Here is a 237,335-nt window from a genome sequence, read left to right as displayed (position 1 = left end):
GGTGGGAATGCCCAGTATGGTATGGTATTGTGGGAATGCCCAGGATGCACCCCTGACTCAGCAAGGGTATGAAGAGCTGGTGCCATTGGGAAACCAGCATTTGATCGGCATAACAACCTTTTGAACTAGGTGATGATACTCCGTTTTACAGAAAAAGAACAAAGCTCGAAGAGATGTAAGGATTTGCCCAAGGTCTTACCACTAGTAAGAAGCAGCAAAATGGAGAGTGGAATCCAGTTCTCTAGATTCCTAGTCCAGAACCCTTTCCACACAAGGACCAAAATCCTTCCCACGTGACCCCTGGGCCTGCCTCACCCATCAGGCAGGACCATGGCCTCAGAGTGAGCAGCCACCCGGTAGGGATAGCAGCAGCGCCCACTTAGTCCAGGCCTGGATGCAAAGCAAGTGTTGGGATGTAATAAGCTCTCAGTGCAGAAACAGCTGTGCATGTACCCATAGAGCAGCCGTGAAGTGGTCTGGGATTCAGGATTCTTGGACGTTGGTCTAAGCCCTGCCACCAGCTTTATGTGACCTGAGGCCTTGATATTGCCTGTGAAATAGAAGTTGGAAGAAATCAGTTTCCAGCCAGAGTCCTGAAGAGGCAGTGATGATGGGCAGTTAGGGGTACTTCCCAGAGAAGGTCAAGAAGAAAGCCCTTCCCTTCCTTCATGGCAGCTCCTTCCAGATGAGCTGCTCTCACCACTGACCAGACTGGTGCTGGGCAATCACTAGCATCAAATACAACTTCTCCCTCTGACCATCTGTCCACCTAACAGCCTCACCTACTCTGCCAGGCCCGCAGTACAGAGAGGCAGATACGTTTGTGTTCTGGTACTACCAGGTTCGCGGTCCCACACGACTGCTGCTTCATCTGTCCAGGATGAATGCAGAAGAAACCTTCCAGGCCTGTAAATGGATCAGTGCTATAGTGCAATGACCCAGATGGCCACTAGGTGGAGAACGCTCCCTTTTTTGCTGACCAACCTCAGGACCTTGCTGTCTGATTTAATGCAGAAGAGAATAGAATGACTTTTCCTGAGTCCCAAAGGCCACCTGGCCGTTCCCTCAGGACAGTTTCCTTCCAGAGGACACTTCTGTTGTTGGGCTTTAATTTAGCCACCTGCGTGGGAGCACACCTGATATGTGGCCTACTTAGCCTTTCTTTAACTCTTTGTGTAGTAATATCTCAGCTCCATTCTTAGGCTCTGTGGTTCTGACAGACTGACCCTGCTCCCTGGTTCCAAGGGAACCTGTGACACAGGACTGGGAAATTAGAATCATAAGTCTGGAGCTGTCTTTGCCAACACATAAGGGCAATCTGCCTGAGAAGCCAACACACAGGAAAAGAGAGCTGAGAGATGAGAAGAGACTAATTTCTGATAAGCACCTGGAGCCAACCATGCCTGAAGGTAATGCTCTCAGGACTTTTTAGTTATGAGTCAATCAATTCCCGTTTTCCTTAAATCAGTTTAAGTTGGGTTTCTATCGCTTACAACCAGGAGTTCTGCCTAATACTTGCTCAGCTTCTCTTATCAACCTGGAGACTTCCATTCATCCTGACCCCAAGGCTGAGTTGGGTGCCCTTCCATGCTCCCTAACGTCCTGTGCCCGCTCTGGCATTGCCCATGATATACGGTGTTACGATCTGTGTCATTCCCTGTCTCCTCTTTTAGACTAGAAACTCTTTGAGGGCAGGGACTGGCTCTTATTCACATACTGGGCCCCCGGCGCCCAGTCTAGGACTGTGATTGTTTCAATAACTGCTTGATGATGGAGTAAATTCATGGCTAAATGAATAAAAGTGGGTATGGGCTGGTAGGGACCATTACTGGGACTTCTTGAAGGAGCTGAGCCTCTAGTGGTTATCAAGGTCAAAGGAACCAGGTTGCTGGGGTGGGAACAGTTAGTGCAGGGACCTAGAAGAGATGGACTGTGGGGTATAGTCATCGTTTCAATAATGGTCTCTCATGAATCTTGGCCTCCCTTCTGTGCCCTTTTGCAATGTGCTGGTGTTGTGCAAGCCATCAGGATGGGGAATCCATTTCTCCACACCTTGAATCTGGGCTGGTCTCAAGACGTGCCTTAATCGGTGAGTGCAGTGATGTGACATTGTGCAACTTCCAAGGCTACGACTTGGGATTCGCAGCTTCCACTCCTGCCTCTGTGAAAGGAAATCCAGGCTAACCGTGTGGACATAAGAGGGTTCATGAAGACAAAGGCCAGCAGCCAGCTCCGTACTTGTGAAGAAGGCCACCTTAGACCCTCGGCACAGTGCAGCCACCAGCATAAGTGACCTCAGGAGAGACCAGAACTGCCAAGCTGATCCACAGAATCATGAGGAATAATAAAGTGTTTGCTGAGATAGACATCTAAACCTGTAGAAAATTTTTACAAGAGTTTGAGTCAAACTGATGACAATTGCTAGAGGAACAAAATCTCAAATGCTCCAGAGAATGACAGTTTTACACTTTCTTTTATGCATTTGAGATTAAGGAGGGAACTTAAGGAAGAATTACATGAAGGTGGGAGAAAGCAAGGTGGGGACTGAATTATAGGACAGTTAACAAAATGATGTGCTCTCCTGAGGGTGGTTACGCCTTCGAAGGGTATTACTTCTGGCATTTCAAAGGGCTGTTAACCTAGATGCACAAGGACGATGGACAGGGCTGGCTTAAAAACCTTTCAGTAAAGAAGTTATAGGCCTGGGGTGTGACTATGCACCATGGCCTATCCAGTTAGGAATTTATGATTTATTACAATACCCCTTTTTCATCCTCTACACGTGTTGGAGGATGAAAATTTTTGGATGGTTTATTATGCAGTAAAGTCTCCCAGAATAACCATACCTTGTTTTTGGCCTCCTGGTATCAATACCTTCCTTGCTATAATAGGATTTTCCTTGAGGAGCCCCACCCTCAGCTCATGTGGTCTGAGTGTGGATGACCTCCACTCTCCTGGCTTCTGCTAGAATGACTGGGAAGGAATTGCTGAAAGGAGAGGTCTTGAACCCAGAGCTGTTGGGTAGCCTTCTCTGTCACCTCTTGGGGAGCTGGAGAATGGAGCAGAAGAGAGAATGAGTCTTGATCCAGCTGCTCCTGAAGCCTGATCCATCCCTGACCTTTAAAATTACATAAGCCAAAAAATTCACTCTTTTGCTTAAGCCTATTTGAGTTGGAATACCTGTTACTTGCAACTGAATGAAAATGTTCCTTGAGGGTCAGGAAGCTTGACAGGAACTGAGCAGTTTCCCAGCAGAGGGTTATTAGAGTAGCACAGAGGTCTCTAGAGAGTGTGGGAAAGGGAATTTCTTTTTCCTCAGCCCTTACTGTACCTCAGGGCCCTAGAATGAGACACTATCTTTGTCCTAGAGGACCTCCTGGGTACAAATGACTCACTGCAATTATGATAAAATGCTGCACAGGAAAATGCCAGTGGCCAGAGCACATAATAGGAGTGAGCCTAGGGGGGGAGGGGGACAGGGAAGGTCCCCCTGAGGCAGCACATGCAAACTGAGACTTGAAGGCTGAGTAGCCTGGGAAACGCAGCGGGAGGGGAGGCATGGTCCAGGCAGAGGGAACAGCATGTGCCAAGGCCCTGAGCCAAAAAGTTGCTTTTCACCTTGAAGGAGGGACAGTATGTCACTAGGTAAAGAGCGGGGCTGGCAGAAACCAGATCTCTCAAGACATACCAAGATTTTCAGCAGAAAACAACAGAAACAAAATCCAGACAGTTTTTAAGTTCATGGAACTACCAAGAGCACTAAAAAAAACAGGCTGGGGCCACAAACCCAGCATCACAGAATGGGTGCAGAAAGGACCCCATTGTCTCCAACACTAAGCCCTGAGCACTGCTGCTTGTGCCACTCACCCAGCCAGCCTGGACCCTGGACAAGATCCCACTGCCCCACGCCCAGGGACTCAGCCTTGTTACACAGCCCCTACCAGGGAACAGTTCTCCTGGGCCCCCCAAGCCCCAGTGCGGGCATCACTGGTTCCCTGGAATAGATGCCGTGAACAGGCAGAAACTAGGCCTCAGCTGGACGAGAAACTGGGGGAGTAGGTAGCACTTTCAGCTTCTATCATGAGAGGTGAACTCTGCCACATAAAGTGGGGGTATTCCCCAAACGTAGCAAAGCGTTCCAATGACAAACACCAGGGTAAGAACTGGTCTTGTGTGGTTCTAAAAAATGTCCACTAATTTCTTTATATTTCTCTCTCCAGGAGGAGGTCAAGTTTAATCTCTTCCTTCCACCCCACTCCCCACCCCCATGTGGGCTATAATTAGTGTGGACAAAAAAGGGATTCTACAGGAAAGTAAGCTCACAGGGTGATCTGATCATAAATTCCTAACCTGCTTGTCTTGGTGGGTAGTCCCACCCCAGGCCTGTAACTTCTTTGGTAAAAGACCTATCTTTGCCTTAAGCAGCCCTGCCCATTGTTTCTGTGCATCCAGGTTGACACACCTTTGAAATACTTCCTTTCAGACCCTTCCTTCTAATTCATGACCACCCTCAAGAGAGCACATAATCTTAACTACCTGTAATCCACCCCCCACCTTGCTTTCTCCCACCTTCATGTAATTTTTCCCTTAAATTTCCTTCTTAATCTCAAATGCACAAAAGAAACTGCAAAACTATTATTCTCCAAAGTATTTTTCTCAGTCTCAGTTGAGATCTCAGTTGAGATCTTGCTTCCAGGAGTATCTATTTGGCTCAAATAAATTTTTGTAAAAATTCTCTATAAGTTTTGATGTTCTTACATCAACATTAGTGACTCACTCTGACAATTAGAGTAAGGTGGAAATGATGGAGTGTGACTTTAGAGAGTAGGCATAAAAGATATTGCAGTGTCAGTCTTTCTTGGGTTGGCTGCTGGGAGGGAAACCAGCTGACATGTCATGAGGCCCCGCAAGCAGCCTTATGGAGAGAAATGGAGGTCTCCTGCCAGCAGCTAGACAAATATTTGTTATTTTAAGTTTGGGGGTAATTTGTTTATTCGGTAGTAGATATCTAAATGCAAGTCTTTATCCTAGAAGCAATGGGAAGCCATGAAAGGTTTTCAACAAATAGGGGCAATGACAGAATGAATTTGCTGATGTAAACAAATGAGTATTATGGCCTAGGAGCCAACAGAGGATAGTGGAGACACAAAAGAGGATTAACTTCTACTGGGGGGTAGGGGAGTGTCATTTATTAGGAGGTTTTTATTTATAAAGATTAAAAAAAAAGTTAAATTAGCTTTTAAAAAACACTATTTGGCTCATATAAATGAAATGTTCAGAGATAATTGGCTTCAGGAATGGCTAAATCCAGGCACACGCCCCCCCCCCCCCCCTTGGCCCTCCTGGTTCCTGCCTTGGCTTCATTCATCAGCAGGCTTTCTCAAGCAGCTCCAGGCTTCCAAATTCATATCTCAGCAACGTCTGAGATGGGTAGTTTCCTATTAGTTCCAATAACCTCATTGGTCCTGCTTGGGTCACATGCTCATCCCTGACCCAATCACAATGGCCTGGGGGCGGGAGGTGGAATATTCTCATTAGTCAGGTCCAGGGGCACAAACCCTGGAAGCCAGGGAGAAGTGTTGGCTGCACCCAAACCGCTGTTTATGAAAAAAGGGGTGCTGTAATAAATCAAGTCCTAACTGGGAAGGTTGGTGGGTAGTCACACCCCAAGCCTATAGTGAAGTAAAAGACTGAACTCCTGGGCAGAGGCAGTGAGATCTTTAGTGAGAGGTTTATAAGTCCTGTCCATTGCCCTTGTACATCTAGGTTAACACATCTTTGAAATGCCGGAAGTAATACCCCTAGAAGGTGTAACCACCCTTAAGAAAGCACAGTCTTGTTAACTATCCTGTAATCCAATCTCTGCCTTCCTTTCTCCCACCTCCATGTAACCCTCGGTACATTCCCTCCTTAATTTCAAATGCATAAAAGAAGCTGCAAAACTTATTCTCGGGAGCATCTGAGATCTTGCTCCCCAGCATATGTTGCCGGTTTTGGCTCAAATAAACTCTTATAAAAATTTTTGCCTTAAGCAAAGCAAAGTTTTGGTCTTTCTACAGTTTTGGACTTTTCTTACATCGACAATCCACTCCATGGACTAGGAATAGGAGAAAACCAGGACATCAAAGAAAATTCAGGAGCTGTTTTCAGAGAGAGAGAGAAAAAAGATTTAGTTGTCCAGTCCGGGGTGGTCAGGCAGGGTCTCAGAGAAGAAGAAATACCTGAGAGGAGTCCAGAAAGCTGAATGGCAGGCGTCAGGTGCGATGGGCAGAGGGAGAGGAGGAGGGGCAGGCAGAACCAAGGAAGGACCCTCCCAGCACCAAGGGCTGCAAGTGCAAACGCCAAAGTGAGAACACTGCTACGTCTTCAGGATGGCCTGCCTGGGCTCCGAACAGCTGGAACACAGAGTAGGTGTCTCTGGGGAGACGGGAGAGGGGACAGGAGAGAGAAACACAGGCCAGTCTTGAAGGGCCCTAAGTGCCAGGCTGAGTTGCTGGGGATGCCAGTGGGTAGTGGGGAGAGAGATGAAGCTGAGGAAAGATTTGGGTAGGTCTGTGTTTTAAAGAAGTCATTTGGGGACTGATGAGGAGATTGGTGGTACAGAGATTGTTAAGTGCTTACCCAATGCTCAGGCAACCCTTCTTTTCAACAGGCCCTGGTTCTGTCAGGGGAGACAATATGTCCAGCAGAAGAAATATACTTCTCAGCCTCTTTTGCAGCTGGGGGTGGCCATGTGTCACAGTCTGGCCAAAGAGATAGTCAGAAGTTGCTGGGTGTAGCAACTCTTCGTGGCTTCTGCCTTCCTCCTGCCTGAGTACAAATGTGATGGCAGGAGCTAAAGCCACCATCTTGCAACCATGAGGGGAAAATTTAGAGAACTGAAGATCCACAACCCAGACTTCTGACCTACCTTCACCCACCTCCAGACTTGGGGCAAAGCGACGGATGAATAAATCCCTGTTATGTGTAAGTCCTTGACATTTAGGTTTTCTGTTATTTGTGCCCAAACAAAATCTTATGTGGTCCAGATGGGCATCAGGCAAGACAAAGAAGGGTGAGGACTCCTCTGGGGCTTGTTTCCTGATTCCCTTCAGACAACTAACCCTTTATCCCTCCTGCCCAGCCTCTGCCACTTCCCAGCTGTCTGGGTTCCCTCTCTCCTCCAAACAAATGTGTAAGCCAAGACCCAGTTGGGTGTGAGGCTTGTAAGCCCACATCTAGAGAGAGCTGACTCTGGCAAACCATGACAGCCCGCAGACGCCCCTGTCCTATCTAGCAGGATCTATGTCCCAGCATCTGGGACCGGGGGACAAAGGAACTGGGGTGCTGCTGAGACTCGGAGAAACAACAGAACTGGCCCAGAGAAAGCCTCAGATCTCGCCTAGCCCATTCCCTTCCATCTGGCTTGGCCCGAAAGGCCTCCCACAAGCTCCCCCTGGCTCCCTGCTTCTAGCACAATGCCCCGGGCAGCCTGCGGTGCATGGCTTTGTCATCTTCTGATAGAAACTGGACATAGATGTGCCCGATGGGTGGGGAATGAGGAGACATGAAGGCTGGAGAAGGGGTGACCCTCACAGTCCCTCCCTCTTGGTCACAAGAGTATGTTTCCCATACCTTGGGGCCCATAGTTGTTAACATTAATATTGGCCACTCTTTAGTGAACATAGGCTGTGTGCACTAGGCTTTATATCAACATGCTGAGTTCTCACAGAAGAGCTATTATTCCCGTTTTACAGAAAACGAAACTGAGGCTTAACATTAAGTGACTTATCCAAGCGCACCAAGTTTCAGGATTCAAATCCACATCTGCCTGGCTTGAATACCCAACCATTCACCACTGCTCAGTTGCTGTTCACGTCACCTCCGTTTCAATGAGTCAAGCCAGACTCCCCTGGAGCCTGTGGGAGAAGCCAGGGTAGAAAAGGCCTGGAAAAATGGTAAAGTAAGAACAATGGTGAGTTCTGAGTAGCAACTGTGTGCTATTACCCTATGTACTTTTCTGTATTTTAAAACTTTCTCAAAATAAAAATTGTTTTAAAAGAAAGAAGACAAGAAATCCCAGGGCTGGGTCAGAGGATGGGCCAGGCCTGGTCTGGAGCGAAGCCTGGGCAGGGGCTCCCGGCGGCCCTTCAGCACAAGAGCCCCAGTGTTCCCTGGGCCCGGCTGCCATCCAAGAGCAACATGGTTGGCACCACGCTCCCAGGCAGGTGGGGGTGGGGTCTGGCCCAACCTGGCACTCCAGGAGCCCAGAATCTCCAACCCCTGACAAGGGCCCTCATAGGTGCCCCATCAGTACTGGCCAAATGGGCAGGGAGAAAAACGCCTGGACCCAGCCCACCCTCCCCACTCACCCTCAGGTGGGTCTCCACCTTCCCAGTCACGTTTAAGGATGGGAGCAGAAAGTGTGTCCATGTGTTAGCAAGACAATCCCAGCTCCATGGGGTCACCCTGAACTCTCCCTCATGGTCCTGAATGATTAGGGTTCAAGTCTCAGTTCTGTTGTTCGCTTGCTATGTGACTTCAGAGAAGTCATTCCATCTGCCTGAGCTCCCATTTCCTCACCTGCAAAATGGAACTAAGGAGCCCTACCCCCATTTGGCTTGGGGGAAGGGTCAAAAGATATAATGTATGCGTGACACCTAGCCTGGCATGTGCCTAGCAGCTACCCGGAGCTCAGCCAAGGCCAGGACGTCTCTACTTCCTGTTTGGGAGATACCCATTCCCATCTCTTAACTCGTGCATTTCCTCCAACATCTCTGAGGAAAAGGAAGCAGGACTATGCCCATTTTCTGGATGAAGAAACTGAGGCAGAGGCAAGCTAAAGGCAGGATCTTAGGATGGCAGGCTCCTGAACCCTTGCTAGGGTGTGTGTCTGTTTGAAAGTCTTTGGGAGAGACTGCAAATGTGAACTGGTGACAGATGGTTAACAAGAGTGAGACTCTGAGGTGGAGACAGGCTTGGATGTGGACCCTCAGCAGGTCTCCTTCTGTGCTCTGTTTACTTATAGATCTCTCCCCACTACAATGTCAGCAGCTCCTAGAAGGGTAGAGACTGGGTCTGATCACTGCTTTTCCCCGGGGACTTAGAACAGTGCACGCCATATAATAAACATTTGGCGAATGAATGAGTGAATGAATGAATGACCTGTGAGAAGAGTGTCAGACACTGCAGAGGGTCAACGTGAGAGGTTGTGAGTGTGGGAGGGGGGCCGGGTGAGTGATGTGTGGGTGCGGTGGAATGGGGGAAGGTTGCCCATCTAAGGGATTTGACCATCTCAGGAGGCAGGCAGGCTTCGCCTTTGGCTCAGGTAAACTGGAAAGTTCCTGGAAGTTGAATGAAAGCTGTGTGGGGTCCAGCGCCTGCTGGCAGCCACCGGGCCCCCAACAACCACATTCAGTAAGAGAGCCAGAAGAGGACCAGAGGTGGGGGCTGCGTCTCTCCAAGTTTCTGGGAGTCTGGTGAGACCCCTTCTGGGAAGGAGGCTACCATTTGCTGGCACACCAGTGCCAGGCGTCTCAAGCTTCCTGGGTGCTCCAGCAAGGAGGGACCCCGGAGGTGGGGAACCAGGACAAGCTGTTTTGAAAAGATAGCAGCTGATTCTTTTCTGATTTATTTTTGGAAGGAGACCATTCTTTTGTTTGAGGAGGAAAAGAAAGATAAAAGAAACAAATCACTTTAACGAGCCTTTTAGTTATGCAAAGGAAAAGCTTCCGTAGGGGTGGAGAGACTAGACTTCTTGGCATAACAATAGGAAAGGACACTGCTTCCCCTTGGCCACGGGCTCCACCGGTCATGGGCTAACTGGGAGGTGAGCTGAGACCCCAACTGAGGGGTTCCCTTTCTCCTCCAGGAGCCTAGAGGAGTGAAGGGCTGGGACCTCAGGTTAGGGTTGGACAGAAGTCAAAGATCAGCTGACCTCCTATTTGGCCACTGTCAAGACGCTCAGGAGAGAAGTGCTTGCAAGTAAGGCAGACCTGAGCCTGAAAGGGCAGAACTATTTGGGGGACACTTACTGTGTGTCAGGCACTTGAGTTGTAATGGTGAAGTCTGGAGGCAGTTTCTGCCTTCCATTTACAAAATTAACTGTCTAGTTACAATTCTGGAACATGCAATTAAGAAATAACAGGTTCTATTAATACTTAAGCATCCCTATGTTCATTGCAACATTATTTACAGTCACCAAGATATGGAAGCAACCTAAGTCTCCATAGATAGATGAATGGATAAAGTGGTATATATGTACAATGGAATATTACTCAGTCATTAAAAAAAGGATCAAATCTTGCCATTTGTGACAACATGAATGGACCTAGAGGGTATTATGCTAAGTGAAATAAGTAAGGGAAAGTAAAATACCATATGATTTTACTTATCGTGGAATCTAGAAAACAAAACAATCAAAACAGAAACAAACTCATAGATACAGAGAAAAAAATTGATGGTTGCCAGATGGGAGGGAGGTTGGAGGAAGGGTGAAAAAGGGGAAGGGATTAAGAAGTAAAAATTGCCAGTTATAAAAATAGTCACGGGGATGTAAAAATACAGCATCGAGAATATGGTCAATAATATTGTAATAACTATGTAGGGTGTCAGAGAGGTACTAGACTTTGGGGGGAAGCCCTTCGTAAGTTATATAACTGTCTAATCACTATGTTGTACACCTGGAACTAATATAATATTGTGTCAATTGTAATTGAAAATTTTTTTTAATTTTAAGGAAAAAAAAAGAAATAACAGGTCCTAAATAATCATAGCCTGTGTTACAAAGCAAGTGCTCTACGTCAGGCAGTGTTCCAAAGGCTTACATATATTAACATGTCTACTTTTTGCAACCGATTTTTGAGGATGATACACTATCATTATACCCGTTTTACCGAGGAGAAAATGAAGACACAAATGGAGTAACTTGCCAAGGCCATGTGTTGATGTGCTGAGATTTGAGTCCTGCAATCTGGTCTCTTAATCATTTCACCAGCCCACCCAACCCTCCGCTTCTTTCTCCGGGCTCACAGGAGGGACGACGTAAGAAGAGGAACCTGGCCAAGTCCAGAGGGCTTCTCTGAGGAAGTGAGCCGAGATCTAAGAATGAGGTGGAACTAACCAGACCTGACCTATCCGGGAAAGATCTTTCTAGGAGGCGGAACCCCCAGGTGCAAAGGCCCAGAGGTAGAGTGTGTGCAAGGAAAAAGTGAATGAAGGATTCATCTGGAGACGTGGGGAGGGGGCAGATCATGCCAAGGAAAGTTTGAAAGGGGTGATTGTGGTTGGTACAGTCAGATTTGTATTTTAAATACCACCCTGAAGGTTGTGCAGAGATTGGATGGGGATGGGGTCAGAGGGGGTTTGCTCAGAAGACAGAGGAGCTAGGTTGGGCCAAGGTTAGCGGAGGGGGGCGCTCAGGACCCAGGGGTGACAAGCTGGAGGTAGAGCATAGACTAGAACTTCGAAGCCTGGCCTGGGTGGGGCGAAAGAGGCGGAGTCTGAGGGGGTGTGCAGCGGACTGGGGCAGGGCCCCGGGATTGGGCTGGCCCCGTCGGTCGCTCAACGCTGTTGGGTTTGGGGACTGGTTTCCAGGTGGGTGGGACTGTGTGCCACCCGCAGCCACACCGCTGTCAGGATAGAGCTGGTCCAGGAGGGGCGGGGCCTAGGTGGGCGGGGCGCCGGGGCGCCCGCGGCCACGCCGCTTTCGTGGGTGCATTCCTGGCTCTCCAGCCCCGGGCGGAGGAGCGCCCGGGCTGAGTCTGCGGTCCCCGCCGGGTTCGGGGGCTGGAGGGAGCTAGGAGCGGGGCCGCGGAGGACCCAGGTGAGCAGGGACCCTCTGCCCGGAGCGGGCCCGCGGAGGCTCGAGGTGAGCGCGGACCTGGTGCGGGCACAGCCTGCGCTCACAGCCGCCAGGGGGCGAGCGGCGGCGGGGCTGCGGGAGCTGCCCCCTCCCAGTACTGGGGACCTGGGCGTCCGCTCGGCGGGGGGGGTGGGGGGGGTGGAGGGGACGGTAAATCAGTAACCCGCAACGCACACAGGGCCTTTTGTCCCACTCCGTCCAAAGAGCACCCTGCCCGCGGAGCTGGTTACTCATTGCCCACCCGGGCGGGGGCGGGCTGGCTGTCTCTGCAGCTCCCCCTGAGGACCCGCCGACTCGCACCTCCCCCCAGGGTGGCCGGGTAGGGGTGGAGGAGGAAAAGCGCGCCGGTCCCTCAGCTGCTGGACCGTCTGCGAACCCCGAGTCGAGATGAGAACGGTGAAGCTCCCAGAGGTGCAGTCATTTGTCCAGGGTCCCCCAGTGCTTGTGCGCTAGAGGCGAACGGGCGGCTGGAGGCGAACCCAAGACTGCCCCGTGCTAGAGTCGGGCCCTTCGGCCCCATGTCCGCGTGACCCAACTAAGGACGCCGAGTTGCTGAGGTCAGGGTAGCCTGGGGGTGGAATAAAATCCCCAGACCTCCCCACCCCACTTCCAACCGGAGCTGTGGCCCCAGAAAGCTACCCTCCCTGCAGAGGGGAGGGTGGGAGGATTTTTACAGAGGAGGGGCCACAGAAACTGGAGGTGGGTGCTGAGACAGTGGCATCTGAGCCAGGTGTAGAAGAGAAATGGCACAGAGGTATGAGCAGCAGAAAAGACATGCCCAGTTTTGAAAGCCTGTGTCTGAAGGGGCTGAAGGGACTGACTGCCCGACCAAAGATCGGCCCGCCAAGGAGGCCTAGGATGCTGGACAGACAGTGGGCACTGAATCCTGCTGGACACAGACAGCCATTAAAGGTCTGGAAGCTGGCAGGAAGGCGGTGACAGTTCCGGCTTGTAATTTTTGAAGTCCTGCTGGTGAGTCGAGGCTGGAAAGCATAGGGAGTGTTCGCAAAGGCCCAAGTTACAGATGACCACGGCCTACTCTGGGTCCAGGCAGGGGATGTGGGTTGTCCTGGAGAGGAATTGAGGAAGCAGAATGGACTAGAAGTTGGGAAGGGCGGGGAAAGGGATGATGCTCCAGCTACAGGTGCAACCCAGGAAAGAAGCAGTTTGAGGGGGAGATAATGGCTTTGGCCAGGACGAGCTAAGTACCCCCTGCCTCAGAGCCAGAGCTGGACTGGGTGGGGGGGCAGCAGCTGAGGCGAGAGGGTGCAGTGGCCTTCCTGGGCAAGGTAGATCCAGAGACACTAGTGCCACCTAACTGTTACCCAGCCCCAAGTAATAGCCAGTAGGCCCCTTGGACTACGCTGGTCACCCTCTTCCCCTGCCCCAGCTGATGCTTGGGTTTGAGTGTTCCTTTTAGGGGATGGAGACATCCTTGGTGGCATCTGGAAGAGGGTAACCAGATGGGGTGGGTGTGTACATCACACCTAACAGGAACAGTGCCAGAACTGGAGGTGACTGGCCGAGGGCAAACCCAGAGTAACTGTCATGGGGAGAGGAAGGGGCAGGAGAACATTCCAACATTCTATGTACCCAGCTCCTGCATATATATATTCTCTTTCCTCCTCAAAGCAGTCCTGTGAGGACAGCTGCCCAGACAGGGCCAGGGACTTGCAAGTTGATAAGTCAGCATTTGAACCTGGTTTTGTCAAACAGCAGAGTCTATACTCTTTACAAGAGCCACTGTTGCCTCAGATGAAGTTGTGGGGGGAAAGCAGAGGTATTCCCAGGATGCTATTCTGGTGCCAAATGAGGAAGCATTTCTGCTGGCCATGGGATGGGCTGCTGTGTTAGTAGTGAGCACCCTGCCACTGGACGTATCCAAAGCTGGTTGTGGAAATGTCAGCAATGCTAATAAGGAGTGGGGGTCAGATCAGATAACATCCAGATGCTGAAGTTTGGCCTTGTATTATATTTCAGATTCTCCTCCCCGCTCTTCAGCAATAAATTCATTTATTCAGCAAAAAAATAAATTATGTGTGCTGAGAGCGAGCAGAAGATGCGTCTTCATTCTCTGCTTGCCTCCAAGGAGAGAATCTCCAAACTGCCCTTTCTGTGAACTTGTGCCAGGGGCTCAGCAGGACCCTCGGAGAGCAGGAAGCCCCACCTCGCCTCCCTGCACAACCTCCTGTGGGGCGGCCTTGGGCTCTGCAAGAGCAGACCTGCTTCCAGTCTGCCCTGCCACTTGCCGGGGGAGGGGGTGCTCAGACAAATGGCCCGCCATTTCCTGTCTCAGTTTTCTCATCCACAAAATAGGGGAACAGCGCCAGCCAAGGTGCACATGAAGCAGGGGCTCCTCTCCCTCCCTGTTTCAGGAAGGCCGTTGGTGGGAAGCCCAGCCTGGGCCCCGTGAGCAGCAGGAAGGAGATGCAGCTACTGTTGGCCCTGTTAGGAGTCCTGCTGAGGGCGCGCTGGGCTCCAGCTTTGTCCTTTGAGGCCTCTGAGGAAATGGAGCTGGGTATGACCTCTAAGGTGGGAGAGGGTGGCAGGGGTGGGAAGAGTGGGCACCAGGAGGGGACTGCTGGCTAAGCAAAGCTGGAGAGGATCCTGGCCCAAGCCCTGAGAAGGTGGCAGCAGGGTAGGGCCCAACCATTGAGACTCAGTGTCTGGCTCCCAGCAAGCATCCACCTATCTCTGTGTCCACGTGAGAGGACTGGCCTTGCAGGGCCCAGGGCCCTGATCTGGGCTGCAGAGCTGGTGGTGAGCCCCTTGGCTGTGTGTGTGCGCGTGTGTGTGTTCTGTGTACTGTGTGTGTAGTTTGGAAGGCCCAGGCAGCACGTGTGTTATATACACTGTGAGAGTGATGTGCCCCCGAGTGTGGCGTGTACCCTGTATGTGGCACCTATAGCATGTGCCGTGTGTGTGTGGACAGTGGCATGTCTAGTCCAGCATGTGTGCTATGCACCGTGTGTGTTGTGCACCAGAGGAGTGGCCTTTGCCCTGTGCGTAGCGTCTGTTGCATGTGGTTGTGTGTATGTCAAGGGGCAGTAAGTGTGCAGCACGTGTCTGAGATGCTTATGCCCTGCGTGTGCAGCATGTTCTGTGTATGTCGGGGGCTGCCTCAGCCACGGCTGTGGGGTTCACTGACCTTTGCCCTTGGCCCACAGAGCCCTGCCTGGCCCCCAGCCCGGAGCAGCAAGAGCAGGAGCTCACTGTGGCCCTTGGGCAGCCTGTACAGTTATGCTGTGGGCGGGCTGAGCGTAGTGGCCACTGGTACAAGGAGGGCAGTCGCCTGGCAGCTGCCGGCCGGGTACGAGGCTGGAGGGGCCGCTTGGAGATTGCCAGCTTCATACCTGAGGACGCTGGCCGCTACCTCTGCCTAGCACGAGGCTCCATGCTTATCTTGCACAATGTCACCTTGGTTGTGGATGGTAAGGGGCTTTGGCAGGGGCTAAGGGGTACCTGGGGGGAGAACCCCGGCCTAGATCCTAGATTTCGACACCTTCTTCTGTCCTTGACATAGACTCCTCGACCTTCAGCAATGGTGATGGGGACCCTAAGGCCCACAGTGGCCCTTCAAATAGGCACGTTTACCCACAGCACGGTCAGTAGAAATCTTCAAGGACTCATTTCCCTATCTCCCAGCTGGTCCCTGAGAAAAGACCTGTGTGGAAGCAGGTGGTCACCCTGGGGGCACTAAGTTGTCCCTTCCCCTCCCCTCCAGCACCCTACTGGACACACCCCCAGCGCATGGAGAAGAAACTGCATGCAGTGCCTGCTGGGAACACCGTCAAGTTCCGCTGTCCAGCGGCAGGCAACCCCACTCCCACCATCCGCTGGCTCAAGGATGGACAGGACTTCCACGGAGAGCATCGCATTGGAGGTGTTCGGGTGAGTTTCCAGGTCCCAAAGCCATTTGCTCCTCCACTTTCATTCCCATTGGTCCCCTCTTACCTATAAGTCAACCCCCCAGTTCATTCTCTAATGAAGGCTGCTGTGTGGTCCCAGAAGGAGCACTAGACTGTGGACTTGGACAACTCTGGTTCAAATCCCACTCTGCCACTCTCGGGCAAGTGACAGCCTCGCAGCCTAAGTGACTCCATTTGTAAAGGGGAAAGGATCACTGACTGGTATCAGTAAGTTCTGGCAGCTCATTCTCAATGATGAGATCCTGCAGGGTCAGCTCCAGGCTGTGCTGAGGAAACCGACACCCAGAGGGCAAAGACTGGCTCAAGGGGCAGGAAGAGGCCGGACTAAAACTTCTTGGAGCCTTCTCCTCTGTCCCAAAGTTCCTGGCCTTGGCCTCACCGTCCCCCACCCCACCCCTGTGGGCAGGGGTCTGTGGCCCCTTATGGACACTTCCCCTTCTCCCAGCTGCGCCATCAGCACTGGAGCCTGGTGATGGAAAGTGTGGTGCCCTCGGACCGTGGCACCTACACCTGCCTTGTGGAGAACTCAGTGGGCAGCATCCGCTACAGCTATCTGCTGGATGTGCTGGGTGAGCGGACAGGCAGGCGAGGCGGTGTGGGGGTGGCAGCCCAGGCCCTGCCCTCAGGTAGGGCCCGGTCTGCCAGGCAACATGCACTCACTCGTAGATGACTTACTCAAGCTGCTCAAAGTGTCCCGGTGGGTCTGAGGGAAGCACGGGGTAATGTGGGCCTGGAGGTACAGGGCTCGGCCGAGAGGAAAAGTGGGAAAGACATGGAGACAGAGGGTACAGGCTGCATATACCTACAGCCTTAGGTATAAAGAATACAATGAATTTGTGGAGGGGTGTATGCCTGGGGTGTGGCATGTAAGTGGGGAGCCAGGCCATGAAGAGTTTTGAATACTAGGCTGAGAAGTTGACCCCAAAGGCAGTGGGGAGCCATGGAAGGTTTAAGCAGGGGACAAAGTCAGAGCTGCTTATCGGGAAGGTTCCTCCCTTGAGCTGGGGTGAAAGCTAGAGGCGGGTGACCAGGGTGCATCTGTGGGTGCCGCTGGTCAGGGTTGACGGCCGGCCTGGACCCCAGAGCGGTCCCCGCACCGGCCCATCCTGCAGGCGGGGCTCCCGGCCAACACCACAGCAGTGGCGGGCAGCGACGTGGAGCTGCTGTGCAAGGTGTACAGCGATGCCCAGCCCCACATCCAGTGGCTGAAGCACATTGTCATCAACGGCAGCAGCTTCGGTGCCGACGGCTTCCCCTATGTGCAAGTCCTGAAGGTCCAGCCCCTGTGGCTCCTGAGCCCTACCCTTCTCCCACGGGGGTTACAGGGTAGTCCCCAGCTCCCTGGCTAGCCACAGTGTGGCCCCAGGCCCTGCTGTGACCCCTGAGTGTATCTCTCATCCCCAGACTACAGACATCAATAGCTCGGAGGTAGAGGTCCTATACCTTCGGAACGTGTCGGCCGAGGATGCAGGCGAGTACACCTGCCTGGCAGGCAACTCCATCGGCCTCTCCTACCAGTCGGCCTGGCTCACGGTGCTGCCAGGTGAGCACCTGATGGGGCCAGGAGGGGCGGCAGGATCCTCATTTGATCCGAAAGTGGGCTATGACCTGCTGGGTGGACATTCTTCCTTGGCCTGTGGGATCTGAGCTTGGGACATGGTGTGTGGATTTGTGTGTATGATTCTGCATGTAGCAGTCCCTTTGTATGTCCACATGTGACTGTCAGTGTGACCCAGGGGTATGCGGGATTGGGTATAATTGCAGCTTTCTTGGTGTGTGCTCCCCCGTGTGTGTTGGGAGCTGCGAGGGCCCGAGTTCAAGGGCATACGGCTGGGCATCTGAGCAATGACTGGTCAGTTATGTGTTTGTGTGCCTGCCTTTGGACAGAGGAGGATGTCACATGGACAGCAGCAGCGCCCGAGGCCAAGTACACAGACATCATCCTGTACTCGTCGGGCTCTCTGGCTTTGGTGGTGCTCCTGCTGTTGGCTGGCCTGTATCGTGGGCAGGTGCTCCACGGCCGGCAGCCCCGGCAGCCCGCCGCAGTGCAGAAGCTGTCCCGCTTCCCTCTGGCCCGACAGGTACCATGCCATCCCTGCCCCCGTGTCCTATAGTGAGGCTCGCAGCCTGCCTTCTCACCAACATAGTCTCCCATTCTGCAGTTCTCCCTGGAGTCGGGCTCCTCAGCCAAGTCAAGCTCGTCCCTGGTGCGGGGCGTCCGGCTCTCGTCGAGCGGCCCCCCCTTGCTCGCTGGCCTCGTGAGTCTAGACCTCCCTCTGGACCCGCTGTGGGAGTTCCCCCGGGACAGGTACACTGTACGGAGTGAGGGTGTGGATGGCAGGCAGAGATGATCCCCAGATGGCTGAGGCCTCAGCTTTCTCCGTTTTTAGGCTGGTGCTTGGGAAGCCCCTGGGTGAGGGCTGCTTTGGGCAGGTCGTGCGTGCGGAGGCCTTGGGCATGAACCCGGCCCAGCCTGACCAAGCCAGCACTGTGGCCGTCAAGATGCTCAAGGGTGAGTGTGGTGGCCGGGAGGGAGCGGGGTAGGTACTGTGGCCTTGGTACTAACAGAAGGGGCTCATGGTGCTACCAGGTGAGCACTGGGGGCCAGGAAAGGCTGCGGGTTCCCAACCTTGGGCCTGGGGTCCAACTCTGCTACTGACCTTGGCAAGTTACTTCTGAGCCTGTTTCCTCACATGTTCCTACCTCCCAGTCCTGAGGTGCACAGAAAATGCCTGGTGCATTAAATCGGTACCATGGAGATAATGGAGACTACAGGGATTGGGGTGACTGGGGTTTGAGATCCCCCTGTCAGTTTTGGCCCCACGTCAGCCTTGGCCTCAAGTAACCTTGTCAGCCTTGCAGGCTTCCACCTCATTACCCACGATTCCCCCCTAATCACACTCTCAGCCTCCCCTGGGCCCTTCCCAGGTCTGTCCTGTTGTATCTACCACTCTAGGAGAACAGCCCGTCTGCTTAAACTCAGTCCCAACCCCCAAATAGGAGCTCCAAGGAGCTCGGGACACACCTGGGACCTACCATTGGGGCCTCTCGCCGCTGTCCCCCAGCCCCCTCTGTAAGAACAGTCCAAATCCAAATCCATATTCTGCTCCCACCGCCCCCCACCCTCCTCTCTGCACAGCTGGGGCCACCTGGCACTTTCAAGGAGGACAGGATTGAGAAATGTGCATTGTGAGGTCTGGCGGCAAGGGTATGTCATTGGCCCAGGGCCACAGGTCAGCCCTGGGGGCCCAGCCCTTGCTCCACAGCCTTCTTCCAGGCCTCCCCTAGCTGCGCCCCACTGGCAGCTCCCTGAATTCCCAGGCCAGATGGACGCCAGATCCTGGTCAGACAGACCTCTGGGCGCCAGCCTGCTTTCCGCCCCCAGGAGCTCTCACCCCGTTCAGGGACTAACGCCAAGCCCTGCAGACGAAGCTTCCTTCCTATTCCCCCTCTCCTGTTTCCTGTTCCCCCCACTGGCAGGCCTACCTCTTTTAGATCCTTGATCTTTTTGCATCCTCGCAATTGCTGTTGAGTGGTAGAGCATGATCCATTGTCCCGTTTCATACAAGAGGATCCTGGTTCAGAGAGGTTAGGTGACTTTTTCAAGGCCACACAGCCTTGTAGGAACTCAGGCCCCGAACTTCGTGACTCCTGGTCCAGCACTCCATGTCCTGTCCCCTACCCACGGCCTCCCTTGTGTAGTCATCCTGGCTGTCCCCCTTGCAGACAACGCCTCCGACAAGGACTTGGCAGATCTGGTCTCTGAGATGGAGGTGATGAAGCTTATTGGCCGGCACAAGAACATTATCAATCTGCTGGGTGTCTGCACCCAGGAAGGTGGGGCAGGGTGGGCCTGGGGCGGGGGGCAGCTGGGGCGTAGAGCACAGCCTCAGCAGCCTTTCTGTCCCCCCTCGCCTCCACAGGGCCCCTGTATGTGATTGTGGAGTGTGCCGCCAAGGGAAACCTGCGGGAGTTCCTGCGGGCCCGACGCCCCCCAGGCCCTGACCTCAGCCCCGACGGGCTGCGGAGCAGTGAGGGGCCACTCTCCTTCCCTGCCCTGGTCTCTTGCGCCTATCAGGTGGCCCGAGGCATGCATTATCTGGAGTCTCGGAAGGTTCGGGCAATGGGCAGCACTCTAGGCCACTCCAACTGCTTCGTTTTTACACGTTTATGCCTCTGGCATCAAATGTCCCCAACTTCTCCCTCCCCTTTTCATTACCCTAAGTCCTTACTACCCTGCATCTGTACGAAGCTGACTGCACGTCCCCATTCCATCCTCATATGCTCCCTAACCAAGAGGCAGGGCAGGGAAAGAGGCAACACAAGAGAGAATGGCAGGCCTGGAAGTTAGACTGCTCAGGTGTCCCCTCTCTGAATCCTGACTTCCTCATCTGTGAAATGGGTGATGATCCCGACCCACCAGGTTCCTGGGAAGTGCTGTGTGTCCTCATACGCCTGTCTCCTGCCTTGTCCCCAGTGCATCCACCGGGACCTGGCTGCCCGAAATGTGCTGGTGACAGAGGACAACGTGATGAAGATCGCTGACTTTGGGCTGGCCCGTGGCGTGCATCATATTGACTACTACAAGAAAACCAGCAATGTGAGGGAGGGTGGGCAGAGCTGGGGGCGGGGGCACCTGTGGGACTGGCACCGATGCCCCCTCCTGTCCCTTCCAGGGCCGCCTGCCTGTCAAGTGGATGGCACCTGAGGCCTTGTTTGACCGAGTCTACACACACCAGAGTGACGTGTGAGTCCTGGAAGGTGGAGGTCCAGAGTTCTGCCAGTATCATTGTCCTACTCCATAGAAAGGGCAAAGCACTCGCCCAGGGTCATACAGCCCTGGAACCTGAGTGGAACCAGACTTCAAAAGAAGCCCCAGTCCCCACACCCCATGGCAGATCATGTTTGCAGGGTCTCCCGTCCCAGCCCCAGGAGTAGGGAGTGAAGCTATGCCCTGCTGAGCCCTGGTCCTGCCTCCAGGTGGTCATTTGGGATCCTGCTGTGGGAGATCTTCACCCTCGGGGGTTCCCCGTACCCTGGCATTCCTGTGGAGGAGCTGTTCTCACTGCTGCGGGAGGGCCATCGGATGGACCGCCCCCCTCACTGCCCTCCAGAGCTGTGAGCCCTCGCCCCACTCGCCCCGACTTTCCAGTCCTCATCCTCTGCCTGACCTTGGCCTCAGGGTCTGGCCCCGGGGAGTGGTCAGCACCAACTTTCCCCGTGGCGTCTGACTGCCTCCTTGGCCGAGTGGGGGGGCGGCGCTGGCGTGGCTTCTGTGCCCATTCACTGAGTGACCCCCACCAGGGCCATGAGGTTCTCTCACCCAGGCGTGAGGCTCCTGACTGCCCCGTCTCCCCCAGGTATGGGCTGATGCGCGAGTGCTGGCACGCGGCGCCCTCTCAGAGGCCCACTTTCAAGCAGCTGGTGGAGGCACTGGACAAGGTCCTGCTGGCCGTCTCTGAGGAGGTACTGCCCCCTCCTGCCCTGTCACCTCCCTCTGCCCACTTCTCTCTGGGCCCTCATCCGAGCTGATTATCAGGGCTGACCAGCACCGTTCCCTCGCAGTACCTTGACCTCCGCCTGACCTTTGGACCCTACTCCCTGGCCGGTGGGGATGCCAGCAGCACCTGCTCCTCCAGCGACTCTGTCTTCAGCCACGACCCCCTGCCACTGGGGTCTAGTTCTTTCCCCTTCTCTGGGGTACAGACTTGAGTGGGGGCACGAGGTCGTGTGAGCAGGACAGCCAGCAGCCTTGGGTCTGCTGGCTCAGCTGCGACCCATTGGTGCTTGACCATGGCAGCTGTAGGCCCCGGCTTCAGGGTGCTGTCCCAGATCTCCAGTTCTGCTTTGGGGAGGTCTGTCCTGGGTCCTGGGGTCCCTAGTTGAGGCTTCTGGCTCTGGCCTCGGGTTCAACTCCAGTCTCAGGCCTTGCCCTTGCCCTGGGAGTCATGGCCCCCACATTCTAAAGGCCTCAGCATTCGAACGGCCTAAGTGTTAGGGCTCTGCCTGGCTTCTGGGCCTTGGCACTAGGTCCTGGTTCCAGGGGTTTGGCTGGACCTGGGTGCAGGGCTGTCCCAAACCTCCCTGCTTCCCCCGGCCTCCCCGCCTCCCCTCTGATTCTTGTCCCAGTGTCTTGGTGGTAGGAGCTTCAGCCCCTGTGCTCCAGAAGCCACTGGCCTTTTATAAATTATTTTTTTGCAATAAGCCTCCGTGTGCCTGGTGTCTTCCTTGCAGCGGATGGAGCGGGAACAGGGTGGAGGGACCCCAAGCTGGGAGTTCTGCCTGTGTGACAGACGGAGAGCTCAGTGCCCAGCCAGAGATTCAAAATCCCCCTCCAGCTGCCTCACAGCAGACCCAGTAGCGTCTCTGTTTTGGTCTCTTGCTGGCACCATCTTGTGTATGTGATGGTGTGAACGAATACTGATGGGCAGAGGAGCCTACCAGGCAGGACTCCTGTACCCTCTGCACATGTGCGTGTGTGCGTGCTCTGGGCCTGTCACCAAGGGAGCTGGCAGCGCCCCTCCCCCATCTGCTCAGCATTAACCAAGCTGACCGTAAACACAGCGTGAAAGCCCAAAACCCAGCCTCGAGGCTGTCAGCGGCTCCCATGGTGGCTCCCACGCTCTGCGGCTCAGGCTGAGGGTTTGTGGGGGCCGTGCCCGCCCCACTTCACCCTGGCCAGTCTCCCAGGCAGCAGCTGGTTGCCGCCTGTCCGGCTGGGCTGCAGCTGTCCCTGCCTGCCTGGTCCTTCCCTGGGGAGCCCTCATGGCCCTGTTCTCAGATGCCCTCTGGGTGGGTGGGGAGGACCAGCTTCCCAGGGCTCTGAACCTGGGCCTGGCCCCAGCTCCATCCCAGCAGTTACTGCTGCTCTCTAGCCCCTGAACTGTGGGGTGGGGGCGTGTGATCCAGTGCGTGGCTCTCCTGCCCTGTCTTCCAGGCATAGGACAGCCCAACCAGGGCAGACCCTTTGTGGAGGCCCCCTGAGTTACCCCACAGCCTCCCAGGGGGTGGCGGCTGAAAATACGTACAGGGTCGGTCAGAGGGATTGGATATAAGAATTTGGGGTTGGGACCACCCTGGAAGACTGAACAGCAGTTCATGGCCATGCTTCTTTCCTACTCTGGGTCTCCCCACACCCCCACCATGCCTCTCTGACTCACTATGTCCCAACCTGAATTACTCATACCCCTCCAAAACTGCCTCCTCCAGGGCCCTCCGTCTCAGAGAAGGCACAGGTCAGAAACCAGTGAGTCATCCCGACCACCTCCTTTCCCTCAGTTTCCCTCGTCCCCAAAAGGGTAGAAAGAAGAGCGGACTGGAAGCCAAGAGGTTCAAAGCCTGTCACTTTCAGTGTCCCAAGGCCAGTGCTGTCACTTCTCTGATGGTGACTTCCTTCAGCTGAATGTGTGAAGGGCTCCTGCCCTCTCTGCCTGTCTGGGCTTTGGTTTAAGATGAAACAAGACTTGGATGAGCGCAGGCTTGGGGAAGGACGCTGTGCAGAGTTCACATGGTTTTCCTGAGTGTCTCACTGAGAACTAGTGCTTGGGATTTGCAGCAGCCTGAGTGTCCCCGTCCGCCCGAGGTCTCTGTTCCATTCCCTCACATTCCCCTACAGGCAGCTCCATAGAAAGCTCCCAAAAGCAGCTCTTAGCTTATGTACCGCCTGCACTGAAGGACCCCCACTGGCTCCCTGGAGCCCCCAAACTTTCTGAGCCCCAACCCCAAGCTCAAGTCTCCCCCTGGTCATCACTGGCCAGTGACTGTCCTTTGCCAGCACAGCCAATCACAGGAGAGGCAGGTCCCTCAGATCCCACCTGGGGAAGGAAGGGGTTGATTAGAGTAGTATGTAAGGACAAGGGGTAAGGGATGAGAGCCCCCCTCCCCCACCATTTTCCACTTCCCCAGCATGAGCTCACTGTTGTCAGGCTCAGCCTCCCACCGCTCTCCCTCAACACAGCCTCACCAGATAACTATCATTCTTCCCATTTAAATGTGGAGAAACTGAGGGATGTGACAGGCCCAGGGTACAAGGATGGGCTCGAAGAAGGTGCTGAGTTGACCCCCTGCCCCAGGTTCCCAGTGGGTCCTTCGCACATGGGAGACCAGAGCCAGGTCACTCAGAGTGACAGGGGCAGCTGCTGCCTGGTAGGTCCCAGGGGCCAGGAGGGGCTCAGCTGCCCACCCTATGCCCCTCCCTGCCCACATCCCTGGCAGGCACACGCTTGCTGGGGCCCTTCCACATTCCTGACGTTGCATGTCACTGTGAGACACATGCTGCTAATTCCCGTGCAAGCTCGGCTACCCCCCCCCCCCCCCCCCCGCTCTGGACAGCATGGCAGCAGCTGGAGCCTGAGCCCCTTGGTCAGCCTGGGTTCTAAGAGGCTTCTTAGCCTGTGACAGCGGTCTCAGGAGCATGTAGGAAAAGCATTGGTCACCTCTGGATTCTGCCACTTGCTGGTTCCGTGTGTTAGTCAGGGCTCTGGTGGAAGCAACAGATAGATAGCCACTTGGATCTGGGAGGGGAGCCCAGGGACAGGAGGCTGCTAGGAAGGAGGGTCAGGTGGGCCTCAGTGAGGGAGGGGGGCTGCTATGACTGCAGTTACCCTCTGGAGCCTGAAACACAGGAATGCGGACACTCCTTGGAGAGTGACTTTAAGTGCTCAGTCAACAACTGGGATTAGGAGGAAATGGCCCCAGTGCCAAGTTGCCAGGATCCCATTCTCACCTCCAGGCAGCCCTATCAGGAAGACATTCTTATCCCTGTTGCCCAGATAAGGACAACTGAGGCTCAGAAGGAGGAAGTGACTGGGCCAAGGTCACACGGGAGTAAGTCAGAGAGTCAGTGTTTGTGACCAGGTGCCACTGCAGAGCTCCTTCCCACAGCCGTGGGGGCCCGGCCTTTCTGAGAACCAGGGGAGGCTCTGGGTTTGCAGAAGCAGGGACATCTGTCAATGGACAGTCCACGCACATGGGTGAATGGATATTCAGGAGGCCCGAGCACAGGTGTACAAGGTCCAGTGCTTTGGGCTCCAAGCCCATGGCCTCTGGTCTCTGCCACTTCAAGGCCCCCACACAGGCTGTTCCTCCCTGGGGAACACTCCTCCCCTCTCACCTGGCCAAGCCCTCCTGGCCCTTTGCATCTCACTCAAACCTCATTTTTCAGGGCCTCCTCCCAGCCCCCCTCCCAAGTTTGGCCCACCTCAGGCTGGGCCCCCATTCAGAGGTGCTCATGGCTGTAGAGGTGGATGCTCTCTCAGTTTCCTTCCTGCAAACTGAGTACCAGGAAGCCAGCACTGCTTGGAAACGTTTGGAGTCAGTCATTCTGGAACCTCAGCATATTTCAGCATCACCTGGAGGCCTTGGACTACATGGCTCCACCCCAAAATCTCATACTGGGCAGGTCTGATGTGGAGCCTGGAAACTAACATTTCTACCACATTACCAGGGATGCAGCTGCTGGGCCACAGTCTGGGAACCAGGATTTTACAGAGGTATTACCTGTTCCAGGTTGAAACAGCTCAACAACTCCAACAACACAAAAGATTTTCAATGAAAAGCAACCCCAAGCACCCACTCTCTCTGTCCCCCAAGGGAAACTGCCCCCATTTTCTGTGTCTTCTTGCACACTTTATAGCCCTGGATTCAGTTTGGTGGTTACTGCCCATGCCCCGCCCCAACCCCCACCCAGGACCACACTGCGCAGATCTGAGGGGCAGTAAAGTGTTGAGTGAAGGGACCCAGGAGACCCATTCCCAGGTACACACACACTCAGGTATGCACACTCAGCCCCTTCCCACACTCCGCTCCTAACTGGGAGTCCCCCTCCCGCCCCTCCACCTGCTGTAGGATTTAGCCTAATCCCGGAGGGAGGCAGCTGCAGCTCTCTCTGGGGGAGAGGGCTCCCCTCCAGAGGAAATCTCCTTTTATTCTCTTGCTGCCGAAATCTGACCTTCATTGGCACCTGGGCCCCTTGGCTGGGGCCTGTCCCCAAGAAGTGGCAGAGGAGGAGGCGTGAAATCACCAACAGCTGAACTCACCCAGACTTCCCCACATCCCCTCCAAGCCAGTGGCTGCTCACATTCCACAACCAGCTCCTTCCGGCCCCCTAGTGCCAGGCTCCAGGGCTTGCGCTGGTACTTGGGGCCCAGCCTGACCTGGCCCTGCTGATCTCACTGTCTGGTCCTGAGAGGTATGGCTGCGGGCTCCAAGCAGCTCCCCAACCTCCAGGCCAGCCCAGGACCCTTCAGGACTCAGTTCAGTTATCACCCCATCCAGGAAGGCCAGGCTGACCTCACGACACAGCCTTGGCATTTTGCCTCTATGAAAGACTGGAAGGACCCTCTCTCTCCCACACAGGGCAGGGGCCTCTTGGGCTCCATCTCTCAGAACACAGGCCCAGTGCAAAGCAGGCCTCCCTAAGGCTTGTCAAATGACTGAATGACCTGGTAAGGGTGATGAGACTCCCGGCCAGGGACACCTGTTCCTTCCACAGGAAATCAGGTCCCAAGAGAGGAGGGTTGACTGGCAGAGCTGAAACAGCGAGACACATATTGGACAGCACAGCTCTCGAAACATCAGGGAGGGGTAGCTCTCAGATCCTGGGGGACCCACTGAATGTGCTCCACCTCAGACCTGCCCAATACGAGGGCTGCACCAACACAGCCGAGCTTCTGCCTCCTTCCAAACATCCCCTGAAAACAGACAGAATAGAAATAAATAATGGCTGCCGTGGAATTCTCTAGAGCAGCACTGTACTACAGAACTTTCTCCAGTGATGGAAATGTTCCATATCTGTGCTGTCCAAGATGGCAGCCACTAGCCACGTGTGGCGACTGAGCACTTGAAATGTGGCTCGTGCCACTGAGGAGCTGATTGTTTTAACTAATTGAAATATTAATTTAAAGAGATGTGTGTTGACAAGACAGCTCTAGAGCCTTTGTAAAGGTGCTGCTCAGTGCACTGGAGGGGACTTCTCTCCAACTTACACCACCGAGGGGAAACTCAAGGTCTGAGGCGTGTGCATAGTGTGCTCCCACCTATGTCAAAGGTGTGCCTGACGATGCAGGGATGCAGTCGCTGGGGGACAGTGGTCACAATGGTTGCTTTTGGGGAGGGGAACCAGGTGCCTGGGGTCAGAGAGGGAGGGGACATTTGCTTCTTTTGATTTTTGTGCCTGGTACGTACATTACTTATTTACAAAAATTGAAAAAAACTTTCCCCAAAAATACCAAAGAAGAAAAGTCTCACCTTGAGTACACACAAGCTTCCAAAGCTTTCTAGCCTCAAAACCGCAGGCTGGGCCGGCCCGGTGGCTCAGGTGGTTGGAGCGCCATACTCCTAATGCCAAGGTCGCCGGTTCGATTCCCACAACTGGCGACTGACTGCCTCACCCGGGGGGAGCACAAGCCTCATAATACCAGCATGGGCCAGGGAGCTGTGTCCTACACAACTAGACTGAGAAACAATGGCTTGAACTGGAGTTGGGGTGAGGAGAGGTACAAGAAGGGGGGAAAAACTTAAGAAAAAAACAAACCGCAGGCCGCCCCACAGCCAGCTTTGGAGTCTCCAAGGCCCAGCACTCTCCTACACAGCCGTTCTATGTCCTGCCCACTTCACACACCAACCCAGCCTAGAACCCAGGCCCACCAGATGCGGCCTCCACTGACCCCTGCACATTCCCCAAACTCCCTGCACACCCCTCCCCCATCTAGTCTCCAGCCCCAGTGACCTTCCTGTTTCTCCACCTCCCCTAGCTCACACGAACCTCAGGGCCTTGGCACTTGCAGGTCCCTGACTGCCTGGAATGCTAGTCCCCTGGTTCTTCCGGCTGGCTGTCAACACAGCGTCCAGTATTTTCACCGTAGGCATATTTGCTGTGAAGATCTTTGCCACAAGTGCTTTCACCACAAGTGTTTTCACCCCACGGCAACTAATTGGTGGAATGAACTGGTTAACAGTTTGGTTTACATTCGGCAGACAATGTACTGAAGCTTGTTGGTAGTTTGGTTTCATTATCCATTGACGAAGTTCTGGCTGTTATGCCCATTTTGGTGTCATAGAAATCTTAGCGCTCATAATGGTCTCTACCGTGATGAGTAGACCTGGGGGTGATACCTGGGGGTGATACCTGGGGGAGATAGCTACTAAGCATAAAGCCAGACTGCAAAGCTCTGCGACAAGCTGGAGTGCGCACTCTGCTACCAAATGATAACGTATCAGTTTGCAAATCCTTCGGTAAGCAGAGTCATTCCTCCCACCCGAAACACCAAACCCAGCTGTGGCAAATATAAACGTCCGCTACTAATTCACAGCAGTCTTCAGAGTGCTAATTATCGATACTTTAGTTGGAAACTGACACCTCTCTTAACAAAGAAGTCACAGTGAAAAAGAAAAAGTGCCATCCCAGATGAGGAGATGAATCAACAAGGAAAAAATAAAAAGTATAATACTACGAAGGAAAGACTTCAAAGACAATGCATTTTCATTTCTCACAATAAAGACTTTTCAATTTTGTGATTAATTTGTCATGTTTCATTCTGTCCTTTTTAATGTCCCTCTTTTATTTTTTTCATCATTTTATCTTTTACAGCAAGATTGCCTAATGGCCAATTAGTTGTGTGGCAAAGATGTTTACAGCAAAGGTGCTTACGGCAAAAATACCTAGAACCTGTCAGAACAAAGGTCACCTCCTCAGAGAGACCTCTCCTGACCACCCCGGCTAAAGTCCTCCCTTGGTTAGTCCACATTTTAGCCCCTTGTTTGTTTTCTTCTCTAATGATCTTATTTGTTCACTCTTTACCAGCTGCCACCTTACTAGAAGGTGAGCTCGGAGAGGTCGAGGGGTTGTCCTGTCCACAGCTGTACCTCAAATGAGCCCCACAGATGTTCATGGATGAATATATGTTGAATGAGTTTCCCAAATTCAAAATTCAAATCTCTAGCTGGCAAGCTGATCTCAAAGGGGCTCCCCAAACCCTTTAAGGGCTAGGACAGTGCCCCCCAAATACACTACGGTGTACTGATGAACCCCACAGTGTCCACAGAGGGACAGTCAACCCCGTCCCGTCCTCTGACCCGGGGCCAAGCCCTGATGTGGGGCTGGGAACCCGGGGAGGGCTCAGGACTGTCATTGCCATTAAAGTCCCTCTAGGTTCAGGGTGTGCTTGTAAACCAGCACTCCCCCATACTGTCTCAAGGGCACAGGGAGCCAATATCTAAGGAAGGCCTGCAAATCCACAAGAAAAAGACAGACAGGCAAGCAATACCGAGAGGGTATGATGCGGCGATTGACTGACAAGGAAATCCAGAGGTTGACAAGCATCTGAGGAGATCCTGAAACTTAAGCATAATGCAAGAGATGCTCTCACTTTGCACTATCAGACAGGCAAATGTTAGAAAGCCAGAGCCTGACTGCCAGGAGTCGCAGAGCTTTGGGAGGCCTTTCTGGACGGTGGCACAGCCATCTCAGAGCCATCTGGGAGCTTTCAACTAATTATATATACACAAGCCCTATGAACTAGCAATTTTGCCCTGAAATACATACCCTCTGTGGGGGCAGAGCCCCAGAAAGTAGTTTCCAGGCTCTCGGCCTCACATAGACAGGTGCTGGCTCAGGTAGTAAATGGCCATCAACTGTGATTGCATGGCCATCAGCTGTGGCCGTCAGCTGTAACCAGTGAGCCATTGGCCACTAATATAACTGCTGTGGCTACGCTAGCAGAGAGGGGAAAGAGGGAGAAAAATGGGGGCTAGCAAGAAGGTGGCGGCTGGGCTGGCAAGCGTGGATGGTGGTTTGCGGACAGTGTGGATCCAGCCTCCAGTGAGAGTATAGTGCCGCCAGAGAGAATATAGTGGTATGACTCCCCTACCTATGGCTCCGTGGGTGTTCCTTTTTGGCCTCACCATATCCTGCGTTCTTGTATGGGGAGCGGGAGCTGAGACCCCGCTAGGCCTCCCTGCATGACAAATGGCGCAGCGAGCAGGGTCTCCCGCATGACACCCTCCCCTGAAAAAAAAAACTATGACAGGAGGTAAAGGGTCGGGGAGAGATTGGAGGCAATCAGAGTCCTTCACTGGGAGGTGGATGGGTAATGTGTGACGGGGATGCAGAGCCACGTGGAGGGAGCGCTGACTCAGTGGAATGGTAAGAAACACAATGAGCTCTAAAGGAAAAAGCCATTTGCACGAAAGAAATGATGACACAGAAAACACAGAGCAGGGCTGGCCCGGTGGCTCAGGAGGTTGGAACGCCGTAGGCCGCTGGTTCGGTTCCCACATGGGCCAGTGAGCTGCGCCCTCTACAGCTAAAATTGTGAACAACAGCTCTCTCTGGAGCTGGGCTGCCGTGAGCAGCCAGAGGTTGGTGTCCGGAGGTTGGCGTGAGCTGCTGTGTACTGCCTGGTGTGTGCTAGGCTGGTGTGGGCTGCTGTGGGCTATTGTGTGCCGCCATGAGTGGCCGGCAGCCAGCGTGAGTGGCCGGCAGCCAGCAAGAGCTGCTGTGAGTTGCTGTGAGTGGCTGACCGACGACCAGCGACCGACTACCTCAGCTGGGGGGAGCGCAAGGCTCATAATACCAGCATGGGCCAGGGAGCTGTGTCCTACGCAACTAGAATGAGAAACAACAGCTTGAACTGGAGTGGGGGAGGCGGAAGAAAGGGGGGAAAACAAAAGAAAAGAGCGTACAAAAACAGGCACAAGACCATCAGCACACTGCCTGGGGAGCAGGGTGATAAGAGTGGGGAATGAGGACCAAAGGGTTAAAACACAAAGGAGTGAGGTCCAAGAGCAGCAGGTACGCAGGGGAGGGGTCAGCGATGCTTCCTGGAGAAGATGACCTGGGTGCCCATGTTGAAAAAGAATGAAGAGCTAACCAGGTAGAATAAGGTGTGGGGTGTGTGTGTGGGGGGGATTGGGGGCCTCCAATGTTTATTGAGCACCTATTCTAGGTCAGGTGTCATTCTAGTCACTGGTTTACCCTGTGATGAAGACAGGTCTGCCCTGAAGAGTTTAAAACCTGGAGGTGGAGACAGACACTAAACAAATGCCCAGGAAAGTGCTGACTAGAATTAAACACAGGCTCTGAAGGTCAATTGGCTGCAGCTGTGAGTGTCTACAGTGGGGACTGATCCTGACCTGACGCAGGGAAGGGCTCCACGAGGAAGTGATACTGGATCTGAAGGAGGGGACCACTTGGTCTTGTGATGAAAGGGAGGAAAAGCATTCCAGGCGGAGGGCACAGACTCTGCAAAGGTCTCGAGGCAGGCAGGAGTAGGGAGAATTTAAGGCACTCCAATCTGACATGTGGACAGAGCACATACAGCGTAAGGAAGACCACAGTGCCAGATGAGACCACAGCACAGTGAAACTTGCAGGCTGCAGACTTCATCCCCAGGGGAGTGAAGAGACCAGAGAGCAGGGGCTGCTACTGCAGATGTGAGGAGATGGGCGAAGGGCCTGTTGCAGTGTCCAGTTAGAGATGGAGATGGAATACACCCGTGTATTCCCAATACACCCGAATACACCCAAAATACACCCGTGGTCTCCCAGGGGACAGAAACAATGAGCCCCAGTGTCCATACTTCTACTGTCCACTTCCCCTCCCATCCTCTGGCCTGGGACCAACACCATTGTGAAGCCATATTGCTGTCTCCCAGGCTTGAACTAGGGAGTGACCTGGGGATAGAAGCTGATCTAAGATGTAGAATAAGAGGGTTTGCTAATGGTGGTACTAATGGTGGTGGGAGGGCGAGGAAGGTGGTCAGGGACTTGCAGGTGGGAAAGAGCCAAGACTTGGGTGACCAGGCAGAGTCCATGTGAGTGTTCCAGGGACCTGAGGAGGGATGCATGGAGGTTGGAGGGGCAGATAATGGTGAAAATTTAAGTCAGACAGACTCGTGCTTGACCCTGAAAAAAACAACAGGGAGCTAGCACCACCCTAACTCCCCCGTCCTTGTGTCCTTGTACCTTGCATCCAAACCACCCCCAGCCCATCGCTTGGCCTCCTCTCTTTACCTCACCGATCTCTTCTTTCCTCTTTGGTCTCTGTCCTAGGCATAACTGCGCTGTGGGAAGGGTCTCCAGCTCAGGGAGCAGACTGGAAGGGACACATTGGGGTGATGGTGCCACCTCGTGGCAGGCACGAGAAATGCAGCCTCCCACTTCAGCCTCGTGTGAGGTGGGAGCAGGGGCCTTGGGCTGCACCCACAGAGGTTTCAGGTAGAGATCCTGTGAAGAGATGTCCTTCCCTGCTGGTGGTGATCAGGTTATCTGGAGGACCGGTCAGTTCTTAATGCTGTATTTTTCAGAGTGATGCTGATAAGCAAGCCCCTCTCCACCCCACCTACGGAACAGATGATGGGCGAAACTACTATAATTAGCCCTGCTCAAAAGCCTCCCACAGTCTCCAGGATTGGGTCGAAGGTCCTAAGACAGCATTAAGGAGTTGGCCCTGGCCTTAGGCACACCTCATTCTCATTAGTTTCAATCCCTCCTTCCTCCCTCCCACCTCCCCCAATCTGTGCACCCCCCTTTCCTTTGTACGGGTTGTTCTCTCTTTCTGGAGCACTCTCCCACTCCCTACTCGTTTTCAAAACTCCTAGTCTTCTTTCAGGTTTCAAATTCCCTAAGCCTCAGGAGGAGACCTTCCAACGCTTCCACATTAACTAGGCAAAGAGGGAAGGGAAGAGTGTTTCAGGCAATGGGAACAGCATGTGCAAAGGCCTAAGATGCCTTCAGGGAGATGCGAAGGGACCAGAGACCAGAGAGACTGACAGAACTGGCAGGGCTGAAGCAAAGGATATAATCAGATGTGTGTTTGGAAAGGCTCACACAAAGTTGCCAAGTGAGAAAGGCACTAAAGAGGCTCGGGTGGGCGTGGTGAGAACAGGCAGGAGCTACATAGGTGACAGGTGATGGGGGCTTGGACCCCTGAGTCCTACTTCTTGCTGGCTAGGTCCTGACTTGGGGCTTTACCTTCCCTGAGGGGGCCCTGACTTACTCCAGTGTGCTCCACACCAGCTCTGGCTGCCTACTGTGACACCCTCCCCACTTCTCATCCTCTGGTGTTAGGTCCCCAAGCACTGCCTGCCCCTCAGAGCCAGCACCTGTGCTTTGTGGGAGCTCCCACCACATTTTATTTTATTTTATTTTTTTCATTTCTTTTTATTCGTTTCAGGTGTACTAAACAATGCAATAGTTAAACATTTACACCCCTCACAAAGTGATAACCCCCCTCCCCCAATCTACTACCCCTCTGACATCGTATATAGCTGTTACAATTCCATTGACTCTATTCGCTATGTTGTACTCCACATCCTGTGACCAAATATAGATAGATAGATAGATAGATAGATAGATAGATAGATAGATAGATAGATAGATATTAAATTATAGTTGACATTCAGTATTATTCAGCTTCAGCTTCAGGTGTACACTGCAGTGGTCAGGCATCTACACCATCTTTGAAGCGGACTCCCTAATAAGACAAGTGCCCATTGGATACCCTACAAAATCTTTCCAATTTGTACTTCTTAATTCTTTCCCCCTTTTCACCCACTCCCTCAAACCCCCTCCCATCTGGCAACCATCAAAATGTCCTCTGTATCTATGAATTTGTTTCTGTTTTGTTTATTTTTTTTAATTTTGTTCCTTAAAATCCACTTATAAGTGAAGTCATATGACATTTGCCTTTCGCTGTCTGACTTCCTGAACTCAGCACAATGCTATCTAGGTCCATCCATGTTGTTACAGATGGCAACATTTCACTCTTTTTAATGCCTGAATAATATTCCATTGTATATATGCACCACCTCTTCTTTATCCATTCCTCCATTCAGGGACACGCTGGTTGCCTTCATATCTATCTAAGCTGCTTAGATATCCCTACATATTTTTAATGGTCACACATGGGTGTGGGACCAGCTCGTTCTACTCTCTGACCTTCCTACCAGCCTTGAGGTGGCTTCTTCTGTATGTCATTGGTTTTAGGGCTTTGATTCAGCAAGACTTCAGGCAATTCTCAATGATGGTTGTTTTGTAGTTCAGTTGTAATTTTGATGTGGTCATTACAGAAGGTAAGCACAGTGTTTACCTACTCTGCCATCTTGATGAGAAACATCTCAAATGTGTAATTTCTATTATATTATATATATTCTCTGTTTCATGCATTTGTAGCCCAGCTTTCTTAATGTGGTCCCACCACATTTTAGATGACAGGACGCTTGGGCTCAAAACTACAAAGTCAGTAGTGAATGGCAGAGATGGGATTTGAACCGTGTTCTGTCTATCTCCTCTACCATACTAGGTGGCCTAGCAGTTATAGGCAGGGCTCTGTCATTCGATGGCTGTGTGACTTTGGGTTGGTCACATTACCTTTCTCTGTCTCAGTGTCCTCTCTACAAAATGGGAGCAATCACAATAACTTGCTCTATGGGGTTAATGAAGAGTATACGGAATAAAATGTCCATAAGGGGCCCAGCAGAGCTCGAGGCACACAGTAGGTGCTCACATGAATATTGTCCCAGGAACTGAACATGCTCACTAAGGAAAGGTATTTCACACTCTTGAATCAGGGGGAGGACAAAGGGAGCTCCGGGAGGGCTGGGAACAGAGAAAGCAGAGAGACCATATCAGGGCAGGTTCACAGCTAAGTCATCCTGAGTTTCAAGCTCAGAGCAGGTGTCAAGAGCACCAGCTCTGAAGGGCCTTGAATGCCACCGAGGAGCCACCAAAAGTTCTGGAGTCAGAGAAGACACAGCCACTGCCCTAAACCCAGGGGTGGGATGCTTTCTCCTCCACAGGTGCCAACACTGGCCTTGGAGGCCCCAGGAAGCCTGGACAAAAGTGGGCACTGGCAACAGGGAGCACATACTCAGTCTTCAGAGAAGACCTGAGTCCAGGAAGCCCTTCCTAGTTCCCAGAACCTCCCCCATGTAATTCTGTGGCTGATCACAAGGTGGCGATACTGCACCACAAAAGTCCTGCCTTTCCTCCCATCCCGTCTTTCAGCCCAAACAATGCCTTCTACGTGCCTCTAAAAGCTCTAGGAAGAATCCTTGCAACATCTCTGTGAGGTAGTCTATTCATATTTCCAACTTCAAGGTGAAAATGAGGACTCCAAGAAGTCCAATACTACCCTTAAGATCATCCAACCAGGATTTGAACCCTGATCTGTGCATCTCCCAGTCTGGCTGCAGCAGCTACCTGTCCTAGTAGGATGGAAGTTTGTGGTTCTCTCTCCTGCCCCCATCAATGGGAAGTGCTGCCTTTGTTGAGCTAAGAGATTAATCTGCCCTGCGTGTAGAATATTAGACAGAACAAGAAGGACTTTCATTTTGGCTTTCTCTCTCTTAAGTTTAGCTCACTTACGTAGCTTTTGCACTGGGGGTGAGACGATGGGACAGTTTCCATCCCTAGGGTAGAGGGGAGCCGGGCTGAGATTAAGCACCTCCACTGTGCCAGGCACTAAGCCAGGCATTCATTCCTACATGAACTCAGCATACAGTAATGAAGCACCCACTGTGTGCTGGTCACAGGAGACACAGTCATCCCAAGCTTTCGGCACACAGCAGTAAATAAATATTTATATATATTTATTTTAGATATAAAGATATATTTTAAAAGTATATTTGTTTTAAATGAGCACTCAGCTTAATAAATATTTATTGAATGAATGACCTACCTTGAGCCTTAGGTACCCCTGAGTCATGCAGGTAGGTAGTGAGTTTGGACCTCTAGGACAAATCTAAGCTAGAGATGGAGGCTCAGGCATTTACGGGATGCCAGTGACGGAGTCAGAGAGACTGAGTAAACGATCAGCAAAGTGGGCCTGTTTGCCAGCCCATGATGTGGGGGTATGGAGAAGGGCTTGTGAAAGAGGTAGGAGACAAGAGGAACCAGACAAAAGCAGAATTCCCTGGAAACCTTATCAGTTCCAAGGGTCAACAGAGTCGAATGCTGCCTGAAGTGAACAGCAAAGATTATGAAACGCCACCAGATTTGGCCAGAGCGGGACTGTTGGTAACCGGAAGCTAGACGGCAGTGGGATGAGGAGGCTGGGGCAGTAGAGCCGAGGAGCGGCAGAGCCTGGCTGTAGGGGTATTGAGATTTTTCTCTTAAAAGGAAGGGAACACTACATCGTTTGTGGGCTGCTGGGAAGGAGCAATTAGACGGGAAGGGTTTGCGCTCCAGAGGAGCGAGAGGAAAAAGATGCACAAAAGCAGGAGGAAGTATTAGGGCGGGACCCAGAGCCCAGAGGAGGGCCGGCCCAGGCCTCTTCCGTCTCTTCCCTATCACCGAGCGCTGGGGCAGGGCTGGAGGCGAATTCAGACAAATAGGAGCCCAGGGACAGTGGGATCGCTAGCTGGATCTGGGGCACGCTGGGCACAACTAGGTATTGGCAGCTTTTTCTCCGCACCGTCCAGCGCACAAAGATCACCTTTCCCAGGCTCCACGCCCGCAGCTCGGATAGTGCAGGCCACGCCTGGCCGCCGCTGATTGGCCCGCGGGAGCCATCCGACCGAGCTGGCCAATCAGAGGCGCTCTCTCAGGAATGCGGCCTTTAGTGTGGCCAGAGTGGAAGCCAGATCTGTGGCGGGTAGGTGGTGCGGGCCACGTGCGTACAGTCGCTCTCTGCGGCGGATTCCCAGGCAGGTTCCCGGTCAGGTTCCAGAGACCCGACTGCTACGACCCTTGTGTCCTTTTGCTAAATCCTGTTCTTCTCTTTCGCCAGTTAATGCGACACATACTGGGTGTGTTCATCCCAGTCCCTTCTGTCATGACTGGTCCAAAGTGGTGATTTGGAGGAAGACAGAACGAAGTTCAAGTAACTCGCTTATTATGTGACCTAGGACAGATGTTTAACATTGCTGAGCCTCAGGTTCCTCGTCTATAAAACGGAATTACTAAATACCAACCGTGGTGTTTTTGTGAGGATTGTAAAGCCCACAGTCCCTGGTACATGGTGAGCTCCCAAAGAACATTGGTTATATTTTTTATGATTGTTGACATTTCTACCCTTCAGGAACTCATAATTCTCATCTCACACCGCCTTGTGTTAAGGCTACTTTTTATTCCTATTGTTTTACTGGTGTGTAAACTGCTTGCCAACAGGGATGTGCCCCTATGCTTTTTCAGTCTTCTAACTCCACAATCCCCTTAGTCTGACAAGGGTAAATTTAAATTACAGAAACAGTAGTAGGATAGAGTATGCAAAATCATGGGATTTATAACATGGAAAATCTCAGCAGTTAGGTGGGGATATTTATAATGCAACATTGGTGTACTGAAAAACATCTTAGAAGGAGGCCACTTATCAGCTCTGTGAGCTCAGGCAGATCTTGACCTCTTTCAGCCTCATGAGAACAATAATCATGACTATAACAATCACAGGACTTACAAGGTGCCAGGCACTATTTGAAGGTCATTAATGTTAGATAGGACAAGGGTCTGAAGGTCTGGGTGGTTCTTTCTATTTGCTAAACGTTAAAATGTAGCACAGCATTTCGCAGAAGCAGCTGTAACCAGATGAGCTTCACTGGAACCCAAACCAATAAGTGTAGGCAACTGCAAAGAAGAACTCAAAATGTAATTCCAAATAGTGTATATAAGAAATGGCTAAGCCTCCCTTTAGAGAGCCGTGGATGTGAACCCGTCTCCGTTACTTGCTGCAAGTGAATAAAACTGCCTAACAACAACTGTCTCATTCTTGAATAGAACACCCCAAGTGGCAAAACCCTTGAGTTCAGTAATGCTAACTCTTAACAACCCCATTTTACAGAGAGGATACACAGGCACAGAGAGGTTTTGTAACTTGCCTGAGTTCACACAGCTGTTAAAGTGGCAGAGCTGGGGTTTCAAACCAGGTCTGTGGGTCCGAGTCTGTGTTCATAACTTCACAGTGTGCTGCCTCTCAGACACCACACAGGCAGCTGGCACACAGAACTATGGAGAGGGCTAGCACTAACAGGACGAGGTCTTCTGCATCCAGGCACCAAAGGAGGCCAGTGTGGCTGAATGGTGGAGAGGGAGGGGAACAGGGTAGATGATGAGCCTGGACTTGCAGTCAGGACCACGTCTTGCAAGGTGTTCTAGGCCACACTGAGGAACTGTTGTTAGCACGGAGAAGTGTGTGACTGGGTGTTGTGAGGGTATTTCTGACCCCTCATTGCCATAGGCTTGGGCTGTATAACGCAGCAGGAGCCAGTCTCTCACTATGGTTTAGCTTCAGTCCCTGCCCAGCCTGGAGATCCAAGGCCCCTCATAGCCCTAAGTCCCCTGGCTGCCCCAGGGCTCCCTCCCTGGGCAGAGCTGGAGATACCACCAATTTGAGCCCGCGCTCCCCACTCCTTTCTAGTTTCATCCTTTGCCTTAAGCTCATTAATACAGCTAATTAGACAGGCCTTCTAAAATCAATTCCATCCTCCCATTGGCTATCCTAGCCCTGCGCTTCCAGTTTTGATTTTGGATATGCCCTATTATTTAAAGCCTATGTAAGTCTCCTTGGGCTTATTGTCAACTATAGACACATCAACGGACTTTCCAAGCAAGGGGCCCAGGGTGTTTTTTGGGGTGGGGCAGGGCAGGGCTTCTGTTGACTATCAGCCCTGAGGTGGTCATCATCTCATGAGTCCTGTCTCGCCACTGATTCCTCTGGAAACCCCCTGGGGGGGTCTCCTCTATAGACTTCCTGGGATTTCTCATCATTGCTCCCACCCCCACCAAAGGCTTCAGGTCCCATCTCCTTTATGAGGATCCGTGAGGTACTCTCCCTCACCTGGTTCTTCCTCCATGTCTTCCAACCACATGTATGTTCAACCACTAACATGTGAGCCCCTGACATCCTTCAGGCTCTCCAAGCCTCACATGCCAAGACACCAGCAGCTGCCTTTCTCCAAAGCATTCTTGCCGGAAAAAAAAATGCTAACCCAAATCTAATCAAGCCTCTGGCTTAATGTGCTGTTCACAGGAAATGCAGGGGCAGAGGAGCAGGTTCAATGTCACCATGAGGAAACATCGGCCAACTGCAGAACATGGGGCCTTCTTAGGATAACTGGCTCAGTCACTTCAAAAGTCAAAAGTCATGGAAAACGTGAGGTGGGGACATTATAAGATACTGAAGAGATACAAGGACCAATGTCATATATGATCCTTGATTGGATTATATAGTTTAGAAAAATCATCTACCAAAGACATTTTGAGGAAATTGATTTTCTTTTCTGGGAGGGAGGGGATTTGAATATTGAAAGAGCATTAGATATTAGAGAATTATTATTGGATGGTGCTGTGGTTATGTAGGAGATTGTCCTCATGTTTTGGAGAAGTTTGCTGTGTTTAGGTGAGAAGTATCAGAATGTCAGTAATTCACTTTGAAATGGTCCAGAAATGAATCTCTTTATCTGTGAAGCAAATATGGCAAAGTAGGGGTGGACGGGTGGCTCAGTTGGTTAGAGCACCAGCGATTCCCACATGTGCGGTTTGATTCCCACGTGGGCCAGTGAGCTGCGCCCTCCGAAACTAGAATGAAGTCAATGAGCTGCCACTCAGCTCCTGGGTGGCCAGATGGCTCAATTGGCTGGAGTGTGTGCTCTCAACCACAAGGCTGCTAGTTGGACTCCCGCAAGGGATGGTGGGCTGCGCTCCTTGTAACTAACAACGGCGACTGGACCTGGAGCTGAGCTGCGCCCTCCACAACTAAGACTGAAAGGACAACAAGTTGACTTGGAAGGAGCTGAGGAGTCCTGGGAAAAAACACACTACTGTTCCCCAATAAAAAAAAAGTCCTGGAAATACACACTGTTCCCCAATAAAGTTCCCCTTCTCCAATAAAATCTTAAACATGAAATATGGCAAAGTATTAACATATGTTGAATCTAGGTGGTATCGGTTATATTAATATTTTTCTTTTTCTGTATGTTTGAAAAAGTCACAAAATATTAAAAAAAAACACAAAAACAAAAAAAACACACCCGAATGTATTTCCCACTCCTGCCCCAGCTGTGTTCCTTCTGTCTGCCCATCTCCATGGTTGATGCCTCCATCTAGCCACCTCAGCTGGAAATCTGGACCCCACTTGGACACTTCATACTCCCTCATGCTTGCATCCAGTTTCCAGATCCTGTTCATTCTACCTTCTGAAACCCCTCTTAGTCCGTCCTTTATCCCCATTTCCCTTGTCCAAGTCACAGCTGCCTCTACCCTTATGGCCCAAGCATCCTCCTAAGTCTCTCTGCTTCCACTCTCTTTGAAATGGTTCATTCATTTCAAAGAGAATGGTCCATTCTCGCCCTCCACATAGTTGCAGGGCCATCTTTCTCAGTGTTATATCTGGTCGTGGTATTCCCCATGCCAGCAGAATTAAACCCCAATGCTTCAAAGCCCTTCATAGTCTGCTGCTGATGACTTCTGAAAAATTTCCTCTCTTCATTTTAGCCACCTTCAACCACTTGGCTCCTTTATATCCTCTTTATATACTTTAAGAATATCTTCAAGACCTCCTGAAAGCTTGAGAATATTACAAATCTGCCGACAAAAATGTGTAGACATCAAGTCCAGGTACCAGCCAAACTCATTGCCAGGGGCAGACATGTGTGCTCATTTAGCTTGTCCTTATTTCTGCCCCCAAGCTGGCTTCATAGCTTGCCTTTGCCCCCACCCCAACTGTGTTGGCCAGGAGAGCTGCCACGGGTCATTCCAGCCTCAAGAAGTCACCCATAGGAGGTAGCCCTGCCCAACCTCCCCCCAGGACTGCACATTGTCCTGTGTATGTCCAGGGGTGGCTGGCACTGAGGCTTTGGAAATGTTGCCTGTGGTCACGGGCTCTGTGCTGTGGCTTCTTTCCTGCCTCTGCCAGCCTGGGTCCCTAGGCCATGACTTCACATGTACTCTCTCCAGCACTTTATCCCTTGACCCTGCATCTGGCACCCTTTGCCCTCCAGAACCCTGGAGGGGATCCAATCATGAGTGGAGGGTGCCCACCAGTTAGGCACCCCTGGGCTCAGGGCCCCAAGGTCACTCAGCTTCCTTGAGTCTACAGCCTCTCCCTTCCCTCTCACTTCCTACTTCTCCAAGAAAACAGAGGCACTGGATGGGACCTCCCTCAATTTCCTTCCTTTCCCAATTAAAACAGAGTTGAGGCCCCACCTTGCTTTTCCCTGCATGTCTCAAAAGATGAGGGGTTTCTCCTCTGTACCCAGGCCCATGACCCCATGACTCCATTCACACTCCCTGCACCTCCTTGACCTCAGTGACCTCTTGGTCCTGTACCTTCAACCTTCCCCTCTCAACTGGCTTCTTCCCAACAACACTCGAAATTCATTCAAGAATTTATTCATTCAAGCCAAAAATATTTATCAAGCATCTAGTCTGCACCAGGCCTCATTCTAGGCATTGGGAACATAACAGTGAACAAGTCCTGACCCCCTTGGTACTTTCATTCTAGAAAGATGGGGTTAGGGACAAAAAAAACCCCAGACAATCAAGACTGTGTGGCACTGGCATAAAGATAGGCCTATCAATCAATGGAATAGATCAAGAATTAAAAAATAAACCCATGTTTTTATGGTTAATTGATTTTTTTGACAAGGGTGCCAAGACCATTTAATGGGGAAAGACAGTCTTTTCAACAAATGGTCTGGAGAGTGCTGATACCCACATGTAAAAGAATGAAGTTGGACTCTACCTCACACCATAAATTAACTCAAAATGGATCAAAGTCCTAAATGTAAGAGCTAAACTATACAACTCTTAGGAGAAACATAGGAGTGATTTTTCATGACCTGGGGTCAGGCGATGGTTTCTTAGATATTTCTAAAAGCACAGCAACAAAAGAAAAAATAGATAAATTGGACTTCATTAAAATTAAAAACTTTCATATTTCAAAGGATACCATCAAGAAAGTGGAAAGACAACCTACAAAATGGGAGAAAATATTTGTAAATCTTATATCCAAAAAAGGACTTGTATCCAGAATACATGAAGAACCCTTACGATTCAACAACAACACAAGACAAACTGACCAATTTGTAAAATGGGCAAAGATTCTGAGTTGACATTTCTCCCAAGAAGATATACAAATGGCCAATAAACACAAGAAAAAGCACTCAACATCATTATTCATTAGGGAAATGAAAATTAAAACCATAATGAGGTACCGTTTCACACCCACTAGGATGGCTATACTCAAAAAGGCAGATAATAACAAGTGTTGGTGAGGATGTGGAGAAATTGGAACCCTCATACATTGTTGGTGGGAATATAAAATGGTGCAACCACTTTGGTACCAGTCCTCAAAGTCTCTCAAAAAGTTTAATATGGGGGATGGCGCGGTGGCTCAGGTGGTTGAAGCGCTGTGCTCCTAACACTGAGGTCACTGGTTCAATTCCCACAACTGGTGACCGACTGCCTCAGCCGGGGGAGCGCAAGGCTCATAATACCAGCATGGGCCAGGGAGCTGTGTCCTACACAACTAGACTGAGAAACAACCGGTTTGAACCCGAGTGGTGGGGGGAGGGGGTGGCGGAAGAAGGGGAAAAAAAAAGTTCAATAAGGAGTTACCACATGACCCAGCAATTCCACTCCTACCGGTAGGTAAATGCCCACAAGAAATGAAAATGTGCTCTTATGTACATGAATGTTCATAGCAACATTGTTTGTGATAGCCCCCAAATAGAAGCAACCCAAATATCCAACAACTGATGGACATCAACTGATAAAATGTGGTCAATCCGTACAATGGAATATTATTCAGCCATAAAAAGGAAGCAGTACTGATACATGCTATAACATAAATGGATCTGGAAAACGTAATGTTCAATAAAAGAAGCCAGAGATAAAAGACCACATATCGTATGATTCCATTTATATGACATGTCCAAAATAGGTAAATCTACAGAGTCAGAGAGTAGATTAGTGGTTGCCAGGGCCTATGGGGAGGAAGAGAATGGAGGTGTGACTGCCAATGGACAGGGTTTCTCTTTAGGGTGATGATGAAAAAGCTCTGGAATTAGAGAGCGGTAATCGTGGCACAACTTTGTAAGTATATTAAAAACCACTGGATTATACACTTTAAAAGAGTGAATTTTATAATATGTGGATTCTATCTCAGTAAAAAGAAAATAAAGAAATAAATAGGAAAAAAATCAGATAATTTCAGAAAATGGTAATTGCTATAAACCACTTCAACAAGAAGATGTGATAGAGGGATCTGGAAGTCAAAGGGCGTTTTTCAAAGTGAAGGAGGAGCCGGGTGGGCCTGTCTGAAGAGGGACATTTGAACTGATTGACAGAACAAGCCCTTGGGAAAGCTGGGAGGTGAGCCTGCCAGACAGAGGGAAGAGCAAACACAGGCCCTGAAATGGAATGATTTACACAAGACCAAGTCTGTTCTGCCTTTAGAAAAAGCCCTCCCTCCCTAGTCCCTCTTTGGCAAATGCTGTCTCCTGTTCTACATAGCCACACGTTTTTCAATCACAGTTTTTGCCTAAGGTCTTCACCTGGGGAATGTGAAGATTTTCCAGATTATTCTGAGCATGGCTGGAGTTAAGGGAACAAGTTCCCAGAACTTTAACTTCCATATGAAATCCGTGGTCTGCCCTAGAAAGCTCCTTTTTCCAGGTCTCCTTTCAGACAGTTTCCATCTCCCAAGAGAAAAGCCACGTGTCACCAAATGAATCTCCCTGACAGGACACCTCAGGAGAGAGGGTGCTGGGAGAGTTTCCCAAGGACTTACCTCACCAGTCTCAGGGGAGTAAGACTCTGGCATTGTCATTCTGTCCTAAATTAGAACTCTGCAGGGGAATGGTTGTCATGGGGACGCATGGTAACATGCTGGTTGTAACTGAGAAGTGGAGTCAGATATTTTCTGACTGACAGTCAGTTGGCTGAGGGATTTGATGATAGGGCATGGCTTTGCCATTTTAGACACATGGGGGACATTTTCTATAAATCAATAGAGCTGAAACTATAGTCCTGCAAGTTTTGATGAAGATGTATTTAAAGTGCACACAAATCAAAAATTCTATTATTTGTAACATATGACTTAAAAACAAAATTAGATGCTCACTTTCTGGGTTGTGGGTTATATACATACTATCTCAAAATTCTTTAAAGGGGCACTTGATCAGAAAATTAGAAGTCCATCTACTTCATTAAGCCCTTACGCTAGAGTCTCATCTCTGCCTTTGTCTTACCTGACTCCCTTTAGTATTTGTTGAGTGACTACTGGGTATAAATTCCATGCCACTCCACCACTTTCCAGAGCAGGACCTTTCACAGGCTCCTTTCTCAACTTTGGTTTTCATCTATAAAATAAGATAATATCCTCTCCTTGCAGGGAGACAATGAGTGGGTGAATGTAAAATGGTAACCCTTAGGCAGAAGGTGCAGCCACTCTCCTGGCCACAGGCTGCAGACCTCCCCCTTTCCATGATGCATTCCCCTCCCCGCCATAGCCCAGCGTTCTCTTATTTTTCCCTCTTCCCCTAGGAATCAATATGTTCAGAATGGTTGGTTGGAAGCTGAGAGTGAATCTAACAAAATCAGGCACCCAGAGAAGGCACAGGTTGGGGGTGGGGGAGGGAAGAATATGTTGGGTGGAGCCCGGTGGCATCCTGAAGGACATGTCCAGTAGGCAGCTGCTCTGGGCAGTGTCTAGTGCCAGGCCCTGCCCACATTCACATATTAATCTGCACAATCACCCTATTTGTGAGGCTGAGGGAGGGCAAGGGACTGCCTGATAAGTGGCCTGACTGTGATTCAACCCCACATCTATCTGACTCTAGATTCAATAGGTTCTCTTACAATTTTCTGAAAGTGCTGCCTGGCACAGAGGCCTGTGTCTTTTCCAAACACCCCCAAATCCTGTTAGGGAGAGTTTAAGTTCTGCACAACCCATTCGGTCCATAATCAAAACATAATTCTTCTGTCTGTAGGAGAGGAGCGGAGGAGATAGATCGGCATTAGGAAATGTTTCCCTAGAACTTACTTTGAGCCTCAAGGTCCTGGGCTTGGTCACTGAAGGTCAGAGAAGCATATGCCCTGAGTCTTGTAAGGGGTTCACCTACTGACTCGACCAGATTGGGAAGCCAATAGCAGGGGCTCATCCGGGAAAAATGACTGCCTACAGGGTTGGGATCAGGGAAAACTTCCAGGAGGAGGAGTCTTCTAACCTGGGCCCTGAAGGATGAGCAGTTTGTAAGACAGTTAGGGGGAAAGGCAGAGGGACCGTCATGAGCACAAGGCTGGATGGAATGTGGCCTATCCTGGGACAGTGAGTAGACTGCAAAGCCAGGAAGTGATGAGGGCAGAGATTAGTGGACACCACACAGAGGCTTTTCCAAAGAGAATGTATGAGAGAAAGAACACCTGAAGGTGGAACCTTGAGTCCTTGGGGCTGGGGCTTAGGCTGCAGGGTCAGGTCAGCAGACAGAAACATGGTATTTTGGGCAGGAAATAAACGTTGCTGGAGGGCCATATGGCTTCAGATGTGGCCATGCATTCCTTGCTTTTAAGTTGAAGCCTGATCCAGTTCTGGGGAAACCCCTGGGTGAGAGGGAGAGGAAGGAAACAGTTCTTGGACCCATCAGAAGAGATGGTTGTGGTGTTCATCAGCATTTGGGATTGATTATCAAAGGCCTCCATGCCTCTCCCAAGACCTGGCTGTTTAGTTGGAAATGGAAGCTGCTCCTTTAGTTGGAAATGGAAGTGCAAGGCTGCTTACTTGCACTGGGAGTTGGGCTCTCAGTAGGTGACACTTCCTCTTCAGAAAATAGGGATAACAATGGTGCCCATCTCAGCATTAAATCAGAGGGTGTCGTGGAGAGTAGCTGGCACAGAAAGAAGAAGCCACAACTGTTATTGAAACAAGACAATCCTGGCCTATCCCATCGGCCAGGCGCTGGCCAGGGTTGTTTCCAGAGGTGGGCTCTATCTCTTCTGGCACTTCTGGAGCAAGCTTTCTACTGCAGAGATGCAAGCCTGAACTTGCTCCTTAACTTTTCTTGGCTCCCTATTGCCTTCCAGATAAAGCTTAAATTGACCAAGTTAGGTCAAGCCTAACTTGAGCAACAAGGCCCTGCAGGGACAGGCCCCTGTGCCTTCCCCATCCTTGCTTGAGGCTCTTTCTGTACTCTGTGCCCCACCACTCCCCGCCACTATCCTCTGGCCACACTGAACTGTGGTCAGTTTCTCCAAAGCCTGGTATTTCTTTGGGCTCTTCTGCTAGAACCTCTACCTCATCCCCTCCTTTCCTGGCTATTTCTGCATGTCCCTCAGGACTCCCTCTGGATGCCACTCCGGGAGGCTTTCTCTGACTGCTCCTGAGGCCTCCTCAAGCTCCCCTAGCACTTCTGGTTTCTCTCTGTGCTCAGCTTTCTACCTATTACTTACCTGTCTTCCCACCCACAAGGCTGTGAGGGGGAGCTCAATAAGTATCTGTTGAATTCATGAATGAAAGTGGGGTAGTTTTAAGAAAAAATGGATCACTGTATGCTGGCCAAATGTCTCCACAGGTATCTATGTCAGCAGGATAGGAATTCTCAGTAACCATAGTTTAAAGATGAGGAAACTGAGGCTAAGGTAATTTTACTTTGCCCAACACTCAAATTCCTGAGCTCCTGTAGGCAAGCCCCTGTGCTGGGTCTTCTCACCATGTTGGAAGGTGTGCTGGCTAAGAGCAATGGATATTAGGCTAATCACACCAGGTGACAGTTAGGGCTCTGAGACGTTATAGAAGGGCTTGATCTTTTGGACCTCAGTTCTTCATATGGCCCCTAAAATGTTAAAGGAAGTACTGCATGTCAAGGGCCCAGTCCACAGCACAGATTCAGCAAGTATTTATTGATTCTAATCTCTGTCTTAAGGATGGGAGGCCCAGAAGGGGTCTCCGAGCTGAGATGAGGAGGGCAGGACAGAGCCTTCTTTCCCCCCTTCAGCAGCCATGTGAAAAGTATGTGGCCCTGCGGGTTCCCTCAGCCCAGTGCTGGCATGTGTGAGGTGCCTGACTAGGGCCTGCTAGATGGGGAGGCTCCAGAGGGGGCTGCTGTGGTTGAGACCTCTGAAGCCAAGTTCTACTCCAAGAGGCAGGAAGGGCCCACTGAGGTCACCCCAGGGAAGTCCAAGAGGTTTCCCCTGAGACCAGTCATTGACCTGTTCCTCCCCAGCTGCCTGTCCCCCTGTAGGCCCTGCTCCTCTTCCATGGGGGGTCAGCTCTGGGAGGAACCATTGTCCCAGCCCCTCTTCACACATTAGCACCTTTATTTAACTGTCTTTTCCTGAGGCCTGGAGCTTCCCGAGGCAGGCATCTCATCCTTTATTTCCCTGGCACCCAGCACACTGCCTGGAATGCAGGAAATAGTCTCTGAATGAAGCATTCATCAAGTGCTTAGTCTGTACAGGCCCCTAGCACTTACCTTTACTTTGCGGGATCCTCCCAGGGCCCTGTGCATTGGAAGCTGCAGGTAAGGAAACTGAGGCTTGGGGTTGTTAAGTGACTGGCTCAAGGCTATACATATAGTAGCAGCTCCCAGGCCCTCAGGACAGTCTGTGGGAAAGTTGAGAAGAATCTTGATGAGTTGGCAATTGGCAGGGGGTAATCGTCAGTCAGAAATGATTGGCTCAAATTATTAGGTATGAGAAAGGAACCACTCAGAGTTTCCTCACTGAACTGCCTAGAAGAGGTTAGCGGGAGTGACTCCTTAGCAGAACAAAGGGCTGGTCCCTGTAGGGTGGGACCCTGGGGTGTAGACCCAGCTCTTCCCTGGCTGGTCCTAGCACACAAAACACTGCCAACCTGACTTTGCTCCTGGGAACCTTCAATGTACCTCATTCTCTTCAACAGGAGGGCTTCTGGGGGAATCAGTGCCCCCCTCATCACTCAGGTTTCAGTGGGGCACCTTTCATCTGAGAAAACCTGCTTGCTGTCTTGGCAGGGCCTGCATCCCAGCATTTAGTGTGTTAAGATCCTGTAGTGTGCTTTCACGGCTGGACCCAGAGCCATGGAGAGCAGGAGACTAGAGGCATTCTGAGCTCCAAGCCTACTGTCTACTGGGGCCCGTCTCTGGTCCCAGGGTTAAGGTCGGGAAAGTCTGAAGGATGGATTGTAGGGAGCTCCGTAAGGATGCCATGGAGGGCAATGCCAAAAGTGGCCTTTCTCCCAGGTGGGCTCACGGTTAACAGATAGAAGGGCTGTGGATAAACGCTCCACTGGGGCAATAATTATGTACGTTTACTAAGCCCTGGGAGGGATGGTAGTCACGTGGCTCTCGAGGGCGGTGCTCAGCTTTTGAGATGGAGTTAACTTTAATCACTGAAGGCTTTCTGGAGGAGGTGGAATTTTCTGTGGTGATCCATCGTGGTTTTTTCTGAACAGCGAGGATGCACTTAGCACTCTAGGGACCAGCTAGCTGCCAAGGTGAGCTTTTTGCCGGGAAGCAAACCTAGGGGAAGAGAGGGTCGGAGCAGGTTGGGGGAAGGGCCTGGGCGAGGGCAACTGGAGTCGTGGGGTCAACGTGGGCTTGGGTTCCTTGACCTGCCCTAATGCAGCCTTGGATGACTGAACGCGCCATGGCCGTGCAAGGCTGGTGCTGCGGAGCCCCGGGGGCCTGGGTGCAGGCCTCGAGGTCCGAGGCACTCAAGAACAGAGAGCCCCAGGCCGGGGATTAGGCCAGCAGTCTTCGCGGGGCCAGCACGGCAGTCCGCCCTCACAGCGCAGTTCCGCCGGGGTCCCGATGCCCGGCCCGCAGGGGCGAGGCGCGCGCTCCTCGGGGAGCGATGCTGTGGAGCAGGCGGCCTGCGCCAGGCGGCGGTGGCACGAGAGGGCCATCTGCCTGGGTGCTGAGAACTGCAGCGTCCGCGGTGCGAGGCGCGGCCCCTTCGGGCCCCGGGCCCGCGTCCCCTGCCCCGCGCGCACACACCGACCGACGCCCGCCTGCGCCCGCGGCCCGAGTCCCGGTGCCAGGCCCAGACCCAGACGAGGCGCGGGAGGCGGTGCAGGGATTAGTGGACCCCTCCCCCAGCGTTCCCCTCGCCCCGCCCGAGGCAGCGAGGACCCCTGGGCCCGGGGGTGGTGAGGGAGCTTCGTCCCGGCAGTACCCGGGCTGGGGACTCGGCCTCACTGGGCGGGGGCCGCACGGCGAGGTGCGGGCGCGCTGTCAGGCTGCTGTCCGGCTCGGTTGCGGGGGGGGTGGGCTCAGCGCGGGGGTCGCCCGGCCGCATACCCCCGCCGAGGCCACGGCTGGGCGGGCAGTGCCCAGGCGGGTAACCCGACCCGACCCGGCTCCCGGTAGCCGCTCACCCCGCAAGGCCGGGCAGGGGGGAGGGAGAAGAATGGGGAGAGGGGGAAGGGAAGGGGTGGTGGGTGAGGGGCTGTGGGGCCCGCAGGGCCGAGTGCCCGGCCTGTCTACGCTGCTCTAGGGCGGCTGCTTGCGGCGCCCGGGACGAACCAGTCCCCTGCCTCGCGGGCGTCGGGCCTGCGGCAGGAGGGAGCCCTGGGGCTGCACAGGCTTGGCTCAGGGAGGAAGACCCGAGCTGCTGCCTCCATTTTGTTTCCTGCTCAGCTTGGTCTGTGGTGGTGATGGTGGTGTGGGTTTGGGGTGCGGCTGGGCAGGGGGTTCACCTGCGGTCGTGCCTGCTCGGGGACTGAGGCCTCGAAGACCCCAGCCCGAGCCCCCAGGTGAGACCCGCGGTAGGAGGGGGGTTGTCTTGGCCTCGGGCCGAGCCGAGCGGGCTGAGGACAGGTGCCCAGTGGATGGGGAGCCCGGGCTGTAACCTAAGATGGAGGCCGGGACTGACGCGGGCCCGAGCAAGGCTGGCGGGGCGGTCGGACAGGCCTCAGCCGGGCCAGGTGTCGCTGGGGTTGGGGCTCAAGACAGGTAGGGTGCTGGAGTCGTGTGCAGCTCGGGGCCAGCCCAGCGCCCCGAGGTAGGTGAGGGGACCGGATTGCCACCCACGACGCTCGCAGGCCCCGGCTCTCCGGGGAGGCGCGCGAGGTCCCTAGGGAGCCCGCCTCAGGCCCCGCCCGGGCTGCCGGGCCGCCCGTAGGCCCGGGCCGCGAGCGGGTGCGCAGGGGGAGGGGAGGGGGCGGCAGCGGCGGCTCCGCTGATTGGGCGGCGCGCTCGCGAGCCTGACTTCACCCGCCCTGAACCCCGAAGAGTGAGGCGAGGGGGCGCGCGCGCGCGCGCGCGGTGGGGGCAGGGGTGCGCGCGCACTCCGGGCCAGCAGCACGCGGGCCGGCGCGAGGCGCTCGGTCGCACGCGCCGCCACGGGGGCGCGCGCGGTGGGGGTGTGAGGAGGCGGAGGAGGCGGCGGCGGACTAGGCCGGGGCAGGTCGCGCTCGCTGCCTTCTCCCCTGAAGAGAGACGCGGGGGGGAGGGGGGTACGGCGAGCGGCTTCGCTCTCTCCCCACCCCTCCGCTCGCGCCCCAGTGTTATGAGGGTCACCCCCTCCCCCCAGCCGGCCCGGGAGGGGGCACGGGGCACGGTAACTAGTGCGGTGGGGTGGGCGGCGGGCAGGCGCGAGGAGGGAGGAGGCGGCCGGGCGGGGAAGATGGTGGTGGCCGTGAGGTGAGGGGCGCAGGGGAGGGCCGGGCGCAGCGCGGTGTTGGTGGCCCGCGGCGTTGCAGCCGCGGGCCCCCTCCCCCTCCATCACTACCAGTCGGGCTCAGGCCTAGCCCGCCCGGCCGCCGCGAACTTCCTCCCGGCGCGGCCCGTGCCCCGCCGGCCTATCGTGCACACCTCGGCCTCTGCTTCCCCTCAGGTAGCGGGCTGGGGGATGCGGGGCCGGCTGCCCCCCCGCAGCAAACTTTGCTTGTTGCTGAATATTGATGAGTGTGATCGGCTCGGCCTGGAGGTGCTGCCGTGGCTGCGGGAAGGAGCGCGGCCCGGGCAGGCGGCGGCGGCGTCGGCAGCAGCCATGTTTGTCAAGCTGTAGCAGCTGCTGCTGCTGCTGCCCTGACTCGGCTTCACCGGCTGCCTCCGTTTCTCCCACTGCTGCGTCCTGGCCTCTGGGCCCTGCAGCCGTGGACCGAGCCGGCCTGCAGTCAGGAAGGCGAGCTTCGGGGTGCACCCGGTTCTGCTGATTGGCTTGCGGCCTGCGGACGGCCGCTGTAAAGGCTCTGGCGCCGGCTGGGCGCAGGGTGCAGCGCTATTGTGACCGCTGCGCTCGAGCGAGCCAGGAAGGGGGTAACCTTTTTTGTGCAGCGTCCGGGATCCCCCCTCCCCGACCCTCCGAACCTCACGGGGAAATCTGGCCGCTGGACCCCCAGCGGAGGAGGAGGAAGACAATTCCTGTTTGAGATTTGGGAATTTCTACTGCCAAAGGATTTTAATTTTAGTTCAGCCCAACTGTCCACCAGTCTGCAGTGCAGGAAAAAGGAACGGGCTGTTTCCATGTGGCAAGATCTGCCCACCTCCGGGAAGATGGAGTTTGTGGAGCCTCTCCGAGGCCATTTTTCCATCCTCGGTTGGGGAACTTTTCCGCCCATGGAAGTGCAGCAGAAAGGCATCGAGGCCACTAGGCCTTGAGAAATGGCTGCCATTTTGAAGATAAGAGTCCAATGGCCTGTTAACTCAGATTAATTTCTGTGTTTTTGGATTCCAGGTTGATGCTGGCCCAGGATGGATCAGACCTGTGAACTACCTAGAAGAAATTGTCTGCTGCCCTTTTCCAATCCAGTGAATTTAGATGCCCCTGAAGACAAGGACAGCCCTTTCGGTAATGGTCAATCCAATTTTTCTGAGCCACTTAATGGGTGTACTATGCAGTTATCGACTGCCAGTGGAACATCCCAAAATGCTTATGGACAAGATTCTCCATCTTGTTACATTCCACTGCGGAAACTACAGGATTTGGCCTCCATGATCAATGTAGAGTATTTAAATGGGTCTGCTGATGGATCAGAATCCTTTCAAGACCCTGAAAAAAGTGATTCAAGAGCTCAGTCGCCAATTGTTTGCACTTCCTTGAGTCCTGGTGGTCCAACAGCACTTGCTATGAAACAGGAACCCTCTTGTAATAACTCCCCCGAACTCCAGGTAAAAGTAACAAAGACTATCAAGAATGGCTTTCTGCACTTTGAGAGTTTTACTTGTGTGGACGATGTAGATTCTGAAATGGACCCAGAACAGCCAGTCACAGAGGATGAGAGTATAGAGGAGATCTTTGAGGACACTCAGACCAATGCCACCTGCAATTATGAGCCTAAATCAGAGAATGGTGTAGACGTGGCCATGGGAAATGAACAAGACAGCACACCAGAGAGTAGACACGGTGCAGTCAAATCGCCATTCTTGCCATTAGCTCCTCAAACTGAAACACAGAAAAATAAGCAAAGAAATGAAGTGGACGGCAGCAATGAAAAAGCAGCCCTTCTCCCAGCCCCCTTTTCACTAGGAGATACAAACGTTACCATAGAAGAGCAATTAAACTCAATAAATTTATCTTTTCAGGATGATCCAGAGTCCAGTACCAGTACATTAGGAAACATGCTAGAATTACCTGGAACTTCATCATCATCTACTTCACAGGAATTGCCATTTGTAAGCAGTTTTTGGTACAACTTAAATATACACAAATGTATATGTACAGGCAACTTAAAAGGAAACATAACTAATTGGTTTTTGGTTTATCAGTTCACAGCTGAAAGCCTATTGCTAATGATAAGCTTTTTGGGGAACTTTTACTTTGATTTTTAAATTTATCTCTATTGTACGAGTTTGGTTCTTTTTAGGTTTTCCCAATTAACTCTCCTTTGAGGACTGGCTAAGAGTTAAACTTTTAAGCGTTTTTGATTTAGTTCAGATTTAATTTTCCAAGATGGAGGTGTACATTGTTTAGCTTTTTTTTTTTTAAAGTGATGTTGGCTTGCTGGTATCTTGAGTATAAGTGAACCAACTAATTACTTGGAGTCCTGTTTTCACATAAGGCATGGCTTATTTTTTTGGGTGACTCTTGTTGCAGGTTGAAGTCCAATTTGGGCAAAAATTGGAAGTAACTAAGATGAGACATCAGTCCAAATTTAAATTAGACTAATTTTTCTGAACTACCTGTTGTGAAGGTACAGCATCGTATACTTTAGATAACTACGACTATCAGTAGGCTCTTGAACTTTTCCTAGTTTTTAATTTTGAAGTATATATGTGTGTATGTATGTATATCTAGATTTTATATGTATATATATATATATATATATATATATATATATATATATCGTATGTGTGTACATGTGTAGAAATCGAAAAAATTTGAGTTATTCAGTAGTGCTGTGTAATACAGGGTGTTTAAAGTGATAAAATTCTTGTTTATGTGATCTTAGGCAGAATTTCTCAACTGTCTCTAGTTACCTAAGTGATTAGTTGACTTCCTTTAGCCTCAGTTTCATCACCTTTAAAATCTGAAACTTTGATTGTTAAAATCGTTCCTTTCAGCTTTAAATATTTGGTTCTGATTTTGTTTCTGCCCAGACACCCTGTCATGGTCACCTGTAATGTCACCAAAGAGGATTCCTCCCACCCCTACCCCCAACAAATGCCTCTGAAATACTATGTAAAGATTTAACCAGACAGAATTTTAGCGTGTGTGGTGATTGTTTTGTGGCATTAAATAGTCACTTTACCATATAGCCCTGCTATTCTTTAAAGTTACAAAAGGAGAATGTGGGTGTGTCACTTTTGTTTCTATTGATTTGTATCTTAAATATGCTTTAATATTTCTTGGTTTCTTAGCTTGGCAGTTGTAGATTTAAACATTTTGTTTTGGTAGTTACCTTGAGTCTGTATTGTGCTAGATATTTTTTAGGGTGAATAGGCTATATTGGCAACCTATCGGCAGCTCAGATGAATCCATTTTCTTGCGTTCACTTTGAAATTGATTTTATGCACACATACATAGTTTTGCCTTTGTATTTACATGAAAACATAGATCTAACAGTGGAGATAGATGTTTCTTTTTTATTTTATTTTTTTTTTAAGGAGGACGCAGCTCATAATGGCTTTCCACACGGGGATCGAACCGGCACCTTGGTGCTGTCAGCACCAGGCTTTAACCAACTGAGCTAACCGGCCACCCCTAGATGTTTCTTTAGAAGCATACGAGTAGAGGTAGAAATCTGTTTGATTCTCATCAAAGAGATATCGGTGGAGTATTGGTTTTGTTAAAAACAGTTGAAAATATTAGAGCCTATAGACAGTATGTTGTGTATTTAAAATGAGAGTTGGCAAACTTGTATAAATGTAGAAACATTTTTTTCAGGCAGAAAATCTAAATTGTTAAAGAGATTATGGGCTTGAAGAAACAAGTATCTTTAATTTATTCTTTTAGGCCTTTGGGTCAAAGTTGAACTATTGCTTTGATTTTTGCCTGTGATATTTTTTATCTGAGGATTTAAGAACATGAAGTCAATCTCAGAATGCAAATTTAACTGAAAAATATAGTTTGGGAAAGCTGTATAAAATCGTATGTAGCTACACACTATTGACGTATTCAGACTATTCAGTTGATTCAGTGCAGCAGGTATAGCACGCTTACTCTGTATTAGGTCCTGTGCTCAGAGCTGGAAATTTTGCAAAATCTCTAGCAAATGCTGTTTTTCTTCTAGTCTGTCTGTAATATTGTGATAGAATAAAGATTCTCTTGGCGAGAGTAAGAGTAGTTATTAGGGTTGTAAACCTCATGTCTGGAATTAGAGAAAGACACATAATTCAAGATCATATTGTCTGTTGTTTTGTGTATCTAGATATAAGCACACTGTTTGCCTCCTGTCATGAATGAGCAGTTTACCCTCATGTGCTCTTCAGTTATTTTGTTCGCATACAGTGATGTCATTATGTGATTGTCATTATACTTAATAATTCTGACCTGTTGCTTTTATATTTAATGGGGTTGATACCTTCTCATTTCTGCCAGTGTACATATAGTGCACAGTACTTTGTGTGCTGGATAAAATCTTGAAGGAAGGTTGGTCCCCAGAGCTCCAAGTTTAAACAGGCGATACCGTAGTTTATTAAGTGCTTTGCTCTGTGTTGTCTCTGGGTCTCTTCATAGCCTTTTAGTACAAAGAGATGTCATAGAAGACAGGTCAACCTTCAAGGCACTTGAGATTATTGGAGACAAGACTGAAAGCCTTGAAATCATGGAATTATCTGAGTACTCTTGGCATTCTTGAGTGTCTTCTGAAGGTCTCTGATACTTTCCTGGGCCTGAAGTAACTCCTGGTTTTCTCACGAGGCTGATTTGCTGCAGTTGTTTGTTTTCTACCTCACTTAGATATTTTATGGAGAATTTATACTTGAGCAGAGTCAGCAGTAGAAAAAGGGGTAAATCCATCAAGATTATTTCAAAGGGGAAAATTGACAGCCCTTTGGGGACGGCCTGGATTGGAGGAAAAATGGAGCCTGGATTTGAAGAATGAAGGAGAGAGAGAAGTGTAGATGATGTCTAAGGCTTGTCATGTTGGTGACTGAGCCAAAAAACAATTCCTTAGGGTTTCTCTCATCATCCCAGCAATTCTCTACTCCCTCCTTTCCTCTCTCGGAAGAAAATTGATCCTATCTCCACACCTCTCAGGTTGTGCTATCCAACTTCCTCCTTGCTGGAGGACCTTGTTTTATTCATTACTCTTTCCCTCTGGGATGTGTATTCTCTGCCTCTCTACTGCATCACATTTTCTGCCTAAAAACAAGATGACATCCTCCTATTCTAAAGGAACCTTCTTCTATCTTGTAACCCTCTAATTATCTTTCCCCTTTACTGGTGAATTTCTTTTTTCTTTTTTTAAGTTTATGTTGGGAAACTGTATTTCTCCAGGGCCCATCAGCTTCAAGTAGTTGTCCTTCAATCCAGTTGTGGAGGGCGCAGCTCAGCTCCAAGTCCAGTTCCTGTTTTCAATCTTTGGTTGCAGGGGATGCAGCCCACCAACCCATGAGGGAATTGAACTGGCAACCTTGTTGAGAGCTCGCAGGCAGCAACTGAGCCATCTGGCCACCCCTACTGGTGAATTTCTTGAAAGAATTGTCTGCTTCATTTATCTCTGCTTAAAGCTCTCTGGATTGGCTTCTCTGTCCTCCACTCTACTGAAGCTGTTCTTTCATAAATCACAAATGACACTTCCATACTTATCCTACTAGATTTGCAGTATTTTCACCACTACTCCTTTAAATAGTTCTTTTTTTTTTTAAATTAAAGTTTATTGGGGTGACAATTGTTAGTAAAGTTACATAGATTTCAGGTGTACAATTCTGTGATACATTATCTATGTCTCACGTTGTGTGTTCACCACCCAGGGTCAGTTCTCTTTCGATCACCATATATTAGACATATATTAGACCCCGTTTACCCTCTTCTAGAGCCCTCTTCCCCCCTTACTCTCTGGTACCCCTAAACTGTTTTCTGTGTCTATGAGTTTTTGTTTCTCATTTGTTAGTCTTGTTCTTTTGTTGTTTTCAGTTTTATATCCCACATATCAGTGAAATCATATGGTTGTCTATTTTTTCTGTCTTATTTCGCTTAGCATTATAGTTTCAAGATCCATCCATGTTGTCACAAGTGGTACTATTTCATCTTACCGCCGAACAGTATTCCATTGTGTATATATACCACGACTTCTTTATCCTTTCATCTTTCGAAGGACATTTTCATTGTTTCCATGTCTTGGCCGCCGTAAATAAAGCTGCAGTGAACATTGGAGCACACGTGTTTTTTGACTGCTTCTTCTCTTCCTTTCCTCTTTCCTTAATTCTCTGCAGTTTCATCCACTTTCATTGATTCATTTTGCTGCTACTGTGCTGTGTGGAAACTCGCGACTTGATTTCTGAGCATCAGACCAAGAAAGTCTAATTGCCAACCAAGCTTCTCTTTTATTGCCAAACATGCATTTCCTTCTGTGTTAATGATGGCATCATCCTCCTGTTCATTTCAAGGCAGGAAACGTTGGAGTCACTTATTCATTTGCATGATCAAAGCACATTGAATGCCTGCCTCCTCCATGCTAGGCACTGCTGGTATGAAAGAAAGTCTGTGTTCTTAAGGAACTTGACTGTGTGGGGAAGACAAGTGTCAACAATGACAATACAGAATACTAAGTGGTTTGGGAGGTGTTATCGATGCAGTACTGGAGGAGTGTGGAGGAGGCATGCCTGGAGTAATCAGGACGAACTTCACAGAGGGGTTGTATATAATTTGAGAAGAGACATGCTGTATGTAACAGGGAATAGCATATACAAGTTTCAAGAAATCCTTTGATGGGAATCTGGGAAGAGTGGGGTTGTCAGGAGATAAAGATAGGCCTTGTATGCCTTGCTATAGAGCTGAGTTTTTATGTTACTTCTCAATAATACATATCTCTTCAGTCTTTTCATTCCCATTCTACTATGAGGTCTTTATCACTGATCTTCATACAATTTTTCTCTCCAGTCTATCTTATACAAAGTTACTTTTGGCCTTGAAAATGAGAAATACTAGGTCTCTGATTTATCTTTAATGCCTATTCCTCTCCTCATTTGCCTACCAAATAAAGCCCAAATTCAATGTCCTTCAATAGATAGGACCCCCGTCATGACCTTTCCAAATCATATGCTATACCCAGGTCATCCTGGATTGTTAGTGGTGCCTTGCTTCATACTGTCCCCTGGCTCAGGCCTTCATCTTCCTGGTCTGATTTCATCTTTGCATCTTAACAATGTGTAGCATGGTGCCTTCTTTGTATTAGACACTCATATTTATTGAGTAAAAGAATGAATGGTGCTATTACAGAGATGAGGGGGCTAAATTTTAGATTAGGATGATGATGGATGGAATCTCAGCTCTCGTCTTCAATGTACCAAATTTCAAAACTTAAGAGGTGTTTTTTGCCTTCATGTCCTTATGCACTCAATTTCTAAGGCCTTTGAATTTGAGCTCCCTAATATCTCAAGCATTAATTTTTCTCTCGCTTCTCACTTTCAATCTCCTAATTAAGTATATTAAATCGTAATGATTTTATGTTGGACCCATCTCAGTGTATACTGTGCTACCTGTTTATTTGGAGAAGTTCCTTTAATCTCTCTGAGGCCCAGTTCCTTATTTCTAAATTAGGGCTGATACCTAACATGCAAGGTTGCTTGAGAGGAGGGTGTAAAAGATAATTTATTTGAAGCAACTAGTTCTGAAGGAGGAGCTCATTAAGTGATGCCTGTTATATGCCAAGAGCCAAATGCAATTTGAAAGAGCTGTGAATTTTGAGAAACATCTTTGCATTTTTAGTTTTGTCTCTATTCCAAAACTCTTTTCTTGCTAATTGATAAGGACATTAAACTGTTGACAGTTTATTTTTGTTTAACAATTGGGAATTTGATCCATTTTTGTTTGATAATCAGGAGTATTTAATTTGTGCAGTAGGATCAGTATCTTTCTGTAGCCTAACTATTAAGTGGTGTAACTTTATGACGTTGTTGCTTTTGTTGCTTGTATTTTGTTAGGGATATAAATGTTTCATTTCCACCTTCTGGGAAGCCCATTGAAAAGAGACCCGCCTCTTTTCTGGTTGTGGGTTTGACTTTCAATTAACAGTTGTTCCTGAAACTTTTCAAATGATCTCAAGTGCAGCCTTTTGAAGAAATTGTTATGAATCTTTTTAGTTAGAAAAGTAATTAATATCCGTGGTTAAAAAAAGTCAAATTAAAAAATAGAATGTAAAAGTCTTTTTTTCTGTCACCCCCATATACTTCCTCGTTTGCACTGTTGGTATTCTATTAGAATTTTCTTTGTAAATCTTTTGGTAGCACAAGTGTCTTAATAGATGTATTATTCGATATCTTGGTTAATATGTTAGGGACATCTTGTTATATGAGCATACATCTCCATTCTTTTTTTTCTTTTTATTGAAATTTTTATTGGGGTTAATATAGATCCACATGCATTTTTAAGAATCTGGAGAGATCCCTTGTATATTTTGCCTCGTTTTGCAATGGTAATGTTTTGCAAAAACATCTAATATCACAGCTAGGATATTGATTTGACGTTGCTATAATACACCAATCTTATTCAGGTTTCCCCTTAATAAATTGAAACAGATATTAGTGTTTGTTCCTGGTATTAGTTGAAATTTCTTTATTAAGGCTTCTAAAGTTCTTTCCACATCTCCAGTGACCTTATGTAAAATGCCATAATATTCTATTAAAGATTGCTGGAAGGATAAAATCCATTTTGGATTAAATTAAAAATAATTACTGGTTATATGATATCCCCTAGTATACTAGGAAGAGTCTGAAGGTAGTCTTTCTTTGTAAATTATGAGAGTATATTCCCCTTGTCATTTCTCATTTCTCTTTTTAAAAAATTTATATTGGGGAACTGATTTTTTTTTTTCCCAGGACCCATCAGCTCCAAGTCAAGTCATTGTTTTCGCTCTAGTTGTGGAGGGCGCAGCTCACTGGCCCATGTGGGAATTGAACAGGCAACCTTGGTGTTAAGAGCACTGCACTCTAACCAAGTGAGCCAAGTGGCTGCCCCATCTAATTTCTCTTGATATTGTAATTGGAACTGTTGAAATCCCTGGTGAAAGTAGGTGATGTACAGGTTATATCTGTACCGAGTAAAAATAACAGACATTGATGTCATGTAATTGTCATTGGAATTTTACATTCAAAGTCATTTCTTTAACATTGTAGTTGGTTCAATTGACAATGTATTGAATCTATTTTTATAATTAGTATATCAAAGAACAACACTTCACCATGCCATGATCTGTAAAGAATTGCAGAGCAGTTGGAGAGAAGCAATAAAGTTCTACATTTAAAGTGCTTTTCTTTTTAACGTAGTAGAGCTTTGTGGCAGAAGTGTTATATAGTAGTGCAGGTAATTAAACCACTGAAATTAGTTCTGTGGTGGAGTAGACTAGAGTTATAAGTAAAGTTTTGAAAGGTACCTTACTAATTTCATAGTAAAGTATGTGGAACTCTTTCCTAAGGATAAACTGTTCATAGTGGAATTACCAGGGAAATGGGTTAAATTTTTTGTGTCTCTTGATGTACCTACTTCTTTTCTGTATGGCTTTCCAAAAGGACTGTACCATTTTGCACAGATCTAAGTAGTGTATGAGTCTAGCATTTTCCACACTTGGATAACAAAGCCAATTTTTATAGCATTGATTTTTTTTCTTTATTAAATAGGTATATAATTCTACCACAGGTTGATTTAATTAATACAACTTGATTATCAAAAATGATTTCTGTTAGTTTACTGTTTATATTTTTCCTATGACCTTTGTGTCTATATCCTTTGCTGACTTATCTGTTTGGATTTTAATGTTTTATAGCTGTTACCCTTTTATCTCATTGGGTATAAATATTTCTTCTCAATCTGTTTTTCATTTTAGTTAATGATTTTCTGTAGTTGTACAGCTGAAGTTTCATTTTCAGTATAGCCAGATCTGTGGTTTGGAGTGATTTTTTTAAAAAATTGATTCATAGCTTATTATGCTTCTATATATTTGATATAGAATTTTATAGACTTGTAAAAATTTGAAGAAATATCTGCTGCAGTCTTATTGATTTAATAGGGATTTTATTTTAATATCTAGTACTATGCTGGTGATAATTTTTTATAGTGCCTTTAATATCCTTGTTGAAAACATAAATTCTTAGAACTGTGGAAAGAATGTTTTCCTCTGTATCAGTTATCTATTCTGCCTAACACATTACATTCAAATTTAGCAGCCTAAAACAAGCATTGTCAGAGGATTAGGAATCAGGGAGTGGCTTAGCTGGGTGGTTCTGGCTCAGAGTCTCATGAGATTGCAATTGAGATGACGCTAGAACTGCAGTCATCTGAAGGCTGTAAGATCCCTGTCCAAGATGGCTCACGCGTGGCTGCTGGCTATAGGAAGCCTCAGTTCCTTGCCATGTGAGCCTTTCCATAGGGCTGCTCATTTTGTCCCTGACTTCCCCCAGAGTGAATGAACCAAGAGAGGAGGAGGGACCAAGCAGGAACATCCAAGGGGACACAATTTGGGAAGGGACTACACAAGGGCCTGAATACCATGAGGTGGGAACCATTGGGGGCCATCCAGGGGGCTGGTTACCACATCCACAAAACAAATGAATAGTTTAATTAAAGGAGAATTAGCTTAAGTATACAAGTGTCTCCTGTAATGAACCACTTTTCACTTTTAAGCTGAACTAGTGGACTTTGTTTTTTCACATTTAATTTTTGAAGAGGTATGTGATTCAAAAATATAAAAAGGTAACCAGTGAAGCACCCTTGTACTTTGTCTGCTCGGTTAACACCTTCAATTCCTGTGGCCTCTTCCCATCATTTTTTATGACAAAGGTAGCGGATTGTTATGTACCCTTAATCTTGACTTTTTAAAAAAAATATATCATTGAAATCTTTCCATTTTAGAACATAGTTTTCACGTTGTTTTTTACAACTGGATAGTGTTCTATTGTATAAGTGTATGCGACGTTTTTAATTCAGACATTCTTTTGCTGAAAGTGAATAACCGTACACATAAGCAATTTTGAATGTATGCAAATACAACTGTAGGATAAATCTCCAGAAGTGGAATTGTGGGTCAAAGTTAAATATGTTTATAATTTTGAAAGATATTGCCAAATTCCCCATTAAAAAAGTGTATATAGTTACACTCCCAATCAGCAGTATATTGAATGTGGCTATTTCAATGGGGATTCTTTATTTAATTTTTATTTTTAATTGTGGTAAAATACACATAGCATAAACTTTACCATCCTACTCAATTTTAAGTGTGCAGTTCAGTAATTTTAAGTATATTCACATTTTTGTGCAACCATTCTCCAGAATGCTTTCCATCTTGAAAAACAAACTATCCATTAAACAACTTCCCACCCTCCAGCCCCCACCCCCTGGCAATCACCATCCTACTTTCTGCCCCTGAATTTCACTGCTCTAGATATGTCATGTAAGCGGAATCATATAGTATTTATCTTTTTGTGACTGGCTTATCTCACTTAGTAGAATGTATTCAGAGTTCACCTATGTTGTAGCATGTCAGAATTTTCTTCCTTTTTAAAGATAACCTATTGTATGTAACACCACATTTTCTTTGTTCATCAAGTCAGTGGACACCTTTTGTCTATTGTGAATAACGCTGATATGAACATGGGTGTACAAATGAATCTTTTGGGATTCAGTGGGGATTCTTCTCTTCTTTTTCTTTCTTTCTTTTTTTTTTTTTAAGGGCGCAGCTCACAGTGGCCTCTGCGGGGATCGAACCGTTAATTTTGGTGCTACCAGCACCATGCTCTAACCAACTGAACTAACCAGCCATTCCCCAGTGGGGATTCTTAATGAAGGTACTTCTTATAGCTGAGGGGGAAAGGAATAATAAACTTTTATTTGGTACCCAAATTACCCAGAGTTTAGATATTTTGTACTTTTTCCCTTTTTTTTTTTTACATTCATCTTTTGCTTCTCTGCACTTCTTTTTTTTTTTTTAATTTTAATTTTATTAAATTTATTGGGGTGACAATTGTTAGTAAAATTACATAGATTTCAGGTGTACAATTCTGTGTTACATCATCTATAAATCCCATTGTGTGTTTATCACCCAGAGTCAGTTCTCCTTCCATCACCATATATTTGATCCCCCTTACCTTCATCTCCCACCCCCCACCCCCCACTTTTTCCCTTTTTAAAAAAAGTTTTCTAAGGTATTTTTTGTTGTAAAAGCATGGACTTTTAAAAATTAAATCAACATCCTACATTTACATCATTTTACATAAGAATTCTTTTCAGTGTTTCAACTTCAAATATATATTACTTGTATAATTATAAATTAAAAAAACATAGTAGCTGCCGTTTTAAAAATTATTGAAAAATACACCGTCTCAAGGGGGACAACTCAGTGGCTTTAGTATATTTACAGAGTTGAACAAACAAAACCACTAATTACAGAACATTTCTTTACCCAAAAAGAAACCCTGTAGCAGCAGTCATTCCTTATTCTCCCCTCCCCGAGCCCCTGACAACCACTAATTTACTTTCTGTCTGTGGATTTACCTATTCTGGGTATTTCATATAAATGGAATCTTAATCTGTGGCCTTTGGCCTTTTGTGTCTGACTTCTTTCATTTAGCATAACGTTTTTAGGTTTATTCATGTTGTAGTATGTATAAGTACTTAATTCCATTATATTGCCAAATAATACTGCATTGTACTGATATACCACATTTTGTTTATCCATTGATTAGTTGATGGACATATTGTTTCCACTTTTTTGGCTGTTAGGAGGAATGCTTTTAATGAACATTTATGAACAGGTTTTTTTGTGTGAATATATATTTTCAGTTCCCTTGAGTATATTCCTAGGAGTGGTATTACTGGGTCATGTGGTGACTGTTGAACGTTTTGAGGAACTGCCACACTTTTGATCAGTGGCTGCACCATTTTACAATCCCACTAGCGATGTATGAAGGTTTTAATTTCTTCATATTCTTGCCAACACTTGTTATTATTGTTTAATTTTAGCCGTCCTATTGAGTGTCAAGTGTTACTGTATCTCATTGTGGTTTTGATTTACATTTCCCTGATGACTAATGATGTCAAGCATCCTTTTATGTGCTTATTGACTATTTGTACAGCTTCCTTGGCGAGTCTGCAAATCCTTTGCTTATTTTCTTTGTTTTTTTAAAGGAGGGCACAGCTTACAGTGGCCCATGCAGGGAATGAACCGGCAACCTTGGCGTTATTAGCTCCACGCTCTAACCAGCTGAGCGAATCGGCCACCGCTGCCTGTTTTTTAAATATTGGTTTACTTTTTATTGTTGAGCTGTAGTAGTTCCTTATATATTCTGGATATATATTAGCTATGATTTGCAAATATTTTCTCCCATTCTGTGGGCTTTTTCATTTTCTTGGTGGTATCCTTGAAGCATAAAGGTTGTTAATTTTGATGAAGTTGAGTTTATTTTCTTTCTTTGCTTATGCTTTTGGTGTTATATCCAAGAAACCATTGCCTAATCCAAGATCAGGAAGATTTACTTCTATGTTTTCTCCTAAAAGTAATATCTTTAGCTCGTACGTTTTGGTTTTTGATCATTTTGAATTTTTGTTTATGACGTGAGGTCGGAGCCCAACTTTTGTATGTGGGTGTCCAGTTGTCCCAACATCATTTGTTGAAAAAGACTATTCTTTCCCTATTGAATGATCTTGGCCTTGTTGAAAATACAGTAGTTCCTCCTTATCCTCAGAGGGTACATTCCAAGACCCCCAGTGGATCCCTGAATCAATCCATGGATAGTATCAGACCCTATGTACACTATACATACGCATACATACCTGTGATAAAGTTTATTTTGTAAATTAGGCATAGTAAGAGATTAACAACAATAATACATAGAACAATTATAACAAGGTACTGTAATAAAAGTTACATGAATGTGTTCTCTCTCTCTCATAACCAATCTGATAACCTAGATGGCTACTAAGTGACTAACGGGTAGGTAGTGTATACAGCACGCATATGCTGGACAAATACATGATTCCTGGGATGGCTGGAACAGGATGGCTTAAGATTTCACACACTACTCCGAATGGCATGCAATTTAAAACTTATGAATTACTTATTTCTGGAATTTTGCATTTAATGTTTTTGAACCATGGTTGACTGCAGGTACCTGAAGCTGAAGAAAAGTGAAACCGTGAATAAGTGGGGACTACTATATTTAAGGATTTATTTCTGGAGTCTCAAATCTACTCTTTCGTTGATTTATATGTGTATCCTTAGCCAGTGCTATACTTTTTTTTTTAATTTATTTTTTTAAAGATTTTATTGGGGAAGGGGAACAGGATGTTATTGGGGAACAGTGTGTACTTCCAGGACTTTTTTCCAAGTCAAGTTGTTGTCCTTTCAATCTTTTTTTTTTTTGAAGGGGAACAGGACTTTATTGGGGAACAATGGTCAAATTGTTGTCCTTTCAATCTTAGTTGTGGAGGGTTCTGTTCAGCTTCAAGTTGTTGTTCTTTCAGTCTTAGTTGTGGAGGGCGCAGCTCAGCTCCAGGTCCAGTTGCCGTTGCTAGTTGCAGGGGGCACAGCCCACCATCCCTTGCGGGAGTCGAACCAGCAACCTTGTGGTTGAGAGGACACTCTCCATCCAACTGAGCCATCCGGGAGCTCAGCGGCAGCTCAGCTCAAGGTGCCGTGTTCAATTTTAGTTGCAGGGGGCGCTGCCCACCATCCCTTGCGGGAGTCGAAGAATTGAACTGGCAACCTTGTGGTTGAGAGCCCGTGCTCCAACCAACAACTGAGCCATCCGGGAGACAGCTTAGCTCAAGGTGCCCTGTTCAATCTTAGTTGCAGGGGGCAGAGCCCACCATCCCTTGCGGGAGTCGAGGCATTGAACTGGCAACCTTGTGGTTGAGAGCCCACTGGCCCATGTGGGAATCGAACCGGCAGCCTTTGGAGTTAGGAGCACGGAACTCTAACCGCCTGAGCCACCGGGCCGGCCCTGTCCTTTCAATCTTAGTTGTGGAGGGTGCCGTTCAACTTCAAGTTGTTGTCCTTTCAGTCCTAGTTGTGGAGGGCGCAGCTCAGCTCCAGGTCCAGTTGCCGTTGCTAGTTGGAGGGGGCGCTGCCCACCATCCCTTGTGGGAGTCGAACTGGCAACCTCGTGGTTGAGAGGACGCGCTCCAACCAACTGAGCCATTGGGGAGCTCAGCGGCAGCTCAGCTCAAGGTGCCGTGTTCAATCTTAGTTGCAGGGGGTGGAGCCCACCATCCCTTGTGGGACTCAAGGAGTTGAACCGGCAACCCTGTGGTTGAGAGCCCACTGGCCCATGTGGGAATCGAACTGGCAGCCCTCGGAGTTAGGAGCACGGCGCTCTAACCTCCTGAGCCACAGGGCCGGCCCAGTGCCATACATTTTTGATTGATGTAGTTTTGTAGTAAGTTTGGAAATCAGGAAGTGTGAGTCCTCTAACTTTGGTTTTCATTTTTAAGATTGTTTTAGATATTTTAGGTCTGTTGCATTTTGTTGCTTTTTTTTTTCTGTTGCATTTTCATACAGATTTTAGGATCAGCTTGTCAATTTCTGCAAAAAAGGGTATGGAGATTGTGTTGAGTCTGTAGATCACTTTGGGGCTTATCATCATCGTATTGTTTCCAATCCAGGAACATGGGATACCTTCCCATTTATTGAGGTCTTTTTTAATATCTCTCAGTGGTGTTTCGTAATTTTCAGTGTATAAGTCTTGTGCTCCTTTTTAAACATTTATTCCTAAATGTTTTATTTTTTTATTTTTTTTAATAATTATTGTACTTTTTTTTTAAAGATTTTTTTTTAATTGGGGAAGGGGTACAGGGCTTTACTGGGGAACAGTGTACTTCCAGGACTTTTTTCCAAGTCAAGTTGTTGTCCTTTCAATCTTAGTTGTGGAGGGCGCAGCTCAGCTCCAGGTCCAGTTGCCGTTGCTAGTTGCAGGGGGCACAGCCCACCATCCCTTGTGGGAGTCGAACCGGCAACCTTGTGGTTGAGAGGATGCACTCCAACCAACTGAGCCATCCGGGAGCTCAGCGGCAGCTCAGCTCAAGGTGCCGTGTTCAATCTTAGTTGCAGTGGGCAGAGCCCACCATCCTTTGCGGGTCTCGAGGAGTTGAAATGGCAGCCTTGTGGTTGAGAGCCCACTGGCCCATGTGGGAATCGAACCGGCAGCCTTCGGAGTTAGGAGCATGGTGCTCTAACCGCCTGAGCCACCGGGCCTGCCCCAAATGTTTTATTTTTTGATGCTATAGCAAACAGAATTGTTAATTTTGTTTTTGGATGGTTCTTTGTTAGTGTATAGAAATACAATGTGTTTTTGTATATTGATCTTGTATCTTGCAATCTTGCTGAATTCCTTTATTTTAATAAATTTTGAAAAATTTTGTAGGATTTTTGTATATATAATATCATGTCATCTGCAGACATAGTTTTACTTTTTCCTTGGTAATCCTAGTACTTTGTTTTTGTTTCCTGATTAATTTCATGGCTAGAATCCCCAGTATAATGTTGAATAGAAATGGTGAGAGTGGACATCCTTGTCTTACTGCTGATCTTGGGGGAATGCATCCAGTTGTTCATTAAGTATGATTTTGTCTGAGTGTTTCAGATTGAGGAAGGTACTTTGTATTCTTAGTTTGTTGAATTTATTTTTAAACAAACAAACTTTTTAAAACAAAAATGTGTATGTCATGATTGTGTAGTTTGATGAATTTTCACATACACACTTTAGTAAGTACCATTTTAAGTGTAATCTCTTAGAAATTTTGAGGTGTGTCTGACAGTGGATTCCACACATCCAGTGAGGATGCTGAGGACGGGCTGGAGCCTGGCTGGGCCACACTGCAGGATAGGCCACTGCAGGATGGGCTACTGCAGGATCTCTAAAGTCCAGAACGAACCAAGAGGGTTTTAGAAGGGGCGTGTTGAATGTTTTTTATCATGAATAGGTGTTAGGTTTTGTCAAACATCTTTTCATCTATTTAGATGATCATATTTCCCCTGCTGCATTTCGTTATTTATTTATTTATTTATTTTTCTTTTTTCTCCCGTTCTTCTGCCCTCCCCCCCCCCCCACTCCGGTTCAAGCCGTTGTTTCTCAGTCTAGTTGCGTTGGACACAGCTCCCTGGCCCATGCTGGTGTTATGAGCCTTGCCCCTCTCTCCCATTCCCCTCCTCCCCCTCCCCCTTGTCGCCTCTTACCTCCCTCTCCCCTTGAGCCATCGGGCCAGCCCTCTTCATTCTTTTAATATGATCTATTACATTGACTGATTTTTTTGGGTGGGTTACTTTGAACCAGCCTTGCATTGCTAAGATAAATTCCACTTGTTCATGTCACTGTATTTTATATGTCACTGTATTTGGGTTGGTATTATTTTCTTGAGGATTTTTGCATCTTCATGCATAAGGGATACTAGTCTATGGTTTTCTTGTGATGTCTTTGTCTTGGTGTCAGTGTAAATACTGTCCTAATAGAATGAGTTTGACTTCATTTTTATGTGATTAGTTTTATAATAGGAGTTACTTTCTAAGTTTTCAATTGAAAGTAACTTTACGAAGTCCATTTTATTGTACTTTTGCATTTTGAAAATTGCTAACATTAACCGCGACATAGTACATTCCTTTATCACTCAGTGATGGTTTGCGTGTCAGGCATTCTTAAGACAATGTGGTGGAAGTTAGAGCAGGACAATCTGAGCGAGGCTAGGTTTAGGATTCCAAGGTTTGAAATAGCTGCTGCTTTGGGAGAATAAGGAGTTCAATATGGCATGATTAGACTGGGAATGTTGACCAGGACAGGATGATAATTGGAAGGGGGTAGTCAAGGTCTAGCACTTTCCTTGAGTTCTATCCCTTTTTTTGTTTAAATGATTGAAATTATATATTTTTTCCATTTGTATTTGCTTGTGAACTCTTGATTTTTCTGTCTAGTATTAACCTGTTTCTTAATTTTGGCTGCTACTCATTAGGACAAAGTATAGATTAAATCTCATCAAAAAAGTCATAAGTCTTTCCACACTGTTACTGAGGATTTGTTAAAATTGTTACTACAGTTTAAAAAAATAACATTTATTAGTATTGTATTTAACTTTATTATGTTTGTTCTTTTCTTTAGTAATTGTGAAGTAATTTAGTTAACTTCCCCTCAGTTGACAAATAATGACTAAGTGACAAAGATGGGTGAAGTATCTTATATTGAAAAGCAGCTTGGGATTGTATAACGAATGTAGACTTTGTAGACTTTGAGACCAGAATGACTCTCGTGTTTGCCTTAGTCAGACAAGTGACCTCTCAACCTTAATTTCTTAATCTATAAAATGTTTTGAAAGTTAACTTCTAGCGCAGTGCATGGCACATGGTGGGTATTTGCTATTGTTAATTATCATACTGAACATATATTGAGTACAATATGGCAGGCAGCCAGGCTCTGTACTAAGCACTTAATAAGTATTACCTCATTTAATCCTCAGAATGACCCCATGAGTTGCTAGGCATAGCCATTAATTCAGGTTTACATGTTAGGAAATGGACGCTTAGAGAGACTAAGTGTTTTCCCAAATCACTGGGAAACTGGTGCTGGTATTCCAGCCAGGGTCATCTGGCTTCAGGGCATTTTCTCTGCTATGCTGCTTCCTGTGTTGCAAAGAACTGAGGGCACTGTTCATTATATAATGTATTTTTAGCGGACTCTTGTCTTGTAAATGGGAGATTAAAATAAGAGGTAGAAATCTGATTATTAGTTTTTCTCAACTCTACATGTCAATTGGCTTAAAAATATGAATAGAAAGGCAGTGTCATCTGCAAATCTGCCCTGTACTTCAAAGCCAAATGTTAACTTCTGTCTAGTATGAGGATTTATTTTTGTCTGACTTTTACATCATATCTGTTTGCTAATAAACAACTCCAGTGCACGTGTAGCTATGAAGTAATGTAATGTTTTATTTTTTCACTTTCTCATACTACATATCAATGTTCCATTTAAAAAATACTTAGGAAGCTAGACACTTTAAAAAACATATTGAGGTTAAATTTAACCATGTTAACCATTTTTAGGTATACAGTTCAGTGGCATTTCTTATGTTTACAATGTATGATACCATATTTTTCCATTCATCTGTTGGTGGACATTTAGGTTGTTTCCAAATGTTTGCTATTGTGAATACTACAGCGAACATGGGAGTTATCTCTTTGAGATTCTGATTTCAGTTCTTTTGGGTATATACTCAGAAGTGGGATTTCTGGATCATATGATAGTATGTTTCTAATTTTTTGAGGAACCTCCATGCTGGTTTCCATAGTACCAGTTTACAATGCCACTAGCAGTGTACAAAGGTTCCCTTTTCTCCACATCCTCATGAACACTTTTGTTTTTTTTTGATAATAGCCATAGTAACAGATGTGGTGATAACACATTGTGGTTTTGATTTTCATTTCCTTGATAATCAGTGGTGTTGAGCCCTTTTCATACGTCTTTGACTATTTGTATGTCTTCTTTGGAAAAAATTTCTATTCAGAGCTTTTGCTTATTTTTTATCAGATTATTTGTTTTTTGCTCTTCAGTTTTAAGAACTCCTTAGATACTTTGATACTACCCCTTTATCAGATACATGATTTATACATATTTTCTCCCATTCCATAGGTTGCCTTTTCACTTTGCTGATCGTTTCCTTTGTGGTTCACAAGCTTTTAATTTTAAGTTTGATGTAGTTCTACATGTCTGTTTTTCCTTTTGTTTCTTGTACTTTGGTGTCGTCCAAGAAATCATTGCTAAGGCCAATGTCAAGAAGTTTTTCCTCTGTTTTCTTCCAGTAGTTTTATAGTTTTAGGTCTTCTGTTTAATACTTCAATCCATTTTGGGTTGATTTTTCTGTATGTTGTAAGTTAAGGGCCAGTTGCATTCTTTTGCATGTGGACATTCAGTTTTCCCAGCATTATTTATTTATTTATTTATTTGTTTGTTTTCTTTTTTTTTCTTTTTTTCTTTTTTTAAGGTAGAATGTGTATTTTATTTTATTTTTTATTAGTTTCAGGTGCACTAGACAAAGCAGTACTTAGACGTTTATCATTTATATCCCTCAAACTGTGTGAACCCCCCTCCCCCCATCCACTATCCCTCTGCCCAGCATTATTTATTGAAGAGACTATCCTTGCTTTCCCTTGTTGAAGATCAATTTACTGTAAATGTACTGGTTTATTTCTGGGCTCTTCTGTTCCATTGGTCAAAATGTCTGTTTTTATGTCTCTTTGGATTACTGTAGCTTTGTAATAGATTTGAGATCAGGAAGTATGAGGCCTCTTGCTATGTTCTTCTTATTTGATAATATTTTGGCTGTTTGGGGGATCGCTTGTGGTTCCATATAAATTTTAGTTTTTTTTTCCTTCTATTTCTGTAAAAAATGCCATTGGGATTTTGCTTTGAGTAGTTTGGACATTTTGACAATATTATGTCTTCCAATCCATGAATACGGATGTCTTTTTCATTTATTTGTTTCTTTTTCCGTTTTTTGCATCAGTGTTTTATAGTTTTCAGTGTACATGTCTTTCAGCTCCTTGGTTAAGTTTATTCCTAAGTATTTAATTCTTTTTGATGCTATTTTAAATGGCATTGTTTTCTTGATTTCCTTTTCAGATAGTTTGTTGTTAGTGTAAATAAATGCTACTGATTTTTGTATTTTGATTTTTGTAGCTTACAACTTAACTGAATTTGTTAATCTTAGTTTTTTTGGTGGTGTCTTTAGCGTATCATGTTACCTGCAAATGATTCATTTTACTTCTTTTTTTTCCAATTTGGATGCCTTTTATTTATTTTTCTTGCCTAATTGAACTTCCAGTACTGTGTTTAATATAAGTAGTAAGAGTTGGCATCCTTCCTTGTTCTGGATTTTAGAGGAAAAGCTTTCAGTTTTTCTACCATTGAGTATCATGTTTGCTGTGGGCTTTTCATATGCGACCTTTATTGGTTCTGAAGTAACTTCTTTCAATACCTAATTTGTTAAGTTTTTGTCATGAAAGGGTATTGGATTTTGTCGAATGCTTTTTCTGCATCTATTGAGATGATCATGTGATTTTTATCCTTCATTATGTTAATGTGGTGTAACACATTGATTGATTTGTGAATGTTGAACCATCCTTGCATCCCAGGGATAAATCTGACTTGGTCATAGTATATGAGATCTTAACAGTTGAGTTCATGAACTTGTCCTAGAAAAAGTGCTCCATACCTCATTGCTGAATATCACTATGGTCACCTTCGAAGTACTCCCTTTGGGAAGCTATGCACTGACTCCAGTGCCTAGTCCACACTTCAAAGCAATTTTGGAACTCTTTTTCTGGAATGGCCGTCAGAGCTGTCGTCGTATTACCTTTGATGTCCTGAATGTCATCAAAATGTCTTCCTTTCGATATTTCCTTTATCTTTGGGTAAAGAAAGGAGCCATTGGGGGCCAGATCAGGTGAGTAGGGAGGGTGTTCCAATACAATTATTTTTTACTGGCTAAAAGCTCCCTCACAGACAGTGCCGTGTGAGCTGGTGCATTGTCGTGATGCAAGAGCCATGAATTGTTGGCAAAAAGTTCAGGTCATCTAACTTTTTCACACAGCCTTTTCAGCACTTCCAAATAGTAAACTTGTTTAACTGTTTGTCCAGTTGGTGCAAATTCATAATGAGTAATCCCTCTGATAACAAAAAAGGTTAGCAACATGATTGCAACAAGTTTGTGAACTTAATTGTTAGACCTTGTATGATTCTTTTTAACATGCTATTGAATTTGACTTGCTAATCTGTTCAAGATTTTTGGATCTGTCTTTCAGATCTGTAGTTTTCTTTTGTGGTCTTTGTCTGGTTTTGATATCAGTGACGGTGGCCTCATGAAATGAGTTCAGAAGTGTTCCCTTTATTTTTTGGAAGAGTTTACAAAGGATTGGTATTCTTTCAGTGTTTGGTAGAATTTGCCTATGAAGTCATATGGTCCTGGACTATTCTTCATTGGCAGGTTTTTTATTATTTTTTCTTTTTGATTATGTTGCACTTGTTCAACTTTTTGAGGAACTGCCAGAATGTATCCCACAGCACCATTTTATATTGCCACCAGCAAAGTACAAGGGTTCTAATTTCTCTATATCCTGGCCAACACTTACTAGTTTTCATGTTTTGTTTTGTTTTTTATTATAGCCATCTTAGTGAGCGTAAAGTGGTGTCTCCTGGTTTTTATTTGCATTTCCTTAGTGGCTAATGAGCATCTTTTCATGTGCTTATTGGCCATTTATCTTTGGAGAAATATCTATTTCTTTGCCCAATTTTTTTAAAAAAATGAGTGTAAAATATATATAACAAAATTGTTCATTTTAAACTTTTTTTTTTGGTACCTTGTAATATGGTTTCAGCATCCCCTGCTAAATCCTGCCTATGACCTTTTTTGTTTCAGGTGTACAATCATTTTAAACATTTTTAAGTGTATATTTCAGTGACATTGTTGTACAGCCATCACCATCATCCATCTCCAGACTTTTTTCCTTTACTCATTTTTTATTATTTTTTTATTTTTTAAAGATTTTATTGGGGAAGGGGAACAGGACTTTATTGGGGAACAATGTGTACTTTCAGGACTTTTTCTTTTTTTTTCCCAAATCAAGTTGTTGTCCTTTCAGTCTTAGTTGTGGAGGGCGCAGCTGAGCTCCAGGTCCAGTTGCCGTTGCTAGTTGCAGGGGCGCAGCCCACCGTCCCTTGCTGGAGTCGAACCGGCAACCTTGTGGTTGAGAGGATGCGCTCCAACCAACTGAGCCATCCAGGTGCTCAGCGGCAGCTCAGCTCAAGGTGCCGTGTTCAATTTTAGTTGCAGGGGGCGCTGCCCACCATCCCTTGAGGGAGTCGAGGACTCGAACTGGCCACCTTTGTGGTTGAGAGGACGTGCTCCAACCAACTGAGCCATCCGGGAGGCAGCTCAGCTCAAGGTGGCGTGTTCAATCTTAGTTGCGGGGGGTCAGAGCCCACATCCCTTGGGGGAGTCGAGGAGTTGAACCGGCAACCCTGGGATTGAGAGCCCACTGGCCCATGTGAGAATCGAACCAGCAATCTCAGTGCTAGGAGCTCCAACCACCTGAGTCACCAGCTGGCCCCGATGAAGTCTTATTTGTCTGTTTTGTTATTGCTTGTTCTTTTGGTATCAAATTTAGGAATCATTTGCGAAATCTGAGGTCATGAAGACTTATTCCTATGTTTTCTTCTAAGAGTGTTATTTCTTTAGGCCATTGATCTACTTTGTGTTAATTTTTGAATATGGAATGAGGAAGGAGTCCAACCTTATTGTCTTGCATGTAGTGATCCAGTTGTCTCAGTACCATTTGTTGAAGAGAATATTCTTCTCCACTGAATGGTGTTGGCGCTACTGTTGAAAATGTATTGAACATATTTGTGAGGGTTTATTTTCTGGACTGTCAATTTTATTCTGTTGATCTATATTTCTATTCTTAAGCTAGTATCACACTGTTTACATTACTGTAGATTTGTAGTTAAGTTGTGAATTCAGGGTGTATGAGTCCTCCTATTTTAATTTTATTTTTCAACATTATTTTGGCTGTTCTGTCTACTTGCAGTTCCATATAAATGTGAGATTTGGCTTTTCCTTTTCTCCAAAAGGCTTTTGGAATTTTCATAAGTATATATCTATATGACTTTGGGGAGTGTTGCTATATTAACTATTAAGAATTCGTATCAGTGAACATTGGATGCCTATTAATTCATTTTGGCATTTCATTTATTTTCAGCAATCTTTTGTAGTTTTCAGTGTACAAGTCCTTCACCATTATTCCTTTGGATGTTATTGAAAAGTGAAATTCTTCCCCAGTTTCTTTTTTGGATATTTCATTGCTCTTATATAGACACAGAAGTGATATTTGAGTGTTGGTCTTGTACTCTACATCCTTGCTGAATTTGTTTGTTAGCGCTAATAGTGTGTGTGTGTGTGTGTGTGTGTGTATTCTAAGGGATTTTCTGTATATAGTATTAATGTCATCTGCAAGTAGAGATAGTTTTACTTCTGCCTTTACAGTTTGGGTGCCTTTTATTTATTTTTGTTGCCAGATTGCTCTGCCTAGAACTTGGAGTACAGTGTTGAATAGCAGTTGTTAAAGTATTGTGTTCTTGTTCCTGATCTTAAGGGGAAAACGTTCAGTCTTTCACCATTGAATATGGTATTAGCTGTGGATTTTTCATAAATACACTTTATTATGTTAAGGAAGTTCCCCTCTATTTCTAATTTGTTGAGTGTTTTTATCGTGAAAGAGTGTTGGATTTTGATAAAACCTTTTTCTCATTTGTTGAGGTGATCATGTGTTCTTTTCACATGTTCTATTAATGTAATATATTACATTGATTTTTTTTTGATTGGTACCATTTTCTTGGGAAAGTATACATAATACCATTTATCCATATGAAAGTGTACAATTCAATGGCATTAATTATATATAAGATGTTGTGTAACAATTACCACTCTCTGTAGTGAAAACTTTTTCATCATCCTTAACATAAACTCTGTACCCATTAAACAGTAACTCCCTATTTCTCCCTCCCTCCAGCCCCTGGTAACCTCTGTTCAATTATAGAGATCTCTCTATGAATCTCTCTCTGGGTTACTCATATAAGTGGAATCTGTCTCTTTGTGTCTGGCTTATTTCATTTAGCATAATACTTTTTTTTTTTAAATATTGTTCTTTGGAGTAAGAAAGAACCTTTTTTTTAAAGTTTTTATTGGGGAAGGGGAACAGGGCTTTATTGGGGAACAGTGTGTACTTCCAGGCCTTTTTTCCAAGTCAAGTTGTTGTCCTTTCAGTCTTAGTTGTGGAGGGCGCAGCTCAGCTCCAGGTCCAGTTGCCGTTTTCTAGTTTCAGGGGGCACAGCCCACCATCCCTTGCGGGACTCGAGGAGTTGAACCGGCAACTTTATGGTTGAGAGCCCACTGGCCCATGTGGGAATCGAACCGGGAACCTTCGGAGTTAGGAGCATGGAGCTCTAACCGCCTGAGCCACCGGGCGGCCCCTACATAATACTTTTAAAGTTTGTCATGTGTAGTGTGTATCAAAATTTGATTCTTTTTTATAGCTGCATAATCTTACATTGTATGAATATGCTGTATTTTATTTATCCATTTATCTATGGTAGGCATTTGAATTATTTCCACCTTTTTGATATTGTGAATAGTGCTGCTATGAACATGGGTATACAAATATGGGTCCCTTCTTTCATTTCTTTTGGGTATAGATCTAGGAGTGGAATTGTTGGATCATAGACGCTAATTCTTGTATTTACCTTTTTGAGGTACCCTGCCCTTTTCTTGGTTAAGCATTTGCTGGGTTGCAGTACACCTTTTAGTAGTTTCCCAGTTCTGATAGTTGCTTGTGATAGTTTTCCCATTTATTTACTATTTTTGTGGAGGGATTAGCCCTTGAAGTTTCCTCTTCCCATATTTCCTCGGATTTTGGTTTAGACACTTTTGACTGTGGTAGCCTTTGTTCAAAATATGTTTGGACTTTACTTTTTTGTAATTGTCTTCAGACCTTGCTGCTTTTGTCAGGTAAAATCAAGTATGGATTGAATTTGGTGAAGAAGTTAAACTAGTAGTAGATAACTGGTTAGGTTTTAAGTGTGACTTGAAATGAACATGAATGGCTTTTATAATGTGATAGTGGAGTCTCCTTCTTAGTGATAGTGTTTGGCAGACACTACCAGTTTTAGCTACCACCTGTGTTGGTGCAAGTCCATGAGCCAAATATAGTTTTACATTTTTGAATGGGTGAGAGAAAATCAAAAGGAAAATATTTTGTAACATATTTAAATTACATGAAATTTAAATTTCAGTAACCATATATAGAATTGTTTTGGAACATGGCTCTTTTACATATTGTCTTTGACTATTTGACTATTTTTGTGTTGAGAGAGTTGAGTAGTTGGAAAAAAGACTATGTCTTACAGAGTCTTAAAATATTTACTATCCGGCCCTTAGCAGAAAAAGTTTATCAATTTCCTGTGTATCCCAAGAGTTTTTAAATGGTCTCATCAGGACAATACTTATTCATACAAAAATTTCTGGTATGTCAAAATATTTTGTTCATAAGCACATCTATTATTTTAAGTTTTAATAAATGGAAACAGTAATTTGTTAGTTAAATTAACTACATACACAATTTTGGTGGTTAATAGGAAGGATGTTTCTAGGTAGTCTGATAGTCATATTGTCATTTTGGTTAGCATGTCTTCTTGGTTTTCAGAAAAGAGGGTAAAAAGTTCTTCTGTGTTCCTAATATTGTTACAGCATTTTTCATAATATGTTTTGATTACTTTTGAGGCCTGTATTCCCTACTAAACTTACAGCTTCAAGCTTGGAAGTTTGTTGTGTTTATTTTGTATCCTTGAGGCCTCTCGGTTTCTGGTAAGTAGGTAAGCAATAAATATTTGCAGGAAGAGTGAATGAATATTCTGGGAGGTAAATAACTAAGTCATTTCTCATTTTGATCCGCCTGCAGAAAGGAAAGTTAGGTTTGTATTTTTGAGATGTAAAAAGAAAATAAGTTGGGACTTGCCAGAGACTATATCAGTTGGAGAAAATTATTATACACTCAAGTTACCATTGTCCAAAATAGTTATCTGCCTTTTAACTCATCAAAGTAGAGCTTGTAAATATATATTATTTAATTGATTTTGGCTTTGGCCTATATTATCACAGATGTGGTCACAGTAGATTAGGGTTAATTTCCTGTAATTAATTTCTGTGATGAGTAGAAAGATACTTTGAATGTATATATGAATTACAGAAAATAATAATATTTTGAAAGTCTTGTTTAGAGGTTATTCTTGGAAGGGCAAATAATGTTAAAGATTTGACTATAATATGTGGTGAATGTCATTTAAAATAATAACTTGCAAGGTAAAGTTTTAAAAAGCTAATCTTCAGAAAGGCAAGTGATATAGCCTATCTATTTTACAGCAAAGGTTATGTGATACGAACATTCAGGTGTAAAAAATTCTACCTTTTCTTAATTTCAGTGACTTCACACTCAGTGTTTTGAAATTGAGGGGTTAAAAACTAAATATCAGATTATTAATACTAGTTTTTATGGTTGTATATCCAGTATACTGTCTGCATTTACCTGTAGTGTGTGTGTGTGTGTTTGTTTGGTTATTTTATTTTATTTTATTGGGCAATATTGGGGGACAGTGTTTTTCTCCAGGGCCCATCAGCTCCAAGTAGTTGTCCTTCAGTCTAATTGTGGAGGGCGCAGCTCAGCTCCAAGTCCAGTCGTCATTTTCAATCTTTAGTTGCAGGGGGCGCAGCCCACCATCCCATGTGGGAATTGAACCGGCAACCTTGTTTTTGAGACCCCGTGCTCTAACCCACAGCCATCTGGCTGCCCCTACCTATAGTGTTTTAAATTGGCTTTTGTTATTACTTTTCCTGATTAGTACATTAAAAATCTAGAAGGTCTCATTTTTGCAAGATACACATTGTTGGAAGAGCTTTTAACAACCTTTTTTTGTATTTTTGGGAAAAAGCCTCAGGTGACCTCAGGATTCTTTCTTTAACTTCAGAACTTAGTCCAGAGCCCAGGTCCAACTTACTGGAGAGAGCAAAATGGTAGATACCCAGACTTTGGGGGATCAGTCAGAATTGAGCACAGCAATTATTGAGGTCTCATTGGAAGATTTCTGTTTTGGGTTTTTCAATAGTAAATGGAGGTTATACCTACCTATTGGAATTTTTGTGATTCTGTTGTATTACAAGTGAAAGGTCTTGGCACATAGTAGTTCTCAGAAATGTTTTTCTCTTAGCCTGAGATTCAACTTGTTCCCAGTTTTTAAAATGTCTAGATTTTTCTTTAAAAATTTAAATATTGGCCCCCAAACATTGGGTTTTCAAATTATACATGCTGCTGATAAGCTCAACATACTTATTTGACTCAATAGATTTAAGAGCTGTTGGCTCTTCATATTCATCAAGTTGGTATTTGATCCAGTTTATTCACCAGAAACTTTGGATACAGAATTTACATAAATCCAACAGGTTTAGTTTTGAGAATCTAAGAAATACTGATGAACTGTGAGTTACATTGTTTTTTCTAGTCCCTTAGTATTAGTATCAGGAGCCTCTTAGCACATGCAATAAATAACTTTCTTTTCTCAACTGCTTTTTGTACTTGTGTCATCCCTACCTCTGTGTGGGAATCACACCATACACCACTGAAGGAGACTAGCTAAATTTCTGGAATACTGTAGAAGACTTGGCAGCTAGAGGACAAAGTGCCCATTGACTACAGTTTTAAATGCGTGTGACACTTCAACAGATGCTTTGCAGATTTGTGCATTCAAGCGTTCTCTTTGCATGTGTGTTTAAGTGCATGTTTTCCTACCGACATGTATTCTGCACATTAAGTTTTTTGTTCTTTCATTTATTCATTTATATTTCAACAAATACTGAGCAGTAATGTACCAGGCACTGTTTTAAGTGCTGGGAATATAGCAATGAGCAAAACACATGGATCTACTACCCTCATGGGTATTTCATTTGGGGGTGTGGGAAGAAGACAAACATTAAACGAGTAATCCCACAATAGTTATATAATTAGAGTTAAACTGAGGACTAGGAAGAGAAGTGTAAGTAACTTTGAGCATGCTTCCCAGGGAGACCTGATCTAGTTTGGGGCTCTAAGAGGCTTCCCTAGGAAAGTGACATGGAGACTGGGTGCGAAGGGTCGAGTACGAGTTAATGTGGGCATAAAAGGGGCTGGGAGGGTGGGGATGAGAGTGGGAGACAGGAATTAAAAGAGCATTTTAGGCAGAGGGACCACCTTGAGTAAAGGCCAAAGGGAGCCTGAGTAGTTTTAGTCACTTTGCAAAGTCTGTGAACATCCCCAGGGTCTGCTGTTGCGCTTCCTTGTGTTTAAAATTCAGTATTAGATTGTGTGTTCGCATCAGTATGGGTGAGAAGAAACGCTTCGTACCAACCAGCACCCACATTTTTCTCTGCTCTAGACTCACTCTCTCTCAAAATGCCTTTTAAAGAAACGTTTTATTCCAGTTAGGATTTTACAACCATTCTTTTGTGTTTTCCTGCTTGAAAATGGCATCATTTATTTGTAGCACTTACATGCTTTAAATTTAAAAGGATTTATAGTGAAAAGTCTTTAAATCACCTAATTTCCCTCCCTGGCAGTTAGTTATTAGTTTCTTGTGTGTTGTCCTTTCAGATATTTTATGCATATGCAAGCAAATGCATATAATCTCCGTTCCAGGTATGTTTGTTTTTTTTCCAGTGGTAGCATGCTATACCATTTTTTGCACCTTTCCTTTTTTCCACCTACTATATCTGATCATTCTATATCTGTACACAAAGAACTGTTTCATTCATTTTTATGGCTGCAGAATGATTACTATATGGATGTACCTAATTTTGCCCCTTAGTGATGTTTAGTTTCCTGAACTTTTGCTATTACAAATAGTACTGTAGCCATGAACTTTGTGTGTACCTTACTCCATAATTGAGCATGTACCGTATTTCCCCGAAAATAAGACCTAGCCGGACAATCAGCTCTAATGCGTCTTTTGGAGCAAAAATTTATATAAGACCCGGTCTGATATTATATTACATATTATATTACATTATATTATATTATATACCAGGTCTTATATGAATTTTTGCTCCAAAAGACGCATTAGAGCTGATTGTCCGGCTAGGTCTTATTTTCGGGGAAGCAAGGCATGTATCTACAGGATGAATTATTTGTTTTAACAAATACTTAATTGAGCACCTGCATTGTCTTAAGTTTTGTTGATGATAGTGTTTGATAGAGCACTTTTGAGGACCTAGTAAGTATTGGAGTTTAAAAACTGAGTAAGACCCAAAAAAACAAAAAGAATAAAAAAATGATTGTCCCTGTCCTTGAGACTTAGAATCTGGAGTTAATTTCAATGTAATATGGGAAGTGCAGTAATGAGAGGTACGCATAGGGGGACATGCAGAAGCTTACTGGGGGTAAAGTAGACCCAAGGAGAACATTTGCCTGGTCCAAGGAGAAGCTTCTTAGAGCCAAATCGTGAAGTGTGAATAGACATTAGCCAGAAAGGGAAAGGAAGAATGCCTTTAATAGATGAAAAAGCAGGATTGAGGGCTTAAAAGTATAACAGTATGAGATTTTGGTGTAACTGCTAAGTATAAATCGTGTGATGCAGGCAGTGGTGGGCCTTGAATTTGAATGGGTAAGCAGGAAGGGTTTTATTTGTCAGTCTAAGAACTTGGACTTGGTTTGCGTTTTTTACTTTTTTTTTTATAATAATCACCTATGGTTTTTTTTTTTTTTTTTTCTTTTTTATTGGGGAAGGGGAATAGGACTTTATTGGGGAACAGTGTGTACTTCCAGGACATTTTTTTTTCCCCCAAGTCAAGTTGTTGTCCTTTCAGTCTTAGTTATGGAGGGCGCAGCTCAGCTCCAGGTCCAGTTGCTGTTGCTAGTTGCAGGGGGGCGCAGCCCACCATTCCTTGCAGGAGTCGAACCAACAACCTTGTGGTTGAGAGGATGCGCTCCAACCAACTGAGCCATCCGGGAGGCAGCTCAGCTCAAGGTGCCGTGTTCAATCTTGTTTGCAGGGGGTAGAGCCCACCATCCCTTGAGGGACTCGAGGAATCAAACTGGCAACCTTGTGGTTGAGAGCCCACTGGCCCATGTGGGAATCGAACCGGCAGCCTTCCGAGTCAGGAACATGGAGCTCTAACTGCCTGAGCCACCAGGCTGGCCCTGTGTTTTACTTTTTAACTTCAAACGACATATACAGAACACCAGTATCAAACAGGAAAAAAGGATGGAGCTGCTTTGATTTGGGTTAGAGAGCAGGCAGGATTTCTTCTTAATCTCTTGGGTAGCTCCTGAGACTCTCCAGACCACTACCTCTGAGGACCACAATTGAAACTACCTCTGGGACGGAGTTTCAGCAGAAGGATTTTGAGAAGCCCTGAGGGAGAGATCACCTAAACCAGTAAATGTAAAAATACAGTTGATGATGAAGGAACTTAACTCTTGTTTTATACCAATTAGCCTCTGGTAAAAATGGTTTCATTATGTTATTTCGCTTAAAGTCACAGAACCTTTCAACTACATTAAGTGAGGACTTACTGTTCATTGTTAGAGTTGGGAATAACTTTGTGTGACGAATGTGTGAAGGAGGGCAAGGGGGTAAGAAGCCAAATATGTTTGGGCTGTTCTGAAATTGTTAGTTACTTCAGTTCTTTATAGTCTATTAAAAGAGATAATTAACGTTAATTTTTAAAAGAGTCCTCTTAGAGATACATACTGAAATAATATGAATGAAATGATATAGCTGGGAATTTGTTTTAAAATAATCCAGGTATGGGGGCTGTGGAATGCAAGTTGTAGGTAGGAAGTGGATAGGGTTATAAATGAACAAAGAGCATGAATTGATATTTGTTGAAACTGAGTAATGGTTGCCAAGAAATTCATTATACTGTTTTTCTCTTTTGTGTATATTTGACATCTTCCATGAAAAATTTTAAAAAAGAAATTCTGTGACTACTTTTTTAGACTAAGTGGAAAAATTACTTCTATTTTACTGATTAATGATTATGATAAAAAAATAACTAGTGCTGAGACAAATATGTATTTTTAAATGTATTCAAAAACTAATTTCAAATTATATGTGAAAATGCTCTATCATTTTCCTAGTGCTTTTTGTTGGAAGGAAACTTGTTTTCAGTTATTTAAGTATCCAAGTATAGTGTTATACCTAATTATGCTTTTTAAAAAATTATTTATTTATTTTTGAATTTTTATAAGTTTATTTGAGCCAAGCTGACAACATATGCCAGGAAACACGATCTTAAACATGCTCTGGAGAATAACGCCTAATTAGCTTTTTAAACTAAGCCATTTTTTATGAGTAATTATAAGGAAGGATATGAGTAATTACAATTTTTAAAATATCTTCAGGTGATTGACAAATTTCTACTATCAGTTATAAGCATATTAATAATCAAGTGTAAACAGATTAATTTACTTAAGTTTGGGTTGCTTTAGAATTGGTTTTAATTCATTAGAAAGCTTTGTTCTGATGAGACTGACTTAATGTGATTGGCATTTTGATTAAAGTCCTACAACTTATATATATTTAAGTACTTATAGCACTAGCTAATATCAAATTTGTACCACATCCATTTTATAAATGCGCTCGAAGGGAATTAACAGCATGAGGTTATACATTGACTGGGTCTAGGGAGTGGACATGTTGTAGAGCCTTTGCGGGACCTGGACTGTCATCCTGTTTATTTGAAGGCTGAGCTTCCCACCAGAATTAAGACTGGTGTGTTGTTATAAAGTTGGAAGACAGATTCAAGCCTTAAACTAGACTTGGTTTGTTTGTTTGTTGCAACTTTATTATCTTTTACTAATTTCTGTTGTAATTATTTCTGTAGCCCCAGGCCCCAGGGTCTGGTCCCAGGTCAGTAAATATTTGTTGAGTGAATGAAAGTGCCATTTTGCAGGTTTATTATAGTTTAGTTTCATAAAAGGACTGCCTCAAAAACAAGTACAGAAGAACTCACACCCTTGTCCTTGTGAGACATCTCCTCCTCCTGTATTCTCCCTGCTGAGGTGGTAACTGGTTTGGAGTAGCCATGGAGGGACTTCAGAAACCTGGCAGAGCTGAGTCACTGAGACCCCAAAATGGCAAACTCTCTGGATAACCAAAGCTTATCTTTGACTTAAGGTTATCAGTTATTTGAATTATGAGCTGTGGGTGAATTTCAAAAGTAATATATGCCAGTCGTTTATTGAGTGCCTGTTTTGTAATGGAATTGTGCCAGACCCTCTGTAGACATTTATTTCTAATTACATTTTCTCCATTTTACAAATGACGGACTTGAGGTTCAGAGAAGTTAAGTAACTTGTCTGAATTTACAGTTAGGATTTAGTCATACCTAGTTTTGTAGAGCACCACAGCTTGTGCTAAAATGTCCTGTGTCCTTCCTGGGCCTTTCCATGGTATGAGGGATCGGGATGTATGACATTAAGACAGCATGGCTTTAGGGAAAAGGCACTAGAATAGAAGGCCAGATGTTCTAGCCTTTTTGTTTTCTTGAGGAAACCCCTTAGATGTATCAGAGAGCATCATTTTGTTTTTTAAAGGTACATGAAAAGTTTAGGGTACTATGGGTAACACTTGTTCTTTTTCATTTCAGAAAGCTGTATACAAATTGGTTATGTTTTCTGAAGATTATGTCTTTGTTCTAAACATAAGATAACTCTAGGCTCAAGTTTAGTATTGCCATTGGTGACTTGCCTTTTAACACTGACTGGTTTTTAATGCAGGTTAAAGAAGTACAATAAAGAGCACAGATATGTATGATGTGTCTGTTTTGAAGAGATCATGGGCATCTTCTGTTAGTTGAATTGTAGTGTAAAGGTGTTGTGAGGAACATTTGCCCAGCGAGAGTTTTAGAAGTAAAATTCCCTCATGGAAAGACAGAGGTTATTAATGTGTCAAGTGCGGTTTTACCAGCACTAAAAGTTGAAACATACTGGTGTTTCTTTTTTTGTCTTCTGTATTGTGACCTAGTGGAAAGAGCATGGGCAATTGAACAGAGTACAGACATGGCACTGTTTGTCATTTGGCCAGCTCACTTCCCGTTTCTGAGCTTCAAATTCTACACCTATATAACAAGGAGATAGTAATTAATACCTGCCTCATTGTCACTAGGAAGTTTAAAAGAGAAAATATATTAATGTTCTTAGTTTCTGGTTCTGAGCATCTAATATAGCAGGTCCTCGATCAGTGTTTTGTTAAAATGTTGATGAGATGCCTAGGAATTTAACTCTTGTTTATAGCAATTAACTTTTGGCAAAATTGGTTTTACTATATATATATATATATATATATATATATATATATATATATATATATATATTTTTTTTTTAAAATAATAAATTTTATTGGGGAATATTGGGGAACAGTTTCTCCAGGGTCCATCAGCTCCAGGTCATTGTCCTTCAATCTAGTGGAGCTCCAAGTCCAGTCGCCATTTTCTATCTTAGTTGCAGGGAGCACAGCCCACCATCCCATGTGGGAATTGAACCAGCAACCTTGTTGTTAAGAGCTCGTGCTCTAAGCAACTGAGCCATCCGGCCGCCCGGCCGCCCCATTGGCAGCTCAGCAGCAGCTCATTGTCTTCAATCCAATTGTGGAGGGCACAGCTCACAGGCCCATGTGGGAATCGAACCGGCAACCCTGTTATTCAGAGTTTGCACTCTAACCAACTGAGCCATCGAGCTGCCCTCATGTTGTTTTTGCTTCAAGTCGCAGAACCTATCAACGATGTTAAGTGAGGACTTAAAAGCTTCCTTTTTCTTGTGAGTTAGACAACATTGGAATTGTGTAGTCAGTTGCCTCTTTCTTGTGTGTCAGTATCATACCTCTGGAAATTACCCTGTTTTATCCTACTTCCCCCACCCAAAACAAACTCAGTGCTGTAATTATAGTCAAATACTATTTATATAATGCATTCGTTTCCAACTATGACTATTCATTAGAATCACCCATGGATCTCTTTTAAAAAATTAGGTGTCAAGAGTCTAACCTCAGATGTACTGAATCAGAAGAATCTCCAGGTTGGTGGTTGTGGGGCTGTATTATTTTATAAACCTTTTCAGGTGAATCTGATGTGCAGCCAGGGTTGAGAACCATTGATCTGCTTCCTCTAGCACTCAACAGATCTCTAAAAGGCACAGACTAAAGCAGAAGTCTAAGGAAAAATAATCTCCAGGTCGTACCCAGCAGTTGCATGATGATATAATAATAAATGAGAAGTGCTAGGTGCATAGTAGATTTCTCAAACATTGAAAGAAAAATATATGGGCAGAAAGACTACACAGAATAAAATCGATTTATCTAATATGTCGAAATGGTTTGGCACTAGATTATCTATTGTAGGGAAAATGCCTATGGTCAGTGTTAATGAAATACCCCAGATTAAAAGCCCATGGAAGGCCCTGAATTAATGTTTAAATCATTCAATTCCTGTATAACATACAAGCAACTGCTACAAGTTTCTTTTGTTGCCTTAGGCCACAGAGTATAGTTGTCCTCCCTCTTTAAACCTCCAGGGGCTACTAGAGGCTGCACCCTTGCAGGCCTGTCTTCTGCACTGTCACCTAACCTGTTTTGTTGTGGGTCTGAGAATTCAAAAGGCTTAAGCCAAAGGCCTTGGCCTTCTGTTCTGTTCTACCTCTTGAGCAGGTACATGCTCCAGCTGGGCTTCCGCTGATAGCCTCCTAGCCCCAACCTCACCAAGTGGTCCTCAGTAGATCAGTTTCCATGACCAACCCAGCTCTGCTTTCCAGTTTTCTTTCGATCAATTCTCTGCTTTTCCTTTGTCCTTTTCTAAGACTTCAGTGAGTCCCTTTGATCCAGGCTTTCTATTGTCCCTGGGATCTATCCAGTAAGCAAGGGTCATTTCTTAGTTATAATTAATTTTTACACAGTAATCTTGAGTCTTTTGCCTCAGACTGCTGCAGGCTAAACCTGGAATGCTGCCAGAGATCACCTGTCTAGCTGCTCCTTGCTAGATTTGCTCATCTGGGTGCCAGGTCCCATTTTTTTCCTCAGCAGAAGTTAACAGACTGAGCTCTGACTCCCCCTCGCCGGTAGGTCGGATTGGTGGGAGAAGATGTTAAGGATTCCAGTTCACTTCTGTGCTCTGTGGTTGGTGTGATGGAGGAGGGGTCAGAAGATGCTGACTTCTAATCCCTGCTTTTTGCTAACGGGCTCTAGATCTCGGGAAAGGTCACCCTGAGCCTCTGTTTCATTGTCTGTAAATATGAGATAAAATCTGTGTTACTTCCCTCACCTGGTTTTTGATATTCCAGTGATATAATGGATGTTGAAAGAGCTTTGATAATTAAAATATGCATTTATTAGATTATGTGGCTGTGAGGGAGATGAGAGTAATGCATATGCTTATAATATTTTTCCACATGATACCACTCTAGAATTGAACATTTCCCTTGCAGTTTTGAGTTGAGACTGGGAAAATCAATTCTTGCATGATAGAACTATATTAATAATTACCAACTAAGAATATTTCACTTAAAAATATTATGCAAGATATACTAAAAACTACTGGATCAGACACTTTAAAATGGTTATTTTTGTGATGTATGACAAAAAATCGAATTAAAACTATATGCATAATATGTGTTCAGTGTAGAAGAATTGGAAAATTCCGGAGATCCAGTTATTATCATTCTGACCTCTAGCCTTCCAGAATTTTCCCTAGGTAAATTTGCATTTGAAAAGTATGTTTTTATAAAATTGGAGATCATTGTGTAACTACGTTTTTGTTACCTTTTTTCCCAACTTAGTATTTAAGGGTGTGTGTATAGCATTCTAATGTATAGATGTTCTGTAATTGATTTAGCTAAGTCGCTGTCCGACATCTAGATTATTTCCATTTCTTGGCCATTTAAAAAGTGATGAGATTAAAGTACATTTAAAGTATTGCTTTTCTAAACTATGCATTGTTTTCCCAAACTGATCCTAGTAAGTGCCCTACTTGGCTCAAGAAAAGGCTGTTTGCAAATCCGAAAATGTGTTGATGGCTGTGGAATAGTGCAGTGACTTTGCTTGTGTGAATAGACTTTTAAAGTTGTTCTTGATCAAGGAATATTTGGATCTCCAAAATGTATGGGGAAATGTGAGTTTTATTTAAATACCGTGGAAAATTCATTTGTAAAGTGTAAACTCCCATGTAAAGAAAATTCTGGTTTATATTTTGGGAATTAGACTGGTGCAATGTAAAAAGCATTATTACTGGAGTCAGGTTTAAATCCCTGCATTGCTATTTTGGGTCTAGTTTTGTGAACCTGGGCAAATGTCTTAATTTCTGCCTCTATTTTCTCATCTTTTGTATGGAGAAAAATGCCCTCCTAGCCTATCCTTAGAAGCTACTGCTAAGAGGTTGTGAGATAATTAAGTGTTCAGCACAGTGCCCGATTCTTACTGTGCCCAAATGCAGCTGACTAGCTCACTATGTTTGCTAGTTATTTTACTTGGCAAATGCCCAGTGTGTGATGTGGTGAGGTGCACTGGAACCCCTCTTCATTTCTGACCTGAATGAAATATAGTTGTGGAACTGGGCTGGAGTTCTGTTGTTTTTCTTGTCAGTTCTTTGAAGAGGGCTGGGGACCCTACAATGATTTTGAATACTCACACAATTATGAATGCTTAGGTTGAAAAGTGTCTGGGGATGTTTCTAATATACAGTAACACATTAGAAGTGGGTTTCCATTTTCACTTGTGCTTAGGGAGATTGAAGTTAGAGCTGAGAGAGTCTTCAGGGAGGAAGGTTGATCTGTGATCCTTCCCAAAATCTAGGGTTACTCCATAGCTTTCCAGAAAACCAAATATTTTAGTGTACCCAATGTCTGATTAGATTAACGTGAATAACTAAGTTAGTCTAATAACTTAGTCTAATAATTAACTAAGCTCCCATGGTGAATAAGTGTTGGGGAAAGAGCTACTCCTATCATACTGAAACATTTGTTTTGAATAGCCAAAGTACCCCCTTTCCAAAATCTGGATATGTGGGATACTTATTGGTAATCTGAAGGTTGCTTATGGAACTATAGTTTCAAAATTTAATAACCTCCGGCTGGCCGAATAGCTCAGGTGTTTGGTGCGCTGTGCTCCTAACGCGGAGTTTGCCGGTTCGATTCCCACATGGCCAGCGAGCTGCGCCCTCTACAGCTAACACTGAACAACGGGCTCTCCCTGGAGCTGGGCTGCTGTGAGCATCTGGAGGTTGGCGTGAGCTGCTGAGTGATGCCGGGCTACCGTGTACTGTCAGGAGCAGCTGGCAGCCAGCGTACGCGGCCGGTAGTTGGTGAGAGCTGCCGGGGTCTGCTGTGAGCCGGTGACTGACTGCCGGGGGTGGGGTGGGGGGCATTTAATAGCCTGATTTAATTCTGATGTGCTACCCTACCCCTGTCCCAAATTTAGTTGTATTGTCCATTCCGAAACCGGGGAGTTTGGGGGATAGAGACGGGTTTTTCACAATCTTTGAAGTAAAGACCTTTAATGTAGATGTGTTTAAATATATCGTTTATCTTTTTTTTTTTTAAGATTTTTTTTTTTAATTGGGGAAGGGGAACTGGACTTTTTTGGGGAACAGTGTGTACTTCCAGGACTTTTTTCCAAGTCAAGTTCTTGTCCTTTCAGTCTTAGTTGTGGAGGGCGCAGCTCAGCTCCAGGTCCAGTTGCCATTGCGAGTTGCAGGGGGCACAGCCCACCATCACTTGCGGGAGTCGAACGGGCAACCTTGTGGTTGAGAGGACGCACTCCAACTAACTGAGCCATCTGGGAGCTCAGCGGCAGCTCAGCTCAAGGTGCCGTTTTCAATCTTAGTTGCAGGGGGCAAAACCCACCATCCCTTGCGGGACTCGAGGAGTTGAACTGGCAACCTCGTGGTTGAGAGCCCACTGGCCTATGTGGGAATCGAACGGGGAGCCTTCGGAGTTAGGAGCACGGAGCTCCGCCAGAGCCACCTGGCCGGCCTCAATCTTTCTTTCTTTCTTTTTTTTTTTTTTTTTTAAAAAAGATTTTTTTATTGGGGAAAGGGAACAGGACTTTATTGGGGAACAGTGTGTACTTCTGGGACTTTTCCAAGTCAAGTTGTTGTCCTTTCAGTCTTAGTTGTGGAGGGCGCAGCTTAGCTCCAGGTCCAGTTGCCGTTTCTAGTTGCAGGGGGCACAGCCCACTATCCCTTGCGGGAGTCGAACCGGCAACCTTGTGGTTGAGAGGACACGCTCCAACCAATTGAGCCATCCGGGAACTCAGCGGCAGCTCAGCTCAAGGTGCCATGTTCAATCTTAGTTGCGGGGTTGGGGGAGGTGGGAGGGGGCGAGGGGGCGCTCAGCCCACCATCCCTTGCCGGGAGTCAAGGAATCCAACAGGCAACCTTGTTGAGAGCACGCACTCTAACCAGCTGAGCCATCTGGCCACCGGGAGCTGAGCGGCAGCTCATTGACTTCATTCTAGTTGCGGAGGGCACAGCTCTCTGGCCCATGTGGGAATCGAACCGGCAGCCCCGTTGCCCAGAGCTCGCGCTCTAACCAACTGAGCCACCCATCCACCCCTATATTGTTTATCTTTTTAAGACAAATGAGGGTTTTGTGGATTAAGGACTTGTAAGTTTTTTTTAACTGAATAAATTTGACATGTAGCATTGAGTAAGTTTAAAAGAGTATAGCATGTTAGTTTGATACATTTATGTATATTGTAATATGATTGCTAAGGTAGTGATATCACATTTCATAATTATAGTACAGTATTGTCTATAATCATTATACTGTGCATTAGATCTCTGTGGTTTATTTAATACTTGTTACAAGTTTATGCCCTTAAACACCTGCCCCATCCGTTGATAACCACAATTTTGCTCCTTTGTTTTGTTTTTACAGGTTTAACTTTCAGATTTCACATATAAGTGCTATCATACAGTACTTGTCTTTGTCTGACCTATGTTGCTTAGCTTAATGTGCTCGAAGGACCCATAAGTTGTTTTTTTTTAGTTTCTTTTTAAATGAATTATTTTTTCCCCCCTTCTGCTTCCTCCCTCACTCCAGTTCAAGCCATTTTTCTCAGTCTAGCTGTGTAGGACACAGCCCCCTGGCCCATGCTGGTATTACGAGCTTTGCGCTCCCCCTGGCTGAGGCAGTCGGTCGCTAGTTGTTGATCGGCCGCTCACGGCAGCTGTTGCCGGCTGCCGGCTGCTCATGCTGGCTGCTGGACACCCACACTGGCCATCACCTGCTCATGGCGGCACACAGCAGCCCGGGGCAGCTAACGCCAACCTCCAGCTGATCATGGCAGCCCAGCTCCAGGGAGAGCTGTTCACAATCTTAGCTGTAGAGGGTGCAGCTCACTGGTCCATGTGGGAATCAAAACTGAACCTGTGAGCTCTGCATTAGGAGCAGGGTGCTCCAACCACCTGAGCCACCTGGGCCAGCCCAACCCATAAGTTTTGACAGGTGCGCAAGTTGACAGAATACAGCACCTAATTTTGCTGCTTAGGAAATGGCTCATTGTAGCTTGTTTCCGCTCAGTTAAAATGCTTTTATTTTATTGAACATGTATTTTGTCCCAGATAATGGGGATGTAAAGGTGAATAACACCTTGAACTTTAAAGACTGGTGGAATAGATAAACATAAACTGGAAACACAGTTTAATGATGAGCTAAGAGGTAGGCATAGGATGCAGCGGAGAGGCACTTGGCCCAGCCAAAGGATAGTGGTTGATGGAAGGCTTCCTGAAGAGACGTAGAAGAAAGAGATGAATTCCAGGCAGAGAGGAGATGCAAAGATAAAGAGCATTGTCTAAAAAAGAAACTGGACAGCTTGGTATATAAGCTTTTGAGGTGGGAATAGTGAAATATGAATTGAAAATAAGTAGTATCTAGATCGTAGTCTCATTTCACAAGAAGGAGCCACGTATTATCTTGACTGTCATTATCTCTTTAAGTTTGTTTTGAGAAATTTGTTACTAATAGTAAAGCTAGTGACGTTTCCCTCAGACTCCTCCACTCCGACCATAGCAGCTATAGTGTTTTGTTTTGCTAATTTCTTTCTTCAAGAGACAGTGAGCTCCCAGAGGACTTGTTTGTTCCATCCCTGTGTCTAGTTATAAGCCACTCAGAATATTTATAAAATGCTTAAATATAAATCAAAATATTTTCCTTGAAAATAAGTGTTTGCTGTAAAAAAAAATAGAGAAAAAGCGAATCTTCCTTAATTTTCATCCTGTAGAAGTAATCACGGTTTACCACTTTTCATACTTAGGAAATACTTGAATGAATGATTGGACATGAATTACTTAAACTAAATTTTATCTAAACTTAGCAAACATCTGAGCATCTACTAATATGGGTTGCCTAGGGAGACAGAATGAGATAAGACAATAGTTTCTACTATCAAGTGACCTAAGATTTGTTTGTTTGTTTTTTTATAAATTTTACTGGGGAACAGTGTGTTTCTCCAGGGACCATCAACTCCAAGTCATTGTCCTTCAATCTAGTTGTGGAGGGTGCAGCTCAGCTCTAATTCCAGTCACTGTTTTCAATCTTTAGTTGCAGGGGGCGCAGCCCACCATCCCATGTGGGAATTGAACCGGCAACCTTGTTGAGAGCTCTTGCTCTAACCAACTGAGCCATCCGGCTGCCCCTAGTATTAAAACAATGTATCCTTAAATGACTAGAGGAAAAATGAGAGAAATGAAAAAACTTGTTTGGCAAATTTTACTTCTTTATATCTTTTTAACCTGAATTGCATAAAACAATTCCATTAAAGAAAGTTTAAAAAGGAAAAAAAAGAAACTAACCAGAGTTCTATACATAACAATTAAAATTTGCATATTCTTTTATGCACATTTAATTTTTTCATAGTGGTAGTGACATCTTTAAAGGTTTTGTATTTTTTTATTATATTTTTCTGGCTTCACATAGTAAAGTTTAATGACTGCTTAAACCAGCAAATTATTCTAAATTTGCTTGGTCATTTTCTTGTACTTTCAGTTAGTTTTTGTCTTCACTTTTGCTGTTACAGTTAAAGATACAGAGAAAATGTTATAGTCTTTAGTTTTTTCTCCTTCTTTTGGATTATTTTCTTAGGATGGAATTCCAGGAATGTGAGTATTGCGTCAAAGGGTATGCCATGTTGCTCTCCAAGGAGGCGATATTAAAATTGATTAGACCATAGGGGTAAGTTATTTCTAAGAACTTCGCTGTTTTTCTCCTTTTTCCATCTCTCCCTGTAACCCCCCCGCCCCCCCCCCCCCCGAGAATATGAAGAGAATTAAGGAATCTCTTGGTCAAGTGATCCCTGCAGAACTTAAAAAGAATCCTTACCTATTTCTATGCCTCAGGACTTAGTCATCAGATGCCTTTTTCTGTCTATACTCACTTTCTTGATGCTCTTTTATCTGGACCCTCATGACTCCTAAATTTATATCTCTAGCTAACCTGGACCTCTTCCCAGAATTCCAGATTCATATATACAGTGACTTGCTTGGCGTTTTCACTAGGTTGTAAAATTGGAGTTTCATGCTTGTTCAAAACCAAATTCCAGATGTTTATTCCCAAAACCTACTTCTTGTGTACAGTATTCTTTTATCCATGGGCATGCATTCCAAGACCCCTAGTGGATGCCTAAAACCACGGATAGTACTGAACCCTATATACACTATGTTTTTTCCTATACATACATACCTATGATAAAGTTTATTTTATAAATTAGCACAGTAAGAGATTAACAACAATAATTAGTAAGAAAATAAGGCAATTACAATAATATGCTGTAATAAAAAGTTATGTGACCTCTCTTTCAAAATATCTTATTGTACTATGCTCACCCTTCTTGTGATGATGTGAGATGATACAATGCCTACGTGATGAGATGAAATGAGGTGAATGATTTAGGCATTGTGATGTAGTGCTAGGCTACGACTGACCTGCTGATATATAATAAGCACTTCTTTGGCGTGTGTAAATTACCAGCATCACTGCTCTTGTGCTCTGGGGCCATTATTAAATAAAATAAGGGTTACTTGAATGCAAGCCCTGTGATAACTGGGCTGTCAACCTGATAATTGATTTGGATGCAAAGTGACTAATGGGCAGGTAGCCTATACAGCATGGATACGATGGGTAAAGGGATGATTCACATCCTGGGCAGGATGGGAATGAGCAGGACTACTTGAGATTTATCATACTAAGAACAGCGCACATTTTAAAACTAATTATTGTTTATTTCTGGAATTTTCCATTTAATATTTTTGGACCTCAGTTGACAGAGGGCAACTGAAACTGGAAGGGGAAACTGCAGATAATGAGGTACCAGTGTAGTTTTTTTCATTTTTAATAAATGGCGACTTCATCTTTCCCATATTTAAACATAAACCCCGGGCCGGCCCGGTAACTCAGGCGGTTAGAGCTCCATGCTCCTAACTCGGAAGGCTGCCGGTTTGATTCCTACATGGGTGAGTAAGGCTCTCTCATCCACGAGGTTGCCAGTTCAATTCCTTGAGTCCCGCAAGGGATGGTGGGCTGTGCCCCCTGCAACTAGCAACGGCAACTGGACCTGGAGCTGAGCTGCGCCCTCCACAACTAAGATTGAAAGGACAACAACTTGACTTGGAAAAAAAGTCCTGGAAGTACACACTGTTCCCCAATAAAAAGTCCTGTTCCCCTTCCTCAATTAAAAAAAAAAAAAAAAAAGCCTTTAAAAAAACCAAATTAAAAAAACATAAACCCGTTGGAGTAGTGCTTGAGTTTTCTGTTTCTGTGGCACCTATATCCACAACAACAGCAAACTTCCTCGATTCTTTGTACTTCTCGCCTCTTCCACTAATTCCAGATAGAATCACAGGATTGTTATATCTCACCCGGATTATTATTGCAATATCTCTGTTTACACCCAGCCCCCCTGAAGGCTGTTTTGAGTATGGTAGTTCGAGTGATCCTTTCAAAATATCAACCCGTCAAAGCCATCTATCTCACTCGGAGTAAAAGGGCATAATAAAGCATATGTCTTCCTCTCCCTGAATCATTTCTTTGACTTCATTTCTTCCTATTCTCTCACTTGCTCACTCTGTTCCAGCCACATTGACTTTCTTGCTGTTCTTTGAAAAATATTAGAGTATGTTCCTTCCTCATGATCTTTGATGTGGTATTTTATCATTCTGTTGAAAATGTTTTCTTTTATTATGATTTATTCTTTGACCTAAGGATTATTTAAAAGTATACTTGTTAATTTCCAAACAAAAATAGTCTAGTTATGTTTTTGTAATTCATTGTTAACTTAATTACATTATAGACAGAGACTATTCCAAGTGATTTCAGTCCTTTCAAATTGGTTGAGATGCACTCTGTGGCCCAGTACATGGTAAATATTTATAAATAGTCCCTGTGCTTAGAAAAAATGTATATTCCACAATTAGAATATAGGAATTTATATATATTCATTAGGTCAGGTTTGTTATTCATGATGAAATTTTCTAAACCCTTAGTGATTTATTTATTTATTTATTTTTTAATTTTTTAAATTTTTTTGCTTATTCTGTTAATTACCAAGAGAGGTCTGTCTCCACTATGATTATAATTTTTTTTCTTGTAATTCTGCCAATTTTTGCTTTCTTTATTTTGAGGCTATGCTGTTAGAAATACAGCATTTTAACAATTATCTTTCTGGTTAAATGAACTATAACATTTAGTCCACATTAACTAGCGATACATGAGCTGTGATCAAACAATACGGTGAATGTTTAAATTTAAAAAACAATTTAATACAGTAAAAGACATTGCCATTAATCCCTCTCAAAATACTCCCCCTCGCTTCGAACACACTTATCCCATGGTTCTTGCCACTTTCTCAAGAGTTCTGGAAGTCCTCTTTTAGGAGTGTCTTTAGTTGTGTTGTTATGGCTGCCTCCATGTCCTGAATCATTTTGACTTTGGGGAAGAGCCAGAAGTCACATGGTGCCAGGTCCTGTGAATAAGGTGGATGAGGACACACCGTAATGTTTTTATTTGACAGAAATTGTCAGGTACCAGAAACGATGTGTGACACGGAGTGTTGTCATGTTGGAGGATGATTTATGACACACTTGAAAACACACCTTCCCTCACCCGTAGCTCAAGCCCGACTGACTGGACTGAAAAGGTTGAAACTTGTCACACAGTGTGACTAAGGTTTGACATATTGCTTCCTATATTGAAGATCCCTGCCTTTCTGTTGGATGGCACTCGACAGCAGCATTCACCATATTTTGTGATCACAATGAAAGGCTCCGTGTCACACATCACTTTTAGTATGGCAATTTTTGTCAAATAAAAACATTACAGTGTGTCTTCATCCACCTTATTCACCGGATCTGGTTACCATGCAAATTCTGGTTCTTCCCTAAAGTCAAAATGACTGTGAAAGGTAAATGTTTTGAATCGATTCAGGACATCAGGCAGCCACGACAGCACAACTAAAGACACTCCTAAAAGAGGACTTCCAGAACTCTTGAGAAAGTGGCAATAACGCTGGGATAAGTGTGTTGGAAGCGAAGGAAAGTATTTTGAGGGGGATTGATGGCAATGTGTCTTTTACCATAATAAATTTTTTTTTAAATTTAATCATTCACCAGTTTTTGATCACACCTCATATTTGGGTTTAAATTTACCATGTTGTTTTGTGCTAGTTGTCTTGTTTATTTTTTTCCCCCTCCCCTGCTTTCCTTTGGACTTAAAACATTTTTCATTGTTCCTTTTGTTTCCCCTACCCCCTTCAAGTTTGAAAATTCCATATTTGGTTTCTCTTCATTTAGAGGTTACCAGAAATTACAACAGGCTTCCCTAACTTTTCGGTATTTAAAATTCCCATTACCTTCTTCCCTGACAATACACAGACTTTAAAGCACTTTATTTCTCCCTAGTAATACGTAAACCTTACGAACACTTTAACCTCATTTACCCCTTTTCAGTATGGAATATTTTTGTAAATTTTAATTCATTCTTGTTTTTGTTTTAAACTGCACTCGGCATTGTTTTAAACAATCACTGTTCATTTTGCACATTTACTCCTTCATTTTTCACATCTCAGACCCGAGGTGATTTCCTTTAGCCTGAAGTATATCTTCTAGAGTTTTCCTTCCCGAGAGGAAAGGAAACTCTAGTTAACGTTGTTTGTTAACTCTCCCAGTTTTGGTTTGTCTACAACTGTATTTAGCTCTACTTCTTGAAAGATATTTTTGCTGGATAAGGAATTCTAGATTAGCATATATTTTCTTAGGTCATATTGAAAATATCATTCCACTGTTTTCTGACTCCCATTGTTGCTGGTGAGGTCAGTAGTTGGGAATTAGAAATCTGCCTTGAAGGGTAATAGTGTCTTTTTTTCCTCTGGTTGTGTTTAAAGATTTTTTTGGGGGGCGGGAGTGTTGTTTGGTTTTGTTTATAATATTTTGATGTGTGTAGGTGTGGATTTCTGTATGTTTATTCTACTCTTGATTTGTTGGCCTCTTGAATCAATGGATTACTAATTCTAGTGAATTCTTAGCCAATTTTTGTTATTCTCTGCCCCATTCTTCTTCTGCTCTTCTAAGTCCCTAATTAAGTGTGTTGTTAGCCCTTCTCATTATATACTCTTACCTCTTATGTCTCTAACTTCTCTTTATTTTGTTATATATTTATATGTATAGATACATACATGGGTATGTGTGTCTCTTCCTGCTCTTTTTTGTGTGTGTGATAAAATAAATATAATAGAATTTATTATAATCATTTTAAAGTACACAGTGGTATGAAATACATCCACAATGTTGTACAAATATCACCACTGTCTAATTCCAGACTTTTTATCACTCCAAATTGAAACCCCATATCCATTAAGCACTCACTCGTACTTCAGCCCTCTTTAAATTTTCCTTTTTTTGGGGGGATATTTACTTTTTTTGAGGTTGCTATGCCTATTTGGAATGTTAACTCCATGAGGGCAGGTGTTTTTGTTTAGATAACTGCTGCATTCTCAATACCTAGAACAGTGCCTGGATATAGAAATGGTTCAGTAAATAACTCTTGAATGACTGAGTAATTACGCTGAGAAGGATGTTTCATAAAATGGCCATCATATTTATAAAGCTCACTAGTGACAATGGTGGCTTCATAACTATGGCATGAGAAGATCATATCAATACAGTTAGAAATTTAGTTTCCTCTTCCATAAAATGGGACTAATAATTACAACATTGCAGGATTACTGTGATGATAGTAGTGATATGATACCAATATGTTTTCTGTCTCTATGCATTTTCCTGTTTTGGATATTTCATATAAGTGGAATCATATAAAATGTGGTTCTTTGTGACTGGTTTTTTCCTTCTAATCTTTATTTACTTCCTTATGCTTGTTTTGGGCATAGTCTATTGTTCTTTTTCTAGTTTATTAAAGTGAAATGTTAGGGTACTTGAAAGATTGTTTTAAAAAATATATATGTCTATAATTGTAAATCGTTCGCTAACAACTGCTTTTTCTGCATTTTATAAGTTTTGGTGTATTTTGTGTTCATTTTCATTCAGTGTATTTTCTCATTTTCCTTGTGAATTCTTCTTTGACTTAAATTTGTCATATAGCATTGTGTTGTTAAAGCCTCCAAACTTCCTTGTCTTTTTTGATTTCTAATTTCATTCTATTGTGGTTAGAATATGCTCTTTGTGATATAAGTTCTTTTAAATTTTTTTTTAATTAAAGTTTATTGGAGTGACAATTGTTAGTAAAGTTACATAGATTTCAGGTGTACAATTCTGTATTACAAGTTCTTTTAATTTTGTTTAGACTTTTTTATAGCCTAACATATAGCCTATCCTTGAGAATGTTTATGTGTAGTTGAGAACTACGTATTCTGTGGTTCTGTAGAATGTTCTTACAGTGTCTGTTAGGTCTCGTCGTTTATACTGCTGTTCAAGTTTTCTGTGTCCTTACTGATTTTCTGTCTAGTTCTCTCCATTACTGAATGTAGGTTTTGAAGTCTCTATTGTTTGTCTTTCTTTCCATTCATTTCTGTCAGCTGTTGCGTCATGAATTTGGGAATCTGGTTTGGTGCATGTATGTTTATAATTGTTATATTTTTCTATTAGATGGAAAGTCAGTCTTTGTCTCTAGTAACCATTGTGCTTTTAAGTATATTTTGTCTGTTGTTAGAGAAGAAGCCACTCCCCTCTTTCTTAACTGTTTCCATGTTATTTCTTTTTCCATCCTTTTACTTTCTGTCACTTCTTTGAATTTGATCTACAGTGTGTCTTGTATACAGCCTGTAGTTGAATCATTTTTTTACCAATTCTGTTAATTTCTGCCTTTGAATTGTAGTTTTAAACTCATGCTTTTTATGTAATTAGTGATAAGTAGGATTAATGTCCGTCATTTTGCTATTTTTTATGTCTTAAGATACTTTTGTTCCTCTACTCCTCTGTTAAACTGCCTTCTTTTGTGTCAAGTAGGTATTTTCTAGTGTAACATTTTAATTTTCTTGTTATTTATATCACACATACACATACACATTTTCTTATTGGTTGCTCTGGTTAAGTAGTTAAGATTACATCTAACATCTTAATTTATTACAACCTAGTTTGGATTAATACCTAGTTAATTTCAATAGTATAATAAAACTTAGCTCCACTCTAGCTTTATCATTCGCTCCTCCTTTGTCATTTTATTGTCACACAAATTACATTTTTATATAATGTGTGCTCATCAACACAGGTTTATACTTATTGCTTTATGCAGTTGTCTTTTAAATCAGATACGAGAAACTTTTTATAATATAAAAAGACATTTTTTCTGTATTTTATATTTACCTATTTGATTACCTTTTTGATGTTATTTCTTCATGTGCATCTGAGTCATTGTTTAAGTGTCCTTTATTTCAGCTGAAGGACTCCCTGTAGCGTTTCTTATAAGGTAGATTTGCTAAGTAAGGGCTCCTCTTGGAATTAACTTGAAATACATGCTTAAGTGTTCTGTTAGTAATAAAGCATAGCATGTTAGTCTGTTTGGGGAATCAGCTAGATAATAATGATCAAATATCTATTCTTTGCCAGGTACTGGACTAAGTGTTAGACATAGAGGTAGTGTTGGAAGAGTCTTTTTTTTTTTTTTTTTAAAGATTTTATTGGGGAAGGGGAACAGGACTTTATTGGGGAACAGGACTTTATTGGGGAACAATGTGTACTTCCAGGACTTTTTTCCAAGTCAAGTTGTTGTCCTTTCAATCTTAGTTGTGGAGGGCGCAGCTTAGCTCCAGGTCCAGTTGCCATTGCTAGTTGCAGGGGGCACAGCCCACCATCCCTTGCGGGAGTCGAACTGGCAACCTCGTGGTTGAGAGGACGCGCTCCAACCAACTGAGCCATCTGGGAGCTCAGCGGCAGCTCAGCTCAAGGTGCCGTGTTCAATCTTAGTTGCAGGGCGCGGAGCCCACTATCCCTTGCGGGACTCGAGGAATTGAACTGGCAACCTTGTGGTTGAGAGCCCACTGGCCCATGTGGGAATTGAACCAGCAGCCTTCAGAGTTAGGAGCATGGAGTTGTAACCGCCTGAGCCACCGGGCCGGCCCCCTGGAAGAGTCTTTTTGTTAATTTTTGTTACGGCAATATACTCCCTGAAATTCTGCTGTAGGATTGGTGCTGTGTAGACTTGAAGAGAAGCTTTTGGTATTATCAAGTGATAATCAGATTATATTGGAAAGTGCTTTGTAAACCATATTTATACAAATGTAAGATTATCTATTTTTATTTACTCAAAATATTCTTGTTAAATGAACAACAATGTGAGTTTAATTTCTTACCTTAGGTGTCCTAGTTGTAAAATAGTGAAACTACCTGTTTTCATCACAAGAATAAAGGAATCACTTTTGCCTAGGTTGGAAAAAGTTGAAATTTCAAAGTAATATTCAAATAGTTCTATACAATATAATTCTTTAGTATAACATTTAAAACTTGGAATTTTAAATCAAATTATTTAATTTTTTTTCTTTCTGGAATTGATAGAAGCAGTAGCAGACTGTTAACAAATGTTCAGAATATGAATTTTACTTGTTTATAAGCCGGATCATTTATACTCTTCCTGAGTTGATGAACTTATTCTCAAAATGGACAGTTTCAGCTTGTAAAAAATAGCTTTTACAATATCTCATAAATCAATTGTCTTAAAAGGATAAATTTTTGTCTTCTATTTTGCCATTGTTTTCTTATGCGAGTTTAATTTTATGGGAATTCTTAGTAACCAAAATGAGAACTTAGTCTACACAGAGTTCTTTGATAATTATCATGCGAAGTACTAGTGCTTTCCCCACACCCTAGGTCTTTACCTTAAGTCCTATATCGCTGTACGTTCTTAAGTTATTTTAGAAGCTATTGTTTTTTGTACAAATAGACAACAATAATGTATGCTTAAAATTAAAGAGGATAGATCTCATTTAGGTGTTCTCACCACAGTACAAATTTTAAAATAAAGGAAAAAAGATACCGTAGTACTATGATTTAGCTGATTTTGAATAGTTCACTCAACTGTAAGTTTTGGATGTACCTGGTATCAAAGGCTCTGTGGTAACATTAATAGAACACAACTTAAGTTTTTGTCTCAAACATCTAGGAGCATACCTGGACCACCTGAGCTTGTTTTATCTTAGAAATGCAATATAGGTCTGGTTTGGATCTCTTGATGGAAATTTTTTTAGTGAAAATACTCAAATTGCACCTAAAATGTCCTTTAATCACAGCTTTTGGCTCAGGAGCCACTTCTTGATTTTGATTGCAGAAATTTATCAGCCCTTTAAGGAAAGCAGTGACAAGCTTCTACAGGCAAGTTTAATGTGTGACATGTTACTGTCAGTAAGGGAAAAGAAATGGAGATTTTGAATCAAGTTAGTTTTTAGGTTTGATTTAAACACAGAACACAAATTCTGACCGTATTTACTTACAGTTAAAATTAGAGGAAAACAGGGTATTGTAGTGCAAAAAAATGGTCTTTGGAATCAAATCAGATGTGGGTTTAAATCTCAGCCTTTCCAATTGTGATTTAACCATTTTGATCTTGTTTATCTGTAAAATGGAGATAATGTTATTTCATAATGTTGTGGGGATTAAGCAAGATAATGTATGTGTACCGGTTTTTTGGGCCTGCTATAATAAAGTACCTCAAAGTGAGTGGCTTAAACAACAGAAATTAAATTGTTTCACAGTTCTGGAGGCTACAACTGCAATATCAAGTTGTCTGCCAGGGTTGGTTTTTTTCTGAGGGCTCTGACAATCTGTTCCATGCCTTTCCTAGCAGCTGGTGGCCTCAGACATTCCTTGTTTGTAGATGGAGTTCTCCCTATTTCTTCATATCATCTTCCCTCTATGTGTGTCTGTGTCTGTGTCCAAAGTTTTCTTTTTTATAAGGACACAGCTATATTGGATTAGGGACAACTTTAATTGACTTCATCTCGATTATCTGCAAAGACCCTATTTCCAGATAAAATTACATTTACAGGTATGGAGGTGTATCTTTTGAGTGAGCACAGTTCACCGCAGTAGTGTACATAAAAAGGCTTAGCCTCAGTGATTTCTTCCGACCGGACATATAGGGATATTAGGAAAAGTTGTTATGAAATATGCCTGTCGTGCCATTCTAAGCTCAGATGACATTTCTTCACTCTAGTCTTTTGTGTTATTCCTCAACTATCTTGGGATCAGGAATTCATCTTTGTATCTCTTGTAAGTTTGTGTATAGTTGAATTATTGATTTAACAAGGAGTTATTTGGGAGCAAGGTGAAATTTTGAAGCTCTTCTGAAGAGAAGAGTCATATTCTTTCCCCCCACCCCCCATGTTCTTATTTTGTCTATTTTCATGTTTTGAGGCTTCTCTTTGGCATTCTTGCCTGTGTCTGACTTTATGTGTTAAGGTCAGTATGATTTGGATGTTGTCCATTAATAATAGTATTAACAATATGTATTTGTATAGACATTTATTCCCAGTGGGTTTGCATATATTGTTTTATATGGTCATCATGGTAAATCAGTAAAGACAGTAAAGAGAAAATTAACATTTCAGGTTTATAAAAATCTCCACCCGTGATACCATTAATTTAATAAAACTTTATTTGTGTTTCTCAATGACTTTATTTTTTTTATCATCATTACAGTTTCAGCATATTTTCTAAATGGTTGGTATGTTGTATGTGTGTATCCCATAACTTTATCTGCACTTTGCATAGTTCATTGAGTTGTCAGCATAATTTGTTTAATAGGTTTTTTGTTGTCATAAATACTTGCCTTAAATATTTTTCTGCAGTCTTTTACTTATTTGGATTATTTCCTTTGGGTGAAAATATTAGGAACAGAATTAATAGTTATTTTATTTTGATGGTTTGTGGTAGAGGTGTTTCTTTCCTGATTTTATGGCTTAGGAAACAGGCTGAATGAACTGGTTTGTTTAAGGTGGCATAATTTGTGATGGAGTCAGAAGACAACACACTACTACTTTGTCTGGGTGTGTGATTCTGGCTTCTGACTTTACCTGACACTACTCATGGTCTTTTTCTGCTCTCTGTTGAAGGTTTGTGTTTTATGGCTATACTTCCTGATGATAAAATCAGTTCGTAGTAGTAATATGCGGGGAAGACAGAACCAACATCGTGTCATAAGTTGATTATGGCTGAATTTGTCATAAAGCACATAACAATCGTGGGGTTTTATTGTTATTGGATAATAAAGTAGTGGTTGAGAGTTTGGGATCCAGAGTTGGATTGCCTAGATTTGAATCCTGGCTCTGCCACTACATAGGAATAATAATATAGTATCTACCTTAAGAGGATTAAAGGAGGAACAGTGCCTGGCACATAGCAAACATCAAGTAAATGTTAGTGTATTTAAAGTCATTTAGGACTTGACTAATCAGGCAAGTTTCATATTCAGTCAAGATTGCAAAATAAATTAAGTGATCACAAATTAAATTATATTAGGAATTTATGGGAAGCCTACTCAAATTGTAGTTTTCAGTACAGGCAAATAAAAGACTTGTTTTTCCATCCCATCTTGGTATCTTGGTTTTAAAGTCCAAAGCCAATTAGCTTAGAAGTCATGTGCCCCCCTCCTCCCCCATAACTTATAAACTGATATCAGGGAAAAGTGGCACCTTGGGCTTTTAAAAACATTTATTTATATAATAAGATTTAGTTTCTCATTTCCTAGTAACTAGATACGTGAAGAACTAATCACAGTATTTTTAGTAAGGGCATTCTATGAGATTTAATTTAACTTCTGTGTGAATGCAGTCTTAAAAGTTGAATGGGGACTTAACAAATCATTGAATGGAGACCAATCCAATGATACCCTTGGGCTTCATCATTATTCATTATTTTTATTTGAATGACTTCAGTCAATTCATTCAGCTTGTTCTTTTTTGTATACTTATTCTGTGCCAGGTAGATACTGATTTAGGTTTTTAGGAGGGAACATTGAGTCTGAGGGAGGAGCTCACCAAGTCTTTTTGAAGACTTGGCACTTTCAAAAAATCGTAATAATATTTGTACATCCTCTTGGAGTAAATGGTGTAGGTTGTTCTTTGTCCAAGTACCCTTGGTGCTTCTTTTGGCTACTCAGAAATATCTCAGCACATTGTAACTTTTTGTGTGGTTTATCAGGTTTGAAACTTGGTTCTACAAAACACAAAGCTGTCTTCCTCTCAGGGCAAGAGATGTGTACTGTTTGGGGTGTTAAAGGCATGAATGTGGTTTAGAGCTGAGATGGTGGCATTTGGATTGCAGATGAATTAGACATACTGTTTTTGGAGAAAAGATGCAGCCAGGGTTTCTGCATTGAACAAGTCCAAGAAGCTTGATTCATAATGTATTCTGCATGACCAGTGTCCCTTGGAGTTGTGCAGTGCACTGTTCTGGATGCAGCCTCTCTCATGTATTCTGGGAAGTATCCAAGTCAGTTGTATTGGCATTGCTAGAATCTAGCCTGTATTTTTCAGGATTATTTCATTCAAACCATTATTGTTAATTAATTGGATGTCTGTCTTTATTTGGGAAAGATGTAGAACATCACCTGCAGAAGGTGTCTTTTCCCACCCCAGTTTTATTGATATATAATTGACATATAATTGACTGACTAATAGTCTCTTGTCATTGTTAAAATTTTTTTCATAATTTTCTCTTTTTCCTGCAAATGTGTTATGATCCAAGGAGTAGGGCAAAGATATCTTTTCCTTAGGATGATTCTGTTTATTATTTCAGTTCTTAGCTCTTTATAAATCAAATTGTGTATTTTCCCAGAATGTAGATAATTACTTATATAAAACAAATATAAATTGAGAGCTACCACTGTATGAAGGGTTATGTTATGAACAATTAAGACAAAGAAGTTTAGTTGTTAATTGTTAAGCTGAAGTGTTTTTATCTAGAATTTTTTAGGTATTGCTTGCTCAAGCTAGTGAGAAAATGATACTATTTCAAAAGATTTTGATTCTTATTGATGCCCCATGTTTTGTCTTATCTAAAGTGTCAGCCCAAGACAAAGTCTACACCACTGAAGTATGAAGTTGGAGATCTCATCTGGGCAAAATTCAAGAGACGCCCATGGTGGCCCTGCAGGATTTGCTCTGATCCATTGATTAACACTCACTCAAAAATGAAAGGTAATGCTTGCAGTTTATTCTACGTGGTAAAATAGAGTTTGGAATTATAAACTTGCAGTTGCCTATAGTACAACCCAATTTTTGTTGCCTTTAGTAATAATCCATTTTTACCTTGGAGCATTTCATGAATGAGTTCCTATTAATATATTTTACTTTTTTGGATATTTTAAAGGTGTTTCATTTTACTCTATAGTTCAAAAATTGTCAATTATTCTATCTGTAGATTCTAGGAAAATGTTAGGCTTATTACCTAAAGTTTACATTGTCCAGGATCACTTTTCAGTGTATTTACGTTTTTCTACTTTAATCTTCAGGTTTATATCATTTTTGTTTTAAAGATGAAACAGGGATAAAAAATGCTTAAGTTATTTTGAATTGTAAAATCTTGATTTAGAGTATTGCCATTAGTTACTGTAGTTGGTTACTTATGTGCTTGTTCTGTTTGAATTCAGGACTCTTATCTTTGAATGGTATATGATGGAGCGGAGACTTGATCTTGAGCTCCCTTTTTCCTATTGATGTGCTTTGTAATTTTACTGTAGTTTTAATATATGTATTTTAGTTTTTGAATGGTCATATACACATAGATTTAAAAAATGAACTCATTACCTCCTTTTATCTGCCCTATTTACCCCTCCTTTCAAGGACTAACCAATTATTATTAATGTTTCTTTCTAGAGTTTCTTTATGTAAATCCACATACACATTCTCATCTCCCTACCTCTTTTAACATAAAAATAGCATATTGTATGATTGTTCTACAGTTGCTTTTTTGACTTCTTGGGGATTTTTCCATGTTAGTGCATTGAAAACTTTTTTTTTTATAACTGCATGGTTTTTCACTTTTTGAATACACTATATTTTACATAACCATTTCCCTGCTGATGGATGTTTAAGTTGTTTCTAATCTTGTGTTGTAAAGACAATTACATACATCTATATATATACAAATGTGTATATATGTATATACATACATACATGTATTTGTGTGTACACACAATGATGTGAAGAATAACTGTGTGTTTTATATATACATGTGTCCACTTATCTGGGGGATGATTTACCAAAAATGGGTTTGCTGGATTTGATTTTATATTTTGAATATTGAATATTGAGTTGCCCAAAGACCTTTATCGCTCTGATTTTTTTGTTTGTTTTGTTTTTTCCCCCCCTTCTGCCTCCCCCCGCCCAGTCCGGTTCAAGCCGTTGTTTCTCAGTCTAGTTGTGTAGGACACCGCTCCCTGGCCCATGCTGGTGTTATGAGCCTTGTGCTCCCCCGGCTGAGGCAGTCGGTCGCCAGTTGTCGGTTGGCCGCTCACAGCAGCTCACGGCATCTCTCGCTGGCTGGCGGCCACTCACCCAGTCCAGCTCAAGGGAGAGCCATTGTTCACAGTCTTAGCTATAGAGGGCGCAGCTCTCTGGCCCATGTGGGAATCGAACCAGTGACCTCAGCATTAGGAGCACGGCGCTCCAACCACCTTAACCTCTGGGCCGGCCCGACAGCTCTCTGTTTTTTAAAAAAATATCTTATTTTTTGTGGTCTGTTTGGACATTTAAATTTAGAAAATTCTTTCAGTCTCCCACGTCTTCCCTTTCTATGCCTGTGGGACTACTGGTTTCTTACTGGGCATTATATTGTTCCTCATGCGCACCAGTTGGGTCCAGGCCATTTATTTGACAAATACTAAGTACATTGTATAGGTACTGTGCTAGGTATAGGGATCCCGTAATGAGCAAAATGTCAGTCTTTCTTGCCCTCATAAATAGAATTCAGTTAAAGAGACATGACACCAGCAAATGATCAGAGAAATAGACAATTACTTAACTGTGGCCCGTGTCCAAGGAAAAATACTGGTTTACAGTCAGTGATATATAGTAGAGCTACCTAACCCTGGACTTTTGGTGCAGGGGGTATTCAGGGCCAGTTTTGCTAGTAAAATTATCTTTGATCAGAGAACTGAGAGGATGAGTAGGACTTAACTAAGGACAAAAGGAGAAGATGGTTCCAGGTACAGAAAAATATTAATTGCTCCACCTCTGAGAAGGCTGCAGCCCATAGACTGATGGAAGGTGGCACAATATGAGGCTGGGGAAGTAGATATGTGTCATTCTGCAACATCTTGCAAACTTCATTTACAAATTTGTATTTTTCCGTAAGAACAATGGGATACCATTAATGGGCTATGAGCAGAGGGTGTTGCGATCTGATCTGTGTTTTTTGTTTGTTTTTAATTAAAGTTTATTGGGGTGACAATTGTTAGTAAAGTTACATAGATTTCAGGTGTACAATTCTGTATTACATCATCTATAAATCCCATTGTGTGTTCACCACCCAGAGTCAGTTCTCCTCCCATCACCATATATTTGATCCCCTTTACCCTCTTCTCCCACCCCCACTCCCCCTTACTCTCTGGTAACCACTAAACTATTGTCTGTGTCTATGAGTTTTTGTTTCTCATTTGTTTTTCTTGTTCTTTTGTTGTTTTTAGTTTTATATCCCACATATATTAGTGAAATCATATGGTTCTCTACTTTTTCTGTCTGACTTATTTAGCATTATAATCTCAAGATTCATCTATGTTATCGCAAGGTCTGTGTTTTTTTTAAGGTTCACTCTGATTGCAATGTAGAAAATGGAATAGGAGGGACAAATAAATTAGAAGAGATAGTTAAAAGTGTCATTGTGGTGATTATGGTGAGATGAAAGTGGTGAAAATAGGAGATAAAATCTGTATGATTTGGTAATGGATGGATAATGGGGAATGAGGGAGAGTAAGATCCTAAGGTTTCTAGCTCCCCGGTTTCTGTATCTCAGGATGGCTCCCGGGTTTTTAGCTTCACCAGTGCATAACTAGTTTTGCCATTTATTGAGAGTACTCGAGTGTCTGTAACTCAGGGGTGACATCGACTTGCTTGTATTCATTGAAGTCATGTGCAGGGAGGGCGTGGACGAAATGGTCTTGGGGCAAAATATGCAGTGAGTAAGAAGGTGGCTTTGAGAAAGCCAACATTTGAGGTCTGTATGGAAGACACTGAGCTTGGGAAAGAGTCGGAAAGAGTCAGAAAGAGATGGAAAACCAGGAGAATGTGATACTGATGATGAGTGTTTTAAGAAGGAAGGTGAGGTCAATTTGGTTGAATGTTGCCTAGAGATAAATAAAATGTCCATTAGGAATAAGTAGGTGAGGATCATTGGTAACATTGTTTTTTTTGGTCGTATGACTGTGGCTGAAGTTGAATTAGACTGATTTGAGGAAATGGAGACAAAGGCAGAGAAATGGGGGTGCTACAGCAAGAGAGATGTTTGGGGTCCAGAGGATTTTTAAAAACTGGCAGGATCATGCAGTTAGTACTGATGAGAAGAGCTCTGGAGATAGGGAGAGGCTGAAGAAGGGAGTGGGGGAGGATCAAAGATGGGATCATAACATAGGATTTCTGAGAAGGGAAGACGGAGATGGGATTCACGTCGCAGTGAGGAATGGGCCCTGACGGGAGCAGGAGCAGCACCCCCTTCCAGGGTTTGTGTTAAGGGTGGCTGAGGGTGCATGTAGTGACTGGTACAACCTACTTGAGGATTCCCAACTGGCCGGTTTCTGAGTCAAGAATGTGGTCACACCAGAGAGCAATTGCCTTTACTGGCAGGAAGAGACCATGTTTTGGGGGCTAGAAAAGGTTAAAACTTTTAAATTCAAAAGAGCTTCCCAGAAAGGCTGAATTCATATAGCTTCCTACTGGAGAAATGATAAAACGTTAAAATGGATCTATTTAACCTTACAGTTCCTTATTTCATATTACTCACGTTTTCCATTTTCTCTTTGCATTTTGTACTTTTCCCTTTTGTTTTCTTTCTTTTTCCCTATAGTTTATGGAAAGCTATAGTCAGCCAACTTCTGGGAAGCTTAAGTAACACTCTTAGTTAACTTTCCATTTTTCTTTGAATGTGCTCCTTTTCCTGTTCATCTCCTTCATAACACATTCCCGGTAGAAGCACCAGTCTTGCTATTGATACTGCCCAGTAGCAGAAATTTTGGATAGCTATCAAAGTAATCCTGATTCCCACTACAATGAAATTATGACCACTATTAATGTCTGACTCTCCTGTAGCAGTATAAGTTACCAGTGTAAAAATTAAACATTATAGTGCAGTTTTTATATTATTGTGATCATGTTTGTTTTCTTAGTGAAGCAAAATATTCCAAATAAACTCAAATTTTTATAAAGGTTTTGGTTTTCACTTTTTAAAAGTCATTACTTATTATATCATATACAGTGCATATAATTTAAAAAGTCAAATGGTAAATTCTACAAGCCTTGTTAGGAAAACAATCTGCTGTCGCTCCATTGCTCCCTCTAAGCACCGGTCAACTTTACTGGCTGGATCTTTTGATATTTATCTCTGTATCTCAAAATTCCAACCTTCTGGATTATACACTTGCATTGGGTTCCACCTCCCACCCAATCTCTAACATCCTTTTGTTTTCCCCATTGTATTGTGATTTTGGTTAGGAATTCAGTGTGTACGTTGTTATATCAGTGTACACAGTACTTTGCTTGCTTTGTCCTCACCACATTTTGTTTTTCGTGGTAGGGGTGTGTGTGTGTGTGTGTGTGTTGGTGAGGGAGATGGTTTTTAATATTCTGTATATTTATAAAACTCCCCTAGTTTTTATTTTTTCATCATGATCTGATACATTGGTAATTTGTCATTTTCGTCATCTTGAAGAAATCTCACCTTATATATTCCTTCAGTGTACACTAGTTACCTTTTATGCCTGGTGAACAGCTGTCATCTTAAGGATCCGGTTCAACTCTCTAGTTAGTGTTGGATTTCATGTCTTCCTTATTTTGGGTTTACTCACTCATTTTGAATGTATGCCAAGTTCTTCAGTAGTTTCCTGAGAAAGGGAGTGGGAGGTAAATGTTTTGAGACCTTGCATTATGTAAATATATTTTTTATTCTTTTCCTACACTTGTTTGATAGTTTGGCTGGTATAAAATACTAGGCTGGAAATTTTTGCTCAGAATTTTGAAGGCATTGCTCCATTGTCTTCTAGCTTCCAGAGTTGCTATTATATTAAATTTGAGGTTATTTTGATTTTTGATCTTTTGTATTTGATTTTTGTCCCTCTCTTTTGAAAACTTGTAGACTCTTCTCTTTGTTCATATAGTTTGCAAGGCTCCATACGTTTTTGTGATTCTGTTTTCCTCCATTGTAGTGGGCACTTAATATGGGCCCTTTTGATCTACAAATTTACTTTCTTTAATTCTGGGATATTATCTTGAATTATTTCATTGATTATTTCCTTTGCTCTGTTTATCCTCTTTCTGTGTAACTCTTTATCAGATGTTGCCTCTCCTGCATTGGACTTCATAATTTTTTTCCTTTCTTCTTCTTTTTGTTTTTTTTTGGCGTTTTTGTTGTTTTGTTCTTCTTACTTCATAGAGAGTTTCCTCAACTTTGTCTTCAAACCTTTTTTGAGTTTGACATTTTTGTTATGTTTTTAATTCTCAAGAATTCCTTTTTGTTCCCTGCATCTCATTTCATTAGCGCAATATTCTTTTTTTTTGTTCTCTATTTTTTTATGTTTGAGGCTTTCCTTATATCTGTGTTCAAGAGTGAGAACTAAAGAGCCATGTGGGCAGTTCAGAATGTGTAGAGGTTGTCAACCTTTAGTTTCTTTGTAGGGTGACCCCCTCGGTCTCTTGTCAGTACCTTCTCCATTTTTTTTCTTGGCTTGGTGGTGGTACTCCTCAGAGAAGATTCTTTAGCCTCCTACCAAGAGAGTGAGAATCCGGTTTCTTGTGTTCTGGGAGCTCAGTGCAGCGAAAGAAGACTGGGTGGTGGTAGCATTCAGTTTACTCGTTCCCTACTCTGTTTTTTGGTACGGTTTTATTTCTGGATTGTGCTTGGTGTTGATCAGTCTAGAGACCTGTTTTATTCCGTCGAGTAGAAGGAGCTCTAGTCTTCTCTGGGCGAAGGGGTGAGGCATTATCTGGAGGTTTGGCTTGGAGGAGGCAATTTAGGTATCTGCCGCTGCTTGACAGCTTTCAACCAATCCTCCATTTTACTCTCCTAAACTCCAGAGGTACCAGGTGTTCCCAGTTACTTTGCCTTTAAAATGATGCATGGTGTAGTTAAAGTTGGTTCTTGGCTTTGCTCACTGATTTGGCATTCTTGGATCTATTAAGTTAGTTACTATAATACTTATCTATGTGCTTCCCGGCTTCTAAAACTGTATAGCACACTTGTAATTTACACTCAGCTGTCCTCTTGTTCTCCCTGTCCTTAATGGATTTATGTCTTGAAAGTCTCTTTACTGTAGCTTTAGTAGAGATTAACTTCATTTTGACCTGGAAATACTCTTTAACTTGAACAGACCTTCAGCCAATCTTGTTTTTAGACTTTTCTATACTTCTTCTTCTAGGGTATCCTTCACACAGCAGCAACCTGGGGATAAATCAGATTGCTTCCAACTTTTCTAAAGGCAGGCTTATCTTATCATTCAACTCTCTTAGATTTAATGCATCACCATCTGACTTCCAGCTTTCCCAGATTTTTATTGTTTCTTTTTCTATACTTTGTCTTTTGTATTTGTTCCTTTTAAAAACTGTTTTTACTGGTTTTTAGTGGGGTTTCAGAAAGGAACAAAACTAAATTTGAGTATTCAGTCTACGTTCTTTACCTTTAAAGATTTCCACTTTAAAAATATTTAATTGATTTTTTAAAAATTCTTACAATCCTTGTTCATTTGTGTCTGGCTTATTTCACTTAGCATAGTATCTTTAAGGTTTATCCATGTTGTATTATGTATTTCATTCATTTTTAAGGCTTAGTAATACTCCATTGTATGTAAGCAGTAGGTCCCCCCTTATCCTTGGTTTTGCTTTATGCAGTTTTAGTTACCTATGGTCAATTGCAGTCCAAAAATAGGAAATTTCCCCAACCACCCACATAGTCTGCGCCTGACATCCAACCATTGACATCGTTATGCGTCAGTGACCCAGGTCCCTGAAGCAAATGATCCTCCTCCTGATGGATCGACAGGTCAGTAGTAAGCCTAGCGCTGTGTCACAATGCTTGCACTGTTCACTTTGATCTTATCATCTCAAGAAGAAGGGTGAGAGTACAAGAAGATATTTTGAGAGAGAAACCACACTCACATAACTTTCATTACAGTATAATTATTCTATTTTATTATTAGTTATTGTTAATCTCTTACTATGTCTAATGTATAAATTAAACTTTGTCATAGGTATGTGTGTATAGGAAAGGACATAGTAAATATAGGGTACTGTCTGTGGTTTAGGCATCTACTGTGGGTTTTGGAATGTATCCTTCATGGATAAAGAGGAATTACTGTATACTACATTTTGTTCATTCATCTTTCAGTGGATTGTTTTAACCTTTGGTTATTGTGAATAACGCTGCTATGAACATTGGTGTTCAAATAATCTGTTTTGACTTTTTATTATATGACAAGTCTTTTTGTCTTAAATTTTTTTTTTCTTCAAATTTTGTTCTTTTAATTCTTCTTGCTATTACCTTAGTTTAGGTTCTAGTTATCTCATGTGTACACTGTTTTGATAATCTCAGGTCTAGTGAGTCTCCTCTTGTTTCCTCTTAAATATGTTATTCACAGATCAAGAAGATTTATCTTTCTAAGATGCAAAACTAAGCCTGTGGTTCCACAGTTTAAATGAGACTCCTCATTGCCAACATTGTAATAGTCTGGCTCTTACCATGGTATCCACGCTGTTTCAGGTCTGGCCACTGCTTACCGGTTTAGTTTCCCTTTCCTTTCACTTTATGATTTAGTGTTCTAAAGTACTTGTAGTTCCAGCCATTTTCGTTGGTTTTATTCATTCATGCCTTTGAGTATCTGAGCCCTCATACTGGAATTCTCCCCTTCATAAGCAGTTTACCTTTAAAAGTTCTGCCCGGGTGTCCCATTTGTCCTCCAGTTATTGTTTTCCACTTTTTAGTGTTGTTGTTATTGATATTATTATTATTATTGTTACTTTAAGTGCTGAAAGAGTAGTTTATTAGAAGAGATAATTCACTTCAAAGAAATAGAAGTGGACCCGAACAGTAGAGAATGGCTCAAGGGCTAGTGTTATTTTTTTGAAAGTGAATGTTTATGTTACTGGAATTGTCATCATTTTACCACAGTCTATTTCTGTACTTCTTACCCAACAGGCAGTGAGTTCTTTTGTCTTTTCTATACTGCTGGCACATCATAAATGTTCAATCTGTATTACTTATACAGATTTGTTGAATTTACTTATTTATGGGAGAATGATTTAATTCTCAAATGGACTTTAAGAACCTCTGTATAAGTACATATATATCTGACCAATTTTTATCCCTCATTATAAGTGGTTTCTATTGAAAGATTTAACTTACTAGGTAGAGTCTAAGGAATTCAGTTGTTTCAGTTTTTAAAAATGGAATAAACAGAAAATTTAACCAGGTTGTAATTTTATTAATAAGCTGTATTTTTATAGAAAAACAACCATTTCAACTAAAGTTTATGATAGCTACTCATAGGTACGTTTCATTTCTTGGTTTTACAGCTTTGAAATAAGCATTTATAAAGACGCTTCTATTGAAATTAACTTGACATTTTGGCTACTTTTCCAATTACTATGAAGATAGGAGTTTTGAAAGTATTCACAGCTTGTTCTAAAGTTCAGTTTATAAATCTCTCCTTCCCTTTTTCTTTCATTCTGAAGGAAATAGGCTTTTCCTGTTTTTTCAGAGAGTTGTTTACATTCTTTTTTGCCTTTTGAAACAGAATATGATTCTTGTAAGGAAATTAGATTTGAGTTAAAGTGAATTTTTATTTAAAATGATTTCCTTTTCTAGAAAAAGACAAATCATTTGTAGCCCTGACTATATTTCTTTTTTGACATTTTTTACTGATATGAAAAATGCTAAGTGTATGGGGGATACATATACTAGATAAACTTGATTATAATCTTTCCTGGATGAGATTTTTGTTTTTATTTTTGGTAATTGTATGCATAGAACTTTCAACAACCAGGAAACTGTAGAATAACTAGATTTCTTTTTGTTTTTATTGCTGTTGGGATTTCTTTTTTTCTTTTTCTTTTTTTTAAATTTCTGTATTTTGAAATAGCAAGTTCCACTTTCTCTGCAGAGCCAATGTTGTATTCTGAATTTGCCTTCTCTGAAGTTATTGGACTTACTATGTCTATAAAATGGGAATCATACTACTTGTTTCTTAGAGTTGGTTGTTTAGAAGAATCCATGCCACGCACCTAATATAGGGCCTGGCCTGGAATAGCTACTCCATAAACGTTAGTGTGTTACACATGGCATGGTGTTGAAGCGTTTCTTCCTCATTACATTTTAGCATAGTGTTTTTAGAGTTTGTGTGGTGGTTAGTTCTTGTTCATTGTTATATTTGTGGTGCTGTAGCTTATATGCCCTTTGTATTTTCTAGTAACAAGAGTGTAAGACTTTATAGACTGATGGTAAAAGGAACTTCAGCTGGTTGCTACATGAATTTGTTCTGTGATTAGCTAATCAACCTCTAACTGGTTTAGAATATATAGCTTATCAGACCAAACCATTCTTTCATAAATTTAATCATTTTCTTGCTACATTAATTGAATAGTTAAAATTTTCCTTCTATCTCACCTACTTCAGTTTCTTGTTCAGATTTTTTAGCTCGTTGACTGAATTAATTTGGTAAACAGAAGCTTGTTTGGCAACAATGGTGTGCCTGTTATCTTGATGATGAACAGTCCTGTTTTTAAAGTAATGACACTGGTTCTTCTCCTTATCTAGTTTCCAACCGGAGGCCCTATCGGCAGTACTATGTGGAGGCTTTCGGAGACCCTTCTGAAAGAGCTTGGGTGGCCGGAAAAGCAATTGTCATGTTTGAAGGCAGACATCAGTTTGAAGAGCTACCTGTCCTTAGAAGAAGAGGGAAGCAGAAAGAAAAAGGATATAGGCATAAGGTAAAAACAGCAACAGACCTTCAAATGATCTTCTTGGGTGGGCAGGGAGAAGGTACAGAAGAAGTATTATATTTTTGAAATGTAAGTTATTTCCTGTAGTAGTAGGATATTTGTGAGAAAATAGGTACAAGGCAAGGATTTTTGTTTTTTTACTTTTTCAGGGGTGAGATGGGGCTAGCCTTCCAAATTATTTACACTCAGTTTTTTGAGAGATGATTTCAGCTAATTTTTGCCATGTCACTTAGATGTGACAATAAAAAGTGGCATAATCATCATCTTTGGTTATGTAAGAAGAAAATAATCATCAAAACAATATTCTACTTCTCACTCTCTGGATTAAACATTTCTCTTAAAAATGAGAAAGATAAAGCTTTAAACATTTTTGTTTTGTTTTTGTGTGTGGTGGCGAATGCTTAAGATTGCAGTTTCAAAACTGGTTATGTTTTAATGAAGAACATTTTGGGATTTTTTTTTGTTTTCTTGGCGTTTTATGTTGGCCAAGTAATTTTTTGGCATATTTTAATATTCTTTTATAGTCAATTCTAGAAGGGGAAATAGTTCCTCTTAGATTTGTGTTTCTTACTTTTCTATGTATACATACTTTTAGACGATAAAAATCATAATTAGGATAATTTAGAGTCAGTATGCAGTCCCTGCTATTTTTGAGTTTTCTAAGGACCAATGTCTTTAATTCTAAAACTAGTGTAACAATACGTTCCTTGGGTGGATTAGAAATAATTATAAATATTTAATATGTCATACGGTTGATGCTCCAAAACAACTAGTATGTGCTGCTGTTAACGGAGGCTTATAGCTACATCCTTTGTAATACTTTGGGTAGTTGGTGGTGGGGAAGTGTCAGAGTTTTTGTGTCATACCTTTAGCTATTAGATTAACCAACTCCCTTTTCTGAGATGTTCATTAGAGCTCTCAGGTTCTGGAAAATTGACTTACTCTGGTCGCAGTTGCGAGAATTAATGGGTGTGTGTTTGTATGTAAAATTAACCAGACAGTCAGTTTATTGCTTTATAAGAGGAGGCTACCTGTCTAGTGACCTGAATTTTTACATGTTCAGCAGAACATCCCTTTCACAAGTATTTAAGTATTTGTGAACACTAAGTGTTAGTGAGAACCTTGACTAATACCTATTCTATGAAGCCAAGGAGAGAAATAAATAAGAGTCGGGAAAATTAGGTATATTTCACAGAGCCTCAACGTCCTCATGCATTGAGGAATCAAGGAAAGAGCATATGTAATTTGTTATACACAGAGTGTTTTGGTGTCTCTGGACTGCTTGGTTGTAATCCAGATTGTATGTAACATGTATAGAAGAACTTTGATTAGCCAAGGGCCTACTGATAACCTGAGGTTCAGATTTCAGATCTCCTAGGGCAGGTCTGATGCATTCGTTTCTCCTGTTCTCATTTTTTTTCATATTCATTTCTTTAGCCTTTTCCTTTTTCTTTATGCAGCCGAGCAAGTGCTTGGCCTTCATAAGTCAGGAAGAAAATAAATCCTTATTTAAAGTGTGGAGAGGTAAGTCGGAAGGGTCTGGTTATTTCTTGATTTGGTAATGTGATGTTGATTAGTAATGTAATGCTGTAGTCTAAGTTATGGTCCACTCCTTTGTGCTTATAAAGGCCGAGAGAATGGAGGGTTTATGAGATCAGTCTTTCCTCTGATGACAGATCTTAGTGGTAATGTAGTGTTGAGGACTCCCCATTAGTTAAGCTCTGGGTAAGCTGGGAGTGCTAGCTACCTGGCTGGTCCCATAAAAGGGCCTTGAAGGAAGTAGAAGATACTTTGAAAGCTGATTTGTGAGATGTCCACTGATCAGCTCCCTGTTGCCCGTTCCCCTTTCTTTGATTAGTGACAATCTTTTTCTCCTTTAATTTAAGGTTCCTCAGAAAATTTTGAGTAAATGGGAAGCCAGTGTTGGTCTTGCTGAACAGTATGATGTTCCCAAAGGGTCGAAGAACCGAAAATGTGTCAACAGTTCGATCAAATTGGACAGTGAGGAGGATATGCCATTTGAGGACTGTACAAATGATCCTGAATCTGAACATGACCTGTTGCTTAATGGCTGCTTGAAATCTCTGGCGTTTGACTCTGAACATTCTGCAGATGAGAAGGAAAAGCCTTGTGCTAAGTCTCGAGCCAGAAAGAGCACTGATAATCCAAAAAGGACTTGTGTGAAAAAGGGCCACATGCAGTTTGAATCACATAAGGAAGAACGGAGGGGAAAGATTCCCGAGAACCTTGGCATAAACTTTATTTCTGGGGATGTATCTGATAAGCAGGCTTCTAATGAACTTTCCAGGATAGCAAACAGCCTTACTGGGGCTGGCACTGCCCCGGGAAGTTTCCTGTTTTCTTCTTGTACAAAAAACACTGCAAAGAAAGAATTTGAGACTTCAAATTGTGACTCTTTACTGGGCTTGTCTGAGGGTGCCTTGATTTCTAAGCGTTCTGGAGAGAAGAAGAAGCTCCAACGAGGTCTGGTGTGCAGTTCAAAAGTTCAGCTCTGCTATATTGGAGCAGGTGATGAAGAAAAACGAAGTGATTCCATTAGTATCTGTACCACTTCTGATGATGGAAGTAGTGATCTGGATCCTATAGATCATAGTTCAGAGTCTGATAACAGTGTTCTTGAAATTACAGATGCTTTTGATAGAACAGGGAACATGTTATCCGTGCAGAAAAGCGAAAAGGTAAAGTATGCTAGGTATCCTGCCACGAACACTAAGGTAAAAGCAAAGCAGAAGTCCCTCATTACTAACTCACATACAGATCACTTAACAGATTGTACTAAGACAGCAGAGTCTGGAACTGAGACATCTCAGGTTAATCTCTCTGATTTTAAAGTGTCCACTCTTGTCCGCAAACCCCAATCAGATTTTAGAAATGATGGCCTCCCTCCAAAATTCAACACCCCATCCAGCATTTCCAGTGAGAACCCACTAATAAAGAGTGGGGCTACAAATCAGGCTCTGTTACATTCAAAAAGCAAACAGCCCAAGATCCGAAATGTAAAGTACAAACATAAAGAAAATCCAGTTGTAGTAGAAGCTCCAGTTATAAATGAGGACTGCAGTTTGAAATGCTGTTCTTCGGATTCCAAAGGCTCTCCTTTGGCTAGCATTTCCAAAAGTGGGAAAGTGGATGGACTGAAACTACTGAGCAACATGCATGAGAAAACCAGGGATTCAAGTGACATAGAAACAGCAGTGGTGAAACATGTTCTGTCAGAGTTGAAGGAGCTCTCTTACAGATCCTTAAGTGAAGATGTCAGTGACTCTGGAACATCAAAGCCATCAAAACCATTACTTTTTTCTTCCACCTCCAGTCAGAATCATATACCTATTGAACCGGACTACAAATTCAGTACGTTGCTAATGATGTTGAAAGATATGCACGATAGTAAGACCAAGGAGCAGCGGTTAATGGCTGCTCAAAACTTGGTCTCCTATCGGAGTCCTGGTCTTGGGGACTGTTCTACCAGTAGTCCTGTAGGGACATCTAAGGTCTTGGCTTCAGGAGGCTCCACTCACAGTTCAGAAAAAAATGGAAATGGCACTCAGGATCCAGTCCATCCTAGCCCTAGCGGGGGTGACTCTGCACTATCTGGGGAGTTGTCTGCCTCTCTACCTGGCTTAGTGTCCAACAGAAGAGACCTCCCTGCTGCTGGCAAAAGTCGTTCAAACTGTGTCACTAGGCGCAACTGTGGGCGATCAAAGCCATCATCCAAATTGCGAGATGGTTTTTCAGGCCAGATGGCCAAGAGCACAGTGAACCGTAAAGCCTTAAAGACAGAGCGCAAAAGAAAACTGAACCGGCTTCCAGGTGTGACTCCAGAGGCTGCACTACAGGGAGAGAGTGGGGTTTCAGAGAATGGCTTTTTGAGAGGTGGTGCAGAAAACCCTGCTAAAGAAGAACCCCTTCAATTAATGGGCCCTTTAACAAATGAAGACAGTGCATGTTTTTCCGATGTTCATTTTGACAACAAAGTCAACCAATCTGACCCTGATAAAATTCCTGAAAAAGGCCCCTCTTTTGAAAATCGAAAGGGCCCAGAGCTGGACTCTGAAATGAACAGTGAGAATGATGAACCCAGTGGTCTAAATCAAGTGGTGCCTAAAAAGCGATGGCAGCGTTTAAACCAAAGGCGCACTAAACCTCGTAAGCGCACTAACAGATTTAGGGAGAAAGAAAACTCTGAGGGTGCCTTTGGGGTCTTGCTTCCTGCTGACCCTGTAAAGAAGGGGGATGAGTTCCCAGAGCATAGACCTCCTCCTTCGACAAACATACTGGAGGATGTGCTGACAGATCCAAATCATGCCGGCCGCTTAGATTCAGTTGGGCCACGGTTGAATGTTTGTGATAAATCCAGTGCCAGCATTGAGGAGATGGAAAAGGAGCCAGGAATTCCCAGTTTGACTCCCCAGCCTGAGCTTCCTGAACCAGGTAAGGATTCTTGACTGCTGTAGAAAGGGATTAGAGGAAGTTGTGATAATGACCACCTCTGAAGTTGGTCTGTTTTAATGGAAGGGCTAAGTGTAAACTGGGAGGGAGGGATTATCACTTGAAGAAACAGCTTTATGCAGAAGGGTCTGAATGTTGAGGACCAGGTTTCTGTATATTTTCAGAAGTTGTTTAATCAGAAGCTCATTTTTCCCCCCTTTGGCTTTTAGTAGTTTTCAGTAACATTTTGTTGGTTTTCCTACCTTTTTAAATCCATAAACTTTTTGGGATTTGATCTGGTATTGTAGGTTATTGAGAGACTCTGAGCCTGAGATTTAAATCGAGTTGCTTACAAAAAGCAAATAGATTTTATTGAACATTAGGTTTCCTTTGACCACAACTTAAGGAAAGTCCACCTGTTAGGTAGTAGACAGAGGGGACATACGCTTTTGAAAAAATGCAAGTGTTCTGTAGCACGTGTGTTAAGGCCGTAGATGTCTTACATCACTTCTAGAATACGGTTTGAGAGTGAAGTACCAGCTATCCTGCCTCAGCAGCAGAAAGAAAACAGAAGTCTTTCAAGATATTAATAAATACATTGTAGTTATTGAGGATAAAACTGATTATTCTTAAACATAAGATTTCTCAAAAATTGTTTACCATAGTAGGTTGTTTCCTAACAGCTTTATTGATAGAATCTACATACCATGAAATTCATCTTTTTAAAGTTTATATTTCACTGATTTTTAATATAGACTTGTGCAATCAACATTATCAGTTTTAAAACATTTGCATCACCCCAGAAAGAAACCTTATCCCCTTTATCAATTTCCCTTCATTTGTCCTCAATTTATATAGATTTGCCTATTCTGTACATTTTATATAAATGGTATCATACAATAATTGTGTTTGGTTCTTTCACTTAGCATGCATCAGTGCTTTATTTTTATTGTGGTAAAAACATATAAATTTACTCTCTGAACAAGTTTAAAGTGTATGAGGTGTGATAAAAAAATACGGTGAATGTTTAAATTTAAAATTTTTATTGCTGTAAAAGACACATTGTCATTAATCCCCCTCGCTTCCAACACACGTATCCCATCATTCTTGCCACTTTGGGAAGCAGTTCTGGAAGTCCACTTTCGTGAGTTTCTTTAGTTGTGTTATCATGGCTGCCTTGATGTCCTGAATCATTTTGACTTTGGGGAAGAGCCAGAAGTTGCACGGTGCCCGAGCTGGTGAATAAGGTGGATGAGGACACACCGTAATGTTTTTATTTGACAGAAATTGCCATGTACCAGAAATGATGTGTGACACGGAGCGTTGTCATGTTGGAGGACACTTTAAAACACACCTCTCCACTGTAGCTCACTCCCGACTGCATGGAACAAGTTGAAACTTGTCACACAGTCTTACTAAGGTTTGGCGCGCCACTACCCGTATTAAAGATCCCTGCCTTTCTGTTGGATGGCACTCGGCAGCAGCATTCACTGTATTTTTTTGATCACCTCTCGTACGTTGCAGTATTAACGATATGCACATTGTTGTACAACAGGTTTCTACGACTTTTTCATCTTGCATGTCTGAAACTCTATATCCATTGAACAATAACTCCTCGTTTTTTCCTTTGCCCAGCCCCAGCAACCACCATTCTCATTCTGTTTCTCTGAGTTCGATTACTGTAGATACCACATATAAATGGAATTACAGTGTTTGTCTTTTTGTGATTGGATTATTTCATTTAGCATAGTGTCCTCAAGGTCTATCCATGTTCTAGCATATAACAAGATTTCCTTCTTTTTTGAGGCTGGATAAAAGTATGTTATATGTACATATAAAATTTTCTTGAGCTTTTCATTTGTCAATGGACATTTAGGTTGCTTCCATATCTTGGCTATTGTGAATAATGCTGTAGACAACATGGGTGTTACAAATATTTCTTTGAGATCCTGTTTTTAATTCTCTAGGTGTATACGCAGAAGTGAGCTAACTGAATCGTGTAATAATTCTATTTATAATTTTTTGAGGAATCTTCATATTGGTTCCCAAAGCGCCTGCAGCGTTTTACATTCCTACCAACAGTGCTCTAGGATTCCAATTTCTCCGCATCCTCGCCAACACTTGTTATTTTAATTTTAGTTTTTTGATAGTGGTCATCCTAACAGGTGTAAAGTGATACCTCATTGTTGTTTTGATTTGAATTTCCTGGTAATTAGTGATGTTGAGCATCTTTTCATATGTTTGTGGGCCATTTGTATATCTTCTTTGAAGAAATGTCTGTTCTGAGTTCTTTGCCCATTTTTTAAAAGGGTTTTTTTGTTTGTTTGTTTTGTTAGTGAGTTCTGGGAGATGTTTATTCTGCATAATCACCCTTTCTTTAACATATGGTTTGCAAATATTTTCTTTCATTCTGCAGGTTTTTTCACTTCGTAAAATTGTTTCCTTTGCTGTGCAGACATTTTAAAGTTTGATGTAGTCCAATTTGTCTGTTTTTGCTTTTGTTACTTGTGCTTTTGATGTCATATCAAAGATATCATTGCTCATTCTAATGTTAGGAATCTTTTCCCCTATTTTTAAATTTAATTTAATTTAATTTTTTTAAAAGATTTTATTGGGGAAGGGGGGGAACAGGACTTTATTGGGGAACAGTGTGTACTTCCAGGACTTTTTTTCCAGGTCAAGTTGTTGTCCTTTCAATCTTAGTTGTGGAGGGTGCCGTTCAGCTTCAAGTTGTTGTCCTTTCAGTCTTAGTTGTGAGGGCGCAGCTCAGCTCCAGGTCCAGTTGCCGTTGCTAGTTGCAGGGGGCACAGCCCACCATCCCTTGTGGGAGTCGAACGGGCAACCTTGTGGTTGAGAGGACGCACTCCAACCAACTGAGCCATCTGGGAGGCAGCTCAGCTCAAGGTGCCGTGTTCAATCATAGTTGCAGCAGGCGCTGCCCACCATCCCTTGCAGGACTCGAGGAATTGAACTGGCAGCTTTGTGGTTGAGAGCCCATGCTCCAACCAACTGAGCCATCCGGGAGGCAGCTCAGCTCAAGGTGCTGTGTTCAATCTTAGCTGCAGGGGGTGGAGCCCACCATCCCTTGTGGGACTCGAGGAATTGAACGGGCAACCTTGTGGTTGGGAGCCCACTGGCCCATGTGGGAATCGAACTGGCAGCCTTTAGAGTTAGGAGCATGGATCTCTAACCGCCTGAGCCACCGGGCCGGCCCCGGAATCCTTTTTCTTAATGTAGGCACTTTTTGCTATAAACTTTTCTCTTAGTGCTTTTTTTGCTGTGTCTGGTAATTTTTGAGATTATGTTTTCATTTTCATTTGTCTCAAGATATTTTTTGATTTTTTAATTAATTTCTTCTGGGGGTGGGGGTGGGAGATGAGGGTAAGGGGGATCGAATATATGGTGATGGAAGGAGAACTGACTCTGGGTGATGAACACACAATGGGATTTATAGATGATGTAATACAGAATTTTACACCTGAAATCTATGTAATTTTACTAACAATTGTCACCCCAATAAATTTAATAAAATAAAATTAAAAAAAAAAATTTCTTCTCTAACCCATTGGTTGTTCAAGAGTGCATTAAGTTCTACATATTTGTAAGTTTTCCGGTTTTCCAACTATTGATTTATAGTTTCATTCTAATGTAATTGGAAAGATACTTGGCATGATTTCAGTCTTGAATTTTGTGGTCTATCATGTGATCCATCCTGGAGAATGTTTGGTGCGCACTTGGGAAGAATGTGTATTGTATATATGTCTGTTAATATTAGTTGGTCTATAGTGATGCTCAGGTTCTCTCTTTTCATGTTAATCTTCTGTCTGGTAGTTCTATTCATTATTGAAAGCTGGGCATTTTACTATTATTTTACTGTCTGTTTCTTCTGTCAGTGTTGGCTTCATATATTTCGGTGCTCTAATGTTATGTGTATATATGTTTATAATTGTTATCTTCTAAAGTATGTTCAAAATTGTTTATTATCCTAGTGAACCGACCATTTTATCATAATATAATGATCTTAATTTGTCTTGTGATAGTTTATTTTTATTTATTTTTTAATTAGTTTCAGGTATACAAAGCAAAGAAATAGACATTTAAACCCCTGATAAAGTGATAACCAACCCCCCCCCCAAGCTACTACCCTTCTGACAATTTACATAGCTGTTACAATACCATCGACTATCTTTCCTATGTAGTACTCCACATCCTGTGTCTATATAAACCTACATATTTAGTTATAGTTGACATTCGATATTATTCTACTTCAGCTTCAGGTGTATAGTGCATTGGACACAGTCTATGACGTGATCCCCCTGATAAATCCAGTGCCCATTTGGCACCTTACATGATCTTTACAACATTGACGATCATATTCTCCATACTGTATTAACTACCAATTTGTATTTCTTAATATCTTCACCTTTTTTATTCTGCCACCAACCCTATTCCCCTCTATCACCCTGATAGATCTAGTACCTATCTGGCACCTTTACAATATCATTGACTATATTCCTTATGCTATAACCTACAACCCCATGACTACTGTGTAACAACTAATTTGTACTTCTTAATCCCTTCCCTTTTCACCTATCTATAACTCCCCTCCCATCTTAAAGAATCCCTCTGAGATTCCTTGTAATACTGGTTTGGTGGTGATGAGCTCCTTCATCTTTTTCTTGTCTGGGAAGCTCCTTATCTGTCCTTCAATTCTAAATGATAGCTTTTCAGGGTAGAGCAATCTTGGTTGTATGTCATTGCTTTTCATCACTTGGAATATTTCCTGCCACTCCCTTCTTGCCTGTGAAGTTTCTGTTGAGAAATCAGCTGCCAGTCTTATGGGGGCTCCCTTGTAGGTAACTTAACTGCTTTTCTCTTGCTGCTTTTAAGCTTCTTTCTTTGTCTTTAACCTTTGGCATTTTAATTATGATGTGTCTTGGTGTTGGCTACCTGTGGGTTTATCTTGTTTGGGACTCTCTGTGCTACCTGGGCTTGTTTCCTTTACCAGATTAGGGAAGTTTTCTGTCATTATTTCTTCAAATAGGTTTTCAATTCCTTGCTCTTTCTCTTCTCCTTCTGGTACCCCTATAATGCAAATGTTGGTATGCTTGATAGTGTCCCGGAGGCCCCTTAAAACGCTCCTCAATTTTTTGGATTCTTTTTTCTTTTTGCTGTTCTGGCTGGGTGTTTTCTGCTGCCTTATCTTCTACATCGCTGGTTGGATCCTCTCCTTCGTCTAATCTGTTGATTCCCTGTAATATATTCTTCATTTCCATTATTATATCCTTTATTTCTGACTGGTTCTTTTTCATGGTTTCCATCTTCCATTTTTATGCTTCCTATTTCTCTGTTGAAGTTCTGCCTGCTGTCATTGAGCATTCTTATAACCGGTGTTTGGACCACTGCATCTGGTAGTTTGCTTATCTCCATTTTGCTTAATTCTTTTTCTGGAGCTTTGTTCTGTTCTTTTATTTGGGACATGTTTCTTTGTCTCCCCATTTTGGCTGTCTTCCTGTGTTTGTGTCTCTCTATTAGGTAGGGCTGCTATGTCTTCTGGTCTTAGTAGAGTGGCCTTATGTAGAAGCTGTGCTGTGGGGTTCAGTGGTGCAGTCTTTCTGGTCACCTGAGCCACGTGCTCCAGGTGTGTCCCTTGTGTGTGTTGTGTGTGCCCTCTTATAGTTGAGCCGTGGTTGATAATTGCATGTCAGTGTGAGGGACTGACCATCGGGTTCATTGGTTTTGAGGACTGGCCTTGACTACAGTGGAAGAGTTGTTATGCAGGGGCTGACCCTACAGAGCAGGATCTCCCTTAACAGGACTTGCCTACCGAATCTGCCCCCTTGGGTGTGTCATACTTGAAGGCCGCTGGGTGATGCTCCAGCTCATTTTTAAGCTGGCCACTGGAGGTGCCAGCCCCAGGGCCACCTTAGTGGGCATGCACTGTAGGTCAAGTTCAGCCACAGCCCGTGCACCACCCATGGCCACCTGGCAGGAGCCACAGAGAAATCCGCAGACGGCTGCCGCCGGTGCTGTGCTACAAAGCACCTTGAGAGACCAAGCTGCAAACCAAGGCCTGCTGCTGCTAGTGCCAGCTTAGGGCTGCTCAGCCAGAGGTACAGGACATGCTCAAGCCAGTTGCTGCTTGTCTGGGTTCCACGAACCTTTGAGAGAACCTAGGAAAATCTGTAGCTTTACCCAAAGCAGGCGTTCTGCATGAAAAAGCCACTGGAAGCGGCCTGGGTATTCCAGAAAGTTGGTCAGGACCAGGTCTTGAATTGCCTGGGCGTGGCAAATGAACAGCAGATTCAGACATGGCAGCTGCCTTCTTCTGCACATGGGAAAGGGGGAGGGCTCAGCAAAGAATCAGTGGCCTCCACCAGCTCCCCCACCCAGGAGAAAGCCACTTCTCCAGCCCCTGTCCCAAGACAGACAACTCAGTTCCTCACTGTGTCCCTGCCACCTCTCCAGCTGCTGCCCCAGCGCTGGATCTCAGAGCGAGTGATTCTGTTGGTGGGTAAGTCCATGCACGGTCCCTCTAAGAGGAGAGCCTAGGAGTACAGCCGTCCTTGGTTTCGCTCAGTCACAACTCCACTGGTTTTCACAACAAGCAATTCTGGGGACTTCTCTTCCCGGCACTGGAATCCTGGGCTAAGGTGGGGCTGGGACCTCTCACTCCTTTGGGGGATGAGGGGGGACTCCCACAGCCGAAATAACCCTCCTTATCTTTAATGATCACATGCAAGTGTGGGACCAGCTCGGTCCACGTCTCTGCCCTTCCTACCAGTCTGGAGTGGGTGTCCTTGGTTGAAAGGCTTCAGTTCAGCTTGATTTTAGGCGATTCTCAGTAATGGTGGTTTTGTAGATTAGTTGTGCTTTTGATGCGGTTGTGAGAGAAGGTAGCACAGTGTTTACCCAATGCGCCATCTTGGTTGTTTCCCTGTCATGTGATAATTTTAACTCAGGTCTATTTTGTCTAATCAGGCCACCTCTGCTCTGATTTGCGTGTATCTTTTTTTATCCTTTCAATTTCAGCCTATGTGTGTCTTTACATCTAAGGTGATATATCTTGTAGAGAAGTTATAGTTGCATCTTGTTTTTTTTTTTTTAAATAAATTTTACTGGGGAATATTGGGGGACAGTGTGTTTCTCCAGGGCCCATCAGCGCCAAGCCGTTGTCCTTCAATCTAGTTGTGGAGGGCACAGCTCAGCTTCAAGTCCAATGGCTGTTTTCAGTCTTTAGTTGCAGGGGGCGCAGCCCACCATTCCATCTTTGAAATATCATAAATAAGTCTGAGGAATCACTCGACATCTTGATGTTTCTATAGCTGGACTACTTAGATCTTTTTTATCAGCCTGCTAAACTGTTCCTTGTTCAGAAACAGATACCATCCCAAAATTTTCTGATATACTTGTTTTTAACTGTGTGGCTTGTTGAATCAAAGCAGCTGAATTTGATACAAGTTCAATATCATTTCCTTTAAGAATTAACTCATCTTTCTGGGCTTGAGCTACTGAACAATCAATACCTGACATCATCTGAACCCTGTAGATATATTTTTCACCCAGGAAATTTCAGATTTCAACAAGAGAACCATTCTCTTGAATAACGACGTTGATGGGGAAGTGAGCACACACAGGCCTCATCTTGTAACAGAAGCCCAACGTAGCATCCTTGATCAAGTTCTGTCCGTGACTACAGATAGTATGAACAGTAGCCAGTTCCTTTCTATTTCCCCACCATTTGTCAACCAGGAGCCTCTTCTTTCCAAAGAGACTGAGTTCTGCTTTGATGGGATTGAAATCCCTCTGCAGGGTGCCTCTGGGGCCCTTCACAATAACTGCGCCCCTTCAGAGTGACATCCACATTTTCTGGAATGTCCACCATCTGGTTGCTGAGATTGGTCTTCATCCTCGTAGTAGATGCAGCAAAGAACTTGATTATATCATTTTACTCCCTTCTGGCATATGAGGTTTCTGCTGAGCTCCCTTGCTCATACTCTAATGTGAGCTCCCTTGTCCTTGACTAGTTGCTTTTCTCACTGCATTTAAGGTTTTCTTTTTGTCTTTTGACAGTTTGATTACAGTGTATTTCAGCGTGGGTCTCTTTGGGTTGGAGATCTTGAGCTTCTAAATTTGAATGTCTGTTTCCTGCCTCAGATTTGGGGATTATTGGCCATTATTTATTCAGATAAGCTCCCTATCCCTTTCTATGTCGCTTCCCCTTTTGGAACTCCCGTAATGTGTGTATTACACTTGATGGTGTCTGTAAGTTCTTATGCTTCACTTTTCTTCACTCTTTAATTTTTGCTAATCTGACTTGATAATTTCAAATGACCTGTCTTAGAGTTTGCTGATTCCATTCTATGCTTAAGTCTGCTGTTGAATCTCTAGTGAGTTTTTCAGTTCAGGTACTGTATTCTTTAGCTCCAGAATTTCTGTTTGGTTCTTATTTATAGTTACTAACTCTTTGTTGATATTTTAATTTGTTCATATTACTTTTTTCTGGTTTCTTTTACTTATCTGTGTTCTCTTGTAGGTCACTGAGCTTTTTTAAGACAATTACTTGAATTCTTTGTCTGATAATTCATTGATCTCTGTTACTTTGTGGTTGGTTTCTAGGAGTTTAGTTTGATTCTTTGGGCCATGTTTTCCTGTTTCTTCTTGTACTTTGTGATCTTTCTTGGGGGGAGGAGGGCTGAGTTTTATGCATTTGAATAAACAACCACTTCTCCCAGTCTTTATGAACTGGCTTCATATAGGGGAAGACTCAACCAGTCGTGTCTGCTAGAGATTCTGGGAACCTTTTGGAGGATGGGCCTCTCTGGGCATCTGTGTATAACTCCCTAATTGAAGAGGTTTGCCCATTTCTTTTTCAAGGACTTGTAATCTCTTGCTCCCTCTAGTGTCTTTCTGCAGTGCTGCAGGTTCACTGGTGCTACTGGAACGAGGTCCCCACTCTCTCATTGTCCGTGGATCCAAAGCATGCTGGCCTCCCATCAGTTCCCAGAAGCAGATGAGACAGATACTAGCCCCTTGGGCAATTCTCCAAAAATCTGGATTGCCAAATGCTTGCTCCACTCTTTCCCCTTCCGTTGTAGAGAGAAGCCGTGAATTCAATGGTCTCTGATCTTACTAAGCCATGCTGGCCTCTGTCGGCCTAATTGCAGGCCCTCTGATTTCACAGCGTGTTACCCACTCTCTCCCTTGTTTTTAGCGGGCCCCCAGGATTCCAAACTATGCGGGTTCCTTTAGTGCTTCTGATCAGTTTAGACAGAAACTGTCTCTTGAAAACCTGGAATGTTGGACACGTGTGCCACCTCCCTCCTCTCTCCTTGGATCCATGAAGGGGAGGGAGCTCTGTTGTGCTTGCTTTGGGAGTGGCAATTTCAGAAAAAGTGAATTGGCTCTTAAACCCATTTCAGTGCTGCTATTGTTGACTTTGCACTCGCCTGGGGTACTGCAAGTTCTTAACTGGTTTCTAGAGTGCTCATAAAGGTATTTTGATGAGCATATTGTTAATTTGGAGTCTCTGTGAAGGAAATAGTGTGAGGACTTCCTATTCTGCCATCTTGCTTTTGTCACTTTTGCTGCATGTCATGTTATAATGCCAAATAATATTCTGTTGTACGAAAAAATATTTTATCAATTGATAGACATTTGGATTGTTTCCATTTTAATTATTGAATATTAAGATTTTTTTACATCCTCTAGATAAAAGTCCTTTATTAGATATGATTTGTGAGTATTTTCTTAGTTTTGTGGGTTTTTCCTTTTACATTCTTGATTGTGTATTTTGAAGCACAAATGTTTGTAATCTTGATGAAGTCTAATTTGTCTGTTATTTCTTTGATTGGTTTCATATCTAAGTGTAACCATTGCCTGATCGTTGTCTCAGTGCCATTTGTGGAAAAGGGTATTCTTTTCCCACTGAATGGTCTTGACACCCTAGTTAAAAATTGAACCATCAATGTGGTGGTTGATTTCTAGGCCCTCCCTTCCTTTCTATTGATACATGTGTCTATCTTTATACCAGTACCACAAAGTCCTAATTACCCTATCTTTGTAGTAATTAATTGTTATAGATTTGAAATTGGACAGAATGCATCCTTCAACTTTTTTCCCCCAAGATCATTTTGGCTCCTCTGGATTTTTTACAGCATTGTTATATTAATTTTCTGCAAAAAGACAGCTGGAATTTTGGTATGGATTTTGCTGAATCTGCGGGTCAGTTTGGGCAGTGTTGCCATTGTAACAATATCAAGTTTTCCAAACTGAAAAAGGGGTGGCTTTCCATAAATTTAGACTGTCTTCTATCCCTTTCAACAATGTTTTGTAGTTGTCATTGAACAAGTCTTGTACTACTTTTGTTCAATTTATTCCTAAATATTTTATTCTGTTTTGATACTATTATAAATGAAGTTACTTTTCTTAATTTCATTTGTGGATTACTCAACACAAGTATATAGAAATGTAATTGATTTTTGTATATTGGTCTTGTATGTTGCAACCTTTCTGAACTCATTTTTTACCTCTATTCATTTTATTGTGAATTCCTTAGGATTTTCTACATACATGATTATGTCATCAGCTAATACAGGTAGTTTTACTTCATCCTTTCCAATCTGGATACCTTTTATTTCTTTTTCTTGCCTTATTACTCTAGCTGTAGCCTGCAGTGCAGTGTTGAGGATAAATGGGGTGAACAGACATTGTTGTCTTGTTCCTGATCTTAAGGGGAAAGCATCCAGTTTTTTACCATAAACTATGATTTAGATCGCCTTTCAGGTTGAGAAAGTTTCCTTCTATACCTAGTTTCTTTAGTTTGTCAGATATTTTTTCTGTATCTGTTGAGATGATCATTCCTTTTTATTTTTTATTCTGTTAACATGTACGAATGACAGATTGTTTTTTCTTAAAAACTTTTTTATTTCTTAATTACAGTTGGCAATATTATATTAATGTCAAATGTACAGCATAGTAGTCAGATATTTATATAACTTAGGAGGTGATCTGCCCAATAAGTCTTGTACCCACTACCATACATTGTTATAAAAATAATATTAACTATATTCCCAAGGTATAACTTACATCCCTGTGACTATTTTGTAATTTCCAATTTGTCCTTCTTAATCCTTTTCCCCCTTTCCACCCAACCCTCAAACCCCTCTCCCATCTGCCAACCATCAGTTCTCTGTGTCTGTGAATTTTTCTGTTTCGTTTGTTTATTTTGTTTTTTAGATTCCACATATGAGTGAAATCATATGGTATTTGTCTTTTTCTGACTTATTTCACTTAGCATAATACCCTTTAAGTCCATCCATGTTGTCACAAATGGTAAGATTTCATTCTTTTTTATGGCCAAATAGTATTCCGTTGTGTATATGTACCACATTTTTATCCATTCATGTTTTGATTGGAACATTTAATTCATTTATATTTAAAGTAATTATAGATAGGTATGTGGTTGTTCTCATTTTATTGTTTTCCTATTGTTTTTGTAGGATTTCTCTTGTTTTCTTCCTTATTCTCTTGCTCTTCTCGTATATGTTTATGACTTTCTGTAGTGTTGTGTTTGGATTCTTGTCTCTTTATTTCTTGTATTTCTCTCGTAGATTTTTGGTTTGTGGTTACCATCTGCTTCCTATATACCAAGCTATGTTTATAGCAGTCTGTTTTAAGTTGATGGTCGCTTAAGTTCAAACACATTCTAGAATCACTACTACTTTAAATCAACCCTTGCCACATTTATATTTTTGTTATTATTTTTTACTTGTGTGTGTTTGTGTATCCCTTAATTTACTGTTGTAATTACACATGCTCTTCCTACTTTTGCTTTTTAGCCTTTGTACTAGTTTTAGTGTTGGTTGATTCAACACTGCCTTTATTATGTGTTTTCCTTTGTTAGTGAGAAATTTTTTCTTTGTGATATTTTCTAATTCATATTTTAATCTTTTTCTTTTTAAAAAAGTCCCTTGAACATTTCTTTTTTTAAAAATTAGTTTCAGGTGTACAAAGCAATGTACTAGTTAGATAATTTATACCCCTTACAAAGTCATAACCCCCTCCCAATCTACTACCCTTCTGACATCGTTATATCTGTTACAATACTATTGACTATATTTCCTATGCTGTACTTTACATCGTATGTGTGTACACACACACACAAACAAACACATACATATGCACATGCGTACATACATGGGGTGCTCAAAAAATGTATACAAGTGGACACTTTGGTCAACGTTGCTCAAGCAGTAGTTCGCCGTAATCAGAAGTGTCTGGATCCTGATGGTAACCACTTTGAGCACCTCTTGTAATTGCAGGAGTCAAATATGACTTGTATTCATCTTTTGTTATTGGTATATATTGACTATTACAATTTTAATACAGTTTTTTCGTTTCTTAAAATGTGTTTACGTTTTTTGTCACTGTGTGTGTGTGTGTGTGTGTGTGTGTGTGTATGTGTGTGTGTGTTTAATTATAGTTGACATTCAATATTATTTTACTTCAGCTTCAGGTGTACAGCACACTGGTCAGGCATCCGCACAGTCTATTAAGTTATCCCCCTGATAAGTCCAGTAACCATCTGGCACCCTACATAACCTTTACAACATTATTGATTATATTCCCCATACTGTATTTCATATCACCGTGACTGTATTGTGACTACCAATTTGTACTTTCTGATCTTTTCATCTTCTCCTCCATACTCACCCCCACCCCCCCAGTCTAGCACCCATCAGTTTTTTCTCTGTATCTTTGCGTCTATTTCTGTTTCGTGTGCTCATTTTTTCTGTTCTTTAGATTCCACATATAAGTGAGATCATATGGTATTTGTCTTTCTCAGTCTGACTTATTTCACTTAGCACAATATTCTCTGGGTCTATCCATGTCGTAGCAAATGGTAAGATTTCATTCTTTTTATGGCTGAGTAAATGTACCACAGTTTCTTTATCTGATCATCTATTGATGGTCTTCTCAGTTGTTTGCATATCTTGGCTATTGTGAACAGCACTACAATAAATATAGGGGGTGCATATATTTTTTTCGAATTAGTGTTTTGGATTTCTTTGGATAAATACCCAGGAATGGAATTGCTGGGTCATAAAGTAGTTCTATTTTTTAAATTTTTTGAGGAGCCTCCTCCATATTGTTTTCCATAATGGCTGCACCAGTTTGCAATCCCACCAACAGTGCCCGAGGGTTCCCTTTTCTCCACTTCCTCGCCAACACTTGTTTGTTGCCTTTAACATTTCTTGTAATACTGGTTTGGTGGCAACGAATTTCTTCAGCTTTTTCTTGTCTGGGAAGGTCTTTATCTTTCATTTGATTCCAAATGATAGCCTTGCTGGGTAATTTTGGTTGTAGGTCCTTGCTTTTCATCACTTAGAGTATTTTCTGCCAATCCTTCTAGCCTGCAAACTTTCTGTTGAGAAATCAGCTGACAGTCTTATGGGAGCTCCCTTGTAGGTAACTAACTGCTTTTCTCACTGCTTTTAAGATTCTATCTTTGTCTTGGGCATTTTAATTATGATGTGTCTTGGTGTGGGCCACTTGGGGCTCATCTTGTTTTGGGACTCTGCATTTCCTGAACTTGTATGTCTATTTCCTTCACCAGGTTAGGGAGGTTGTCCGTCATTATTTCTTCAAATAGGTTCTCAATCCCTTGCTCTCTTTGTTCTCCTTCTGGTACCGCAATGATGTAAATGTTGTCCCAGAGGTCCCTGAAAATATCCTCATTTTTAAAATTTTTTTCTGTTTGCTATTTCAGTTAGGAAATTTGCTATTTCTGTTTTCTGCTACCAAGTCTTCCCAATCACTGCTTCATCTAATCTGTTGTTGATTCCATCTAATATATTCTTCATTTCTGTTTTTAAAAAATATATATTTTCTATCTCTGTTTTTATGTTTCCTGTCACTTTGTTGAAGTTCTCACTTAGTTCATCTATTTTTCCCCTAAGTTCATTGAACATCCTTATAACCAGTGTTTTGAACTGTGCATCTGGCAGATGCTTGCCACCATTTTGTTTAGTTCTTTTCCTGGGGCTTTGTCCTGCTCTTCCATTTGGGATATGTTTCTTTGTCCCCTCATTTTGGCTGTTTCCCTGTATTTGTTTCTATGTATTAAGTAGAGCTGCTGTCCCCCGGTCTTGGTACAGTGGCCTTATGTAGTAGGTGTGCTGTGGGGCCCATTGGCTTACTCTTCCTGTTCACTGGGGCCATGTGCTCCAGGGGTATCTTTGTGTGGGTTGTGTCTGCTCTTCTGTTATAGTTGAGACTTGATTGTTGTTAGCACATCAGTGGGTGGGATTGACACTCAGACTGACTGGCTGTGAGAACTGGCTCTGACTACAGTCGACAAGTTGTTGTACATGGGCTGACCCTACAGAGTGGGATTTGTTTTACCAGGGCTTTGAGTGTGTCATTTGCAGCACTAATTGCGTGATGCTCTAGTGTGGTCAGAAGTTGGCTACCAGGAGTGTTGATCCTGGGACCTCTAGGAAGGCGCTTTGGTGAAGGCAAAATTCAGTTGCTGCTTGTGTCCGGCCGGGGCCATCTAAGAGCTAGAAAATGATCTGCAGTTGGTAGTTGCCTGTGCTGTGCTTGAGGAGCCTGGGAGAGGTTAAGCTGTGAACTGAGGTCAACTGCCACTAGCCCCAGGCATGGGGCCACTTAGCAAGTGGTACAGAGCCCAGATGCTGCTTGTTTGGTATTTGCAGCCCTTTGAGGGATTTTTTGGGAAGTCTGCAGCACGGGCAGAAGCCGAGGGCTTGTGAGAAACAACTGCTGAAAGAGGTTTGGCCAGTACACGAGTTGGGTGGGATGAGGTCTCAGAATCACCAGGATGGGGTGAGAGCAATGTTCACCAGGTTAATGGAGACTCAGATGTGGCACCTGCCAGTACTGGCTGGCTGTGTGGGGGGGAGGGCTCAACAAAGGAACACTGAGTGGTGCCTGCTGGCACTAGTCCAGAAGAGAGCTGCCCCTCCAGCCTTTACTCTAAAACCAGACAATTAAATTTCTCCCCGTATGTCCATAGTGCTTTTCGAGCTGCTGTCCCTTCTCTGGAGCTCCGGGCAAGTATCTTTGAGTGAGTGAGTGAGTGAGTGAGTCTCTGTTCAGGCCCTTCAAGAGAACACCTGAGTGCAGCAGCCCTCCATCTCACCTGGACAGAATCCCTGCTGTTTTTCACAGCCAGATGTTGTGGGGGCTCATCTTCCTGGCACTGGTGTTCCGGCTGGGGAAACCCCATATGGGTCTGAAATCTCACGCTCCTCTGTGGGGACCTCAGCTGAGATATCCTTCCCAAACTGCTACACGTGGGTGTGCCAGCCTGTTTTTCACCTCTGCCTCTCCTACCAGTCTCGACATGGCTTCCTCTTTGTATCTTTAGCTATATGAGTTCTGTTCAGAGAGTCTTCAAGGGGTTCTCAAGGGTGGTTCTTCGATACTTTAGCTGTAATTTTGATGTGGATGTAGGAGGAAGTCAGCACAGCGTGTACCTACCTACTCGACCATCTTGACCGTAAGTCTGCAACTCTCGATTGATTTTCTTACAAGAGCTTGAATTTTCCTAGCCTACCAGACTGCAAATCCATAGGAGGACCAATCACAACTTCTCAAATACTTGTTCTCCCTTCTGCTCCTCTTCTACTCTGTGTCAAGGCACCTTTCCTGTTGTCTCCTGGAGGCTGGGACATGGAGTACTTCTGCTTCACTGTAACTCTGGGGATAGAGCCCTTTGGGTCCCTAGTTTAGTCTCCTTCAAATTTCTGCCCCTTTTGCTGTAACAGGATTGTCAAAAAGTCTTCAGGACAAAGTCAATTTCAGCGCTATATTTATATCCCTTGGTTGTCACTTGGTATTCGTTTTTGATTTGCAGTTCTTTACAGTCTTGTCAGTGCTTTGCTTCTTTTAAGATAGTTTTAAAAATATTTTATACAGCATTTTTATTTGTTTTCAATAGGAGGTTTGGGCTGAATACTTGCCATTATTATGAATAGTTGTTCAGCATTTTGCTTTGTTTCCCCCTTAAACTCTTTGCCTCTGAGGTTCCAGAACCAGGGAAGTAGAGGTATGACAAGGAAAGGGACTCATAATCTATATGGAAGAAGTGATGTTGCTGTTATTACTCTACTTCTCTGGGAAAATTCACTGTTTTGATGAAAAGGAGAAACTTTATAATTCAATCTTAAAGGGACTTTGACTTTTTTTATTAAACAACTGTAGTCAAGATACAAATTGCATACCATAAAATCCACACATTCTTAAGTGTACAAGTGAATGAATTTTGGTGAATTTACTGAGTTGTTTAACCATCCCCATAAATCAGTTTCGAACATTTATACCACACAGTAAGATCCCTCTGTCTCATTTACAGTTAGTCCCTGTTCATACTCCTTGTTCATACCCTGTTCTATCCTTTCTAGATTTTTTTCCCCCTGGATATTGGAATCATGTAATTTGTTATCTTTTGTGTCTTGCTTTTTTTATTTAGCATTTTTTGTATGGTTTATTCATATTGTAGTATATGTCAGTATCTTGTCCTTTTTAATTGTTGAGTTGTATTTCATTGTATGGATATACCACATTTTATTTATCCATTCATCAGTTGGCAAACATTTGGGGTCAATTCAACTTTTTGGCTATTTTATAATTTTAGCTGATATGTGTACACTCTGTAGTCTAAAGCTATTGTTAGACTTGTCCTGTATGTACAGTTTATCTCCATTCTTCACAGTAGGTCTTGGCTCTGGGCTAGGATTTGATGTGTATTTGACAGGAAACCTGGTGGTGGTGTGCTTTGGCTCCTGCTGGTTCGTATGTACTGATTAGCATGTATGAGGCTTACATGATTTACTCCTCTTTCCATTGGCTTTTGTGATTTTCTTGGTTTTAATATTTCCCTCCATTATCCAAAAGGTCATATTCCTCCCTTGTTCCTGATACTCTTTAGCTTGGCAAATGACTTCATTTTGGCCTTAGTTTGCCCATTTGAAGAGTGCTTGGCTTAGGTGAGTTCTCTAGGCCCTTTCAACTTAGAAGTGGTTTGACTTGGTAAACTACCTAGTTTAGGTGAGAACTTAGGCAGGGCAGGAGGGTGTTGTGGCAGGTGTAGTTGAGAAGGGGAAGAAACGGGAGCCCAGGAACCACCAGGAAGCATCTTGGTGTTAAGTCATTCAATTGTGACCAGGCTGTTTACATTTACAGTGTGTTATTCTGTTGTTCATTTAAAGGGGAAATTGGTAAATTTTTCCTAAAAGGACAGATAGTGAATATTTTAGGCTTTGTGAGCCATACTGTCTCTGTTACTCTCAACTCTGCCTTTCTGGCACAAAAGCAGCCATAGACTATTTGTAAAAAAAAATGAATGTGGCTATATTACAATAAACCTTTAGTCACTCAAAAACAGTCCCTATTAGTAGTTTACCAAGCCCTAACATTTTAAAGGATTGTTGTATAAAATTTTGGTGAGGAACAAGCATGCACTTTCATGGGAATCTAATGGGTGTGTCAGATACAAAGTTGCTCACATTAATTTCCAATCTTTTGTGCTGTTTGTTGGTTTTCACATAGATATCAAAGAAATAGAGAACTGGAGTATTACAGCTTATTCTGAGAAGTTATTCTGTGAGAGAAGTGAATCCAAAGATAGCATAGGGGACAGCAGCTTCAAGAGGAAAGGGAAGAATGATTAATTAGCCCTTGGAACCTGATAAAAAGACAAAGAAGAGAACATAACCTGTCTGGGACTTGAGATCCAATTAGTGTGGGAGAGGTAGTGATGGAGGACGGATGAGGGATATGATGTGACAGCATAGGGGCCTGTTTTAGTAAAAAAGAACCCAGTGTTTTTGGCGTTTGGACAGATTTTGGTTGGGATCATGGCTTTGCCACTTACATAATGGACTAACTTGAATGGGCTTGGGCAAGTAGTTTTGCTCTTTGAGCTTCAGTTACGTTTTTATAAATTGGGGATATTATCACCTCCCTTACAGGTTAAAGTGAGGGTTAGAGACTCATGAATGTTTTATGGCTGAACAGTGACTTGCATATAGTAAACCCCGTTATTCACTATCATTTCTTTAATATTATTTCTGTTTAAAATTGCTATTGATATTTGAAAACTTGGATGCCATATTTAATGGAACCATATTAAAGACATAATCTGTTTGCCTCAGAACGTAAGGTTTGATGGTAATTATATCAGTTGTCATAGGTACAGATGCATATATTTATTCTAAGATGTGTTTTGGTTATTTCTTGTCTCCAAGAGAGATTTTTTCAGACATAATTATTTGAGGGGAACATTTTAAGTAATTGCTTGGCTTGTGGTTTTAACTTCTTTTGAAATACTTGCTTGGGAAAAATTCTCCAATTTGAGTCACAGGTCTAACTGAGAAGTAGGAAAATTCTAGTGGTTGCAAGGTTTAACTAGCCCCATCATTACATTGGGAGCTCTGTAGGTATACAATTTTGATAACTATTTTTGCCTTTACCATTAACTTTTTATTTTTTATGAAGACTTCATTTGTTTTTTTAGAGCAGTTTTAGGTTCACAGCAAAATTGAGGGAAAGGTACAGAAACTTCTATATCCCCCTCCTCCCATCCACACACACATATAGCCTCCCCCATTATCAATATACACCGCCAGAGGGGTACATTTGTTTCCATTGATGAACCTATACTGACATATCATAGTCACTCAAAGTCCACAGTTTACATTAGAGTTCATTCTTAGTGTCCTACATTCTATGGGTTTGACAAATACATCATAACACATATCTATCATTATGCTGAACAGAGTATTTTCACTACCCTAAAAATCCTCTGTGCTCTGCTCTTCATCCCTGTCTCCCTCCTGCTCCTCCCCTAATCCCCTGGCAACCACTTTCTACAGTCTCCATAGTTTTGCCTTTTCCAGAATGTCATATAGTTGGAATCATATAGTATGTAGCCTTTTCAGCTTGGCTTTTTCCACTTGGTAAAATGCACTTAAGTTTCTTCCATGCCTTTTCATGGCTCACTTCTTTTTAGTACTAAGTCATATTCCATTGTCTGGATATACCAGTTTATTTATCCATTTACTTACCTCTTGATTGTTGACAATTAAGAATAAAGCTGCTAGAAGAATCCAGGTGGGGCTGGCCCGGTGACTCAGGTGGTTGGAGCGCTGTGCTCCTATGCCAAGGTTGCCAGTTTGATTCCCACCTGGGCCAGTGAGCTGCACCCTCTACAGCTAAGGTTGTGAACAACAGCTCTCCCTGGAGCTGGGCTGCGTGAGTGGCCGGCAGCCGGCAAAAGCTGTTGTGAGCGGCCGACCGATGACTGGTGACCACCTGCCTCAACCCAGGGGGAGCGCAAGCCTCATAATATCATCATGGGCCAGGGAGCTGTGTCCTACACAACTACATTGAGAAACAAGGGCTTTAACCAGAGTGTGTGTGGGGGAGGCAAAAGAAACGGGGGAGAAAAAGAATCCATGTGCAGGTTTTTGTGTGGACGTAAATTTTCAACTCCTTTTATACTAACTTTAAATAAATGAAATGGCATATTACTAATATTTGCTACTCTGAAATTACAGCATTTCGGATTAATGTAAAGAAATCATTTCCACATTTTGTCTCAGTGACAGTTTTATGCCTTGTTTCCATATCTGCTGTCTAAGGAGTAGGTGCTTTTGCCAAGCTTGCCTGTGACCTTTTCTTTTTGGCCTCAACTTTTGGGTTCCTTTTATTGAGAGAATGTCCGCATTGCCACATTCAGCTGAGGCAGGAATAGCTTACTTTGAAATCATTATATCATGAAATGCCTCTTGCTTCTTATGTCGACTTTATCCTGCATTCTTTAGGCATTACCTTCTGCTCCCAAAGAGTTTATAGTATATATAGTAAAATTACTATAGCGTGTTAAGTAAATTAAAGTTTTATAGGGAAATTATAATAGATACTAGTTTCACCATTAATTTAAAGAGAAAATGGTATGATACTTTGATATTTTGACCACAAAATGAGTCTTTTTTTTAAGCAGGTACCCAAAATTCTATATTTTTATCTTATTTTCTGTCTTTGACATACATTGTATACATTTTTTTACAACATTGAGGTAATGGTAGATATGTAATTAATTATATATTTTTGATGATTTTTGTTTTGAAATATTTGTTTTCTAATGTGAAACTCACTGTGATAGGAAGTGTGTGTAAAGTGCTTTTGAAATCCATGTGGTAATACTAATTAGGTAAATATTCTCGCTGAATATCTGTCCAATATTCTGAATAATCCAGAGATGTTATTTAAAATAATTCATGGTGTATTTTATTAATTTACCTGATGTATAATCTATTTCGTAATGTTAGTTATATCTGTTACTGTAGGACATTAGTTTCAATTTAATCTTTTCTGTAAGATTGGATGGGTGTGTGTGTGTGTGTGTGTGTGTGTGTGTGTGTGTGTGTGTGTAGAGAGAGAGAGAGATCGACAAAAGTCTCCCCCTTCCCTCCCAATTTTTGCATGTGATAAACCATAGCAAATCATTTTTATTCTCTTGGGACTTAAGCCAGACTGTTTTTGCGAGTTTCCCATTTCTGTACTTTTGGGAGTGCAGAGATGGCTGCATGAAAATAATGGGTTTTCCTCTAACCTTTTAGTTAATATTGAACGTGTTTCTGCTCTTTTAGCTGTGCGGTCAGAGAAGAAACGCCTTAGGAAGCCAAGCAAGTGGCTTCTGGAATATACTGAAGAATATGATCAGATATTTGCTCCTAAGAAAAAACAAAAGAAGGTACAGGAACAGGTACACAAGGTATGTTCCAACATTTGAACAATCTTTCATTAGCCCTTTTAAGATGCTGCAATTTTGCCTTCAATATCATATTTTGTATTCATGGGACAATAATTTTTTTAACTGGGATCTAATGTTTTCAGTTTTTTGCCTCCAGCTTCTGGCATTCTACTTATCATATACTAGTTATACAGGAACTGTACAAATGAGTCTTTGTACTGGTGTGTGTGTGCGTGTGTGTGTGTTTCCCCCTTTGCTTTCAAAGTGTATTTAATGATTTAGGAACATTATGGTAAAATGTTTAGTAAAAAAACAGGACATAAAAATATGTAGTGTGATCCTAATTTTTAAATAAATGTTATATCTTATTTGCTTTATTTTAAAATTTAGTTTCTTTAAATTGAAGTATTTTTAAGTAAATTAGACATTTTGACCCATCACCTCTAAATAATATACACCTCTAAAAATAGAACATTTTCCCTTATAACTGATTTTAACATTATATGTAATAACATCAATTTATCTAATAACAAATCCATATTCAGATTTCCCCAGTTTGTCCCCTAACCTTTACATTTGGTTTATCCAAATCAGCATCCAGTCTAGGACTTAACATTGTATTCTGGTTGTTATATTTCATAAATCTCTTTAAATCCAGGCAAGTCCCCTTTTTTCATTAGCCCATCTATCTAAGCAATGTGAGTGACACATTTGAATTATCCGCTCTTTAACCTCAGTGTGTGTGAATGCTTCCTAATAGGTGTCACTAAGCTTGTTTTTTTATCCTCCATGTTCCCCCTGTTAACGTGGAAGTTATAAGTAACAATTTGATAGAGCCAAGTTGAACGTTTTTAGCTAGATTACATCCTAAGTGATACTGCATGACATCAGAAGGCATTTATTTAACATCCAATTGTTTACAGCCATGACTGACTGATTCTTCTCTTTTAAGCTGTTTTGCCCCTTTTGATCAAGAAGCAGTACATGTGTAATTACTTTGGCTCCAAAAGAATGTCCTGTTTCCCATCAGCCATTTCCCTGATGGCTTTTTAAATTATCAATTGAAGGTCCTTGTCTATATCAAGAATTGCATTATGAGTTACAAAATGAAGATTTTCATATTTTTATTATTTCTTTTATTTTTATTAGCTGGCAGTCTTGCTCATTAACTGAACCCTTTCATTGTCCTGAAATACATGAAAGGCAGAATAAGTCCTGCTTCTATCCCATTTATTTACCAACTTAACATTAGGAGTTCATTATTAGCTGCTTTAATTAGTGACATATTAGGGAATCTTTTTTCTTTCTTTCTCTTTGTTGGATTATCACTGTGGCCTTAATGAATTTTTATAGCTTCTATGTATCACAATCAACTGCACTTTTTTCCCTTTTTAAAAAAATTATAGTAAAATATATACAGTAGTCCCCCCAGTTCTGCAGTTTCAATTACCTATGATCAGAAGTTACTAAATAGAAAATTTCAGAAATAAGCAATTCATAAGTTTTAAATCGGGCACTGTTCTGAGTAGCATGGTGAAATCTCATGCCAGGTCCTGTTCCATCCCTCCTGGGATGTGAAGCATCCTTTTTGTCCAGCATATCCACGCTGTATATGTGACTCGCCTCTCAGTTACCAGATTGACTATCATGGTATCACAGTGCTTATTGTTCGAGTCACCCTCATTTTATTTAATAATGACTCCAAAATGCAAGAGCAGTGATGCTGGCAGTTCGGATATGCCAAAGAGAAGCCTTAAAGTGCTTCTTGTAAGTGAAAAGTTAAAAGGACTCAACTTAATAAGGAAAGAGAAACAATTGTATGCTGAGGTTGCTAAGATCTACAATGAGAACAAATCTATCCATGGAATTGTGAAGATGGAAAAAGAAATTTGTGTTAGTTTTGCTGTTGCACCTCATGCAAAAGTTACAGCCATAGTACATGATAAGTGCGTTAAGATGGAAAAGGCACTAAATCTGTGTGCAGAAGACATGAACAGAAAATGTGTTCCGATTGAGGGCAGCATGTTGAACCAGAAAGCATTGCGTCTATACGAAGACTTCAGCAAAGGATCACTGAAATGAGTGACAGACACCAAGCCATTTATTACAAGTAAGGAAGGGGTGGTTACAGACTCAGGAATAGGTTTGGCATTTTATCATCTCATATCATCACTGGAAAAAGGGTGAGTACAATACAATGAGATATTTTGAGAGAGCGAGAGACCACATTTATATAACTTTCATCACAGTAGATTGTTATAATTGTTCTATTTTATTTTTCGTTATTGTTGTTAATCTCTTACTGTGCTTAATTTATAAGTTGAACTTTATCATGGGTATGTATGTGTAGGAAAAAACACAGTATATATAGGATTTGGTGCTATTCAGGGTTTCAAGCACCCACTGGGGGTCTTGGAACATATTCCCTGCCTATAAGGGTGACTACTGTATAACATAAAATTTATAGTTTTAACCATTTTCAAGTGTACAGTTCTGCGGCTTTAAGTACATTCACATTGGCTTTGCAACCATCACTACCATTCATCATCTTCAGAACTTTTTCATGTTCTCAAACTGAAACTACCTATTTTAAAAAACCTCCTATTTACCCATCCCCCCAGCTCCTGGTAAGCACCATCCTATTTTCTGTGTCTGAATTTTACTATTCTAGGTACTTCATATAAGTAGAATCATACAATATTTATTCTTTTTGACTAGCTTATTTCACTTAGTGTAATGTCTTCAAGGTTCATCCCTGGTGTAGCATGTGTCGGAATTTCATTTCTTTTTAAGTGCATTATTCTTTTTGACACTCAAATTACAACTTTGGCCTATGGATTCTATTTTTATTTTTTGCTCTTAGGTAAGTTCCCGTTGTGAAGAGGAAAACCTTTTAGCGCGAAGTCGATCTAGTGCTCAGCACAAGCAGGTGGATGAGAATTCTTTGATTTCAACCAAAGAAGAGCCTCCAGTTCTTGAAAGGGAGGCTCCATTTTTGGAAGGACCTTTGGCTCAGTCAGAACTGGGAGGTGGACATGCCGAGTTGCCACAGCTGACCTTGTCTGTGCCTGTGGCTCTGGAAGTCTCTCCACGGCCTCCCCTTGAGTCTGAGGAATTGCTAGTTAAAACACCAGGTAAGATGCGAATGGGGTCTCAGTATGTAAGTGGATGTAATTAGAGGAAGCAGGAGATTTTAGTATATTTTGATAGAAAGCCAGTAGTATCTCTGTACAACACACTACCCACTTTTATCCTGACAGATCCCTAAAGTGCTGGCTAAATGGGTGTAGTTACTGACCATAAATTGGTGGCACACTGTTACAGAGACATATTTTCAAAAATTACTCTCCTTACTCCATTGTTCCTGTTCATGAATGTTATCACCCACTGCATGAAGTGACACCCCGGATAACAGGGTTTTTAGGAGGGGCACTGCATAGTATGGAGTAAGCACATGAAACTTATGCTTCACATGCTGGCTCCCCCAATCCTGTGTTTCTTGGGAAGTTGTTTAACCTCTGAACTTATTTTCTCATGTATAAAATAGAGATCATAATGTAATAATGTGTAATGTAATTTACTTGACACACAGTAAGCAGCTAAATGTAAATATTCCCTTGAAGGGAATTACCAATTGCTTTTTACTTCGTCATTCTTTATATACATGTCACCTGGTTGAGAGTTGGATATAAATATACTGTCATTAATTCATCTTCTGATTATTCAGTATTGTAGTCACCCAAGAAATATTTTGGCAATAACTTTACCAACGATACCTTGTGATGTTACTCCTTTTAAAAAAAAAAAAAGTATCCCAGTTATGTTTAATCAAGTAAGGCAGAAACAAAAATGTTAGGCTCTTTTACATACACCGTCCCGTCGTCCCCCCCCCCCCCCGCCGCCCCCCCCACCACCCGCCTTTTTCCTTTTTCCACTTCCGCCCTCCCGTTCAAACCATTGCTGGTATTATGAGCCGTGCGCTCTCCCCGGCTGGTTGCCAGTTGTCCGGTTGACCGCTCAGAGCAGCTCAGAGCAGCTCTCCCCGGCTGCCAGCCACTCATGCCACCAGCTGCTCCTGGCATGGAACGGCAGCACATGGCAGCCCAGCTCCAGGGAAAGCTGTTGTTCACCGTCTTAGCTGTAGAGGGCGCAGCTCACTGGCCCATGTGGGAATCGCACCAGCGACCTCAGCATTAGGAGCACAGCGCTCCAACCACCTGAGCCACCGGGCTGGCCCTTTTTATATAATTTTTAAGAGCAGTCCTACAAAGTAAGTAAATGTCTTTTATTTAATTAGGAGGAGGACAAAAATTCTGATCCTGGTCCATTTATACCCAGCATTCAGGCTCTGCTTCACCTCACTTCTCCTTTTGTCCTTAACCACAGATGCATTGCTGTAAGGGCAGTTCTGCCCTTTTGCTTTCTCCCTTAGTTCTTTTGTTTTTCTCACAATCAATCAATCTCTCTCTCTCTCTCTCTCTCTCTCTCTCTCTCTCTCTCTCTCTCCCTCTCTCTCCCCCTCCCTCCCTCTCCCTCTCTCTCCCTCCCTCCCCCCTCTCTCCCTCTCCCTTTTCTCTCTCTCTCTCTCTCTCTCTCTCTCTCACACACACACACACACACACACACACGCACACACACGAATCCTCTCATTAGTTTATGTCTATATTGAGAACTATTTTTTTGTTTTGTTTTATGTTAACCAATATTTTAGAATAAATGGATTTCTACCTAGTCCCTCCTCACGAGATGAGAAGAACATTAAAAAATATGGTGACTTATTTTTGTATGGTATATAGATTTTTAAAAATTAGCTTGTGCCCAGTTTCTAAATCATCTAATGAAAAGATACATGCACTTTCAGGAAATTATGAAAGTAAGCGTCAGAGAAAACCAACTAAGAAACTTCTTGAATCAAATGATTTAGACCCTGGATTTATGCCCAAGAAAGGGGATCTTGGCCTTTCTAAAAAGGTATGTTATTTTAGTCAATTCAAATGACAGAATGTCAGCATATACTTGGTCGGTCTGAGAGTTCCTATATTAAGGGCTATTTTGCATTTGTGTGGAGATGTGTATCATTTGGTTTTAGGTTTTCTCTTCAAATGAAAATGAGAAAAAGCTCTTAAGATGGAGTAAAGTTTGTATTATTTCTTTTCTGGGCTCAAAACCTCCTGTACCTGATTTCTACTTCACTTCTGTTTCTACAAGCCACTAACCAACTCATATCCCATTGCCCTGTCTACATAACACCTCAGAAAAGACCCAGCTCATCTATAATCCAGGCAGAAACATTTGAACTTACGTTTTTGAGTTTGCAAACTTGATTTTCATTAGCCAAGAAAGCATCATTAAATAGTAGATGGAAATAGGAAATAATTTTCTGTAGTGGAGAACAGCTGGATAGTGATTCTTTAGGAAACATCTTGTGCCCCTTATTTTTTTTTTCTTTTTAAAGATTTTATTGGGGAAGGGGAACAGGACTTTATTGGGGAACAGTGAGTACCTCCGGGACTTTTTTCCAAGTCAAGTTGTTGTCCTTTCAATCTTAGTTGTGGAGGGTGCCGTTCAGCTTCAAGTTGTTGTCCTTTCAGTCTTAGTTGTGAGGGCGCAGCTCAGCTCCAGGTCCAGTTGCCGTTGCTAGTTGCAGGGGGCACAGCCCACCATCCCTTGTGGGAGTCGAACGGGCAACCTTGTGGTTGAGAGGACACACTCCAACCAACTGAGCCATCTGGGAGCTCAGCGGCAGCTCAGCTCAAGGTTCCGTGTCCAATCATAGTTGCAGCAGGCGCTGCCCACCATCCCTTGCAGGACTCGAGGAATCAAACTGGCAACCTTGTGGTTGAGAGCCCACGCTTCAACCAACTGAGCCATCCGGGAGGCAGCTCAGCTCAAGGTGCCCTGTTCAATCTTAGTTGCAGGGGGCAGAGTCCACCATCCCTTGTGGGACTCGAGGAATTGAACTGGCAACCTTGTGGTTGAGAGCCCACTGTCCCATGTGGGAATCAAACCAGCAGCCTTCGGAGTTAGGAGCATGGAGCTCTAACAGCCTGAGCCACCGGGCCCGCCCTCTTGTGCCCCTTATGTGTGAGGAATAACTCTTGGTAAATGTTAGAATTTCAGTTATAGGATGCATAGATTTCCTAGTAGAATTTTTTTTCTTTGAAGGAAAAATGCGTATTGTAATTAAGTCACAAATAACTTGAGGTTTTTAGGCTTCTTTCCTTAGCTATAGCAAACTCCTTTTTTTAAAATCCTACATTAAAGGCTTCTAGTTTTTGGTTTTGTTAGATATTCACCCACTATATTAGTATGTAAATATAAATTTTAATTTATTTGTTTTTATACCTTATTTTTTTTTAAATTTTTTTAATTTTATTTTATTAAATTTATTGGGTTGACAATTGTTAGTAAAATTACATAGATTTCAGGTGTACAATTTTGTATTACATCATCTATAAATCCCATTGTGTGTTCATCGCCCAGTATACCTTATTTTAAAAACTACATTATATCCTTTAATTCTTTTATTCTTCTCAAAGCAGTTTTATGACATGGACTTTTCAATTATTCTGTGGCTCATCTCCTGCCTTCCGAACTTTCTCTGCAGTTTTTTACAACCTTCAGTGACAATACCATGTCTCCAGCTCACCATCCTCTCATTGTACCTTGTATTCTAGTAAGGCTCTGATAATCTCCTTCTGCAGTGCTTTCGCTCCTGGCTTAGTCTTATTCAAATCTTTGCCACTTTGCAAGATTGTTGGAAGAAATAGATGGAAATGGCCAGGGAAACTGAGATTCAGGTGAATATTTTGAGCATGGAAGTGACATTTACAATCAGATGATAAATTTAGTAGTATACAAGGTGAGTCATGGAAGGCTGTGGCGTTACTGCTAGAGGTGAGGTGATGACTAATTTCACAGAAAGGAAGAATTCAGGTCACTTAAGGGAATGATCGTCCCCTACACCCGTTTCATTGAGATATAATTGATATACATTAGTGAATGATTTGACGGAATAAGATGAATCCTCAAAGGTTTTGAGACTTGATTACTTAAAAACTAGTGTTATTTTGTATAATATAATCTTACTCATGTAGTTTTCTAATTTAAAATGTGATTTGTTCTGTTTGAGGGTTAGTTTTTTCCTCAGGAGATAAAAAGCATGTTTTAGTTTATAATACTTAATTTATATAGGGAAATATATCCCAGAACTCTTTTTTTTTCTTTTTTTGAGGTATTATTTACACCAATAAAATGCATAATCTTAATTGTTCTGTGTGATGGCTCTAGACAGTTGTATATACCACGTGAGTACCACCAAAACTAGGTGTGTGCTCTATATCCTTCACCTCTGAAAGTTCTCTTGTGCCCTTTTCATTCTGTTCCCCATTTTCGTCTTTTCCAGAGGTAATGCTTTCTTACTTCTGTCACCATAGATTAGTTTTGCTTGTTCTTGAATGTCATATATATTGTTTTGTTTTTCTTAATCTGGCTTGTTTTATTCAACAAGTTTTTGAGATACATCCACAAGATGCTAATATTCATTCCCTTTCATTGCTGAGTAGTATTCCAAGTACAATTTGCTTATTCTTTCTCCTGTTGATGCGCATTTGCGTTTTTTCATTTTAGGGCTATTAATCACAAGGCTGGTGTGAATGATTATTCTCTCTTTTTGTGGATAAATATTTTCACTTCTCTTGGTGTAAACACTTAGGAGTGGGATGCTGGCTCATGCATGTTTACCTTTTAAAGAAACTGCCATACAGTTCCCAAAGTGGTTGTACAACTTCACACTCCCACCAGCAGTATATGCAAGTTCCAGTTACTGCACATCTTTACTGGCATTTGGTTCGTCAGTCATTTTAAATTTAGCCATTCTGGTGGGAATGAAATGATATCTCAGTACGTTTTTTTTTGTTTTTTTTTTAAGATTTTTTTTTTTTTTATTGGGGAAGGGGAACAGGACTTTATTGGGGACTTCCAGGACTTCTTTTTTCCAAGTCAAGTTGTTGTCCTTTTAATCTTAGTTGTGGGGGGTGCTGTTCATCTTCAGGTCCAGTTGCCATTGCTAGTTGCAGGGGGCACAGCCCACCATCCCTTGAGGGAGTCGAACTGTCAACCTTGTGGTTGAGAGGACATGTTCCAACCAACTGAGCCATCCGGGAGCTCAGCGGCAGCTCAGCTCAAAGTGCCGTGTTCAATCTTAGTTGCAGGGGGCGCTGCCCACCATCCCTTTCGGGAGTCGAGGAATTGAACTGGCAACCTTGTGGTTGAGAGCCCACGCTCCAACCAACAACTGAGCCATCCGGGAGACAGCTCAGCTCAAGGTGCCCTGTTCAATCTTAGTTGCAGGGGGCAGAGTCCACCATCCCTTGCGGGACTCGAGGAATTGAACTGGCAACCTTGTGGTTGAGAGCCCACTGGCCCATGTGGGAATCGAACTGGCATCCTTCGGAGTTAGGAGCATGGATCTCTAACCGCCTGAGGCACCGGGCCAGCCCTCACTATGGTTTTTATTTGTATTTCCCTAATGATTAATGATGTTGAGCTCCTTAGTATTTTCCATACCTGTATCTTTGTCAAGTGACTGTTCAAGCATGCTTGCAGTTTGGGTTGGGCTGTTCATCTTTTTCCTAGTTGCTTTTTAGGAGTATGTTTTATATTTGGGATACAAGTCCTTGTCAAATATATGTACTGTAAATATTTTTTTTCGCAGTCTGAGGCTCGCCTATTCATTTTCTTAGTTTTCTTTCACGAGAAGACCTTTTTTAATGTAATATTTTTCTTTTAGGATTAACACTTTTTTTATTTTAAGAAATCTTTGCCTACCCCATTGACCCAAAGGTGTTCTTCCTTTGTTTTCTTTTAGTTTTATTCTGGATTTTATGTGCACGTCTTTGTTCCATCTTCATTTTTTTTCAGATAGAGTTTTGAAGTGATCCCCCTCCCCACACACACACGGATGTCCAATTGTTTTAGCATCATTTGTTAAAAAATCTCTGATATCTGTATAACTCTCATTCTCTGTCTCATATTTTTGGTCTCTTTTTAAGGATTAGATAGAATTAATAAATTTTTTACTGTTGAATTTTAGCTTTTTTGGTAGGAAAGGGGGCATTAGATTTGGCATTAGACCAAGGGAAACCAGGATTATTGATGATGTCTAGAATCAGACTCAAGAGAGAGTGACGTTTTTTTCTGTTTTAGGATTTAGTCCCACCATCTGACCTGGTCAACTTTACAGTTGAGGTCTTGGTCACTCTGAGGTATATTTTGTCATTAGGTTGAAGCCATGATTCAGTTGCATGTTGGGACTACTCCATGGGCCACCCTGTCTGTAGATGAATCAATCAGTGGGTTAGAGAAAGAGGGATAAGCTGTTGAGGTAATGGTAACTTAAAGGTGCACTGGCTTAATGCATATCCACACCAGAGTACATGTAAAGTAAATTACATATACTTAAAGGGAATCTTAGTCACATTCTCCAAGGCACTTAAACAGTCTGTTGTCTTTTTCATTCTAAGAAGAGCAGATGGATTTTTATTTATATAGTGTGGTTGTTTGGTACTGTTACATCTATTTTAACTTACAAAATAAGGTGATGAGGTTAGAAATGAGGTGATGAGGTTAGAAATGAGAATATTTTCTGCATTGTTCTCTGACTGTAGGTTTGGGCACATTGTAATTGTAACTGTCTACTAGTCTTGTTCCATTTAACTGGATACCTAACAATTACTCCTTCATTTTATTTGACTTTGTAAGATTCTTATCCACACTGTACACGAGGAAAAAGTAGTATTCTTACGATTTATTAATGTATATAGTGAGCATTTGGCAATTTACAGCTGTACTTTATCTTGTTTTGACCTCAAACTTTATGAACTTTATAGCAAGAATAGCATCTATTATATTGACTTTTTGTGGCCACTAAATTTTGTTTTATAGTCATGATGAAAAATACTATTCTTGTGTGAGAAGACATTTTCTTGGAATGGAACTAATTCATAAAAGCATTAGTAGTAGGGAAATAAAATGTGTTGGGAATTATTCTTGACGTGCTTTGTTTTGAGTTTTAATGTTGCTTCAATTTATGTTAATTAGGAAGACATTCCATGAGTCAGAGTTTTTTAATATTTAGAATTCATCAAGTAAATAAGTCTACATAAAATCTAATGGCCATTAATACAATGTTAAGATAGATTTTAAATACAGGGTGGTGGGGAATAGAACTGAGATGAGTGTCTGGGTACATACCCCTTCTCTTTCTTGTCCCACTTCGGTCACAGCTGCATTCTGTATCTGCTTTATATATTGGAAGGGTAAGCTTTTTTTGTTTGTTTGTTTGTTTTTTGATGAGTATGTGGTGGTCATGAGTTTGGAATATTTAAAAAAAAAAAAAATCTGATGCCTTTCCCATGAAGTTTCTGTTGAACCCCCTTACTATTATCATACTATTTATTCTTTTAATTGTCAGAAAACATCCAGGATTCTGTATCTATGGCAATAGACAGTTCAGCTTTTGGCATATAGTACAAAGGGTTTATTTTCTATTTCTTTGTAAACCATGTTACATTTTACTTATTTGTAGTGTTATGAAGCTGGTCGCCTGGAGAATAAAATTACTGAATCATGTGCTGCATCTCATCCTAAAGAGTTTGGTAGAGGTGAGTATTTTTCAGATTTAAAAAATGTAACAAAAAAATAAGTGTGAAGCACCCGTCAGTTAACCAAAGAAGTTTTTACGTATGTAAGCAAGGCCAGTGAGGTTGTAATTTCTAAGACTTGTTTGCCTAAAATGTGCTTTCTAAAACTACACACGGCACTAGAAAATTATATCATCATTTTCAACTTTATGCTGAAATTAGTTAATTGGAATTAGAATTATATTAGATTGAGGAAATGTTAGGAACAATATTGAAGAATCAGCTCCTTACTTTTTAGATAATTCTCCAGACTGCATCACTACTTTCTTGGTTTTGATTCAGTTTTGTTTCTGTAGGACAGAAAATAGGGAATCTGAGTTGAGAGGGAAATGATAAATCACGTAAGCCAGTCTTTCATAAAGAGTCTTAGTTTCTTTTATCACATCAAAAAAGTGAGCATTTGCTTGAAAAAGAGAACTTATATTTGAGCCTAGTCCATTGTATTTGCTTCTTAAGGGCTTGGAAATCTTTTAGATTAAATTGGAATCTGACCCCTGGAACTTCTGTTTGGTGATCTTGGTTTAACCCACAGGAGGAATGGGCAGCCCTTCATTCAGTAATAGGTATAATCATAGCTTGAGCATTTGCTCTACCAGGTCCTTTGCATAGGACTGTTACCTCTAAGCAATCTAAAGCATTGCAAAGAGTTAGGATGTCATCCGTATTATCCCTATTTTACAGAAGAAATATGAACATGAAAGAGGTAGCAATACTGGGGAACTAAATCCAGACTTGATTAAATTCGTTGCACACTACTGTTTCATTATCTACCCCAGATTTTCTCCATGCCAGTTCTTTCTACCACTTTAACTATTTGTCTGCCAATGTCAATTGTTTATTACTGTCATTCCTGAGATATTAGCCCACATTTTGGCCCACTGACTACATCAGTTGTGATCTGTCAGCAAAGGGTATCGTGGTATGATTATACTTCATGGGGCCTTAGATGCACAACTTCTTCAAATGTAACTTATGATTATTAAGTTTTCTAGCAAGTAAATCTAGCAATATGTTAGCTTATTTTAACCTTGTGCACGATTGTAATTCCTTAGGTTCATCAATTTGCTTGCTTGCTTTACGAAAAAAGTTTTCAAAATAGTAACAGCTATTTTCCTATCCCTTGTACTTCAGTTTTTTGTAAAACCTACACCCTGCACTTTATCCTTCGTATATTTCATCTAAATATTTTGGCTTGTGAGAACTTTGAACCTTTATTCTGCCATTGTATTAACTCTTCCTTTAGTCATAGGCTATCAGCCGCTTTGATAGCAGACCTTCTCCATCAGACAGTCCAAAAGAGCACTAAGGCAGTTTTTTTAAAGTCCAGTCTTCATGTTGATATCTAGCCTCATTTTCTTGGAACATTTTATGAAATACCTCTTTAGATTCCTCTTCATATTTCTATAAGAGTTGAAATATCTATATAGAAAATAAGAGACTGGAATTTCATTTTCTAAATAGGCCAGATTTGACTATGCATTCATTTTATATTGGATGTTCAAGGTTATAGTAATACCTCATGAATATTCTTTAAGCCACTGAATGTATTGGGGGGGGGTCTTTTTCCCCTTCCTTTAAGCCAAATCTTACATATTTCAACTCTGCATCTTAATCCTAAAATCATATAGTTACATAATTTACTGTCTTTAATTTCGTAGCTCAGGTTTTAGTATCTTTGTCTAACTAGTAAACGCATTTTTCTCCCCATCTATAGTATATTAAAGTCCTTTGAGGAACTGGGAAGTCTTTCATTTCAACCATGTAAAATGAAATTGCTTTAATAACCTACCTATACATTTACTATTTAATCTGTATGAGGCAAAACTTTTACATATGTAGCTATTTCCCCAACTAGTTATATAGTCATGGGTAAGTCTCTTTTCTTCTCTGCCTATTTTCCTCATCTACAAAGTTGGAGAATTAAATTAGTCTTAAGGTTGGTTTTTACTCTAACGTTCTGTGAGAATCCTTTAGTTAAGGATAGGAGTTCTTGGACATGGGTGTGATTAGACAGTGGATAACATCTGTTTTCTTGTCATAGGCACTACCAAGATATTTGATAAACCAAGGAAGCGAAAACGACAGAGGCATGCTACAGCCAAGGTGCATTGTAAAAAAGTGAGAAATGAAGATCCATCAAAAGAAACTCTAGGCTCAGAGGTATTACTCAGTTCCTCATCTTTTGACCTCCCAAAGCGAAGCTGCTTTTCACAGTAGAGGCCACATCCCTCTTCCCCTCGAGTTTATTTAAGAGTAGTAGTCTGCTGAAATGGCTAATGGCTATAAGGAATCCTGGAGAAAAAGGAGAGCCTGAACCTGGTAAAAAGGCACATGAGGGTTCTGTGGATATGACCTTTTTAAAAGATCGCATCCTATGTTCTAAGTATCAGATGAAATATATAACTGTTTCATCATGAAAGTAAACTTTTTCTAAAAACCAGAGCACACAGTATCAAGTAACCATATGATCAAATGAACTTGGATATTGTCCTTTGAAAAAGTTGAGACTGCTGCACTTAGGGGGAACGCTCATTTGCTTATTTCTTGCTTAATGGTAGAATAATGTGTAAGCATCGGCTTTTAGGAAACAAGGATAGTTTTAAAACCATTTCCTTGCAGAGCATCAGTGTAGGCATTGATGCTATCTTTGGCTTTTCCAGCTCAGGTTAAAAGAGAATTAGAACAAGTCAGGCCAGCATCACACATTATAATAAAAAGAGTGTTTCTTTCCAGGACAATTTGAATAGAATGCCCAAGGGGGGCATTATTTAGGAAACACTGATCTTGGAAGGACAAATAAGTAATCAAATAAACTTAAGAATGTTTTCTCTCCCTTAGTGAAACCTTAAAATGGAACAGCTCAAAAAGTTCCAGTGGAACAGCCTCAGAGCAGTTAGTGGCAGGGCATGAGGCGCCCACTACCCGCCCAATCACAGCAGGGTTAGAACTAACATTGCATGCAGTCCGCCCGCGTGATTGGCTGAACATCTGTAAGTGCTTAATGGCTAGACAAATAGCAGCCCAGAGGGAGGGGGTCAGATGGAGGAGACATCAATAATGCAGATGTTGGACATTATTTTTTCTCTGCAAGGGAGAACTGATGACACACAGGACAGCTTCAAGCCCTAAGGAGACTGTTGAAGATGGTGTAGAAAATGACCACGGGATGCCTGCATCTAAAAAACTGCAGGGTGAACGAGGTGGAGGAGCTGCACTCAAGGAGAATGTTTGTCAGGTAGAAAATATTGCCATTTGCATTATGATTGCTTGCTTTTAAGAGAAGCTCTGTCCATTTTTTGATGGCCCAATCATGGTTATGTTAATTTTTTGGATGATTCCAGTGGAGTCACTTCTCCTTCCCCACAAAAAGAGGAAGATAAATATTTAGTGCTGGTGAACCATTTGCCCTTGTTGCCCCCGAGTAGATGTCAGATGTCCTGAAGTAGGTCTGAGATGGGAAAGGTGAATCTGTGCTTGTTTAGTCAAAGATCATTTTTCTATAACTGGCATGGGGGAGAATCTAGGTTTCACAGGAATTTTTCGCCTTGAGATAGATTTATTTATTTACTTAAAGGTAATAACTTTAGAGAACCTGCTACCTGTATTTTTCTCTTTATTTAGCAAATGCTTATACAGTGTTTACTGTGTCAAGCACTATTCCAGTCACTTTATAAATATTATATCATATTCATCATAAAAATCTCTTGAGGTAGATTACCATTATTATCTTTATTTTACAGATGAAGAAACAGGCACAGAGATGTTAAATAGCAAAGCCAGGATTTAAACCCAGGCAGTCTGGGTTTAGAATCTTAACCAAACCACTATGCTGTATTGCCTGTCTGTGAAATGGGATTCAACTTTATTGTTAAAGAGCCATTATTTGACTTGGGAGTAGAGTCAATTAAATGGATGATTTGTTTATGTTCTTTTTATGGTCTCGATTTACCTTTGTAAATTCTTAAAAATCTAGCATATAAAATGTTGAAGATATTAAGTTTCTGTTTTTTGTTTTCTTCTAATTGAAACAGCTGAAAATAAATTTCCCCCCGCTCCCTCCACTCCAGTTCAAGCCATTGTTTCTCAGTGTAGTTGTACGGCCCACGTTGGTATTATGAGCCTTGCCGCCCCCCCTCCCCGTTGAGGCAGTCAGTTGCCGGTCGCCAGTCATTGGTCGGCCACTCACACTGGCAGCATATGGTAGCCCATGGCAACACACAGCAACATTCAGCAGCCAACGGCAGCTCACGCTGACCTCTGACTGCTCATGGCAGCCCAGCTCCAGGGAGAGCTGTTGTTCATAATCTTAGCTATGGAGGGTGCAGCTCACTGGCCCATATGGGAATCGAACCAGCAACCTTAGCTTTAGGAGCACGGCGCTCCAACCACCTAAGCCACTGGGCCGGCCCACTAAAAATAAATTTAACCCAAATCCAGAATGTGTTGTTATGGCCAATATAATTTCAATTCAGTTTCTTTGTTCATTTTCACTATTATGTACACATTGTGTGTGTGTGTATCAAAGGACTGTTGGGGCAGCCGGTGAGCTCAGTTGGTTAGAACATGGTGCTCTTAACAGCAAGGTTGTTGGCTCAATCCCCACATGGGCCACTGTGAGCTGCGCCCTTCACAACTAGATTGAAACTTGACTTGGAGCTGATGGGTCCTGGAAAAGCACGTTTAAAAACCATAAATAAAAGTTAAAAAAGAAAAAAAAAGGACTGTTATGCACCAAAGATTATCCGCAAAAAATGATTAAAAGTGTGGATTCAGTTAGTGGTATTGGCTTGTATAGATCAGCCCTTATTGAAATTTGTTGTCCTTGTACAATGTATGAATAGTGCCCCTTTTCACTCTCAAGTATCCCAGTTTGAAGATGGTCATCTCAATTAAAGGGTTAGTCTATACATTTGGTTAATTTGAAAAATATATTCTTCAGTATATACTGTAATTGAAGATTTTCTGTTTCAGTGATGAAGATGATTTTTATTGTACATTAAAGCTAATGTCACTGGCACTCTCAATATACAAAACAAAATATACAATACTTCTGACATTTGTCAATTTTTATGTATGACTAGTGGATAATGGGAGAGCCAAACATGTTAGACTAGCTCAAACTACAGGTTGATTAAGGTCTTGGGGTCCCCGTTTTAATCTCTGGCTGCCTCTGGCCTTTTTTGTCCAAAATTCTATTCATTTGTTTATTTAAACTTTGATGTTAAGTGGCCAAGACCTGTTCTGTTTGTTTGGGTTCCTGAAGATACTAGATCTGCCTAGCCACCTTTCCTCTTCCTTGTCTTACAGAAAAAGACTTGTGTTTTTCCCTTCATTTTTAGCATTTTTCTGCTAATCCCTATGGGGAAACAAGTTAGGATATTAGAGGGGTGAAAACTAACAAATGTTGGGGATTTGCAGAATTTTCATTAAGTCTCACACTGTTTTCAAAGCAACAGATGTAGACCCTTATTCCTAAGGCCCTTTTAGTGACACCCTGTATTAGATGAGATCATCTCAGAAAGATGATCTGAGATGGTTCATATCTCAAGGGTTGTTCAAACCTTGATTGGAGCCCTTTAAGAACAGTTATGACCCAAGGCCAGCTAGCCAGTATCTCTTGCTTGAACCGCTGCAATAGTCTTCTTTGCTTCTGTTCTCACCTTTCTACTCTTAAACTCATTTTCCATGTAGCATTCAGAGGGATCTATCTTCAAATGAATACCCATAATGAGACCTTTTGCCTTTTTTGTACCACATCTTCTACTTCTAACCATTGTTCACTTGAGTCCAGTGACACTGGTTTTCCTTGTGATTCTCAGACATGCCGTGGATTTTTCTGCCTGTGAAGTCAACTTTCTGTACTTGCTGCCTTCCTGGTCCTTCCTTCATGTTACATGGCTGACTTGTCATTCAGAGCCAGTCTGAGAGGCCATTCCTAAAAACCCGATCCAAAGTATCTATTTGAATTCTCTGCGTAATGCTTATCATTGTTTGTTTAAGTTTTTACTTGTATTTTGTATCCTGAGAATATAAGAACCCTGAGAGCCAGTGACGTCGTGGTGCCTGGCATTAGGACCTAATCATTAAATACGGGCTGAATGACCGGTGGATTTCTTGTATCTAGCAAACCTGCTCGTTAATCTGTGCCTTCATGAGGGCCTTCTGGGGATTTTTACAAACCTTATTTTATTTTCTTAACAGAACTGTGAGAAACTGGGTGAGCTGCTGTTATGTGAGGCTCAGTGCTGTGGGGCTTTCCACCTGGAGTGCCTTGGATTAACTGAGATGCCCAGAGGAAAATTTATCTGCAATGAATGTCGCACAGGTAAAGTGAGATATAGAAGAATCTTCTCCCAAAGAACGTTTGCGTGTTAAATTCTTTGGGGGAAAGAAACATTTATAGGAGGCACTGTTTTGTCGCAATACTGGGCTAGTTGCTACAGACAGAGATAGGTGCTGTGTGGTCTTTGCCCTCAGAAAAGTACACCACGTAAACAATGAATGTCCAGTGCAGCATAATGTAATACAAAGTGTTATAGTGGAGACACATCTAATGTGGTATGTGAAGAAAGATGAGCCAATGCCACAGGGGTAGATAGCTGAGTTTGGCTTTAAGAGAGAAATAAAAATTGGTGTGGAGATGGGAAGGACAGAACATCCTGTAATAAAAGCATAGGCTACTGGGGAGTAGGAAGCATAGATCAGTGTATTTACAGTTTAAGGTACTTTAGAGAAGAGGCACTGGTTAGTGACAAGGGAGGCTTCTGGGTTATGAGTGAGGGTTTATATTTCTTGATATGAGTCGTGATTAGGTAAGTGTGTTCACTTCATGATTATTCGTGAATCATACATTTAGGATGTATACCTTTTCGTGTGTATATCAGATGTCAGTAAAACTGTTTACCAAAAAATGAAAGTGATATTCTCAGAGTTATAACACAGAGATTGGGTCAGAAACTAGGACTATTCAGATGAAATGAGCTTGTAAAGCACTTCACAAACTGCTAAGGAGGTGGTACTTTATTCAGCATTATATGTGGATGTTATAGCATTTAAATAGTGAACAAATGAAGGCTGAAGGTATAGATCTTCTGCTCAGAAGTCATTAAAACCGTAGGTGTGGATGATGCTGCCCAAAGAGAAAACATCTGTAGAGTGAGAAGAGGGCCAATGCCAGTACCTGGGGATACCCAGTTAAAAGGGGCTACAGATGAGGGGCTAGTGAACAATGTCTGTGAAACCATTGTCATGAGCAAAGACAGATATGACAAAGAGACAGACCAAAATGGTTCTGGAATGAGTAGAGGCTGTTGTTTTTGGCAATTTAAAAAATGTGTGTGTGTGAGATGTGTGTGTGTGTGTACACACATATATATATGCACATACATATATATTTTTCTTTTTCTTTTGGCAGAGGGTGCCATGCTAAACCAGGTTGAGGGTTAATGGGTAACTGAATATACACTGTTTCTTACAGAAGCCTGATTTCAACAGAAAAGAGGGCAGTAGCTGAAGGGAGAATATTATAGAGTCAAAAGGAAGAACATCTTAAGGAGAATGAAGCCTAGGAACTGTGTAGGGAAATAACTTTCTTTCGCAGGAGAGGGAATAATTGATGGAGTAAAGTCACAGACAGGAGAGGATAATGTTGAGGAGATGAAAAGGTAAAATGGGAATGCACCATGGACTTGTGACACAGAAGAAGGAAGCTGAATAAGTTTTTTCTTAGCTTGGTGAGAATGATGGGGAAAGGTCTTTCTAACTTGAAAGGAAGAGTATAGGTTTAGAGCAGCTTCTGTGGGAAATGAGACAGAATTAACTTTTGTCTGTAAATAGATGGTCTTGTAAGATTGAGTTATTTCATCTTTCTGCTGCCACTGTTAGCAATATGGGAGCAAAAGCTGGAAGCCAAGATAGTCGTGGGGTTATTTTGCCTTCTGCACAGAGGGCTGTTGAACATTATGGGAAATACTGCTATCCAGCCCAATATTTTTTTTTTTAAAATCCAGGATATAGGGAGAAGTGTGAAGTGACTTTTGACAGTCCTAACGTGGCTTCTTCTTTTCATCCTTAGCCATAGGACTTCTGTTCAGCTAGTCGTCAGATGGTTCTCCAGGTTGATTGTTCTATAATTTAGTTGTAATTTTAATGTGGTCATAGGAAGAGGCAAGCACAATGTTTACCTACTCTGCCGTCTTGCCCGGACTCACCAAACTGTTTTTAAAAAGACTTTATTGAAGTATAAGTTTCCTAATATAAAATGTACGTATTTTAATGTATGTTTTGATAGGTTTTGATACTGTTCATACATCCATATAACCACAACCACAAGGACAATTAGAATATTTTAATCACTCCAGAAAGTTGCCAGTCGATCTCACTCACCCCACCCAACCCCTTCCCCAATTTCAGGCAAACGATGATACGCTTTCACATTAAATTTATTCTTTTTTTAGCATTTCATATAAGTGGAATCAGAGTGTGTGTAGTTTTTTTGTGTCTGGCTCAACATGTTTTCTTGAGACTCATCTATGTTGATGTGTATATCAGTGGTTTATTCTCTTTCTTAAAAGAGTTTTATTGAGGTGTACTTGTAAACTGCACAAAGTGTAGTTTGATAAGTTTTGATGTGTCTTTGTGTATATACACCTATGAAACCATCACTCAGCATAGTTATTTTGAGATTCAACAACATTGTTTCAGGGATCAAGAGTTCATTCCTTTTTATTGTTAAGTAGTATTCCATTGTATGGATGTACCACAGTTTATCTGTTCATCTATTGATGTACATTTGGGTTGTTCTTAGATCAGGCTATTATAAATAAAGCTGCTATGAACTTTCAATTCTTTGTATAGACACATTGTCTTTTCTCTTGTGCAAATACCCAATTGTAGAATAGCTGCATCATATGGTCGGTATATGTTTAACTTGTAAAGAAACATCCAAATTATTTTCCAAAGTGCATGCACCATTTTACATTCCCATCAGCAATGTAGGAGAGTTTCTGTTCTTCCACATCTTTATCAACACTTGGTACTGTCAGCCTTTTTTAATTTTAGCCATTCTGATAGACGTGTAGTGGTATCTCATTGTGGTTTTAATGTGCGTTTCCTTAATGACAAATGCTATTGCACATCTTTTGGGCTTATTTGCTATCCTCTTTGCTGTAGTGTCTGTTCAAATCTTTTTTTTTAATTAAGTTGTTTATTTTCTTACTTGTTGAGTTTTAAGAGTTCTTTATGTATGTTCTGGGTGCAAGTTCCTAATCAGATATATGCTTTTTAAAATTATTCTCCCAACCTGTGGCTTGTTTTATTTTCTTAATAGTGTTTTGAGGAGCAGAAGTATTTAATTTTGATAATGTCCAGTTTATCAAGTTGTTCTTTTTACGGACTTTGCTTTGGTGTCATAGCTAAGACATCTTGCTTAACACTGGTCATAAAGATTTTCTTCTGAACATTTTATTGTTTTAGTTTTCACATTTAGGCCTATGATCTATATTTTCAATTAATTTTTGTATATGATGTGAGGTAAAAAGAGGTTATTATTTTTGAGGGTAGGAAATTTTACCCTAGTTTTAGTAAAGATGAATATAGTAAGAATAAGGAAGTCATTTCTTACTGCTGTGGCTCACCCTGTTTTCCTACAGTAGGGCGGCCCACCTTCATTCGTTAATGTTGGCTGTCAGTTATTCAGCATCAGGCAAGAGTTTGCTTCTATCCAAATACATGTTTAAATTTTTTCCTAAAATCATTATTAGCTGGGTTATCTCACTATTTGTAGATGAGGTGAGTTATTTTAATGAGCTATTTCCAGCAAGTACCAGAGGCAGGATTCATGTTCAGATCTCAAGCCTGGGTTCTTTCCTTTACATTGTATTGCTTCTCAGAGAGAGGTAAAATGCGTTTTTCCCCCCTTAAACTTTTTATCACAGAAATCCTTTGACATATACCAAAGTAGAGAGAGCAGTGTATAAAGAATCTCTATGTTTTCATCACTTAGCTTCAGTAGTTACCAACTTTATTTCTGAGTCATTTTTACCTATTTATTTCAAAAGGTCTTTCTGACAACTTTAAAAAAATATATCTGATGTGTAGCAAAATTACATAGTAACCTACTTACTATGCAGCCCCATTTTCAGATTTTCCCACTTGTCTTGAAGATGTCTTTTTACAGTGTTTTGAATCAAGATCCAAATAAGATCCCTGTGTTGGATTTTTTTGATATTTCTCTTAAGTTTCTCCTAATCAACAACAGTACTATCCCCTTCTCCCTATACTATCCCATTCGCCCTATATTTTAATGTCATTTATGTCTTGAGACAGTGATCATTTTTCCTGCTAAATTTTTCCCAATCTAAATTTGGTTGTTTGCATCTTTCAGGTGTCCCTCTAACTTTCTTCTCTATCCTCCATATTTGCTGGAAACTTGTAATTAGATCTAGAGGCTGGGTTAGTTTCACGTCAGTTTTCTTCTGGCAAGGTGATGTGTACTTCCTATTACATCATGTCAGGAACCATGTATTGTTAGTTTCCTGCTTAGTAGTGATACTAAAATTGTTCAGTGAGTTCATGTCATCAGCCTGATCAGTGCATTATAAAGTTTTTTACTGTAATACTGTGATGTATAATAAATACATATTTAGTTTTCGTCAAGTTTTTAGCACATGTCCTTTGTCTATATCTTTTGGTATTTAACGAGGTGACTTTTGGACCCATCTAAGTAAGGATAGGGACTGTTTGCTTGTAGAACCAATCATATGACGAAGGTTGGAACTTTCAGTTCCACCCCCCTGACCTTGGGAGGAGAGAGGAGCTGGAGGTTAAATCAGTCCCCAATCACCCAATCATGCCTATGTAATGAAGAAACCATTAAAACTCAGAAGGCTGGGGTCAGACAGCTTCTGAGTTGGTGAACACAGTGGAGATTATGGGAGAGTGGTGTCCTTGGAGAGTACAAGGAACCTCTGAGCCCTTTCCCCATACCCTGCCTTATGCATGGTATTTTAGCTGTTCCTGAGTTACATCCTTTTATAATAAACTGGTCATCTAGTAAGTTACATGAGTCTCTGAAGTCTGTGAGCTGCTCTAACAAATTAATCGAACCCAAGAAGGTGATTGTGGGAACCTCTGATTTATTGCCAGTTGTTCAGAAGTACAGGTGACAACCTGGACTGCAGCTGGTGTGTGAAGGGCAAGGAAGGCAGTCTTACAGGTCTGAGCCCTTGGATGTTATCCCCAGGTAGATAGTGTCTGAGTTGAATTGTAGGATAGATAGCTGGTGTTGAAGAATTGCTTGGTGGTGTGGGAACGCACACCCCCACACAAAAACCCATGTTGGAATTTGATGTATAATTGTGTACTCACTAACTTTTCATCTAGTGGTTTAGCATTGGATGAATTATTGAATTGTTATTAATTTGTTACCTTCTCTTTCCCAGGAATCCATACTTGTTTTGTATGTAAACAGAGTGGGCAAGATGTTAAAAGGTGCCTTCTGCCCTTGTGCGGAAAGTTTTACCATGAAGAATGTGTCCAGAAGTACCCACCCACTGTCATGCAGAACAAGGGCTTCCGGTGCTCCCTCCACATCTGTATAACCTGCCATGCTGCTAATCCAGCCAGTGTTTCTGCATCTAAAGGTATGGGTTTTTCATGTGGACCAATCTAATTATATAATGTTGGTTTCATTGGCAGTGGATATTTCCAGGGGCAGTCTGTTATGTCTCTTTGTAACCTCTCTAGCTTTTGTCAGAGTACCAGCATTTTATGTGAGAGAGAAGAGAGTAATGGACTAGTTAAGCAGTCACCACGTTGTATTCTATCGAGCCATAATGTAATGTGGTAGTTTTAAATATTTGGATTTTTATATTGTTTCTTTTGAAAAAGTATTATGCTGTATGTCGTCGTTCCCCCCCCCCCCCCCCCCTTACTCCATTAGACCCAAGTGTGTTCTTCTCCTTTGGGCCCTTTATATCTGTGGTTGTCAGATGCAATATCCTTCAGACATGCATGTATGAGGTGTGATCAGAAAATACAGTGAATGCTGCTGCCGAGTGCCATCCAGTGGAAAGGCGGGGATCTTCAATATGGGAAGTGGCGTATCGAACCTTAGTAACTGTGACAAGTTTCAGTTTGTTCGGTGAAGTCAGTCAAGTGTGAGCTACAGTTGAGAGAAGGTGTGTTTTAAAGTGTGCCGTAAGTCATCCTCCATCATGACAACGCTCCGTGTCACCCATCACTTCTGGTATATGGCAATTTCTGTCAAATAAAAACATTACGGTATGTCCTTATTCACTGGCTCTGGCATCGTGTGACTTCTGGCTCTTCCCCCAAATCAGAATGATTTAGGACATGAAGGCAGCCACCGACTAAAGACACTCACGAAAGAAAACTTCCAGAACTGCTTCAGAAAGTGGCAAGAACGATAGGATAAGTGTGTTCGAAGCAAGGGGGAGTATTTTGAGGGGCAATGTGTCTTTTACTGTAATAAACTTTTTTATATTTAAACATTCACTGTATTTTTTTATCACACCTCGTAGGTCAGAACTGAGGTTTTTGTTTTGTGTTGATTTTTTTTTTTTAATAGAAACTCCTATCCTGAAAGCTTTTTTCTCCTTCATAGTTAGGTTGAGAACTGAGGTTTCCAAAATTATGTGTATGTAGGTAAACTCAAGTTTTTTAATTTGTTACCTGTTGAGAAAACAATCATTTCTTTCTCTTCAGTAATAGTAGGTTTCTTACTTATTTTCCTAAACACCAAATATTCTCTACTGTTAAATGGTTATGTGCCCAATGAAACCCCCTTCACCCACGGGGGATTGAGCAGGAAAATTTAGTAGTGTTGACTTTTCTTTTAATCAGACTGGCAGTACCTATTGTAAGTTGATTTCCAGGCCCTGTAGATCTCATCAATCCTAAATACAGTAAATTAACTTGCTTGATCAAAATTGCAGTTTAATCATCAGCTACTTTCCCCTTTCAGTAGTTATTGTAGATTGCCTTTAGGTTGTTTTGTAATGGTTTGTAGTTGGTGAAGTATGTTAGAGGATATATTTCATCTGGGAGAAGTAGGGGGTTCATTTACCTGAAAAGCTTTAAGAATCAGAGTACCAGGCAACAAAAGCAAGCGTTAGTGTTTTTCCCAGCGGGCCTTTTATTCTCATGGTGCACATCCCCACACCCCAGCCCAACCCACCCCCATTTAGTTTGCAGGTGATTCCAGGTTTCCTAGGAGTAGGCAGGGGTTTGAGTGGGCTTTCCTTGATGATGCAGACTCACTTAAAACAGTGTGGGTTCTGACTCTTGTGGCGACTTACACATACCTGCCACCTGAGCTTTTCATAATGAACTGGATGTTTAAGACCCATTGCCGTAGTAGTACTTACTTCTATTTGGGACATTTTCTCAGTTCTAGCAAATACACTTGAATAGCTCACATTTTTTTGTATTTAATCTCTTATTTTTCTTTTGCTCCTCCCTGGTTTTCCTACTTCTCATATTTCTAGGTCGTTTGATGCGCTGTGTCCGCTGCCCTGTGGCATACCATGCCAATGACTTTTGCCTGGCTGCTGGTTCAAAGATCCTAGCGTCTAATAGCATCATCTGCCCCAACCACTTTGCACCTAGGCGGGGCTGCCGGAATCATGAGCACGTTAATGTGAGCTGGTGTTTCGTGTGCTCTGAAGGTAAGACAGGACTTCATGATGTATGAAAAGTCTAAAAAGAGATTAATACAATATTTTAATTGCACTGGAAAGTTTTCTTCACATTGCCACTATAAGAACTATTGGGAGGTGGTATCCTGAGTTAATAACATAGCAGAACTTTCAAACTTGGTTTTGTTCTCCATTAGGGAGAGGTTTTATTTTTATTTTTATTTTGAATAATGACTGGATTTTTATTAAAATATTAAACAATTGAATTAATAAAGAAAAATACACGAGAAAGGAAACAGAATCACTCTTGGAAAACGGGGGAATGTGGTCAAACGGTACAAACTTCTAGTTACAAGATGAATTAAGTTTGGCGGATGTAATGTACAGCATGGTGACTATAGTTAACAATACTGTATTGTATATTTGAAAATTGCTAAGAGAGTGGATGTCATGCAGGGACTCAGCTCCCGTGCCCCACGCAAGAATGCAGGATAGGGGCAGGCCCGGTGGCTCAGGCGGTTGGAACTCTGTGCTCCTAATTCCGAAGGCTGCTGGTTCCATTCCCACATGGGCCAGTAGGCTCTCAACCACAGGGTTGCCGGTTCGGCTCCTCGAGTCCCGCAGGGGATGGTGGGCTCCACCCCCTGCAACTAAGATTGAACACGGCACCTTGAGCTGAGCTGCCTCCTAGATGGCTCAGTTGGTTGGAGTGTGGGCTCTCAACCACAAGGTTGCCAGTTCGATTCCTCGAGTCCTGCAAGGGATGGTGGGCTGCGCCCCCTGCAACTAGAAATGGCAACTGGACCTGGAGCTGAGCTGCGCCCTCCACAACTAGGACTGAGGGAACGGCAACTTGGGGCTGAGCAGCACCCTCCACAGCTAAGATTGAAAGGACAACAACTTGACTTGGAAAAAAGGCCTGGAAGTAAACACTGTTCTCCAATAAAGTCCTGTTCCCCTTCCAAAAAAAAACAAAAGAATGCAGGATATGGTGAGGCCAAAAAGGAACAACAACAGAGCCATCGATAGGGGAGTTCATACCACTATATTCTTGACAGCAGCTGGTCGAAACACAAAAGCAAACATCTGCCAGTACCCCAACGAGGGGTTTTCCTGCACCCCCGTCTTGCTGGCGGCCGGGCGAGACACAGAAGTAGGATCAACACAATCCGCAATCCACTTGTTAGCCACAGTCCGCTTCTCTACCAACCAACCAACCCCTAGCGTAGCCACAGCAGTTATATTAGTGGCTAGTGGCTAACCAGTAACAGCTGATGGCCATCTAATAACCGAGCCAGCACCTTTCCACATGAGGCCGAGAGCCTGGAAACTGCTCTCCTGGCTCTGTCCCCACAGCGGATCGTTTAAAAAAAATTGTAACTGTGTGATATGTTGGATATGTTACCTAATCTTATTGCATAATCATTTCACAGTATATACATATCAGGTCATTATGTTGTACACTTTAAACTTAGATAGTGTTATATGTAAACTATATCTCAATAAAGCTGGAAAAAGAAGAAAAAACAACAACTGGAGGCAAGAGAACAAATGAACCCCAAATTATCCAAAGTCCCACCATCAGAAAAAAAACATCGTTTAATATTAAGTGATATTACTCCAGACATCTGTGCATATAAACAGATGGAAGGTGTAGATAACTGGATAGAAACAATTCTAGAAGATGGTATCATGGTATAATTTTTTAAAAATTAATTTTGCATGATTTAAACTGAAGAAACAAAAGGAAAGAGAAAAAATTTATGAATTTCCTTACTATAAGGGATTTTAGTTCCTAAAAGGTATTATAAAGTGGAAGGGAAAAAATTGATAGTTTTATCTTTTTCCCCTTTCCTTCTTCCACCCCCCCCAACCCCCCACTCCCCCACTAGAGTTCAAGCCGTGGTTTCTCAGTCTAGTTGTGTAGGACACAGCTCCCCTGGCCCATGCTGGTGTTATGAGCCTTGTGCTCCCCCGGCTGAGGCAGTCGGTCGCCGGTCGTAGGTGGGCCACTCAGGGCAGCTCTCGCCAGCTGCCGGCTGCTCACACTGGCTGCTGGACACACACTGGCCATCACCCCATTCATGGCAGCACCCAGCAGCCCGCGGCAGCTCACGCCAACCTCCGGCTGCTCATGGCCGCCCAGCTCCAGGGAGAGCTGTTGTTCACAATCTTAGCTGTAGAGGGCACAGCTCACTGGCCCATGTGGGAATCGAACTGGCGACCTTGGCATTAGGAGCACGGCACTCCAACGACCTGAGCCACCCGGCCGGGAAGTACATGTAAAGTGGTTCTGTGATGGCAAAAACAGTCATGCGATTAAGTTGCCAATCTGAACTAGCTTCCTTGTTCATGGCAAACCATTTTTAGTTGTAAGAATGTACTGACAAACTATGGCTCTTTATACTTGGATATTTGTCAGACATTTTCATGAAAATGAGCCTATCGATTGAAGGAAAACAACTGACAGAAATTGTTGCCAGTGATAAAATATGAGTGAAAATTAGAATTTTGGAAAATATTATCTACCATCCTGAGCTTAATGGCTTCCTGGTATTACTGATGAAATCATAGTGACATTAACAAAAATGACATTTTCAAAGTACACAATGAAATAAATCAACATTGGGAAGATCTACCAGACTCAGCAAACCAACATTTTTCATATGACCAATGCATGATGTTAAAAAAGCATGCATATATAAAAGAACCATTCAAACTGCAAGACAGATCAATGAATTTTAATGTAATACTACTAAAAGTTTATTGATATGGTTTCAGATTTGACATTGCAAATGAAGTCCACCATGTGGAGTTTTAGTGAATAGTATCAAAGAAGGAATATGTACAGTTACTAAGCAAATTATTAAAATACTTCATTTTCCAACTACATGTGACATCAGGTTTTTTTCATGGACATCATCCAAACAGCATATTGCAATAAATTTAAAAATATTTGTAAAAGTGTGAAACACTGAGCTCACTAAATTTTTTTTTTTTTTTTTACTTTTATTTGTTTAAGTGTGTTTTTCCAGGACCCATCAGCTCCAAGTCAAGTGGGTTATTCAATCTAGTTGTGGAGGGCGCAGCTCATAGTGGCCAATGTGGGGATCAAACCGGAAACCTTACTGTTAAGAGCACTGTGCTCTAACCAACTGAGCTAACTGGCCGTCCCATCGCTAAAAATTTTTTATTTTGAAAAATACAGTTTTTTCACAAAAATGTTATTTATGTTAACAGTAGATTTATTGTAATTTAAAAATGAATTAATATTTTTAAAATTTTCTTAGTTTTAATCTCTGGTAAATATCAACATTTTTATCCCACATAAACAAAAGCTCTTTGGGAATCTCCCTTATTTTTTTTTTTAGTATAAAGTGGTCCTGAGGCCCAAAAGCCTGAGGAACTTCTGATCCCACTATTTAAGATTATCCTGCTGTTTAGAACACAGCGAGAGACTATTCTTAGGACATTTTTTTGGGCCCACGTATAGGAGAAAACTGAAGGTAACTATCCATAGTATTAGGATAATAATATGGTAAATTCCTAAATTGAAAGGAATCAATCCCTAGAATACAGAAATATGTTTCAAATTTATTTTCTCTTACCCTCTTCCACCAAATGTCACTTTTTCATCTTTTGGTTTCCTCTGATGATTCATGCAGTTTTTACTCTTTTATCTTCTGGTCGTTTCTTCTCTATATATCCTATACCGCTACCACAGACTGTCCTGCCTACTTCCCACCTGTCTACCTAGAGTAATCCTGTTGACTTCTTTCCTCATATTCCCCTCAGTTCATATCCCATTATGTCCTTCCCTGCAAAACTGATTCCCCTCAGCTCTGACCCTTGGCCTTTTTTCACTGGGTATTCTGTCTAGATTTGTTTTTATGTTATATCCTTCTTTGATCAAATGCCTTATTGCATGTGAAATACTTCTGGTATGTCATGAATGCCAGCTTAGTAAAAGGATTTTTCTACTAAGGCCATGTAGTTAGTTGGTAAACTGTGCTATTATTATATTGTGACTCAGCAGATAACTAAGCATAGATAGGAATGTTGTAGAAGTTATTACATTATTGGGGCAGTTAAACTTTTGTGACTCTAGGTAACTCCTAATGTCCCAGTGCTTGACTTATCCACAAGATGCACAAGAATAGCTAAATGAGTGTCAGAGCATAGAGTATAGGCTATATGTATTGAGTAAACAAGTTCTTCAAACTTGTTTTGTAGCAACAGACTTTTTTCCCAAATGAAATCTCACTCTGAATCTGAGCTCCAGTATACAACACAGATAAGAGAGCTTCTATACCATGTTTCCCGGAAAATAAGACTTAGCTGGACCGTCAGCTCTAATGTGTCTTTTGGAGCAAACATTAGTATAAGACCCGGTATGATATATGATATGATATGATACGAGATCTGGTCTTATATTAATTTTTGTTCCAAAAGTTGCATTAGAGCTGATTGTCCGACTAGGTCTTATTTTTGGGGAAACGCGGTAATAAGCCTAGTGTCTGAAAACTTGGATGGAGAGGGGAAACTTACATCAACAAATCACATTAGTACCTGTGATTTTAGTCACCAAGAAAATAACAATTATTGCAGTTGATATTTTGAAATATTTGCAGTCATTACTACTGCTAGATCTTATTATTTATGCATTGCAAAGAAACGTATATAACTAATCTCTTGTTCTAACATTTTGATCAGTGTCCTTTTTATTTTACTTATTACATTTATGTATTTATAAACGTTATTCTGAAAAGTGGTCATAAGTGCCATGAGAGTGCCAAACATAAGAAAGATTAAAAAGTTAGTAATTTAAAAAGAAGGAAAGAACTGACCTTACAGAGACTGATTACCTGTCAGACACTACTTGGCAGTTTATTCACTTGTTTACTCCTGAGACAGATTTGCTTATTTATTGTTCATTGTAGAAAACAACTTAACCGTTGAGGAAGTTAAAGCTCAGGAAAATAAATTTCCCAAGGTCACATGATCGTAGTGCTCAAATCTGACATTAGTTAAAGCTTGTGCTCTGTATACTCTGGTCGTTGTGTGTCATTGATATTCTCTTAGTGTGTTACCTTTTAGTGAAGAGGAAGTAATGTATATATGTGTGTATATACATACACAACTTTTAGAGGTTTGCCCTAACCTGATTTTGCCAATAAGATCTCATGTTTATTTGCTGTGAATCTAACAAACCCTCAGGGGTGTGGTTCACGAATATTGGAAAGGGAATGCTCTTGTATGAAAGTCTTTCTGAATAACTGATTAAATTACTAGGCCCTTGGCTGAGAGAGAAATAATTGGTTAGGAGCTGAGCACAATTTGTTTTAGCTGGGTCTTTATATGCAACCTTGTAATTCTGAGTGACAGAGTTTTTATTCTTATAGGAGGCAGCCTTCTGTGCTGTGATTCTTGTCCTGCTGCTTTTCATCGGGAATGCCTGAACATTGATATCCCTGAAGGAAACTGGTATTGCAATGACTGTAAGGCAGGCAAAAAGCCACACTACAGGGAAATTGTCTGGGTAAAGGTTGGACGATACAGGTGAGTGAGCATGGAGATTAGCGCTCATTTCTTTCACCTTCCCGTTTCTTGGGATCTCTTACATATAATACTTAATTTTTAAAAAATGATCTCCCTGATTAAGCAAGGTCCACCCAACCCCCCATTAATTTTCCATTCTATTAGGTTGGTGCAAAAGTAATTGCGGTTTTTGCAATTTTTATTAACCTTTTGAACTGCAGTTACTTTTGTATCAACCTAATAAAAGAATTCACTTTATGTTTGTGGTCATGGGAATAAACACATACTACTATAGAAAATTCGTTAATGAATGGCCTTACAAACACAGAAGATACATTGTTAACATTTTGGCATATTTACTTGCAGACACACCAGTACATGCACCTTCAAAATAATTGTCCTTATAGTTTAATACTCAGTTTTGTGTCTTGCTTTTTAAAATTATTTTTATTGATCATGCAATATACAAAAGAATATTGTAACATGCATGATTTTAAAGAATAACAAAAGGAACACCTGTGCACCTGTGTATGTACCACCCAGTTAAAGAAAGCGCGTTACTGTCCTTTTGAGTCTCCCTCCATGCCCCTCACACCCAGAGGTAACCACTATACTGCATTTTGTGTTTTTTATTCTTTTGCCTTGCTGTATAGTTTTACCATATGTATAATGTTTTATGCTACATGTTTTTTTAGACTTTTATATATAAACGGGTTATTTTTGCTGTACTTTCCCACAACTTTTTTTTTTTCCATTCACTATTATTCTCTTGAGATTTATTGTGGTCAGCACCATGCTCTAGTTCACTAGTACACTATAGTTACACGGTGTAGTTTACTTCAGCTCTTCGTTCTCATTTGGACCATGAACGTTTTGTCAATGTTTCTTGGTGTACACGCATAGGAGCTTCTCTAGGGCTTTCTCAGACTAGAATAGCAGGGTAGAGGTTTCCAGCTTTAATAGCTGATGCCAAATTGTTTTCCTAAAGTTGTTGTATATATGTGCTTTGCGGGGAGACTTTCTTGGTGCCATTGTTCTATCCCTTAGTAATTACTGAAAATTTCCTTTTTAAAGGCCAAATTGTATTTCATTGTATAGTGTACCATAATTACTTTTATTATTCCCTTAATATTAAGCATTTAGATTGTCATCCTTATAGATAATTCTTCAGTGAACATTACAGTCATAAGGCTTTGTTTCTATTTCTACTTATTTCCTTTTATAGACTCCTTGACGTAGACTAACTGAGTCTGAGGGAGTGTGTGTGTGTGTGTGTGTGTGTGTGTGTGTGTGTGTGTGTGTAAGCATGTGTGTGAGGATGGATGTTCTCTGGTTAGACTAGAAGATTGCTGAAGGTCAGACTTTAATGTGGATAGACAGACATTGCTATTCCTTATTTTATCCTAAAAGTAGGTTATTTTCCTAGTGCCTTGCAGTCTTCCAGAGTTTCCCATCTTTGTTTTCACTTTTCCCAGGTGGTGGCCAGCTGAGATCTGCCATCCTCGAGCTGTACCTTCCAACATCGATAAGATGAGACATGATGTGGGCGAGTTCCCTGTGCTTTTCTTTGGGTCTAATGACTATCTGTGGACTCACCAGGCCCGAGTCTTTCCCTACATGGAAGGGGATGTAAGCAGCAAGGATAAGATGGGCAAAGGAGTAGATGGAACATACAAAAAAGGTAACTATACTTTTTGTTTCTCAGACTAACGCAGACCTTGTTGCCTGAGTATCTGCTCTGTGTTAGAATTTACATACGTTCCATTAACAGCTATGTTCTGCCCTCTGAGGGTGCATGTGGCTGCAGCTATAGGATTTTGCAGGGAAGTTGACCCATATAACTCATTGTTTTTGAGCCTAACCTTTTCTTAACTGGAATTTCCTTAAGGGACGTTTTTGTTGTCTTACAAGTTCTATTTTCTCAACATCTCTTCAAGTACTGAAGTTTTGTAACTGTTTTATAGAATAAACATTGGTTTGCTAGGCAAGGGTCACAATCTCTAGCAGAGCCACATTTATTCCAAGGAGGGTTTTGTTGTTGTTGTTATTGTTGTTTTAGTTTGCTGGGGGAAATAAAACTCACCCAAAATTATAGAGCAAAATAAGATAGTGAAAGTCAAAACATAAATATTCTGAATCAAAAGAGATTTTTATAAGCTGTCCTAGCAGTGAAGGAGTGGGGGACATTTGGGGCCAAACAGGGTCAAATCAACTATGAGCCTCTGTTTTCTGTACTATATAATGAGTAAAGTTTGCTCTGATTATTTAGTGAGATAATGAAAAAGTCAACCTTCAGGGCACATAGTTGGTATTCTGTCAATGATAATTACCTTCTATTAGTAGTCCTTTGAAAGGCAATACAGGTATCACTTGTTATTTGAATCTATTTGGACATTTAAGTATAAGATTTTGTCCACATGATGAGGCAAAAAGGGTTCTAAGAAAGTGAATCTGCCTGGTGAAGTGCAAGAAGATTCTAGGCAGGTGAAAACTTCCTGGATGGGAAATGAGAATGATGTCCATAGGGAAGAAATTTTCAAAGGTCCCATTTGCCTCATGTTACTTCAGTGGGTCCTCACCTGTTGGCCATGTGGTTTCTGTGTAGATAAGGGCTATCAGTACTAATACTGTAGCATGATTGTTGTCATCTTAAATGGTGAGGGACCCAGTCTCCAACATCTTTGTCTGCACAGAGCTGGCCACCACCGAGGCTGTGGGAGATGGTGGAGTGTAGGGAATACTGCAAGTCTGAGCCTGCTGAAGCTCTGGGATTCTCCTCTTTCTATTCCTTGATGCTGGGCTGGCCGGGTGCCTCTGCCTTCACGGAGCACATGTTTTTATAGGGGATTTAGACACAGGTACCAGCAGTCAAAATTTCATTTACTGAGTGTTGTAGAAGTGTGCATGGTATGCTATGGGAGCACACCAGGAGGAAGCCTGACTGTACTAGGGACCGAAGTTTGGAAATAACGTGTAGCTTCGTTCCTATGTGATGCTTTGAAGAATGAACCATAATGGTAATAGTTGCCGTTTGTTGTCAGACCCTGTTTAGTTTGTTTTCTGCATTAAATCCTTGTGGCAATCCTGTAAGTTAAATGCCATCATCCTTAACTTACAGATGAGGAAACCGAGACACATAAAAGTTAAATTACTTGCCCAAGGTCCCGGTGCTGGTAAGTGATAGAGGAAGGTTTCAAACGCTGGGAGTTGGGCGCCAGAATCCAATTTTTTAACCTTACACGGACTGTGAAGAAGTTAACTTAAAATGTTGTAACAAGAAGAAAGCAAATGTGAAAGCACATCTTCAGTCTAACATGCTGAGTTAGTGACCTGCAAGTATTTGGTATAGTTTAAGCACGGGGCGGGGAGCACTAGGCTATTTACCTGAAAAGGTAGGTAAGTTCTATGGTCAGAGCAGAGTTTTAGAAATCAATCTGGGTAGAGTGTAGGGACCATAAAAGGTGAGAGGCTGCCACCAGGAATGTCGGTGATGTAGCTGTTTCTAGTTCTGGGCATAGGTGATGAGCCTGTCACAGGGAGTGCTATGGGGTGGAGAGGATAATGGGTACTGGATAGACATTGAGTAGATAGGCAGGACATGCTAGAAAATAAGATGAAGAAAGAAGGAATTTTAGAACAAGTTAGAGGACTCCAGACAGTACAAACTCTGCTGCATGATGACAGAGAAATGGAGAAAAAGGGATGTATCCGAGGTGAGATTTTCTTTAAAGAATCTTGATAGCATGGGAAAAGCCACAGAAGAAAGGGGGGGAAATTGGAATTCTTTTCAGAGTTTTTAACCTGGGTCAGGAATGATGAATTAAAATTTTGCTTTACATGGAGAAGAATGAGAATCTTAAGATTTTGTTGGACTTTTCAGATATTACAATGTTTTAAGCATCTTTTATGCACTAAGTATAGGCCTTGAATGCAGATTATCTATGAAGGTCTGCCTTTGTATCAGAGCTAATAAGTAATAAGAGTAGGACCGGTGCTCTAGAGAATAAGCAAAAAGGAGAGGAAAACTTCAACTTTGGATTTCTTCCAGAGGAATGTGTCACATTACCTGGGGTACCTACGAGGCAAGATGTTGTCTAGAAGCAGGAGGTTCAAGACCAAGCAAAGAATTAGGCTTAAAGGCAGTGACTGCACTGAGCAGGTGCAGGCTAGTGGTTGTTAGGAGATGTTACGTGTGGGCTTTTTCAAATTATTTAACTTGTTTCTGTTTTAAATTTTCCTCTGAAGCTGTACTGTGCCCTTTAGTGCTGGATTATATTTTGTCTTAATGCTATATCTGAATACCCTGGGGACTATCACTTCCTTGAAAATAGAAGTCATATATACTTCTTAGTTTTCCATATAGTGTTGATGATTTTTGTCTAAAACATGGATTTTCTCCCACTTAAAAGGGGGGGAAGCGAAATCAATAGCTGTCCCCAGAGATTGACTTGTGCTGTGCGTTGTCTTAGCTCTTCAGGAAGCTGCAGCCAGGTTCGAGGAGTTGAAGGCTCAGAAGGAGCTGAGGCAGCTGCAGGAAGACCGGAAGAATGATAAGAAGCCGCCGCCTTACAAACATATAAAGGTAAGAATAGGCCTCCGGAGAGGCCATCCCAAGGAGAGACCCTGTATAGCTTGCCCTCTTCTCAGTCTGTTCATGACAAGAATTGGAAGCACAAGCATAGCCTTTTAAGTAGAAGTCTAAGCTTGAAAGAAGATAAGAACAAAGTGCCAGAGCACCATTCCTAGCACATTGTGAGCACTTTATAAAATCAATTGTGCGTTGATACTCTTTTTTTTCTGTTGCCTTGGAAGTCTTCTCATACAAGAAGATTGGATTAGATTCTGTTCATAGCCAACATCTTGCGTTTTGAAAGGACCAAAGAGCCATGATAAAAAATGATAAATGGTCCTCAGATAGTGTGGATAATACACATGGGTAAGTCTACTTGGGTAATGGCTGGTGACTAAAGATTTCAGTGACCAGGATGACTAGGATTCCCAAGGTCAGGAGAATTCATGTTAGGTCTGTGTAACCCTTAGTTACCTGGTACAAGAGTCGTCACCATTTCTTATCTGAGTCCAGTGGGCCCTTTGTATTTTTTATATATTTTTAAGTCATTTTCAAGAATAATTTACCGATTTAAAGATAAAGGAATAGAACAAATTTATTAGACATTTGAGTGTTTACTAAAACCTTTTTAAAAACCTTTTTTATCAAGTTGGTTTTGGTACTCAAATGTCAGAAAACATGAAAGAATACTATTAGCTCTGTTAACAAAATGAGATCACCCAGGTTCTTGCAAAATATTTGTGATAAGGTCATTCCTGGATACCATATTTCTTTTTTGTCATTAGAAATGCATTGTTTTTGTACTCACTGGTTTTGAGTTTCTGAAGTCTTATAGTCTGAGATTTCACTTAGAAATCAGTTTCACCACCATTTTTAGAGTCTAGTGTGTTTAAGTATGTTCCAAATTTTCTATGGGACATACTTAAATGAAAACACTGTTTGTTCTTTATCTGAAATTCTAATTTAATTGGTGTCCTGGGTTTTTATTTGCTAAATCTAGGAACCCTAGTAAAAACAGATTACAAAGATGTTATATCTAGTCTTCTAGTCTTTCTGGAAAGATAATACAGTACTTTGGGCAAAGCAGTATGAAAAAACTAGTGTGACCATTTCACTATTGCATCGTGCTTTTGTAATTCCATTTTCTTACTTAGTCTTTTTTTTTTTTTTTTTGCATCGTTAGGAGTCATTGATGAATAATAATAACTGTGAAATAGTAAAATATTACAAGATATAGTAAACCCTAAAATTCCATAACATAGCTTAGATTTATAAAAGGGTCTAGTGGATAGAATGAGTTTCATTCCATTTTTTAAAAATAAGTAAATTTTCTTTTTGATCTTTGGTAAACCTCTAAAAAAGAATAAAAATTATAAAATACCAATCCTTACAAATAGTCAAAACTGCTGGGGAAAAAAACCTTAAAACCTGAAATTGCATCTAAAAGGATTGGACCCAGGTTGTATATTGAGAGTTAAATGGAGTTACTGTGCATAGAGACATAATACTAAATGTAGGTAAGCCTCAATAAAGGGAAAGTGATCCAGTTCCCACAGTCATAGATGTCAGATAACAACAAGGTAGACATTTCAGAGTAGCATATCAACCATATTAAAAGCCTGACAATTGATGGAGCAACTTCCCATTAGTGATCTAATCACACAATTTAGAGGCCAGTGTCTTCATTTTTTTTGGAACAAACATATTTCGAGGAAAAGGATTTAGAACAGGAGTTGGCAAACTCTAGTCCATGGACCAAATCTGGCCTACTATGGTTGGGGAAAAAAATAAAATATTTCCTGGCACATGAAAATTATATGAAATTCAAATGTCAGTATTCATAACTAAAGTTTTATTGGCACACTGTCATGCTTATTCATTTACATATTTGCTGCTTTTGGGTTAAATGTCAGAGTTGAGCTACGTGCACCAGAGATCTAGGGCCTACAAATCCTAAAATATTTACTGTCTGGTCCTTTACAAAAAAGTGTGTCAGTCCTGATCTAGAGTAAGCATTTACCTACAATTATTTATCTGTGTTGTTCTTACTTAACCATGTGTTTTGCTTTACTTGTTTGTTTGCTTTACGTTAGGCAAGAGATTTATGTGGGATTAATAACAGGTTAGATCAGATGTCAAGAAAGAAGGACTGAAACATACCTTTAAATAAAGAAAAGGAGGAACAGGATGAAACTTTTTTAGGGGGTTGCTGATGTCAGGTAAAGGGACCTTGAATCAGGGGTGAATGTTCAGAAACCCATTGTGTAGGACGTGTAGTTTCAGGTGATTGAACTCAGCTCTTGTCTTCTATCCCTGTAGAACTTGCCTTAGTAGGTTTATGGCTTCCAGTTGCAGGTGGTAAGGGTATTCCTCCATTAACAAGAGGTTTGCAGTGTTTACCAGTATTTTGAAGAATCTGGGAAGAGATCTGGCAATGAGATGTCTGTCCTCTTAAGTTATTATTAAAAACTGAGTTGAAAACAACATATTTGTACAAATTATAGATTTTATAATATTGTTAAAGAATAAGAGGCAAAGTGTTAGAAGTGAAACCATTTGAGAATTTAGAGGATAGAAATAACTGTTTAGGTAATCATAGTGATTTTAGATTGATTAGAATTGGTAATCTAGAATATTTGATGTGACAAAACAATTAAAAGGAACATTAAAAGAAAGAACTTAATTATAGTATCTACCATGTTGAAAGGCTGCTAGACCGTTTACATATATTTCGTATCTCACAAATGTTGCAAGGTAATTTAGGAAAATCACACAATTTCTGAATAGTCAAATTTTATGTATGGGACAGGTTTCTGAAGACTCAGACTGTTCCCAAGTGAAATAATACCAAGTAGGGGAGACTCATTCTCATAGTGTACAAATCCATCTCTATTATGGGATGTCTATTTTTTTCCTCAGCATTGTTGCAAGTACGTAGTTGTAAAAACTACTAATGGCTTCAGTGTCACAGCAGCTATATGACCTTCTATGTTTAATCACACTGGATTTTTCACTGTAGTTTTCAGTACTGGCAGCACTACTAAATAAAATGCACGAGTGATATTGCTGTAGTCTATTAAAAATATTTCAAATTACAATAGTAAATATTAAAATATATCTTCACATATAGGAACCCCTATTAACCCAAAGACATTTGCATGACAACCGCTTTACCACTTCGAGAGGTGGTTTTTTTCTATAGCAGCTAATGTGGCGCCACCGTGTGGCAACAGCACAAACCCAGTTATATATAATTCACTTGGCCTTCCTCCTTTGAAATTATGATTCTTTAAAATTAATTTTTTAAAAAAATTTTGTGGGACTTAACATTTTGTATGTCAAGTGAGGCTTTATTTCTATATCAAACTGCCTAAATTTTTATTTCCTCAAATTTTTATGGTGGTAAAATACAGGTAACATAAAATTTATCATCTTAACCACATTTAGGAGTTCATAGATATTCATAGTGTTTGTACCTATTGCCGCTATCCATTTCTAGAAATTTTTATCTTGTAAAACTGGAACTCTACCCATTAAACAAATAATTCTCATTCTCCCCTCCTCTTGGCCCCTGGCAGCCACCATTCTTTTTGTCTCTAATTTTGACTACTCTAAATTACATATGTGGAATTATACAGTATTTATCTATTTGACTGGCTTGTTTCATATAATATCCTCCAGGTTCATCTATGTTATATCATGTTTCGAAACATTTTATCTTTTTAGGCTGAATAATATTCCATTAATTTTTTACTGCACTTTTCCTATCCACTTATTTGTCAGTGGACACTTGGTTTTCTTCCACATTTTAGCTATTGTGAATAATGCTACTAAATCTTGATTGTTCAAAATAGTGTGAAATGTGGCTTGCAACTTGAAGGAAAAGAAACCTGCCTTTTGTAGGTCCTGAATTGTCTTGTGTTGACTTGCCTGATGTACTACAGTATGTGTTTCTTCTCCAGGTGAACCGTCCAATTGGCAGGGTACAGATCTTCACTGCAGACTTGTCGGAGATTCCTCGTTGCAACTGTAAAGCTACTGACGAGAACCCCTGTGGGATAGACTCCGAGTGCATCAACCGCATGCTACTCTATGAGTGCCACCCCACGGTCTGTCCTGCTGGGGGACGCTGCCAGAACCAGTGCTTCACGAAGCGCCAGTACCCAGAGGTTGAAATTTTTCGCACATTACAGAGGGGCTGGGGTCTCCGAACAAAAACAGATATTAAAAAGGTGAAGAAAACGTTTCTTAATTTCCAGATTTTTTCCTTCTTTGCAGTTGTGTAATATGAGTAATTCTTCTTGGTGAATATGGGAAAATTGATCATAAAGGAAAATAACAGTAGGGATTAACCTATTATTGTGTCTTGCCATGGCCTTCTAGAGTTTAGAGGTTTGAGGATAGATGTGCTCCATCATCTCTCAAAATCTTCAGTATTGATCATGTTCACTGTGTGTGAGGATGGAAAAAATGAGGGAAATTCAGAGACACTGTGGCCTTCATTTGCGTTTTTATGAAAATCCTAGCACCTGTAGTTAAGAGAGAGGGGATAGTGAGCACAGGATTCAGATGTATTAATCATCTACAAATAAAGTCTGGTTTTACTCAGGGAAAATAGGTTTGGGGTCATAAACCATGAAGGAGGGTTAGGCCTTCTCTAATGAAAATGCAGTAACATTTTCAACTTCAAACTTGGAAGAATCTGCAGATTTCTGAAAAATAGATAATATTGTGTAGTTTTGTGTAGAATAAATCTTATTTGACGTTTTAATAAAATAAATCTTACTCTGGTTATACTTTGTGAAGGATTTCACTGAAGTTTGTTTCTAGGAAAGAAAGTGAATCTGGGTTGGTCTGTTTGGTCATTTGCTGAGACATTGTGCCTAAGATGCAGTGATCAGTAAGGGACACGTTCCATGCTTTCATACATTTTACATTCTAGCATTCTAGAGCGGGGCAGACACTGAAGAAGTAATCAACCCAGTATGGAAGCAGAAAGGGTTTTGGAGGCATGTGGCAAAGGGCCTGGAACTTGCTTGTCTCTGAAACTATTTTAAGTTGTGACTTGAAAGATAAGTAGTTGTTGGCGTAAGTCAGTTGAGTGTTAAAGCATTGCGTAGAGGGGACAACATGAATGAAAGCCAGTAGGACTGTGATGTAGTGAGTCTGGAGGACAGTGGTGTGAAATGTGGAAGGGCAGCAGGCAGGGCACGTTCCAAGGGAAAAGTACATAGTTTAGGGAAATTGACTTTTAGGTGTTTGGGCAGGTAAAGGGATTGACTGTCCATTTCACCATTACAGTGGAGCCTTAGTGGGCTTCCTTCCATTTTGGTTGGTCTTTAGCATCCAGCGTATCCCTGTGTTTCTCCAAATGGCAGGAGTAGAGAGGTGCTTTTCATTGTCAAATATTTGAAACATCATATTTCTTATGTTTCTTGAATAAACCTTTGTTAAGTGACGAGTTACATGCACATGAACTGCTTTGGAGAATCTATGGAGAATAATGAATCTGTTATTTTCATTATTTTTTTTTTTTTAAAGTAAAGGTGTACCTGTGAACACAGTTGTGCTTTTTGCCAGTAAGTCAAGAGCTGTTTCTTGTTCCAGGGTGAATTTGTGAATGAGTATGTGGGTGAGCTAATAGATGAAGAAGAATGCAGAGCCCGAATCCGTTACGCCCAAGAACACGATATCACTAATTTCTATATGCTCACCCTAGACAAGGTAAGTAATGGAAAGTGTTATTTTCAGACTTTGTAAGATTGTGAAATTAGTGTTGTCCTAGCCACAGTGTTTGTAGGCATGTCGTACTCTACCCAAATAGTGTCTTTCCCCATGTTCCTAGAGATTGCTCGATCAAGGTTGTGGATGGAATAAGTAAGTTTGCTCATTTCTGGTTATACGTCTGTAGCCAAAAACTATGCTGCTTTTAGCATTCCAGTGTAAGTTTTGATCTATCCAGTGTAAGTTGGGGGCTATATCTTTTAGTATTTTTCCTATCAGATTAAAACTTGAAGCCAGAAAAGTAAATAATCATTCTTTTATTCTACAGATTGACAAACTGACTGTTGATATTTATTTAGTGCATAGAGAAGGTCATATAAATTGACTATAGAACTCAGCTTATGGAACCCAAGTCAGCTTTCCAATTACAGGAATTTTCTGATGCGTTTCATTTCATTGGGGCCTAGAATTGTATTTGGAACTTAATGCCTAATTCTGCCATTCTAATGTGTTTATTTTTTGTATATCTGAGATTCCTTTTTGTACCTGAATATTAGGTACTGCTAGCTTTATTATTATCATCATCATTATCTTTATTTTTTCTTCCACTAGTTTTGCAACAAAACTCTTTCCTGGTGTGAAACTTTGTAGACGTTTATCAAATTGTATGTACCCTTATGGTTTGTGCAGTCTTCACCTCCAGCTGTTCTCATCTTCGTTTGGGATGGGCCTTGGCATCAGAAATCACTCCTTAGGTGATTTCTGATGTGTAGCCAGGATTCAGGACTGCCTAATTTAGAGGATGGGACAAGCTGCTGCTTTTAGGGCGTGGTCCTCGAACTTCACATATCAGAATCACCTAACGAGCTGGTTATAACACAGATTGCTGGGCCCCACCTCAGAGTTTCTGTTTTAATATATCTGAAGTGCAACCTAAGAATTTGCATTTCTAGCAAGTTCCCAGATGGTGATGCTAGTGCTGATGCAGGGAGTACACTTTGAAAAGTACTGGGAGATTCAGACTTTACAAATAGGAACTCCAGCGTGGTAGAATTCTCAGGAAGTATCTGATAAGCAGCATCTCTTGGAATTCTAGGACCGGATCATTGATGCTGGTCCCAAAGGAAACTATGCTCGGTTCATGAATCACTGCTGCCAGCCCAACTGTGAAACACAGAAATGGTCTGTGAATGGAGATACCCGTGTTGGCCTTTTTGCCCTGAGTGACATTAAAGCAGGTAAGAATCATTTAAGCATTCTGGAGTTAAGAAAGGAATTTCAGATTTTATCATCCAAAAATCCCACATGCCCTGTAATTCAAAATGAGGTTTGCAAACTCTGAGGGTATATAAAAAGACTTTCCAGATAGTACTTGGCATGGAATTTTTTTGTTGGTGGTGGTGGTGTGGTATAATATATATAATATAAAATTTACCGTTTTAAAAATTTTTAATGTGTCGTTCTGTGGCATTAAGTCCATTCACATCACCACCATCCATCTTCATAATTCTTCATCTTCCTCAAGTGAAACTTTGCACCTATTAAACACTAACTCCACACGCCCCCTCCCCCACCCCCTAGCAACCACTATCTACTTCTGTCTCTGTGATTTTGACTACTCTAGGAACTGCATATAAGTGGAATCATACGTATTTGTTCTTTTGTGAGTGACTCATTTCACTTAGCATACTTACTGTCTTCAAGCTCTGGGTATGGATGGTTTTAACGGAATAAATTTCCTGACCTTTTCCATAACTTTTATATGAACTCCCTGAAAATTGATCTGCCTTAGAAAGCATCAGCAATCCATGGCTCCTTTCTTATCATCCCTTTCACAGTTGCCCTTCACCCACTTTATTTTACCCATCCGAATTTTATGGTTTATGAACCCATGGCTACTTTAACACAAACAACTCACCTCTAGGATGCCAAAGAACTGGACATTCAGAGAATGCACAGCTCTGTCATGCCCAGCCTGGGTGCCTGTGCCTCTAAGAACTAAGTGTAGAGTGAGGTATTATAAGCAGGACATTATTAAGATGTTTGAAAGTCAATCTGATATGGCTGAGAGGCTTGAAAGTAAAGTAATATATATTTTCCATTAATTAAAGGAGCTTACTCTGAAACATCAAGGTTTTGATGAATTTATGTTAAGCATATATTCATACACATGACACCGTTTAAATTGCATGATTTAAAAGAAAATATTTAGACTTGTATAAAGTTAATGAATTTTGAATGTACAAAGAAGTACATAATTTTTCAAAATGAGTTTTGTAGGGACACGAGCAAAACATTTAAATTTAAAGATCATTCTCCTACATTCAAACTAAGAAGGGACTGGCCTAGGTAGTTTGTAATTGACAGTACAGTCCAATTACTGTGGAGGCAGAAATCCCAGATGAGCATCCTGGAATAAGACCAAAGTTCTCCTTTGCCCAAGGTGTGTTTACCTCAGGCAACATTAATCAAGATAAAATAATTAAAGAGCAATTTGGTCAGCTTTTGGTCTGTTGCTTTTTTTTCTTTCCCCTTCTTCCGCCTCCCCTCTCCCCACTCCGGTTCAAACCCTTGTTTCTCAGTCTAGTTGTGTAGGACACAGCTCCCTGGACCATGCTGGTATTATGAGCCTTGCGCTTTCCCCAGCTGAGGCAGCCGGTCTCCAGGTGTCAGTCGGCAGCTCTCACTGGCTGCCGGCCACTCACGCAGCCCAGCGCCAGAGAGAGCTGTTCACAATCTTAACTATAGAGGGCGCAGCTCACTGGCCCATGTGGGAATCGAACCGGCAACCTCGGTGTTGGAAACTCTGTGCTCCAACCACCTGAGCCACTGGGCCGGCTCCACTTTTTTTTTTTTTTTTTTTTTTTTATCAGTAGACATTTTTCTTTCCTACCCCAGTATATCTTTTTCTCTACAGTTTAAATATACTGCCCAGGAGTTAAGTTTTTCAGAATTTTAAAGGTTCTGACAATTCTCATATTTTTGTATTGTACTACTTCACTTAAAGTAGTAGATGATAAAGGTAACAATGTTTGAGCATCACTGCACTGCACTCTGCTGGACTATGGTACTGATTTTTTAAATGGTAACTTGTATCAAGTTTTTTGAATGGGTGGCTTCAGAGTACATTGGGTAAATTTCTGTTTTGTAACAAGAATTATCAAGCCAATGCTGTAAAAGCTACCATTTATCAGATGCCAGACACTGTTTCAAGCATATTATCTCAATCCTTGCCAAAGTGCTGTAAAGTATATGTATTATATCCATGTTACTTGGTTTCTTCGTCTGACTCCTCTCATTCTTTTCTTCATTCTTTAACCACCTGGGGGTCAGGGGGCATGTGGTTCCTCTGTATTAATTATTCAGATGTTACTCAGTCATACATGACTTCAGTTCCTTTTTTTTTTTTAAAGATTTTATTGGGGAAGGGGAACAGGACTTTATTGGGGAACAGTGTGCACTTTCAGGACTTTTCTCCAAGTCAAGTTGTTGTCCTTTCAATCTTAGTTGTGGAGGGTTCTGTTCAGCTTCAAGTTGTTGTTCTTTCAGTCTTAGTTGTGGAGGGCGCAGCTCAGCTCCAGGTCCAGTTGCCGTTGCTAGTTGCAGGGGGCACAGCCCACCATCCCTTGCGGGAGTCGAACCGGCAACCTTGTGGTTGAGAGGACACTCTCCATCCAACTGAGCCATCCGGGAGCTCAGCGGCAGCTCAGCTCAAGGTGCCGTGTTCAATTTTAGTTGCAGGGGGCGCTGCCCACCATCCCTTGCGGGAGTCAAAGAATTGAACTGGCAACCTTGTGGTTGAGAGCCCGTGCTCCAACCAACAACTGAGCCATCCGGGAGACAGCTTAGCTCAAGGTGCCCTGTTCAATCTTAGTTGCAGGGGGCAGAGCCCACCATCCCTTGCGGGAGTCGAGGCATTGAACTGGCAACCTTGTGGTTGAGAGCCCACTGGCCCATGTGGGAATCGAACTGGCAGCCTTCGGAGTTAGGAGCACGGAGCTCTAACCACCTGAGCCACCGGGCCGGCCCCAGACTTCAGTTCTTATATCTCTCCTGACAACTTGTAGTTCCACACTTATACTCAGAACTTTAGTTTATCCTTGGGGGTGGCTGCCTCTACCATGTCTAGCCACAAATTTCTGTTCTCTCTACTCCCATATCAGCTCAGGTAGCATAGTTTTGGAATTCATAGACCTTGTTATTGTCCTCGCTTGACTTTGATTCCTCATGGGTGGGATGGGGAAACGAGATAGAATGTGCTGAGTGCCATGCGAGGTGCCTGTAATAGCTTCGGCCTTGGTAGGTGGGATCAGAACTTTGCTGCTGGCTCTCCTTACTCATCCAACTTCCTGGGCTCATCACATACCTGTGATTTTCTGTCTCCCATGTATGTCATACTCACTCATACGTATCTCTTCTTTGGCCATCCGCAGTAAGTTCAGACCTGTCAAGGATTATTGTATATTGGACTCTTCTAGAATGGTATGAGTCTTTCCTTGGTGTACACTGATATTTTTGCTCTACCCTGTTGTGTGGTCATGTTTACATACTAGATGCTGAATGAGTTTCAGGTTATGCCACGTATCCTGCTGTCTTATACTTGTGTATATGGCTGAGGTATGTTATAAGCACACTAAAATCTTGAAAGCTATGTACATATAAATTGTTTAATAAGAAAAGAATAGAGTGATAGAATTACCCATCATTCAGTAAGTTCACAGTGGGTGTGAGCGGGGAAACGTGACCCTGCTGCTAACCTTGGTTAGTTTCTGACCCTGCTAGCTCTTGCAGTGTGAGCCTCTCACCAGGCTGTGAGTGATTCTAGTACTCGTATCATTCGTACCCTAAGTATAAGCCCACTGCTTTATTTGCTCAACCAAATAATCTACTTCTAATATTGGATGAAAAAGTACATATATGTTAATTAGTCTCAGTGACAGAAGATGGGTCAGTCTGCACTGGGAAATCTTTCTAAGATTAGACAATTTTGACTGAATGATTGTCACTTAAGCCATTACCCCTGCCCAGAGACAACCTCTTCATATACATATAAAAAACTATTGTGTTTGTTAGGCCTACCCTAACATGTTTTGAGTTTTTAAAGTTTACAAATTACTGCTATGTGCATTATGTCTTATTCTCTCAATAAGCTTGTGAGATTTTTATTTCTCCATGTAAGAGATGGACACAGGGCTCAAGTCACTCATCTTAGATTGTGGTGTTACTGGGATATAAGCCAGGGCTTAGGTCTGTGGGCTAGAGCTCTCTGGTATGACTCTGTACTGAGATGTCTGTCCCTTGAGCGCTGCCTGGTGCTCACCTTGGCACAGACCAACAGGTTTTCTTCATACTTCGCATTCCCGGTGCCTGGAATAAAGTGTAAAATAAGTTGTTTTTATTTGTTTGTTTTTAGTAATATATTTTGAATCTGAAAGGTTAGAAAACAAATGAAAAACAACTCGGGATATTAACACCTCTACGGCCTTGGTAGAGGGAATCAAGAAAAGTTTGGAATAATTAGTAAAAGTTATTTTAAGTATTACTTGTTAATCCACTTACGTTTTTCTCTTATTAGTTTGTATTAGCTAATTAATGGTACAGAATTCAGAATTTATTAATATAGTGGATTTAGAAGTTAATAAAGTTTTTATTCTCTTAAAATTAATCTATTTTTCTTAAGTCAATATCCTTTGTGATTAATACAGAAATAATATAATTAAAGCCATAGATATTAATATTTTCACGGTCTCTTATACAGGCACTGAACTTACCTTCAACTACAACCTAGAATGTCTTGGGAATGGAAAGACCGTTTGCAAATGTGGAGCCCCGAATTGCAGTGGCTTTTTGGGTGTAAGGCCAAAGGTACCTTCCAAACATTTGCATCGGGAATAATGGTGTGGCCCTCCTGCCCTACTCAGTGCAGGCCTGAGTCTTTTAAGAAGATGTTTCTTTGAAATAATGACATTGAATAGTTGTCAGTAAGGCCGCTGGCAATTAACTAAGCATTCCGGTGATCAGTTTGATTATACGAGAAAGTATCTTTGGGTATTGTTGAAGTGTTTTGAGCAATCTGACTTCTAATTGGTGATACTTTTCTAGCTATAAAAAGCTGTAAAATAGGAATCTGTAAAGTGGTTTACTGCTCATGTCTTTATTGGTCTCAGCTGATCTCATTCACATTTCCTAGTAAGCTGCTTCTGCTTAGATTCTTGGTACTGCCTGCCCCTCCCTCTCCTTCCCTCTCCTTCCCTCTCCTTCCCTCTCCCTCCCTCTCCCTCCCTCTCCCTCCCTCTCCCTCCCTCTCCCTCCCTCCCTCTCCTTCCCGGTCCCTCCCTCCTCCCCCCCCCAATGAATTTAAGTTTCTAAACATAATATAACACTGTGGATAAACATAGGACCCTTAATCTTACCATTGTAACATAGTATAAACGTTGTGTCTTCCTGGTTTTTTATGTGCACTTTAACTGAATTATAATTCTATAACTGTTAAGAATTGTTTACAAGTCTGTATCCTGCTTTTCATAAATATTATAAAAATTTTCCTTGCTATTACATAGTCTTCTTAATCATTTTTTAGTTAATTTTTTTCTATAATGGCTGGACAGTAGTAAGTGAACATCTGGATGCTTTCAGATTTCTCTATAATAAGTAACAGCACAATGAAAATTGAAGTTTAATTTTGATGCACAGTAGATTGATTATATGGTGACTCTAGTTGGGCATTTCCCATTATGTTTTTTAATTATAAAATCAACATTAAGAACTGAAAACTGCAAATTAGCATAGAAACCAGTAACTAAAGAGGGCAGTTATTTTGAGCAGCAACACATGAAGCTGAAGATCACCCACTAATTATTTTATCTTATTAAATAAGATTATACTACATTGGGTTTTGTTTTGTTTTTTGTTTATAGTTGGTTGGTTAAATGGTCTTGTTCCTTAAGACGTCCAGTTGACTTACTCCCTATAAATTAAAATAGTAGCTGAGTTTAACCCAAGTTTAATGGTGTTTCATGCACTGGGGATGTCAGTTTCTGCATCCTTAAGGTCTGTGTAGCATTTCATACATGAATCAGTGAGAGAAAAATTCAAGAGCAGAAGATTAGAAATGGGAGATCACTAGAAATAAATCAGATTTGTCCTGGATGCTTCTAGGCCAAGAGAAATAATGTGATGAAAACCACCAGGTTTGATGACTAAGTATAGGCCGCAGGGAGCACAAAAGAGACCTGCTGACTGCACCAGGGTCTGTCTTGGGGCGTGGTGGACATCAATCTTATTTGACTTAAAGATGTGTAGCTTGTTGAGGGCAAGGACCGTGAATTAGTTTTCTGTGTCTTCCTAGCACGTGGCTCATACTAAGCGCTCAGTGAAGGGTTGATGACTAAGCTAAGAAATGTATGTGCACAAACACGCACACACACAATTCTTCCTTAGTTTTGAAGTTAAGACAAACATAACAATAAAACTTATACAAGGGTGACCTTTAACACCAGCCTTGTGTGTCAACAAAATGAAGCACATTTTTCTTTTTTATTCAGGTGGCAGGAGTAGTTGATACAAAAGTTAGAATTAATACAACCATTTTTTGGGTATCTGTGACATGCTAGGTGCCTTCTCTGCATTTTCTCTTATCTTTACAACAGTCTATGAGGATTGTCTCTTCCCAGAGGAGAGACTGAGGCTCAGAGAGGATAGTTAACCTGGTCAAGATCATACAACTAATGTGTCGACAGAATGCTGACTGCTCAATATCTGACCTCTAGAATCAACCCATTGCCACGGAAGAAAAGTCAAAGAAATTCAAGAAGAAGCAACAGGGGAAGCGCAGGAGCCAAGGGGAAATCACAAAGGAGCGAGAGGATGAGTGTTTCAGCTGTGGCGATGCTGGCCAGCTTGTCTCCTGTAAGAAGCCGGGCTGCCCGAAAGTATACCACGCAGACTGTCTCAATCTAACCAAGCGACCAGCAGGTTGGTACCAAAATCCGTGTAGAGTGCTCCTTGTTCTCTGCCAGAATTCTCAGAGCCCTTTGGTCTTCCCATGCACAGTGTTGAGGGGATATGGCCCAGGTTTTCATTCTGGAAATAAATGACAGCAAAGGTTTAGAACCCCAAGATACAGATAAGGGAACAGAAATTCACTTGATATGTGTCAAGCACTTCATTTACATTTCTGTTATGTTATTTTGTCCTCCCAGCAACCCATAAAGATGAGACCTTTTCACCTTCCCATGATGCAGATGAGGAAACTGAGAGTCAAGTTTGGTGAGATGACTTGTCACATTAGAGCGTGTAGATGGAGGAGCTGGATTAAAAGCCAGATTTTCTGACTTCAAGGCCACTAAATCATGTGCTCTTTCTAAAGAAAGAGAGGTTGAGACAGAGTGGAGTTTTGGGTCGTTCTAGTCAGTGAGGTACGGACTGACACCCTGTTAGCTTCCCTCCAGCCCGCTCCCTCTATAGCTGTGTCAGGTACCATGTGAGAAAGCTGCTTAGACAGATATGGTACCCAGGAATTTGTGGTTGGAGAAGTCACTAACCTTTGGGTGGTGGTTTGGAATTAGAAGATTTTAGGGATTTGGACCTATTGTCTATTTTAAATGACAAAGGTGAGTGGCAACCAGTAGAAAGCCACTCTGGTTGAGGAGATTATACATAACTAGTGGCCTAACATGTTTCCAGGAATTACAGAAAGAAAAGAACTGTGGGCTGGGAGTGAGAAGGACTTTGTCCCAGAGTTATTTCATTACTCTGTGATTGCCAGAGTAATGAAATAATAGAAACTGAGGTGGTGTGAGGGCAAGGCCATAACATTGACCTGTCAGTGCCAGGAGGTGGAAATGGAAAATTGTTTCAGAATTAATTTCTCAGGGCCGTGGCTGGCACGGGCTGAGATAGAACGATCTTGCCTAGGAGCCAGAAGCAAGATCTAGCAGAGTTTATCTGGAAGAAGCCAGGGTGGGAACACTGTTCACAGAGATTCAGGCGTCATGAAATGGGGCAGGTAAACTGCAGTTCAGATTAGCTTTGGATCTTTTTTGTACTGCATCTGTGTGGACAACATAGGTAAAGTTTTTGCTAGTTTCAAGACTTAAAATTGAGCAAAGGTAAATCTGCTTCCATTTTTTTTACATTTGTATATCTGTTCCCTCTTCCTACTAATAACCAAATAAGCAGGAATTTAAATAGCTGAGATTTTTCCATCTTAGAATTGAATATTTAAAGGCTGTATACGACAAATGGAGTTTGCAAAAATATAAAAGTAATATTCACATTCCACCTAAGGGGAGCTTTGTTTTTTGGGGTTTTTTTCTTGCAAGAAATAGAAATAAGGCATTACTCTGCATGTATATTTAGTTGGTACTCAACTGCTACTTGATACTTGGCTGTTATTTTTATATGTGGTTGTGCAGAAGAGGAAGCTGAGATCCTGGGGCAGGGGAAGCATGAGATCACTGCAATATGTGCCAGTTTGAAACCACTCCTTTGACCTGGTTCCAGAGCACTTCGTATATATCTTTTGTTTTCCTAAGCTTTGGTTTCACATCTGTGTTTTCAGGGAAATGGGAGTGTCCTTGGCATCAGTGTGACATCTGCGGGAAGGAAGCAGCCTCCTTCTGTGAGATGTGTCCCAGCTCCTTTTGCAAGCAGCATCGGGAAGGGATGCTCTTCATCTCCAAACTGGATGGGCGTCTGTCTTGTACTGAGCATGACCCCTGTGGGCCCAACCCGCTTGAACCTGGGGAGATCCGTGAGTATGTGCCTCCCCCAGTATCGCTGCCTCCAGGCCCAAGCACTCACCTGGCAGAGCAATCATCAGGAGTAGCTGCTCAGGGGCCCAAGATGTCGGACAAGCCACTTGCTGATACCAACCAGACATTGGCACTGTCCAAAAAAGCTCTGGCAGGGACTTGTCAGAGGCCAGCGCTGCCTGAGAGACCTCCTGACAGAACTGACTCCAGGCCCCAGCCTCCAGAGAGGGCCAGGGACCTTGCTGAGTCGGGGACCAAACCCCAAGCCTTGGTTTCCAGCCAGAAGCCATTGGACAGGCCCCCTGCAGTGGCAGGACCAAGACCCCAACTATCTGACAAACCCTCTCCAGTGACCAGCCCAAGCTCCTCACCCTCAGTCAGGTCCCAACCACTGGAAAGACCTCTGGGGACAGCTGACCCAAGGCTGGATAAATCCATAGGTGCTGCCAGCCCAAGGCCCCAGTCACTGGAGAAAACCCCAGTCCCCACTGGCCTGAGACTTCCACCGCCAGACAGACTGCTAGTCACCAGCAGCCCCAATCCCCAGGCTTCAGACAGGTCCCCAGACAAATCCCATGTCTCTTTGTCCCAGAGATTCCCACCTGACAAAGTGCTATCAGCTGTGGTCCAGACCCTGGTAGCTAAAGAAAAAGCACTGAGGCCCGTGGACCAGAACACTCAGTCAAAAAATAGAGCTGCTTTGGTGAGGGATCTCATAGACATGACTCCTCGCCAGAAGGAGCGGGCAGCTTCTCCTCCTGAGGCCACACCACAAGCTGATGAGAAGATGCCAGTGTTGGAGTCCAGCTCTTGGCCTGCCAGCAAAGGTCTGGGGCAGATGCCACGAGCTGTTGAGAGAAGCAGTGTGTCAGATCCTGTCCTTCAGGCTTCTGGGAAAGCCACAGCCCCCTTGGAGCACCCCTGGCAAGCTGTTAAATCACTCACCCAGGCCAGACTTCTTTCTCAGACACCTGCCAAGGCTTTTTTATATGAGCCAGCAACTCAGGCCTCAGGAAGAGCACCTGCAGGAGCTGAGCAGATCCCAGGGCCTCCCAACCAAGCACTGGGCCTGGTGAAGCAGATGAAGCAGATGGCCGGAGGCCAGCAACTTCCTGGACTTGCTGCCAAGAGTGGGCAGTCCTTCAGGCCTCTTGGGAAGGCCCCATCCTCCCTCTCCACTGAAGAGAAGAAGTTGGCAACCACAGAGCAGAGCCCCTGGGCCCTGGGAAAGGCCTTACCAGGGCCAGGGCTCTGGCCCATGGTGGCCGGACAGACACTGGCGCAGTCTTGCTGGTCTTCTGGGAGCACACAGACATTGGCACAGACTTGCTGGTCTCTTGGAAGAGGGCAGAACCCCAAACCAGAGCAGAATACACTTCCAGCTCTTAACCAGGCTCCTTCCAGTCACAAGTGTGCAGAATCAGAACAGAAATAATACCAGTAAATGTCACATGACCAGACCAGCTACCCCCAGGGTTCTTGGGGAAAGGAAATCTTCCTTTTTCCCCTTAAAACACAGACCCCCAACACTTTCCCACTGTTATTCTTTCTTTATATCCCAACACTCAGAACTCTTGTGACATTAGCAGTGGGGGCTATGGTTGTGTGAACCACGTATGGAAATCCAAGTGCGCCTCAGCCAAGGAGGACAGACGTGGGTCTCTCCCTCAACCTACCTTTACACATGGTCAACTTGAAATAAAAAGTCCACTCTGGAGTCAAGCATGGGATTCAATTCTGCTGGTCAGGTTGTAAGGTAGAGGGGCTCTCAGCGCTATTTCTCTAGCCCCATGGAGCCCCGCTGTGGGCACCTGATGAACCCTTGGGAGGAACTGATAATCCATTCAAATCAGTGGTGATTTCTTGAGCATTCACGTGTGCTAGGCCAGGTGCTAGTCACTGCTAGGAGATACAGAGATAAATAAGACCTAATCCCTGTGAGCCTAACATGCCTGCCTGGGTTTCTAGTCTGTTTTTAAGAACCTTTGACCAGGAAATAACAGGAAGTTCTGAGGGGCCCTCGGGTTCCAGATTCATTTTGTAATGTCCTTTGTGGTCCCAGAAATGGTTGTGTTGAGTAAGGTTCTTCTGGTCAAGTGTGTATGTGCACGCATGCACACTCATGTGGATGTCTCCTTTATAGGCGGGAGGGGGCTGCACAGAGTCCAAGTGGGGCTGTAGGCTGGGTGGCCGCTGCTGCTTCTGCCAGGACTGTGCCGAGTCTGAAGATCTGTACTTGGCAGAGCAGATGGTTGGGGCGCTAGGCTCTAGGATGTAGCTTTCCCACAGTGTAAGAAGGCAATTGACAAGCTTACCTTTATTTTCTACCGATTTTCCTCCCTTTACATCAACCTACCCCATGCTCGTACCCCAAACACTCAGGTGCTTTCAGATTTCAGCGTCTCGGGCAGTGGACATAGGGGAACTCTGGCAAGCTCTGGGCTAGATCAGCACCCGCTCAGAGAGGGTGTCAGGTCCTGATGGAAAAGTACTTCTCTCCTGATCCTTTGCTCTCCTACATGAGTGAAGGGGGTCCTCTTCTTCACTGGTGGATTCTACCACCCTCCCCCTGCGAACTGCTGGGCTCTGTGTTAGGAGTACCAGCCTGTGGACAGCTCAAAGGCAAGCCAGAACTCTGACTGGCAAGCTGTGGCATTTAGAGAAATGTCCAGTCTAAGAGATGACTCCTCATACTGCTGATTATCTGTTACTGCTGCCCTGAGCTGGGGCTCAAGGGCTGGGGAATCTGTTGGTGCTACCCTGCCCCCTCGATTCATCCGCCTCGCCGATGGCCAATATGAAGTGCTGCTTGGCCAGTTCCTTCCCATTCACCCACCTCTTGTCCCTAGACCAAACGTGTTTACCTCTCTGCTTTGCCAGCTTAGCCAGCAGCTTTAGCCAACAGGCCATCGGGCCCAGATGTCTCCTGGCCATTGTGTCTCAGTTACGGCTTTTGCACCCTCAACAGGATTCTGTATTTTGTCCCAAGTTCCTATTGAGGTTACTCTCATTACTCTAAGGAGGGAACAGTAATTGTTATAGAAGCATTTGCGCTTTATATAAAGATTAAAAAGAGAATTTGCTTTTATTTCCCAAAGTCTGTCTCTGGGGTTGAGACACTTGAACTCAGGCAGAGGCACAAGGCTGGGCAGGGCTGCCCTGAGTTTAGGGGCCTATCCCTGCATCTCACTTAGACCTCAGAATCTCTTCTGTAAATTCCACCTGCCTAGTTCTCCCTTTCATCCTCTCTCTCTCTTTCCACACCATCAGAGAGAAAAGGCTCTGCTCAAAAGGAAGAGAAAACAAAGCATCTTATTTTCTTTTTTTAAAATTTTAAACCATGGAAAAGATATTTTTAAAGAAATCCACCCAGAACATTAAAGTTCATTATATTAAGTATTTATCATGTGTGAGAATAATAAGTATATAACTGCAGCTAGTAGGTCTCTTTCCCTAATCTCTTAGGTTGTATGAGTAGGGTTTGCTTGGTGCCAGTCCTGTGCCCTTTTCTCTCATGTCATCTGTAGTTGTGATCAGAAAAAGATATCTGCACTGCACTGTCAGAATCTCCTTTCACTATGTTGTGTGTTAAATTACCGTAGCTCTTTATTTCATGAAATAAACTGTGAATTTTTTTGTGTGGGGGGGGTGTGTGTGTGCAGGCTATGTAAAAATTTTTCATTGGAGAAGTTTGATCCTGAAGTAGCTTCTCTGAAGTAGGCCTTGGTAGGTAATTGAGTTGACAGCCGCTCTAGATATCTCACAGGACAGGAAGGAGTGAGGGAAAGGTGGGCCATGATTGGCCACTCTGTGGTTTTGCTTTGGTTCTTCCCATTCTCCACCATTCACTGGAAACTTCCTTCCAGACCTGCCTGGGAAAACAACTTCTGAACTGTGCTTGGTTTGGAGGGAGGAGGCAATTCTTTATCTATATAGATGGGCTGCCAGGCTTTCCTGAGGGCCATTGGAAGTGTCTCTCGGGTTGAATGGAAACTAAAAATTCAACTATCAGGCTCACTGATAGCAGCATCTGATCCTAGATTGTTAACATCACGAAAGCAATCACCGAACCATTGGAAGCAGATACAGAAGGACTGTTGGGATGTGAGACTCTCACGAGGGTGGGGAGTGACCTTGTCAGCCACTGGGGACTCCTGGAGCCTGTACTGAGACCTTTCCTCCAGGGGGTATGAATTGGCAGTTAAAAGGAAATCTTTTCTCTTAGAAACTCCTGGTCTTTGTGCAGGATGTTTTTTGGATATTTGGCTGAGTGCTTGGAAATCGGGGTCTCGAGAGTCTTTCTCTAAGCTAGTTCCCCAGGAAGCCTTTCCGAGGGGGAAGCCCTAGCTTCCATAGGTAGCTAGAAAACCAATACCTCTCCTAACCTTTTTTAAATCGGGGGGAAAAAATTATGGAGACTTAAATTTTGAATTTAAAGCCTCATTTGCCGCCTACTGGAGCGAACCCATTCTAATAGCAAAACAGGTGTCCCTGCTACAAAAGCATCCAAGTTTTTAAAAACCTGCTTCCCCCTGAAGTTACTGAGTTTGAGGTGATTTAAACCACTGTGTTGATCCTCTTCTGAACTACCAAATCTACATCTTTGGCATTAATGAAAATAATTATTCTTCACCTCCTCTGCCCCACACCATGGTCAGGGCATGAGGTGCGTCAGTGATCCTTTCCCAGGCCTGGCAGCCTCTCCTCACCTGGACTCCCAGGTCGCCTCATGAGAACACAATGGCAGGAAGAAAGTCTGGTCCTGGCAGCTTCCCCTGTGGAGAGGAATCAGGAGAGCACTAAACGTGGATGGATTTTGCCCTCAGCTCCTATAAAGTGGGTTCTCCTAAGGCTTTTGGGGCGGGGGAGATACTGTCATTCTAGGGTTCCTCAACCAGGAAGGAGGTCAGAGTTGCCCCGTGTCCTAACCTCCCTGAGATCATGGCAGGAAAGGAGCTGCCACAAGCCCCTTTCCTACTGAGTAATGTTTTGGCTGCTGAGTGTGTTAGACATTCCAGGTCATTTAGAGCTAGGTAGCTGCTGCAGGAGACTTTCATTGGCTATGGCCAGTCAGCTCTCAGCTGAGCTTTCTAGGACCAGTGCAGCAGGGCCAGGAGTTGCTGTAATATAAATTGAAATCAGAATAGATCATTGCTTTGTACACACACACAAATGTAATAACGATGGTGCTAATTTCATGGTATAAATAAGCACTGCCAAGGGTGAAGGGACTGGTGACTCAAAAAAACCGGGTTTCTGTTTGAGAGGAAGAGATGTTATGTCGAACAGTTTCTTTGAGGCTCTGTTAGAGAAGAAGGCAGAGCCTTGGTGAAACCTGCACCCGACCCTGGAGTGGTCCAGTGCAGTCCAGCAGTGGAAGAGATAACGTGTCCAGATAAGGGTGGCAAGTTTCTTAAGGCTGGTGTCACCTTTGTCTGTAGCCTCCATGCACACTGCCTGGAACATGATGGCGGAGAGCTCCAGGCACAGGGTCTCCCTCGGTTACCTTCTGCCCCTCTACTTCTTCCTCTTGTGGGAGCACCTCTATCGCTTAGGGAGATTAAAGGTAATCTTTCTTAAGGAAGTGGAAAGTGTATTTTAATTAGAAATCCACAGCCTAGGAGAACTGTCTCCTACCAACATAAGCAAAAACAGCATGTTAAATTTGTATGTGTTCCCTTCTCTAGAGCTGCTTTCCCATGACTTTCCATACATCAGGCTATTGAGGGGCTTTAGGTGTGACACCCTGGAAGTCAAGCAGAGCTTTGCAGATTGTGAGCCCAGGGAGGAGGAACAAATGAATGGTTCTGGTGCTTGACTTCCGGGGTAGGGGCCGAGAAGAGGTGGCCTCCAGGCCTGAGGTGGGTGCTGCCGCTGTCGACCAGGTGAGTGTAGAAGCTGGGTGGGTGCAGCACACAGGCGCTCACGGAAGATCAACTTTCTATGCCGTGGCAAAGAAACAAGCTGACAATAGAGATCTAGCTTTATATTTTTAAGAAAGGGGTGTGGGGGGATCAGCTGAGGTCCATCACTGTTTTTTTTTTTTTTGGGGGGGGGGGTTGTTTTGGTTTTTTGTCTCCCTTAATCCCCATAGATTGTCAGCTGTAAGTGAAACTCCTAGTGGAAAAGGGGAGCCCTGTGCTAGGAGTCCCCATAAACATGTACTGTAATTCTTTGTATATAGAAAAAATTACTGTAAAGTAAAGTTTAACTTTACTCTTAATGGCCCTTGCCCTGTGTTGTGTTTTGTTGTCCATGGGGAGATGTAGCCCAGGAGGAGGGAGGATGGGTTTGGCATAGGAGCAGAAGCCAGTCCCTAAGCTAGTTCCCAGATGGGGACAAAGTGGAGCTGAGCCATTCCTCCAAGCATCTCACGGGAGTGGTGTGGGCTTCCAGGAGCCATGAGATGTTGGGTATGTTTCAAATTGGGGAGTGGCTGATGTTAGTTCCAGTCCCTACACAGGAAGCCTTCGTCACCCATGAAATAAAGGTATTTTGAGGAATTGGTTTTTAAAAAGGAAGTGGAACCAAAGCACTTCCTGAGTGAATCAGATCATCTGGGCCAAGTTTTTCTTCAGCGGTAGGTGCTGGGTACTAGAGGCCCTGGCCCTGGCCTAAGGCAGGAAAGCAGAGGCAAAGGGGCCAAGCCTCGGTCCTGGAAAGGGGTCCCATATGCTTCCTTTTGGTTGGACAGGAAGTGCCCGTCCTGTCTACAGTAACACCTGATCATCCTTCAGAAATATTTGGGTCTCCAAGGCCCAAAAATCCACTTTGGGAGAACCTTGGGATGCCTCCCCGTGACTTAGTGCTGGAGTTAACTTTTCACTCATGATCTTCACATCCCTGCACTGGGCAGCCGATACCTCATTTTATACTTAGAACAGACTGAGCTTAAGTCCCTTTCTAACTTAGTAGCTGAATTGGATCCCAATCTAGATGCCAAAGACCTTTGTCTTGCAGAACCTATGGTTTTCCTACCATTAAAACACATTGTAGGATGCTGACGAGAAGCTTGGGATCTGAGCCACAGGCATGACTCATGGACCTAGCTGTGTCAGACTCAGTAGAACCAGCCCATCTGGGGTAGAATGCTTGATCCTTTGATCTCTGGACACCGCTTAAGTGCCTGCCTTGCTCTTCTCAGCACTAAGAAGGAATTGTGAGCTTTGCACTGCCCCAACCCTAGCCTCACCCTATCTTTGCCCCCACTAAAGTACAGGAAATGGCCCTTTTGTTTCTCTTATTATTTCAGCTGCAACCCTGGGATAAAGTGAACTTGGTTTCCAAAGGAAAACTAGAGCTGGAAGGAACCTTAATAAAGGAAGTGAGGCCAGCCAGGTGGCCCAAGAAAAAACTAGGTGTCTTGACACCCAATCTATACAGCAGGGAAAGGGGCTGAGTGTGATTCTCCGTGCATTGATTTTATTTACAAATCAGAAGCCACTTAAGTAATCTGCAGACACAAGTGCTGTCCAGGACAGAAGCCTGGGGTCCAAATCAGCCCTTACCCTCCTGATGCCCACCAGTCTGCCCAATGCTGTATCCGTTCCAGGGGCCAGCACAGGCATGTGCCACCTCTGCTGCCATGTGGACCTGGGGTAGCTCACATTTGACCACCCAAACCCTGAAGAGCTAGGTCCAGCCCCTCTGGGGGAATTCCTTTAATTCCCCCAGGCCAGATGAGTGGTGACTCAGTGATGACAACAGCTGTAGAAGTAGGGGTTTGCCTTCTGATCCAGGTCCACGCCCTTGTCCTCTGTCAAAGAGAGAGGTGGCAGCTTGGCACCATTCTGTTGGGGGACCAGGTAATATGAAGGGGGCCAGATGCTGAGGGCCTAGAGGAAGTCTCCATAGAAGCTAGGGAAGCACACACCTGTCATCACCTGGAAGGCGGCCACACTGACGTAATCCTCTGCCACTTTCTGGAAGAGCTCGTCTGGCAGGAAAAAGGATGATCAGTGAGGACCCAATGCCAACAGCCCTTAGGATCACCCAGTGACCCAGCCCTCTAGGCTCTTCTCTGCCTCCTCTGGTGCCCCTGCGTGTTCCTGTTGTGAGACCCAGGACGGCACTTACCCACACTCTGGCCTGTCTTGCTGGATGTTTCAAAGAGCTGAGCTTTGATATCTGTAAAGAAAATCGACTAAAGCCTCATACCTAAGAATCATGTGGACACAGACAAAGGGGAAGCCTGACAGTTCATGGACTCTTCTGGATCCCACAGGTTCAGGGGAGCAGAAGGCCATCCCAGGAGATCTTGCCATGGCTGCCAAGGCAGTCCAGTCCCTTATTTTCTTGACCCACCCAAGCGGCCACTTCCCTCCCCCCTCCCCAGGGAGCTGAGGAGCAGCTACTATCTGCATAGTCCTGGACATCGTGGAAGTCCACACGTCTTCGCCGCCTGTCCTCCTCCAGCAAGTCACTCTTGGTGCCGCACAGGTAGATCTGACAGCCCTGAAGCAGAACACAAGGTCAGGGTCCCTCCGCACGGACCACCAGAGCCCCCGCCCCTGGACCTCCAGTGAGGTCCGGCCACCTACCTCCTCTAGGTTTTGCAGTTCCTTCACCCAGAACTTGGCCCGCTCAAAGCTGCTGCTGTCCGTGAGGTCTTAGTGTGGGGCACGGAGGAGGCACAACCAAGCGTCAGGGGCCGTTCCATAAGGCTCGCCTGGTACCCACCCCTTGTTTGAGGAACAGGCCAGAACCCCCCTTTACCGTAGCAGACGATGGCCGCCTTCGCACCCCGATAGTAGATTCGGCTCATGGCCTCGTAGCGCTCGGAGCCTGCTGTGTCCTGAAGGGCAGGGGGTGGCTCAGCCCTGGCCTGAGTTATTGAGCTACAAGGCTGCAAACTAATACTACGTCCTCCAGACCCCCATTTGCAAACTGGGGTCTAGAGAAGAGAAATGGGCTGTATAAGGCCACAAGTCAGCCAGGGACAGACAGGACCTAAGCCTTCTCAGGAATGGGTTTTCCCAGGACTACTTGACCAGGGAACTTACCCAAATACCCAAAGTCACCGTCCGGTCTCCGACGGACATCACCTTCGCCACGAAGGCGGCTCCGATGGTCTGCAACCAGGGGGAAGCAATCAGGGCCGCGGGTGCGAGCTAGCCCCCTCCCACCCGTGCCCGGACCCGCGGCGCGCACTCACGTTCTGATAGGGTCCCACCAGGAAGCGGTTGTGCACGTATCGCTCCACCAGGCTTGTCTTGCCCACGTACTCCTTGCCCAGCATCACCACCTTGACGTCCACGCGCTGCCCACTCATGCTCCCGGGGCAGCCTCACCCGCGTCGGGGTCCTGAGCCCCCGCACGAGGTAAACCCGGATCTCCGCTCGGGCAGGCAGCGCCCAAGCCACAGTCGATGCCCCGCGTCGGGCTGGAGCCCTGGCAGCGACCTGCCTACCCCCGCTCTTCGGCCCCGGGCGCTGATCCTTCCAAGATCCCAGGGCCCGGGACGGCCTGGGAGCGCGCGGGGCAGCGCCCTAAGCGGCGCTGCACGCCGCCGCTCGGTTCGCTCGCCGCCGGGTTCAGGCACCGCTCAGGCTCGGATTCCCCACCGAGCCCGGGGTCCTCTCAAACCCCGCTCCAGCCTGCAGCGCCGCGACTCCCGCGGGGGAGGGGTAAAGGGCGAGGGGGCGGGCTTTGGATCACGTGCGTGGACGCCGGAAGTGGTGAGGACTGCGCGGCTGCGCCGGAAGTGGCGAGCGGCCTGACAACTCCTCATGGCGGCGGCTGGCGGGGCGCGGCACGGTGGTGACTGAGCTGCGAGCCTGGCGGGCGTGCGCCGAGCCCCGGCCTGGCCTCCGCGTGCCCCCCGGGCTCTGCACCCCTGATGCTGCGCGGGTGCTGAGCCCGCCCCTGCCGGGACGATGGTGAAGTATTTCCTGGGCCAGAGCGTGCTCCGGAGTTCCTGGGACCAAGTGTTCGCTGCCTTCTGGCAGCGGTACCCGAATCCCTATAGGTACGTAGCCTGGCTTCCCCCTCGCTGTTTGGAGATTGAAGTGTGGGGCAGGGTAAGACTCGACATCGAGTCCGAGGTAGGGGATCGCCGGAACCGTGGCCGTCTTTAGGGCAAGAGGACCCTATTGGGGAAGCGGCCAGGCCAGGCCTGCAAGGTACTGGAGGAGACTGGGCTTGGGCGGCGGTCTACTTGAGGCCCAGTCTAAAGTTCTCACATCTCGGGGTAACGAGACAGGAAGAGGCGGCGGCACAGGAATTGGGAGGGATCCTGGGATTGGCATTCTGAGCGCTCGCCTACTCCTCTGCCTGTGGCGCTCCCCAGCGGTGCACTAAATCGCGAAGGCCAGCCCTGCTGGAATTCCCAGGAATCCAGGTCAGCGAGGGGGCAGAAGTTGGAATTTGCCCTGGGATAGGTTCCAGCGACTCTCCAGGTCTGAGCCACAACACAGATCACTCTGCAAGTTTGGGGGAAGGCCTGGCTATTCTGGCCAGGAGGCTCCAGGTGTAGAACCCCAAGGGGCAGTCTCTCAGAGGCAGCCTCCTGAGTCACCTTTACTCCGATACCTGCAGCAAACATGTCTTAACGGAAGACATAGTGCACCGGGAGGTGACCCCTGACCAGAAGCTCCTGTCCCGGAGACTCCTGACCAAGACCAACAGGATGCCCCGCTGGGCCGAGCGACTGTTTCCTGCCAATGTTGCTCACTCGGTGTACATCCTGGAAGACTCTATTGTGGACCCACAGAACCAGACCATGACCACCTTCACCTGGAACATCAACCACAGCCGGCTGATGGTGAGACCCCCTTTGGTCCCGCCCGCCCTGCACCCCCAAAGGTAGAGAGTTCCAGGTACAAGTGGCTAGGGAGCCAGTGATGCTGACGGAGGGAGGCATGGGTTTTCAAACAGGAATCCATCAAACCATAAGGGTTCCTGGAGGATCTGGGTCTCTTACCCACGTGGGCTAGAGGAGTTAAACTCTTGGGTGTCTTACATATGGGTTTCTGCCTGACATTTGGGGGCAAGAGGATTCCATACACCTTTGATCTCTTGGCTGTAAGAGAACGTTTATTCTTTCTTAGCTAATCTTCACAATAACCCTGGGAGGTGGGTATGACTCTTTCATGTGCAAAGAGACAAGTGAAACTCAGAGAAGGGAAGTGACCTTCAAGGACACAGGGCAGGCAGCTTAATACAGTGCCCCGGAGTTATCTGAAGGCCTCACAGCAGACCACCCTGAGCACTACCTCTGTTTTCTAAGTTACCCAGGTAGTGATCCTCCTGTGAGAAATATCTTTCAGTCCAGCTGGGGGACAGGTCTTTGCAGTGTTTCTCTTGGAAGTACTGGTCCACTTTCTCCTCCCTGGAAATATGACAACTGCCAGATTTCCATTTTTATTTGGACTGCCAGGGAGCTCAAGAGCTGCATCGGGTGGAAGGCAGGCTAAAAAGACTGCACACATCTAGACGTAAAAGTATAAAACAAAATTCAGGGCCATGGTGGAGCTGGAAGGCCCTCTGCTGATCTCAGGAGTCGATGTGCTTTCTAGTTTAAAGGGTCAGAGAAGTTGTAGGGAGTAAAATGACCTTTCCATTCTTGCTTTTCATATAAATGCAGGTAAAGGAATGAATTTTCATTTTATTGCTTTCCCTCATGAAAAGAGGCAGGGAATCAAATTTATGTCAAGTTGGCAAAATGAAACTCGCACATGATTGTGGTTGGCCTGACCCCCTGCACAGGTGGTGGAGGAACGATGTGTTTACTGTGTGAACTCTGATAACAGCGGCTGGACCGAAATCCACCGGGAAGCCTGGGTCTCCTCTAGTTTATATGGCGTCTCCAGAGCCGTCCAGGTGAGCAGCGTTGTGTGGTGCTGGGGCTCCGGGCCCAGGGCATTTGACATAGAGACTGGGCTGGGGGTTAGTGGGCAGTTCAGAATCCTTCCCCTTCTCACCTTTTGCCAGGAATTTGGTCTCGCACGGTTCAAAAGCAATGTGACCAAGACGATGAAGGGCTTCGAATACATCTTGGCCAAGCTGCAAGGTAAGAGCTCTGGGCACTGCTGGGGGGAACCTCCCAGGCAGAGGCTGGGGTCAAGTCCTAGCTGCCCTGACTAGTATGGAGCCTAGGATTGTCACTGCTCCATTCGAAGCCTGGAACTCTTCCTCTGTGTACCCTGGGGCAAATACCGCCTTTCCAATGGGGCCTGGCCTGCAGGAGGTGAATGTTGGGGGAAGTGATTGTGTGGGTCTTCTTGGCATCCTCTGAAGCCAGCCCCCTGCCCTTTGCTACAGGTGAGGCCCCTTCCAAAACCCTTGTTGAGACAGCCAAGGAAGCCAAGGAAAAGGCAAAGGAGACGGCACTGGCAGCTACAGAGAAGGCCAAAGACCTTGCCAGCAAGGCAGCCACCAAGAAGCAGCAGCAGCAGCGGCAGTTCGTATAGCTAGCCCAGGTGCTGGTGTGGCTGCACACCAGACCCCCCAGCTCCAATCCCTGCCCTCACCCTGTACTTTATTATTAAACGTCAACTTCCAGCGCAATCTGCTTTCTGGGTGGTGGGTTGGGGGTGGTGTCTTGTTTGGTATCTACATGCACAGGACACGTTACCCACGTCTGGGTCAGGCCTGCTTCTTCCTGCATCGGGCAGCTGAGGACCGAGGTGCAGAGATGCCGTGACTTACTTAGGGTGACAGACAAGGTGCAGGAAAAGTGGTCATAAACGCTAGACTGTACGCTCCATGAGGGCAGGCACCTTTGTTTTGTTCTCTGATATGTCCCAAGTATCTGGAACCGTACCTAGCACTTAATAGGCACTCAATAAATACTTATTGAATTCAGTCAGCCCCAGCTCTGGAGTCCGAAAGCTTTGGTTCGAATCTTGACTCCCCTATTTCCTGGCTTTGGACCGCAAGCAAATCAGATCACTCAGCCTCAGTGCCACCTAAAAAGTGGGGACAGGTGGCCTCTGATCTCTGAGGGTTAAAGGAACACTGCTGGGCAGTCAACAGTATTAGTGGTAGATCTCATTTCCTCTTTCCTAGTTTGTGTCTGGGAGTTCCCCCATTTTCATCAGGCAAAACCATGGACAGGAAGTTAGAGTCTTTTAATGAAAATACTGTACAGTATCTGGGGTAAAGGCCAGCGGCCTTGTCTAGGAAGGAACATGAGGGTCCAAGAGGCTTCCTGTCCCGATGGGGACAGCAGAGCCAAGTGCTACAAAAAAGAATCACCTGGAAGGACAGCCCAGGCCCAAGCAGCCTGCCTGCAGCGCTCAGGGGAGGCGAGGCCCCCACCCCTAGGAGGGACTGGGGCCGCAGTGGGCCCGGGGAGAGCACCTGTTCCCATACAAGGGTCCTTTTAGTCCATTACAACAGGAGGTGACCAAGCAGCCCTTGAGGCTTGGGGAGGGCTCCTGCCTGGCCAAGTGGAGCCGAGGGTGGTATGAGGGCAGAGGTGCACTCTGGGTCGTTGGGGGTCATAGCCAGGCGCCGCTGTGCGAGTAGCTGTGCTCCTGGCCGGCACTGAAGCCCTGCAGCAACTCGGCCTCGCCCCCGAACACCAGGCTCTCCACGTCCACCTCCAGCTCCTCTGCACAGGGACAAGTCCAGTCAGGAGCCCTGGCCCCACTGCCCACCCCACCCCTCCACCTCAGGGCACTCACCTTGGTCTGAGTCAGAGCGCTCAGAGGAGAGGCCTGAGGAGTCCAGGCTGTCTGCCCGCAGCCGCTCCCGTTCACCCGCCCCTGTGGGGCCCCGAAGCTGTTCCAGCTGCTGCCTCAGGCTCTGCTGCCTGCTGCGCAGCTTCTCCTTGAGCCACCGGGCCCGCTGCTCCTGTTCCTCCAGCTTCTGCAGATCCCGAAGGAGCAAGGGGCTGGGGTCAGCTGCCTGGGGGGCCAGAGCCTCATCCCAACACCACTCAGGAGCAGGCCATGGCTACTTGGTCACTGCCTGCTCCAGAAGGAGGCGGGGGGCTCACTAGATCTAGGCCCCAAAGGGCTGCCCCCACATCCTCCAGGCCCTCCTGCCCCATGTAAATGGCCTGCGAATGCTGTCTAGCTGAGTGGGGGGAGGGAGAGCAACACAATCTCAAAGACCTTCGGGGCCTAGTCAGGTGATGTGAAGGAGTGGCGTGTGCTGGTATCAAGCAACAGGGATGGGAGGGACAAACTATGGCACACAAGCGTGTACTCCAGCTGAAGGAGAAGGCGACCTCCAGGTTCCAGCCAGTTACTGCCACGTGAAAACGCCCAGTGCTGCCAGATCTCCCAGTTTCTTTAAGAGAGCTGGAAAGTCAGATGTTTCATGTCAAATGCCCTCTTAAGTCTGCCAACTAATTTAAACGTTTAGAAAACTACAGACTAAACAAAAGGCTACCAGTTTGTAACTCCTGGTCCAGACCCTCCCAAGATCCCTAAGGCTTCAGCGTTAATCTCCTCCCCTGACCCCCACCAGAGCTCTGCCAGCCCTGAGTACCAGGAACTGGAAGACCAAGGGTTCTCACGTCAGAGCCCTGTGGGCAGAAGCCTTCAGTCAACAAGAAGGGAAGCACAGGACAAGGGGGCATTGGGACTGGGTGTAGAAGGATGAGTAAGAGCTGCCGGGGTGAAGATGGGGGAGGAGAAGTAGCCGGGCAGACGGAGACCGGGAAGAGCACAGAGAGTTCGGCTTTTTTATGGAGAATGGGGAAGAGATGAAACGAAAAAAGCAGGCCAGCGGCAAGGCCTGACTTGTAAAGGTCCTTGAGTTCACAGGAAATAAGGTCTGAGACTGTCCTGTCAGGAGCCGTGGAAGGTTTTCGTAGGAGACAGACCTAGACAGATCTATGTGATGCAAAGAACATCCTAAGGCAAGGTGGAGGACAGCCTGATGGAGGCAAACCAGGAAGCAGGGAGTCCAGGAAAGGGGTGATGGGGCTTCAAGGAAGGAGCGATCCCCGGGTCCTGCCCACCAGCCAGTCAGCACCTGAGGGGCACACCATCCCTCCGAGAACCAGGCCAGGCAAGCTCCATGTGACAAACTTGGGCCTGCTATCCAGCCACGGTGTTATTCAGCCACCATAACAGGAACTCAGGCACCTATGGGACAGTGCGGACAGTTCCCACACTGATTTATTTGCCACAGCACATCCATCTGTTTCCGCCACAACCCCCTGTGACTAGGAGGGCCTGGCAGAGCATGTGCTCAATAAATACTTGTTGGAGGAAAGAATGCAAGTCAGAAGACCTGGGTTTGGGTTCTGAATCTGCCGCTCATAAGCCGGGTTGTGTCTCCATTTCTTCCCCAGACAAAAGGGCCAGGAAAGGCCTCTGTTATTTCCAATGGATCTCCTAATCCCCAGTCTCTGGCTGCCTGGAGCTTTGAGTCAGCACACCCCACTCATGTCCACCAGGGGGCAGCATCAGAGCCCTGGGAACAAGGGTGACAGTCCCTCCTAGTGTCTTCCCCCTCCTGGCCTCTGGAGCTGCCTCCCAAAGTGGCTTCAGGAGAGATTGCCTAGAACAGGACTTGAAGGACAGGGAGAGGAAGAGCGAAGACCACCCCAGGCCTTACACATGACCCAACAGCCATGCCCCCCATACAGAGGAGGAAAGGAAGTCCGGAGAGGCTAAGAGCCTGGCCCAGGGCCTCACAGTTGGGATGGAAGGAGTAATAGCTATAAAAACAACAGTGAACATGTACTGGGTGAACACTGAAGCTTAAGCCTCAGAACAATCCTCTGAGTTATTTTTTGCTTTTCTTCACATTTAAAAAAAATGTGGAAACTAAAAAAAGCACAGAAAACTGTTCCCTGTCACACACTGGGGCTATGACCTCAGGCCTCTCTCCAGTTCCATACAGCTCTTCCCTACTACACCTCTCCACTCGTCCTGGCACGCTGGCCCGGGGTGCGAGGGTAGCCCCTTACCTGGATGTGCATCCTGGCCCGGCGCAGAAGGCTCAGTGTGGTGTATCGGGCACAGTCAGCCCCCAGGGGCATCTGCTGCTTCAGCTGCTCCAGGCACTGTTTCAGCTGGGCCCTCCTGCAGGGGAAGGGGTCTGGAGGGCAGTGCCAGTCCAGTCTTGTTGGCCAGAGGGCTGGCAGGGAAGGCCAGGCCAAAGGGAGCGGTTCCTGGGGTCTGGTGCTGTCAGGGCAGGGCTGGTACTCACCTGCGCTTCTCCAGCTCGTTGTGTACAGACCTGCCAATGCCAGGGAGAATGGGGTAAAGGAGTGTCGGCTGCTGCCCACACCCTCAGTCCCAGGCTCCCAGGGGCTCAAAACCCACTCACTACAGATGCCTGCCCCCAACTAGCTCAGTGTGGGGACCTTGTGCTGGCCTCAGGCACCTGAATTGCCAGATGGTAGTAGAGACACACGGGATGCGTGGGGGGGGGGCAGCAAATGCTGAGAGAGGCCTGCCCATGGTGGCTGTGAGGTCCAAATGAAGCCCCCTACCAGCAGTCAGGAAGGGCTTCCTGGACAATTGAGCTGAGCCGGAAACACAAGTTACCCGAAGCAGGTAGTGAAGGGAGAAGCACTCAAATTGGAGGGAACATCATGTGCAAAATGTTGAGACAAGGAGAGAAAAGGAGGAAGCCTGTGGGATAAAGTGAGTGGTTTGATAGGTGGAGTGTAGGAGTGTGAGTGGAAGCGGGACACAGAATTCCCTTGTTCACAGTTCCTGGCATATCAGGGGTAGGCAAGAAATAGTCCTTGAGTGAATAGAAAGGTGTGTGCTTGGGGGGTGGAGAGATGGCAGGAGGGGTCTGAATGTCTCCAGACTAGGGTACCTGCCCCAGAAGATTCAAGCAACAAGGAGGAAGTGGGCCGAGGAGGGGCCCGAGAAGGGGCGTCGCGCACCGCCCCCCACCCCCGCCCCGTTGATCCCAGCCCTCCTCACCGCCCACTGTCCAGCGCGCCAGGAGCTTGGGGGGATCGCTTCCTCCTCTTGTGGACGGGCCCTGTACTGCGGTGCGGGCACAGAGATGCGTAGCCATGCTCAGCCTCTGCCAGAAAGAGCCCCCACCCGCGTCAAGCTGGGGCTGGTCCCAGCGGGCGCCCCTGGCATGGCACAGTTAGGGAGGGGCTTTTGGCGCCAGGTCCATTTCCCCAACCCCTCACAGCCCAACCACCAGCAGAGCCCTCTCTAGTTGAAAGTGGGGATGTCCCGGGGCTACTGCCCCAAGTCCATGCATGCATCCTTCCAATTAGGAGCCAAGTCCAGCCCAGGCCCGTGTCAGCGAGGTCGCCGCCTGGAGTCCGGCCAAAGGTTCTTCTGCCTCACCTCTCTCGCGGCGTTCCAGGAACTCGGCGGCCTGCAGCAGGACCTGGATGTTGCTGGCCACAGGTTCCATGTCGGCGACAGCTGGCGGCAGGCGGGCCTGGGGCGCGGGCGGGAGGGGTGACTGCACCACTTTTGTTACAATGTAACTGACACGGTGCAACAAACACAGGCGCGCAGCCCCGCCCCCGGGATGCCCCGCCCCCGGGACGCCCAGCTCTTGGCCCCGCCCCTCTGGGGCACGTCCGGACCGCAGCTCGCCCCCTTGGACTCTCGCGGGGACGCTACGGCGCCAGCTCCAGGCCCGGCTTTTAGGCGAACTCCAGGGCTAGGGGCTGATGTGTCTTGCTCACTTTGCTCAGTGACCCGGCACCGGCTACTTGGTGTCCCTGGGCCTCAGTTTCCAGCCCGCACTGGTGGCGAGGGCCGGGCACTGCGAATGGTGCTCTGGGGGCCCTTGGTCCGTCCCCAGAAGGTCCCTGGCCGGGCCGCTGCACGTGGGCGCCGCGAAGGCGGGGCGGGCTGGCGCCCTACCCCGCTTGCAGGTTGCCTCCTGCGGCTAGCTGCCGTCACCTTCGGGGCGGGGCCGGGGAGCCTCTGAAGCACTATTGGCTGCACGCGGCCCCGCCCTCTCCCGCCGCTGGTCAACACTTTCGGGCGGGAAAAGAAGCAGGTTTCAAATTTGAAAACCCTGTGGTGGGGGCGGGGCTGAGCGGGGAATGGGGCCACAGTGCGCAGGCGTTGGGGGAGGGGGCGAGGATCCAGTTCCGCGCTTCGGGGTCTGTGCCCTGGCCTCCTGGCCATCTGCCCCTGTGGGCCCCGCTGGACATCAGGTTCCCAATGGGAATAGTCTCCTGGCTCTTCCTCCTCACCTGCAAGACAGCTACTGTCGCTACGAAATGTCAGTAGTGTACCGACCTCCGGAGCCCCGCCACAGCCTGGAAGCACGCTAACCGGCTGGATAGCGAGCCCTGGGTTCTGGAGCCGACCGAGTTGGGTTCCTTTCCTGTCACTGCTGCTTCTCAGCTCCGTGACTTGGGAAGTGACCTCCCTCCTGTAAGCTCGGGAAGCCCTGCGACAGCGTTGCTGACGATTCAGAGCCCACGCCTGTGCCGCCCAGTAGGTAGGTACAACTGATTTCTATGGCTCGGGCCACTACACGCAGGCCTCTTCCTCCCGCAGAATTCTGGTGACCTCCTAGCCTCCCGAGGGAGTAGCTGCAGTGACATCTAGGAGCAGCACCAGCACCACACCAGCGAGCACAGTGACAGACTAAGTGCGGAGGCAGGGAGATGAAAGGCTCTAAAGGGTGGAGCAATGCTGCCAGGCGGACCCAGTCAGTGACCGGGCAATGGAGAGGGTGGACGAGGAGGGACTAGATTCTTTATAAAGACATAGTGCTAGGTAAACACATGGCACATGACGGTCAGTCTTCGCCTCCTTGGAAAAACCTTGGAGTTTCTCTAAGAGTCACCCCTAGGGGAATCACTGACTTGCTTGGCCAAGATCTGAGCCATTCACCCAGACCTTCACTCCCCCAGTATTTGCTGAGCACTTAATGGCCCCCTCAGTATTTGCTGAGCACTGTACTGGGGCTGAGATTGGAGACTAGAACGATGTGCAAAATCAGACAGGTTTCCCGCTTTTGCAGAAATCACAGAGGAAGAGGGAGGTGGACACAATAGAGATACAGCTTTGACAGCTCCTGGCAGGACAGACACTGAAAGGGCACACTCTAAGGAGCATTTGACCTAATCAGGGAGGTCAGAGAAGGTTTTCTGGGGAAATGGATGAATAGCTGTTATCTACGTATAAGAGAGATGTCGGAGAATTCCACACACAGGAACAGCAGGTGCAGGGGCCCAGAGAGTGAAAGGAATATATGCAGACTGAAGGGTGGCCACTGTGGCTAGCACAGAGAGAGCAAAGAGCAGGTGTAAGCCGGCCCTGGAGAGGCTGGCAGGGCCCAGAACAGGCTGATGGATTCTGCAGACCCCCACCCACAATTACATATGTTTGAAGAAAGGAGTCACAAGGCTTGTGAATGAATTTACAATTTGATTTCACTAAAGTCAGCACCCACACAGTGCAGACACAAACCCACTGGTCAGACATCAGGGACCCAGGTGGCCTGGCCTTGTGTGAGGGTAAGATGAAGAGAGGGATTCTGAAGGAGGAGAGTTCCCAGCAGAGGGAGGAAGCAGAGCACACTTGCAATGCTAGAGACACTCCCACGGGAGGTTGTGGAAGTGAGACAGGGGCAGCAGGGAGGCTGGAGTGACCACACTGAGGAGTCTGGACTTCATCCTAGGAACCATGGGTAGAATCTGAACTAAGAACAATGTGGAGGCTACGGTCAGCCTGGCCTCAGGCCTCCCATGAATATGGCTCAGGGCCGCCAGCCAGGGGGACAGGAAGCAACACCTCCCAGGGAGCAGGGCAGGTGGGGATGATGGGATTCCTGCCCCAAACCCTTGGATGCCCCTCTGGCCCCTCTGAGAAAATGCTAGTGCTAGCACCATCTGGGCGCAGGACCAAGCAGAAGACCTCCAGTGCTCTTGCCCCCTTAGCAGTGACTGGTCTTAGAACCACTGTCCCAGACCCCCCAGGTCCTGCACAGTCAGCCTGAACACTGCAGCCCTGTGGCCCCCTGTGCACTCCCCACCCCTCTGCTTTGCCTGCCCACAGTACCTGTGGCTATGCTGCCTGCTTATTCTATCAATAACCGGGAGACAAATGTTAAAATCTTCAACTATAACTGTGGGATTGTATTTATCTTTTTAGTTCTGACATACTCTGCTTTACATAGTGCAAAACCCTATTATTAAGTACATACGAGTATACATTTATGATTGTTATATCTTCTTGATGACTTAATTCTTTTAGCATTATGAAAAATCCCTTTTTATCTTTGGCAATCTCCCTTTCTTTAAGGCTACAACAGCTTTCTTTTTCTTTCTTTCTTTTTTAATTTTTATTTATCTAAGCGTGTTTTTCCAGGACCCATCAGCTCCAAGTCAAGCAATCGCCTCAATCCAGCCGTGGAGGGCGCAGCCCACAGTGGCCCACGTGGGGATCGAACCAGCAACCCTATTGTTAAGAGCACCAAACTCTAACCAACTGAGCCATCCGGCCAACCCTACAACAGCTTTCTTTTGATTACTGTTTTCGTGGTAAGTTTTTTCCTTATCTTTTTGCTTTTAACCTGTTAATGTCTTTAATATTTAATATGTTTTTCTCAACACAGCATATCATTGGGGCTTTTCCCCCCCTGTGGTCTGATAAGCTCTGCCTTTGAATTGCATTTACTAAAATTCTTTTGACATGGTTGAGTTTAAGGTCTATCATCTTGATTTTTATTTTGCATTTGTCCCCTCTGTCCTTTTCCTTTTTTTCCTTCTTCTCTGACTTCTTTCAGGTTATTTGGGTCTTTATTAGCATTACATTGTGTATCCACAATTGGCTTCTTATCTGTACCTCTTTTAAGTTGTTATGCTAAGAATTATAATATATGTCTTTAAATTATCGCAGTCTACTTTGAATTAATACTGTACCATTTTATAATATATAATATATACAGAAAACATCTTACATGTAACATAAAAAACATACACCATTACTCTCTACCATTCTTTTTACTACTGTTGTTATATATTTTACTTCTACACATGTTATAAATCCTAAAACTCATTGCTACAAATTTGCTTTAAACAGTCAATTCCCTTTTTAAAAATTAAGAATAAACTCTTTTGTATTTCACCACTACGCACTTACCATCTCCAGCATCCTTCACTTCATCCTGTAGAGCTGCGTTTAAGCAGGCATCATTTACGGTCAGTCTTCCTGGGGAATGGGGAACTTCCTTTGGAGTTTCTGGTAATGTGGGTCTTCTGACAACACATTCTACCAACATTTGTTTATCTGAAAATAAATTTATTTCATCTTCATTTTGGAAGCATATTTACACTAGATATAAGATTCTAGGTTGGCAGCCTTTCAGCCCTTGAATTATGTCACTCTTTTGCTTTCTGACTGGCATTTTTTTCTAAGTCAGCTGGAATTGTTATCTTCCCCCCTATATGTAATGTCTCTTTCCCCTATCCACTTTTAGTATTTTCCCTTTATCTTTGATTTTCACATTGTTACTCCCTGGCTAGCCCAAGGTTCCCCAGGGGGGGAAAAAGGATGTCTCCTAAAACCTGAGGACAAAGGTTAGACAACCGCCTGGGTGTGGTTTTCTTGGTATTTATTTTGCTTGGGTGGTTTGAGCTTCTGGGAACTCTTTTAGCCTTTATTTCTTCAAATATTTTTTCCTGCCCTATTCTCTTTCTAGTTCCTCTCTTATTCTGACCTCAATTTCATGTCTATCTCCCAGTTTGATAATATATCAAGGGTAACTGATGCTTGTTAATGTTTTCAGTTTTCAAAAATCTCTCAGCTTCAGTGTAGATAATTTCTACTTACCTGTCTTCAAATTCACTTTGTCTATCTTCTCTAGCAGCCAACTTGTTGTTTAGCCCATCCATTGTACTTTTTATTTCAGCTATTGTATGTTTCAGATCTAGAATTTCCATTTGGTTCATTTTTTCAAGTTTTCTAGCTACATCCCAGAATAGCTCATTACCATGTGTATTAATTTCCTGGAGCTGCCATAACAAAATATTACAAACTGAGTGGCGTAAAACAATAGAAATTTATTCGCTCACAGTTCTGGAGGTTAGAAGTCCAAAATCTGTGTGTCAGCAGGGTTGGTTCCCTCTGGGGGTTCTGAGAAAGAATCTGTTCCAGGCCTCTCTCCTCACGTCTGATGTTTGCCAGCAATCCTTGGCATTCCCTGGCTTGTAGACATATCACTTCAACTCTGCCTCCATCTTCACAAGGCATTCTCCCCTGTGTCTCTGTGTCCAAATTCCCCTCTTATAAGGACACCAGTCACTGGATAAGGGCCCACTCTAATCAATGTGACCTCATTTAACTTAACTAATTACATGTGTAAAGACCCTATTTCCAAATTTGGTCACATTCTGAGGTTCTGGGTGGATATGAAATTTTGAGGGGCACTATTCAACTCACTATTGAATTCATTATACCCCTTGTAGAAAATAATGTAAATGGAGTCACTTTAAAATAGAGGCAGAACTGCCATCTCAAAGGAACTGCCTTGCACATCTTACTCCTCAAACCTTTGAATGTTAAACCTGGGCAAAATAAACTTTGGACTGGGCCTAAGGCATTGTATTCCAAATAACTGTTTGCAAAGATAACAGGAAAGCAGACATTATGACTACCAGACTGAATATTGAAGACGGTCTTTAGAATTAGCATCACTATGTTAGCTTATCTGCACCTATGGAAATTCCTTTCTTAGCTTTTTAACACCCATAGAAATGCCTTCCATCTACTGACGTAATTGTTCCCCATCCTCTTCTCATAAAGACCCATTGCCTTTGTCTCCTAATCAGAACACTGTTTGGGTTTCTTCCTGAATCAGTGCTTCCTAATAGCTATTCTTTTGGATCTCAAATAAATGCTTGTTGCCTCTCACTTTGACCTTTTATTTTTAGGTTAATACCCTTCTCTGTTCCAATTATTATTCTTTTCCCATTAATTATTTTATATGTTTATAATAATGTAAATTATAACTTATACATTTTATTTATAAATATATATTTATATTATATATTTACAATATATTCTAATAAATTGGGTTTGTTTTTCGTTTTTGTTTTTAATTTTACTGGGGAAGGGGAGCAGGACTTTATTGGGGACTTCCAGGACTTTAGTGTGTACTTCCAGGACTTTTCCAAGTCAAGTTGTTGTCCTTTGAGTCTTAGTTGTGGAGGGCGCAGCTCAACACGAGGTCCAGTTGCTGTTGTTAGTTGCAGGGGGCGCAGCCCACCATCCCTTGAGGGACTCGAGGAATCGAACTGGCAACCTTGTGGTTGAGAGCCCACTGGCCCATGTGGGAATCAAACCGGCAGCCTTCGGAGTTAGGAGCACAGAGCTCCAACCGCCTGAGCCACCAGGTCGGCACCAACTTGGGTTTTTTGTAGTACTTCTATTGAATGTGTTTTCTCTTGATTATAAAACACATTTTCTTCCCCCTCCACCCTCTTTCTTCTGCTTCCCCCTCCCCCGCATTCCGGTTGAAGCCCTTGTTTCTCAGTGTAGTTGTGTAGGACACAGCTCCCTGGCCCATGCTGGTATTATGAGCCTTGCCCTCCCCTACTCCAGGCAGTCAGTCGCCGGGTTGTTGGTAGGCAGCCCACAGCAGCTCACGCCAACCTCCAGCTGATCCCGGCAGCCCAGCTCCAGGGAGAGCTGTTGTTCACAATCTTAGCTGTAGAGGGCGCACCTCACTGGCTTATGGTGGAATCGAACCATCCACCTGGGCGTTGAGGAACACACGCTCCAACAACCTGAGCCACTGGGCCGGCCCAAAACATATTTTCTTGGCTGTCTTTTTCGCCGCCATTGTAGGGCGTGCAGTTGACTCTTCCTCACTATGTCTTCTCACAAGACTTTCAGGATCAAGAGGTTCCTGGCAAAGAAACAAAAGCAAAATCAGCCCATTCCCCAATGGATTCAGGTGAAAACTGGTAAAATCAGACAACTCCAAGAGGAGACATTGGAGAAGAACCAAGCTGGATCTATAAGGAATCGCACATGAGATGGCGCCACATATTTATGCTATGTCAGGGTTGCTTGGATCTTAACCATGGCACTGAAAAGATCACTACTATCTGAACAGTTGGGTGTGTTTTATTGGGAAATTATGGGGGAAATGAGTTTTCTCTTAATATGTTTCTGCACTAGTAGGTTGGTTCAGTAATAAATATGTGAGGCCTTCTAAAAAATAAATAAATAAAAAATAAAACACATTTTCTTGCTTCTTTTCATGTCTTCTAATTTGTTGTTGATTCTAGAATATAAAAGGTGAGGGAAAATATAATGGAGTATAATTATATCAAGTATATATTGTTTTGTTTATTTTCTAAAGTGTGCAAGTCCTGTGGTGGTTAGAGCAAGGGACTTATCATTTGGATTCCTCTGGAATTGAGCTTTGTGAGGATTTAGCCAATTATTCAGTCAGAGGGAACACAGTTCACAGGGGACTACTGTCACTTCTGACACCAACTGCAAGTGCAGGGGATTCCCAAAACCACTGTTGGGCATGATAATTTACCAGGACCCAAAGAACCCACCCAAAGCTATTGTGCTCATGGTACACACTGTATTATACAGTTTATTACAGGGAAAGGATACAGGTTAAGATTGGCCAAGGGAAGAAGCTCGTGAGTCTGGGGAAGTATAAGATAAGGGCCTTTCACTCCCTCTCCCCATGTAGTCAAGACAAGTTACTTTCCCAGTATCAAGGTGTGACAACACACATGGGGGCTTATCTGAGTCTCAGTGTTCAGTATTGATGGAGTCCATTACATAGGCATGATTGATTGATTAATCACCCATATTGTTGATCTCCGTCTCCAGGTGACTGATGCCATGACACCCAAAGCCCCACCCTCCTTCACCTTGTTGGTCTTTCTGGTGTGACCAGTCCCCACCCTAAATCATCTTGTTACTCTGGCTAGCTCAAGGACCTCGGCAAACAAAGATTATCTCCCAGGAGCTGAGGGCAAAGCCTGGACCTCTTCTAGGGCAAAGTTAAATTCTTTAGGACACAGGCCATCCCTGCCTTTGGGCAAGACTCTTAACAGCAGAAGGGTCATGTTGCCTAACATATGGAGGGGCCAGTGTAGGGAAGGGGTAGATTGAAAGAAACAACTAATTCATCCTCTAAAGCCAGTACATACGTTTTCATATTTTTGTACTAATTAAATTATTAATTGCCTCCCTTGTATCTTCTGATAAATGTGTGCAGAACTATTTAGCATAGAAATTAGCCGATGGGTAGGTAAATCTAGTTCTTCAGGCCAGTCATTTTCCATCTGTTTTCCTGACAAGGCTATAACTCAGTTTCGCAATACATTTGACTCTCAAGACCAGCATTCTGACCAGGCCAGTATCACACCCTATTGCAGTGTGGCAGTAGATGTGTCCTGAAAAGCTCTGGCACCTTACCAGAGTCCCACTCAGCCACTGCCAATTAGTCCAGTCTGTCATCACTCTGCGTGACTGAAATGTCTCCCAGGGCGATGCCGTTCAGGTTTGAAGACTGCCAATCCAGTTTTTTAGGTTCCAAAAGCAGGAGTGGTCTCAGGAACATATGTCTTCACCCTTTCAGGCATCTGGTATCACTGAGCTAAGAGTAACGTTTCGTGCTGAGCCTCTCTCGAGTCCCTGACGGCATGCTGGATTTCTCTTGTGCCATAAACCTTTCACTCATTCCTTAACCCTCAGCTACCACTCCCCCTCCTCTCCATGTATGCCCTGCCTTTTCTACTTTTGGGAGGGGTGTTAGGCTGGGCCACAGGGCTGGTCTAGACTGCACCCCCCCGCGGGCCACTGCCATTCCCGGGGGTGGGGTTACACAGGTGCAGACCTGGTGGGCCGTCCCACCCCCTAAGCTATCCAGATACATTCACTGTCAGCCCCAATTTTGCCAGGTGGGGTTAAAGCACAACCCACCGCATCAGACTCAGGAATTCTGACGTAAAGTTTGAAGATACAGTTACAGTTTCTTACTTCGGGATCACCCCTGGTCCTGGGGTCCCTGCATCAGGTAGGACAAAAGTTGAGGTGATGTGGGGAAAAAGAAAAAAGTACAGTCTTACCAGCATCCTTCCTACCCTGTCCCTCAAACCTCCCCCCAAAAGCAAAGGAATCTATCTAGTGGGGACCCTCCCTTGACCCCCGCACGTTGAATGTGAACACACTCATGAAGGTGTTCATGAAGCCTTTCATGCTTTCATTTCCCCATCTGCGACCAAAAAAAAAAGTTTCAATTGCCTGTTTCAATTCTTCATGAAACCATTACTCTGAGGATTGTAAAATGTGTTTCATGCACTGAAGATATCTGACCTGGCAGTCCAAATTGTTCTAGTAGCTTCTGTTCCAGTTTTTCTATTGTACCCAGATGCACTGGCAGCCACCATGGGGTAAGCTCAGCCAGTCCAGAGTCAGTCTGTTCCTGTCAAGTCCCCCTCCTTAGGGCTCCCAGCATCAATCTGACTTGCCAGCTATGCACAGACCCTCTTCCGGAGTCCGCCAGCAGCCACCTGTAGTCTCTGTCTCTCTTGCTGACAGACAGAACAGTTCTTATTGGCATCTTGTGCCTCAGACTGTGAAGCGGACTATGTCTAGACTCAGCCCACTTCGCACTGCTACAGCCCCCCCACCATGTCCACTCATTTATTTCATGGGCCCAGGTGGCCACCTCAAGTGAGCACACCAGAGTATCCACTCACCAGCTCCATTCACCTTCCAGTCCTGAAGGGGTTCTTCCTATGGGCATCAACCTGTCCGACTTTAATGCACCCCCCATATTCCCATAGTGACTCCCATAGGGCTGTGCCCCATACGGACGGACATCTCATCAATAGGCCTGTTTTCATTGCCTTCAGCCTGACCCTATGGCCATTGGCCACTGCCTGTGAGTTGCTAAAAACCCACACATCAGAGCACACAGCATGTAATTCAGCCCACCAAGTCAATTTGTATTGAATTCTTCCATCGGGGTGGCGGCCTTCTAAACAAGAGCTGTGCATCCGCTGTGGAACCACCACGCACAAACCAAGCAGCTCCTTGTGGGTTGGAAGGAAGCTATTCATAGGGCCGTGAGCTCCCGCAGCCCTCATGTGGTTCTAGAGTCGGCCCTTGGAGAAAAGAGGCCCCCTGCTCCTGAGTCCCTCTCACTGTCCTCCCTCCCCACCCCCAGCAAGGTCCTGTAGAAACCATTTCCGTTTTGTGATGGAACTCTTCAGGGCATTGCCCGTCCTATTACAGCATTTCTCCAACATCATCCAAGGCGTTGTGGGTATCTCAGGTTTCAAAGTTATTTTATGTCCTTCAGTCATAGGGGAAATCTCAATGAAAGTCCAATAGGAAGCTAGTTAGTAACTGTCTCTCAAATGGAAATTTTCTGGTCCCAAATCCCAGCAGTTGCCACTAGGTGACACTCACAGGCTTCTGCCATAAGCTCCAGTCTGGGCTGCAATGGGGCTGGCTGTACCACAGCAAATTAACACCCTGTCCGGGCTTGGGCAATGCTACTGGCTCCATTTCACATGTCCAGTCAATACTAGCGGGAGAGTGCTACATCTTCTCTTTTACAGTGAAGCTTTCTCCAGTCAGATACAATATCCATCCCCAAGACACATTCAGGTAAAGGAGACGCAACCACATCTCATAAAGTCCGTTCAAACTTTCCAATTTCCATCCATACTTTCACCTTTATCCTATCAACCACTCGCTACATTCCTATATCCTCCCAATCCAGTTGTAACGCCTGTCAGGAATTCACATACAGGCTTTGGAATCACAGTGTATGGGGGCCCCATATCAAGGAGCCCCAGAAAGTCTCTTCTGCATCCTCTGACCATTTTATCCAAGTTCATATGGCTGTGGGTCTCCAGCCGGGATTGGTCCTCAGCATGATTACCTTGCAGGACAGCTGTCCCAGATGATTGGATGTCTGCTTTCTCATAGCCATCTTTGCCTTCCAGCTTTTTAAATTCCTCCACAGGAGGGAGAATAAGGCAAACTTGTTTAGGGCCCTGCACTATTGGGGAACAGTAGGGACTCCCATCAGTTCACAAAACTTCCAAGAATGCTGGGTTATGCCCTTTGACCCCATAAATGTCTGCCTTGTTCATTCTATTTCTTAATAATCATTTAAAGATTTCCACACTGCTGGGATGAGTCCCGGGACCATCCCTTATTTTCCTCCTTCTCCTTGTGACTCATTCCAATGTCTTCCCTGTTTGTTGTTTTAACATTACTTTCCCTTCAGTAGTGACCCAGAGACTAATGGCTGGAGCTCAGACCAGCTGCAACAGAAGCCCAGCCCATTCTCAGGGTCTGTGCCAACAGTCCCTTTTGCTATTATTCATAATCATCATGGGATGCTGTATTTTGCTAGTTTTGGTGATTTTTGCATTTTCTTGTGCATCCAGTGGACCAACTCCTCGGGCGTTGAATTTCTCATTCCTAAATCCCATGACTGACTTTTGCTGCCAGTAACTGATGGCAGCATAGCTGCAGTCCCACACGGTGGTGAACCCACGGTCCTGGGAACCCAGGTTTCCTCATAGCCACCCTCCCATCCAATTTAGAGACAGTGAACAACTCACCTGCGAGCACACCTTTTATGCTCAGTCCAACCAGTCCAGAGCCCACAACCCACCACCTCTTTATTGGGCTTCTCCCCTGCTCTGATCACCCCACAACCAGGTACCCACTCAGGCTAGCCCTACACCCCAGAGTTCACTGCAGTTATTCAAACTGGTCAATTCTGAGCCTGCCTCGCCCATTCTTTCCTGCAGGAACCACAGAAAGGCTCTTGGCCACATTTTCCCCTCTCCCTTCATCTCCTGACCGCCCCCCGTGCTTCCCTGTGTGGCCCTGCATGGCAGATGTGCCTCCTGTTTGTAGGGAACTGTGACTATAAAAGTCTGCCTTTATGACACCCATTTCTGTGTCTGTCTTACTACACCTGATGAAACACGTCCCGGGTCCCCTTACAGTTGGTACAGTGATCAGACACCAGACAGAGATGCTGTGTCTTTAAGCTGCTCTTCGTTTACTAACTGGATCCAACAGAATCCAGTGCCTGTGAAGGGACTGCTGGATGTTGGTGTACCTGACCCTTGATGGCTGCTGCACTGTGTTGTTGTTTTTCTTTTCTTTCTTTCTGTCTTTTTTGTTGTTGTTGTTTTGTTTTGTTTTGTTTTTTTTTGTGTGTTTTTTTGGCGGGGGGCTGTTGCTGAGAATCTCCAGCCTAAATTATGGGTCTTGCAAAGCTGGGTCCTCTCTGAGTTGCTGTGTCTGAGACTGAGCGCCTAAGGGCACTCAGCATCTTTTTCCACTTCGGTGGAGCACCCAAGGTCCAGGACAGAGTGCCTGGGGTGTACAGGTAACTGGCTACATCAGTTTCTAGAAAAGGTCCTTCCAAAGGGGATGAGGAGTGACCACCCTCCTACTGGTGTGAGATGAGTCTGATCCACGGACCGGGCAATGCTCACCAGCGGTGGGGCCAACTGAGTCATTTATAGAAAGTGCCTAGTGTCCGGGACATTCTGTGCTCCCGGGCCACTTGAACAATTTCCGCCTTTTCTTCTGAGCCTTGCTGAGTCAGGATTTCGGCCTGTTCCAAGGGTGCTCCCCCATCATGTGTCACGGGCCGTTCATGGGGTCAGTGTGAGGGTGTCCTCCTCAAGGGACCACGGCACTCTACAAATGTTATCGTTCAGCTCACAAACTTTACTGCCGTTCTCTGTCTACTATTATCATGATTCATCCCCCGCCCAGTGGGCTATCAGGGGCCCGGCCCTGGAAACCACTGGCTCAGTGTTTAATGTACCAGGAGAAGGGAAAGGAGTGCCTGGGTCTGGCTCTCCTCAGCCCCTCAGGATGTAGTCTAATTAATGTCCATAGGCAGAGCCCAGCCTGGAAAGATGTGATCACCAAGTCCAGCTCTCTCGGGAGTAAAGGTTTGGGCTAGTCTACCAAGTAAGCTACCAAGACCTGCCCAGGTGATAGGTGAGGGCGAGGGCAACTTAGAATGGATAGTGGAGGAAGGTGAGGATGAAACCCAGTCGTGGCCCTGGAGCCAACTGCAGCAACAAGACTGTAGTTTGTTTCACTAACCTTCCTTCTCTAAGTTACCCTCCTGCCAAGAAAAGAGGCCACCAGGAACCATGGATGAGCTCCGTCCTGAGCTGTGGAGCTGTGTGGTGCAATGGGTGGGCTGTAGTGGCTGGGAACATGGCTGCTTGCCCTCTGGACCCACCGCCATGCTGTCACGATGGTCACGCCTGCTGGAGCTAAAGACTGAGCACAGGGTGGGCAAGACATGGGAGCCTTCCACTTAGCTTGAGAAGGTCCCGTCTTCTTGGCTGAATCTTCCTTGCAACCATGCTGCAGTCTGAGACCTTCCCACCCGATTCTCCCTCCTTCCTTGTCTCCTCTCACAGGTGTCTGACCTGTGGTGTGATCTGAAGGCTCTCCCCACCTTCTCCCGCTCCCAGTATCCCAGAATCTCCTGCTCATCTAAGCCAGTCGTGGCATTTGTTTCTCAGTGAACCCAAACAAATAGATGTGTTACCTCTTTCTGATGGACTGCCATTGTACTTTGAGCTCCATCTGTTTGGTTTCTGTGGCCACCTTACAATTTATTCCAAACTCAGTGTAAAAGGGCATTACTTATTGGACTCTCCAACCTCAACAACATTTAAATAAGTTTAAAACTTTAAGTATTTTTTTGCTACAAAATTTTTGTGCATTTTGTTAGATACTTTGATTTTGTTGTTGTTGTTATTATTGTCTTTTCTAGTTGAGTATTGCTGGTGTGGAGAAATGTTTTTGATTTTTAGGAATTGATCTTGTATCTGGAAACTCAGATTAATTCATATTAATTCTATGATTGTATTTTATGTTTTTTATATTGTTGATCATATCATTTGCAAATAACGCCAGTTTTGTCCTTCCCCTTTCCATGCTTTTTTACTACTTATTTCTTTCTCTTCTTATGTTGGCCAAAACTCCTGTTACACATTGAATTGTATTGGTTTAGCTGGCATCCTTGTTCATTTTCAGCCTACATGAATGATTCTGGGTTTGTTAAGCACGGTTTTTGCTATAGGTTTTTATTGCATAGCTTTTGTAACGTTAAGGAAATTCTCCTGTTTCCTTTTTGTGTTTGCTTTAAAAATAATAATAAAAATAATTTTTTTCTGCAACCAAAGAAGAAAAAGCAAATTTTCTCCTTTAGTTCACTGACTTGGTGAATTACATTGATACATGTCTGCTCAGGATGTATTATTATTATTATTATTATTAATACACTACATGATTTTGATAATATGTCTGAAATAACTGGTTAGTTGTTTATATTTATTTTCTCTTGCTTCTGTAAGAATACGACCCCCCAATTTTTAGCTGGATGCATGGATGCACCAAAGGAAAACTACATTTTCCAGCCTGCCTTACAGCTAGATATGGCCACATAACTAAGTTTGGCCAATTGTGAGTGGAGCTAAGGTCTGCGACTTCTAGATCAGATCTTTCCAAAGGGAAAGTGTAAATTCTTGTTGCTCTTGCACCTATTTCTGTTGGCTGGAGTGTGATGGTAGTGGACTCGGGGACACCCTAGGGATCCGTGACCCCAAAGATAGAAGGAGCCTGGGTCCTAGTGCTGGGGAGCCAGCAGACCAGCCCTGGACTGACGTGAGGGATCCATTCCCATCCTGTTTCAAGCATTGTGGGAGGGGAGGAGAATCTGTTTCAATATCCAAACCTGGATCCCAAATAAGACAGAGACAAAAGTTATCTAATATTTTGCTTGGGGATTTTCATCTACATTCACAAGTTATATGAACTTGCAATTTTTAGACGCTCTTTACCTGGCTGAAACTTCAGGTTATAGTAGTGTATGGCTCTCATTATGACTGCCTCTCTGGTTGAAACATTATTTGGTGGTATGTTTTTAGTTTCCAGATACAAAGGGTCTTTAAGCTATCTTTTTGTTGTTGATTTCCATTTATATTCTCTGTATTTCTTCATTTCTCTTCACGAACGTCCATCTCTCTATTTCCTCCCCAGGCCTCTGGGCTGCTTTGTTGATCAGATCTTTCAACGTCCTTATCTGTTAAATCCATTTTGTTATTCAACCCATCTACTGAGTTCTTTATGTCAACAATCACACGTTTCAGGCCCTGCATCTCCAACTGATTCTTCTTTCTAACTGCCTGTTCTTTCTTCGTGTTTCCAGTGGGCTCCCTCATCCCTGGGGAAAGCCTTCATTCTGGCCTGTCTGTGTGACTTCACTGGAACAAGGGATTCAGATTTCCTCTGCAGGCTCCATGCACCTCAGAAATCTTGCCATCCTGTGACTCACCACCCCCAGGGCCCTAGGGGCCTGGACAACCATGTACCTGGTAAAAGGGCCCAAACCTACTTTCAGCTTTGCTTTGATAAGTGAGCCTGCAACCAGGGGAATGGGGAGAATACACCTCAGGACAGAAGGTCCCTCAGGTACCTTTTGGACCCAATCATTCCCCATTTTCTGAACCCCAGCTCCATGGGCAAAATGCCATGCAGAATTCTCAATAATTTATGTCTATATTATGCCCTCAAGGAGTTGGCATAACTCCCCAGTCCTTTAATGTAGGGGCACATAGTGATTTTTTTCCCAGGAGACAGTATAGAAAGGGAATGAGGACAGTAACTTCACTGTGGAGAAACCTGACAGACACACCTCAGCCAGGTGGTCACATCAGCAGTGATAAGTCGTGTTGGTGATGTGATGAGAATGATGCTTTACCTCTGTGGCCTTCCTCCAAAAAACATACGTCACTTCAATCTAATTAAGAAAAAGACACCACAAATTCCAATAGTAGGACATTCTACCACTTGGTAGGTACTCCTCAAAACTGTCAAGGTCATCAAGAACAGGAAAGTGTGAGAGACTGTCAGCCAAGAGGAGCCTAAGGAGACATGATGACTAAATGTAAGATGGAGGAGGAACATTAGGTAAAACCAAGGAAATATGAATGAAGTATCAATATTGGTTCATTCATTGTAACACATGTACCATAATAGATGGTAATGGGGAAACTGGGTGTGGAGTACGTGGGAAGTTTCTGCAGTATCTTCACAATTTTTCTGTAAATCTTAAAAGTTCTGTAAAATTAAAAGTTTATTTTAAAAAGTGTAAAACTTTTGTGCTTCAGTGGATGCCATACATAAAGTGAAAAGACAATCCAGAAGATTATTTTTCTTAATAGGAGAGAAGGGAAGCAGGCAGAGGTGATGATGCTTGTAGAAACGCAACAGCTTAACCTTTTGTTTCCTTCTATCTGCCCCCATAGAAAGGAGAGTCTGTAAGATAGATCCTTTCAGGGACTTTGCTTCACCTTTGTGTTTGCACCTTATGCCTCCCTGTTTGGTCCCAGAAAGATGACTGGACAGTCAATGACGAGTAAGATTCCTCACGGAAGGAACAACTCAAGCCAGACGCAGTCGTGGGGACCAACAGGAGAACCCACGGGGTTCACAGAGGTGGGCACAGCCCCCACCTTCCTCAGGCTAAAGAAAGCCTCAGCCTCTGTGGCTGCATTTTTTCCCAAAACCTGCAAGGGAAGTGATTCAATGAGGTGCTCTCCATCTAGTCATATGTATATAGGTTTTGTCCCTCGGGGAAGTTGAGACTTAGGGTCCAGCTGTCTGCAGGCAAGGGTGATTGACTCCAATTGGTTTTCTATTAAGATGTATGAGATTCACAGATAATGCTAATGCCTTATGTGAATATCAATAAAAGCCATCAGTCGGCTTGATTCTGGGTTTGTCTTTCATGACTGTGAGGCCCCCTGGCCTTCTGAGATTTAACTGCATTAAGTCTCTGTTTCTTTCTTTTTTAAAAAACTTAACCTTAAGCCGCTCCTTTTCCTTCCCTCACTGCCCGTGTTGCGCTTGACGCGGCAGATGCTGAGTATTTTTCATGTTGTACTGGCCATCTGTGTGTCTTCTTTTGTGAGGTGTATGTTCGCATCTTTTGCATACTTGTATTATTGCATCAACTGTCTTCTTGAGTTTTATGTGGAGTTTTCTTTGGCTTAAAACAACAAAACTTATTATCTTATACTTCTGGAGGTCAGAAATCTCATGGGGCTAACTTCCAGGGGTCAGCAGGGCTGGGTTCCTTCCGGAGGCTCTAGGGGAAGATCCATTCCCTCGCCTTTTCCAGCTTCTGGAAGTCACCTGCTCTCCCTGCCTTGTGACCCCTTCATCCATCTTCAGCCGACAGTGTAGGAACGTCAGATCTGTCTGTCTGACTCTGACCCTCTGTCTCCTTCTTCGAAGGGCCCTGTGATTAGACTGGGTCCACCTGGGTAATCCAGGCTATGCTTCCCATCTCAGGATCCTTAATGACATCTGCAATGTCCTTTGTGCCATCTAAAGAAACATATTCACAAGTTTGGGAAGGTTAGGACAGGGACATCTTTGGGGGTATCATTATTCAGCCTACCACACCCACAATCTATTATTAACTGAAAAAAGCTAGCAATAGAACAATGCATATAGATTCTGCATTAATGTAAAAAAAACCCACCACTAAATGTTATCATTGAGGTTTAGGAGCTCTTTTTATGTTCTAGATCAAGTTCCTTGTCAGATAGCTATTGTGACTATCATCTCCCAATCTGTGGTTTGTCTTTTTGCTTTCTTAATGGTGTGTTTGGAAGAGCATTTTGATAATGTCCAATTTGTCAATTTTTTTTATAACTTTGTGTGTCCTAAGGTCATAGCCTTTCCCAAAGTCACAAATATTTTTCTCTTAAAATTTTTTCTAGAATTTTTATAGTGTTAGCTTTGATGTTAAGCTCAATGATCCATTTTTTTGCACTCCTTTCACAGTACTTATTTTACACCTGTTATACCAAACAGCATTTTAAACACTGACATATCAACTCTCTAAATAAGATAAAGCAAAGACAAAAGTCTTTATCTTATGAGAAACAAAATACACCATCATTTAGTCTTCAAACATTATCGCACTTTAACTTTCATAATTTTACAATGTATTCGTGAAAACAATCTGCAGACTAGTTTTTTGTTTGTTTGTTTTTAAGGAGGACGCAGCTCACAGTGGCCCAAGCGGAGGATCGAACCGGCAACCTTGGTGCTACCAGCACCACTCTCTAACAAACTGAACTAAATGGCCACCCCAGACTAGTTTTTTTTTTTTTTTAAAGTCTTCTTTTTATTATTTTATTGAGATTTTAGTGTGCTTTTTTTCGTGTTTTTTTTTTTTTTTTTTTTTTTAAGATTTTATTGGGGAAGGGGAACAGGACTTTATTGGGGAACAGTGTGTACTTCCAGGACTTTTTTCCCCAAGTCAAGTTGTCCTTTCAGTCTTAGTTGTGGAGGGCGCAGCTCAGCTCCAGGTCCAGTTGCCGTTGCTAGTTGCAGGGGGCGCAGCCCACCATCCCTTGTGGGAGTCAAACCGGTAACCTTGTGGTTGAGAGGACGCGCTCCAACCAACTGAGCCATCCGGGAGCTCAGCGGCAGCTCAGTTCAAGGTGCCGTGTTCAATCTTAGTTGCAGGGGGCGGAGCCCACCATCCCTTACGGGACTCAAGGGATTGAACTGGCAACCTTGTGGTTGAGAGCCCACTGGCCCATGTGGGAATCGAACCGGCAGCCTTTGGAGTTAGGAGCATGGAGCTCCAACCGCCTGAGCCACCAGCCCGGCCCCCAGACTAGTTTTAACAGACAAATTAAAGAACACTTTTAAGCAAACATGACTGTCCTAAATTTTTTCTTAGGTAAGAATTTTACAAACATTACTCATATTAGCAGTAATAGTGGAACTGGAGAGTATTGCACTTCTCCAAGCTGCACGGCCTGAACCACCAAAAGTATGGTGGAACTTGTGGTCCTTTCCAAGGTCACAGCTCTTGCAACCTGCAGATCTCAGTCCTCGCATCTCCCTGTGCTTGTGGACTGGTTTGCTGAGCTGCTGGGTGTCAGGATTCCGTCTGATAGCCTTGTGGAATGGATCAGTGGGGATCACCTCAAAGAATTTGTACATGGAATCTTCACCAACCCAGTAAGAAGTCAGGACGCTCAGAGCCCCACAGTGGCACCCAACTCACTCCCTGGCAACAGACTGAAGGCTTAGAGTACACTTTAGCTGGTTAACACAGTGATGGACAGGCTTGCCATAGGTTGCACCCTTAGGAACTGGGCGTTTGCGGCCACCAAGGCAGACACGAATCCAATAGATGACATAACCTTGCCTTGGTCTTGTATCCCAGCCCGGGCGCTTTATCAGGCTGGGTGGGGCGCGGGACCCGGTGGGGCACAGAAAGCTGGTGGTACTACCAGCAGCGCACCCTGAGAAGAAACTGCATTACATCGGACTGCTTCTTCCGCCATAGCTCCTGGATGTACTTGTAAGCGCCCATCTTAGCTTACCTGATGGCTGTGGTCAGATGGAAAGAAAGGCAATGATCCATTTTTTAGTTAATTTTGCATTCGATGTGAAATAAGGGGAGAGGACCACTTTTTTTCCCCATTCAGTAGCTCCAGCACCATTTGTTGAAAAGACAATCTTCCCCTCTTTGAAATATCTTGGCACCTTTATCAAAAATCATTGACCATACACGTGGGAGTCTAATCCTGGTCTCTATACCATTTCATTAATATATGCTTATGTGTGTCTATCTGTACACTGACATCCTATTTTTGTAATACTGTGGCTTCATAGTAAGTCTTAGAATCAGGGACTGGCCAAGTCCCCTAAATTTGTTCCCTTTCTTCAAAATTTCTTCAGCTTGCCATATAAATTTTAGGATCAGCATTCAATTACTACAAAACAAACAAACAAACAAACAAAAAACTGGCCTCATGGGATATTGACTGGGATTACACTGAATCTATAGATCAAATCAGGAAGAAATGACACCTTAACAATATTGATTTTCCAGTTCCTGAATATGACGTATCTCTCCATTTTAGGTCTTCTTTTATTTCTGTCATTAGTGTTTTGAAGTTTCTGGCATATAGATCCAGCACATATTTTATACTAGATTTATTCTTAAATATATCATTTGATGGATGTCATTAAAAAGTGGCACTATTTGTTCATTTTTATTTTCCAATGATATGCTAGACTATAGAAATACAATTGCCTATTGTGTATTGATCTTGTACCTTGTGACCCTGATACATTCCACATATTGTTTTAGTAGTTTTTTTTAACAGTTTATTATGATTTGTGAGTGTAATTTTAAAAACATCGGTCCATTAAACCATGTATAAATAAGTATGCAAAAAGCCTGCAAAACAAAACAAAATTATACTTTAAACATGTTTAAGGATAGAGACTATCTGAAATTCTGGATTTTCCAGTCCCTTCGGTCTTATGCGATGGCAGCCAAGTAATCCTTCACTTCAGTTGCAGTTAGCCTCCTAAATCCAGCTTCATTGCAGATTCCAACTTCTGTTATCTTCTGTCATTTGCCCTTCGAAGCTTCCCATCAGGGTTAATATGGCTGTATGAATGGCATCTTCAAGTTCTAGATCTTGTATCTTTTCTCAAGGAAAGTTTTCCCATTCACATAATTCCTTCCCACTGCTGTGGCTTTCCAGGCAAAGTAAGCTCCAGATGGCTCTGACTGACATAAATACGGGCATTCCCCATTCCAACCACAAATTAGTAAAGAAACTCCATATGGATGAACACCACCTGCCTGGGTATATTCTTGCATCACAGAAGCTACTCTCTGTACCAGCTGACCTGTGGGAATGGGTTCTCGGTAAACAAGACAGTATTGCTGAGCCAGTTTTCGAACTCTGTGCACAAGCACTCTGTAGTCTGGGCCCGTGCCGCTACTATACACCAAGCCTATGTGTTTGGCAATTGGTTCCACTTTGTGTACACTTCATCATACAGAATGGATTTCTGCTTCTTCTCAGTTGCTAATACCACACCATTGGAAGCTTTAATTCCCACTGGAAGAGCTCCTCCAGCCCCAGCAGCCAAAGCATATTCAATCTGGACAAGTTTACCAGACGGGCTGAATAGTCAGCGAAAAGCTGTAACCGCGCTCCGCCATCTACTACCCAGAGAGCCCTCCAGTAGTTTTTGCCACCCAAAATTTTATTACGAAAAATATCAAGCATGCCAAACAAGTTAAAAGACTGTTACACCAAACAATCATATAGGCACTACTTAGAGCCTACCGTTAACATTTGATTGTATGGCAGGTCCTCGAAGAACATCCTTTCATTTGACATTGTGTCATTGTAACATTGATGAGACGCGTAGGAACTTAACTCTTGTTTATATTAACCTGTGGTAAAATTGGTTTCATTACACATCGCTTCACTTAAAGTCACACAGCCTATAGACAACATTAAATGAGGACTTACTGTACTTACTTTATCAAGCACCCATCCATACAGTCATCATCTTGATTTTTCAATGTGTTTCAAAATAAGTCTTTAGCCAAAACTTTACTTCCGTCTAAATACTTCGGCATTTAAAACAAGGGTTCAACATATGTTGATAGTTCTTTTTTTCTTTTTAAGATAAAATTTACATGCAACTAAATGCACAAATCCAACTGTATACTCAATGAGTTTTGACAAATGCAGACACCTGTGTAAACCAAACCCCTATTGATATGTAAACCACTGCCATCAATTTGCAATTCCTTCTTACCATGTTTCCCTGAAAATAATACCTCGCCAGACAGTCAGCTCTAATGCTTCTTTTGGAGCAAAAATTAATGTAAGACCCGGTCATACGTCATATTATATTATTTAAGACAGGGTCTTATATTAATTTTTGCTCCAAAAGACACATTAGAGCTGACTGTCCGGCTAGGTCTTATTTTCGGGGAAATATGGTAGTCAATCCCCCGCCTGCACCTTCCAGTGGCAACCAGTGTTTGGATTTTTCCACCATAGATTAGTCTTGCCTGCTTTAAGATGTCTTACCAATGGAATCACACAGTGTAACTTTCTTGTGTAAGGCCATTTTCACGTAAACGTTTTTTGACACTTTGCTCCTTTTTATTGTTACTATTTCATTGTATGAATTCACCACGATTTGTTCATCCAGTCACCTGTAGATGGACAGGGGACCAAGAGTTCCTCCAGAGTGGTGAGAACATCCCGTGGTTTGAATTTCTAAAATTATCTTGGTGTGCGTGTTTCCTCTGCAGAGGTGGGACAAGAGTTGTTCTTTAATACTTGTAGCCTCCTTGGGGAGTTGACAAAAGTTGACCTGGGGCACTGAGGCTGGGGCTTGGTAAAGCCCCAAGGGTTATGTTTTTTACAACTTCTATCCTGCCAGAAGTGTTTTTTTGTTTTGTTTTTTTTATCAGAAGTGTTTTTTATGGTCCTTATCAGTTTCTCCACTTTGAATTCAGGAACCGAGGGCTGTCCAACTAGCCGCTTCCAGGCTTTCCAGGCAGCACCCGGAGCCAGAGGGGCGTTATCTTTCCTGAGGTCTCCATGTTTGCCAATGTTCCTGACTTTCCAAGACGTGACCGTACTGTCTGTAGACTGGGACTTCCTGGGCTATCAAACAAGCATCAGAGCGGTGTCCTGGATCATTGTGCAGGCACCTTTGCCATGCGGCTTCTGAGAGTGCAGCCAGCCCTGAGTAAGTGAGACATGGCTGGGCAGGGGCATGGTCACAAGTCTGGTTAATCTGGTGATATCCTGGCAGGAAGGCCGGCCAACCCTGACTGAGGCTGTGCCAACAGTTACAGTGCCATGGAAAGTTGTCAGGTCACTTCTTTGGAGACTCCTCCAAAAGTTAAACACAGAATTTCCACGTGACCCAGCAATTCCACTCCTAGGTATCTATCCAAAAGCACTGAAAGCAGGGAGCCAACAGATCCCGCCACCCACGCTCAGAGCAGCTTTATTCATAACAGTCAAAAGGTGGAAGCAACCCAAGAGTCTATCAGTGGATGATGGATAAACAAAATATGGTGCATACATACAATGGAATATTATTTGGCCATAATATTGTGATACATGCCAACCTGATGACACTGAAACCCTAACCTTGAGGACATTATGAAATAAGCCAAACACAACAGGACACATATTATATGAGTCCATTCACATGAGGTGTCTAGAACAGACAAATTCAAAGACAGAAAGTAGAACAGGGGTTCCCAAGGGCCAGGGGAGGGAAAATGGGGAGTTACCGCTTAGTGGGGCCAGAGTTTCAGTTGGGGAAGATGAAAAAGTTCTGGAGATGGATGGTGGTGATGGCTGCACAACGTGAATGCACTTAATGCCACTAAGCTGTACACTTAAAAATGGTTTAAATGGTCAATTTTATGCTGTATGTGTTTAATCAAAATTTTTAAAAATTTTGGTACAGGCAGTTTGTTTAACATTTGACCACTACTCTGGATAGTTTCATAGACGAGGAAAGTCAATATGTCATATTTTCAAAGAATCATCATCTTATTAAGATCTCCTAATAACTCAGTAGCTTATAATCCATATGATCTCCCAATGGATATTTTTCCTTAATATTGATTGTTCTAATTCAGTTGGAACAAGATAACATTCAAGGGTGTTACATTCCAGTTTGTACAAGTGTAGCCTATACAGATTAGAGATAGATCGAGAGAAAAGATTAAGGGCTTCCTTATATGCATTTCTGAAAAAAGAACACTGAAAAAGACCAGCTATACATAATGCATAAACAGTCATTAAAAATACCAATAGTACTCTAAAACAAATAACTTCAGTTGGTTTTTCTCACTGTTCATCAGACAAACCACAAAAAGGAAAAGTATAAAGTAAGGCTAATACAGACATCTCACGCTCCAGCTCCAGCTCTCAAGACTAATTATATAATCACGAGGCATGAGCCTAGCTACAGAAATTTTAAGCCACAAAGAAAAGCTCATCTGATTGCCCGAAGAATAATCCTGATGGAACCCAATGGGGGTACTTATCTCCCCCAAAACCCATGAATCTCATTTAAATAAAAGACACAAATGGTGTGTTCAGACCCCATAATTTTGAGAGAAGTTTCTAGAAATGTATTGCCGGTTCTCACAATTTTGAGAGAAATTTCTAGAAGTTGAGTATATATTGACAGAAAATTTTAAGCAGAAAAAAAACAAAACCCCCAAACCCACAGGATGTTCAGCGTGACACCAGGAGAATAAATGGGAAGTGACTCCGCTGGATAGGGCTAAGGAAACGGGAATTAAAACAAGGCATTGTTTTTCATCTCTGTGGTCTGGGGAGATGGGCATGGAATTTGCTCTACAAACAGTGAATCAATCCTTGAGCAGACCAGACTAAGTTGGGTCTCAAACATTCGGCAGGAGTGCAGGGCACAGCACCAAAAACCTTTGGGAAAATACCAGCTAGACCTGTGAGCTGGGTCCTGTGTCCCCCAGGTGCCCTGTAGACAGGACGAACATGGCAGCTGAGTAACATGCTCTGGGCTTCGGGAGAGAACTGAGACACACAAGAGAGAACAGCAGAATTGTAAATGCTTTCCCTGAAAATTGGCCATTCCTTTTCTATCTTCAAGTAGGATTTGAACCTTTCAGTGTGAGGAATTGGGTCCCAGACACATTCTTGCATTCTTGAGTGACTGTAACTTGCTTCACAGTTAAGTGGGACTCCAGAATCAGTGTTTAGGGAAAGTGGTCTTTTCATGAAATAATTAAGTCTCTCATGCATCAGTTAGAAACGGAGTTAGCTGTTGATGACAAGGCCACCCTGTGGCTTGACTAAGCAGGGGTTTGTTTTTCTCTCCTGCAGAGGACGTGCTCACTGTCAGGTGTCAGGCGTTGGGGGCTGGTAGGATGGCACAGCCTGCAGCTCCTTCTGCCTTTCTGCTAGGCCGTCCTCGGCACGGGTGTCACTCCTGAAGTTCACTTCATGGCCTGAGATGGCCACTGCATTGCCAAACAGTAATGGGACATCCCAGGAAGGAGGAGGGGCAGGGGCAGAAGGGTGACCAGCCCCTTTAAGAACTTTCTAGAAGCACCACCCGATGCCTCCCACTAACTTCTCCCTAACCGCCACCAGCAAGAGAGCTGGAAAAGGCCACCCCAAATTAAATCTGGATTTTGACAGGAGGGAAGAGGGAGTTATTACATATCAGGGAGAAAATTAGCAGTTCCCCAATTGGGAACATATGAAACTTGTGGGTATTTTCTTCCTTTTTTTCAGATTTTAAATAAAATCTTTTGCAGGTGATATGAATTTAAAATAAAATCTTACAGATACAACCGCTGATATATTTGCTCTGATTAGAAAGTAAGGAAGCCGTTGAATTCCAACTAATTCAAAATAAAATTTTCCTATTTTTTAAAGAGGAATCAGCAAATATACCAGAAAAGATTAATAAGCTAGATGTAGTTAACCATACAATAAAATTAGAATGAAAGTCATGAGAAATATTCAGAAATTTTTAGACAGAAAACTGCAAACTTTATTGAGGGACACAAAAATGATCTGCACATAAGGAAAGTCTATGTTACTAAAGGGAAAGAATTAACATAATAAGTTGTAATAATGGTAACAGCTAACATGTAGTGAGTGCTCCGTCTGTGGCAGAAACAGAACTCCGTTTAATGGGTTCATGAATGTCTCACCTTCAGTCCCAAGGCAGACGTTAAAGTGATCCCCTATTTAAGATGACAGTGAGACACAGAAGGGGCTGAACTTGCTCCTTTCCTGCATCTAAAAAGGGACAGAGGAAATCAAGCACAGCCAGATGTCTACAGCCACGCATCTGTCACTGTCGCAGTTCACTTAAAACTTCATGTAGTCCCCTCACCCCAGCTTTCTTGAGAGATAACTGACATAGGACATGGTGCAAGTTAAGGTTTCTGTTTTGTGGTGTGTTCTGGAAGGAGTGAGGGGACCTGGTTGGTGCATGTGATGGGTTGAGGCAGATGTTTGTGGTGACAGTTCTACGTGTGGTTATTTCAGAGTTGGGAAGAGAAAGAGAACTCAAGGCCATGCCCGGGTTCAGTTTAGATTCCAGCAAAACAAGGAAGCTGTGCCTGGAAAGACAGAGGCGTGAGTCCCAGCCATGGCAAATGCAGGGGTGCAAAGAAGGAAAGACCTGGCAGCGGTGTGTGGCCACACCAGAGGGGAGAGGACACGTCCAGGGAAGGAGGTGGAAACAATGGGATGGCCATGGAGCTTTAGAAAGAAGTGAGGATTCGTATATGGGAAATAATCCAAGTTAAAAATAAGGCAAGTGTCAAACAATCAGGGCGGTGTTATGGGAACGCTCTACCTGGCTGACAGTGGAATTTATCTGCATCACAGTACTTACTGATCATTTACTTCGCTAAAAACAGAGATATACTCACATTTGGAGGTTAGAGAGAAGGTGGGGAGTAAAAGAACTAAAACCTCAAGTATACAAGGAATGAAATACATAATGCTGAAATAAATGTAAAATGCTTACACATTAAGACAAAGCGAAACAGGCATTAGCTACACAAACACATGAATTAGATACACAAAAGTAACGACCAGGAAAAAGAGCTCACAAAGTTGAAAACCATGGCTCCTAAGTCACAGGGGGGGCATTTTTGTTGTTGCTATGGACCTTTGGTGTGTTTGATTTTTAAATTATTGTATATGTTATTTGATGTTTTTAAATAAAAACAAAACAGAATTAATACTACCAGTAAATCATTTCAATTAACCCACACAATTATGTTTTTAGCAAGGTCTTTTCTCTCCTTGGTGAAAACTTTCAGTTCCTGCGTGATAGGGTTCTCCTTTGAGAATCTCATCCCTTCTGAGTCATCAGCATTTCTAGGGCATGGCTCTGTCAGTCGGGGGTGAACAGCCTCTCACTTAAATGGCGAGCTGCCTTACGGAAGGGAACTTATGTTCCTGTGCACACTTGGTGGGATGTTAAATTTGTTCTCAGATGGTGGTCAGGGACGTACAGAAACCTAACCAACTCAAGTAATGATGTTAAGAATTAGACTTCACCTTAAACACATTTAGTTTTGCATTCCAAATTACATTTCTTTAAGCAGATTTAAGGGAGAGGGGGCGCCTTATCAGAATCCTGAATCAGACACCTCAAGGCTGAGGGGGGAAAATAACCTAACGCCGGGTTTAAAATTTAGCTCCCACCGCAATTTTGGGGCTTCAAAAACCAGCCAAGGAAAAATCGGCAGGCTTCCCTTCAGATGAGGTTTCCTCTGAAGGCGGCCCTGCTCTTAGAAACAGAAAACTCCGACTCTGGGTCTCTGACATAGATAGAGAATATGAGGCTGAAAGTGTAACCGGATTCTGTCCTCAGTTTGGGAAGTTTCTTACCAAATGATTCTAATTTGACTGGAGTGTTAGTGAATGAGCTCCCGGGAGGTGCTTCCTGGGGTTTCCGCGGACCCTGGCACCTGGACCCAGCCAGAAGCAGAGACCAGCCGCGGAGGCGAATGCTTGGGCTCTGGGGTCTCACCATTGTGTTTGTCTGCTTTCTGGGGGAGAGTAGGGAATACCATTACGAAACAGATTTTGTGTCCAAGATGATGGGTATTGAAGTTGCCCAAGTTTCATTCTAAAACATTTTTACTGGATAGTTTTATCATTACCATAGGTTTTCAACTATGCTTTGTGGTGGCTTTGTGTAAGCCCCTGCAGAATGCTAACAGGGACACAAGGCGTCTGATCCAGCGGCCCGCAACCTGTGGTATGCACAGCACTCCCCTCCGTGCTTATTAAAAATGCAGGCTCCCAGGCTCCACCCCCAGCATTTGGGTTCAGCAGGCCTGGTGGCTCCCGGAGCCCACCCTGAGAACCACGCAGGGTCCAGCTTCTGCCAATTGTGTGGATGTTTGTATCCAACCTCCCTGAGACTGGAAAGGTGAATGCTCATGGTTTCAGACTTGGGCTTCGGCACCCAATGCTCCGAGAAACTTCTCTGCTCATTAGTTGTATGGCATGTTTACTGCACAGTTGACCCTTGAACAATGTGGGGAGTTAGAGGCACTGACCCTTCCCCCCACGCAGTTGAAAATCCGTGTATAGCTTCTGAATCCCCCAAAACTTAGTTGCCTATCGGTATGCGCTGGGGATTGGTTCCAGGACCCCCCTGCCGATATCCAAATCCGTGGATGCATAAGACGCCTGTATAAAATGGTATGCATCAGTGCACACAGCCGGCCTCCGCGTCCATCTGCTCCCAACCATGGATTCCAAACAGTGCGTGTATTTACTGAAAAAATCTGCATGTAAGTGGAACCGCAGTCCAACCCACGTATATTAAAGTAGGTGAAATATCCTGATTTTGCAAACCTGTGGCCTTACACGTGCAGAAGTGCCTTTCTCCTGCCTGCCGCAGAGGAGGTGAGTGGGGGCCATGTCCCCAAGGGTCAGATAATAGAGGGGGTGTGTGCACCCTTAGTGCAAATGTCACAAACGTGGACTGCAGACTCCACATGAGGTGTTGGCTCGTGGTTCCCATCTGCAGTGGGAAACACCTGTTTTCCAACCATCAGATGACTGAAAGCACAGAGCACAGGATGACCAAGGCCAAGACCACTTCAATGCCTTCTCCCCTCCACTACCTTCAATAGGAGCACAGAAGGAGAGAACCAGGAGATGGTGAGGAGGGCTGGGGGGGTTCTGGGGGGGCATGATGGTACAATTCTTTATTGCCACATAAAAGGCCATCGGAAGCTTAGGGGTGTAAAGAAAAAAATGCATTTTTTATGCACATGGTTCTGTGGGTCGGGATTTGAAAGAGCACAGGATTCAGTGAGCTCTTCTCTGCTCCATGATGCTGGGCTTCGGCTGGGATGAGCAGCTGACACGGGGGCCCACGTGGCTTCTTCCCTCACACGTCTGGCGTCTGGGCCCTGATGATGAAGGGCTGACAGCAGCTGAGACTGTCTGCCGGAGGCCTGCACGGGGCTTCCGACATGGGCTTCAGGTGGTGGGCCTTCTTACATGGTGGCTCGGGGCTTCGAGGGCCAGTGTCCCACACAAGCAGACGAAGCTCCCTGGCCTTTATGACCTGACCTAGGAAGTAGCAGAGCCACATTCCACCAATGGAAGCAATCAAAAGCCACCCAGACCCAAGGAAAGGCAATAAGACATCAACCTACCTCTCAATGGGAGAAGCGTCAAATTGGGGGCAACGTGTGATGCCATCACAGTAGGTCATCAGAAGAGTAAATGACAAACAACAGAAAATTTCTGAGATGAAGAAAGACATGAGTTTTAACTTGAAAGATGACCCCTAGTGCCAAGGAGAAAAAAAAAGAAAAAAAATTCAACCTGTACACATCCTGACAATGTGTCAGATCCACAAAGATAACTACTTCTAAAAACTTCCAGAAAGAATGTACTGGAATGTACTGGAAGGCAACAAGAATCAAAAGATGACATCAGACTTCTAGTTGGCAACACAAAACGCAAGTATAAGAGCAGATAAAACCTACTGTCAGGCAGGGAATTCAGAATGATCATGTCCCCGAACAATCTCTAAGAGTTCCTAAAGGGAATGTACCACAAAACAAGGCAGAAAACGCAAAGGGAAGACATGAGACACAAGAATTGGAGCACAGAGAGACCAGGAAAGTGAAAAATTGTGTATTTTTAAAAATTAATAGCAATTTTGGCACCAAAATCCCACATAATTTCTGTTGGTTTCCTTTTTGTCCCTCACAGGATGGTGGTGAGGGCAGGCTCCCCCAGGATCCCGACACAGCCCGGCTCTGGATTCCAGGTTTCTGGAGTTTCCAGCCAAGCAGTGGTCGGCTGAGACCATGAGGGTGAGCCATGGCGCGGCCCTGACACGTCACCAGGTTGTCATGTATCTGTCATCTCCACGCCAGTCAGTCCAGGCTTTGCCCAGGTTCCCTCCTAACATTCTCTCTCCATAGATCTGACTCCCAAATTCTCACTGACTTGTGCGATTTACCATTTAATGTCCTTCCCTGCTTCTACACAATAGAATCTCCCTGCAATCACCAGTCCCCACTTGCACGAGTTGGGATTGAGTTCAGCTGTGAGTAAAACCCAACTGTGGGGGCGGAGCCCCAGAGAGTAGTTTCCAGGCTCTCGGCCTCACATAGACAGGTGCTGGCTCAGGTAGTAAATGGCCAACTGTGATTGCATGGCCATCAGCTGTGGCTAGTTGGCCGTCAGCTGTAACCAGTGAGCCATTGGCCACAATATAACTGCTGTGGCTACGAGGAGAGAGAGGGAGAAGAGAGAAATAATGGGGGCTAGCAAGAAGATGGCGGCTGGGCTGGCAAGCGTGGATGGCGGTTTGCGGACAGTGTGGATCCAGCCTCCAGTGAGAGTACAGTGCCGCCAGCGAGAATATACTAGTATGACTCCCCTATCTATGGCTCCTTGCGTGTTCCTTTTTGGCCTCACCATATCCTGCGTTCTTGTATGGGGAGCGGGACCAGAGACCCTGCATGACACCCTGCATGACAAATGGCGCAGCGAGCAGGGTCTCCTGCATGACAAATGGCGCAGCGAGCAGGGTATGGTGCCGGCCAAAGCTCTCCAAAGGACGGTGGAGCAGTTTGTGCGTGTGAACACCCAGTCTGAGGAAGACCAGGAGGAGCAGCTGCCAGAGAGCTGGACCCCCGTGGAGGGGTGGGAGGACGTGGATGGTTCTCCCACCAGCACAGGAAAAGCCATGCAGCTGCTGGAGAGATGGAGCCCCGCGGAGAGGTGGAAAGATGTGGACGGTTCCCCAACCAGCACAGGCCGGAGAAAGCGAAGGTCGTTGCAGCCCTG

General features: G+C 43.5%; 5 protein-coding genes and 4 pseudogenes across 21 annotated transcripts; 4 read left to right on the top strand and 5 right to left on the bottom strand.

Moving 5' to 3' along the window:
• Nucleotides 1-6,803: 6,803 nt before the first annotated feature.
• Nucleotides 6,804-21,976, top strand: FGFR4 (fibroblast growth factor receptor 4). Of its 5 annotated transcripts, XM_074313424.2 has the most exons (20): nucleotides 6,804-6,966; nucleotides 7,737-7,954; nucleotides 11,013-11,166; nucleotides 14,218-14,360; nucleotides 15,010-15,273; nucleotides 15,366-15,446; nucleotides 15,567-15,733; nucleotides 16,217-16,340; nucleotides 16,855-17,045; nucleotides 17,176-17,314; nucleotides 17,659-17,852; nucleotides 17,934-18,079; nucleotides 18,162-18,283; nucleotides 19,498-19,608; nucleotides 19,695-19,885; nucleotides 20,249-20,371; nucleotides 20,448-20,518; nucleotides 20,752-20,889; nucleotides 21,132-21,237; nucleotides 21,337-21,976. In XM_074313424.2, exons 4-20 carry the CDS (start codon nucleotides 14,270-14,272, stop codon nucleotides 21,481-21,483), a joined length of 2,406 nt encoding a protein of 801 aa, XP_074169525.2. In that variant the 5' UTR covers nucleotides 6,804-6,966; nucleotides 7,737-7,954; nucleotides 11,013-11,166; nucleotides 14,218-14,269; the 3' UTR covers nucleotides 21,484-21,976. The 5 variants fall into 5 exon arrangements, with proteins under 5 accessions (XP_074169525.2, XP_019566566.3, XP_074169526.2 ...); XM_019711007.3 differs by lacking the exons at nucleotides 6,804-6,966; nucleotides 7,737-7,954; nucleotides 11,013-11,166 and adding an exon at nucleotides 11,645-11,803; XM_074313425.2 differs by lacking the exons at nucleotides 6,804-6,966; nucleotides 7,737-7,954; nucleotides 11,013-11,166 and adding an exon at nucleotides 11,664-11,848.
• Nucleotides 21,977-48,694: 26,718 nt separating this feature from the next.
• On the top strand, nucleotides 48,695-191,413 carry NSD1 (nuclear receptor binding SET domain protein 1). Of its 9 annotated transcripts, none has more exons than XM_074313415.2 (24): nucleotides 48,706-48,900; nucleotides 51,361-51,474; nucleotides 52,209-52,298; nucleotides 104,375-104,510; nucleotides 114,325-114,497; nucleotides 116,396-118,961; nucleotides 139,640-139,764; nucleotides 142,607-142,877; nucleotides 144,605-144,714; nucleotides 150,332-150,407; nucleotides 152,488-152,606; nucleotides 153,538-153,681; nucleotides 156,648-156,771; nucleotides 161,888-162,088; nucleotides 163,955-164,134; nucleotides 169,507-169,663; nucleotides 171,118-171,323; nucleotides 174,112-174,224; nucleotides 178,175-178,444; nucleotides 179,820-179,936; nucleotides 181,033-181,174; nucleotides 185,695-185,801; nucleotides 187,706-187,910; nucleotides 189,499-191,413. In XM_074313415.2, the coding sequence occupies exons 2-24, from the start codon at nucleotides 51,445-51,447 to the stop codon at nucleotides 191,124-191,126; spliced, it is 7,290 nt and encodes a 2,429-aa protein (XP_074169516.1). In that variant the 5' UTR covers nucleotides 48,706-48,900; nucleotides 51,361-51,444; the 3' UTR covers nucleotides 191,127-191,413. The 9 variants fall into 9 exon arrangements, with proteins under 9 accessions (XP_074169511.1, XP_074169516.1, XP_074169510.1 ...); XM_074313413.2 differs by lacking the exon at nucleotides 48,706-48,900 and adding an exon at nucleotides 49,190-49,435; XM_074313412.2 differs by lacking the exon at nucleotides 48,706-48,900 and adding an exon at nucleotides 49,943-50,241.
• On the bottom strand, nucleotides 126,077-127,259 carry LOC109434228 (large ribosomal subunit protein uL6 pseudogene; annotated as a pseudogene).
• RAB24 (RAB24, member RAS oncogene family) lies at nucleotides 187,454-199,316 on the bottom strand. Of its 3 annotated transcripts, XR_016021339.1 has the most exons (10): nucleotides 198,846-199,315; nucleotides 198,694-198,762; nucleotides 198,407-198,485; nucleotides 198,232-198,299; nucleotides 198,046-198,145; nucleotides 197,768-197,818; nucleotides 197,565-197,627; nucleotides 190,637-194,466; nucleotides 190,294-190,539; nucleotides 187,454-188,018 (listed from the first exon to the last, which is right to left on the bottom strand). XR_016021339.1 is itself a non-coding variant. In XM_074313421.2 (9 exons), exons 1-9 carry the CDS (start codon nucleotides 198,960-198,962, stop codon nucleotides 188,014-188,016), a joined length of 618 nt encoding a protein of 205 aa, XP_074169522.1. In that variant the 5' UTR covers nucleotides 198,963-199,316; the 3' UTR covers nucleotides 187,454-188,013. The 3 variants fall into 3 exon arrangements, 2 of the variants coding, with proteins under 2 accessions (XP_074169522.1, XP_019566549.1); XM_074313421.2 differs by lacking the exon at nucleotides 190,294-190,539 and having other exon boundaries at nucleotides 194,401-194,466; nucleotides 198,846-199,316; XM_019710990.3 differs by lacking the exons at nucleotides 187,454-188,018; nucleotides 190,294-190,539; nucleotides 190,637-194,466 and adding an exon at nucleotides 197,092-197,447 and having other exon boundaries at nucleotides 198,846-199,312.
• Nucleotides 199,317-199,377: 61 nt separating this feature from the next.
• Nucleotides 199,378-202,495, top strand: PRELID1 (PRELI domain containing 1). The gene is made up of 5 exons (XM_019710991.3): nucleotides 199,378-199,658; nucleotides 200,228-200,453; nucleotides 201,398-201,511; nucleotides 201,623-201,701; nucleotides 201,953-202,495. The coding sequence occupies exons 1-5, from the start codon at nucleotides 199,567-199,569 to the stop codon at nucleotides 202,099-202,101; spliced, it is 660 nt and encodes a 219-aa protein (XP_019566550.1). The 5' UTR covers nucleotides 199,378-199,566; the 3' UTR covers nucleotides 202,102-202,495.
• Nucleotides 202,496-202,746: 251 nt separating this feature from the next.
• Nucleotides 202,747-207,419, bottom strand: MXD3 (MAX dimerization protein 3). 2 transcript variants are annotated; one of them, XM_019710988.3, is made up of 7 exons: nucleotides 207,270-207,419; nucleotides 206,920-207,016; nucleotides 206,536-206,641; nucleotides 205,805-205,834; nucleotides 205,563-205,677; nucleotides 203,320-203,503; nucleotides 202,747-203,246 (listed from the first exon to the last, which is right to left on the bottom strand). In XM_019710988.3, exons 2-7 carry the CDS (start codon nucleotides 206,987-206,989, stop codon nucleotides 203,134-203,136), a joined length of 618 nt encoding a protein of 205 aa, XP_019566547.1. In that variant the 5' UTR covers nucleotides 206,990-207,016; nucleotides 207,270-207,419; the 3' UTR covers nucleotides 202,747-203,133. The 2 variants fall into 2 exon arrangements, with proteins under 2 accessions (XP_019566547.1, XP_088654712.1); XM_088798586.1 differs by having other exon boundaries at nucleotides 205,563-205,834; nucleotides 207,270-207,310.
• Nucleotides 207,420-207,704: 285 nt separating this feature from the next.
• On the top strand, nucleotides 207,705-213,797 carry LOC109434222 (large ribosomal subunit protein eL39-like; annotated as a pseudogene). The gene is made up of 3 exons (XR_016021338.1): nucleotides 207,705-208,039; nucleotides 209,917-210,089; nucleotides 212,796-213,797. The product of XR_016021338.1 is annotated as a large ribosomal subunit protein eL39-like (transcript).
• Nucleotides 213,798-225,238: 11,441 nt separating this feature from the next.
• Nucleotides 225,239-226,138, bottom strand: LOC109434216 (large ribosomal subunit protein eL15 pseudogene; annotated as a pseudogene).
• Nucleotides 226,139-226,820: 682 nt separating this feature from the next.
• On the bottom strand, nucleotides 226,821-227,784 carry LOC109434223 (proteasome subunit alpha type-2 pseudogene; annotated as a pseudogene).
• Between the last annotated feature and the right edge of the window lie 9,551 nt (nucleotides 227,785-237,335).

Source organism: Rhinolophus sinicus, chromosome 5 (genome assembly GCF_057876585.1).
Source record: "Rhinolophus sinicus isolate RSI-liver-muscle chromosome 5, RSI-T2T, whole genome shotgun sequence".
In the NCBI taxonomy this organism is placed as follows: domain Eukaryota; kingdom Metazoa; phylum Chordata; class Mammalia; order Chiroptera; family Rhinolophidae; genus Rhinolophus; species Rhinolophus sinicus.
The sequence above is the reverse complement of the archived record's forward strand: the minus strand, read 5'-3'. Positions and strand labels throughout refer to the sequence as shown.

Excerpts from the sequence above, each read along its gene's own strand:
- FGFR4 (XM_074313424.2), top strand. The coding sequence starts at position 14,270 with ATGCAGCTACTGTTGGCCCTGTTAGGAGTCCTGCTGAGGGCGCGCTGG. Across the intron at positions 19,886-20,248 it reads ATTATCTGGAGTCTCGGAAG|TGCATCCACCGGGACCTGGC; the intron begins GTTCGGGCAATG and ends CCTTGTCCCCAG. Across the intron at positions 20,372-20,447 it reads ACTACAAGAAAACCAGCAAT|GGCCGCCTGCCTGTCAAGTG; the intron begins GTGAGGGAGGGT and ends TGTCCCTTCCAG.
- MXD3 (XM_088798586.1), bottom strand. The coding sequence starts at position 206,632 with ATGGCTACGCATCTCTGTGCCCGCACCGCAGTACAGGGCCCGTCCACA. Across the intron at positions 205,835-206,535 it reads GGCGCGCTGGACAGTGGGCG|GTCTGTACACAACGAGCTGG; the intron begins GTGAGGAGGGCT and ends TGGCATTGGCAG. Across the intron at positions 203,247-203,319 it reads GCGCTCTGACTCAGACCAAG|AGGAGCTGGAGGTGGACGTG; the intron begins GTGAGTGCCCTG and ends GTCCCTGTGCAG.
- NSD1 (XM_074313410.2), top strand. The coding sequence starts at position 51,378 with ATGGATCAGACCTGTGAACTACCTAGAAGAAATTGTCTGCTGCCCTTT. Across the intron at positions 114,498-116,395 it reads AAAAAGGATATAGGCATAAG|GTTCCTCAGAAAATTTTGAG; the intron begins GTAAAAACAGCA and ends CTTTAATTTAAG. Across the intron at positions 153,682-156,647 it reads TCAAGGAGAATGTTTGTCAG|AACTGTGAGAAACTGGGTGA; the intron begins GTAGAAAATATT and ends TTTTCTTAACAG.
- PRELID1 (XM_019710991.3), top strand. The coding sequence starts at position 199,567 with ATGGTGAAGTATTTCCTGGGCCAGAGCGTGCTCCGGAGTTCCTGGGAC. Across the intron at positions 200,454-201,397 it reads TCAACCACAGCCGGCTGATG|GTGGTGGAGGAACGATGTGT; the intron begins GTGAGACCCCCT and ends CCCCCTGCACAG. Across the intron at positions 201,512-201,622 it reads GCGTCTCCAGAGCCGTCCAG|GAATTTGGTCTCGCACGGTT; the intron begins GTGAGCAGCGTT and ends ACCTTTTGCCAG.
- RAB24 (XM_074313421.2), bottom strand. The coding sequence starts at position 198,962 with ATGAGTGGGCAGCGCGTGGACGTCAAGGTGGTGATGCTGGGCAAGGAG. Across the intron at positions 198,763-198,845 it reads TGGTGGGACCCTATCAGAAC|ACCATCGGAGCCGCCTTCGT; the intron begins GTGAGTGCGCGC and ends CCCTGGTTGCAG. Across the intron at positions 198,486-198,693 it reads CGGTGACTTTGGGTATTTGG|GACACAGCAGGCTCCGAGCG; the intron begins GTAAGTTCCCTG and ends CCTGCCCTTCAG.